At 37.5% G+C, this 288,358-nt stretch overlaps 1 protein-coding gene and 1 long non-coding RNA gene across 2 annotated transcripts; one reads left to right on the top strand and one right to left on the bottom strand.

The window, feature by feature from the left end:
- Positions 1-100,069: 100,069 nt before the first annotated feature.
- On the bottom strand, positions 100,070-124,552 carry LOC142362845 (uncharacterized). Its single transcript, XR_012765317.1, has 4 exons — positions 124,443-124,552; positions 124,166-124,272; positions 104,218-104,253; positions 100,070-101,266 (listed from the first exon to the last, which is right to left on the bottom strand). It is a non-coding gene; the product is annotated as an uncharacterized LOC142362845 (long non-coding RNA).
- A 229-nt stretch (positions 124,553-124,781) lies between these two features.
- CDH8 (cadherin 8) lies at positions 124,782-275,341 on the top strand. The gene is made up of 13 exons (XM_075433595.1): positions 124,782-125,224; positions 140,135-140,225; positions 140,319-140,581; positions 179,011-179,305; positions 195,413-195,532; positions 207,688-207,855; positions 211,758-211,945; positions 214,646-214,899; positions 223,207-223,343; positions 240,822-240,943; positions 246,290-246,407; positions 271,730-271,981; positions 273,110-275,341. Exons 2-13 carry the CDS (start codon positions 140,144-140,146, stop codon positions 273,601-273,603), a joined length of 2,493 nt encoding a protein of 830 aa, XP_075289710.1. The 5' UTR covers positions 124,782-125,224; positions 140,135-140,143; the 3' UTR covers positions 273,604-275,341.
- The last annotated feature ends 13,017 nt before the right edge of the window (positions 275,342-288,358 follow it).

Genomic DNA, 288,358 nt, shown 5'->3' with positions numbered 1-288,358 from the left:
TAATCTTTTAGTTCATTCTTTTCCATATAGCCTATCTCTCTTTCTGAATTTACTTCCAGACAGCATGAAGCCTCCAGATATCATTTTTTTTTTCCATTTCCTCTGTCCTTCTACTTTAAAGAAAGTATATCACTCAACTTTACTAGTGGTGGTTTTTTTTTAATGTAGCAGACTAAATCTGTGCTGCTTTGTACATGATTATTCATTGTTGATATATCTTCCAGGGAGTTGATTATGGAAGCTTGAAATTTCTCTTTGAGACAATGGTGACACTTGCAAAATAATTTTTATTTGAACGTTTTCAAAATTAATGTTTTCCAAATTTTATCAGTTGATTTTTAGAAAATTCGATTTAGGGGTTTTCCCTATCATCCTTTCAAAATTTAACATTGTTTCATCTCTCCTACTTCATATAGTCCACTTTTGACTGTAAGCAGGTAAAGACAGAGGATATTCTTGCAATTTCTTCACACTTTAACACATTGGGCCTGATGCTGAAACCTAAAAATAAGTTTGAACTTATGAAATATTATTTAGCCATTACTCCATTATTTTCTCAGAAAATAAGTTTTGAACTTGACCAAACATTAAAATGCCTTCAGAATAAGAAATTACTCTGCTTGAGTAGGCATGATCAAATAATCACAAAAAAATTAGTTACCTAATTGCTTTTTTTAATAAAACTGGTATTTCCACTTCAGCTTTTCGTGGATCCCTTTTAGCTTCTGCACGTATTTTGAAGTGTTTGTTACAATGTTTGATCTCAGATTTTCATTAATACCTATTAAAAGAGAAAGTAATTCTTTTTGCTGTTACTTATCATTTGATATTCACTGTAATAATGTACAGAAATTATTGATGTAATCAGAAGTTTTCAAAGTAGAGAGTTCACAGAAGAACATAGAGCTTGTGAAACTGTTTCTCTAGACTGGTTCAGAAATATGCCATTTTAGTGCTCTAAATATGTATGATTTTAGATCAGACTCCATGTTCTGGTATCTGAAGCAGAAAGCAGGAAAAGGTGGTATAAGAGCAACATTCAAAGTGAATGGTGGGATCTTATCAGTTGTTATGTATTAGAGATGTACCCCTGCTGGCTTTTATGATTCTTCTTAAGTTACAATATATACTTTTAAACAGATATTGCTTTCTCTGATTCTCAAAATCTTTGCTCATAACTCAAATCATTTCACAACGGGTATAAGAGCAACATTGTACCAACAATGCAAGATTGTGTATCCTTAATTCTGCAGAGAAATTTTTAGCGCTGTATTTGTAGACATTCCCTTTTCCCACTAAAATGATTGTGTTCAGTGCTTCCTATATCCTTTTTTACTGAAATTACTAGCTATTATTCTCAGCTAACTGAAAATGGTAGTTTAAAACATATACTTTTATGGGGAAGATCTGGGAAAAGCAAGTGAAGCAGATCAGCTTGACATGACAGTAGAAATAATATAGCAATCTAGACAGGCTGATTAACTCTTCCTTTAAGCAACAGCAAAAACACTGAGAAGAGTATGAGTGACCTCTAGAAGGTAGAAGTTTGGATTCAGAGAGGAGCAATGTATGATAAATCCCCCTTTCTCTTGCAGCTAGCCTTGGAGTTGCAGCGGTAGCGGTTGCATGATATTTCTTGTCCTGGTGAGCTGAAACTTCATTGCCAACTGGCTTCTGGATTCAGACCTGGCAGACAGCAGCAGCCTCCTTTAATCTACCGAAACACTGCTACTTTCTCATTTAACCCAGGCTCCAGAGGTGAGTGCAAAAAAGAAATTATATCCAACTTTGTAAGCAAAATTTTGAGCAACTGGAAACCACTGAATCACTAATAAGCAAGCAGTATGTCCGATGCCATAAACCTGAATTATTTTTGATTCAGTTGTTTTAAGATTTTGTCTAGTGTGTGTGTATAGATATATTGGTCATTCTCAGAAAAAAAGTTAAATTCCAGATTTGGGCAAAATCCTTGCTTTCTTCTCAGTGTTACCTTCAAAAACTCATGCAATATCACAGGAATTATGGGAAACAGTAGTCAGCATGGTGAAAGAGGTTGATTTTATTTTGGCAGGTGAAACTGAAAAAATGCAAAATAAACCTAGAACATGGAAACAGGAACCAAACTAATATAAGAATGAAAAGATAGGAGGAAAAAATTGGAAAACAATGGAAAAGGAAAGAATGGATAGGTGTTTTTTATCAGCTCTTTCTGGCTTCTTTCCATTATTTTCATACAATTATTTCTCTCATTTTAATGTATGTATATTTTTGTGGATTTAAAAGTCTAGGTCTGACTGGAGAAGTGTCTATAATTGTTAACGTGGATTTTAAGGCTTCACTAGGCTTGAGAAAGTGTTGTAAGGTTTTTCAAAACTTTTGCCTAGGATACAGTATTTCAATTCCTCTAGCAGCAGTTTCTGAATCTGGCATAATCCAGATTACACAGAAGTGCAGTTGAATGCAGTGGCAAAATAAAGAAACAATTTTTTGAGAAAATGACTCATAACTTCTGCTGCCCTTCAGGCATCCCACTTCCTTTTACCTCCACCTGCTTTTCTAGGCTTTGCTTTGGAGCAGGGTTAAAACATTGAAATTCTCGGCTCCAACCCTAGACACTACTAACACTTCGTATTCCTTTTATCATAAAAGGCTATGTGCCATCATGAGAAAAATTACCATCTTATAGACAATTGCACAGGTTAGATCAACTCTTGGCACCACAGACTTGGAACCGAGGATATAAAGAAACCCTGCGGAGCTGTGGTTACCGAAGGACAGTACGTTATACATACAACAGCACTGCATGGTTATATTGCTTCTTAAAGCAAAACTTGAGACATATGTTCCTTTTGGGTTTAGAATGACTTGCAGTGTCTTTAACGATGCACTGAATAAGCAGACTGCAAATGAAGAATGATTCACACAACAGACTAAGCTGAGTGCAAAGGACAAAGTAGAGGGAAAGAGTAGGATCAAAGCTTGACGAGTGAAGGACTTCTTAATATAAATAAATAAGTAAATAAATAAATCAATAAATCAATCAATCAGGCATCTCAACTGTTTGTAAGACTGCCAGGGAGAAAGTAGCTATTATTGCTACAAAATGGATTGTATTTAGTTGAACACTTCTATTTATCTTTGGAATATTTTACAGGTGTATTGTAGGTTATGGAAATGAAGATTTTTTAGAGCTGCTGACATTTGTTTGAAACCAACAATGAATCTTCTTGTGATAGAGATGAGTGAAAGAAATAGAGTGGGAATATGAGACAGACATAAGTGATCAGGATCAGATCACTTGTTGCATTAATTTTTACCTATATTTTACTTGTGCTAAGGAGAGAGATTGGGAAATTTGTTCAACATGAAGGATGATTTGATTCATATTAAAATTAGTAAAACATTCCATTGATTTCCATATGACAAAAATTAAAATAATCTCTACCAAAGTATTTGGCATGAACATATTCCAACCAGTATTGCCCAAAGTACTTTGATTTAGCAGGTACAAGACCTGCTTCCTAGAAGAAAAGATACTATGCTGATATTCCTCTTAGTTTTCATTATGATAATCTTTAACATTTTTAAAAAAAACTTATATTCAAGTAATAGCAGTGCTTAGTACTTACACAATGCTCTTGCTATCTTTTTTTACAGGCATTAACTAATGAATATTTTAAATCAGAAGCAAATGCTGTTAAGTTTCAGATATGGCTGCAGGGATTCCCGTAAATTAGAGATTCCAAAATACTAGCTGCAATGTGGCAATTTTATGTTCTTGGCTGATAATCGCTCAGACCGGAACCTCAGTGAGTTAATCAGATTTCTCCCTCACTTCTGCACATTTGCTTTAATTACATTGTCAGCTGAACCCTGTTCTAGATAATGTACAGATTATATAAAAGTATGCTAAACAATGAGGCATTACAAATCAGTCATATGGGGTAGGAAATTAAAGGAGAGTAAATCCTGCAGTTTGCAGGCATCAGTTTGTGAGGAAATGAATCTCTGATTTTATCCAGGCACTTTGAGGATTCCCCATTTTTCCAAGTTTCATGCTTGTAGCTTTCAAAATACACAGCAAAATGAAAAAAAGCCTCAACATGATGAACAGTGGTAAGATTTTTCAGACCAACAAAGTCTTCATAGCATTTTCCCTTTCCCTACTGACATCTTGCCTGGTCCTCATTGGAAGAGATTGCCTTCCCATACTGCATTGTGGCAGAATAGACTACATCAGCTCTAAGCCGGAGAGAAGAACGGCACATCTTGCCTTTGATAATGTTTCAAAAATTATACATACTGCTGTATATTTATTTCTGTAAGAAAATCCTCTGTCCCAGAGGTACTGTAACTACCATGGTTTGCAGAGATAGCCATGTTAAATACATCATTTTCATAGAACAAATGAATAAAGAGCTGCTTCTAGCAAGGGATTGCTGTATTTTTCTTGCCAGATGTCTGCCCTAGGACTTTTATTTACATATGTAGTCATATATATATTTATACTTTAATAAATACATCAAACATAAAATATGTATAAATACATACATACTTATATGTATGCATGTCTTTTTAGATGTATATTACCTACTGGTGTAAACTAGCTGTAGAAAACACAAAATAGCTACTATTTTTTTAACTGTGTTTGGAACTGCAGGTTCCATCTCTAAAAATCTGAGTTCCCTATTTATGAACATAAAGGAAACAGTGGATTCCATGAATCGCACGCAGTCATGTTTTAAGTTAGAAGTCTACCTTGTAGTGTCCCAGGGGTGGGTTTATTTGGAAATAATGGAAGAGTTATACGCAAATGTTTTATGAATTGCACTAAGTCCGGCACCTTAAATCCTTGCTTTGCATTTCTTGGCTGTCACGTTATAACAAGATAGAGAATGAAAAAACCTGAAAAGTATGTTTGGCTTGGGGAACAGCTTAAGTATTTATTCCCTTGCAACATAGCCTCTGGTTGGATTGACATGCTTAAGGAATTGTAAAAACACTTTTTTCTTTGCCTGCTCTCAACTCAAAAGATCCGAATAATTTCTGTTTATTTTAGAACTTCCCCCTCCAAAACTATTCTATTAAAACCATGCAAAATAACAGTTTCTTACAAATGTTTGTGTATATATGTTCCTGAAATTACAGTCAATAAAACTCAAGGTTTAATGTGGATTCAGAGTAAGTGTGGGTAGCAAATCACCTAGGTTGTTTTTTCACAAATTAGTTCAGCAGTGACAACGATAGGTAAGCAAAGAGGTCCATGTAATCACTTGGAAGGTCTGTTCCATGTTCCATTGTGAACTAAATCTTCTCTTGTTCATCTGGCATCTCTGAATTACTTACATTGCTGTTGCCCTTTCAAAAACTGTAAAGTGAGGAAATACTCTTATCAGTTCAGATATCCCCATGAATATGCGAGAATAGTTTGAAACACTTTAAAGTTCATTAGAATATTTCAGATACAGTCAGGTATCAATAAGAACCAGAACCACTTTTAGAAATTTCTTTGTTATTGCCTTATTTTTCATCATTAGACAAGCAAGGGGTGCAGGTATTGATGGCTCTTTCAAACTGAGGATTTCAGAAAAATTACAGAATTTTGCTGAATTTGGGAGAAGACTGTTTTTAGAATGTGATGGTAACATATTAACAGACATAGTAGTGTGTATAGACAATAACACACAGCTGAGGGTGGTAATTGTACGGCTAGATTGGATAGTTAAACTGGTATGTACTTAAGTGAGAGCTATTTACAGGGGGACACAGACTAAAAATTCTAAACTACTCATGGCATGTGCATGGTAGGTAGGTTACGAATATTCAGTCTCAGCATTCATACCCACAATAAAATTTAATAGAACAATAGTTACAGTAACAGTAATGGATTGTATCCAAATACCCTAAAAGATACTGCACTCTAAGCTCCAGCCTCTTAAGGGTATGTGAGCAAATGGATTGCAGCTAGCTTGCCTATGCCTTGGGTGTTTCTACCAGTCATAAACATACCCACTACAGTTATCCTACAAAAGTGCAGTGCTTTATTCTGCTGCTTCTGGCATTGAAGTAGCAATTGAATACGATTTTCAGTCATGATCACAGTGTTCAGCCAAGCTAGTGCTTGCAAAATGTCAGTACTTGCAATAACTCTTGTTTTGCTAATTAATCTTACCCTGGCGAGGAAATTAAGATAAAGATTAAAGTTAAAATTCTGTGATGCTTTCATTTGTGGTCTGGTTATCCCACTTTACTATTTTGCTAATAGTCTAATAGCATAAGTCTAATGCAATATCCAGACTATTTTTGTCCCAAAAGCTCAGATTCCAGTTTAACCAACATGATATGCAGAAGTCCTGTTCATGAAGAAGAAAGAAATACTCAGCAGCTAGATATATGCCTGTTCCTAAAAATTTCCCTATGCACAAGCACCAAATATTTTACAAACTGAATTCTGCTTACATACAAGATACTGTGTTGCGAAGTTGTTTATACTGTGTGATTGAACAGGTCACTGTATTTTTCCACCAAATCATATTAGTAAAGGGTTTTGGCTTTGATAAAACTGAAGAAGTATAGTTCTCTCACCCTGTTTAAAACTTGAATTTTGAGGGAAGGTGAAAACAAAAGCAAGTGTTACTTGAATTTTGTTTTGGCTCGTACCACATCTGCTCCTATCTGATCTTGATTTCAGGAAGGTTTCATGCAGAAAAAATTGACCTATTGGTATTTATACTGTTACTTCATACTGAAGGCTGCATAGTGATGAGTCTAACTGTGAACAGGTATGTTTGTCAACTTGTGATTATTCACATTCAAGTATAGCAGCTATCAGGAGATCTATTACACTGTTCAGTAGAATTCACAATACTTAAGAAAAGCCAGGAATTACTTTCTTTGTGAGAGCTACCATCATCATTTTTCATGTTACTGACTCAGAATTAGAACAAAAAGTTTTAAATTGCACTAGAAGCTCTTAAATACCTTTTAAATACAAGAATGTTTATCATACTTTCTCCTTAGGAGGGAATATTTAATAATAAGAAAAAGTAGAAATAATTTTAACTCATGTCATAATCTGTTCTAAATTTATTCAGCACTTTACACTGAAATAGCATGTTAATTGAAAAAGAAGTATGTACAAAGCAGAGATGGGAAAACAAAGAAAGAAGAATGGCGGTTGGAGCATACTATGCCACAGAAGATACAAAACAGCCGGAGATTTAGTCTCCAATAATGGTACTATACATTTGAGTAACAGTGTTTGGAATGTGTCCTGCATACTGTATGTTGAACAAATAATTATCTCCACTACTATCAGCCCTGCACTACACTTGGGTCTCAGAGCAACTCTTCTTTTGTTCAGAGAGGCAGGAAAAGTATCTGCTTCAAGAGTGGGTATTCTCCATTTCTTCTCTGGGGAATATCTCTGCTTTAGGACACTTTCTGAAGTAGTAAGACAAGGAGTATTTGAACATAAGAATTAAAAAGCTTGCTGGTTTCCTTTGTAATCAGGAGCTCCTGGCAGGTTGTTAAATACCTGGTATAAGCCAAGATGTTTATAACCAAGATGTTCATTGACAAGTTTATAAAAATTCTGTCAGCTGTATCGCAGCTACCCCGTCATTAATAGATTAGTCTGAGAAAGGTGATTTATCTGTTACATCTTTTTTAATGGAAAAACCAAACAGTTTTTTCACTTGCTAGTAAATCAATCGAAGGCTGGTGGGCAAACCGTTTAATCCCAAATAAACAGAATTTTAGGGCATCTGAGACTACTCAGATTTTTTGTAAAAGTAAGTGTCACACCAAGGGGCTTGATAGTTTTCTGTTTATCTGCCAACTTATGAATGGATGCATGAAATTCCACTTGTGTCTTTTGAACTTATCTTTTTTTCTGTGCAGTGTCCTCACTATCTGCTAATGATGCTGTTGCATACCTTTGGGTAGATTGTTCCTAATCTGTTCTGCTAATTTCCCTTGTCAGAGTGAGAGAATGGCTTCATCATCTGGTAGTTAGGACAACTTCCTTAGAACTGGGAACAAGGTGAAAGGTTTTTGCTTCCAATCTACTCTTACCCTGATTCAAAACATATGTTCTATACAGGTGATGAGGAAAGAAAAGTACTACAGCATCCTTTTTGTCTAAAATGTTCTTTCTTGTATGAAAGCAAACTTTTCTGAGTCCAATACCATGTTCATTATACCAGAAATAAATTTACTGATGGAAAAAGCAAGATCTATTTCAGCTTGGCCCAACTAATTTATTTTTTGTTCCTGTTGTTCAGCTATTAAGCTAAAGCATAGTGTTTGCTCAGCTCTGAAAATTATTGTATTTTGACAAGGTCCAAAAGTTTTCTTTAATTTTTTTCTTCAGATTGACTACAGTTTCCTGTTTTGCAACAGCTGGAAGTAATTATGTTTTATGATTTAACTGGCTAAATGGTTATTGTTCAAGAAGTCTCTAAGGAATTAAAATTTATATATAAATGTATATAGAATCATAGAATCATAGCATGTAACTTGTTCCCAATGTTTGCATAGTCACACAAGGAAGCAGGAAAAAATAAGCATATGTCATTTCCATGATACAATACAGTTTGATGCTCCCATTCTTCTGAGCTTCAAGAAGACTTTTCTACACTACTCCTCAAAATGCAAATGTTTGTTGTATATTAGCCTACCAGGGCAGCCTGTGTTCCAGGTCAGATGACTGTATGGTCCAAATACTTGATTTTGTGTTGGGAACATAGGCCTTCTGCAGGAAGACTGAAGTACCTGAGTTAGAACTACAGTATAGTTTTTGATAACTGTTCAACCAGGCCATTAGCCTATTGAAGCAGTGATCTTAATTGTTTACATGGTTAATTGTCCAAAGGTAAAGTGGAGTGGGCACTGTTATTATACAATGAATTTCTGTAGGGGAGTATTCTTTTCCACTAGGGAATTGCTTAAACATGTTGATCACTTAATTTCTGAGGAAATAATTTTGGTTCCGTTAAAGTCACTGTTGACGAATTTCACCAACCCCAGTAGATGGCCACTATATAAAGTAGCACATAAAAGTGAGTTGTATACCTTTTTTCCTAATGAGATGAATCATGGGGAAGAAGCCGGGTTAGTGTTCCAAGGAGCTTAATTAGAATCAGGTGAAAGCTTGAAAAGGCAGCTGAGGTGATTTCAGGCAGTGCTTATATGAGAAGCCTTAATTAGGAAGGCTGATGGCCTTTTACCTAAGTCTCTTCACAGGTATGCAGAGTCCTGTTTAACTCTTCCAGATCCAGTAGCAAGCCATATTTGAAATTACAACATGTTTCTTAGTAAATCAAACAAAAAAGCATCTTTGTGGCTACAGTGGACTGTACAGCAGCCTACTTTCTCCAGAATACTAACAGAAATGAAGTTTCACAGAGGGGCATAGAAGAAAATACAATTAAATAGGAATTCAATAAAAAGTTTACTGGTAATTGAAGAATTCATAAAATTACAAATATTTCAGTACAACTGCAGAGCAAACAGTTGAATGGTAGATTACAAAAGTACTTTATAGCAAGACTGCTGTGATTTTTTTTTAATTTGCTTGCAATACAGAATCTCACATGGAATTCATTTAGTCATCTTGAAAGTCCACATAAGCTTTAAATTTATCACTTTAGTCAAGGCTTTTCTTCCTCCCCGCCCCCCCCCCCCCCCCCCCCCCCCCCCCCCCCCCCGGTAAGAACAATAAGGTATATGAGCTATTTTAGCTGCAGGGTGCATATTTGGAGAAAGTGCTTCCTGCAGAGCTCTTCTGCCTTTCTTGTAAATTAACTGCAAAAAACCCGGTCATGTTACAGTATGACATTTAGTTTTCTAATCTGTTTAATGCCATGGTTTGCACATGATGTGTTCTGATGTTTTTGATACTAAAAAAACACATTAGAGCTGCAGTAGGGATTCTTTTCACAGACAATATAACTTGTAACAAATTGCATATTTCAGAAGAAATACAACAAAGGCCCTAACCTGGTATCATGTTCATTATTCGAAAAATACAGCGCACGCCCTATCTTTCTGTTTGTTGATATGATGTATGACCACCATTTTGGACGCTTCTACATGCTGCATCCCTTGCAATTGCATTTGTGCATATTTTAATGACTTAAGTCTAAAAAAACAAAGTTAGCATTTGGGTGGTCTCAAGTAGTTACTTGAGAATTTTTGTAATCCATAATTATATGTGTATGTGTGTACCTGTGAGTATATATACACTCACTCACACACTTCAACTCTCTGTTTTTCCAGGGTGAAGGTATTGTCTTGTATTTCAGCTGTATAGAAGTATAATTAAATCATCATATTTTTCAGTTTTACAGTCATTCATACAAAAGACTTCATAAGAGGAAGGTAAATAGCTTATTATGCTCCACCGTCTCCAACCCTTACTATTTCAGACTACTCTTACACCAGTTTTCTTGAAGCAGCACCAGCAGATTTCATCCAGCTTTTACGTAACTAGTATTGTAGAAAAATGCTAAAGATTTTTTTCTTAAAGGAAACAGGCACTTTTGCTGTAAAGATTTTTATCTTCTTTCCTCTTACTTAACAGAATTTCAGAATATGAATGTAAAGGGCAAGAGTCTGGGGTTAAGAGGGGAGAAAGATAGGAAGGAGAACTGAAAGACTTAAAAGTATTCAAAGCAAAAGCTGAAGACAATTTTTTTAGAAATATGTGACCTTCACCTTCCTCCCTCCCCCCACATTTGGTTTTGATCTATTTCTTTAATCACAGTCTTGGAAATTCTCATCTCTCCAACTGAAAAGCCTACTTTAGAGGGTCTTGCTATGAAAAGAAGGAAAAAAATAATCCAGAAGAACATGCGGAAGGATTCAATTGCAACAGCATGTACTGAAAATGAGTTACAACAGTACTGTCATCATTAAATAAATTATTCACTGAAGACTAATCAGCCTACTAGCTGGCAGTTCTGCTTTTGTATTCCTACCCAGAACAAAAGATTTCAGATTTTGATCCCTGTTACTTCAGGCACAAAATTTCCTTACACAACAAACCATCATCCTCTTCATACATTAATTAATCTGTGGAACAGTTGCACTTGATTGCATGTTCACCATTAGATGATGGAATGATGGAGAACTAGAACCTAAATTCCAAGGCTAGTTTGTCTACTTGAGGCTGTATAAATTAATGTGTTCTGCGTGAGGTGGATAGAATTTTTCAAAAAGTTGTATTAAGCTGCAGATGTGGACTCTTCACTTCGTATCATGTGTTGAGCAAAATAGTGGAAGGTGATTCTTCCAGATCAGTATTACTATTAGTAAAACTCTGTGTCTTTCTAAGGGAAGAATTCTAAGGTGAGACTTTTTTTTTCCTTAGCTTGCAAGAGTCTATCACTTTTAAAAGGTTTTGACATTTGGGGAAGGTGCCTAATGACTGGAAAATTGCAAACACTGTGAACAGGGAGGTGGGGAAATACAGGCTTGGCAGTCTCATAGAAGTCTCTGGGAAGATAACCTAGAGAGGAATGCAAAGCCTTGCTGCTGGGGCAGAGCAGGTCAGTGGAATTTTGCAGCTGGTGCCTGACGAGGTGGGTAGCCATCCACTGAGAAGGACGGGGCAGGGTGCAGATGGACAGCAAGGTGAACGGGAGTCAGCACTGTTTTGGTGTAGCAGGCAAGGCTACCCACTTACTGACAAGTTCATAGACAGGATTTCTAGGGAAAAGATTATTCCCCTGTTCTCAGCAGTTTTGGGGAATAATCTTGAATTCTGTATCTAGTTTTGGGCCTGTGTGAGTACAAGCAAGTCGAGTGGAAGGCCACGAAGATATTTAGGGGGCCGAAGCAGGTGATGTAGGAGGGGAGGAGAAGGGAGCTGTCGTTGTTTACCTTAGAGAAAAGAATGCTGAAAGGTGTCTTATTGCAGTATTTCAGGTAAGCAGAAACACAGACTACATGTTTCTTTGATGAGCATTTTTATTATTGTTATATGAAGTGGTTTGAGAGTTGTCTGTTGCATAAATACTGAGGTTTGCTGTTCTCTTTACAGAAAAAGCTTTGTATCAAAACCAAAGAAACCTTTAGGTTTTAAATATTTCCCTTTAGTTTTTTAAACATTTCATCTACTGATCATTCTTTCCATCCCTGTCAATTGCTTTTCATGCGCCTGGAGTATTTGTCAACATAAATTTTCTGTTGTTTTTGCAACCTACCGTCTCAAGATAAGAATAGTATTTCCCTAATATATAACTGCCACAATAGTAGTTTGAGTCAGCATGGGACAATTCCCACATACTGGTTTAAATTAGAACCAGTGAACTAAATTTAGTAGCGTTAAACTGCATAAATTCTAGTTTAAGAAAAAGTAAAGCTATGGGTATGTACCTGAGGTGCTGAGACATTTTAAGACACACACTCACACACTCAGGCATTACTGAGTTGCAGAGGTCTTTTCCATGGCTTCTGGCAGCCCAGCCAGTTATCAAGAGCACCTTCACAGTATTTCATCAAGAAGTCTTGCTACATTAATTTGTCCTCTGATATTTCAAAGAAATGCAAAAAGGTAGTAATGCAGAACATTGTTTTTGGAAAGAAGAGATTTTATTTTTTCATTCTGATGATTTTCCTCTGTCATGATAACAAATTGTGAAAGCAAAATAGACAATGTAATAGGTTAAAAAAAGTCTGAACTGTTAGGGTAAAGCAGTAGAAGTACAAGCTCTCATAAAACTCCTGAGAGGAAAACAATTTAAATGCGACAACTCCTAGTGGTAAGCACAGACCCCTTCTAATGAGGAAAACCGCAACATTAAGAGCCCTGACATTAAAAACAAAAAACATATTGAGGCAGGTGATGTTTAACTTAATTATTTTTTATTACGGTAATTAATTACAGGCTATGTGAGATACTGTGGATTAAAGCAAATAACATGTAAAATGGTCATCTTTTTGCTTATTATTTCTTTTTCTGTCATTAAAGAATTTGCCATAACTTTTCAGTTCCTGAACCACTACTCAGCAAAACTGTTGCTCCTACAGTCCGCCCAAATCAAAAGATACATATTAGTCAGCTCTCACCTAACTTAAAAAGCCCATCCTGTTTGTGGCTTCTTTCAAGTTTGTCATGGCTGTGTCTTACCTTGGCACTGACCTTTTTGAAGGGGTTAGCCAAAGTACTGTTTGTGCCAGATCCACAGCCTTGTCTAGACTAATTCTGGAAAACTGAAAGGTCATGGCCACAAAGAAACAGCAGGTACAATTACTGCCACAGTAGAAGGGTGCAACAAATACATATGAATCCCCAATAGAGTTCAGCATTCTCTCTTTAATTGGTGTACACAAAGTCCTGATCTTAGGAACAGAATGGAAAGCAATAATTAGAGCCTTTAATTTATCACTGAAATGTTAAAAGAAGTCTGACAGAGTAAACATTGGTTCTGACAAAAAGAGCAGGAGTCATGTGTTTATAGAACAGATGAAGCCTTACAGGGAGTTATTCTTCCACTGCTGGGCAAAAGTCCCATTGGCAACTCCAGGAGATATTATTATTTCCTCACTTTATTTCTCATACTTGTTGGAGAAATAAGCACACATAGTTTAGGTGAGTGATTCTGGTAATTAACAGAGGATCTGAGCCTGCGAATAAAGCATTAGCAGAATACTGTATTTTTTCTAGCAATTTCATTGTTTATACTCTAAGAACAGACATAATTGTCTGTGCTAATTGAATTCAGGTAGCTTTTCTTTTCCCTTCTTGACCTTCCATGTCACATAGAGTTGTAAAAAAGTGCCCAGAGAAAATGTAATGCCAGGATGCAGAACAAGGTTTTTCTTCAAACACAAAGCTTCAAAACCTCAGAAATGAACAAATTTATGTTAGTACTATTAATGTGTTTTCTCTTCGAAAATATCTCATAATGATCTTGTTTGAGTCAAAATAACCTCCTCTCCTTTACCAGCAGAGAAGTTCAGAGAACATTTCAATTCAACAGCAATTTTTGAAATTTTGCCGCTGTTTCTTTTTCTATGGAATACAAAGACTTTTGATTGGTTTTGCAAAAACAAAATTGCCAAAATGTCAATTTTCTAATTAAAGCCTGATTTTTTTATTTGAAAAGATTTTTCATGTTTGATATCAGTAACAGTGGGACACAGTATCTCCTTTCTAAAATTTGTGTTGGTTGTGAGTAATTGCCCAGCTGTGCAAAACTGAGGAATTGAATCCAGGTTTTTCCATGCCATTCCAGTGGGATGTTACTGCCTGTTGCATGGAACTTCCTCTGAGATGTTAATTCTGTATTGTGTTGACTTGATTGATCTTACTAAATGCTAAATCAGATTTCTTGGATTTCTTTACACATTAAGCACAACAACGTTGAGGTAGTCAATTACATCTGTTCAGTTTTTCCTTAGCAAGGATTTGCTCTTGTCTTCTTGATCAGGACAGGCTGCAGTTTTGTCCTGTGTTTGTGGGTTTTTAAAATTAATTGTGGTGAGCCATCATCACAGTTTGGCACAGGTCAGCACAATAGGCAGTAAATGCTCAGCAGAGGTCCAGGGCAGGGGTTAGGATATGACTTTGCTATATCAATACTGTTATGGTCAAAGCCTGAATCATAATATAGTCTTCCTTAAAAGACACAACATTCCTATGAGTGTTATAAGGAACTAAACCAAAACCAAGGAAAAATGACCTTCTAAAACAGTAGACTTACTGCTTTTACAAGTTGCTCTTTCCCAGTGTGCAAAGTTTTTTTAAATATATAAAAAGATGAGAAAAAGTAATTTAAAATTTTTAGGATTTTTTTTCCAGAAGTCTGACTGGAAAATTACAAGAACAATTTGTCATTTTCTCTTTTCCTTTTTTTTAGTCTAAAGGGGAAGAAGGAGCTGAAAGAAACTTTTGAAGCTTAAGATTTTGTTGAATTTAAAGAGCAAACAAAAAATGCTCAGAACTGCTCCTTGACAAATCCTTTTAAATAAAATAGTAGTATGGATTTTCTTAATGTTTTTTGTTTTAATTGGCTTACAAATAGAAAGCTTTTTCTATAATGAACTTCAGAAAAAGAAAATGTTTTGCCTCTGTTTTTTTATAGCACCTTAGATGAAATGACAGAATAGCTAGAATTAATTAGTTAAGATTGATGTATCAAAGAATATAGAATCAATAATTGTGAGAGAAAACTGGCTACTTATGACACTTAATGGGTCCCAGGCACCTAAACTAGAGCTACACCAGTTCTTTTTAAAGTCGTTGTGTATTCACTATGCTGGATATGTCAGCAAAACTGTGTAGCTTCATTGTAATATTTAGACAATAAAAAGTCCTTGTAGTTAATGTAGATAGAAGCACTTGCAGGCTAGTTAAGCTTGATATGCAGTTGTTGATCTTAGTGTGACCCAAGAGAAGACACCTATTGAGACCTGCCAAAACTGCAGTGTTGGACAAATGAAAATCTGGTGATTTACAGATTTTGCAGACCTACACTTTCCAAATGTGGTGCAGAGGCTTTCTTAGGTGAAAAAGAAAAACATAGTTACAAATCAAAGCATTTTTTAAAAATTAGGTCACTAAAAATGAAATGTAAAACAACTGGGAGATTGGTGCTTTTTCTGAACTCATGCCCTGTGGGATGAATATGACTGCCAACAGTATATTTGTTATTGGCTGCTGTTGTGATCCAAAGAGTTTCTCAGAGCTTGACACTTACATTGAATATCTAAATTAAATTGCCCTTTGGTGATGTATATGCAAACGTATCTCCAAACAGCTTTTTACATTACCTCATGAACATTTTCCATTCCAAAGGTCTGTAGCAAGTTTTCTCCTTCTCCTATTAGTCTTTCTGCAGAGAAATGTACTGTCTATAAAGCTAGTGATAACATTTTACTAACAAACTGTTTTCCATATTCACTTCTGTCATTACTGGAATGCAATGCGAGTTTAGAAATTTGTCTGTTACTGTAAAGATAAGTCAATTTTTATTTAATGAAAAATAGCAAGTCAAATGCTAAGGTGTATTTTGAATATTAGTAAGTTAACTTACATGAAGGTTTCTATTTCAGCTGAATGAGATAGTATTTTCCTTTAATATTTAACTGTGTTAGCTGTGTGAAAATTCACTAGATGTCTCTGGACATTGCTTAATAAATTACAGAAGTCCTAGAGTAATGAACTACAAACATGACCTAGCAGAGGTTGCTAGAGTCACAATGCCTGTTTCTTCCCCATTGTTTTAATGTGTGTTTATTACTGTGTTTAAGGCCATAAGATGGAGGTAAAAAACAGCTAGAGAAGCATCCAAATTTAATTTCTGCCAGATACATAAGCTTTACAACAGATAGAAATCTGCATTTTGTATTCCACATACTTCTGCATGGCATTTTAGCAGGGTCAGCTTCAGCTAACAGTAGTCTAGTTCTCTGTCACTCTGTGCCTGGATAGAAAATGCCTGGAGTTTGGAAGGACATCCTAACCAAGAGTTACAATGTTGTATGACCCAAGTACAAGGCGGGTATGTTGGTGGCCTTCATAAGAAATGTCTCTCAGACATTTTTCGGAATAGTCTGTTTCCAGATATCCAACATATGACTGGGGCAGATAGTAATGGCTTACATTCCCTCTGAGTACATATTTGGTCTCACACCAAAAGGTAGCACAAATCCAAGCATTCATGCTGGCAGTGCTGCATTTGCCTGAGACCACTCACCAGCGTAGTTTTTTTATCCAAAATTGATGAGTTAGAATTAAGGGATACACTGAGGTTTATACTTAAATGCAGTTCTTAAATCGATATAATAATTTGCATTTCTATTCTTATGTATTAAAATGTGTATTTTTCAAGAACAGAAAAATTTGTTAAGGTTGTCAATACGGTTTGCAGGAGCTATGACACATCCATTAAAAAGAGACGGGGACATATACAGTCTTTCTGTAAAAGTAACTCAGATATTACAAATGGTGAAAATATAAAGTAATAAAATGACCTTAACTTTTTTCCCTTTAGCAAGGTAGCCTCCTTTGTTCCTATTTTGTAAGAGACTATTTTCAATTTAAAGATTTTATTATTCTGCAGCATGTGGCTTACACACTGTATAACTACTAGGTGTTTAAAATACAAGAAGGCTATTGAAGAAGGGTGCCATTAGAGCTGATTAATTTGTGTTAGGAATCTGCAGATAAATTGCTGTATATATTGGGTAAGTAAGATCACTACTGGCATTCAAAGCGTAAGATTCTTATTTGGGGGAAGGGCTGTTTGGTTTCCCAAAGAAATATGGCAATTTCAGTACCATACAGCAGTCTATAGAAGGACATAAGGACTGTTCCAAACATAACAGAATCATTAACTGAAATGAGCTGTGGGAGGAAAGTCTGCAATTTCACCTCAACTTGATAATACCTTTATGCACAGCTAGTGGTTTTGTCTTCTGGTGAATTTTTTTTTTCCCCCTTATTTATCATTTCTCTTCTGAAATTCTGTAAGAAATGGCTCGTAATAGCGGCCTTACTGCTTGGACTCCAGATAGTGAAGTCCTCCTCATTCTCACCCTTCTTCCACACATGCCTTCTCAACGCAAACATGCACACACAAACACATACGTGTAGTGTCAGAGTTGAGGTACTGATTGGCTTTTTTGTTTCTTTGGTGCCCAAATGTTGTTCTTTAAGAACAAGGACATCTAAGAGCTCCCGTGCTCTCCAGAACAGGTGAGTATTTGCTGGCTGTGCTCAACAGTTTTAGTACTTATACAACATCCAGAGGTTTTGTCCAAGACAATTTTCCCCATAAGCAGCAATTAGGGTAGGAACTTGCTTTGCAGTTTCCTGCTACTCATTCCAAAACAAATTGACCTCCCAGCTGCAAGTGTAACACTTGCATGGCACCAAAGCCTTAAAAGACCCAGGAACAAGCACTCCTCTGCCCCCCAAACCAACAGTGAATAGAGACTAATTTTCTCCAGTTCTTACTGTTTTGGTAACTCCAAACCAGTCTAATGTGTAGTACTACTGTCTGTGAAATACTGACCTATTTTGGGCCGAATACAGGTCTACCAAAATAGCTTTCCACCGAGATACTACCTGGGTGTCAGGGAGGCAGCAAAGGAGTGGGCTGCTCTGCAAGGGAAGGTGAGCCGGGAGCTGAGGGTTACAGCAAAAGCAGGCAGGGCCAGTGATCACCCCAAAGTGGCTTAGTGCCCCAAAAAGATGAGCATGGCAAGGTCACCCAACAGTCCAGTGACTGCCAGATGTGTCTGTCATGATGAGGCAGGTTTGAAGTCAAATCAGCAGGTCAGTGTCAGGATCAGCAGTGTGCGTGGCCAAGCACAGATGTACTGACATTGTAGCTCAGACAAGGGACCATAGTAGAGGTGTGGGATTAATTGTGGGCCTACAGCAAGATTTCTTACAGTTTTTTCTCATATGGTTTTGCTTTTTCACAGAAGTCTGATCAAAGATTACACAGCAGCACTATATCAGAGCCGGCCTTGACAACAGGCAGCTGAAATCCTCTAGGGCGAGAAGGCATTGCAGAATCTTTACACCTCGTTCAGGGCCCTGGTAGCAATGACTGTGGACACTAATGAGGATTCAGTTGTACTTGATATAATCTGATCAGAACATTTATATGTAATTGGCCTGGCTTCAGGTTTAGTCATTTTCAAGCTTTCATAAAAAAAGGTTAGCACCTTGTATGGCAGAAGGCACTTTAGTTTATTATTCTTCAGAGATAAAAAATCCTTTATATCACAGAATCACAGAATAGTAGGGGTTGGAAGGGACCTCTGTGGGTCATCTAGTCCAACCCCCCTGCCGAATCACGGTCACCTACAGCAGGCTGCACAGGACCTTGTCCAGGCGGGTCTTGAATATCTCCAGAGAAGGAGACTCCACAACCTCCCTGGGCAGCCTGTTCCAGTGCTCCGTCACCCTCAGAGGGAAGAAGTTCTTCCTCATGTTCAGACGGAACTTCCTGTGCCTCAGTTTGTGCCCATTGCCCCTTGTCCTGTCACTGGGCACCACTGAAAAGAGCTTGGCCCCATCCTCCTGACACCCACCCTTCAGATATTTGTAGGCATTTATAAGGTCCCCTCGCAGCCTTCTCTTCTTCAGGCTGAACAAGCCCAGTTCCCTCAACCTCTCCTCGTAGGGGAGGTGCTCCAGTCCCCTCACCATCCTCGTAGCCCTCCGCTGGACTCTCTCCAGTAGCTCTTCATCTTTCTTGAACTGGGGAGCCCAGAACTGGACAGAGTACTCCAGATGAGGCCTCACCAGGGCAGTGTAGAGGGGAAGGAGAACCTCCCTCGACCTGCTGGCCACACTCTTCTTGATGCACCCCGGGATCCCATTGGCTTTCTTGGCAGCCAGGGCACACTGCTGGCTCATGGTTAACCTGTCATCCACCAGGACACCCAGGTCCCTCTCCGCAGAGCTGCTCTCCAGCAGGTCCACCCCAAGCCTGTACTGGTGCATGAGGTTGTTTCCTCCCCAGGTTCAGGACCCTGCATTTGCCTTTGTTGAACCTCATCAGGTTCCTCTCTGCCCAGCTTTCCAGCCTATCCAGGTCACGCTGAATGGCAGCACAGCCTTCTGGTGTATCACCTCCCAGTTTGGTGTCGTCAGCAAACTTGCTGAGGGTACATTCTAACTCTTCATCCAGGTCGTTGATGAAGAAGTTAAACAAGACTGGGCCCAGTACTGACCCCTGGGGGACACCACTTCAAAGGAGTTATTTTAATATCCAATTTCAAATTGCTCCTTTTTGAGTAATGATTGCTAGGAATCTTGTGAAGACTCAAAACTAGTGCTTATTGCTCAGTAATAAATGCAATTGATTTTCCTAAGACTTTTAGATTGCTATGGAAAATTTTACAATCCAGTTGTTATGGTAATGTGAATTCAGATTTTTCTGGAGAAATGGAATCTGCTAAAAATTTGCTTATACCAAAGTTTGTCACAAAAAAAATAATTTCTAGTGGACTGCTCTACCCATCAAACTGGGGGAGGTTCTCCAACAGGACTTTAGGTGGGGACAGTGTGTTCTGTATCCTGTTCACTCCTTACATACATGCCTTTTTTCTGCTTCTCTTTATAGCAAGCTTTGAATTCCACCCAGATCAGACTAACAGAAAAGTATTTAACCACATCTCACTAGTTATGTTACTCTTCTCTACTTTTACCATACAAAGTAAATTTATTTATCGTGTAAATGTATTTAAATTTGAAACCCGACTTTGTCATCATGAATCAGTTCTCTCATGTGAGAACTGAGGTTCTTTGCTTATTCTGATTTGAGTGTCATGATCTTTAAAATTTGCTTCCATCTCCGGTAGAGTTCCATTTCTGAACCTTTACGCATTTTAGCCATACTGTTCCCATTTTGTTCCTGCTGGAAACTGGTAGAGCCTGTCTGTGTGTCAGACTAGATATAGACTGTAATATTTCTTCCATCCTCACTGCACAACATCCATACTTCTTGTACTGTTTTAATTTTTTTTTCCTTGCTTAACTTTGAGTGATACTTAATCCTGTATCTCTTAGACCCTAAAACAACCTTGTCATGGAATAATTCTTCCTTTTCTGCCCTTTATATTCTACTAAATTCCCATCATCTAAAAAGTATAAGAGGAAATTGAGTTACTTCAGAGACTTTCAAGCTCACCCACAGATATTGCTAGGTACATAGGTTTCACAGAACTTGCACATTCAGCCAGAAAATTTCAAGAATTCTCTGTGTCCAAATCCTAGTGGTCTTTGAACAGAATTTGTTCTTTGTTTCTCAGTATTTTGCTTTTGTAATACACATCCTTACTCAGAAAGCTACTTCTGTCTATTCTTCTGCACAACTGATACTTTGTGTGATAGATTTGCCTGAGGTTTTCTTTGAACTGTACTGCATGACTCTTACCACTGACTAAACCCAAATATATATGTGTAATCTTCAAAGTTCTTTTGGTGAGTACTCATTGAAGAAATTTGATAGCTGTTGTGTGAAAAACACACAATAGTATAAATTGGAGCATTTGTTCTGAAGTTTATGTTGGGAAATAAAGACTCCTATATTAGCGTGAGGCAGATCCATATAAAAATTATCTTTGTCAGTAGCAGACTCCCAGCACTACCTTGGAGATTCACTTTTATCTTCCTTCCCCAAAGTGATGTTAATTCACAAAATATTTGCTTTTAACCATGTTATCTCTTTTTATTTTCTATTGTTCATCATGAACAGTACTAATATAAATCACCTTTGTAAGTCTCAAGCTGTTGATTGCACGGTGTAGCATTCTCGATCATGTTCCGTTTCTGTTGTAAGCTCAGATGTTACAAGCCTCAATCTTGAAAATGTTTTGTGCACTTCTTCTTTGTCTGGATTCTTCCTCCACTTTTAAACTTTTTGTTTTCCTTTCAATTAGTACATTTATAGCCTTAAGTCATCCTTGTGAAATACACTTTGGTTATTCTTAAAGAGAAGAATTTGGAAATTATGGCAAAGGATCAATAATAATAAATTAGAAAATCTGCTTTTATGCCTGTCCATGTAACTCTCAGATACAATGGTGATAATCGCCCAATACATTGGTAAGCCTGGAGATTACTTGGATAGGAATGCTAGTCCTCCGCTATTTGAAGAATCACTTAAGAGAACACTGAAACAATTCTTAGGAATGTCTTTAGATGAGTAAGAGTACTACAAGGCACAGTAATTATGTTATCCATCAAAAGTATCCTGGGAAAAGTTTTGTTGCTTTTCATTACTTTCACTGTCACTCCAAGTGCCAAATTTTCTGTGAAATTTGGAGTTTACATTCTTGAACAAACCACGGAGAAGTCTAAAGTCACAAATCAAATAAGTAAGAAAATCAATTCATTTAACTGAGGAAAAGTTTATGAACAAGTAATCCTAATAGCATTTTTTCTTGCAATCTACCATCAACATATTATATACTGACAGAAAAATAGATTACAGTATCTCTAAAATTAAAAATAGATCTATATATATATTTCACAAGACATTCTCATATTGTACAGCATTTGATCAATTCTCACCCTCTTTTATAACTATTGATGGAACAACAAATTCTTCAGAAATAACTGATCAATATTACAATCCATTTCTGGACTTCTTGTATTATCCTTCAGTATGTTATTACTTTCTAATTCGCGATTGTTCTTATTTATTGATTCAACACTTGGGCATCTTTATGTATCAAACCCACCAGGAAATTGTTTAAACACTATTCTCTAAAACTCTGCATAACCTTGCATAAATATATGCACTGTAGAAACACTGATACTGCATGCTCTCTGTTCTCATCCATTTATTCTAGAAAAATTGGGGCAATTTCTCACACATACTTTAAAAATTAAAGGAAATATTCCTAATCATCTACATTAGAAGATGTGTAATTAACAAGTAGTATGCCAGAAAATGTCTTTTCATGGCCTCAGTCAGTATGAAGATAACTAGTCAGGTGAAGTCCCTGGTGACTGGAAAAAGGGAAATGTTGTGCCCATTTGTAAAAAGGGTAGAAAGGAGGACTCTTGGAACTACCAACCTGTCAGCCTCACCTCTGTGCCTGGGAAGATCATGGAACAGGACCTCCAAGAAGCTATGCTAAGGCCCATGGAGGACAGGGAGGTGAGGCCTGTAACTAGTGGTGTCCCCCAGGGGTCAGTACTTGGCCCAGTCTTGTTTAACTTCTTCATCAACAACCTGGATGAAGAGTTAGAATGTACCCTCAGCAACTTTGCTGATGACACAAAACTAGGAGAAGTGGTGGATAAACCAGAAGGCTGTGCTGCCATTCACCGTGACCTGGACAGGCTGGAAAGTTGGGCAGAGAGGAACCTGATGAGGTTCAACAAGGGCAAGTGCAGGGTCCTGCACCTGGGGAGGAATAACCCCATGCATCAGTACAGGCTTGGGGCGGACCTGCTGGAGAGCAGCTCTGTGGAGAGGGACCTGGGTGTCCTGGTGGACAACAGGTTGACCATGAGCCAGCAGTGTGCCCTGGCTGCCAAGACGGCCAATGGGATCCTGGGATGCATTAGGAGGAGTGTGGCCAGCAGCTCGAGGGAGGTTCTCCTTCCCCTCTACACTGCCCTGGTGAGGCCCCATCTGGAGTACTGTGTCCAGTTCTGGGCTCCCCACTTCAAGAAAGATGAGGAGCTACTGGAGAGAGTCCAGCGGAGGGCTACAAGGATGATGAGGGGACTGGAACATCTGTCCTGTGAGGAAAGGCTGAGGGAGCTGGGCTTGTTCACCTGAAGAAGAGAAGGCTGCGAGGGGACCTAATAAATGCTTAGAAATATCTGAAGGGTGGGTGTCAGGAAGATGGGGCTAGACACTTTTCAGTGGTGTCCAGCGACAGGACAAGGGGCAATGGGCACAAACTGAGGCACAGGAAGTTCCGTCTGAACATGAGGAAGAACTTCTTCCCTCTGAGGGTGAAGGAGCACTGGAACAGGCTGTCCAGGGAGGTTGTGGAGTCTCCTTCTCTGGAGATATTCAAGACCCGCCTGGAGAAGGTCCTGTGCAGCCTGCTGTAGGTGACCGTGATTCGGCAGGGGGGTTGGACTAGATGACCCACAGAGATCCCTTCCAACCCCTACCATTCTGTGATTCTGTGGTTCTGTCATTTGAGACAGACAGCATTGCTTCACCAAGGGCAAGTCCTGCCTGACTACCCTAGTGACCTTCTATGATGGAGCGACTACATCAGTAGACAAGGGAAGAGCTATGGATGTGGTCTGTCTGGACTTTTGTAAGACCTTTGAAATGGTCCTCCACAACATCCTTCTGTCTAAATTGGAGAGATTTGGTTTTGATGGGTAGACTGTTCGGTGGATGAGGAACTGGTTGGATGGTCGCATCCTTCCTTTACTGTGAGTGCTGGGGCACTGGAACAGCTTGCCCAGAGAAGTTGTGGATACCCCCTCACTGGAAGTGTTCAAGGCCAGGTTGGATGGAGCTTTGAGGAACATGGTCTAGTAGAAAGAGTCCCTGCATGTGGCAAGGTGGTTGGAAAAAAGATGACCTTTAAGGTCCCTTCTAACTCTAACCATTCTACGATTCTGTGATCCGGAGCGTGATGGTCAACAGCTCAATGTCCAGATGGAGACTGGTGAACAAGTGATGTACCTTAAGAGTCCATACTGGGACCAGTACTGTTGAATATCTTCATCAATCACATAGTGAGTTCGAGTGCACCCTCAGCAAGTTTGCAGATGACACCAAGCTGAGTGGTGCAGTTGACATATCTGAGAGATGGGATGCAGAATTACAGAATCACAGACTGGTAGGGGTTGGAAGGGACCTCTGTGGGTCATCTAGTCCAACCCCCCTGCCGAAGCAGGGTCACCTACAGCAGGCTGCAGAGGACATTGTCCAGGCGGGTCTTGAATATCTCCAGAGAAGGACACTCCACAACTTCCCTGGGCAGCCTGTTCCAGTGCTCCTTCACCCTCAGAGGGAAGAAGTTCTTCCTCATGTTCAGACGGAACTTCTTGCGTTTCAGCTTATGCCACCCAGAGGGACCTGGACAAGCTGGAGAGGTGGGCCTGTGTGAACCTCATGAGGTTCAAGAAGGCCAAGTGCAACGTCCTGCATGTGGGTCGGGGTAACCCCTGGTATCAATACAGGCTGGGGGATGAGGAGATTGAGAGCAGCCCTGCCGAGAAGGACTTGGGGGTGCTGGTGGATGAAAAGCTCAACATGACCCAGCAACGTGCGCTCACAGCCCAGAAAGGCAACTGTATCCTGGGCTACCTCAAAAGACACATGGCCAGCAGGTCGAAGGAGGTGATTCTGCCCCTCTACTCTGCTCTGGTCAGACACTACCGGGAGTCCTGTGTTCAGCTCTGGATCCCTCAGCACTGGAAAGACATGGAGCTGTTGGAGTGCGTCCAGAGGAGGGTGACAAAAACAATCTGAGGGCTGGAGCATCTCTCCTGTGAGGAAAGGCTGAGAGGGTGGGGGCTGTTCAGTCTGGAGAGGAGAAGGCTATGGGGAGACCTTACAGTAGCCTCGCAGTACTTAAAGGAGGCCTATGGGAAAGATGAGGACAGACTTTTCAGCAGGTCTTGTTGTGATAGGACGAGGAGTAATGGTTTTAAACTACGGGAGGGTAGATTTGGATTGGCTATATGGCAGAAATTTTTTACAGTGAGGGTGGTGAGGCATTGGAACAGGTTGCCCAGAGAGGTGGTAGATGCCCCATCCATATATATCCATCCCCATAGAAACATTCAAGGTCAGGCTGGAAAAGGCTCTGAGCAACTTGGTCTACTTGAAGATGTCCCTGCCCATTGCAGGGGGGGTGGACCAGATGTCCTTTAAAGGCCCCTTCCAACCCAAACCATTCTGTGATTCTATGATCCTAAGTATTTACTTCTGTTCTATATAAGTTATCAGTATAAGGCTGCAGAGATAAATACAAGAGCTGCATTTGGGGACCTAATAAATGCCTATAAATATCTGAAGGGTGGGTGTCAGGAGGATGGGGCCAAACTATTTTCGGTGGTGCCCAGCAACAGGACAAGGGGCAATGGGCAAAAACTGAAGCAGAGGAAGTTCCATCTGAACATGAGGAAGAACTTCTTCCCTCTGAGGGTGACAGAGCACTGGAACAGGCTGTCCAGGGAGGTTGTGGAGTCTCCTTCTCTGGAGATATTCAAGAGCTGCCTGGACAAGGTCCTGTGCAGCCTGCTGCAGGTGACCCTGCTTCGGCAGGAGGGTTGTACTAGATGACCCACAGAGGTCCCTTCCAACCCCTACCATTCTGTAATTCTGTTATTCTATGATACCAGTGTTACCTTTCAGTGGAAAAGTATGCTACAGTATTTATTTACATAGTGTATATAGCAGTTCATCCATACACAATCTTTTAAAATAGGGCAAGTGTGTTTACGGGATATAAAATCACCAGCTGTGAAACCCTGCAACAAGTGCATTAAACATGTTTTTTTAAATGTACATCTGCAACCAAAGCTCTTTCATTATAACGTCTATTTTTAAGTAGACTGTGGCTTAGCATAGCACTTTACATATTGAAGTTTTTAGAACAGGAGCATGCCATTATACATATTAATCCACTTGTGCTCAAAGTAGGATTTTCATGGAACATAATTAATAGTTGGCACAAGAGATCTGGGAATTAATATTTTTGTAGTCCACTTCCAGTTTTAGACTTAATACTTTGTGATCTAAAAAATCGTATTTGGTGAAAAGAAGGTATAAAGGCTGGACCGTCTTATCTTTTTGCACCCTTACCTTCCAAAGGCTAGCTTCCCAGGTAAGGAATTTTTAATTCCTGTCCCATCCCTCCTGGCCCCAAGATAGATGATGTCGAAAGTTTGTACAGTTCACAGCTGTTCTGATCCTCCTAAATTAACAAATGATTCTTCCCTTTCTGTGTAACACTGTGCTACTCTAAAGTTTGGCCTGTGCAAGTTAGAAACAGTGGTCTGAGTTGCGCAGATGTCAATCCAGGAAGCAAGAAAGATGGGGTGTTTTTAGAAGTACTAGTTTTCATGTAGAAAACACAGCCCTGTCCACTGTGTTAGAAGAAAGTTAAGGTTAAGAAGACAATGAGAGGGTTCAGAAGCACAGGAATGAAACTTAGCTGAAAAGCTCTTTTAATGAAATTCCACTAATGAAAAGCTGAATGTCAGGGTTAAAGTTTTCCCTAATTTCAAAGCAGAAATTCTCTCACATGCAACCTTGCCAACCAGTATATGATTCAGCGCAGACATTTGCTTCTCAAGCAGTGGGAGTAACAATGAGGAGTCTGCAAACAGTGGGAGGTTGTAATCAAACGCAGGCCAGTCACTTGGCAATGCTGAAGTACTCTGCCTGGATGGGTTTTTCAGCTGCTTACTGACTGCAGAGGCGTATGGAGTCCTCAGTGGTATTTGATGTTATGAGGAGTCATTGGATGTACATGTTTAGTAGTTACAGAGCATATAAAATTCACTTGTAAATCCTAGTTTCTGAATATCTGCCTTTGGAGTCAAAAATCTGCTTACCCATATAGATCAGCGGTAGGACATAGACTTGAAGACTTAAGGAACAAATGAGTCTTTGCAGAAGTCAGGAAGTTACCAAAAATGTGTATTTACCATAATTCAGATAAGTAGACATTGGATCTAAGCTCCGTGGTTGGAAAATGTCACCTGTTCTATAGCTTATATGAAGTGTGAGGAATCTCTTAATGCTAAAATGTATCCTGTGCAACATGTTTAAATACTGACTTATAGCGAGACAAATGCCTGTTGAACTTCAGAGCGAAACTTGCTGTTTAAGGACAAGAAGCACTTGGAGAGAGGAGCATCACATATACGTATAATACGAAAATCTAACATGAGTTCCTCAGAGCTGGTGGCAGAATTTTGACCCAGGGTTGTGATACACTGTGTATATACGCTTATATGTATGTCTATATAAAATGCACAAATATAAATTTATAGTATAGCGAGTTTTCTTTGCAGTGGGCTGCACATTTCTGATACATTTTTCAGTCACCCTGCCCAGAATGTCCTGTTTAGCTTCTGTCTGCTGACAGTACATTAAGACACTGAATTAAAACCACCTTACCTGGTAAAACCTCAGCAGCAGTGCTAGTTCTTTTTCATTTCTGGCTCATTGGTTTTTGTGGATAAAACTGTAATAGTTATTTGTCTTCTGAATCCGGTTTCCCTAGAAAAAGGTTAAAACTGTCTGTTTAGCATAATCTTTATACTTTTAATTGAAAAAAGTAATTGTTCAGCTATAAAAGTTCCAGAATTACAACCTCTCAGTTCTGTCTCTCCCAGTAAAAGTAGACGTGACATCAGGTACCCAAACATGACATGCGTTTAGTCCATGCCTTAAAGCAAATTACTGACAGACCAAGCAGCTTAATACTAAGATTATGTTCCAGTTTAAATCAATGTTTACTGTATTACGTGGAGAACCAGCTGAAGAGTAAACAAATGTATTTAGGTTCATCTTGTCCAGGGAAGCAGATCAAGAGGTCTTGACCATGCTGAAGCAAGCAGTATGACAGATTAACTCAATGTTAACAAATGCATCATTAGAAACTTAGTGAAAGTTCCTTATCAACATGCAGCTATATATACTGGAGTATTTAACAGATGGAGAAGGTGGAAATGCCGAAGCTACTGATAGAACTCTGACACAAGAACTGCATCAGTACATTTCAGATTTGATGCCACAGTAGCAATAAATTCTAATTTTAGTATCTGCTTAAGGCTGAGAAGGATCTTTTCTTATTTGAGTCAAGTCAAATACCAGAAACAATTTTTTTTTTTTTTAAATAATCTTATATGCACTTGAGTTACTTTGAGAAAAAAACCTGTTTCATGTATGTTCTTACTAGGTCTGTTAAATGACAGCTGTTCTCACAACAGCCAAATAAAGTGCACAGTATGTTGTCATGTCATGTGTTTTTAAAGTCAATAGTAGCACTCATCTTCAAGGATGTGCCAGCATAATATATTTCTATTTTTAATCCATGATCCAATTTACATTTGTGTATAGATAAGCAAATTTACACTCTATACACAGATGTCGCTAGGGCTAACTATAGTTCTGTAGGAATTGTACTGTATAAAAGCTGAATGAATTACAACTCTGTGTAAGAACCTAAATGCTGTAGTTGATATATTCCTTATACAATATGGAATCCAAACAAAAGGAAGAAAACCTTCCTCTGTTTTCATGAGATATTTAAAAGCTAAGAGTTTCTGAAATTCTTATGTGGAGTTCTTACTGATCCTTTCTCTGCATGTGCTATGATAAGAACCCTCAGCAAAGTGCAAAGACATTTTTCCTTATATTCTGAAGAAGAGAGGTAGTGATACAGTCTACGTAGTTTCTGTGCAATTCTCAGACAAAACTGCAGTTTGAACATGAAAGCACTATTCCATATCAAAAACAGTTAATGAATAATAAAAAAGTGAATAAATTGAATAAATTGAACAAATGTTGGCAGAGAGTTGGAATCTCCAAATGATGCACACTTAGTTGTTTTTTCTTCAACTGTGGACCTATTGTAGATTATTAAATTAGATCATCGTTTTGAACAGGTCTGCTTTCTGCCACCTTTCAAATTGCTAATGTCTGATGTAAAAAGGTAACCTCAGATTTCTGACAGTTCTTTATGTCACCATTGATGATAACTATCTTTTTGCTAGTTTTACTATTTAGTAGGAAAGTAATGATGAAAGCTTCTTGTAGACATTCATAGTAACTTCAATATATTTGAAAAATAAATATAGTTTCCCTCATCTGTTTTCCCCCAGTTAACAAATTAGAGACGTTCTACTCTGAGGTACTGTAGAAGGTAAATTGTACCCAGATTTATTGGCATTATAAATATATATATGTGTGTGTGTGTGCGCGTTCCAAGGTACTTTACAGCTGCAATGAGGAATATCCTGGCATACAGAGCCTTCCGTCTTGCCCACCATAGATTCAGACCTTCATTAAGTAACTTACCCCATAATGAAGTCATATGTCGTCGGTGTTAACTGATCTAGGATTTTCTCACAAGGTGCCACTGGGAGAAACACAGTTTATTTCCCTCCTTAGTGCCTCTAGGAGCCATTTCAGCTTTGATTAACCTCAGGCTCAAGATTTTCAGAAACACCTAACAGCTCTCCCTGACAGACTTGTCAAGATAACATTACCATTCCACAGCCAAAGCCTTGGAGGATCAGGAGAAAGACATGCAAAGAATGTAATTTTCTGTGTGGGTCTAACTACTGTTGTCTTTCAGTGCAGTTACACTGTAGGGACCAGGGACAGAACATGGCTTAGGGTGTGCTTAATCAGAACAACGGTTTCAACAGGTTCAGGAATTATGAAGTCTGTTACTGAAATCTATTCAGAGCACTGACAGATGATTGTAATTTTTGTTTGTTGTTTTATAGGTCACTGTCTGGGTACTTCATATTCTGTGAAATAAGCAGTAGTCAGGTCGTGACGAAAGAAGCTTCATGGTTACCTTGTCCTTGCTGCTGTATCAGAAGTCATGTGGATTGCACTGGAGGTGGGGTAAGGTTGTTTCTTCCTGGTGAGAACAGCATGCTCAGTGGAAGAATCTTCTGGAGTGAAGGCAGATGAACTTGAGAAGGTGGACAGTGATGGTGGCTGAAAAGAGCACGAGTTTGATACAGAGCCCAGGCCTCAGACACAGTGGAATACTTCTCCTAACAGGTGGTAGGGAAATGTGTGGAGTCTGTTGCAACCTAGGAAGCCACTGACTTGCTTAACTGAGCAAAGGAAAAGGACCTGACTTTCAGAAACTTAGTAGACAGAAGAAGAATTGTAGAAGTCTGTTCTTTTGCTTTATTAGTCACTCAACTAAAGACAAAAGCTGAGTACTCAAGTACACTAAAACCATTTAATTATTCTGTTTCTAAACTTATAAATTCACAGAAGAGACAAAATTCAGGTGTTGCGTTCTTTTGGTATAGCTAATGCTCAAAAAAGCTGTGTGGTGGAAGGACAATGCTTATGATCGTTAATACTTGCATGCTGGCAGTGTAGCAAATGTGATTCTTTCAGAGAAAATGCATTTAGAAGTGAGAGAAGTGCTTTGAAAAGACCCATTTAGAACATCATTGAGTAAAGATTCAGCTCTAGTTTAAGGACTGTGGAAGAAGAAACTCCTTGTCTACCATTCAACCAAAGATGGAGTTGACTGGAAACAGACCTCCTTCTCCAAATTTTACTAAAGGTAACTTCATGGGTTATTTTGCTTAAATGTAAGTGAAGGTTTTGGGGTAGGTTTTGGAGAGTAAACCGCTGTTGGGAAAGATTCTGTGTCCTGTGTAAGAGTGTGCCCTGGTGGAGGCTTGTGCTTGTCAAAATGTTTTTTTTTTTTTTCTCTTTTGAAGTAATTAAAAATTCTGTTTCTCAGTAGACCAAAGATGTTTTTTGTACACTAAGTAAACTTTACCAGAAGATCTTGGTTAAACAGCAATGACTAGGTGAACCTAAAGCAGATAGATAGAACTTCTGTTAGCTGGTAGGGAGAGGAAAATAGACATGATCTTTGCCACGATTCTGTGCGCTGAAATGGATTCAGACTTTCAGAGGTTTTTTCTGACAAAGCTAATAGACTAACATGAGTTTCTGCAATATAGAAAATAATTTGCAACTTCGAGTTCTGCAGGCTATGCTATATCAATGCTTCCTCTAATTTCCTAGTAACTGTACCCAAACTGACATAGTTGCCAGACTGATGAATCAACATGTATTAATTAAAGCTTACTTAAACTTCTGGTTTGTTATTTGTCTTCATATAGATTCAGTTGTGTCATTTTTGACATAGTTCTGCAACAGTTTAAATCCAAAATATTTATGAAAGCAACATTGACCAACTGAACAAAAAAGGTATATCTATCTTAGGAAAAGTTAATCTTAGACTAAAATTTGCAATATGTACTGTCAGTTTATCAGGCTGGAACAGGTGGTAAGGCTGATTAGGAAATCAGTCAAAAAGAAGTAAAATAGAAGAATAAAAGGAATAGGTGATGAACAGAACTGCAAACCACAGTAGAGAAATAAACAAAAGCATGAAACAAAGTCTTCATGCTTCGTGATAAGATTTACTTAGATATTCAGGGCCTTCTGCTTTGAAAATGTGAGCCACAGTAACTATAAATCTGTGCTTTACAGTCAGTTTCATGAAGAGTTGACAAGAGGGTCTCTAAATAGTGCAACATAAAGAGATGGAGCAGATGAAAAAACATAATACAGATGACTTTTTAGAGAGAGCAGAAAAATCACTGTAATCCATATTAGAGAGCATAATATGGATGCTGCAGAGGATTGGAAAACACTGGGGAAATTTAATTCAAGTGATTTTTGCTTCAGTAGAGAAATAATAGTGATTCATTATATTAATTCCGTTGACATATTAGGATATTTAAGGTTTAGGAATTGAGATTCAACATCTCTAGATACTATCATGAGTACTGTTTGGTTAACCTATTCAGGTCTATCACCATGTTTAATGACTGGATCCCAGAGATCACTGAGATGGTGACAGGCATGGATCAGACCTCATATGCTCAAAGTACAGTATCCCTGGTATAAGAGCATTTCATCTTAGCTAGAGACTTTAGGGCCTTTTAGAATACAGATAACAAAAAATCTTTAACTACAGAAGCATGGTGAAATATAACTTTTGATTGGAATTGCAAGTGTTGTAGACAGACATACTAAAATCATTAGGTGATAAAGAAGCACAGTATGTTAAATTATGAAGGCTTATTAAAAAAATACTTAGATCCAAATACATTCATACATAGAGATTTTAAACTGGAAAAGATTGTCACACAGCTTTAAATTACACAACACTTGCAGAAATAGAATAGCGAGACGTTTACACAAACAATTTGGTAGACAACACTCAGCTCTCAATTACCTTCAGAGACATTTTCTATTATGATTATTAAAATTTTAATCTATACCTTTTCTAACTCAGCATATTGTTTTGATTAATTGATTTAATTAAAATTGCATGATATATATTTACAGTCTACAAACAGTGTTACAGTTATACCTATGATTACTCTTTCTCTATGTTCTTTTGAAAGAGGACATGAGATATGACTTATTTAAAACTTTGAGATGCTTCTACCGAACTCTCATTGCTCAGCCTCATCAAAATGTTTTCTAGCAAAAACATTCAAAAGCATCGTTGGTGATCTCTAGTTACCATTGTGATTCACATTTGAGTAACTGGCTTGTCTTGTGTAGAAACCATCTCTTTGTTCATTAAAATTAACGGTCAGCAGTGGTTTATGATCCTCTGGTTTTAGTTCTGTGCCAGATAGAAGAGTTTTCCTGTCATAGGGAGGAAAACTATATCTTTCCAAGATTTTTTGCTCTGATGTACATCAATAAAGAGATTGTATTATTTGAACTGTACCCTGATAGTTTTCCTAAATCATCAGTATAGCTCTGTCGAATTTTGCCCAACTTGTCTCAGGATTTTCTGAACTGTAGCATTGAAGGGAGCATTATAAATATGGAAAGATATTCTTTGTTAATATTTCTATTTGCAAATGGAGTGTCACTTCAAACCAGATCGTTAACTTGATTATTTACGTTTAATTTGGATTCATACTAAAAAAACTACGTTAATTTGAATGTTGACCAAAACAGGCGTTTACTGTAACTAAAACACAGTTAGTTATGGAAAAAAAAATTTGCTTTGGGCATCATAAAAATGAGTATGGGGTTAAATTTCGTAAATTATTAAAGTAATGTATTATTTTTAAATCCCAAGACAAAAGAATGCAATGTGACTCCAGTAACTACTCATGCAGCTCAATCTGAACTGTGAATTCTGATTATTCTCAGTGAAGAAATTTGAGTCAACTGGGTTAGAAGTTATGTCTCCAAAAGGTTCATCACACAATCAACAAAATACTTCAGTAAAGTATTGCATGCATAATACCAAAAGGCTACCCTTGCTGAATACATGGTTTCCATTAATATTTAGTCTAAATCTGCCTGTGAGCAGCTTGAGTGGAGATATTCCAAGGAAGTCATTAGGATATAGGGGCTAGAAGTGGTTATTTTTGACCAACCATATTTGGATATTCCGCATTGAAATCCATTTGACCAATACTTGTTGATACCTCATATTTTGCATTATTTTCTGTTGTCTTAGTTACATGCAGAGAGAGAAGAGCAAAAGGATAGATAAACATGCCAATAAAAGGAGGCACGCTAGCTATTATCCATCCCTTTCGCTGCTTACACTGCTTAAAATAGGAATTAGTATTCTAGGCCTGTGACTCTACCTCTTGGCTCTTAGACTTTTAAATGCAGTTGCTAATGATCTCCATGCATTCATGCATGCTGACAGATATGCCACAACACTTTAATCAGCATTGGCTACAAGGCTAATAAAGGTTAGTAATAAAATAAAATTCTGTAGGGGCTCCCTCTTTACAGGCAATATCAAGCCCTATGAACTTTTAATGCCTACTCTGTCTATTTAGATAGTCATGGCTCAAAGCCTGTATTAAAAAATAGCAAGGAAAGCTTATTCTGAAGTGTTTGAAAATATTGCAAATTACACTGTAGTATTGGCTTACTCCAAACTAATCTTATCCCTTACTGACCTTTGCAGAAACACTTCTCTTTCATTTGGCAGCTTCATTTCCCTTCTCTCCTTCTGTCTTATTCCCCTGTCCTTTTACCTGTACTTTATTTAGTCATCAGGAATTGGTGTGATGGGACTGCTGCTTTTTAACTATGTAGCTGATGGGTTTGTTGTGTTCACCCAGGAGCAAATACCTATTTTTCATTCACTTTCCATTGCAGCTTCATTTTCATCTCAATACTGTATTCCTCAGGAGCTGTACAATACATTTCTTTTGAGGAAAGCAATGAATGTATTTACTCTTTGCTTTACCCCTGTGCAGGGAACTGTGGGTTTTCCTGTACATTATTTTATAAAAAAGCTAAGTTCATCAGGAAGCTAAAAATAAATTCAACAATGATTCAAGAAGTAAAAGTGTACACATGGATTTGCAATAAAGGTCTTCCATTAGCATTATTTGTTAAAAATAGATAGAATACAGTAGAATAGGAGTACAAAAGTTAGTGAGCCCAGTGGAAGGCTTATATCTTCTTATAATGAAAGGTGGATGTATCTTGTATTCTTTAAGATCATCGAGCTTCTGTCGGATCTAATTCTCCCCTGGTAGTCAAATAAGCTTCCAGACTTCATAGTGGAAATTGGATCTTGTTACAGTCATGAAGAAAAAAGTGAACCTGAAGTAGTCTTCACATAATCAGTGCATTTAGCTATGGAACTGCTATTTCATTTCAACGCACATAAAATACCCAGACATTGATCTGTGCCATCCTGTTGTTTCACCTCGGAGTCTCCACTCACAAGACCAGGAGATACTGAATTCTTGTTTCCAGGCTGCCATCCTAATCCAGCAGTCAGTGGCCTTCCAGGCTCCCATAAATCTGTGGCAAAAGCAGTCTGACATTGACATGCCCGTTGCAGTTATTGTTATTTAGGTAGTTTGTGAGTTTATAGATCATCTGCTTCATTCGTTTGTAATGACATTATACTTGTATTTTGAATGTAATTCGTTCCAGTTGTGCCAGAGCCATTGACAGGACACAAAGTTTTACCCAGAATTTCTCTAAAGCAACCTTATAATCCTGTAGGATAGTGTTCTGTTGTGCTCTAGACATCTCCAGTTTCCACGGGTGAGCTACCCATATTGTCAGAGTACTGGCTATATAGACTACAAGCATGTTTTGGAAGGTCCTCCTTTGCCAGTAGCCTGAAATGTACTCAGTGGTGTGGTTGAAGGAGCAGAGGCTCACAGATGTTCTCCTATTAACATCCACAATTTGACTGGATCAACCTCCATCTTCAATGAAAACGTTTAGGATGCCTAGGAAACAGAGTGCTCCTGGTGGACAAATAGGTCTGTAGAACAGGTACCCTCACTTTCAAGTATCAAAATTTGGGTAATCTGCTAACAAATGAATTGATGTTCTGTTGCTGCTCATCATGTGATGATGAGGGGCCCAGAATTGTCCCAGAAGCAAAGAACTGAGGAAGGAAATTTCTGCTGTCCTTTCGAGACTTCTGTTTGATAGGTCTCAGGTACGGTTTTATAGCTTACTGCAAGATGCCTCTCAAACTCGGGTGTAGAGAGGACTCTATACCTACTTGAAAGGTCTGCCAAATCCTCTCCTGTCTTCTCTTTCTGAAGAGGTCTGTCTTCTCTTATGGTGACACAAAATATATTGCACTGGAGGGTTGCTTCACTTAAGTCTTCTTCAGACTTTTCTACCAAATCCTGAGTCTTCACTCATGACGTTTTATCTGAAGCGTTCTCAGGATATCCCAGAGATTCTATGGGTAGTCAGATAGTCAGAGAACCCCAGACCATCCTTGTACTGACCGTATGGCAGGGTTGCTTGCCTTGCCTTCATAGCCAGAGATACTTGTGTATCTGCCATGGTAATACCAAACAGTTCTAGGAAAGTCAACAGTATAAGCTGAAAGACTAGATATTACCAAAAAAAAAAATGAAAAACAAAAAAACCCACAAAAATGAACTGAACAAAACCAGCAATAAATAATACAAAACAAGAGAACATCTTCAATTTTTTTTTTTTCAATTTGGGATCTACTGCTTCATGTTACTGCATACAGCTTAATTTTCAGTCTCAGCCACTGTGCTCTTCTACAGGCCAGAGATAATGGATGATCGCATCTCAGCAATAAATCTCAAAATTCTAAAACTGAAACAAGACTAGCAAGCCACAAACCAAATGCTCATGTTGAAGTATGTCATGCTTTAAAGAGTAAATCTATGATCTCTTCAAGGACTTCTGAGAGAAGAACAAGACCAAATTTGTTGATTACAGTATTAGTTCAGACTTTAAGTACACATTCTCTTTCATTTAAGATATAGAAAAAAAATTGTATTAAACTAATTTCTGTGTGGAGGACCAGCAAAGTGACTGTTCTACTGATGTCCTGATGTCAGGGCTAAAGAAGGATTTAAATGATGCCTAAGTTTTTATGAAAGTCATTGGAAAAGGTATGAGTCTTTTCCAGCAGGATAACACAAGAAAAAAATAGGCTATTTCATATCTATGTATTATAAATGTTTAAAGATGTTTCTAGAAGGACTACTTGCAGACACAAGGTTATATACTTTTTTCCTTTCTAACTGTTTTCAAAATGCTTGGTCTTTTCTAATAGCTTTTACACTTTGTTCATAAAAGAAAATCACATACCGTCAGTTATCCTTACAGAGAAAGCCTTCTGTTTTGTAATAATATGCCCAATTTACTGTACTATTTTTGCAGTTCTGATAGTGTTTAAGACTTCACTATTCATCACAAAGTCAAATCCAGTTTTTTCACTGCTTGATTTCTTCACTACTACTACAATTAAGATGTCCTTAGTCCTGTTCTTACATGTCTTCCTTTTTATAAACATCTGGTAGGTCTGTGGCTTTTGTGGTACTATAGTTCTGCAGACCTTTACAGTGAAATATTTTAAGCATATCTAGGTGACAACTGTAGATATAGAAATAGAGTAATTCTTCTTTACTGCAGCACTTCCCTTTTGTTCTAATTTTACTTCAGCACAGTTCTTTCCACTGAGGAATCTGTACCACTTGTTTGGCATCAGCATCTCCAGTTGCAACTCCTGCTCTACCATCTGCTAGTGCAAAACTGATGTGCTGTTCAGGAGTTATACATGGTGCTCTTTTGAAGTGGTCTGTGAAGTTTACAGTGGAAATACAAAACTGGATTATATCAGTCCTGTAATGTAATATTTGCTGAATAACAAAGCTAGTATGTTTCCATGGTTGTCTTATAAAAAGTTAACATTTTCACCATCTGATTACCAATGATTTTGTGTTTGTGATCCAATGGCATAATTCCCAAGAAACTTTAAAATCTGGTCACAGTTAAACCACAAATGCATCTTATGTCTGAGAAGGATAATGCACTGGTTGAGATATGGACTGGCATGTATATTCTTTTTTCATATTTGGGACATGTATATGTCACATCAGTACCAGAGCCCTAGTGTGAATTCAGATTTGTGATACCAGTGAGTTGATCTGGAACTCTCTGCAGTTGTTTGCTATTTCCAACTGGCTGTGCATGCTCTGGCATGTCAAAAAATTTCTTTGTGCCTCAAGTACCCTGTGGAATGAGGATCATGTGGTGTTTCTTAAATAGTCTTGTCTCTTCTCTATTTACATTTCAAGGCCTACGTGTGTTTATGGTCTCCAGGTACTACCAAAATACAACTAAACAACAACAAAATAGTTACAGTGCTAAGTCTGCAATATAACTGCCAATTTGTTAGCTGCCAGGAAACTGATTTGTAGTGTATATATAGCAACTGCGTGGCTGCTCAGATACTTAACAATGAATGCTTTGCATATTTATAAAAGTTAATGTAATTTAAACGTCATAGATGATCCTACTCATGTAAGGTATTATCGATCAACATCAGAATCAGCAAAAGTGTTAAGGTCCTTGGCTGTTACATATAAAAATTTTTAATAATCTATTTCTTGTTTTGTTCCCTCAATGTTCCTTGTTTGAAAATTACTTTGATGTAACATAATCATACGTCTTTATTACAAACATTTTTACTTTTTCTATCCTTTTACTCCTGCTTTCAGTTTTTCTTCCCCTTTTTAATGCACAACAGTAGCCACATTAATAAGTAGTGTGATGCAACATGACCATGACTTTGAAGCCAAATAATTGCTACTAAGAGCTCTATCCACATTATGGGAACTTCAAGCAAGCTTATTTCAGACTAGTTTTCTTTGGTCCCATGGACTAATTATTCATTAGTGGTTGCATCCAGGAGTCCAGGAGTACAACTGAAAGGAATCATGTTTGTCCTCTCTTTGACTGACTGCTTCCATGGTCCATGGTAAATGAAGACTCCTGGGAGATGGGCTTCAAAAGTGCAGTTATGATTAAAACTAAATTACTAATGCAGTTGCACAAAGTAATGAATGTATGGGTTTATGCTTTCTGGTTACTAGGCAGATTTGTAATGCATTTAAGTTGAAGTTTTGTTAAGTTTTATGCGCTTCTACAAAGTTACTGCATAAACTTTGCATTCTGAACCACAAGGACCTAAAGCCAGTTCTCCAGCCAGGCTGAAGAGCCACTGGCTCTGAAGTAGTAAAAGACCACACGTGCACATTAGAAGAGAAGGAGCAGGTCCCTAGACTGTTTCTCTTTCCACTGTTACACTGGCTGCAGACACTGCCACGGAGATCTCTAAAGAACTGTCTGACAAGTCCATCTGTTCATTGATCATTTCAGCCTGGCAGGGAGGGTAATCATTCACTAACGGGATGGATTTTGTCAGGTTGATGTTAGCAGGGCAGGGTCTCTCAGAGCCAGTGTATCTTGCAGATAAGCTTAAAAAAGGCGGAAGAAAACACAACAGTAATCATGTCAGCCTGTCAGATACTCAGCTCTCACAAAAACCAACAAGATCCAAGATGGTCAAAGCCGAGTGACCCAAAAAACTCTACATGAAACTGTTGTACATAGCCTGACAGTTATGGACAAGCCCTGCTTTAATGGAATAAAGCCGCTGCAGAGGCGAGAGTAATGTGAAGAGAAAATTACCATGTGAAGAATTTATATTTTATTCTGACGCTTTCTTTTTCCATGTAATTGTTAACTTGTTTTTTAAAATGCATTAAAATTTCATTCAGATTAAGATGAAATATAAGAACAGGAATAGGGCTGATACATTGAAAGATCCTGTGTTGACAGCCAGTTTCAGGCAGTAACCTTTATCAAGGTTAATGTTATTTCAGTGCCTCATCTCAGATCCTCATTTTGTGTCTTACACAAGTCTGGCATTTTTGCTTGTTTTCCAGGTAATCTGTTTTATTCGTGATATGTGCTGCAGACTAATTATTCAGCCGTATCACATGTTTAAATAGCATCTGTGTTGGAACTTCATAAAATATTTAGTAATGAATGTAAAGTACTCAAGATCTAAAAATATTTTTGCATTATTTTATTTAAAAGCAACAATATTTTATGTGGGGCTTCATAACAAGTTTTCAGTAATTTAAATACCTGAATTTTTTACTCTTCCTATAGAAAAATCTATGGGAAGTAGTTCGATTGCTAGGTATCACAATAAATAGTTCAATTTTGTATAACTCTGCAAGATCCCCTTACATTGTGCAAGTGTACGTTACGTTGTATTAATTCTAGCTCATTAGATGTGTTTTATTACAGCATGGTTTCCAATATAAGCCTTCTGATCCTGCTTCGTAATACATCCTACTTAGATAATCTACTTGACTGCACCATTGGTGTGCACTGCTGACATTATGTAGTCTCGTATACTTTTAGCTGACCACTGATACTCCCCCGAATGTAGACGCTACCCAAATGTGCATGGTGTAATCCTTTGTGAGAGAAGATGGTGCATATGAAAGTTCTCAAGTATTTCAATCCTTGAAGATCAGGGTCTAAATCTACAGTCTCGTTTTCTGGTGGAAATTCAAATCCTCCTTTCAAAATGCTGATCTGCCAAACTTTGTTAGATGAGTCATCCTAGTTATGCAAGTGACCTTACTGACTGTGTCACATGGCGATTTAAGAAGAGATTAAAAGATTTGGTCATACATTGTGAGAGGGTAAAAGAATTGCCGCATTTAACTGAAAATGCAGGAAGCACTGGAATCACAGAATGTTGTAGCTTTTGTGTCTACAGCAGACTGTGAGAAGATTGGTTTGTTATTCACCATATTTTATAGGAATAAGATCACTTATAGATTTCATTTACTCGTTTTCTCTTTATAGAATCATAGAATCATAGAAAGTTTTGGGTCGGAAGGGACCCCTAGAGGTCATCTAGTCCAACCCCCCCGCAGCGAGCAGGGACACCACTAACTAGATCAGGTTGCTCAGAGCCCTGTCCAACCTGGTCTTGAATGTTTCCAGGGATGGGGCCTCCACTGCCTCTCTGGACAACCCGTTCCAGTGTTTCACAACCCTCATTGTAAAGAGTTTCTTCCTTATATCTAGCCTAAACCTACCCTGTTTTAGTTTAAAACCATTACCCCTCGTCCTGTCACTGTTGTCTCTACTAAACAGATTGTCCCCCTCTTTCCTATAGGCTCCCTTTAAGTACTGAAAGGCTGCAATCAGGTCTCCGCGCAGCCTTCTCTTCTCCAGGCTGAACAAGCCCGACTCTCTCAGCCTGTCCTCATAGGAGAGGTGCTCCAGACCTCGGATCATTTTTGTAGCCCTCCTTTGGACCTGCTGCAACAGTTCCATGTCCTTGTTGTGCTGAGGGCTCCAGAGCTGAACGCAGTACTCCAGGTGAGGTCTCACCAGAGCAGAGTAGAGGGGCAGAATCACCTCTCTCGACCTGCTGGCCACACATCTTCTGATGCAGCCCAGGAAACGGTTGGCCCTCTGGGCTGCCAGCGCACATTGCTGGCTCATGTCCAGCCTTTTGTCTATCAGTACCCCCAAATCCCTCTCAGCAGGGCTACTCTCGATCCTTTCATCCCCCAGCCTGTATTGATAGCGGGGATTACCCCGACCCAGGTGTAGGACCTTGCACTTGGCCTTGTTGAACCTCATGAGGTTCACACAGGCCCACCTCTCCAGCTTGTCCAGGTCCCTCTGGATGGCATCCCGTTCTTCTGGTGTATCAACCGTACCACTCAGCTTGGTGTCATCTGCAAACTTGCTGAGGGTACACTCGATGTCGCTGTCCATGTCATTGATAAATATATTGAACAGCACCGGTCCCAGTACGGACCCCTGAGGGACTCCACTCGTCACTGGTCTCCATCTGCACATTGAGCCATTGACCACTACCCTTTGCCTGTGACTATCCAACCAATTCCTTATCCACCGAACAGTCCACCCATCAAATCCATGGCTCTCCAATTCAGAGAGAAGGATGTTGTGGAGTACCGTGTCAAAGGCTTTACAAAAATCCAGATAGATGATGTCCATTGGTTTTCTCTTGTCCACTCTTGTTGTTACACCATCATAGAAAGCCACTAGGTTGGTGAGGCAGGACTTGCCCTTGGTGAAGCCATGCTGGCTGTCTCGAATTACCTCCCTGGCCTCCATGTGCCTTAGCATAGCTTCTAGCAGGACCTGTTCCATGATCTTCCCAGGCACAGAGGTGAGGCTGACAGGTCGGTAGTTCCCAGGGTCTTCCTTTCTACCCTTTTTGAAAAGGGGCACAATGTTTCCCTTTTTCCAGTCACTGGGGACTTCCCCTGACTGCCATGACTTTTCAAATATTATGGAGAGTGGCTTGGCAATGGCATCAGCCAATTCCCTCAGGACTCTGGGATGCATCTCATCAGGTCCCATGGACTTCTGTACATTTAGGTTCCTCAGGAGGTCCCAAACCTGGTCTTCACTTACAGCCGGAGGGATTTTACCCTTCTGGTCTCCTTCATGCCATCCATCGACTCGGGAAGGATGAGGAGAGAGGTTGCCAGTGAAGACTGAGGCAAAAAAGTTGTTGAGTACCTCAGCTTTCTCCTCATCTGCTGTTGCCAGTTTGCTGGTCTTGGTCATGAGCGGGGGTACGCTTTCTTTGACCATCTTTTTCCAGCTGACATACCTGTAAAAGCCCTTCTTATTTTCCGCATCCCTTGCCAAGTTCATCTCCAGCTGTGCCTTGGCCTTCCTGACCCCATCCCTACACAACCGGGCAGCTTCCCTATACTCTTCCCAGGAAGCCAGTCCCTGCTTCCACTGCCTGTGCAGTTCCCTCTTCTTCCTCATTGTGTAGAATGTGTTTTGGAAACAGCACCATCAAGTGGATGGAAAGACAGAGTTAGGTCAATTTTACCTCCTTTTTCAGAGCAAAACAAAATAAAATTTATAGCTATGTTTGCTTTCCTATGGGCAAAAATTTGATTCTCAGCTAGAATGGGTAACTACTGTATTTTGCATACAAATACAATAAATGTTATACTTACATCTCACTTTGTTTGAATTGTACAGGTAGTTACCATGTACTGTGTTAGATAAAAACGTCTGAGTATTGACCAAGTACTACCACATGCATTTGACCAGGCCAGACCAGTATGGTACAGGTACATTATCAGATAATTCACATTTAAGAAAGTTTCAACTTATACAAAAGGGGATTTTGCAAGGTGATGTACTGTAGAAAAAAGGCACCTGCCATCTCCTTCTAGTAATTCATCTTTTGACTAGCTATTAATATTGATTATTCCTTTTTTGAGCTGCATGTTTTGTTGAATGAAGTTACCCTACAAGGCTGAAATGGGATCTCTTCCTGGGCATATACTTTGAGCATGAGATTTTTGGGGGGCCTTAAGCAAGGGTATGAGTGATGTGTGAGGCAAAAATATACAGATGGTCATAATCTCCTATATCCATATGATTTGTTGTTTTTTAATCACAGTTCATTCTGATTATAGCTTTGACTTTGCTCTGTCTTTGTTACTGTTTTCTACTGCATGTCAAAAACTTTTGTCTGTTCTAAAAAATGTTAAGCAATGGTCTAAGCTGCTCATCTACTAAAAGCTACCCATATTTATCCACCTCTGTTGTTTACTGTCATTAATAGCAATTGCATTTCACAGTCTGACCTTGAAATGACAGTTTATATGCATAAATTCTCCCTCCCTCAAACACACATAGGAAAACATAGTATTTGTGAATAAAAACATTAAATCAAAAATCTCTAATTTAATACTGGAAAATACAAGTGTGAAGAAAGAGTAATTAAATGTATTGGAAACATTCATGTATAATTTTTTTATAATTTTAAATTTTGCAAGATAATATCTGCATGCTTTCACTGTTTTTTGCCCCCTGGTAGCACAAAACATAGCAAGTGCAACTGCACAGTCAGAATGGAGGTATTGTTTGATTGTAGTGCTGTTCCATAACAAGAATAATAGAATAAACACTAGGAATTCTGTTTTCTAATAAAAACAAATATGCAGTTCGCTCACTATAAAGAATTATTTGATGTACCTATAGGAAGTATCTGGAGACCATTTGATACAAAACTGTTGTGCCTCCCACTTGGTAGTTAATTTTGTGAATATATTCTACGTAAAGGTCTGTTCAGTTGAGAACCTGTTTTCCATTTCCCTCCTCCTCTGTGAGCATGAAGAGAGTTACAGTATTGAAGATGGAGAAAGAATGCTTTGTCCATCCTGCAGGTGGCTGTGTTTTTTGGGATGAGTGAATGTTTTCCAGTGACATTATTCATTAAAATACCTAGGAATCCTTCGAGATAAAAGTCGCTATAGATTAGCTTATGTTAAAATTCTGTACCATATCTAAGTCTGTATTTTCTGAGGAGTGTTGATAATGTTTCTCATTACAGTAAGCACATTTAGATCATCTAGCCTTATATTCAGGCAGTGATGTAAAAGAAACATAGCTTATAAGTACTTACATCCTCTTTTACCAGCTTTCTCTAGGGGGACATGCATTTTCCTTACCATAATGAGGCCCATAAAGAAGAAAAATGATGTGGCCTAGTATAGATAGGAAGTCACATTACAGTAACTTTTCATCAGAATTAGTTAGAGACTACTATATTATAGCAGTGGTGGGTAACTCTGCTACTGTTAAGAGCCAGCAGTCAACATTTCTGCTATAAACTCGGTTTTTCAGGGGTTTATAATTCTTCTGGAAATTCCTCTTGGGGTGAAGCTTAGTTTAAGAAGACTAAGTAAAGGAGTGATCTTTTGGAAATGAAATAGAGGTGCAAATAAAAGAAACTTGAAATCCATGCATTTGCTGGTGAACTGCTGTTTTCCCATTTGTTTCCTTTACCTTAGTATGGTTGTTTTAGTTTTAGTATAAAGGAGTTGCAAATAGAGTTTTCAGTGCTGATACCAACATGAATCCAGCCTGAGATCCAGTGAGCAGCATTACCAAACACTCTTTAGTGGTTACAGAAACATCTAACTCCCCTGGCACAGTTGGTTAATGAAAGAAAAAAAAAAAAAAAAAAGGAAAAAAAAGCCAAACCAAACCCAGTACAGAACTAAAATGAGATGAGAGATGATTCCTTTGGTCTTTCTGACCCAGTCAACTTCTCCTGGCCCATCTCAGCTCCAGCCTGTTTCTTCATGGAGAACTCCACTACACACTGATTTTCTGTGGGGTGCAGAATGCAGCACAGGATATTTCTGAGACACTTGATCCATCAATGGCAAACAGAAGTGAAGTCTGTGTAGGAAATAGTCATTAAATTGAATGTAGAAGATAGTAATGGTAATTCATTAAGTGCCATTTTTAACTCTTGTCTTACCCTGGCATTAGAGGGCAATGAAGGTGCTGCTTTCCCAACAGGAGATTAAACTAATAGCCACTTGCCCTAGTAGTTGCCTACTTATCCAGAATTTCTCTAGCATTTATTTCACATGATGTTTTCTGTCATGCAAAGAGTTGTTACGTTCCACTCTGGGGGAGGTGGCACAGTGGTGGTGAATGAAAGTCCTCAGCTGGTCAAGGGCATAGTAACCTAATTTTGCGTACTTAACTAATCACCAGTATGATTGTATGAGAATTCTAGTAATAATGCCTGCATATTTTATTCACATGCAAAATGAAAAGGATGGGAAACGTATCTGCAAGATGTTCAGCTTGCTTGTGCTGTTGAACATTCCTGATCCCTTGCCTTTGCGTTTTGGATTTCTTTCTTTCAAGTATTAGCACTTCTTTATTACCAGCAGTGCAGGTGAACACTAGGAATATGTGAGATTCACTGAAGCAAGCTGCTGGTGCCTTTTCAGAATGGGCTAAACTTCATACTTGAATTTTGTGTGTATACGTCTGACTACTGCAAATTAGATCTTCCAGTGAAGGTTGATACAGCTGCCTGAAAGGAGGTTGTAGCAAGGTGGGTGTTGGTCTCTTTTCTTAGGTAACAAGTGATAGGACAAGAAGAAATGGCCTCAGATTGTGCCAGGAGAGGTTTAGATTGGATATCAGGAAAAATTTCGTCACCAAAACGGTTGCCAAGCATTGGAACAGGCTACCCAGGGAAGCGGTTGAGTCACTATCCCTGGAGGGATTTAAAAGATCTGTAGATGTGGTGCTTAGGGACGTGGTTTAGCGGTGCACTTGACAGTGTTAGGCATTTGGACTCAATGATCTTAAAGGTCTCCTCCGAGCTAAATGATTCTGTGATGCAATGTGTGCTCCAAAGGATAATGAGGTGTCATAGAAGATTGCCACTTATTGTTTTCTTTGATGATCTCCCATCTTCTGGAAACATGATGATGTTTCTGTAGCCTGGTTTCCTGCCAATCTCTGCTGACAGCATCCTTCACCTGAGAGATTCGATTCTGGGTCCATCCATTTTGCTTAGTGTGCAAAAATCATACATATGACAGGTTCCTTTTGCAGACTGCAGCTCCTTTGCCATTTCTGCAACTGAACTTCTATCTTTCCATAGTATCAAGCAGGTATTTTTTCTGCATTTTATATTAATTTGAAAGTTAAAATTAATACAAGGTAAAAAACATGTAACAAGAAGACAAACAATAATTTTAGTCGTGTTGTTTTATGCATATTTTATATTGTACTTGTATATTTTATATTGTTGCTTGCCACTCATTGATTGTGCATTGAGTCAAGAAACAGATGAATCATCATCTCAAATTTTTCCTCTCCTTATTTTTTATGTTCCTCTGTTCTTTCCAGGACACTGTGTGGGAATACTTAATTGCTCAATTTCTTTGCTGGAGATTCAAATACTTACTCACAGTATACCTGGCAGAACAAGTATCTCGTAATTACTACATTTTTTTTTACCTTTTTTGTGCGTGTGCTCCTAGTAGGTATGTAGACATGAAAGGGGAGATATTTATTTTTCTTCTACTTTTTACACCTAAAGTAAGAATAACAAGAAGGGCTTCTACAGGTACGTCTACCAGAAAAGGAAGGTTAAAGCAAGCATATCCCCCCACTGAGCAAGAATGGCAATCTCGTATCAACAGACGAGGAGAATGCTGAGGTACTCAACAACTTTTTTTTGCCTCAGTCTTCACTGGCAAACTCTCTCCTCGGCCCTCCTGAGCCAATGGACTGCAAGATAGGGACCAGAAGAGCAAAGGCCTTGCCACTGAAAAGGAAGGCCAGGTTCGGGACCACCTGAGGAACCTGAACATACATAAGTCTATAGGACCTGATCAGATGTATCCCAGAGTCCTGAGGGAATTGGCTGATGCCATTGCCAAGCCACTCTGAAATATTTGAAAGGTCATGGCAGTCAGGCAAAGTCCCTGGTGACTGGAAAAAAGGAAACATTGCACCCATTTTAAAAAAGGGTGGAAAGGAGGACCCTGGGAACTACTGACTTGTCAGCCTCACTTCTGTGCCTGGGAAGATCATGGAACAGATCCTCCTAGAAGCTATGCTAAGGCCCATGGAGGACATGGAGGTGATTTGAGACAGCCAGCATGGCTTCACCAAGGGCAAGTCCTGCCTGACCAACCTAGTGGCTTTCTATGATGGCGTGACTAGATCAGTGGACAAGGGAAGAGCTATGGATGTGATCTGTCTGGACATTTGTAAGACCTTTGAGATGGTACTCCACAACATCCTTCTCTCTAAATTGGAGAGCCATGGATTTGATGGGTGGACTGTTCGGTGGCTAAGGAATTGGTTGAAAGGTCGCAGCCAGAGGGTAGTGGTCAATGGCTCGATGTCCAAATCGATGCTGGTGACAAGTGGTGCCCCTCAGGGGTCTGTACTGGGACCGGTGCTGTTTAACTTTTTCATCAATGTCTTAGCAAGATTGAGTACACCCTCAGCAAGTTTACAGACGACACCGACACCAAGCTGAGTGGTGCAGTTAGCACACCAGAAGGACGGGATGCCACCCAGAGGGACCTGGACAAGCTGGAGAGGTGGGCCTGTGTGAACCTCATGAGGTTCAAGAAGGCCAAGTGCAACGTCCTGCACCAGGGTCAGGGTATCCCCTGGTATCACTACAGGCTGGGGGATGAGGGGATTGAGAGCAGCCCTGCCGAGAAGGACTTGGGGGTGCTGGTGGATGAAAAGCTCAACATGACCCAGCAACTTCAAGGAGCTACTTGGAGGAATCCCGTGGGCCAGGGCTCTCGAAGGCAGGGGGGTCCAAGAGTGCTGGTCGCTCTTCAAACGTCACTTCCTCCAAGCTCAGGAGCAGTACATCCCCCTGAGAAAGAAATCGAGCAAAGGAGGCAGGAGACCTGCATGGGTAAACAAGGAGCTTCTAGCGGAGATCAGGTGGAAGAGAAAGGTCCATGCAATGTGGAAAGAGGGGCAGGCCACTTGGGAAGAGTACAGAAATATGGTCAGAGTGTGCAGGCATGCGATGAGGAAGGCTAAAGCCCACCTGGAACTGAAGCTGGCAAGGGATGTCAAAAACAACAAGAAGGGCTTCTTCAACTACATCAGCAGCAAAAGGAAGGCTAGGGACAATGTGGGGCCGCTGCTGAATGAGGTGGGTGTCCTGGTGACGGAGGATGCGGAGAAGGCAGAGCTACTGAATGCCTTCTTTGCTTCAGTCTTCAGTGCTAAGACTGGCCCTCAGGAATCCCAGGCCCCGGAGGTAAGAGAAGAAGCCTACAGAGAGGACGACTTTCCCTTGGTAGAGGATGCCTGTGTGAGGGATCGCTTAAGCGATCTGGACGTCCACAAATCCATGGGCCCCGATGGAATGCACCCACGAGTGCTGAGGGAGCTGGCGGATGTCATTTCTGAGCCACTCTCCATCATCTTTGAGAGGTCCTGGAGGACAGGAGAGGTGCCCGAGGACTGGAGAAAGGCCAGTGTCACTCCAGTCTTCAAAAAGACCATGAAGGAGGACCCAGGGAACTACAGGCCGGTCAGCCTCACCTCCATCCCAGGAAAGGTGATGGAGCAGCTTATCCTGGAGCTCATCAACAAGCAAGTGGAGGAAAAGAAGGTTATGAGGAGTAGTCAGCATGGATTCACCAAAGGGAAATCATGCCTGACAAATGTGATAGCTTTCTACAATGGCATGACTGGCTGGGTACATGAAGGGAGAGCTGTGGATGTTGTCTAACTCTATACTTCAACAAGGCTTTCGACACAGTCTCCCATGATATCCTCCTAGGGAAGCCCAGGAAGTATGGGCTGGATGAGTGGTCAGTGAGGTGGATAGAGAACTGGCTGAATGGCAGAACTCAGAGGGTTCTCATCAGCGGCGCTGAGTCTAGTTGGAGGCTGGTAACTAGTGGTGTCCCCCAGGGGTCAGTACTGGGCCCAGCCTTGTTCAACTTCTCCATCAGTGACCAGGATGAAGAGTTAGAGTGTACCCTCAGCAACTTTGCTGATGACACAAAACTGGGAGGTGTGGTGGATAAACCAGAAGGCTGTGCTGCCATTCAGTATGACCTGGACAGGCTGGAAAGTTGGGCAGAGAGGAACCTGATGAGGTTCAACAAAGGCAAATGCAGGGTCCTGCACCTGGGGAGGAACAACCCCATGCATCAGTACAGGCTTGGGGCGGACCTGCTGGAGAGCAGCTCTGTGGAGAGGGACCTGGGTGTCCTGGTGGACAACAGGTTAACCATGAGCCAGCAGTGTGCCCTGGCTGCCAAGAAGGCCAAAGGGATCCTGGGATACATCAAGAGGAGTGTGGCCAGCAGCTCGAGGGAGGTTCTCCTTCCCCTCTACACTGCCCTAGTGAGGCCTCATCTGGAGTACTCTGTCCAGTTCTGGGCTCCTCAGTTCAAGAAACATGAAGAGCTACTGGTGAGAGTCCAGCGGAGGGCTAAAAGGATGGCGAGGGGACTGGAACATCTCTCCTATGAGGAAAGGCTGAGGGAGCTGGGCTTGTTCAGCCTGAAGAAGAGAAGGCTGCGAGGGGACCTAATATATACTTACAAGTATCTGAAGGGTGGCTGTCAGGAGGATGGGGCCAAGCTCTTTTCAGTGGTGCCCAGCGACAGGACAAGGGGCAATGGGCACAAACTGAGGCACAGGAAGTTCCATCTGATCATGAGGAAGAACTTCTTCCCTCTGAGGGTGACGGAGCACTGGAACAGGCTGCCCAGGGAGGTTGTGGAGTCTCCTTCTCTGGAGATATTCAAGACCCTCCTGGACAAGGTCCTGTGCAGCCTGCTGTAGGTGACCCTGCTTTGGCAGGGGGGTTGGACTAGATGACCCACAGAGGTCCCTTCCAACCCCTACTATTCTGTGATTCTGTGATTCTGTGAATGTGCGCTCACAGCCCAGAAAGGCAACTGTGTCCTGGGCTACCTCAAAAGACACATGGCCAGCAGGTTGAAGGAGGTGTTTCTGCCCCTATTCTCTGCTCTGGTCAGACGCTACTGGGAGTCTTGCGTTCAGCTCTGGATCCCTCAGCACTGGAAAGACGTGGATCTGTTGGAGTGCGTCCAGAGGAGGGTGATAAAAACAATGTATTTAAAATCTCTTCCCTAGATTTCCTCCATAAACTAAAAATCTTCTTTTCTGACAGAGCCACTTAGGAATCTAGATTATTGCTGAGAGCTTGCCAATTGAACTAGAATAAAAATTTAAATTGCCATTAACATGGTAATTTCAGCCTCCATTTTGATAAGCATTTTGTATTGATGAAGTTCTGAGAAATAAAAACAGCACTGTACAGGTGGAAAAAAGCTTTTGATAAGACTCTTCTCACAAGGGGAGAAGTTTTTTAAAACACTTTTCATCAAACCAGAATCAACAATATTTTTTTTTATGAATTTTTGGTTTGAGTGATATATCAAACCATGTAAAGCAGTAGTAATCTCTGACATGAGTAATAACAATTGCTTCAGGGAGGAGAATTTGCGTTCTTCTGGGAAATGTGTGTAAACCCAAGTTGTAAAATCTACAGAAAAATTAACCAAACAGGTTGTTCTAGCATGTCAGATAATCTGTATGAATTAAATGCCCACTTTCAAAGATAATTGCCTCTGTAAACAAAAAAAAAAAATAACCTTTTCTTTGATTTATGATAGAAATACATTCGTGTTTGAATGTTATGAGCAGATTTATGTCTATGAGAATATGTTTAAATACTTACTCAGTCTTCAGTTCGAGGCTGAAATCTTACGTTTTTATGTTTGGAGACTGAGAAACTGCCAGAACAAAAGGACTGAAATAAGTTTTATTTTCCTATTTCTGCAACTCCTGAATGGGGTAATGTTATCAGCAGAGATAATAACACCTTTAAATGACTTGGAATTTATTTGGTTCGCATAATCATATGGGAGGATTGACAGCATCTTAAACAGCCGCAGTCAGTGAGGATGTGGCTTGAGTATTGACAGAAGTGATTTTTTAAGCAATGCAGAAGGTTACGTGATTAAGTTTCCTAAAGCATACATTGCCTGCCATGTGCACATACTGTGTATTGTCACCCTTCTGAGTCAGAGAAGAGCTTCACTTTTTTTCAGAAGCAGGATCAATAGGATTAGGGGATTTGCACTCAAAGCTTGCCTGTGGCTTCTTGTTAAGCATGTCGTGTGCTTTATAGCTGCCTTTTACTGGCTTTTTGCACCATTCCATGGTATTAATCACGTAAATAGTATTCCTACATTCTGTTATTTTGGCCAGTTTTTTCTGTTAGAACTCTAAAAAAATAAGGTATTTAAAAAGGAGTCAGAAGTCAGGCTCTGAAATTCATATTTTGAATTTTAAGTAATAGCCTGCCCCTCAGAAATTCTGAGTATTCTTCAACTTTCATAGCAACTGGTGATGCTCACAATTTTATTTATTCTTATTGGAAAATTTTGTTTGAGTGTAGCTGTTCTGCAGAAGACCTATTGCCTTTGTGTGTCAAAGTGTACAGAGAGAAGTCTGCACAGCCAGATGGATAATGCAGTTTGGCAGACACTTCGACTCAGATATGCACAGGACAGCTTAGCTGGCTCCTTGAGGGTCGGCCAACAGCCCATCAGAACTCATTGCGTAAGCAGATTATTGTGCAAGCCAGATGTATTTTGCAAGACATGATTTGCATGAAATGGTAAAGTCTAGTAGTGTGCTATAGTTTAATGGGCTTGCATTGAAGTGTGGAGTTTAGACATTTTATCTCAAGTCTTTATTGTCGCTGGTCTATAGAACTGGTATAAAGTCACAACAAAAAGAAGTGATTACTGAAGAAGCTGAGGAATCAAGTCTTTTGCAGAGCTATAAACAAAGCACATAAAATGCCAGCTTTGAATCATCACACATAACATTTCATTGCCCCACTTCAACAGCAAGCGAAAAATACTCATGTTTATCTTACCTACTTCAGTCCAATTTATAACTTCTATTCTATATTTGCCCCTTTTTGTAGACAAAGGCTGTTGAGACATAAAACTAGATACTTACTACACATACAGGGGCTTGTGTAAGAGGGGGAGAGGGTCAACTAAACCTGGAGCAATATACAGTGGTAGGCCCCCATCCGTATAGATGGTAAAAAAAAAATAAAGAGGAATTTTGTTACTTGTGTGGTACATTTTTAAAAGGTTTCCTATTGAGAAGTTTAGAACAAAGATGCAGCACATTTGTACTTTTTATAGAGGTCCCAGTCATTGTTACACAGGATTATCAATTTTACAATCCATTTTTCGATGGGCCACTGAGTCAAGATTGCTTTGACTCTTGGGTTGGCAGATTAATATGACTGCTGTGTTACCTGTCATAAATTGTTCATCATAAATGCAGGATTGTTATTTATGGTTGATGACATAAAGTCAGTAGTGCCCTGAGCAAAATCGCCTTTGGAATGCTACTCTATTCTTGTAGTTCAGTACATGTCAGGAGACCCTCCTGCATGAGGTCAGGCATTTTGGAAGAGAATGCTGAACAAGCAGCAAAGACCTAAAAATGCCAGCGTTTGAAAGATGCTTCACATTACTAGGCCACCCTCAAGGAGACTGGGGAAGGCTGACAGTAGCAAGGCTTCAAGCAACTAGGAACAACCATAACAAAAGGCCATGTTACTCTCGTGTTAGTGTGAACGGGAGTAGGTGTCATTTCTAATAGTAGTGTCTCAGAACAAGGTGCAGGCTTCTCATTACCTAAAGAAAACACATATCCTATTGTAAGAAAAAAAGTGTCAGAATTACCTTATCTTTTCAATCTAGATCTCCTAGCCCAATCACTTTGCCTTTTCAAGAGTCAATGGAAGTTTGCATTGCTCTAGAAATTCATGATGCAAAATTTGTTCCTAGGTCCAGATATGAGCAAGAGGAGCTATAAAACTTTAAAGTCATGAGGAAAAATAAGGAGAACGTTCCTTTTTTATGTGTAAAAGGACCAGCTTAGAAAGTTTGAGTTTGGATACAATAAAAAAGGTTTTGACTTTGGATACAATGAAGAGTAGAAAGATTTATGAGACATTACAGTAAGAAAATCTGTGGAGGATTATTATTTGAATATGGATTGTCTGGATACATTTATCAAAGAGAAATCATTGCAACATATTTTATAGATTCTTCTTCTGAAAAACATTGAGTGGGAAATCCCTAGCTGAAATTTACTATGGCATTTAAGAAATTATTTTTTATATATGGTGAAAATGTTCAAAAAACTAATCTATCTAAATCAATCTAAAAATACAAAAGACTAATCAGCAAGATCAGTAAGTTACAAATTATGAGCAGCTCAAATAGATGCAGAACTTGATTGGATCTCAGTGGCAGAGGACAAATATGAATGACAAGACTTTGAGAATTAGAGATATAAATGCAGGTGCACAAAAGATCAGGTTCCTAACCTGTTTTCAAATGTATCGGCTGATTTATGTTATAAATAATTTGGAAGAAGAAATGCGTAGTTAAGGCAAAGAAATATGCTGAGGAAACACATCCAAGGCAGGGCGGTCAATACAAAGGGCAGGACAGTAACAGCAACAATATTGGAAAGGAGGTTAAGTCAGAGACATGCTCGTTATTAATGAATTAATATTGAAAGATTTGATGTTTTTGTTGAGAGAAGCCTAGAAAAATTCAGGTGACAGTGCGAAAAGTAACGTAAATATGAAAGCCTGCAAAATTTCTCTGAAAATGTAAAAAGACAAACATTCTTGTGAATTTAATGGGCATTTTTTATTCTCTGCCATAAAGGCTAATTCAGCTCAGAATCAGAAAATAACTTTTAGTTTTGAACTATTATATCCATCTAAGATGGGGAAAGATTTGAAAGGTGTAATTCAAAACCAATGATCCTATATTCCTTACACTTGAAAAGCCGTTCTCTGAGGTATATTGGTTGCACCCCAGTATAGGTATTAAAACACATTTTCCGAAAAGAAAAATTGGTAATCTTTAATTAGTTTATTAACAAATTTTTTACAGAAATAAATATCTTTACACTTCCATGAGAAGTACTATTTATGTAATTGTGGAAAGGTAGCTAAAAGTAATAAATAGATAAAAAATAGAAGTAAGAAATGAAAAATTCTTCTCAAAATGAAGGCAAAATGTAGTAGCGCCAACCTTCTTTATTCATAAGTACTTTTTAGGATTTTGAATCATTAATCATTATACATACATAACAAAAGGTAGAAATATGGTTTAAGTTCCTATTTAAAGCCAATCATTTACAGATGTATTCGGTGCCATTTTCTTAGTAAATCCAAACATGAAGAGTACAGTGGAAGCTTACTATTGATTTGTCATTCATTGTTCTCAGATTAACTTTTTTTTGTCTTTACTTGTGTAGACCCCTTTCTGATGCAGTTTACTTTTCCTTTTGTATCTTATTGGAAGTTTTTATTCCCATAATGTACTGACAGACACAGAAGGGATCTAAAAAGAAACTTCATTTCTGGCAGTCCTGTCCCCTGTGTTGTGGAACAGCAAAACAGCACTAAGTAACAAGGTTTTTTTCCACCGTTGGACCACTTATTGGAAAACTTTCATAGATAGGCAGAGAAAACAAAAACACCTTATGGTTGATCTTCAGAGTTTCCAGACTTTTTCTGTTTAACATTTGGGCAGGAACAGCCCAAAATGCTTTTTGGGTACTTTCTCTAAAATATGTACATTGTGCTATTTATTTCATGTAGCTGTCACCTGTTTTCCCACTATTTCTACTACAGTCTGAAATTTTTTTGTGGTTATGTCCATGTAAACTACTGTGAAATGTTAGACAGAAGGTGCTTTTCTCCTAACAAAAGAAGATTATGCTTTTTCTTAAGAGAATATTGTCTCTCTATCCATTTCATCTGCTTATCCTAATGACTTCAGGTTGTTCTGAAGTCTAAGGCACCTTTATATATCACAAAAGGCAATTCATACTCCCGAGAGGCCATCCTGAAAGAACAGGAGGAATGGAAAACAACCTATTTAAACATTAATTCAGTTTCTCCAAAAGCCAGTCTTGAAATTCTACGTATTTTTCTTCATACCTTCATTAGCAAACAGACAGTTAACATATCGGTTGAGCAGGGAAATTTTGCCTGTAGCCATTTTAGTGCTTTAAATGTTTGTGTTACTAAAAGCTCCATGAATAAATAAATAACATGTTCAAGCCAGGTGTCCGTACACAAGTAAATTAAGAGCCATTTCATCCACTTCCATGTAACCTGTTTTAAAATTTAGGACTGGTCAGCTTTGTTGAATCTCTTTATCTAAATCTTATTACTAAATATTTCTACAGTGCTGTTTTCTGTCATCCTAGCTACATGTTCTCTCCATAGTCATCACTTTTTTCACCATTACTGAGACAGATCTTAAACACTGAGGATGTAGTACTCTGAAGGTTTTGTTCATGTTTTTAGTGGAAGTTGTGCTCAGCATCAAACAGGGAAAAAAAAAAATTACCAAGAAAGAGTTATAGGTACTTTTCTTACAAATTGTAATCCCGTACTTTTAAGCATTTACAGTTCTAGGTAAGGATGTGAGTCTTACAACTTTTAAAAACATAATTGTATTATCAGTCCTGAAAGTAACTTTTGCTTGATGCAACACTTTTGCATTGAATTTAAAGTGCATATTTTGAAGATGAGTACTACTTAACATATGCAAACAAACAAGCAATATCTCCTGATAACTGTAAATGTAACAAATGTAACATGTGGGGGATGTTATCACTTCAGGTGGTCGAAACAAGTCTTGGATCTTTGTGAATAATTCGGAGGTTTGCAAAACAAGGGACTCCTGAATAATCCCTTTAGGCGCCTGGGCCTTGGGAGAACAGGTATGCAAACTACAGAGATAAGGAGGCTGCAGGATAATCTGAAGACCCCTGCCGAGAGGCGCCAAACAAACATGTGCGATGGACATTACCATATATTAATGAATTCTCGGAAAAGCCATTACTATGATAAACATTTATTGGAAATGTAATTAATATGTATGTTAACATAGCATAAATACCTAGTAACTGTGTCTCTTCGGTGCACACGTTTGGAGGAGAGATCCCCCGTGTGCCCGGCGCCGCAATAAAGAATACCTGCTTAATAGTCTGCCGACTATTGAGTCTTCAATTCCGGCTTTTCACGACATCACTCCTACCCTTTCATTTTAGGTTGTAATTATTTTGGAATAACAACAAATAACAGGAATTTTTCCTCACACAAAAAATCATTACATTAATCACAATGTAGAAACTCCTAGAAGGCAGTGTGACATCTGCCAGTAAGGCAGTAGGTGCAGCATGCAGCTGTGCAGAAATCCATCAAGCCTTTAGAAATGAAGTCCTTTGTTACAATTCTGACAGTTGCTGAGTGTACATATATACAAGTACGCACACACAAATTTTCTTCAGAAAGAAGCATTTCTGTCATCAAATACTTGCAATACACCTGCATTTCAGAGTAGCAGTAAAAGAGCAGAAATAAATCACCATGCTAACCTTTTCCTGAGATGATTAGCAGGATTGGTGTGTGTCGCGTTAAAGGGGGGGTTAAGGGGAGTCTGATATTCAACTAGCCTGCCAGAGCCCTTTCAAGGACTTTCACTGAAACAGTTTCGCAAAGTTGAAACAACAGGTAATTTATTCAAGCGACAGTTATCACAGATTTGGAATTGCCGTTGATAAATTCACTGTCTACAAAAGTTGAGCTCAAAGTAATGGTTTAGCGCTTTAGTTAACAATGTGTTCCCGGGGATACGTCTGACAAAGTCAGAGGCGCGACTCTTACCAAAAAGGCGTCCCTTCTTGGGGGGGGAAGAGAGGTTCAGGCCCCTCGACCCGTCTCTCAGGTGAAGTTGTCGCTTGGCTCCTCCTCCCAAAGAGAGTTTTCAAGTGCCAATTTTTATATGTTTGGAAATCTTTTTGCGAGGTGGGACTAAGTCAATTATTGTGTATCGATTGGCTCGTGCCAAAGTCCACCCCGTGACTTTAGTCACATCTCGTCAAAAAGGAATATTAGATGAATTTAGGTTCAGACGGGTTGAGGGGCTCATCTTCCTCCCTAATAGGAGAAGGAATTAAAGGAACATAATCAGGGTTATGAACTTTAAGCATTCTAATATGCATACTGAAAGTTTTAGCTAATGAAGATTGTACACATGATAAACCCACACAAATAACAATAAGGAGTACAATAAACATCAGTACATATTGAATCAAACTTTGTATCCATCCACTAATGTTTAGTCCAAGTCTATTAAAAACTTTCGAGATCCACCCCGTCCATTGCCAGGGCTTCTGCTTCATATTTTCACGGAGTTCTCGAGACTGTTCCGCAATCTTACGCATTTCATCCAAGGCTTGATGTAAAGGGACGGATACATTTGGGATAGAAACACAACAGGTTTCATCAGGATAGGAGGCATTTAGCCATCCACAAACACCACTTTCTTTTAACAAAATCATATCTAAGGCTAACCTATTTTGTAGCGTCATTTTGGATGTAGCTTGCAGCTGCAAGTCAACTGCATTAATCGCTGTTTTTGTCCAGTTTGCTAGGGATTCTACTTGCCATGTCAAATTTTCTATATATACAGATCAAAGCTACAGATAGCATTCTTCTAAAGGGAATCAGTGCAGTTTTACTAACAGCATCAGACATTTATCTATACCATATGTTAGACAAATAGAAAAATACTGCTGTATTTTTAGTTCTTCCCCAAGGGTAGCCATTTTAAAGATTTATTCTCCACCATGCATTCATTTTCTTGTATATATACTGAAAAACACTGCGTACTTCTTCCTACTATGTTCATCCTAATCAGTATCAATACACTCATACCATAAGCTCTCAAAAAGCAGTACAAGATAGAATATCTGTTACATTTAAGAGAAGAGCAAACCTCAACTACCCAAGCATTAATATCAAGCCTTAATTCTTTAGAGAGAAAAGTTAGAAAAAGTGCCTTTTTACTTTCATCTAAATACTGTCCCTGGAAGAAAAAAAGGATTCTGAGAGCTTAATAAATAATAAGAAACAGATTTTCAAGGAAATGGAATACATAGTTTCTGTGCATAATTTCCACATAGTAGTTGCTACTGCAAATGCTAATTAGTCACATTATCAGAACCTGTTTTTTCTTACAGTTAGGGTGGGTGCATCCATTAGCTACATACATAAGCCACAATGTATTTGGCAAATCACATACAATTCAGGGAAGAATATTGCACTTGTGTCTTGCTATGTAATTCATTATACATTGTGGTGCATTGGACTTGGCAGGCTGCCGGATGCCCACCCAGCTGCTCTCAACTCCCCTGCCCCAACGAGACAGGAGGAGACGTAAGACAAAAAAGCTTGTGGGTCAAGCTAAAAACAGGGAGATGACTTACAATTACCTTCATACAGAAAATAGACTTAGGAATAATTCATTTAGTTTATTACTAATTAAACTAGATTTGGATGTTGAGAAACAGAGGCAAAACCAAAACCACCTCCCCCCCCCCCCCCCGCCTTCTTCCAGGCTCAGTTTCAGTCCTTCACCCTAGATCCTCAAGTCCCCACCGAGTGCCGCAGGGGGATGGCAGAGGGATCCCTGGCTTTGCTAGTTGGCTTAGCTGTGATGGGGCCTCTCCTCCCACCCTGCAGCTCCCCGCTGCCCACAGCTTGCATAGGACGCCGATGCACAGCTGTGTGGGCTGGCTCTGTGTCTCAGCTGAAGCCAGGCTCACAGCTGGAGGACATTAATGTCGCTGCTCTCACATCTACAAAGCTGTGCTGGGAGGGGTTTGCAGAGGCTTGGCTGTTGTGGTAGGTGAAAGCGGTAGCCAGTAGTGGTCTTCAATTCCAGGCAGGGCGTGGGAGCAGGTTGAGCGGCCTTGCCACTGCCTGCAAAACGCAGGTATGTTCAGAGTAATCTGTGCTTGCTTTTAAACCAATGATGTGTTCAAGGTGTTTCTTCTAGAGAGGTTATTATTTCTCCTGGAAACATCAGTTTTTTTGAAATATTTTTGAGAAGCTGGAAGTTCCTCTGGTATGTTAAATCCAACTGCCTGGAACTTAGAGGTTTTGGAGGCTATATCTTGGGGGTTAAAGAGAAAAAAAAAAAAAGTCATTTCAGCCATGTGTAATTGTAGTGATTTCAATCTGTGTTGATCCTTGTCTTTCCTGGTGTAGATTTGATTAATTGGGAGAAGCAGGTTTGTTTTATAAATAGTTTTTCATGATTTTATGAATTCACATATCTTTCAATTGGAAAGTGCTTGAAAGCAACATTAAATTGCGGTGTTCTAATAAATGATATTCCCTTAGTAATATTTGTACGTGAATACTGATTTCACTGTGGTATCCAAAGGCAAGACTAGTAACTAGGTTTCTGTAGTAAGGAGATTAAGGTGAGGGAAAACTGTTTATGCAAGTTCTCACCCAAGGAGTGGCATGGACCGCCGTGTAACACTGCAGGTGAAGTGTGTGCTTGTTTGCTTTCAGAAGAGAATATACTGTGTTGAGAACTTGGTGAGACTGAAATGATCTTTATTTGATTCTTTCAATTAGCTGTTTTTAATTTTGTGTCAAAATGCTTTTTTCCACAAAACATTTGGCCTGCTATTTCTACCCCCCCCCCCCCCCCTTACAGCATTTCTCATCAGTGTCCTTAATTGCCTCATGTCTTCATTGTGTTGCTATTGTGGACTTTCACACACTCCTACAGACAGCATGGTTCATAAAGCCTAATGAGAGTAAGTTCATTAAATTAATCCTGGTAATTAACAAACTTGCTGCTTACTCCTCAGTTGGCTAATTTGTGACAGTCTTGGCAATTGGCTTCCACTGGAAGCAAGACTTGCACCCAAAAAGCCCATAAAAGCCAGAAGTAAATTGATCCTCATTAGAATTACGTTATTGAATTTAAAATCTGTTGCTTATGCCTATTGACTTCACAATGTTTTTTCACTTAAAGTAACCAGTAAGAGGAGAGTTCACTAACGTAACTTTTCTTCCTGTACACCCATGTCTAAAAAATGTTTTGGATACAGTAAATTTCCTGAAGTTGAGTCCCGGTTCATCAGAATAGAGCTTCGGGCTCTACAGGAGGACTAAGCGGAGAAGGTGGCTAAATAGCTGTGCTCTAAAAATTCAAAATCAAGTGCTCAGTGCCTTCTGATAATGTCTTGATCTTAATTTAATATTTGTTTTCAGTGTAAAATAAGAAAGTCAGTAAGAATAAGATGAATATTTTTTAGGAAGTCACGTGAAGAAGAGATGATGGATCTGTTACACAGACATGCTAATCTTATTAATAGAGACTGATTGGGAAGACTTTAAATATGCTTCTATTTTCATTTTTGTCCGGGTAACTTCAGTGGAGCTACTTGATTTGTTTGTATTCCTCTATCTGAAACTAGAGTTGGGACTGCTGAGGTCTTATTGTTGTATTATCGTTATAGTTAAAAGATGTTATCCCAGAGATAAATTTTATTCTTTATTAGAATTATCTATGTGCTGACACAGGAAAATACTTGACAGTCCCTTTTCTTTCTCTTACTAAAATTAAAAAAATATTGTGCTATTTCAAATACTGCATTTAGATTTCTAAAGCAGGTGAGATTTTGCAATGAACAACTGTTCTATGTTTTCATAGTTTTTATTTGAAGCAGTAAATAAAAGGCAAATGCATGCTAAGGGGAAAGTGTGCTTTGTCTGCTCTGTGCATGTCAAGAGAACCAAAACCTTCACACAACTTTAAGCTGATTTTAGTACTTAACTATGGAGGCTGTAATTCAGAAAAGTGTTTGCCGTTAAGACACCAGTCCCACGTAGACAGCTGATTTCAGCTTGGGGGAAAGGGGAGTTCCAATAGTTTTATGACGGTTGCTGCCTGATGTGGAAGTAACCATGTCGAGTTAGGAGCCTCGCTTCCTTTACCATGTGATGGGGGAACTGGTTGCTTCTAGAGGGCAATCCATAAATTGCACTCTGTTAGCTGAAGATGATAGTAAATCTTGACTCTGTTGTTTCTGAAGCCTTGACTAGACATGTACCAGGTCTGCAGCTTTCTCCTAAAAGTAAATGCCTGAAAAACATCTGAAAGAACTGAGCATCACCATTTTCTTTCTTAAATTACAGTGATCTCATTTTTTATGTAATGCCATACTCTATGTAGTATTGTATTGGTTAGGCTGCTTGCTGCTAAATTTTAATTCCTTACACTGAAGATGTCCAAATGTATGTTTTTGTAAACTATGGATCCCATATGCAATCAGCTGGGCTACCCCGAACAGCTGTTTCTGAAAATGTGTGATTGTGTAGCAAATATAAGTCTATGGCAGAAGAAATCGATGGGGAGTATGAGTGTGTTAGATGTGGCTGCACTGCTGAAGGAGCTGATGATGCAGAGGGATAGGATGCCCTTTTCAGGGCATCAGGCAGGATGAGCTGTTGTGATGATTGCAGTTTGTATGGACACAAGGTACTTAAAAATTGTTTTGACTTTACATAGTTAAATGGAATTCAGCTTAAAATAATTTTTCCAAAGTTTAGTTTTCTAAATATAAGCTGTTTGACCAATAGTCTGGTTCCAAAATCATAAAATAATTCTAATTGCAGAATAAGAAAGGGCAAGAAGATTAGACTGTTTATAGAATGACAGAGAAATTATGATGATATCTACTATTCCATATGTAAAAATATTTTTAGTTTTGCTGATGGGTGACTGATTAACTGTTTTGAATGTCCTACAATTAGTTATTTTTAAATACATTTGTCCATGGAATAGATTGATGGTGCTTTTAGGCAGGTGATCTAGGCAAAAATCTTCAGAAGTGATTGTATCTGCCTGGATTTTCAACAGCTTTATAGGTGCACAAATCAGTGGTATACATGTGAAGGGAAATAGTGGTTTTCTTTTTTATCCTGATTAAATTCAGCTTTCCCAAAGTGATTCTGCTAATGATGATCTAGTTCAAACTGAGATGCTTGGTTCTAAGGCAGGCTGTTTCTCTGTTTAAAAGACAGCAGGAGGGAATACTTTAAGGCAGATAGACTGAAAACACCATGTATCAGGCTAAAAAAAAAAAGTTCTGGGAGGAAACACTGTCTCCTGAGATCACTGCAAATGTGTTTATAGTGCAACAAAAATATCTAAAACATTTAACCAAAGTGCCTTCTTTTTCTCAAACAAAAGTCTGTTGATAAAGAGGTTTCCGTTTGTAACGCCCCACAGCTTGACTTGCTCTTGCTGTCTGGAACTCTGAGTCAGTCAGTAAGAACTCAGAATATGGTGAAAACTGTTGTATTATGGGATCTTATGCTTCCATCTATTTTTTATGGGGTTTGATTTCACTAGTTGAGAAGCATCATACCTTTCCAATTTCCTTGATTAGATGCAGTTAGAAGGTTCTGAATGTGTGTCTATTTGTAATCTTACATAATTGACTTCAGGGAAAATGTTTATTTTTGGTGTTTGAGTAACTGAGATCAAAATTATTCTTCCATTGTTAGCACTCGTCCAGGTGCTTTCTTTCATTTAAAATAATGAAGTGTTCAAAAAATACCCCAAAACCTTTGCATATGAAAGTGTACTGCATTTCTGATTTTAAACAAATGGGAGCAACACTTAAATTTAGAGAATCTGAAATCTGTGTTCACATTTTCTAGTTAAGATTCACCTAGATTGTTTTGAGTCGGTTCCTAGGCATAAGCCAGAGATCAGAAAAAAGCTTTCAAATTTGCAATTTCTGACATTCACAAAATTGTTAATTATTTTTTCCAATTAAGAAGTGCTGATGAAAAACAGGGAATAGTAAACATAATGGTAAATGAGAAAGCAACAGTAGTTAAAGCATTTTAGACCCAACTTTAGTTATTTCAGTAGTAGAAATCTAATAAAAGGTTGTGTAAGATTTCCAGGCAAATTTTTGGAGTGAAAAGATGTAACTTACATGATCTGAATCTGCTTGGTATAAATTATGTCTATGTATCAAAGGCTAGCTCATTTAATTTTTTTTTAATGTGAAGTGAGGAAATTGCTGAAGGGACAATAGAAAGCATAGTACTTAATGTCACTTCATGAAATATATTTGTGTAGTATCGTATATGGGAAGCAAAGGAAAGGAATAAAAGAAGTTGCAGTATCCTTAGAAAAACTGTGAAGTACCTACTCTGAGTAGCTAAATTGCTTTTGAAAGGATGGCTGTGGATTAAGATGCCAAGTGTTGTAAGTGAAGTCTCTGTAAGCTTGTCCTTAGTGCTCTGCATGAACAACCTGAATTACAGTCAAGGGAATAAAGAAAAATTAGCTATGCACAATGGGAATACAAGTTGGTGCTGACAGCAGGACAGCCAGATAAAAGTATAAACTTGAGATATCTTTAATTAGAATGCAATAATTAGTTTGTCAATATAGGCGGCATATGGAGTTTTGTGATCGCTGTGCAGAAATAAAAGACCTACTATAAGAGGCTAGTGTTTAGGAAAGCGGAGCAATGTTGTATCTGCTCTAAAAAATGAACCCTCTGTGTTTCCCCTTATCTTATTTTGTTGTGAATATTACGTTTTTGTAGAGCTTATATATTGATAACTGATGAATAAACAACGATAATCTGTTAAATTGAAGAGTGAAATTAACATCAGCCTATTAATCTGGGTGATCGATTAAGACTAAGTAAATACAGTCATAGTTAGAATAAATTGTTTATTCTATATTGAATTCTGTAACCAATAACAATAAGGTTTCTTGTCAAGTTATTTTTTTTCTTGAGTGAAATTTGGGAGACTGTTTAAATACCCTTCTTACCCCTTACAATTCAGTTCATTGCTGTGCATGTTGTTTATCCTTGCACAAAGTTCATATTTGTTGTAAATTCACAAACAATATTCCAGCTCTCTGTTAAGTGGCAGATCTTGTAGTCTGGGGAATAAAAATTGGGGCTTCAGAATCACTTCTGCTGTAATCATTTAGTAGAAATTCTGAACAAGTTGTTAAAAAAAACCCAAAACACAACAAACAAATGAAAACCCACCACCTCTTCTAATGTAATTCTTTTGCCTGCTATGAAGGGAAAAAAATATGAATTGTGTTTTCAAGACAGAAGGATTATTTACTGAAATAACTGTTACTATATTACTTTTCGTCTAATATAACTATATGCCTAATAAGCCTGAAATGCAACAAATACTTACCATGTGTTAGAATATGGAACAGACAGGAGTTTTCTGAAGATTGTGCTGAGGTATGCATTGAGTGGTAATTATCAGTATTGATGTAAAACCCTAAAATATCTTTATATAAGTTTTTCCGTTACTTTAATTTTGATACTGAGGCAAAGAAAGAATGAAACTGTACCAGTGATAGTGTTTTCCCAGTAAACTGGCAGATAGTTTTTAATTTTGCATTAGCAGAGTTATATGTATCCTTGAAAGCTGCTTAAGATGTAAAGAAAAGTATTCAGGAAAGTCTATTTTCTTTTTTTCCAAAAGGCCTTTGGCTTGTAGATTCTGATGTCTTTCTGTGAAATGAGAGTGACAGCTAATACACACAGCTACTGCGTTGACCTAAGATAAATTGTCCCTGCCATGCTTGATACTTGCCTGCAAGTATCAAATGCAAGAAAACCTTGATATAGGTGGAGTCCTTCACTTCAGACTAAGCTGAGCTGACTTACTGTGTACTCAATACAGACTAAGAGCATATACACCAACAGCTGTGGTAGCTGAGGTGATGTGAAGTAGCTCATCCCCTGTTCCTGAAGCACTTTTCAGTGCAGTATGCTTTGGCACTACTTTAATTGTGTGATCCACTGATCTTTGTGTTTTTGAGTAATTTCTGTGATGGCCAAACAAAAAGAAATAGTGAAGGAGGAGTGTTGATGGGACTCTGTATTTCTTGAGATAAACTTCTGAGTAATAGTTTATATGCTGTAGTGGTCAAAAAGGTGATGAGAAAGAAACAGAACCAAGTAGAAAGCACTGCTGACCCTTTTATTTTCTGTAGAGTTGTATGTTTGGAGTGATGCGTGAAGCTCTCGTGCACTTTCTTAGGAAATAAATTCCTGTTTCTCAGCTGTTGTCTCTTAGGTGTTTAGCCACTTTCCAAAACATGCCTTTATACTGCATGTGTTTTTCACAGGGCCATGAATCCTAAATCCTCCCATTTTCTTGTCCAGTGACAAAGTCACAAATATCTACTGGGAGTTCTACTTGTCTTGGGTTAATACTACAAAACAAAGTCAGTCTTGTGCTTCTAAAAGTAATGGAAGCTGAAAATCTATTTTTTGGATTGTGTCAAATTATCCTTGCTCCTTTAAATAAAGGACGTTTCTAACAATGTTGGAATGTTTTTCTAGCCTTCATATGTTCTGTTGTCTCTTGAAACCTCACATCTCGCCTATTCCTAGAAAAATGTAATAATGTTGCAACATTTCCCAAATGATCTGTCAAAAAAAAAAAAATTATTCAGTCAGATTGTATGCATGTGTGGATATGAAACTACGATTTACCAATAAATACAATTTTGTTTACCTAGTCTTGTCTTGAAAAGTATGTTAACCCTGGGTGGTTTAATGTTGTGTTCAGCTGTTTCCCAACAGATTCAGATAAAATGTGAAAGGCAAAACGGTGATGAAGAGTGACAAAAAGCCTGAATTTCTGCTGATTTTTATATTTGTTTTTTTCTGTGCTGAATTTCAGATTAAGGCATGTTGTACTGGCCTTTCATCTCTTTTCAGTGTTAGAGTAAGATCACCATTTTGTGCTGTTATAAAGCCTTTTTTAAAGGCAAATCTTTCAACGTATTTGAGAAAGGGGACAAGAGCAAAACAGTACAAACTTGTCAAAGTTGTAAATGGATCTACGTGCCAAAACAAATCTGATGACAAAATTGAAGCAGTCAGAAGACAACAAGGAACACAAAAAACAGTGCAAAGCTGTTTCAGAAACAGGTAGAGTTATTTTTAGTTTGGGGTGATGGGGCAGAGAGTGCCTTTAGTTTCTGGTATGATTGTTCTGAGAAGTTGTTATTCAGTGGAAAACTTTCCACTAAGTTTCATGCATATTAATGAGATGCTTATAGGAAGTGTACAAAACGGGCATGGGCTTTTATCTTTTCTGTTTGTGAATATTTTAAAGCTTTAGGTTGGCATTTTTTTATTACTATCTACTTAGGAATGATTGAGTTCATAGGTTTGATTTCCACCCTCTTCCAGCAGACTAGTTTGTACAGTTTTTGAATCTTTAAACAACTTTTTGTAGATACTGTATGGGACTCAAGAGTAATTTACACTGTGACTCAGTCTTGACATAAGAATGCTCATGTGATTTACTGACCTTTATTTCACACCTCAATACCATAGCCTTTTTTTTCCCCTTATCTTGCTTCATGTCTCTATGGGGTGTATATTTTTTGGCAAGGTGAAAAAGGTTCTATAGTACTAAAATACACTTAGATTGCAGTGTGTTCTTTTTCCAGTAATGCTTTGTATATATTTGTATTTTCATATGAAAAAGGGCATATAGAGAAAGTATCATTTATTTTTTGCATTAAAGCATAGACAAAGTAAACAACTGGAAAAGAAACTGAGATATATCCAAGGATTATGTTACTTCTTTCTCTTGTTGACTGAATTGGTATTTGCTTTGGGAGAAGATGTTTCCCTGCAGAGTCCAATGCCTTTCTCCAAGTTTGAGTTGTTTGAGGAAAATGAGTGGATTTTTCACCTTTGCCTTGTTGTACGAACACACAGGTAATAACTAATTCAGTTAATCAATGTATGCTAACCTTTGTGAAGAGCTTTGGCATGGTATTTTTAGGTGCATTTGAGATGTTAAAACATGCACAATAACAAAGATAAATTTCTTTAAAAAAAGTAAAAAGTTACTGTAGTTGAGGTTAAGGAGACTTAATTAGTGCATGGCAACCTCTGGAAGCGTTTCATGTAGATCCTGGCTTTTGGAGACATTCTTATCAAAATCAGTGTTCACATACTTGAAAGCTTTGATTTTGAATATTTAGTAGTGATACCATTATTTCAGAATAAACTTCATAAGGTGCTTGTATACCAATTTAAATTAAAAAGATTAAATGGCAATGTGATATGTGCATAGACTATATCAATTCTGTGCTTTGAAACACAGAAGACTATGGTTACTTCAACTGATTATTAATTAATATTACAGGAACAATAACATTAGTCATCTGTGGAATTCAGTATAAATTCATGCATCATGTAATGCTGCGGTATGTACACGAAAAAGTTACTGCTTCTGTAGTTTTTAGACTGCTCATTTCTTTGAATGCTGTCTAGTTGGTATATAATCAATTATTGCTTTCTTACTGCATTAAGATGTGAAGAAACAGTAATGCTCATGTGATACGTGGGGATAAATCGAGAGTAGTGCCAGCAACAGCTGCTCTCTAATCTACGGGCACTGTTTCAGACTCTAAATATAAGCTTTGTTCTAGATTGCATTTCTAGCAGGAGAGAATACTCCAACTCTGCTACGCAGTCTCCATTCTCTGAAGAATGCATGTTCTAGCCTGTTAGTGTCTGAGAGTGGATGTGATTTGTGCAACCAGCAGTTCATTGCTGTTCTACAGAACAACTCTTTTGGAGTAAGTCAGGTTATTTACGTGTTGTTGAGGTAGCTTGGCTTATATCTCTGCCTGGTGACTTCAACTTCAATTTATGTCACTGCAGAAAGCATCTGGTTGTTCTTGCAGTTCCCTGACAGTTCAGGTTTTTGTTTCACACTCTACTCTCACTGTTTTCACGTTTCTGCCTTCTTTGGCTGACTGTTGTTCTAAATCAATATTTGGTCAATTTGTCTTCCATTCTATCTCAGGGCTTCCCTAGATACGTGTTGACAGTCTGAAATAGTTTCTTCACACTAACCAGAATGGTTACTACTTGCATGCAAGACGAATTAACTTCTTTCTCTCCGTTGTGAGAAAAGAATGAATGGAGAAATTAAGCCTAAACTGTATTCATCAGATTAGTACGGAAATTTCTTGCATTCTTTACAGTGCTTTAGTACCACCCTGCACTGCGTAAAAACTCAAAGTCCGTGGTAGTTCTCACAGTGGAAACTGTCACGACAGTGGTTCTGCCAAAAGAATGGTTGCTTTATATAGAAGTTTTGTATAGGGAAACTAAGTCAGCTCAGTGCAGAAGAATGAATACTGTGCTGTCCAGAATAACTGCTTCTTGGAGACTACCTAGGTGTACAACTCTACCATTACTAAATATCTGCATTACATCCAGGTCATCAACTTTACATGTAATATTAAAGTGATTTGTGAGTGATTTCCCCCCCCCCCCCCTTTTCCTTCTTCTTACTTCAAGGCATAAAGTTGCTGGAATATGAGTCCTACAACCTCTTGTGACTGGAACAAGTGAATGAAATTTGCAAAGAAGTGGATTTCCTGACTTGCCAAAGCAGGAGCTCTAAGCGAAGGATGCGTATTTACTGACAGGTAAAACAGATGCTTTCATTGGGAGTTTTGAGCCTCCTTTAGTCAGTACAGCTGCACAAATTCAGCAAGCTGTTTTTAATTCTGCATAGGAAAGAGGTAGGAAGAATTCACCACATTTTGATAGTCAAATTAAAAATTCATGGAAGTAAAACACTGTTCTGCCTGATCCAGTAGGAGACAAGTATGGGGAATCAAATAACACGCCAGAGGCTTCTGCACCTACTAATGTTTTTTTTTCATTTAAAATGTAACTTGTCATTTTGTGATTATTTTATTACTTGCGTCTTGAATACAGTAGTTCTCAGAGGAATAATCTTGCTGCCTGTGCTACTGATGTAGGAATGTGCTGTATTTGATGATCAACAACAGTATACTCCAGAAAGGGTTTTAAGCCAGTAGTGCTTGAGGAAACAGATCTTGTAACAGTAGCAAATCAATACTTTCTCTTTATATTTGAGGAACATACATATTTGTGCTAGGTAAATACAGCACTACCCAGCTTTTAGTTTGCTTACCTACACAACTTCCAGAGATCATGTCTGTATTTTTGTTCCACTCATTATGGTCTAAAAAGTCTATTCAGAACATATAACTATAGTATTAGGGTTTTTTCTTAATGTTCACTTTCGTATGTTGGAAGTAGGCATGGTCTGGAAAATAATTCGGAATTAATGCTAAACCTTTGTTAAATTAGCTAATGCAGTTGGAATTAGCAAGAAAAGCCAAATATCCCTTGCAGCAAGAATTCAGCTATTTCAGTGGGATACCTTATAAATGATTGCTTTAAGCAAGAACAATGAAGCAGGAATGCTGTGTAACTCTAATTTGCAGCATAGTAACTCAATTAAAATGAGGAAAAAAGTGCAAATTATGTCTCTAGTTTCATGTGTTTTGATAATTACAATTTCTTGACCAAGTCTGTATACTTACAGCAGTGTGTCAGGCAATTTACAGAAGGAGAGAGAAGGTCAAGTTCAGTAAAAGTCAAAGAGTGGTCTCACATCAGTCCAACAACAATAAATCAAGTTCTCTAAAAGTTTTGGGCCACTGAAACACATACTAAAGTCTGCAGGCAAGAACTGCTCATTAGATAAGCAGTATTTTGAGAACTAGGCACCTTAGTAAGAGATAGGCAACAAGTGGATAGCCTGAACGGGGCGCTGGAGGGGCAGGGAGGTAACAAGGAAGGAATGCTGAGCATGGAGGTGTGCAGACTACTTCTCAGGTTCATTTTTAGGGCACTATGGACTGCAGGGAGAAGAGGAGGCATTCTGGTCATACAACATAGTGGTTAAGGGTCTTTTCACAGAATCACAGGATGGTAGGGGTTGGAAGGGAGCTCTGCAGATCATCCAGTCTAACACACCCTGTCAAAGCAGGTTCACCTAGAGCAGGCTGCACAGGACCTCATCCAGGCAGGTTATGAATATCTCTACAGAAGGAGACTCCACAACCCTTCCAGGCAGCCTGTTCCACTGCTCCGTCACCCTCAGAGGGAAGAAGTTCTTCCTCATGTTCAGACAGAACTTCCTGTGCTTCAGTTTGTGCCCATTGCCCATTCTCCTGTCACTGGGCACCACTGAAAAGTCTGGCCCCATCCTCCTGACACCCACCCTTGAGATATTTGTAGGCATTTATTAGGTCACCTCGCAGCCTTCTCTTCTTCAGGCTAAACAAGCCCAGCTCCCTCAGCCTTTCCTCATAGGAGAGAGGCTCCAGCGCCTTCATCCTCATAGCCCTCCACTGGACTCTCACCAGTAGCTCTTCATCTTTATTGAAGTGGGGAGCCCAGAACTGGACACAGTACTCCAGATGGGGCCTTACTAGAACAGAGGCAGAGGAGAACCTCCCTCGACCTGCTGGCCACACTCTTCTTGATGCACCCCAGGATCCCATTGGCCTTCTTGACAGCAAGCACACACTGCTGGCTCATGGTTAACCTGTCGTCCACCAGGACACCCAGGTCCCTCTCCACAGCGCTGCTTTCTAGCAGGTCAGCCCTTAGCCTGTACTGGTGCATGAGGTTGTTCCTCCCCAGGTGCAGGACCCTGCACTTGACCTTGTTGAACTTCATCAGGTTCCTCTCTGCCCAACTCTCCAGCCTGTCCAGGTCTTTACTCTGTTGTGTTCCCTGTTGCCAACAGTGTCAATATTTTCACAAAGCTGTCCTAGGATCCAGGACTGTTATCTCCAGGTATTGGTTGTGCTGTGATGGAAACAGGAGACTTTCAAACTTAAAATAAAACCACTACCACCCACCCCCCCCAAAAAAAAAACCCAGCAGTGCCGAGAGGGGATGCATAGCTACTTCCACTGCAAAATGGCATATGAGAAGGGGGAGGGGGAAGGGGGAGGTTTGTTTTATGATTGCAGATTTTTCAGTTGCTTAAGCTCTAACTGTGTCCTACTTTAAATATTAATGATCTCCATGCAAATACCCGATATGGTGCTGTAATTCCTAGGATGTAAACAGTAGCCTAAAGGAATAGATTTCATAAAGTACTGGGAAATTGCTCTGCATTATGTTCAGAGGAGTACTATGTAATGGAAGCAGTACTCTAGAAATCATGTGCTTTCATCTCAAGATGAAGAAATGTTAGGAAACCTTCATTGTCTAAAACATTTAATCTTGACAATTCCGTATGTGCTGCTCTGGATCTTGTCATAAATATTGTCTCTAATCTGCCCTAGAAATGTTGCAACTTGAACTATAGTAAATTAATAGTATTGTCTGATTTCTGTAAGCGGATTGGATTAAAAATGGTTAGATTCTGGCGATGAAGTTGAGAAAAAGGAGGGCTTCTGCTTGAGATAGCTGTCAAACCGTATAGTTCTTTTGAGATAAGGCATCAGTAACTTTCTCCTAATCTTAGTTGAGCTTAATCAAACACCTCACTTATCAGACTTAGCTGCTCTCAGGTAAAAGCCTCCTTATCTTGCATTCACAAGATTATATAGGAAGTTCGTTAACATCAAAAAGTGCATATTTCGAGCATGACAAAGTCACCTCTACTTTGCGGAATATAAGCAATCTCACTGTTTGCATCCGTGAAAAGTAGTGAAATCTGGAATCTTGAGACATTCCAGTCACAACTGGTAAAATTTTCTTTATTAATAATGATAATGGCTGAGAGTTTTGTTCTTTGGAGCTTAACATAAATGTTTCTGAACAGAATAGGACCAGGTTACATGTGCATACTAGACCAAATTCTTGCTTAGAGAAAAAGCCACATCTAAAGGACAGTGAAAAATTTACATTGTTGAAGGATTATTTTCATAATAATTCAATACACCAGTAGATGATCTTAAAGTGCCTGCCTTGCCATGTCAAGCTAGATATCACAAGCCAACTGTTAATTTTGCTTGTCTTATGCATTCTATATCTAAATGTTTACTTACTGTACATGCCAGCCTATGAAGCAGAGGAGGGCTGCCTTTGTATATGATTCTACTAATTTAGTTTAGAACAGAGTTGGGGTTTTGTGAGTAAATACCCAGAGAAGTCCAGAGGAAGTATTTTGACTGCTAAATGTTAAAGAATATATGAGAGGACAGATGTAATCCAGAATGGGAATTGACTTAGCACTGATGTAAAGTAATGAGGATGATACAAAAGTCTATGGAAAATGCTTCATTTCAAAAGGTAAAAAGCATTATGAAGATTTCAAAAACCTAAGAATGCTACTGAACTTTATCTGGTGAGAGAGGAGTGTGAAATATTAAGAACTGGAAATGTTTTGTTCATGTGGGATTTCATTTGAAATTGTTGTTGATTTTATTATGCAGTTCATGTTAATGGATATTTGACGGTAAGGTTGATTATTAATGAAGGACAAATGAAATCTGTGCTTAATGTTATGCCGTCGCCTATCACCTTGAAATTTTAATTTTAAAAATTCAGTAGGGCCAGACTTGATCAGTATTTCAATTGAAAGCCATGAGAAGCGTGAAGTAGTGCTGGTGACAGGCACCAAGACAGCTTAATGACAATTCATACTGCCTTCAGAGAGGGGGACTGAACTGCTGCAGCCTTTCATGATTTTATATTATTTTAAGATGGAAAAAAAATAAAAAAAAACTTTAAAAGGTTTGGTTACCCACCAGTCAATAAAATGTGTGCAGCATTCTATAACTAAACAGTTTCTTGCAGTCTTACTGGCTGAAGTATTTTTTTTAAACTACTTTGAGTGTTAAGGGATTGTTTTGTTTTATCCCATGACCTTCAAGTACATATTTGCTTCAGAATTAATGGGTCCCTTGCAAAATGTTTTCCAATGGTACAGAAATATTCACTGGAGCAAGCCAGGATGTGTCACATGTGGATGTTGAGAGTGGAGCTCTTTGATATTTTACGTGTTTTTTCTGATAGAAAATGTTGGTTTGTCAAAAGTCTTTCCCTGAACAGAAAATGTTAGTGCTAGGATGGAGTTTTTCAGAACTAAAGAGAAGAAGCCTTCTTTATTCCTTTTCCACCCTTTCTTCAATCTGAAAACACAGACCTCAGTAGCTCTGGTCAGTAACCCAGCCCTCGGTATTGTACGCTTGCTTTCACAAGCAGCCACGCACAGTGGGACCCCGGGAGACTCCAGAATGGGAGCCTGGCCATGTCTATGATTGTGAGTGATGCAGACTGATGGAAGCAGAGCTGTAGAACAAAATAGTTGTTTTAGAGGACCTGTCATCTACCATGTGTGCTTTTCTGTTTTTTTTTTTTTCATTAGCTGTCTTCTGGCCCTAGGGAAATAAATACACGTTTGCAGTTAGAATGCCACACTGCCACACTGTGGTGACTTGGAAGATAGATCATAAGCAAGAAACTCATCTGTGAACCCCTAAAAGCATAGCACAGAGCTTTGGTCCTTGTTAATCTCTTACTCAGATGAGACAGGTTTGTGTAAGGCAGATACCTATGAAGAGTATCAGCATGACTGTTTTCTCTGTTTTTCTTTAACGTTTCATTGAATCCAGCACTGTTCTTTAGGAGATTCCTATATTCTTGTGAGTAATTTGCTCTGAAGTAATCAGAGGGGAATATCATGAGAATCAACATAATTTCAGTAGTCAGATTGTTCCTGTTTTCAATTTTTTCTGAATCGGAATAAATTTCAAAATCCAGTTGTTTTAGTCAGGCTTTAGATGTAACTTATATTTAATATAATCTAATACTCATTAAACAATTCTTAAGTTCATTGTTCAAAAACATGTCTGCCATTAGGCCTTCTGATGGATTCCCTTAGGGGATCCCTGTTGAACTGTTCCTCTTCAGAAGTCCCTTTCTGATCTCATCTGTCTCTCCACTCAGTGTGCTTGTGAAATTAAAAGCCTGCACATAGTCAAAGAAATAAACTGGAGGGGGGAAGACAATCCACTGTTTTAAAGCTGCTTCTGTAACCATCTGTGGCCCAAGCCTGAGAGCAAACAGCCTGTGCCTGTTAGTCTGTGAGCAGTGCCTGTGCTGTCTCAAGGCTGTGCTCCAGTAAGGGTATCGCCCCATCTGACACAGCTCCGTGCCCTGCTCAGCCCACTTCTGCCTTGACATGATGGCATCAGCCATGGGGACCAGGACCTGTGTCACTTGAGTGCAGATGTCATGTGGTCCAGGGCTGTGTCTTTGCCATACAAGGACATTTTTGGTACATGGCTAGTAGATGAGGAAGCCTGATCACATCTGATCCAAAATAAAACAGAAGGACCAAACTTTTGAAACATATCCTTTAGTGAAGGCACTGTAACTAGTTTTCTGCACTATTGAATCTGGAAGTGGTTCTTTTGCGTGTCCTAAGTGTTGAATTATCTCATCAGCCAGAAAAGCAATACTCAAGCAATTATCAATCTCTTTAAACTTCTGTATCTCAAACTTGATTTCTTCAGCTGTGACTAGGAAGCAGTGAAAAGCAAGTGCAGATCATCACATTGTTACATTATTTAGTTCTGTCTTACAGGGCCTAGGGATGCTAAGCACACAAATTTCAAATCTTCTGAATGCTGGCAACTTGCAGATGCCTAAAGGCATAGCAAATAAAAGAAACAGTCAGGGTTATACAGTGGCTATAACAGAGCTAGAAAGAGAATTAGGGGTTCTTATTCACTCCTCCACTTTTCAGCATTAGAAGAGATTCTTTAATAATGTCAGGTCTCAATATTTGTTATAGGAATTGAGAACATCAACTGAAATGTGAAAATTCATTGGAAATTTAAATAAGATTTTTAATGAACAAATGAATGTTCCTTTGTGACATGGGTACTACTGGAACCTTTAGAATTGAGACATATGGCCCTAACACAGGTTAAGCATCTGGAGTGTAATTATAGAAGATTATAGAATTCTTTTCAAGTTGTAGTTAGAGTTCAGTGTTTTAGACAGTGTTGTCTTTTTTCTGCTCCTTGCTACCAGCAGCACATATGTGATTTGGCACTTTAACTGTATGCATTGTTCATATTATATCACATCAATAAGGTCAGTGCACCAGAGGTAGAATGAGCTATTGCACAGCTTTCTCCCCTCTCTGCTCCAGCACGTGTCATAACAAAGGCTCCACAGGTCACTGTGTTGATATCTCTGGGCTTTCTTCTGCCAGGTGGTTGGGTTGCAAGTGTGAGGTCTTAGTCGCATTCCTTTTTTAATTTTTTTTTTCTTCCTTTGGTATAACTTTAATTCTGAAGAGTTTGTTAAATCTGAGTGCAGCATGTATAATTTTCTCATTAAATCAATGGACAAGGTCATTATATGTTAAAAGGAGGAAATAACTAGTTCACACATGTTATCTTCACAAAAATATGAGCTGAGCAATTCTGTACTGACCTTTCAATATCATTCAAAATTAAATTCCGTATGCACTCTGCTACTATATTCAGTTCTGATGCTGCCATGAGGCTAGAATGGCTTTTAGATACAAAGAAATAGTCACAGTTTATATTTAACTTCTGTTGCATTTGCTTATCACTGATTTTTTTGTTTGTTTGTCTATATTTCACTTAATGTGCATGTGGTTTCACTGTATTGATCATGGGAACATTGGGTAGTTTCTAATTGCAATAAAAACAGCTATGAACTTTTCATGTACTACTGTCTCAAAATACAGGCCTTGATATGCTTGAGTAACAAGGGGAAGCACTTCAATTGTTAAATACTATAGAAAAAACATTAATATAGATTTGCACTTAAGAAATTAATTGGTTTGTCTCAGCGGCAGGAAGCAATTTCTGCAGGGTGTAATTCAGAACACAAAAGAACATTGCCAGAAAGGTTCTTTAAAGGTAGAGAACAGTAGCAGATAAGCCCCTAGAGTATGCATATTTACTACAGGAATATTAGAGGGATTTGAGAACAAAGAAATGGACTAATAATACCTGTGAGTATATTTGTTTTATTGCAGTGCTTTAAATGTGGTGTATGACACATAGAAATCTAGAAGATGCTTCCTTATTAGGGTTTCACCTGAAGCCTTAAGGAGGAGGCATTTATCTTTAGTAATAATGTTCTGGATGATCTAATATTTTATGAAAATGTGTAGATACTATGCAAAGGAAGTCAGGTGCTTTTAGGAAAGTTTCGTCTTGCTCTGTTTTCAAAACCTAGCACAGCTGGCTTTTAATATTTACTGTGGACTTGAAAACAGCAGAGCATAGATAGATATTTAGGGGATGGGGGTGGAGATTACTGCTAAAAAGTTTCTGTGCTTAAAAATGAAGCACTGAGGGCAGAGACTGTGCTGAACAAGTGGGTATTATTTTATTGAAGTCTCAGTTTTATCTTGACAGAGACCTGATCTGGTGGTGATGAGATTAGAGCTGGATAAGAAGATGTTTCATCTTAATGCAGATTGTCTTTGAAAGTTTCAAACAAAAGATTTGCACAGGAGGAGAATAAAACTTTGCCAAGGCTGAGGACAGGATATTAAACAGCAATAGAAGGACACTCAGAAGCCAAGGGTGCCTCTGCTGAGATGGGGGAGTGCCATGTTCAGTCAGTTCTGCTCTGTACAAGATTGATGTCCTGACCTTCCTAGTTTATTAGTCTAGGATATCTCCATGTCTTTCTGGTTTTGACCAGAGACCTTTTCTAGTGTATTGCTGAAGTTGGTCTATTCTCTGCCTTTTGTCTATTGTGACTAAAAATAAGTTAGTTGAGCTAGTCAAGTGTTTAGCTGTTTCAAATATAGACAGATAGGGTGACTTGCCAAACTAGAAAGAGCACAATGGAATGGTTTCAGTTTGAAGTTGAGTTCATTCCCTTGCTTTTATGATAAGAAATTTCATGAACCGAGAAGGCAGATACAACCTCCACTTTAAGAAAGGACACTAGGAAAGGTCAAAACAATTTAGGAGAGATTTGTCTCTTCAAAGAAGGCAAGTAGTTATGTTGTTTTAAAAAAGGAAATGAAATTATCATTGTGGAAGACTTATTCATGTAAAACATATTAAAATATGCATTCATAATATGTAAATATAGAGTCAATTAACATGAAGCGCTTTTACAGTATAAGTGATTGTAACCTGCCAGTGTCCTCTGGGACGACTTTGAAACTGAGATGTTGCTTCTCTGTAGTCCCAGTTAACAAAAATCAATAAACAGTAAACATAGAGCAGTCTGTTGCCAAGTGAGCAATGTCTGAATAGGACAGTTTAATTTTCAACAGATGAGCAGAATTCACTAGGAACAGATAGGCTTGGGAGTCCATAAAGCTCTGCACGCATCCCAGGACCAACTCCAGCAGGCAATAAAAAGAGTAAAATTCAGAGAGGATTAAAATGTGTTTGGACTGGCTCCTGACTGTTTTGCCTCAGATTTAGTCTGCTACACTTGTATGAAATCAATATGAAGAGGATATAAAAACATGGAGGTGTTTATTTCCGTTTTTAGTTTGATCTTTTCTTTGATCCTTGCAAGGTTCCGTCAAAGCAGGACAGTTTGAATCTGTCAGGAGGCCTGCTGGTAAAGAAGGTCATGGTGTGTCGCTTTAGCAAAAGTGACATCTTCCCCCTGTAAGTGATCCTGCTAGGAGTCTGAGAAGGGGTAGGGAGGCAAGAGGCCAAATTCTTGCTTGCTCTGACCATTGCCGCAATTCTCTGTAAAACTGATGCCGTCAGGAATACTCAAGTCATAATAAAGATAACTTTATTTATACAGAAAATTATACAGGTGGATGTCTGACTCTTTTCCCTTTGAACAGTTGGAGTAATTACTCTATTTGATAACTAAATTATGCCATGTAACTTAGTCATTCAAGTGGCCATGCTTTGCTCCTATTTCTAGAATTTAACCTTTTTGATTTCTCCTAATATGAAAACATATAACAAGATTTTTGACCATTTTTACATGAGTTCTGCTTATATACAGTGTTCATAATTGCTAACTTTCATTTTGCATATGATCCATGAAGTATTACTGCATCTTTAATTGCATTAATCCAAGTTGCAGATAGCTTGCATGTTTCTGGCAGTGCAGAGGCTGGCTCAACTAAGTACAAAACTCTTAAATAGATTGCCGAGGGTTTTGCGCATTTACTATGTTCAGCATTTGAAGGCAGTTTCTACTAAAAGTCTGTCTACTTAAAATTCAAGCACTCTGCAACTAAGGAACTCCAAAAAGAGGTAATGAACCATAAATTATTGCCGTTAGATATTTAATACTCAATCAGTATGTGCTCTCTCATGCGTATCCCACTGGCATTGCATTTATTCTGACAGTGTGGTACTGGTTCAATTACTTTGCTCATTTACAATAAAAGATTAATGAAAAGAGGTATATTTTAGTTCACAGAGATTAATTGCATCCCTTACTTTCCCTACTCTAGAAATATTCAACCCATAATCCTGATAGCTTTTTCGTCAACAAGTACATGGAAAATTAATAGACTTTCTTCTGCTGGAATCCTCAGTAGGCTTGCAGATACAAACATCCAGGGAAAAGCTGACTGAAAGTTGGCTTTCTGGTGTGGAGGAATTAATTTACCTTCTCTCCCTTGCTCTTTTTCTTTCCTTCTCTTTAATCCACTCTGATGACACTTTGAATTAGCCAGAATAAAAACACTTGTGTAGTAAGAGTTTAAAACCAGCACACTCTTTATCTTATGTAGTCCAAATAATACGTGTTGTGTATTTCCCTACTAAGGTATGGCCAAAGGCAACTAGTCATTGTGAGGGTGGATAGACATTTCAAGCACTTTCTAGGGTGTTACTGCCTTATAAAATTTAACAGCCTTTATATTTGCAGAGTACTTTTAAGTTTACTAATAAAACTTATTTTTAATCTTGCTATGAATGTAGTTGATTCTTGTTTAAAATTGAGAATGTTCGCACATAGTTTAAGATTGAATAACCTCTCGGGTAGTTTAGTTTGGGGTCTTTACTTCAATGTGTAAAGATGATGGGCAAAAAAATCAAAGAAAAAGGCATTCATATATGTGCTATTGACAGCTAGGGAGAGAAAATGTTCTGCTTTACCTTATTGGAGTTCTGTCTAAGTTAATAAGAATGTTTTCAGCACTTCACATTTGTAGCTGGACTTTGCCTTAGTTTCCGAAGCAGTAGCCAGTCTGGGATGTTACTGAAACACAAGTATAGCAAGGTGGATTTCAAAAGGGGTTGCTTTGAGCTTAACTTAGATAAGCATCCAGAAGTTCAGAGCTTACCGCATATTTCTAGACCTGTTGAGCTTACAAAACCAGAAGGGAAATCTGATTAAAATAATCTTTCTTGCAATGTTATTGTAGTTCTGGTTCTGTTCACTACATAAAACTGTTAGTGGAAAAAAGATACAACAGTTCAGTATTTTGGACCTTAAACATTTGTTTTGAGCATAAAAATAGATGTATGCTTTAGATATGTCTACTACATGCTCTTATTTTTACTTAACTTGTTTACCTCCATGGGCACATAGAAAAGGCTCTTAGAACTAGTGTTGAAAATGCTTCCTGGATATCCTGCTCGATCTAATGTAAAATATGTAACAGCTAGCTTAAAGTCTATATCCAGCTCAATCTCAAAATGCAGTTTTATGTATTATGATCCTTTTTAATCTGTTCTATTTTCCATCTTATTAAGGCTCATCATTAATTCTGGGTGAGCCTTGCTGGCTTGCAGAGTAGAATGAAAGCTGAACTGGGTTATGATGGGATAGTACAATTTATGGGGCAGTTTAAAGTAAATGAAGAAGCATGACTTCAGGGAGCCGTAAGTCCTCTGTGCTCCTTACACAGGCAGTTTGTCTCCTGAGGGCTGAGCAAAGATGTGGATAAAATACTCAGACTTGGATTGTTTGTATCTTAATAATGAGGACTTTACAGGCCTGTTTAATCCACCTGGAGTAGGGCCTATGCCTTTTTCTTCAAGACTTTGCCTTGCTAGCCTTGGGTGGTATAAGGAGTTCCAAGTTCTCGGCTTGAAAAAGAGGACATAAATCAAATACATACGTACAAGTTCTTCAGAACTGAGGTTAGACAATATTGCTTAGTGCAGTATGCTCTGATTGTGAATGCTGCTGTTGATTTTCCTCATCTTACTAGGCATGGGGGATCTTTCTGGAAATGATTTTACTGGGGCGGGGTGGGGAGAATGTTCTTTGGCTGCTCTTCAGGATAAACTGGGTTTACTTCTTCCCTCACTTAAATGAGCTGAATAGTGTGCTGGTAGCTACATCTGATTTAGAAAACTGCAGAAAAACGCTGCTGCTGCATATGATTATTTTCTGTGTGAAAACTGTATTTTAAATCTGAATAATTCAGCTTATTTCGCTTCTGTCTATGCCTACTATTTCTTTGAATGTTGGATGATTCTATATTTAATTTCTGATCTTTCTACTAGTGGATTTTGTAATTTAATAATACAATAATATACTTTAGAGCTGCCTGTAATTACTTGGAAGATATGACTTCTTTTTGTGTAAGTTATATGCCTGTAATTAAAAGATGATCAGGAATATATATCTCCAGTTAATAACACTCATGATAATAGAAAACTTGTGTAGATTTTAATAGGAAACAACTTTTTTATTTTCCTTCACTGAATCTTGTGTAAATTGACAGAAAACTATTTCTCTTTCATTGCACAGTCTTAAGGAGATGATTTGATAAAAAGACAGTTTTAAATTCTGCACCTTTGCAGAGTGCCACGCAGAGCTGTGTCCTGCCATTAGATTTCTCTACAGAAACCTGAGGCATCATCCTAAACCAGAAGCGGTGTTTTCGCCCGAGTCAAAACTTGTAAGGCTGAAGAATCACTTGTTGCTTAACTCTTACAGGCACCAAAGCTGAACTGGTGCGTAGCTCAAATTCTGACCTTAAATCTTTTGCACAGAGGTGGGATTTTAGATGTTTGTTCTCAGTATTTCACTCTCTACAGCCTGAGAGATCAGCTGGTAGCCTGAAAGTAAGGCCAAAGCAGGTGGGCTTAAATCCCTGTGGCAGAGAACAGACCCAAGGTAAGGACCTAGCTACCGAGTCCAATGTGACAGCAGACCCTGCAAGAACAAAAGGAGATTATGATAGCTCCTGTTTTCTATGGCACCACTCATTTTCTTGATATGTGGTTTGGAATGTTTTTCTGCCTTTGAGCCTGTAGGACAGTCTGAGGTGAATATGCTGATGGAAGTCCTTCTTGTGGACTTCTACAGCATCAGCTGGTGAGATTACCTACACCAGCATTTTTCAGTGAAACTACAGTTCATTTGGCTGTCATTGCTCTTTCCGTACTTTTGGAAAGTGGTATGACTGCAGTGCTTACAGCACATGCTAATCTTGAAGATAACTGTAAAACTTGCACTTTTTGTTCTTCTGCTGGGTCTTCCTCAGTATGATTGTCCAGCTTTTTGTTAATATTCTACATGAATATTTGTAAGTCTATGCCTGTGTTTCGTACCATGGAAGGACCTGGTACCATGTGAAAATTCAATTATTCTTCAACCAATGCTCTTGCAGAAGCACCCCTTAAAATAAAGTACATCAATTCAGCAATGGTCTTGCATATTCGTACGAAGTTCTATCTTGCTGCACCCCAAATTCTGAACCAATTCATTCAGTGTGGAATTAAAAGATGAGGGCAAAGTAAACTTGAGGGGGAAGGGTGTATTTTTTTTTAACTGGATTTGGCAGTCTTGTTGTGCTTTCTCTGCACTCTGTCTTCTGCCTTCTATCACAGACCACATCTTAACTTCTAATACTTTAAATCTCTTTGAGATGATTCAAAAAAATCTGCTGTAAAACTATATTCTTTCTTACTCACTAGTCTTAACTAGCTCTTAATCTAAAATTTTGGACAGATCATTTTCCACAGCATTCATTGAATAAATCAGGGCACCTGTTTCTTCAGCATTTCATTTCCTTTCTCTTGCAGTCAGGGCAGGACCAACCAAGGGAGAAAAAAAGAACATTGATCTCTCTTCTTCCATGTGGCTGAATATGATCTCTGATGTTTGCTTCTAGGACCTAATTCAAAAGTTCAAGGAAATCAGAAGTCTTTGCATTTTTTTTTTGAAAGCTTTGAAAATGGCTTACAGTAGATAATTACACATTTATTATTTGTGCATATATAAAAATATTAAAAACAGGAAGATGTCTGTATAGGATGAGCTTGTTTAATTAAAAATTGGCTTATACAGATATTGATTCTTTAGCTCTGCAAAAGCACAAGCAAAAACAGGCAAAGAGCCAAATGATGACGAATCTTGGGGGGGGGGAGCGGGGAGAGTCAAGCAGAACATTTTACATCAAGCAAGTAAAAAGTAATATGGAATAAGAAACATGGCCTGATTTGTTGAGTTCTTTTAATGATTTAGAATGCTGACTCGGACTGTGCAGACTTCTTATTTTTTGGGGAAGGGAAATCACCCTACTACTGAAAAAAATAATCAAATATCCAACGCAATTCTACTCGTCCTTTAAGAAAGTGAGATGATTTTAGTCATTTTGCTTTATAACTAATCTTTACTGAAACTTAGTGTTTTAGATAACCTTATTTATTAATGCAATATTTTAAATCAGAGCAACTCTATGAATAATTTATTCTTAGGCATAAAAGGCAGAAAACCATCAGTGAATTATGTAGTTATGTATAAAGGTGTTTTTTAGCATATTCTCGAAACTCTTGTCCTTTTAAGAATGTCTTTTTTTTTTTTCCTGGACCCAAATGGGGGAGGTAAGGAAGGAGGAGTTCCTTGAAAGTATCTACATCAGCTATGCTTTGATATTGTCCCAAGTCAATCAGTTCCTCATTCTTCTTCCTCTTTACCCTGATACTGCTTAACTGTATTACAATAAGAGAACTATGTAAGTTTATGGAAGGGTTTATATGATGGACGGAATTGGATCTTCAGGAAATTCTGTCTCCCTCTACATACTACGGCTCAAGAGGGAAGAGCAGTCACAATTGGAGTTTTAAAGCTTAAGATTACTTATGCATTAAAATCATATAGGGGTGGGGAAAAGGTCTAGAAGCTTAAAAGATGATGTAGGTGAAGCTTAGATAGCTTGCTCCAAAATCATACTGCAGAGCTTCCATGATCAGCTTCTCCATAGTTGAGATCCTGGAGTTTGTCAAAATTGCTCTTAATTGGATTTTATCCAATTTTCAGTTTCTTTTCCTATTTGATTTTTCCTCCAAAAGTAATAGTTAACGATGGTAAAATTGATTAGTATTGGGAAAACTTATAAAGCTTCATTAAATCGATTGTTTTGCATATTTGCAAACAATACATCTGAATCTCCATATCTTCAGAGATTTTTTTGTGTTCAATTTAATCTTTCTGAAGAAAAGATGGAGTTTCTTTACCTAAATCTTCTGTATCAAAAGTGCTACTGGCAAAACAATATATTCTAGTACTGGGATATTCCACTGTATTTTGCACATTGTATTTTAATAGTAAAACTGGGGGGAAAAAATCGTTATACAAAGCTTACACAGGAAGAAAAGGAAAAAAAAAAAGCCCAAAACTTTCGTTAAACAATGTTTGTATTGGTTGAGAGAATAGGCTATATTACTAAAATAAACAAAATAAACATCACCAACAAGTTTTTATTGGTAACTATATTTAAAAGAAGGTAATTGGGTGAGTAAGATGATTGGAGATCAATCATTTTTGCCTTTTCTCACAAATGATTTTGTATTTAAATCTCTTTGATTACATGAACAGAGCTAAACACCTTTTATTAACTGAACTTTCTGGGGGGAAAAAATTCCCAACAGCTGAATTCATACTGTTGTGATAACTTGTTCTCTATAGCACCAATTCTTTGTGGCATATGTTTAATGTCATCTAAAGAGTTGTCAATAACTGGGGGGTGAAGTAGTTAACTAGGCCTACAAGTACAGAAATAGCATTCTTAAAGGACTTATTTAGAACTCATCTGATGCTGAAGGAGGGAGCAGGAGGTGATGTCTTCTTACTTTGTAATGAAGATAATGGGGCAGTATATTTTAGGGGATAACAATATTGATGGTGACATATGGCTCTCAAGCAAACAAAGGATCAGAAGCCTTCAGAGTACTATTGAGACTAGTGACACCAGTGATGAATTTTATAAATAACTGATGTATATTTGATAATTTTTTTAAACTTTTCTTCCTGCTTTTAGAAAAATAGGTGAGAAACAAGTTAAAAGAAAACACTGTACAAATGCTATGTGAACAGTATTTTAACTTTCCCACATAATGTGACTCATACTAGGCAAATACATATGTGTTGGAGTCTTGAGTTCCTCTCATACTGTCCAAGTAGTGCAATTATTTAGTCTGCCATGCATCAGCTTCAAAATCACAATAGTTTGGGTGAGGGATAAAAAGTAAAACACTACATCAGAAATGGAAAAGAAGGTGCATCTAAACCATCTGAGGTAAGAGTAGCAAGTCAGAAATAGTTGCAGTCAGCTAATGTAGATCATAATCACTTTCATGAGCCAGCTAGATTTGGAGCTTGAACCTTCTACATATTATTTGAATCAAACACCCTCAAAGACTGAAAGAGCCAAACTCTGTTATTAATGCAACTCTGTTGTTGACCTTTGAAATGTAATTTGTTAAAGTTGTGATGGACAATACATGGATCCTTTGGGTTCTAGAAACTAAAGATTAAATTTTAAAGTGAGAGGTAAGTGTGCGTGAATCTGTAGCTGGGAAGGAAAAGGAGATTGGTGATAGACTCCACTGATGAAGCATGGGATAGATTTGTCCCAAGTACAAAGGAGAATGTGAGGTGATTATTTCAAGGATAAGTAAGTAGGCATCCTCCCCCTGGGGGGGGGGGGGGGGGGAGCTATATCAATTTGTTTCTTGCAGCAGTAGGAAACACCGAAATACATCAAGACTTTAAAAGCACCTACTTGTAGCATGCTTTACCCTGCTGTTGCACTTAAGTTATGTCGTGTCTGAAGAGTCCAAACACTCAGGCTCAAATGCTCGTCCAGGAGCGTTTTTCTCATGAATGTATCTATCAATGTGATCAGTAGTTCAGCTGGAGTCAGTAGTTTATTCCAGCAACAAAGAAAAGGAAAAAGCCGTTGCGGGGAGCCCTTTTATAAAAGTGTCTTACATGTATCCTCTTGCAGTTAAGGCAAATGTTGCTGTTACAAAGCTGACTTGACTAGAACTTAGTTTGAAAGAAATAAGGACTAAATGAAACAGTTTATTGTAAATGCATAGGTCCTGTGGCACTTGCTAAAAAATTGTTGGAACTGGTTCTGGTGGGTGAATAGGACAAGAAAGCAAAATTTTTGTGGCTTCTTTTCCTGTTCAGCCTTTGTCAGAACATTATTTCATTTAATATCAGGCTTCTTAATAGACAGCAGGTCTTTGCACTTACTCAACTGCACAGGAGTTCCACCCAGTTAGCCTCTCTCCCCATTGACTATCTTGTTGATCTTGTCATCACCGAAGTGTGGAAGAGAAGGCTCTAGAAGGTTTCTAATTACTTCGTCTGAAGGAGTTCTGCACCATACCTTGTACTCCTTGAGATGACTCTTACAGGGCAAAACCCCCCATTTACTGAAGTAAAACCCACGTTCATTGGCTCTTTGACTTTGAGGAGGAGTTAACTGCCAAAGATTCAAGAAAATGGTCCTTCTTTGAAGTAAGAGAATATAAGCACCCAGGAGGTGTAGTGCTTTCCTCTTAAAAAAAAAAAAAAAGTGGGGGAAGTAAACAAGGCAGTCTTGACACAGGGGAGTTGGGTCATTGTTGTACAATGGGCGACCTGCTTCTGACAAAAGATACTAATAGCACACAGCTGTCAGATTCAGACCTGGAGAGAAGCAAAAACATTATATGAAAGCTAAAAACATTATTGATAAACTTATTAAATGTATTTCGGAATAAGACTTTGTGTGAATACAACCAAAATGACCGGTTGGGGTATTTGTAATCCCTGAACTTGTTTGGAAGAGGATAAAACCAACTCTTCAGTGATCTATGTTCTCTGAATTGTTTTTCTTTGCAATCTCTGTCTCACCATAGGGCGCTCTATTCAGAGCAGAAAATGGAGTGGAAAAAGGAAACTGAACCATTTCACAAGAAATTTATTGCAGATAGCAATTTAGGAGACTCATTATCCCAGCATGAGGAAAATGTAGTAGAATCCTAAGAAAGCCAGCACAATACAAATGCAATGAATATGCTCAGTGATTGAATAGACAATATGATAATTTTTCTGTTCAGGTTAATAAAGATCCTAATTCTTTTTGCTGTAGTAGATTGTATTAAGTAAATATTAAGTGCTAATTAGTATCCTGCTATTGAAAAAGAAGGAAATATAGCACACGAGGTTAGATCAAACTGATAGTAATTCTTAAGTTACTGGGTGATTGGGAATGACACAACTAAGATACGGGTAGAAGTCTCAGTAGCAAAAAGGTTAAAAATGCTTGTAAAATTTTCCAAGCAAGTCTAGTTACAAACAGAAAATATTTACAGTGCTGAGTTGGTGGAGAAGGGGCAGGTTTAAGTTTTCAAAGTACTTTTAAGACTGGAGCAAACAAACTAAAAAGACAGTTTCAGCATTGTCAGTGCTATTAACTTTTTTTCTTGATTACAGTGGTTTTAATGTATGCTGTTTCCTGATGGATTTCTCCTTGTATCCCTACTAAACACTTTTTTGAAATGCAAAGACACTTTTGTAAATGGAGTCAACAGAGCTGGTCAAGACCAGTAAAAATGGCAATTTTGCTGAAAGTTCTGGGTAGCTATGAAAATCAATAACACTTCAGGCACTGCATTTAGATATATGCTCATCTCTGTTGTATATCTAAGCTTTTGACTCAATAGGAGGTATTTGTGCTGTGGAGGTGCAAGTCATGCAGTAAACTCTGTCTTGAAATGAATTGTATTTGTCAGCCAGCTTTGTCAGTCTAACCTTTGCTCTGACCATCATTGCAGGAACAGTAATTTTAATTTAGAAAGGTAAAGTGGTAAGTAGTACATCAGTTTATTCTAAAAACACGTTTAAAGTTGCTATTCATGTTATAGCAATTATGAGTCGATATGGAAAATGCCATTTGCCTGACCAGTAGCACAAACACCAGAACGCTTTTCCTGCTGAGTTAACAGAATTAACTTTGTCTAAGTCATGGTGAATTAACATAGCAAGTAATAAAAGTACTCCTCGCTGTTACTGGAGTTCAAAAGAGGTCTGCCATACACGAACTGTGTAACAATTGTTCAAATGACTTCAGCCTCATGAGGGATACCTTCTTAGTGAAACTATACAGGGAAAACACCTCAGAGCTGTGCAGCACTCACATGGCATGAAAGGCATCATAGATGATCTTTCCAACAGACCGAGGATCTCTCTGGCTTGAGCTCTCTTGCGTAATTCAGTGCAGTATATCTAGTGCAAATGTAATGGTGACTGTGTTAGCAAAAGGGAAATACTGACAGCAGTAGTCTCCTGCTTGTCCAATTTGGGTAGAATCCAAGTGCTCCCAACAGATTCACTAGTACCAGACCCAACAGGATAAAGGTGGAGTATGTGGCACAGTGTGCTAAAAGTTACTACAGTAACAAAATATAAAATAGTTCCCACAAATAGCTTGTGCTGGCTTTGAAAATTACATACAAAGGATATTGTTTCTTATGTCAGTGTGGAATTACAGTAGTTACTTGCAACAGGCTGTATATCACTTGACACATTAATACTTGTCATACCAGGCCACCATTCCCTGGAGGGACTGGGGAAAACTGACATATGAGTGGGACATTTTGGTTGGAACTTAGAGTAGAGCTTATAAAATTCAGGGCTGGAGGAGAATGTTCTTGGGCTCTTGTTCTCAGCAGCAGCATTTGTTTGATGGGAAATAGTCAGCTGTTTGGCTATTTTCCCTCTCCACCCCAACTCAGCCTTGGCACCAGGTGTCTTCTGTGCAAGTTTGGTGTCTGCCTGCATTTAAACTGACCTTCTTACCTTGGGGGTCTCTAGTTAGCAAACAAAAATGTCTTCATCTCTAGGTTCTACAGCTCCTCTACCACAGCTGCGCACGCATGTAATTGCTGTTCTAGACCTTTGTCACTTATTCTGACTAATAGCACAAAAACATGGGCATTTACTGCTTCCTGAGGGGTACCACCTACAAATCTAATTTCAAGCTTCTGGTGAACAATGGGCATAAAAAAATGTTATTATTCATTCAGGGATTTCACTGTAGTGCTCCAAAGGCTATATCCATGTTACTGTTATCTTAAACTTTGGTTTTGACTGACATTTTTCAGTCTGTGAGTGGCCTGGAGAGTATAGGACAGATATCTTAGTGACACAGAAAGAAAACTGTAGAAATGCAGTCTGGTGTCACATAAAATGGACAAGGTAGAGAAAGCGTATGCTCTTATTCAGTTCAATGTGAAAAAAGAATAGAGGAGCTTAATCATTTCTGTTGTCTAGACAAAAAGTGTGTTCTTATAATTATTTATGTTAACTACTTGCCAAAGTCACTTTGTACCATCCAAAGACCTTGTAAACATTTACTAAATTGAGCTATAGAGGTACATTTTTAGATAGACTTCCTGTAATGGATTTCTATTTGTACCGCCAAGGCATTCAAGAAAAATTGAGGCATTCTGTGCCTCTTTACCCATTCATTAAAATGGTGTCCATAGAATGTGTTTTCCAGTGATAATACTGTATTTTATGTGAATATATATTTTATAAACTCATTAAAATTGCTTTTCATGTGAATGTTACTCTTTTTGGAGAAGATTTTGAAAACTCTTGTACTTGATAAGAGCAGGGAGGAAAAATAACGTCCATATTTCATTGGACCAGACTTGGTTCTTGTCCTTGCAGTACAGTATGTGTTAAGCAAATGAGGAAAACCTGTACCAAATCAGGTGTTTCAGCATGTGAGGTGGGGTTCTGTATGTGACACAAATATTGGAAAACTTACTGTTGTTACTGTACTGTTGCAAAATTAAGCATCTAATTTTCAGTAAGTTTTCATGTAATGATGACTTCAACAGTAATTTACTAACTTTAATTAAAATACTTTCCAGCTAATCTTTGGACATTATCCCTTGAATTATAAAAGGGGTCTGTTGTATTAATAGCCTTGGAGACTGCCTTATTTGCTTTAAAATGTTGGTGCACGTACAATTAAACTTTTGCCATGTTTCACTGTGTGCTGGGTAGGATCAGTGACCATTATGCATTACAAGGCTTACAGAGCTGTGGTAATGAAGCAAATTTGTGCTGAAAACCTGTACTTCAAGGGAATATTAAAGCTCATTAATTTCATTAGCTGAATGTATCTTTTTCAACATAATTTTAAAGAAGTCTTGCAACACTGTGTAAGAGTACTGTGGCACTGTGGAATGGACCAATTTGTTTAATAACTGTGACTTCATAGCAAATATTTATTTTCACATGGTTAGTCTAATAGTATGCTAAGACAGGATTTTCTTTCAAAGTTTAGCATTTTGTCTTTTGCATATTTCCTAACTGCATTCAGTGGTGACACATTCTATTCCACATCATTAGGAACCAGTAGAGTCTCAAGCAATGACATTGCTGGGTACAGAACAAGTGAAGCTAGGAGTTATGCAGAACAGGCTCAAAGCATAAGCAAAGTAAGTTGTAATCTAGGATGGGAGGACAAATCCATTTGAAGTCTGAGAAGGCTGGAGTTAACTGCTTCCAGCTCAGCGCTCTTCCTACTCTTGCGACTACTTCAAGCTTCAGCTGTTGCCTTTGCCACGGTTATGAGCTTGAAAAATCCAATCTTCTGGGACTGCTGCTCTGGTTGTACATCTTTCTTTTGAGCTCTCTTCTTTCCTGAAGTAAGAGAAGGCTTATAGCTCTTTACCCGTATTTTTTTTTTTTCTTCTAGTAGCTGGGAAGGATGCACAGTGTGGAGGAGAAAGGAAAGAAAACCTGTTACTTTTGCAGATAGAGCTGGGGGTCAGGAGAGGCTTGAACGTGCACAGTTGTAGCATAGAAGTCAGGTTGAAGGGGTCAGAGGGGTTTATGGTGGGAGAGGGGCTGTTGAAAGGGGAATTTCAGGAGTGAAGTAGACTGAGAAAGGATCATCTTGAGGTGTCTCTGTCTCAGGTGGTACGAAGAGAACCCAGAGTTCTTGGAGGCAGAAGGATCCTTCTACCTGTTTGGGTGGGCAGAGGACATGTCATTCACTCCTGTTTGGGTCAGCTTTTAAGTACCTTCCTGATCATTACTTTGGGAGACCTTCTACTAGGTGCCCGAACAGAAAACTTACCTTCTTTTAATGGACCCATTTCCATAATGATAGAGTAGAAATGTTTGTTTGCATTTGTAAGGCCCCTGTATTCTATTCTATATGGTTGGCTCTGTCCAACTACCTGATTGTAACATCAGACTTAAGGTAGTTGACACCTATTAAAAGCTGTCTCCATGTTTAGGTGGATGTCTGTTAGGCTTTAATTATCTTTTCAAGTGTTTCATGGCAACAATGAAAGACTCTGAAATATGAGGTTGTGGTATCTGCTCTGAAAGGAGTAGCCTGGGGTCCGGACCTGCATTCTTTATGCTCCAACACTTGCTTCAGCATCCCATTGAAATCAGCATTACTGCCAAGAAGCTAGTAAAGGATATCAGAACTTAACTTGAGTCAGTCTTCTGGAGATTATAGAGCCTCAGCCAGTTAAGCATTTCTCTTACTTTGTCATTTTTCCCAGAAATAATTGTTTTTCTAAAATGACATGCTCTAGGTAGTATGAAGTGTTGTTATTAAGGACTGAAAATGGTCAAATATCCCTTCTTTGACAATGCAGTATTATATAAATATTGTTCCCCAACTCTTTTTTCTTTAATGCAAGTGAGACTTGTGTTATGTACCTAAAATTTTTAGAACCTCCATAACCCAACTATGTAGCTGTAAGTACTTATTATTAGAAATTGCTGTCTTAATATCTTCCATATCTTAATTGCTTTTTATCTACATTGCGAGCTAAAACCAAAGAACCCCACCTGCTTAGTCACAGCAGATTAGTCTGAAAGCAATGCATCTTATGATGACAGCATAGTCCAAAGAATCAGTGCTTTGCTGTTAGTTGAAGAACTCTACTGTATCCACTCAATTGGTTACTAAAAATGTGTGCCCTACAAATAAACATAGCTCTTTACTTTTAAAGTAGTCCCATATTTGTTTCCCTATTTAAGGAGATAATTTAAATAAATTCATAATTCGTCATAAAATTGGTTTTGCTAATATTAATTCTAAGCTTCATTCTGTAGCTCTTGTTCATCTGGAGTGAGAACCTCCTTTACAGTCTGAATTCTGGGTTGGTTTCTAATTAATCATTCTCCCTGCTAGGTCTGCTGTTTGGTACTGTGTATTTTCAGAGGTGTCCCTTTCCTTTTTGCATAGTCATTATTCTTTTTTAATAGGCAGAAGATAGAATAAGGAATTCAGGGGAGCCTGGGTGTTGCAACTGTTTCTAAAGCAAGATAAAATTTTGGTGTGCAGTTAGGAAAAAAAGTTTAAAGCATGACTCCAAACTTAATCAAAAAGAACTTTCCTTTCAAATAATGGCAATACATTTTCTCATATAAAAATGTGAAACTTATTTCTTCTGTCCCAACAGAACTGAAAAATTTAAAATAGCATATTTTCCTTAGTGTTGATTGTTCCCAAGCTCTTTGCATTCATTCCACATGCAGTGCATCATCAGTTACAGAAAGGGCAGAGATCTTGACACAGATATAAGAAGCAGCCAAAATTGTGATCAGCGAGGAAAGACTTCATACAAAACTAGAATGATAACTGCTGGAGTTTACTCAGAAGACTATTCTGAAATTTTGTTTCCTTCCCTAATTTCTATCATGTGACGTGAAGTGTTTTCTCTAACTTGTGTCTCCTGGATGAGAAGGGTGTGCAATTCAAGACCTTTTCACTGAACTGAATTGTTTACCAGTTCTTATTGGAGTATGGTTTTTGTTTGGTTGGGTTTTTTCCCCTTTCCCCCCCAAAAGCCATAGCTGGCTCATTTGTCCACTGTAAGTCAAACCACAGCATCTTCCTTGATTTACACAACCAAAAGAAATCCTCAACCAGAAAGCAATTGTTGTTAATTAGTATCACAGTGCCTTAAAGAAGAGTTGTGGAGTCTTTTAATTTTGCAAAGTTGATTTTATTTTAACATCCCTGTAGACTGCTTTCACCATGAAATTTAGTAATGTTAATGATAGTGAACTCATTTTCGATTACTGTGATACAGCTTTCATTAAGACAGGCTAGAAGGAAAATTGAGCTGGAAACTAGAGATCCTCTCCTTATTTAGTAGTTGGGTTTTTTTTAATGTTGAAAGGTGTCTGTGAGATGCTTTGGGGTAGTAAGTTCAGATGTTTACCTAAAATTAAATCAACTGACTGAATTTTCTGACACAAACAATATGTATGGTGAAATTGTAGGCCAGGTTCTCTGCTTCAGTTAACATGATTTGACCTTGCTGGAGTTGGAACAATTATTAGTTGTGCTGCTTCCAAAATGACTTTCAGGTCCCGTTATTTTCCAAGGAAATACTCTGTCCTGATCTATTTTGAAGAGGAACCCACTTGATGGAAGAGAGATGGCGTACTGCCTACTCCCTCCTCGTTTTTCAACTTTGTTTTTGCAAGAGTGTAATATTGCTTCCATTACGATGTTTCCAGTTCTAGAGTTTTTGTTATTAATAGACTATGCTTTGAAGAAAAAGTTGAAAATACAAGGCAGCATATGTTATATTTGGATTTTTATAGTGTGTGAACCTTTTTCTAGCTGCAAAATGAAAAGACAGGTTTTCAGAACACTAGATATTTGTAAAACTAATGTTGCCTGTACTTATTGTGATAGGAGACAAAATACAAGCCACTGAAGAAACAAAATAGAGGCTTTGATAACCTTAATGCAAGGCGTTACTAACATCCCTACCCATGATTATACTGTTTCTCCTACAATGCTGATATTAAAATTGTCTTGCTAACTTGCTAATTGCTTTATCTCTAATGGACTGTTACTTATTAGATCCTGCTCTTGGTCTTTTCAGTATTACCTATTCAATCAATCTCAAATATAATTCTTTTCAAGACTGAAACAGAAGTGGACAGGTTTACTATATTAATGCTTAACTATTGCATGCTACTTCCAGTTTGTGACATGTATGTTTGTTAAAGAGCATGCATTATATACAGAGAATAACTTACCATTGATTTCTGAATGTCTGTCTCACTCTACTGCAAAGTCCAACTTGCTGATAGTCATCCTGGCATGGGGAGGCTACACTTTTTAAGGCATGGTCTAACCTGATATAACAGAATAAGCAGTGATTTTTGTGTAAAAACTGAAAGGGCTGGTAGCATTTTAAGCCATTTTGAAGTTTTTGGCTGTTTCTGATATATGACTGTGTTCTGTGGTAGTCATCTTGCTTTTCAGTATGAGGAAGAAAGATGGTCATTATTAGTATTTCCAGAGGTTTAGGTTTTACAAGTACATCATGTAGTAGCACATATTACATCAGACTTTCTTAGCTGGAGAGTTGTCAGTTGCTTCAAAAATGTAACGAGCAATTTTCCTTTTATAGGCCAAGTTAAGCCATGAACAAGTGCATCTGTGTGGTGTCAGCTTTGGCTCTGCTCTGCTCTTCCTATTGCTGATAGAACAGCCGACCCTCCCTGAGCTGGGCAGAAGGAGATGAAGTCTCCAAAGAAAGGCAGGAGTGTAGCAAAGCAAACATCAATGGCTTTTTATCATTCACTGAGCTCTAATCATAGAATCATAGAATGCTTTGGGTTGATAGGGACCTTTAGAGGTCATCTAGCCCAACCCCCCTGTAGTGAGCAGCGATATCTTTAACTAGACGAGGTTGCTCAGAGCCCCATTCAACCTGGCCTTGAATATTTCCAGGGATGGGGCCTCCTACCTCTCTGGGCAATGTCTTCCAGTGTTTCACTACCCTCATGGTAAAAAATTTCTTCCCTCTATCCAGTCTAAATCTACCCTCCCTTAGGTTTAAAGCCAATAAGTGCTTCAGCCCTCAGACCATCTTTGTGGCCTTCCTCTGGACGCACTCCAACATCTCCATGTCTGTCTTGTGCTGAGGGATCCAGAGCTGGACACAGGACTCCCCTGGGGGGGTCTCTCCAGAGCAGAGGAGCAAAATAACCTCCCTCGACCTGCTGGCCATGTGTCTTTTGAGGTAGCCCAGGATACAGTTGCCTTTCTGGGCTGTGAGCGCACGTTGCTGGGTCATGTTGAGCTTTTCATCCACCAGCACCCCCAAGTCCTTCTCGGCAGGGTTGCTCTCAATCCCCTCATCCCCCAGCCTGTATTGATACCAGGGGATACCCTGACCCTGGTGCAGGACGTTGCACTTGGCCTTCTTGAACCTCATGAGGTTCACACAGGCCCACCTCTCCAGCTTGTCCAGGTCCCTCTGGGTGGCATCCCGTCCTTCTGGTGTGCTAACTGCACCACTCAGCTTGGTGTTGGTGTCGTCTGTAAACTTGCTGAAGGGTGTACTCAATCTCTTTAAGACATTGATGAAAAATGTTAAACAGCACCGGTCCCAGTACAGACCCCTGAGGGGCACCACTTGTCACCAGCATCGATTTGGACATCGAGCCATTGACCACTACCCTCTGGCTGCGACCTTTCAACCAATTCCTTAGCCACCGAACAGTCCACCCATCAAATCCATATCTCTCCAATTTAGAGAGAAGGATGTTGTGGGGGACCATCTCAAAGGTCTTACAAATGTCCAGACAGATCACATCCATAGCTCTTCCCTTGTCCACTGATCTAGTCACGCCATCATAGAAAGCCACTAGGTTGGTCAGGCAGGACTTGCCCTTGGTGAAGCCATGCTGGCTGTCTCAAATCACCTCCATGTCCTCCATGGGCCTTAGCATAGCTTCTAGGAGGATCTGTTCCATGATCTTCCCAGGCACAGAGGTGAGGCTGACAAGTCAGTAGTTCCCAGGGTCCTCCTTTCCACCCTTTTTTAAAATGGGTGCCATGTTTCCCTTTTTCCAGTCACCAGGGACTTTGCCTGACTGCCATGACCTTTCAAATATTTCAGAGTGGCTTGGCAATGGCATCAGCCAATTCCCTCAGGACTCTGGGATACATCTGATCAGGTCCTATAGACTTATGTATGTTCAGGTTCCTCAGGTGGTCCCGAACCTGGCCTTCCTTTTCAGTGGGAGGGCCTTTGCTCTTCTGGTCCCTATCTTGCAGTCCATTGGCTCAGGAGGGGCGAGGAGAGAGTTTGCCAATGAAGGCTGAGGCAAAATAAAAAGTTGTTGAGTACCTCAGCATTCTCCTCGTCTGTTGATACGAGATTGCCGTTCTTGCTCAGTGGGGGGATATGCTTGCTTTAACCTTCCTTTTCTGGCTGTCATACCTGCAGAAGCCCTTCTTGTTATTCTTAGTGTTCCTTGCCAAGTTCAGCTCCAGCTGTGCCTGGGCCTTCCTGACCTCATCCCTACACAACTGGGCAGCATCCCTATACTCTTCCCAGGATACCTGTCCCTGCTTCCACTGCCTCTTCATTTCCTTCCTGCCCTTTAGTTTGACCAGCAGGTCTCAACTCAGCCATGCTGGTCTCTTGCCTTCCTTGCCTAACTTCTTACTCCTGGGGACTGAGAGGTCCTGTGCTCTATGGAAAGCGTCCTTAAAGATCTGCCAGCTCTGTTCTGACCCCTTGTCTTTGAGGACCATTTCCCAGGGGGTCCTACTGACCCCTTGAAGAGCTGGAAGTTAACTTTCCTAAAATTTAGGGTCCTGACTATACTCCTTGCCTTTCCCATATCCCTCAGAAGTGTGAACTCTATCAATGCATGATCACTGCAGCCTAGGCTGCCTCTAGTCTTGACATCATTGATGAGCGCATTTGCATTGGTGAGCATCAGGTCCAGTATTGCATCCCATCGGGTAGGGGTGTCAATTACCTGGCTTAAAAAGTTATCCTCAATGAATTCTAGGAAATCTCGTGGACTGCCTGCAGCTCACTCTGCTATTTTTCCAGCAGATGTTGGGGTGGTTGAAGTCCCCCAGCAGGACGAGACACTACAAGTACAAAGTCTCCTGGAGCTGGAGGACGAAAGCTTCGTCAGTAGGCTCCCCTGGATCATGGAGCCTGTAGTAGACACCTATGACCAGGTTCCCTTTGTTGTCTCTGTCTCTGATTCTTACCCATAGGGTTTTGACCTGCTCATGACTTTTCTTCAGGGACAGCTCTTCAAACTGTATTGATTTCTTGATGTAGAGGGCAATGCCTCCACCCCTCTTTCCCTGCCTGTCCTTTCTGAACAGCCTGTAGCCATCGGTAGCCATGCTCCAGTCATGGGATTCATCCCACCAAGTTTCAGTAAGGGCAATCGGATTGTAGCTTTCTAACAGCACGTTAGCTTCCACCTCTTCCTGTTTGTTTCCCATGCTGTCTGCTTTCATGTAGAGGCCATTCATCTGGGCTGTTGGCCATGTCATCTTCATAGAGGAACACCCCTTGTTTCCTTTGGGGTTGTTTCACAGAAGCTTCCTTATTGGCTTTTACTACTTCAGGGGCTCCCAGCTCATCTCTGCAAGACTTTGACTGTGCTGCAGTGTCCACAGCACACCTCTGGGCAACAGGCTGAGGGCCCATACTAGCACCTGGTCCCTCCAACCATTGTGTATCACCCCATAGTTTGTCACCGGCAAGGCTGATATATTCCCCCTCCCCCTTCACATCTAATTTAAAGCCCTGCCAATGACCCCTGCAAGCTCCTGAGCAAAAATCCTCTTTCCCCTTTGAGAAAGGTGAATCCCATCTGATGCCAGCAAGCCTGGTGCTGTGTAGGCCATCCCATTGACAAAAAAGCCAAAGCTGTGTTGGTGACACCAGCCATGGAGCCATATATTAATAGATTGGGTCTGCCTGTTCCTTGCAACATCACCACCTGCAGCTGGAAGGAGGGAAGAAAAAATGACCAGGATAGAACAGTTATACTTGCATATATAAGGACTTGGGAAGTGTTAAGTACTTTGTAGTTCAATAGTAATTCAATTTTCAGAAGTACGTAGCTAAAAAAATAGTAATACCAGCTACTCAGAGGTAACATTATAGTCATCCTTCTTTTCACTTGCAATCTGATAAGTCAAATAAAATAAAAAGACTTTTTTGAGAGTGTTATTAGATGAATACCATGTAATTTGGTGTTCTCTGTTAAATGTTGTTAGGTGTCAAGGCAGCTTATACTGATGATAATTTAGTTAATTAACCCAGACTTTCATGTTGTAGTAGTTTGACACCGGATAAGCAGTAATAAACATATTGTGACCTGAAACCTGATGCTTTCTGTTAGGGCTTTGTACAGTTGTTTCTTCAAAACTAAGTAACACATAGAAAAGCAACAAGGTGGATCAAGGCTAATCCTCAGAGTACAAAGTAGTATATATGAAATAGCTTGTATGACCCTTCCTTTGTGCATAATTTTATTCCTGAATTGGACATTGATCCTATTGCTAGAAAGCTGCACAGGGCCCAGATGCTGGATCCTGTGCTTCTGGTAGTACATTTGAGCACTTCGCATTGATTTTGTGCTATCTATACTGGAGCAAGGAGTTCATAGTAAGGCCTGTTCATTGAACAGCTGTCCTAATAAAGCATGTAACTGATACTTCTTATTTCTTTTACCTTGCGTACGTCTATCCTAAAATCTGTCTTGGTTTTGGAGCCTTGGCAAAGGTAAAGGCACTACCTCATGTCTCTTTAAAAAAAAAAAAAAAAAGGGATACATATGCCTTTGACTTCCAATTATATAGGATTTTGAATGAAGTGCATTGATATCCTCTTAATTCAGAAATATTTTACAGCGTATATTTTAGAATGAATTGGTTTTTTTTTCATAAGAAAACCTGCTGTTGCCATTAAAAAAAAAAAAAGCAAATCTGTAAGAGTGTCATTGAAAGCCACACAGTAGACAGTATCAGTTAGATAACTCTGCATTATGTGCTCTGTTCTGCAGCAGGTATGTGTGGAATGGAGGCCAAAAGCAGAAAAACCTAACACTGCATACTGGAAGGAAAGGTCACGTAAAATGACAATGGAACACTGAATGTATAAAATTAGGTAGATTCTTAGGAGGAGGAAAAAAACCCGAACCAGAAGCTGATGGCCCTTGATTAAGAAAAGTAGTTTGAAGAGATTTCAAGGTTATCCTGAAACCAAATATCTCTCAAGCACCCTGTGACAGTGCTGTATTATGCGCTTGCTTTGAATTAGCTACCCGATCTGATCACTTTTTTCTTCCAAAGATCCAGCAAGGCATCTAAAATAATTTGCACTCAACTATTCTGAGTTGTATAAATATTTGATGACATGAAGTCCGTGGGCACTGCAATAAATATACAAATTGTAATGCTAATCCTTGGTATCAATAATGCCTTTGGAGAAAATAGCATTATATTCTTCACTCCCAGAGAATAATAACAATATTAAAGCAGCACTGACACTTGGCAGAACTGCTTCATCAGCCTGTGTTCACTTGGCAATTGGAATTGCAAAGAAGCATAGAAAGCACACGTTTCTGGCTGCAGTTCTGCTTCCAGAGTGGCAGAAAGAATTTGGCATTTAATGATATGCGGAGTGTTGTTCCTGTTTGATTGTAGTATACTATACATGCCTTGGAGCATGACTTCAAGTAATTTAACAACTGGAATAACAGGCATTTGGGAAGAAACTAATTTCATATGAAGGCAGATCACAGACATCAGGTTTGTTTATAAAAATATTGCCTTGTCATGCGGTATGAAGTTGGATATCAAGCTGGCAAGATGATGAGGTTGAGGGGGCAACATTGCTTAGTTCGGAATGGATGAGATCCACTTAACAAAATAACCTAATTAGTGAAATGTAAACATCATAGCTAACCTGATTTACAGACCTGTATCAATGATGGATGAAATGGTTTTCCCTCTCCCCTTAACATTTCTCTGAGTATCAGATTGGACTCTTAAGTGCTGGTTCTGCGCTACTCCATGGCCACCCATCACTGCATGCTTCCTCCATTTTATTAACTTGGAGGAGGAAATACGTCAACTGAAGTGAAAAGTGATTTTGGTTTTGGAGTCCACTTGCTTCTCTGCTGTTTTGCTGATAGTATTGTCAAATTGAATAATCATCAGTAACTGTTGTCCATATGTAGTGGAAACATAGCTGAAGCTGCCAGTGTGTTCAGGTAGTTCACAGTGAACCTAGAAAGACAGGAGGGAAAAAGAGCAGCCTCTGTTACTATCTCTCAATTCATGTCATTCCCCATGTCAGAGCTGGGTCTGGAGAGTCAAAGGCTTACAATTCTGCTTCCACCTCTTCCTACCTGGATGGGGGGATAGGGGCTGTAGGAGAGCTCGGTTTTAGAACAGTCAGTTTCTTTCCTTTCCACTTTTCCTCAAACTAGTCTGACTTATTTTTATGCCAGTAAAAGAAAGAGGAGAAAATTGGAAGTGGTATGGTGTGTTGCAGGGGAGTTTTGGGTAGAGGTCACTGGGCTGAAGGTCTTAAAGTGCTGTCCTTCATGTTGTCATCAACGTGGCTGAGGATTCTGTATTTAGGCGATTACCTAACTGAATAAAATCTGGTTGATTTTGACACCCTTGGCACTAACTAGGGCAGACTCCCAAATTTCCCTTTAGACAGCATATTTAAATCTCAGTTCTTAATCTTTCATATTCCACAACATAGTTTTAAGAGCTTCGAGATTTTTGAAGTATAACTGAGGTTGACATTATTTTTAAAATAGAAATTATTTGCACTTCTTTAGCAGCTTTCATCCAAGAAATTGAAGTGCTTTACCAACCGTAATAAAGTAAACCACATAACATAGTTCTGAAGTAAGAAAGGGATATAACTAATTCCCTTCTTGATGTGAGAAAAATGATGTAACAAAAATTGCAAAGTTAAACCTTCTGAGGAAAGACAAAACAGGGTTTTTTCCACTATGTATATTTTCAATTCTTTCTCTGTGTTTGTTTCTTATAATGTAGCTCTAAATGATTATACAAAATACCTTTCTGTGAGATGCATATGTATCCTTATTGAATGTATAGGATAACCATATAAAATAAGATAGAAATAATTTGGAAAAATTTATATTACGCAGTCTTAAATCAGCGGACTTTACAGTTCCTCTATGTCATATGTTTAAACGTGCTATACAGTGTAAATGTTGTGTAATAACTGTTGCATATGATGGCACAGACTCAGCTCCTGGTGCAAGTGAGACAAAGTTTATTTTGCAGGCAGTGCTTGATACATCTTTACCCGGGCATTAGTTCCCTGGGAACTTTATACTCCACTAAGGCAGCTATTTGCATGAGGGTCTCTATTCTGCTGCTCTCCGATCCGTAGCCGTGTCACACATCAGGTCAGCCAATGAGGCTGCTGATTACATGCTGTCCATGCGCTGGCTGACAGTACACAACCGCTGTTTTTTAACTCCTTATAATGTACTCGGCTCCTTCAGCACATCCACAAGTCCTGTTTACTTCAGCGTTTTTCTCTTCTGTTTATTACAGCAATCCGCTTTTGTCCCCATCCTCTACAAATGACTTCTGTATATGGAGAGAATTCTACTTTTGCACAGGAAAAACACTTATCAACTCGGTTCAATATTCCCCTTAAACTGAGTCTTGGGAAGTTACATCCCATTTCTGTGTCCCATAATGGCTACCATTTATCTCTCACTATGGTGATTTTATGCTAGGATGTCTTGTTTAAAAAAAAGCTAAATACTTTTTAAATTAAGTAAGAAATGGAGAATCAAGACAGTTCTATGTTACTTTTCAGACTCCAGCGTGTCTCACAATGCAATCTGACAAATGCAGTAAGAGATGGGTGTTATATACTGTTCTGAATTGTGTTACAGTTGCCGTTTTTGGTGAATATTAATTAAGCTCTATGTGACACCTCTCCTGAAACATTAGAATTCAATGGTATAATGAAATTCATAGCAGAACATGCCAATGCTCATTTGAGACCTGTTTATCATATTCCCTTCCATTAAATAAAGAAGATAATTGAGGAAATATTTTAGGTGAAATGATAGATTAGCTTTCTACTTATTCATGCTTAAAATTGAGTTCTGTTTCAGCTGTGTGGTGGACAATGAATCTGAATATTTTAGGGGCTTTTTTTCCATGTTAGTTCTTAAAGTTCATTGTGTATCAGTAAGCGATTCTTCTTCTGCATTTTAGCAACTAATCTATGATCAAAGGAGTATAAAAACCTAAACATCAGAGGTGCTTCTTAAGGGTTTACAAATCTCTGCTTTCTTCTGTATCACAGAATATAGGTGCTAGTTTTGAGGATACTGCATTTTATCTGGGGGTGGGGTGAGGGAAGTCTTCAATCACTTAATATCAGATCTACTGGTAATTTTCATCTTTGTATATTGTATTAGCTTTGCCACTTCTTCAGCAGAGCCATCTAGATGATAGGCTGCAATAAAGAGTGCATTGAATTTAATTATAGTAATTCAGACAAAAAAGTGTTATTTCACCAAAAATTAACATTGTTAAAAATTCTAGTATGACTTTCAATTACTGAAAAAAAGCAGCAGAATTTGACTAGACTAAAAGCATATCAAAACAAGTATAGCAAAGATATGCATCTAAAGAAGGAAATGAACAAAGAAGTCATATAAACATCAGTGGGTGAATGCTGGTCATCTCCCCTGTTACTGGCAGTAACTGAACGTGTTAATGTCTATGGTCTTGTAGCAAAATTTTGCAGGATATTTCATTTTCTTAGCCTAGTGTGCAGGTCTTTTATATTCATTACTTTTCCTTTGTTCAGGAACTCTACCACTATGGGAAAATTTGAATGTACACAAATACTGGTATGTTTGTCAAAACCGTAGGCATGAAGGAACAACAGTGTGCGACTGTGTGTGCCGTTTGACATGTGGGAGGGGAAAAAAGCAGTGGGATCATCAAGACTGATGCTGTCCTATTAATGAGAGAGAAGTGTTTGTCAAGGAGAAAGCAGCCTGTCTAAATCTTAGGGTTGATTGTGTGGTATATGTGTGCTGTCTATATTATTGGAATCTCCAACGGATCTCATCACTTTTTTAGCAAGTTGTGCTTTTTGAAGATGTGCAGTGAAAATCCCCTAAAATCCAGTGCTTTCTGCTAAGCATATCGTGTTGTGATGTTTTTTAGTGTGCTTTGCCACGGCACTGCATCTCTGAAAGCATTTATGATCAAAAAATCTACCACCCATGTAACAAATACGTATAAAATCATTGAGGAAGAACACTTATTTCACACGTCAGGTGAGATCTCAAAGTCTGTAAGACTCTCTGATCTCATCTCTCTTTCTTTTTACAAAGCTCAGGTGTAGTCTCTGGACTTATTTCTTTGACTTTTTTGGTCGTCTTGAACTCTTTCCTTGCTCACTTTGCATTGGACACAATCCAGCATGTTCACTTCTCCTCCTGTTATTAACTATTGCTGGTCCTTTTTATGATTGTTCTTCCCCTCTCATCCAATCCATGGGATTTCCATTCCTACTTCTTTCTTTCCTGCAAGAGATACTTTCTAGTGTTGTGGTTATTGGGTTTTTAATTTAATCTGAATTTGACAATTTAATCTTTGAGGTTCAGTTTCCACCACCACCCTCCCCTGGCTCTCCTGCCCTAGTATGATGTGGCAGATCCCTTAATGTAGGTAAAGGAAAGAGTGACACTTAGTCCTGGTGGCTTGAAGTAGTTTAGTGTGTCTGCATTTCCTGCTTGTAGGTGATGGCACATTTGTATTGCCTCCATTCAGGAGAACACTAGCTTAAACCAAAATTGTGACAGGTCATCACTTCATACTCATGGAAAAATAAATAATAAAGGAGGTAGTAACAATCAATGGCTAGAAAGAGGATCTGCAGCCAAAACATACTGAGTAGGGACCTATGACAGACTGCAATCTGCTTGCATGAAGCATTGACAAAGAGATTACTTAGTGTGTTTCTGAATAAAATTGTAGATTGACACAGCTGTGCCAGGTACAGATTTTTTTGGAGGTCTGTGGAGTCCCCAGAGTTGTCTGATGTAATGGAACAGAATTCTGCATTGAAGCAGCTACATGGCTCTTTCCTTCTGATTGCTACTGTCCTGGGAAGTGGTGTTAAAACCCCCATTGATCTGTATGGGAACTCAGCTGGACTGGCTCCAAATGCTTTTGAAAGTCCTACTGGTTTTCCATGCACTGTGGTGATTTATCCAGTCTGTTCTAAAGGGCAATTTCAATCTCTAATGGATGCCATCAGTATTTTCAAATGAGGCACCTTTTAAAATGTGGAAATAGCTTTGAGAATAACTCCTGGTAAAGTAAACATTGAGTGTTAGCTTTTTGTTGTTGCTGTGTGGAAAAATACAGTTTTGCTTGGGTCGACAAGAGATTGAAAAGTGTGGTTAATAATAAAAGCTGAAGTGGGAGTTACTTTAATAATGGCATGTCATGTGTAAGCCTATAAAATAAATAGTAATTATCACATTTGAGAAACTACTCTGTTAGAATGGTATTGCTCTTGACAGTTTCATCTGTACATCAAGCCTTTCTGGATTACGCACTTTCTTGTTCTTAATGAGCAAACAAATGAAACAGAAATTCTTACCCTGATAGAAGGTGTTGATTTCAACAACACCTAAACAAAAATAGATAAGAGAGCCAGTATAGCAGACTGCAGGATTATTTCTTGGTAATGTATTTTGCTGTTACAAAACAAAATGAAAAGCAGAGCTATAGTTCTATTATTTGTTTTTCCTCCTCCTTCTATATGGTACATGTTGAAGGAGGTGGATTTTACATATTACGTAGCCCAAAATCAGAAGTTTTATGAGCAGTACTGAATTCAGAATAGAACTCCCTATTTTCTGTGCAAGGAATGGTGACCTCTCATGTTTGTGAAACCATACACTTTGGTATACCAAATTTGAAGGAGGTGGTCAGCATTTGTGGTGTTTTTATTCTTTTTCTCTATCAGCACACACCCACCATTTCAGGAAAATTCCAGCAATATTTGTCCTTTGAGGAAAGTGGGTTTTTCCATGTAATTTGGTATATTATTGAAACTATAGAATTTTTTAATACTAACAGCAAATATATCCAAGAAAATAATCTACAGCTGTTTGCTGTATCTTTTTTGTAAGTTTGATTTAAATATTTGTGGGGTTTTGTTCAACTTTTATAATGTAACTTACATGTTCTTTGCATTCTTTAGGAAGATTGAAAATGTAACACACTTTCCAACAACGTAAAATATTGTTTGTCAAAAAACTTCATCAGTACCTAACTCACAAGAACACACTCCAAAGTGTATTTACTTTGGTACTAAATAACATATTGGATATAAAGATAGAACTAACTTCAATAGCTGTTTAAAGATATGTGACTTACCTTCTACACATCAATTCTGACTCTGGTCTTCTGAGTCTGAGAGTCGAAGTCAGTGTGTGTAAAGAAATAGGAAAATACGTTAGATCAAGGGAAGCAGAAACAAGTTGCTAGAATCTCATTACACTGTCTCTTGAAAGAGTTTTCTCTTGTTTTTTCTTTTGTACTCATATATGGGGCAATAAGTTCCTGTAATCAGAGCTAGTCTGTGAAACTGAGGTGTTGTGTAAAGAGGATGTAGGGTATGTGCTGTATGCATGGATTAGCAAGTCTGAATCACTACATCAGGTGTGAATGAGGAAACATTTTCAGTAAAAGTTATTTTGGTGTGCTGACTTAGTTCACAGTGATGCTAGTGCAAAGCTATTGATTTGGACATTAGCAGCCTTACAGACTTCTTGACAGTTTTGCGTCAACTTAGCCTTGTGTTTGTAGGCAGGCTCTGATGCTGGGGAAAAAGGGAGGCACCCCTATCCAACACGTCAAATCAGGTGCACACTTTTTAAAAAAGCACAAAAGAGAGCAGCACCAAACAGCAGAAGCACTGCTGTTAGAGCTGTTCTAGCTTTGCACAGCGCTTCAGTCAGAGGGAAGCCCCTCTGCTCAGCAATGAAGCAGGGCCTCCCGGGTGGCAGCTGGGGGCTCGCCGGGCCTTGGGGGGCTCCCACCCGCAAAGAGGCAGGGCTGTCACCGCTTCTGGCATGGTCAGAGTAAGTGCTGATGTGGAAGCAGCGCAGTTTCACTCCAAAATCTGTTGGTCATTCTGCTGCATCACAAATTTAAGTTAAATTAATCACAGCGACGTCCTAGCAAGCATGAGGTTGGTACTGCCTGCAACAGTGGCTAAAATGCTGCGTGGCCCCTTCTAGTTGCAAGTGTGTTTATGAGCCTGTGAAGAGGCCTGGAGTCCCTTTGGCAGCGCCTGGGTAATAGCAGGATTGCAAAAGGCTGTTTGCAATTCCCTGGCAATCTCATTACAGCCCGAGGCTTTACTGCAGCAGAGATCGTTTTTGGATAAGGATAGTGTTTGAGCTAAACTTCTAATGCAAGCCTGGAAAGCAAGACGCGTTTTGTTTAAGCAACCAGGGCAGAAGTGCCAGTAGGCCGGGCTACAGCACCATTCAGCTGTGGCCCAAGTGCAGCACCCCAGCTATTCAGTTTTCACCCTGTACTGGCTGTGAGCCGCCAGTTTGAGTGAGTGAGCTATAGTCAGATGCTGGTACGCTCGGGAGTATGGCACTGCATGTTGATCATGCTGAGGAGGGAGGAGATCAGGGCCAAGCAGTGCAGATGGCATAAGGGTCTGTAAAACCTCTTACATATTGCTGATGCAGTATTTGAGCAGTAGGTCTCTATACAGAAAAGCCATATCTGAAATCTGCAATCCAGTGGATAGAAGCTAGGGAATTTATGTTCAGTTGTGCTTTGCTATTCAGAGAGCAATCAGGTAATCATCTGTCTTTGGTGCCTGAGCTCCAAGGCAGGTAACTGGTTTAGTTTTCCTGTTGGCTCTGCTACAGCTGTCCTGCACTGGAATGTGGTCTGCAACTTCCTAGGTGTGTTTCACACAGTGAAGAGTGTTAATGTATTTGATGGTGCTGTTATAAAGCCTTTTTTTTTTTTTTTTTCTTTCTTATGGAGGTAGTCTTTGTGATGATGATGCAAAACAGAAGTGCAGTAAAGCCAGTGCAGGTTACACACAAGGAAAAAATAGCTGTAGGAGACTGATGCACTGTGGAAGCCTGGAAGGAGCAATAATGCAGGACAAAAGGCTTCCTAAATGTACCCAGTTAATAGATTATTTTATGTCATCCCCTCTGCTCATATTCCAAGCTTTTTAATGATACAGAGAGCTAAATACAAAGGCAAAAATGGGAAGAAAGTAAAGGGGACAACTTGACTGCATCTTTGAAAGGATAAAATGAGACAACGGAATGTGTGCTAGGCTACTATTGCTAGTATGATATATGGTGTGCTGTCTTGTGTCCAGTTTCAACTGTATTAGCTTTAGAAAATCTTCGTAAATGCAAAATTCCGACCTAATCGTGGCATGGGAGAAGCGTAGAATTTGTGTTCTTTTTGTGCTGGTTCCTTGTTGCACACAAATCTTTGCAATTTAGCTATGGAGCAAAATCTCTGCAAAAAGTTCAACAAGAATAGTTATGATACATCAATGGTGGCAAAGACAGCATAGCACTAAACTCTAATAATCTGGAGTATCATGACTAATCTACACCATCATGTTATGCAGTCAAGTCTGGACTCTGATGATGCATTCTTTTTATAGCAGCTTCTGTTCTGGCTCCAGTCTAGAGCAAACTGCATCACAAAATGGGGAAGCTCTGTTATTTGCAATAACAAATATTGCACTAAAGGTTGGAATAGGCTTGCATTTGAGCTGTGCAACTACAGGTAGCATGGATGCATCTGGATCTGAATGTAAAAGATATATGCACTGTAAAAAGCACACACACCACCCTCCCTCTGCCTCAAAGGATGGATTTGTTCTAACAGAGATACTGTTGTCCTTAATGTACTGAATGCTCAATGGGTGATCTTCCTCCAAAACTCAATAAAAAAGAAGAATTTTCACTTCTCCCGTGTGTTGTGGTTCAACCCAACAGTTGGCAAGTAAGCCCTAGACAGCCGCTCGCTCACCCCTCCCCTTCCTCTGCAACAGGATGGGAAAGAGAAATGGACAAAAGGGTAAACTCACGGGCTGAGATAAAGACAGTCTAATAAAGGAGCAAAGGAAATAATAGTAATGAATATGGAAAACATACTATGAACAATAAAGTTTTCTTACCACCCGATGACTGATTCGCAGCAAGTCCCCAAGCAGCGACCATGGAACCCAGAACTTGCAGGTTTTGCAAATTTCGCAGAACTCCCAAAAAAGACCAAACTCCTGGAAAACTTTGAACTCCAGGCGGGGGGGAGGGAGATTCACAGAAAAACAGGGGATTCCTGACCCCTGGCCAACCCCAATTCATAAACTGAGCATGGCGTCTATGGTATGGAATATTTCCATGGTCCAGCTTGGCTAGCTGCCTGGCTGCGCTCCCTCCCAGCTCCTGCACAGCTGCTTGTCAGCTGAACATGGGACACTGGAAAAAGTCCTTGATTTCATAGCAACAACTGAAAACATCAGCGTTATCAACATTCTTCTGGTTCCAAATCAAAAACACAGCAGCTACTGAGAGAAAAATTAACTCTGTCCCAGCCATAACCAGGACACCACATTACAGTGCTGTTCAGTGTGTCAAACAGCTGCATTCTCTGCAGAGATCCCTATTCTGATAGAGACATGGCTATAGCCCTAATTAGTGAGACACTGCTGCATTCCAAATGTCTTTTGTTCAGCTGTTCCCAAATAATGAAAACAACTTTCCATAGTGTTTGCATTTATTTTCAGTTAATGTAGTGACTACTCTTTGCTTCAGTCTTTATAAAAGCAAGGATCATACCTTACGTGGTGGTGCTATAGTTCTGCAGTAAATTTTACCAGAACTTGGAAACACATAGGAGTTAGTTTTGCATTTAAAGTAAGGTGCTAGTTTTTGCTTTGAAAAATTAACATTCATAGATGTAAGTCTTATTTACCAATACCCTACTGTGATGAGAATAACACTAATATACTACATAGCTTCAACTAGGCTAGATTTCCATTTTGTAATTATATTTTTTCCACCTGAATTTTTCTCTCCCTCAATGAGAAAATGCTTTCTATTGTACAATGGAATTTAGAAAGACACAAACTGTTCTGGATTTGTGGTGTATAATTTCTAGTCATTTTTATGTATATTAATGTTAAATCATGTTCTTGATTTCCATAAATGACCCACACAACATGCCAAGCTTCATGCACATTTTAAAAAGCCCTAGGTTTTGATGAACAAAATTGATAGGTATGAGATGAACAAAAGAATAATGATGAACCATAATAGAAGCCTTGCTCAAAAGTTGTGAACTTGTCAGATGGTCTGCCAAAAGTTTGAAATATGGCTGAGATGCATGCTGACCATTATTCAAAACCTTTAATTTAGAACACTGATGCTCTTAAAACTTATCATTATCAGTTGCCTAATTTTGTACAGAATTGGGCAGAAGTGTAAAGAGCTTTATGTAATTTATTATGCAAAAACCCCTTCGGATCAGAGCATAGAATTTATATCCCTGTCAATATAGGTTGTCTGATCTGACATAGATTACATAAAACTGGAATTTTCCAAGACCTGTTGTGTATTGTTCAATCCTTGATGTTCACACTTTCAAAAATGTCTAGATGCAATTTTATGTCCATCTTTAGTAATATACAAACTGTACTATTTTGTTTAGTTAAACATTATCCTATAATTTTTTTCTGACTTCATAATACTCTTGCCTTTATTCACTCTGGATTGAGATCTCTTTGGTGGGTTGTGCATGAATCATAGACTTGTTGATTCCATTGTCTTTTTCTGCTAATTGTAGTAAAACATAGTACATGTTACAAATGGGACAGTCATCCAAGACAGATAATTGTTTATCTAAGCACGTTTTTGGTATAGCTTTTTAGCTTCTGTTTCTGTACTTCTGTTTCCTTTTGCAAGAGATAATAATAAAATGCAAGTTGGTAAAAACCCTCCTGCAAAAAATCTTTAGATGTCTTCCATCATTTTCTCATTCCAACAAAGCTGATTTCATCAGGAAAAAGGTTTCCAGCATCAAAACAATCTTGCAAAACCCTACACTGTTTGATGAGACTCCCTGAACTGCAGCAAGCACCCAATTCTGAGCTGTAGTAACCCCCCTTCGATCTGCTGGGTTATGCAGACAGGCAGCCATGAGGCAGCTTGGATCTGGGGTTGGGGAGTTTGCTCAGTGTTAGATTATTGTCGAGATGAAATCCTAATGAAATCATGAAGTCGCTGGCAGAGGACCAGTTAGACATCATAAAAAGCCAACTGCCAAAGCGTCCTTCCTGGCCAAAGGAAGACCCAAGGAGCCCACGGCACACTGACACAGGCCCTTAGTGCCTGAGCAGCTGGATAAAACTTACATTCTTTGGGACTCACCAATATGATAATTTTACTCAGCTACATATATGGTTCCAGAAACAATGAGTTTCTGAAGATTTTTTTTTTAGGTTTTTATGAAAAATATTTTGCAGACTATATTTTAAGCTTGATTCTGCCTTTCCTCAAAGCAGCAGCTTCTCTCTGCAGGTTTACAGAAAACTTTCCATTTCCTTTCTCAGTGCGTTGTAGGTTTTTTGGTTTTTTTTTTTTAATTAAACACTCTTAGCAACATGGAAAACATGCTAAGCATACTTAACAAAAAGTGTTAATTGTAATCCCAGAATCACAGAATGGTAAGGGTTGGAAGGGACCTCTGTGGGTCATCTAGTCCAACCCTCCTGCCGAAGCAGGGTCACCTACAGCAGGCTGCAGAGGACCTTGTCCAGGCGGGTCTTGAATATCTCCAGAGAGGGAGACTCCACAACCTCCCTGGGCAGCCTGTTCCAGTGCTCTGTCACCCTCAGAGGGAAGAAGTTCTTCCTCATGTTCAGATGGAACTTCCTATGCTTCAGTTTGTGTCCACTGCTGGGCACTGGGCACTGTCCTGTCGCTGGGCACTACTGAAAAGAGCTTGGCCCCATCTTCCTGACACCCACCCTTCAGATATTTCTAAGTATTTATTAGGTCCCCTCTCAGCCTTCTCTTCTTCAGGCTGAACAAGTCCAGCTCCCTCAGCGTCTGCTCGTAGGAGAGATGCTCCAGTCCCCTCACCATCCTCGTAGACCTCCACTGGACTGTCTCCAGCAGCTCCTCCTCTTTCTTGAATTGGGGAGCCCAGAACTGGACACAGTACTCCAGATGGGGCCTCGCCAGGGCAGTGTAGAGGGGAAGGAGAACCTCCCTCGACCTGCTGGCCACACTCTTCTTGATGCACCCCAGGATCCCTTTGGCCTTCTTGGCAGCCAGGGCACACTGCTGGCTCATGGTCAACCTGTTGTCCACCAGCACTCCCAGGTCCCTCCCCGCAGAGCTGCTCTCCAGCAGGTCCGCCCCAAGCCTGTACTGATGCATGGGGTTGTTCCTCCCCAGATGCAGGACCCTGCATTTGCCCTTGTTGAACCTCAACAGGTTCCTCTCTGCCCAACTTTCCAGCCTGTCCAGGTCTCGCTGAAGGGCAGCACAGCCTTCTGGTGTATCTACCGCTCCTCCCAGTTTTGTGTCATCAGCAAACTTGCTGAGGGTAATAGTTCCGTGGCCTTTAATTTATGTTGCTTGAGAATATGACCCAGTATTCTACCAAGTAGAACTTTTTTCTAATTTAATTTTTTTTTGGTTGGACTAACAGTGTAGAAGGATCTGACTAACTTCATGATGTAAAAAAGAAGAGGTTATGTCTATTTGTAACTAAAAGCTAATGTTTTGCATTTTAACAGGGAAGGAAATGAAGAGTGGCAGTAAAACCACATCTGCCAGAGCAGAGCCTAGTGGCAAAAGTTGCTTCTTGTTAGTGTGATGACAGTATCCAGATGTCACACAGTTAGGGGCATTTGCTAAACTCTTTTCGAAGTAGGAACACCTGTGACCGTCAAAAGTGATAAATATTAGATAATAAAATGCATTCGTGGTAGGTGTACTGCATAACCAACATAGTAACTGATAGAGCAATCAAATTCCTTGCACTTTCTTTCAAAACACTTGTTTCTTTTGGTTTATTCCTATTTATATAGTACTTCTCCCTTGGCTGAATGTCTGAGGGCCTCTCATTTTACTTTTTTTTTGTGGCTGTTATTATATATAATGTACACTGTTGCATGGTTTCCCATTTACTTTTACTGTTTTTCTTATTTTTGACTGATATTCTGCAGGTCTGGAGCTTAAATGTCTGGAATTTTAGATCTGGTTAACCACTGGGAATTGAGAGTGCATCCTTCTGTACAGTTGCACATTTGCTTGGTGTCTGCTGGGTGTTGCCCCATTATAAGCAAGGAGTTCATATGCAATGAACACGTTGCCATGAGCTATGTTTAAGCATCAGCATTTGAAATATCATTGTGTTTTTTGCTTTCCTCAGTTTCAGCAAACCTGAAGTAGAGTTTTAGGCTTTTGAGGAAAAAACCTACAGCATGCTTGAGTTCTTTCTTCATTTGAATTCAGAATATTGCCTCACCTAAAGCAGAAAAACACCCCAGAGTCCAAACAAATTTGTTTTGCAGTGGATCATAAAAGGTTGACTGCTTGTTATCCCTTCTCCTGGAGAGCTGACTGGTGCCATTCCTAGCTTGAATATGGCTTGCTTCCTCTGTACAGCTTTGAAGCTGCTGGCAATGCCTTCTGTTCCCAAAAGCAACAGAGAGGGTAGCAAAACGCTGTCCTAGTGCCACAGAGTAAGAATGTTGTCTTCTATAACTGCACAGCTTCCAAACGTGCCTTTGTGCACAGGGATACTAAGATACCCTCTGAGTATCTCTGTCTAAATGGAGATGGATGCAATTCTGCATTTCAGGGGGGAAAAATGTTATTACACTTTTTAGTTCTTGAATAAAAATTATTTAAGTCCTTGCTGTATCAAAATCTACTGTTTCTATGCGATGCATCAATAGTGACCTCTGGGGTTGCTGTTCTGCTTCTCAAGGGGATTCTGTCTCTGCTATTTTGGCTGGACTCCAGGTTTGGATGACAATTTCAAGGTTACAGTTTGTTTATTTTTTCATCCAGAGACAGGGGAGATCAATCGTAATCTATAGAGAGACTGAATCTGAAATGCTAGAGTGCCAAAGGCTTGACCCTCAGAAGTGCTGAGCACTCTCTGCTTGTAGGCTACCATGTGGTGCTCGGCACCTTACAGGGTCGGACTTACCATCACTATTCCTTGCTTTGCCCTGAGAACTAAATTAGTCTCTTTCTTTGTTTTCCTACCAGACGATTTTCTTCCAATTTATATTGATGTCATTGAACTCTCTTTCCAAGTAAAGTGGATAGTGGCATTCCCTAGTTTATCTTCATTCTCGAAGGTAATATTTGAGACTTAGGGGTTCTTTTTCTTTTTCCTTTAGATTGTTTTCCACTAGTCTTTTCTACATCTTGCAGTCTGTGACCCTTTGTTTTCCATGTTAGCTCAGAAAGATAAGAAACCAGGCTACCTGAATGACTGGTTCAGTCAGAAGCATCCTTTTTTAGGAACTAACCAGTGGCCTTTTATAAGCTTGAGACAATGCTGAATAATGGAATAGTTATTAGTTTTAGTGTTGTCAACAACAGCAGAGAGACATAAAAAGACTGTTTCAATTCTTTCTGTTTCACACTAATTCTGAAGACATTTTCTTATGGTCGTTTAAATGGAGGTATCCCCCCACCTCCCTGATGCTCTGACCTTTAGCAGTACCAAAAGCAAGCTCAGTACTGGTGGAGGTGTCAGCAGACTGCAGAACTTGAGTGAAAATACCCAAGCACAGCACTTCTCCAGGATGACTGAAATTCTATTTTTGGAAAAGATAACATCATAATCTTTCAATTTTCCTTTCTATTTTTTTTCTTGGTAACAGATTGACAAGCCTAGAGAATGAAGCTGTCTATTCATAGCACAGGTTTGGTGTGGGCAGCAGCACCGATTGGTTCTCGTGTTGCCTCGCTGGTGTTTCTCAAACGTGACCTCAAGAGGCTGTTCCCGAGGCCACGGAGTTCAGCCTGCAGTCCAGAGGCCTCTTCCTCTCTGAGGCTGCCAAGATGGCTGATGCTCAATGCTAGTGCAAAAGTGGTTCTGCAGAGTAAACAGCTCTCCACTAGAAATCACACTGATTATTAACCAGCTGAGGTGTTCATAGCCTTCAGTTCCTAACAACCATCGGATTCTCTACCCCAGCCGAATTTTTTCTTCTGTCTCCAAACTTTTGTGCTTTTAACCACTACTCACACTTCAGATGGCATAGTTAAAATCTTACAGCAGAACACGAGTCTTCTCTTACACAAAATTGTTTTAAGTATTACTAGTATGGTGAAAGCAATAGACAAGAAAATATGGAATCAGTTTGCAAGTTGTTGTTTATTTAATATATGCTTATTATAGACAGAGGTTATAATACAGGTTAAGAAAAAGACATGCCACAAATTAATCTTTTAGGATTATCTTTTTCCTTTTCATAAATAATTCCCCTTCCCTAAATCCTTTTTTCAGTATCATATCAATTTGTATGTGAAAGATACCGTGTTTTGATAATGAAGATATTAATCACACAATAAACAGAATTGCTGCTTCTGAGCATTTATAGAAGAATCTGGAGGCCCTTGCAGCAAGTATGCAAGAGAATGTGTACAGAGGATAATTTTGCTGTCGCTGCTCTTGATCATGTGGGTTCTCAACCACTGACTTCGAGGATGAATAGCAATAAAAAATATCCAGAATGAATGAATATCTAATAATTTCCTGCATGGACAAAGAAAGTTTAGGGTAACTTTAGAGGGTATTACTATCTCAACTTTAATGATGTGATACTTTATATTAATTTAAAATTCTCAACTTGAAAACATCCTTGTGGCCCCTGCTCTCAGCCCACACAAACCTGCTAAGACAAAGTACCTTTCTAGGCTAGAAAGAGCCATCAGTCAGCAGCGCACAATACATATCAAAGACATCGCTGTTCCAAAGGTATCATTAATACCAATACAGGAGAGACTGCACTGCAGCTTTTAATACCTTATCAGAAAGAAAACCACACAGTAAATTGCACTTTGCATCCCTTCCTCCTTCTCAACTAGGCATGCACTTTTAAGATTTCTCAAGGATGAGCACAATTTATATCTGTTCAGACAGCGTTACTTGAGTTTACATTTGCTTATAGATTACTCCAGTCATTCCTTTAGGAAATAAAGCATTATACTGTCAGTCTTCAAAAATATGTATTGTTAACATTAGCTTTGCTTTGCATTAAACATTTAAATTATGTATGAGATAACTCAGGGTAAGGGTGTGCAGTGAACTGTGGTGTGGAGACTATAAGTCTGTGTGAAGGCACTTTAACAGAGAGCTTTGTGTGAAAACCACACACCCGTCCAAACATGTCTGGGCTGAACTATGAGGCAAATGATACATCCTGCCTTGCTCTCAATCACAGCAGTCACTGGCTTTTCAGAAGAGATCTTACGATGTACTGAGCATTTGTAAACCTCTATGGTAGAAGCAGTTTATATAAGCACGTGTGCACATTTACCCCTATACATGCACACCTGTATATCAGTTATGAGGCTAGCACCTGGGGGGGGCAGAGAGAGTTTGGGGCATGCTGCTGAGAATTGTCCACTTGCACTGTAGTGAAAGGCAGAATTACCATGGGAAAGCATCTTTGGCTTGGTGGCTCCAGCATTCTTGTCTCTGTTGGCAGTATCTTTCTCATTTTCTTTGTGAACTTAACAAACATAGAAGGAAGATGTGGCAGTGGACCCTTTTACGCTATATGTGCTACTGTACATCACTGAAACATGCACCCGGGTGAGATTTTAGTGGTGACACAGCTGATAAGCAGCTGCCAGGGCATTTTCAGCAGTCCCTTAACTGTGCTGGTTTGTACATGTGCCTAGGAAGACCGCTTTACCTTGTGTTTCAGTGGTCATCAGTTTGACCCATAGTATAGATATTATTCCTTATTTTTTCTGCAGATTAAGCTTATTTGTAAGCATGGTGTCACTTTTTACTCTTCTGAACCTTTGTCAGTTAGAAACAGATGCTTTATGTGTGGAAACTTCAAGGCAAAGTAAAACATAACGCTAGTGGAAGCTCGCTTGTTATTTCTGCTGCTTCCCGACCTTGGTTAAATGAAGTGGTAGGATATGACACTGCTGGGAAACTTGCCTTTTTTTTTTTTTTTGGTAACTATTCCAAATAATGTCATACCTTATTTCCAGGAGATTGTTTATTAGGCAGGTACTGAAGTGAAAGCTCAGTGCTTGTTTGCTTTGTAGCATTGTTTTACTTGTGCACTAGGAAGAAAAGAATACTGTAACAATGTGACTGGCAGCTATACATAATGGAATATGTGTATATCCCTGTTTATGTTTGCAGCATCATGCATGTTAATTAGAAGACTGTATCTCCAGGGCACTCTTAGCTGCCAAAAGTAAATAAATGTTACCTAGTTTTAGATGAGTTGCCCAATGTGTAAACAAGCAAACCAGACTTAGTTCAATCTTTCTGATAACTCTCAAGAATACTCTTTCACTAAGATTTGATTCATATGATTCTTTAATATTCTGCACAGTATTTTCACTGCGTAATAGTAATACGCCTGCCAGCAACCCTATGCATCTGTCTACCAGCAAATAACATTTCTGTAATTACAGTACGGGTGATGATGGATAGATGAGTGGGAAATGGTGAGGAATAGTGGGAAGACAATCATAGTAACAAAACACACAATCTACAGAAGACAAGTCAAAAGAATATTACAAAAAATAAACAAGAATTTGTGAGGATTAAATCAGAAAAAGTATTACTGTGGTAAACAAAGAATGGCTTAACTGGAAAAAAAGCACAATAGCTAAACAAATAGGGCCTCATTTGTGTGCTTGTAAATGAAGAGAATTTGCACTAAAGCGTCATTAAATTGTAGTCTCTGATAAATCTGAAATGCTGATGAGTTAGATTTGATTTGTTAGTGTTTGCCATTTGATTTTAATCAGTGTTTCTGCAAGTGCATATAATGCAGTTTTTCAGTGGAAAGCTGAGACATGCAGACTGCCTGGGTGTATGGTTCATATGCACAGCCAAGGCAGAAAGCACAACTGGGGTATACTGAAGAGACATAAATGTTACTTTGAAGTGCCACCATTACAGGGAGACACTAAAACTTTTGGAGGTGTGCTGGAGAAAAATTTCTTTCTGGTAGGACTATAACCTTGTTGTTGCGGGTTGAACTGTTGGTTCATTTGGTTTGATTCAGAAGCTTTTTGCTGTAACTCTTCCTTGGATTTTTCTTTGTAGAATAATAGTAAAAGTCTGGAGAGAATAAGCTGAGATAAATTAATGTAAGGAAAAGAATTTGTGACATTCACTGGAATGATGGGGTGGGTCGTATTCCTTGCAAAGCTTGTACCCTCCAATCCTTTACAAGCAAAGTGACTCTTTTTCTTGCTTGTGAGGTGCTGACTTCCCTGAAGATTTCATGACAGTTTGCAACTCTTGCTTCTACACCTGTCTTCTGTCAGTGATAGCAAGGGAGGACTCATCAGTGCAGGGTAGAAGCTGATCTTTGAACACACTGTCCTCCATACCCTTTTAATAGGGTTAGATGTTAGATTAGATGTTAGACGGAATGCTAGAAACGTGGATGGTGATGAGCTTTATTTGTGCTAGCTTAACAAAGATGCAGCCCCTCACCAGCCCATCCAAGTAGGATGTTGAGGCTTGTGGAAGTACAGATCGTTCTGTCCTGAAAGTTGACCTTGAGCTGAAGAGGTAACATACGGCTCCCTTCTCGCTTCTTCTGTAATTGCATGGGTATCAAAAAAACAAAAGAGCTCTGTTGGGTTTTTGTTCATATCTTAAAGGCATTTTACTAAAGTAATAAGATAAAAAAGAAATATGTTAAATAAAAACATTTATTAGAGGACATAATTTTAAATATTTAATGATATAATTAAGTCTTATTAATGTAATGGTCTTTATTCTTCAGCTTAAAAATTCACAAGGTTAATTTCCCTTTTATCTTTATTATGCAATGTTTGCCACAACTATTTGTTATATATTCTCATAAATATATGATGAATATTAGAGATTTTAATTTAAATAAAAATATGGGTAGTCTTTTTTCCACACTGTTACTCTAGCGTTAAGCTGGAATCAGTGAAATTAGCACAGCAGTGAATCAGGCCCCACTATTCCTTCAGTTGTGCCACAGTTGGCTTACTTGACGCAAGTAATTCATGGAGAATACTGCCTTTCACTACTGTCTCTTTACTTCAAAGGCATTGCAAAGAAGCTGAGGATAACAGAAGTATTAGCCACATTGTTTTCATGTTGTTTCCTGTGGAGGACATTATTTCCAGCACCTCAGTCTCACATACTTATTCACTTTATTTGACTACTATTTAACAGTAAACACTGCCTATCAAAGTTCTTAAATGAATGTAGAATACATATTTCAGGAGGTATTTACTTGATTCACTAAATTACTAGCAGTAAAACTAGTTCTTTTCAGTAAAATGATTCTTCGTCTATTTACTCTGCTTTTTTAACTACTTACTGAAAAAGAAAAGTACTTCAGCATTAAGTCCTGGGGATTTAAATGATTTATATTCTCCTTCATTAGCGATATTTATTACATATGTACCAGAACTTTTTTTTTTATCAGTCTGCCAAACTACGATGTCAGCAGTTGACGAAAAAAAACACTTTATGGGCAATATGTTGACTTACCTTCTAAATTAAATAATGAAGCAAACCAGAAATCTATAGAGAAAAGGACTTTGAAATAAGCATATACTCCTAATCTGTCATTGTGTTCAGAATTGAAAAACAAATACGACTTGGACTAGCAGCCATATTTCATCTTCTGTCACTATTAGATTTGGGTTATGGGGTATGCAAAACTGCCTTTCTGGGAGTTTCTTCAGGTGGTATGTGCTGAAACCTGAGGCTTGTGCTACTTTTCCTTTTGCTTCTATTAGTAACTACAGCTACCTTAAGTTTGTTTACCTGCTGTCATTGTCACCTTCACATGGACCAAAGATACATTATTTCTACTGTAGTTAAGGAATTGGCTTCTTGAAGAGCTAGTCTAAACTTAGATTTCTTGTTCAGAACAGAGGTAACAGAATGCTGTCAATTTTTAAATTATCCGTTTTATGGCAAGGAGATATCCTTGTCACTGAGTGGCTTTTTCCTTTCATTATTTTACAGCAGCATCCATAGCAGGTGCATTTTGCTACTGCTGTAATAGCAGTTCACCCATACGCTGCACTGTAATGATGAGGGCTGAACACGGTCTGGATAATTTTACTCAAATCTGATGATAATGAATGCAGTCTATTTTCCCAAATCACCACCAAGACCTATCTAGCCCCTACTAACATGTACATGAGGTCTGTACTTGCTCTCAAGTATGAGAGTGTCTTTTTTGCTGCTGTTTCTGGAATAAATCTAGCTGTTGCATTACTGCCATTGCGTTGACTGGGTGCAGTGTGGCTATTAGGACACATTAAAATAAGCTGTTGTTAGAAAACTGTGTACTGGCATACTGTGACGTTTAGCTTACTCTTCTGTTAGCCTCATATATATGCCAACACCGTGTTAGAAAACTGTGTTCTCAATGGAATGCATGAGGAATAGTTAAGTTACAAAAAAAAAAACATTCAAAAGAGCCAACACGCGAAGCAGGGAAGAGTCTGAGCTAGCAAACGGGAAACAATCCTACTGGCTTCTCTCACCACCTTACTTGGAAACCGCAGCCCTACAACCACAGCCCTAACTCAGATACAGGGATGATTACTCTTTCCACTTATAGGAAGTCCTACTGATTTTACAACTTATAAAAGATTCAGTTCTCTCACTCTGTAGCATATCTCTAGTATATGCAACCATTTCATCTCTCCTGGGATCCACCCATCCCTATTACATCAGCTCTGAGAAGTACATTAAAAATCTGGTTTATTTAGAGTATGCTTAAGGTTGCTATTGTCGTGGGATTTTATGGTAAATCTTGCTAGAGAGTGAATACTTAGCTCTGAAGTCAGACCACAATGCAATGAGGAACAGGAAAAAATCTTCAATGGTTTCCCTGCCACATTAACTCTTTTGTGCAGTGGAGAAAGTCAGGTGGGTACCTCAAGTGTTAAATCTGCTTTTTAAATATAGGGGAGCCCCTTAGAAACATGATGAATTTAAACTACTACCTATTGCAAGTACGTTCACTGATACTTTTTTATTCGTTGTTCTCGGAGCCGCACCTTGTAATTTTACCTCTCCAGATTATTACCTCCCAACATCCTCGCTCTTCCCATCCTCCTCCTTTACCTACTGTCATGCAGCCACCTTCTGTCTTGCTGATGTGGCAGTTAAACAGCTGGAACTGCTTGGCTGCGCGCATGGCCTCCTGCAGCCAAAGAGCAGCACTGTGCACAACTGCCTGTCACTGACAGACATGACACTATTTGTCCAGCTACGTAATGTCAGAATTTTGACCAAGCATATCAACATAACAGAAGGACAGATTAATCCTGCTGTTAAGGACAGATGAGAACACACAGAACTTCTTACATGTGTGCCTCAGTATTTTTTTTATTCATATTCATGTAGAACTACTTATTTTCTAAACTGATGACAAAAAGTATTTGCATTATAGCCTTATTCAATCACTCGCTGACAAAGAATGTGTGTCTATATAAGAGTAGTTCCATTTTTTACAAACTAGAGAATATTTCTAGAGGGTATTTGTGTTTGCCTAGAATAGCTAAAAATAACTTTCAAAGCTAGAATTATCAGTGGTGTCCAGCACTTTAAAAAATATATTAAAAAAAAGAAAACACACACACAAAAAAAGTCCCAACCCACAACCAAACAACAAAACTCTAGAAGCATAATTAGGGATATTGTTGTTAAATCTTGTTCTAGGGTTATGTTTTGCCGATGAATATGTTAATTTCCTTTTGCAGATAGAGAAGACTGTTGTTTTGATTCTCATAATATTGAGAACTGTTTGTATCTCAACAACATTTGCACAATGTCCGGAAGAATTATTGGGCTTTATTTAACTAATACCACTGAGAATAAAAACTTGACAGCAAAGGGGTTGATGTGATTTTACACAGAAGAGACAATTCATTTGTATCCACACAATTAATGCAGTGAACACTGAATTTCTCTTTCATCTGAGAAGAAAAGCAGTGTTACACATTACTTTGGGATTTAGAACAGCGGCTGTTAGGAAAAAGAAAGAAAAAATACTTTAACCTGCTTAGTTACTGCACACTAGAGGGCACTTGAGGTAGAGCAAAAAATATTTGCACAGCTACTGAAACCGATCCAGTTACCTCTATTCACAAGGCATATTGAAAACTCAAAGCAAAAGATTAACTTTACAAGTTGTATCCAGATAATGTACAAAAAAGATGATTGCCTTGCTTGATGTAATTTTCTTTTGTCTTAGTGTTTGATGTACGAAACAAATATTTGCTTTTTCCAATAGCCAACCTGACAGCAACTAATCAAAATTGCAAACAATACCCAAGGAATAATAAAACTTGATAATGCATTGTTATTTTTATGCATTCTGTAATATCATTGGGACATATGGCACACAAATTAGTAGCTGGGTTTTTTATATTTTAAAATCTCTAGACAGAGAATGGGGCTCAGAACTAGTTATGTTTTATTTTAGTAAATGGAGTAATTTTGGCATAGGAAAAGGGTTTGCTAAGGGTCCAAAAGCCCTAGTGCTGCTGATGGGTTAACCCTTTCTGTTTGACAGTCTATGGGCTGGCAATGCAATTTATGTGATTGTAAGAATGTGTTTGTCCAATCAAGGCAAAAGTAACTTGGTGAAAACCAATTAATTTATTTCTTCCCATGTTATCAAGTAACAAGGGAATGGACTTTGATTAGATGCCTTTGACAGAAGGCCCGAGTGGAAAACAAGTGTTTTTAGGTGATTGAGAATCATTTTTGTCACTTAAGATGCTGCTGCTCTATGGTCTGTTCTTTCTTCAGTGGGGCTTTTCAAGCCTTCTGTTCCAGTGTTGGATATTGAATTTTAACCATTTTTGGTCTCTGTGAAGACCTTTGAAAATTCCTTACATAGTTTTTCATTGTTTCTAGCTTTTATGGTTAAAATGAAATAATGAATTCCTGTCAGTACAAAAAAAAAAAAAGAAACCTACTCCAAACTACATACCTTTATTTCACAGGCCATTAGGCCATTTGTATTATTTCATTTGTTTTAATGTATAGCATCTGTTGTACGCATTATATAATGGAACTTTTTCAAGTTACAGAAGTCTTCAGTGACTTCTCAAACATAGGGAATCATTATTTTTCATGATAACTAACTTGTAATAACTGTATACAAGCAGGTTTTAAAGGTTACAAGCAGGTGATAAGAACCTGTGTTCTAAAAATAATTATGTCTCTGTACTGGCATAGTGAACAGATAAAAGTGCATATTTTATTTAGAGATGTTCTGGACTTGTTTCTTCTTAGCTTATGAAATGTGAATTCTAGCCTTTTGAAGCAAATTAAATTTAGGAATAATCCCTCACATACCTTCAGCAAAAGGTACAAACTAAGTAATGTGTTTGGATATTGCCAGAGAAAACAGCATTAGATTTATTTAAAGCTTTAATAAAATAGAGGTAGGATACACCACTATTCTGTAAACCTGCTTTAGTAACTTTCAGATCAGTTATTAATTTTATATTATTAATAGTACTTTGAAGTGGCATGCTAGTGGTAATCCCTGTAAGTGAAAGCTCCTTGCAGTAAAGTCATGTATCTTAAGTAATTCACACTGAACTCATTAACCTCACATAATTTTGGATCAGGCCCTATATAGTGTATTAAAACCTGAAATGAGCTACTGGTACTTTGAGAGAAACATCTCGTTACTAAGTGATCTGATGGAATAAAATATGAATGTGAGGAATTAACACATCTTTTCCAGGCATGATTCCTTTCACTCTCCTCCCCATCCCTTTCAAGTTCCTGACTTTTGCATTGTTATTTAAATGAGATGACGCTGAACATTTACATCAGCAGCAGCCCTTGTAAGGCTGTAATTGAGTTGCCCCTTAAGAGCTCATTTCAAGTCACTTCCATTGAATATTTTCAAGCAGTAAGGTCTAAATTCTGTCTTCAGAAAACAGTTTATGGCACTGCTTTGCAATGCTGAGGAACAAAGAATTATATGATAATCAACAGCTGTTTTCACAAAAATATAAAAGGGTGAAAAGATGCTTGTATTCCATTATGCCACACAGTTCTAGATGATAGACAGATATTTCCTGTCTGTACATGAATGAGAAGTCACGTTGGGGTTTTAATCCTTCATACTCATCTGTGCTATGTGATATGGTGTGTGTATATCACTATGATAAATATCACTAAATCATTTAATTTGGATAGGATGCATGAAGTTGTAAATGTCCTGTTGCTATTCCAAGATTATTTTTAAATTAAATATGAATCCGTACATGTCCTCCTGTCAAGACTTACTCCATTATCTGAAAGGCCTTCCAGCAGGGGAATGCATGGATGACATAATCCATTTTAACAAGATACTTGCCACCCTCTCCAACAACTTGAGGATGAAAGAGCATAGCATTTGCCCCAGTAATTTCCAACTGCAAGAAAGGTCACATAGAACAGATAGCAAAAGTCAAAGGTTGAAATCAAAACAAAACCTAAACTTTTAAGCTGTACTTGGTGGTACAACCTCTACCATTAACTTTATTCTCACACGCAACTGTACTGCCCGTTTAAAGCACAAACACAAGGGATCTAACCCATTCTTATTCATGAGTCTTTATTCTTGGTTGCTTCCATTAGGTGGTATTAATAGAAGTAAAAACAAGGTGTTCAACTGCTCTTATTAAAACCTTAAAAAAAAAGTTTGAAAACTGTCACTAATTACCAGGAGCAAAGACAGGCTAAACGTTCCTCATGTTTCCTTGTGACAGCACCTAGATTCTCACTGTGTTCAGCTGGTGGAAGGATGGGTGAGAAAAGTACCCTTTGCCTCAGTGGAACCTCAGCTAAAGGGAAGCCATATTTCTGATGTTATCTATTGCACCGTGAAGTGTTTTGTATTTTCCTCAAGGCTCTCTGCCTGCTTCAAGTAAGTATTGTGTATTTTGTATCCATCCTCTCCAAGGAATTATCCCCAGGCTCACAGCTTGGAAAGTAAACGTTTGGGCTGAGAGAAGTGAATAGCTGGATGTTTCTCCTTTGCCCTTGAAAAATGTCAAATTCTGGGTACATTTTGCTACATTCTGATGAGTTTGAGACTTTTTCGGAATGAATATTTGTGCAAGAAAAAATGTACCTGTTATCTGCAATAACTTTCATTTAAAGTGAACCACATAAGAGCTCCAAATGCAGGTGTCTCCCTTTCTCTCATTCACTGTCTTGCATGCATGCGTGCACACATAGTATCAGCATGAAAAGTAAGACTAACAATCATGAAACTGAATTATATGGTAATCATACTATATAGATGAGCATTAGGGTCCACTTTCTGTAATCCCAGATTGATCTTCAACAAATATAGTCACCTTATTTTTTGCTTAAGGTTGAAAGGTTTTCAGAGTATATGAATGAGTTTATTTTTAAATGTCTGGTCATCTTAAAGTTGAGCAACAAACCAGCTTTACTAATACCGAAACATACTAAATGCTCCTCTTAAACACAACATAATAATAGTAAAGGAAATTTGGAGAAGGAGGGTGGAACTGAGGGCACTTAAGCTTCTGCAACAGTACTAGTTAAGTGTATTGAATCAGCCCTCCATTTTAAGAGTCATCGTCTGTATCTGACCATGTCTATACCTTGTGCTCCTAGCACACGACTGATTCCTCCTCTGTCGACAGACATGAAACTTGGGGGAAAAAATATGGGCAGTGGTAACAGTTAGAGCTATGATGTCTATAATTATTACATACAAGACATTTAATCTGCTAATATAATAGATGCAGCATAAAAAGGAAGAAAGTTCAATTGATAAGGGTGGTGGGCAAAGGGGTCGCTTTGACCTGTGCCATGGCACAGGTCATGGTGTTCCGCACGTTGGCCTCAGCCCTGCCTGGCCCCATGCTGAACCCTCGGAAGGGGCGAGCAACCTTCAGCTCGCTGAAGCTAAAGGCAGCTGAAGGTGCTGGACGCTTTTTCCAGCGCTTCACAGGCTGGGGCTGAGCAGGGTACTGGCACTGTCAGTCACAAAGAGGATTTGGAAACTGGGCCATGGTCAACAACTTACTGTACCGCGCTTGCCCTTCAGCCATCTCTTGCTGGGTGGAGGTCTTGGCTCCCTTCTGCGTTCAGGCTGGTTCAGGCTCCCGCTCACAATTTGATTGCCACCCTGGCCTTTAAAACAGTACAGGTGAAAATGTAAATGCCTGCAGCTCTTCGGGGCTCGTTTGGAAAAGGGTTGTTAAAGGATGCCCTCCCTCTCCCCGGAGCGGCCGCCTGGCTCCCCCGCAGCGGCTGTCGCGGAGACGGACCGCTGCCTCCCGCCCCTCCCGCCTGCGCCTTACCCCTCCGCAGCCTCTCCGGGCTCCCGGGCTCCCCGTCGCGGCGGGCATCGCCTCGGGGGACGGGGGGCTCCCCCTCGCCCTCTGCCCCCGCGGCGCTCCGCCGCCTCTCTCCCCCCTCCCGGCGCGTCCCGGCCGCGCCGCGCTGCTCCGCCGCCCCGGGCCCGCGCCTCCGGGCCGAGCCGCCCCCGCGCCCTGCCCGCCCGGCCCGGGGGAGATGCCCCGGCGCGGAGTTAGCGGGGCGGGCGGCTGCCGCAGCTCCGGGGAGCGAGCGGCTCCGGGGAGCGCGGAAAAGTTGTGTGCTTGCCGGGTTAAAGGCGGGGCGGGGGGGTGAGGGGGGGGGAAACCGCCCCCCGAAACTGCTTACATGAATTTCCAAGCGCTAGACCTGCCTCCGAGATCAGCCCAATAAGAGCTGTCAGGGGAGGCTCCCAGCTCACTTTTCCACATCACTTCACAGTTACATTTGGCAGGCAGGCACGTTGGAGCGCTCAGACCCAGAATTAGTGGATTTATTTGGAATATCCCTGCTTTCCTGGAGACGTGCTGCTGCCGCTGGCTTGTGCAGAGGGAGAAATTAATAACTGCACTTTAGCATGCAGGCACAGAAACCCGAGAAGCTAAGTAACCAGCATCTCCTCCAGCATCAGCAGCCTCAAAAAGCATGAAAAGAAAATCCGGAGAATCCTGCCAGTTCATAGGGACTGGTTAATGTTTTTTGCCTCAGCCTTTCAATCCGTGCGTGAAGTGGCTGTCAGCAAGCGGTTTCCTCAGTCCTTGAAAGAGTAAGTATTCATTTTGTTAATATTATTTATGTCTTGCTGGAAGAAGGCTTGTCTCTCTGTAGATTTCTTCTGACTTAGTGTCTGCGTTCTTGCAAGGTACACTGTGCGAGTGCCTTCCTCGTTAGTAGGTACTGTATTAGGCTGAACTGTAGTGGCTCATTAGGTCAGATGTTTTGAAATTTCTGATAATGAAAATGCCATGGGATGCTAGTTAGGATTTTTTTTTTTTGTTCTCTTGGGACAGGGATTGGTGGCAGTATGGCTATTTTTCCTCCTGGGTTGTTTTTTTTTTTGGGGGGGGGGGGGGGTTGTTTGGGTGTTTTTTTTCCTTCCCCTCTTTCTACACCTCTTTAAAGGATCGGGAGGACTTCGGATCGCAGAGGGTTGCTTCCAAGGCTGGAGAACCAGTTTCTTCTCCTTGTTTTCTTATTTAGTACAATAAATCTCTGGGCTATTTCACTGTGTTGAATAGATGCAGGGCTGCATTCATGCATTGAAATAGATCGCAGTTTTCGTGCTGAGAATGAAAATCACCCACCAGCCAAATATGTAAATGAGGGAGGAGGAGGCTGGAAGAACCATGAGGGGGGGAAAGCACCCTGATTTATCACCACCTTCCTTCTCTGCAAAGCTTTGCACCCCTTAGATAAATACAGAAATAAATAGGAATGGTATGATAGCTTCCTTTGCTACTTCTAAAGGAGAGCATCCCAGAAATACTGCTCTTCCTCTTAAAAGCTGGGATGGTAATGAATCTTTAGCCAAAACTAGCCAGGAGTCATCCCTGTCCCACAGGTTGTTTTCCTCCCCTTTCTTTGGTTGACTAAACAGATAATGCACCCAATTGGAACTTTGGAGAGGGAGAAAGCCCCTTAGCTCCGATCGCTAGCTAGTTGCATCACTGCCAAGGCGCCCAGAGAAGAAATGCAGGAGTCCGTCGACCCCTGAAGCTGGCTGTTCCACTAGACGCTTCATCTTTGCTTTGAGGAAGGCAGACGAGTAACATGTCCTTATATTCTGCCTGGCTACAATATCTGCTGGGTAGCAGCATCCCAATCGGGAGCCCCGAGCTGTCAGACAGCATCCCTGCTAGACAGTATCAGACCTGTACACAGTGCTTGGCTGGGGAGCCTGGGAGGCACTGCAAAGCCTCAGCACAGAAAGCCTATGGCAGTTTCTATGTGGATATTGTAGGAGAGATTAATTCAAATCCTTATTTAGACACTGCCTACCACCATGAAGGTGACACCACTTAACATAGGCAGGAATTCCTTTGTGGTTCGTTGCTGTTCAGTCATGTCTTGAATCTGTCTCACTTCAAACAGTTTGTGTTTAGTACCAGGCTAAATAGAGTGGAATCAATCCAACCTGGCACAAAACGGCGTTACACAAACCTGCTAGCATTGCCAACAGGTATCAAACTCTATACCCTCGCTTGTCCCTCCCTCCTCTTCCCTTTCGGGCAGGCACAAATACACATGCTGTCTTTGATGCAAACGATTCTGTCTGTTTTTTCTCTGAAAATAGGAATAAATACTCGTACAACTTTCATGAAGGCTGATACTTCTAAACAGCCAACTTGACCAAATAAACTGCTCGACATTTGTGTGTCTGGGCATCACAGCCAGATGTTTTTTGAAGGGTGCTGATTTTAAGATATAAAGTAGCATTAACTGTTTATTGTTTCAAATCTACCATGTTAGTGCTTGATAGGAGGGAAGCTAACAGCTGCTCGCTTCAGTTTCAGTTAAAGAATAGAGCTGATAACTACCGAAGATGTAGATAAAGAATCCTCTTAACTTCACTCATCCTTTTGGAAATTCTTCAAGAGTTTCTCTGCAGTCAGGATAAAGAGAAATATGCAGTACTTCTGCTTGAGTAATATTCCTCCTCTGTGTTCACATACCAGACTGTTATGAATAAGAAGAGACTTCACAACAGGCTTCTCAGTAAACATAAGTAAATAATACATACATACATTCAGAAGACTAAAAAATTACCCTTTTATACATTTTACTTGTCTTAAATAAAACGATAAAGCACCTAGAAGAAGTTAGTATTTTGCATACCTGTGAAATAATAAAATTTCACACCCATAAAATGTGATAATGTCAAAAGCCAAAAGCTCTCTGTAGTGTCAGCTCTCAGCCTAATCGTATGAATGTTTGCGACAGAAAAACCCTAGGAAGGGAAGCGGTTTTATGTGATATTCTAGTCTAAGGTTGTCATCTGTTCAGCCTTATTGTTCTACCTTACTGCATACAGAATGAGCACAGCTTTCTGCTAGCTTCTTCCTAGGCTTACTATTTACTAACTCTCTTTACTTCAAAACTTGCATCCTGGCTGTAAAGAACTTTAATTTCTGTGCTGAGGGCCTTCAGTGTCCTCTGAGGTTGAGTATTTCATGAAAGTTGGTTCTTAAGTTATGCAGGTGAGCAATTTGTTAGCTGAGCAGGCTGCTAGCCAAGAAACTAACTTTGGACGTTTTCTTCGATATTAGAAAATCAATAAGAAGTATGTGTGCCTGCTTAACAAATGCAGCTGGTTTTAGTAAGGACTATCCCTGTACAGGATACCTACTCCTTTTACATCTTTCATTAAAAAAAAAAAAAAAGAAAAAAGTTTTCATCTCTGTGAGATGAGGTAAAATCCTCCTTAGGCAAAGCTGCTCAATGCTTTTCAATATACATTAGTCATTCCTATCAGCTCCTGCTACTGAAGTCCAAAACAGAGTTTTAAAAGGGGAAGTAGTCCCACAATCAGATTTAAATTCACTGTATTGTCATTTGTAATTTTCAGAATTTTTCTGATAATATTGCACATTGACTAAATAAATTGATTCCTGGGCACTTTATTTGTATCCCTGTGAACATATGCTGCATCATCTTCTCTAGAAAAAAATGTACTTGTACTCCTTCAGAATATAGAACTGTTTCAAGTGAGAACACACAGTCAGCCAGTGATATAAATTTTCGTCTATTATTATTGAAGTTCCTCCTGAATTTGGTCTCTATTTCTAAGCACACAGTTGTAGATTTCATCTTATAAACTCTTCATTTCAGAAGACCTGAGTTCCCTACAGACTTTAGCGGGGACTTTTTCAGCCATTTATTGAAATTAAGGTACTGAAACCCACCCACTTGGCCCTTGATATGTATGGGTAATTTCATCTCCAAAGCTTTGAGAGACTTTCAAGGTGAAAAAATACTGACCTCTAAGTTTACAAACAAGAAGGAAATGTGAACGTGTACTTTAAGCTATTGGTGCTGCATATCTCTAAGTGAGGATTTTGCATACTCTGTAACAGAAGGCAATTGCTCATGCTGCATAGTACAAAAAAGTATTTTTATAGTATGTCCAATAACAATAAGATACCGTATGTCTTAGCAAGGTTCCTTTTCTATTCTGTTTTCCATTGTGGTATTATTAGAGCCTGAGTTTTTGGATATACTATTAATACCAGCAGCTGTATGCTTGCAGTATACACTATAGTTGTATCATAGGAGTCTTTCAACTATGATTTAAAAATAATACAAACTAAATTCTTTCAGTGGGAGGGAAATGCTAAGGTATTTTGAGCTTGGAACATTTTAAGCATCATTGCTATCATAAGATTGCATCAATAGAATTAAACTCAACATTTTTCTTAGTGTTGTTGCCATAGAAAAGGTGGCTCACTTCATAGCTTTCTGAACATAACTATCTGAGCAACAGATAGAAATAGAACAAAATAAAGTCCAATTTGAGATTTCAAATGTGTGTGTGTATATATACATATAAGGGGTGTTTTCCCCCCTCAGATAGATACCTTTATTCTGGAATATGTTCAGCACGTTTCTCATTTTGTCAACCAAGTAAATAACATCAACACAGTGACATTTCAACTCTATTAACAAAATTTTGTTTGCAAAAATCATCGGGTACTGATGCTATCTGAAATGATAAGTGCAAGCTGAAAAGGAAAGATGATTTCTGAACCAGTTCAGTTACCAACAGATAGAGTTTAAAGCATCTGACTCCAGGCATGAGACTGATTTCTACCTGCCTTAGTCATGAGAGTAGGCTTTATCCATGAGTTGTAAAGGTAATACTCATAGAATTGATTTTCCAAGGTGTTGGGTATGATGTGTCTTGTGAAAATCATTTGAATTGAGAATGATCAGCACCTTGGCTTGGATTTGCAATTAGTAATGTCAACTAATCCTAGATCTGAACAAGTGAAATCTTCCCGGAGAAGGTTCTGCTGTAGCCTGTTGTGCCCAAGTCCTAGACAAGCTCAGAAAGGTGTTTCTCAGTGTGTCTTGCTCAGGTCTTTGTAACTGAATGTGGGAGTTTAAAGCATTATGAAAGCAGTCAGTCTTGGCAGTCATTAGTTCCCAGTTTCAGCTTTCAAATCTGGTGTACGTTTGGCCGAAGTAGCTTGCTCCTGGGAAGCAACGCTCAGCCTAATCTGGCGAACTTGGATAACCGTTTAAATCCATTTCCTTTGCAGTCGCTGATTATCATAATCATTTACATGTGTATATTTTACATTTGTATGGGATTTAAATATATATATAAATCATTATATTGAAGCCCCTGAATGGAAATGGACTGTATGCATTCAGAGGTAGTGCAATTCATTAGTGGAGTTTTGCAACTGAGCAACACGTTAGATGTGAACCTCTCATATATTAAATGTCACAGCTATCATTGTCTTTTAAGTAACAGGTCATCAGAACTTACTGTCGCTGAAGTTTGGATTGAGTTCTGTATTTTAGTCTTTATTCTAGTGGGCTTTATTTTTTGTGCGTTTCCAAAAGTTCAATTAAAACAAACAAAGAAGGAAAAAGCCCATCAAAGCAAAAACCTCAACGTGCGTAAGAAATTAGATTCATTTTGGAGCACCCTAATTCTTTCCAGACAACTCATTTAAGTTGATGGTAAGACTGCCATCAGATTCAATGGTGCAAAATTAAAGACCTTTACTTCTGATTTCTTATGTTTCAGCAAAAAAGAAATGAGTAAGTTTACTGCAGCAGTACTGTATGTAATTGGAAAAGTCCAGTTATATTCACATTTTTCTTTTTTAAAGTGTTTTTTTTTTTTTATGCACACACACATTTATGCGTATGTCTGGAAAGTTTATATAGCTTTCCCTAAATCATGATGACTTGGCCATAATTTTGTATTAGTTTAATCAGAATACGTGTCAGGAAAACTTGTGATTCTTTTCCTTAATTATTATGTTTTGTTTGTTTATGTAAAGAATACCTAATATTCTTTAATGAAAACCAATGAAAAGGAAAGCTTTGTTATATATCAAAAAAAGACTGAGATAAGAAGCCCAGAAAGCAAGATATTTATGTCCTCTGTTAATATTTAAACATTTTTCAGCAACTACAGGATAAGCACATCCCAGCTGCTGAAACTCTCATGATAAACGATGCCCTAGGCAGAGCATGGTTAACACCTAATTCTCAGTCACAGGCCAATCTGTTTGCCTTTTTATGAGCTCTCCATGTTGTGCACAACTTGCCTTTTTTCCCCTCTCTCCTTTAAAAGTGGTATAGGTCTTCAAATTGTGTAATACACCCTTGTAAAAATCAACATCAGTTTGAGAGATGAGGTTGGCATGAGCTGAAGCTATTAAATCTATATGTAATGCAGTTCTATTTTAGTCAAAGGAAAATCACTTTAATCAGTGGACTGTAGAGAATAAAAATGACTTCAGTTCATTTCTTCCTCTTACTGTAGAATGAAAACAATGGTGATACAACTGTTTTTGTCATGTTTAAGTTTCTGGACCACCTTGGTTGTTCAACCAAATTTTGGCTTTCTTCTCTGTCCATTTGAGGCTGCATCATGACCTTCGTAGCACAATGATGTGAGGTGAACCGAGACATATCAGTGGAGTATCAGACTCCTGTAAACTTGAAATTTTTTTTTTTTTCTTTTCTAAGTAGAAGAGTTTGAAAGGGAAGCTTGCAAATACCCTTTGTTCTACTGTAGATCTAAAATAGTTATATTGTCATTTTAATGCCTATTGTTTTGGTATTAGCTGTCATGAAAAATTAAAAATAAGAAAAGACCCCAAAAAAACCCAAAAACAAACCCCAAAAATCCATGTTGCAGATACTGATTTCACTGGAGAGGAAATGCAATCAAACAAGTCGTATTACTTTAATTGCAGACTGTGGAGCACATACTGCCTCTTTGTCCTGTATCTGTACGATGTCTAGCACAGCTGGATTCATGACTGGAATTCCTGAGCACTACTCAATGCAAATAATAATAACAAAGTAGGAAACAATAGTTTGGAAGTGCCAAGAACGCTATGTTTTTTTTTTTAATTCAATCTGATTCTGTAAAGTAGTGAACACTTCTGGAAAGACTGACAACTTTACATACAAAGTATCAGAGCCTTGGCAGCTTTAAAGTTGATTTTACTCTTGAAGAGTAACAAAAGCACCCCCAATGAGAAATTCTATTGATTTCAGTAAAAGTTAAACACTAAGGATGGTATCACAGAGCCAGGATACTCTTTTTTTTTAAAAAAAAAAGGTAGGTTTTTCTGAAAGTACGTATTTGCCAAAAAGTATAAAAAAGATCTAGGTAGTCACTAACATAAAATAGACTTTGTAGGTATGATAAAGTATCATGTTAAGCAATCAAATAATAACGGACTATTTGTTCCAATATTTACTTTGATTAAAGAAGATGTATTTCAATGTGAGGTGTACATATCATTTTCTCTTTACCCCAGAGTATTAGTATTATTTGTATCCTGTAGCTGCCTCATTTCTACTTCAGAACACCAGTTGTGGCATTTCCTAACTAAAGCCAAGGCGTAAGGAAACTGAGGAAGGGGAATTTAGCTTAAAAAAACTTTTCTAACTCTTCCTTCTCTCTGCCTCTGAAACAGACCCCTTAAACAGAAGTAACCTGCTTTTGCTAATAATAATCTAGCAGATAGATGAATAAATCCCCCAATATTAAAGGTGTAAATACTGAAGAAACTGTTGCATTTCTGTACGAGCATGTATATTTCTACATGTCTGTATTGCCTCAGTGCGGTGTATGGATCCCATCAGCTGTATGCCCAGTGCATAGACTGACAAACACTGTGCTTAACAGTCCCTTAGCATTTGACACAAGCTTAATAACTTGCTTAATAACCGAAAGAACTTTAAAGTGCAGCAATGCATGGCTAAGTGTAAAAAATAAGGTGGCATATCTTTGCACGCTGAATTACCCGTGTGTGTGTGTAGGATGGAACATCTAAGACCAAAAAAAATGAGAGATAATGTCTCTTGCTGTTGTTGTTGAAAGAAGTAATTCTTTAGATAACTACCTTTGATTCTTCAAGCAGCCATAAGTAATTGCCACACGTAATATATCAAAATAAACTTGGACAATTGATTTGCACTGGTATTGGCAGGATCCACTCCTGCACGTTTCTGACAGCACAAAGTATACTTCAAGTGTATGTCACCCTGCTGCTATAGCAGAGTTAGCATAACATTTCCCATCTCATTTTCCTTCCTTCAAAATTTCAGGTGCTTGGCCGAAGTAAAGGCTGTGTGCATAATGCTTTTCCGTGTTACAGTTACCTCCAGGTGACATGACAGTCGCTTAAAATCACTGTTTGTCAGTGAAATTTAGAGCAGCTACGAAGTATACTTATGATTTGGGGCCATGCCTAGAACATGCAGGGCCCAGAATCTGGCTGCTGGCTCACTGCTGTTCCCAGACCCTCTCGGCTGTGTGGTGGTGTGCGCTGCTCGTGGTTGGGATCACTGGAGTTCACCTCCTGACGGAGACTCTTCTCAGAACAGCACATCTGGCTGCAGCCTGCCTGCAGCTGAGACGGTGGGAGAGGTTTCCACCCCCAAAATCTGCCAGCAGCAGTGAATGGAGCTGCATCGGGCTGCCGTGGTCATATACTAGGAGTCCATCAGGGTTTTAAGTAGTTTCAGCATCCTTAACTGCTTGTTCTCTTTACCAGAAGTTATCCTCCACTCAGTTTTGTTGCTTCAGCTGTTTGTCTGAATGCTGTCTGAAACATGTAGTCAAACTTCATATGCTCTTTGGCAGCACAGCCGTTTGCAAAACTTTCTGTTGTTGTCCAGTAGTTTATGGGCTCTTTAGTTGTGCTGATGCAACTGCTTGTGCAGCCATGCTGTAAACTAAATCGATGCAATGATCTGGGTTATAAACTTGAAGGAAAAGGCTTTTTGAAACAGGGGTTTGTTGCAATTTTTTAAAAACCCACATTTCACTGAGCTGTCTTACGGTGTTGCCTTGCAAACAGCACAACTGCAGGGACAGTAAACTGCAGTGAAGAAACAAATGGGAACGGAGAAGAATTATTGGAAACGTGCAACTGGCATATTGTGAGGGAGAGGGGAGAGAGCCTCTGAAATTAAGATTGCTCTTGGTGGAAGAATAGCATGAGCAGTGGCCTAACCCAGCTCTGTCAAAATGATTTGGTTTAAAAAACACCTTACTATTAAAAGCGTTTAAGTTAACAAGATTGTTTTGACAGAACTGGGTTAGGGAGTGACTACACATACAGTTCTGCTGGCAGATAGGAGAGGCAGTAAAGTCTAGCCAGGGCATGCGAGTGGCATGCTGGCAGCAGGCACTGTAAACAGGATCTTAGCTACTGCCATAGCAGCATGTCTGATTACAGCCTTGGTCCCGCTTCGTCTCGCAGTAAGGTGGAGAAATGCTTTTTAATTTTAATTTTGGGGGGTATGTAATTTACACAAATGGGTAATCCACCGAAGAATAATGGTTATTATTTATGGTAAGAAGTACTCGTTCTTTTGTAGCTGAAACACGAGAAAGCCTTATCCAAGGTAATTTAAAATCAAGTTCAGATACAACATAATGCATATGTGCTAGAAACAGGATGAGCATGTAGCAAAGTTATGCGGGCAAGGATGACATGATTATTTGTTGTTTATGGTGTCTTGATAGTTCTATTTTAATGGACTTTGGTTTTGTTCAGGTTTAATGGCAGATTAAAATTCCTACCACAGTTCTCTTTAAGAGTAAGAGTTATTCCTACAAGTGAGACTGGAGGTTAAGGAGTGCTAAGGACTTATATTTTTACTATTGAAAACTTAAGGCTCGATTGTGCTGCCAAAAGAGGATCAATGAAGGAAAAGATAATTGTGCTTCCCACGGTGGGAAGGCTTTGCATCATGTTGCTGTTATTGATGGAAAAGGACCCGGTCTGAATCCTTGAGAAATAGGACTAGGAAGCATAAGTGGTAGCTTAGCCAATACCTGCAGTAGTAAAAGTAAACCTAAAGGGCTCAAGGAACAGAAAGACCAGTGTGAAGCCAAAAAGCCCCCAAAAGATACTCTAGCTACTCTGGGGACAAATCATCAGGAAGCAGAGAAATGGCCCGAGATTAAAAAAAAAACCAAAAAAAACCCAAAAAAAGCCAAACACTTAGAAATTTGAACAACAAGGAATTTGCGTGGATGTTAACATAGCAAACACTAAAAAGGTACAAAATACCTGTAGCTGTGTACAGGATGTCAAAATGGATCCCAAGTTTGCAGGCCTATTGACAGGGGAAGTACAATACCTGATCATGAGCTGTAGGAAACCTGTGATAGTGTAAAGAGAAACTAATTGTTGCTTAATGAATTTCAGATAAAGAAAGTCACAAGATGCAAGTTTTTGTCAAGGATGCCTGATAACTTTACTATTTCATTCTCCCGATTTATATTAAAACTATTACCCACAGCTCTGTTTTGCAGGAATAAGGATCCTTATTTCTGGCAGAAATTAAATTCCTTCTTCTGGACACAAAACCCTAATGGGTCAAATGGACATCCAAGGCTCTGAAGGAAGCATGCAAAATGCATGGGCTATCTGCCTGCTGTCACACAGCGGCGCTGGCTGGAGCTCTCTAGGTGATCAGTAAACTAACACCTATCATCACTTATTTGAGGTGGATGTATTGTAATGCTGATTTGCTTATATTGAATTAGCATCAAAGGTAGAGATTACGCCGTATAAAGATACCTAAAACATTTTTAGTGGAACTGAAATGCATTTGTGTATCGTTTACCTTCTCATATTGTGGCAATTTGATATCAGTTGTCTGAATGCATGCTGAAGGGGTCATTTAATGTGCACAGTATAAAAAAGATCCTGAAAATTCTACCAAACCCCTCTGCTTTAACCAAAAATCACCAACTTTTGTCTGGCATCTCTAGTGTAGCTTATTTAAATAAACCTTTTCTTTTTTTTTTTTTACCGTAATAACAGTCATTTAGGAATTGATAAAATCCACCCTAATGAAATAGTGAGGTCAAAGGGCTTAGCTGTTGCATATCATCACTACAAATGATAAGGTAAATGCAGAATGGAATAAAGAAAAAGCTGCTGCAATTCTTAAGGTAACCCTCTGCGTCTCTTACGTGAAGAAACACTAGAGTGTCTCTAAAATCTTTTAAACTAAGATCGTGGTGTAAGTCAATGCACTAGCATTGTAATGAAGTGGTTTACTTGACCAGATAGATATTCTGTGGATTGAAACATAAAAATAAATCGATTTTTTTAAAGCTTTTTATCATCTTACTTTTGCTTCTTTTTCAGTAAAAACTTTATATTATTAATCTAGTTTTATTAACTTTATTAATCTTTTTAACAAATCTACTGCATTCCTGTGTTCACCTTTTTAAAGCTAGAGGGTGATTCTAAACAAATTGTAATGAAGGTAGTCACGTCAGATACGCTAGCCATCATAAAGCTTTCCACCACTCACAAAATGAGAGCTGTCAGCAGTTAGTGTATCTGCTGTTACTACTGTCATACCTGACCCTAACTTTATGCAGGCAGTTAACTCATACAAGTAACCTACATAGATTTTGAGCTCCAAAAGAGGTTGCAATGTATTTTACATTAATTTCTGAAGTCTGTATACTAGTTATGTTCTAGGGTTAGGTTATAAATTTCTACTTCATTGTAATCACTTTGGGTTGTACTTGAATAAAACTTGCACACTCTGTGGCTTAGAGTTGTTTCAGTAGTGCTCCAAGATGCATGTTCCTGTTAATAGGATAATATTTTTCTAAAAGTGCATCAACACAGACATAAGTGAAAAACAAACCACTCAGCTTTATTTCTGTTTCTCTATAGGTTGTGCATGGAGAACCAAATTTATGAATACACTCTTATGTTTCAAAAACATAAGACAGCTGTCTGAATCTCTGCTACCTGACAGCGTCACATTTTCTTTCATCTATTTGCGACATTAAAGAAATTCTTTATATTTTAAATATCACCTTCATCTCTCAGGGATGCATGAAGAGCTAAAGCTGTTTTTGAGTTGTATCTATCATTGTATATATCACACGCTATACAGGGAAACCACTTAGAAGAACAGTAAAGTTTTGTGAAAGAAAACAGCCCAGGGCTATTTGAATACCTGCAAATTCAAAGCAGAAATTAGGCTTTTATCAACACCAACAAGATCCTTGTGAGGGTGGAAATACTCTTTAAGGGCCGTGTGCTTGTCGTTTTTTGGTTGCTTAGCAAAAGGTAGTTCTGGCTTCACTGGAATAATTTTGCTGTCATTCCAAGCTCACCACTTCTTTAGACCCTGGCATAATATAAGAAGGGAAAATGTTAGTGTGCCTCACCTGCTAGTTTTCCCCACCTGCCAGATCTCCCTTTACATGTGGCTTTTTAATACCATTATAGTAGCCTGATTCAGTAGCCATATCAGTTCATTACCAAGTATTTCTTGATTTTCATATTAACCAACAGGAAGATTGCAGGGCCAAGTATTTAATAACGCCTTCCCTCAGCTCCCAACCACGTGGATAGTGTCCTGCTCCTAGGAACGGAGAAGAAAATTCATTTCCAAATTCAGCAAAGAAATTTGAGGACAGTGCAATCTCCGTGCATTTCACAAAGTAAATGCCACGATTCGCTGATAGAGCAGTGAATCCCAAATGAGAGTCTGTTTCTCAAATAAATCTCAAACGGCTTCAGCAGTCTAGATTGAACTGCAGAGAAATTTATCCAGCTCTGCTGTTACACACTGATCGTATTCCCGTGTAGTATGCAGATACATGCGAAAGCCCCACCAGACTTTTTCTTTACCCTACACTGCCTAACACTTGCTTGACTTTCCTGTCAGTACTGGAGAACCACACAGTTTTGTGTATATTGAGCTTGTTAACTGCACTTTTCACCAGATTATTTCATTGAGTTAGGTTTAATGACGTGTGATGTGTATCACTAATGTTTTTGGTCTGCTTTTGACTCTCATTTGCCTTAAGGTATTGTTGAATAGGGAGCTGCTGTGAGGATGGTCCAATCACAGTGAATCTTATGCATTAGTGCTAGTGGATAGGATCTAAATTTGACTGGAGTAATCAAGGAGTAACAGGCAGGAAATCTGGGGGAGGCACAGAGGAGGAGGGCTGCACTAAAATGAACTTAATTCTTGCCAAGGATTCAGAATGGCAGTCTGAAAAACAAATATCCTGTTCTTCACACAAAAATATTTCTGCAAGCATCACATTGTTTTATCTCATTTATTTAATCTATTTTAGAAGGCAGCCTGTGTAGATTAATTAGGAATTGTTTTCAAAAAGCTTTTTGAATATGAAAAGAAGCGCTTTATTATTGTTTGGTCCAATGAGTAGAAAGAACTATACTGATTTGTACTGGAAAATTGAGAAAGTCAGTCATGGCTCATTTGGGTTCTTTTTAAGGCTTTTATGGACAAAGGTGTAATGTACTGTTCTGTTTCTGGTGGGCCTCTATTTCTACGTCAGAAATCACTGTTTATGTAAGAACTGAAAATTCAGCTACAGAAAAGGACTCTCAAGTTGCGCTTTCAGTTTATGCCCACAGTTTTTAATTTAATCCTGGATATTGTTTGGAGATGGTGTCTATTACTCTGTTTTACAATGCTTCTATTTCTTCTATGTTTCCATTCTTGCTCTATTGAAGTAATTGGAAAAATCTGTCCCCTGGCAGACACAGGCACCCACAAGTCCACTCGCATATGCACGAGGATCCCATACAAACAAACTTAACCGCTTTCATTGAAAGTTTGGCTATTTCGCTCTTTCGATACTTTCTAGCACCAAACATGCCCCAGGAGATCTCTCTCTAACATGTGCCAGAAGGTACCAGCAGTAACCTCTGTTTGATTCCCTGGTCTGAAGAAGGTTTTCAGAAGGTGACTTGACAGAGCTTTCCCAACCAGCAATTAGACTGTTTTCTCCTCATCGTTTTCCTTCTTCTGGGATTGGGATTCTCTGCTTAGACATTGAAGGCCTCTCTTGCTTCCATCACATTTTTCCCCCAAATTTCATTGCAAGAGCATACTGTATTCTCTGATTGCTTTCTTTCCATCTCAGTCAGCAATGAGGCCTAAATGATGTTTCTAAGCTATGCAGTTACTTCTGTAATGGATGTTCTCCTCATTCTTGATGCACTGTTAAAGCACTGCACTATTAGCTTACCGTTCTTCCATGCTACTTGAGATATTGAGTTTTAGTTTGATAACAGCTTTTCTCCTCTTTTAACAAGACAAGTTTCTCACAGTTTCAGGTTTTCATGCAACAGATTTCACAGTTGCTTTGGCAATTACTGAAGTTCAAAAAAAATTACTTTTTACGTTGTTTGTTTTTAAAATAACACCTGACTTTTACTGGTGATGTTCATGTTTTCAGATATTTTTTTCCATGAGAGTGTGTGAACTTAAAAAAAACACAAAACAAACCACAACAACAAAGAAAATAAACCAAAAACCCCACAATAAATCCATCCACATCACCCCTCAAAAAACCCCAACCCCCAAACATCTTCATAGACATGCAACACTGGGAACTCATTTCAAAATGAGAAAAAAACCAGCCTAAGTCACAGTAAAAGCTTAAGACTAGACATTTCTACCCATCTCGTATATAGCGGTTTCTCATGAAATTATTGGATAGGAATCAATTGAAGAAAATGTATCAGGGACCTTTTTACATAACTCCAGCCTCATTAGAGCAGCTGTACTGCAGCCCTTCTCCCTGAGCCATGTCTCATTTATCTCTCAAAGTGATCTGTGGCTGCATTTCAGGCCTTGCTGATTGCTGTGGCATTAGCAGGCCCTGCTATGTTAACTTGCTTGTCCATTTCAAGGAATATTTACACTGAGGTGAAACCTGATGTGGCCTTCTAATACTTGAAAGGGTGGCTAGGGAAAGACAGACAAAATGCTCCCAAGCGTCAATCAAGGAAAATGTCTTTGAAATAAATTCTGACTGTGTGTGTTCTCTGAATGTGAGAGAGAGAGACGCTGGGAGTCCTGTAGTGCAGATGTGCATAGATGAGCTTAGTTAAGTCCTGGCAGTGGTCTGGCTTGGGGATCGTGGGTTTCACAGTGGCCTTAACAGTCCTATTCCTCTGCTGGGCTGTGTGCTGCTGCAGCTAGATGATTGCTAAAATGAGAATGTACTGCTGGAGCCTTGTGTGCTTATGAGAAGGGTTTTTGTTTTTCTGTGGTGGAGGAAAGGAGATTAGGTCTATGCAAGAACATTATTTTGTTTGACTTTTATTATTTGACGTGCTAAGTGTTTATAGTTGATTGCATAAAACGTACAGGCTAGTAAGAAGGCCAGGAGCTTCTTGAGACCCTAAGACAAACTACAGGTAAAATGTTTTCCTAAGTGGGTGTAATTATTTATCTGGGTCTTCTCTCAGTATTTCAGCCAATGAAGGAATTTGCAGAATCACTTAATATTTTTTTAAACCGTTTAGTATGCACTGATATTATGTTCTACAAATTTAAAACCTAATATGGTTTGTTTAGGACATAAAAATAAATAATATCTTTCAAAATGCTTTCCTAAGCTCTTTAGTCACTGATTTGACCTTTTTTCTTCCCCTTCCAGGAATCTTTAATGACTGGAAAACTCAGTGGATCATGTTTTTATAATCTAAGCTATTTTTACGTTGACTGTGCTGTAAACACATGGAGGAGCTGTAAGTAAATGTTCTGTACTGCATGATGAATTGGATTGCTACAGTCTGGAGGAAGGCAAAGTAATAATTTCATTTCTGTGGTGATTTGCGTAGCTTGTGGTACAATGCCGGAAAGACTAACGGAAATGCTTATGGATACATGGACTCCATTAATAATATTATGGATTGCTGTCCTTCCTTCCATTTATATGGCTCCAATGAATCAGTCTCAAGTACTACCAAGCGGATCTAGTACAGGACTAAAACGGCTAACTGAAGAACAAAGGGTTTTGAACCGTTCCAAGAGAGGCTGGGTTTGGAATCAAATGTTTGTTTTAGAAGAATTTTCTGGACCTGAACCAATACTAGTTGGCCGGGTAAGGCAAGATTCGTTTTTTGTTTTTTGTTTTTTTTTTTTTCTCTGAGTGTGTAACTATATAGCACGTGAAGGTCTTCAGTTATTTGGACTTCCTAAGAAATTAAAATTTGAGGTGCTGTGTTATTCTGAGATTCTTCTCTAATATCCATACATTTGTGCTTTAAATGTACCTCATTTCAAGAATATGGTTTCCTGGTTAGCTAACCTGCTATTTACAACAAAATTGTACGTGTTCCTTTTGCCAAAAATACACAAGCATGTATACATCCTTTCTTTAATGTCGTAGTTGCCACTCGTCACCTCTGCCAGCTGAAGATTTTCACCAAAGCAGTTTTCTGTAATGTGTTCCTATTCATTCAAAATATGTTCCTATTAATTCGTTCAAAAATGTTGTTACACCTATAGGTCATTTTCTACCTCCAGCCTGAATACACAGAAGTTATTTATGATCTGAGAATTTTTAAAAACAAAAAGGAAAATGTGGTATATAGACCAAATTACAAGATACTGGTTTATAGGGAGGTCCTGATATGCATGCATATGAAATAACATTGTTGCCACAGATTCTGTAATTTACTTTCAAAGTTAGGAACAGAACACAAGGAAAATTATCATGTTTTTCTGTGTCATAGCTTGCCTGTTGCCTTAAACCTTTGATTGTTGACATGCATTAGCTTATTTTGTAGCTCAGTGTATTACCCCCAGTCAGTGAATCAGCTTTGTGCTTTCTCTAAAAAGACATTATGGCCCATCTGCTTTCATCAGGAATGAATTAGCTTTAAAATTATTCTTAGAAAAGAATTATCGGTTCCTAAATGCGTGTGTGGCCTATAGTGAGCAGTTATAAATACCTTAATTGTTTATTACCAAAGTTCAGTTCCCTTTGAATAATGAGGTACGTTGTTGTCTTATTACCTGGCTACTGAAATTGACTAAAAAAATCTAGAGAACAGAAATTATGGATATCGGTTAATTTCATGATAACTTTGGAGATTTTCTGGGCAAGTGAATAGCAAATACTATAATACATCAATAGCTGTCTGTTATTGAAATAGCTATATCTATTATTGAAAAAAACACAAATCAAGTGCATTCCTAAATTTTCCCTAGTATAGCCACTTTCCAGTTGAAACTTAGGGTCAGAAGGTATAATGAGCTTTATATCCAGTGACTTTTGAGTGCTGTGTTATGTTCTCATTTATTTCTCTGTGGTTAGTAACATCTCAATTTCAGAGAAACAGTAATATGCTTATTTCAGGTCTTAAAATACTCTAACCCGTTCATTTTAGAATAATTTAATCAAACTTTTAAAATGCTCTGGAGTGGCTTTTGAGTAGCTGGGGAGAATCCCGAGTTTGTACTTTATAGTACTTTGATTTTTAGGGTGTAACCAAGTCTTAATATTTCCACGATGTTAGTTTTTTTTGGTGGATACAATATCCTGAACTGTTCAAGACATTAGTGGATAGAAGTGGGTAGGTTAAACTAAGCCAAACCAATAAAGACACTATCTCATTTTCTGCTGGTATTTTCAATAGGATTAGCTACTCTAAAATGTTGTGACAACTTATTTGTTGAGACTGCTGCATAATTAAGGCACTGCATGATATAGATGGAAACGAGCAAAAAGTAAAACTTGCTCCCCTAGGGAGAAACCTTTGGTTTATTCATGAAAATAGTTTAAAATATTGTTGTAGTTCTTGTCTGGGTTTTATTAACCTCTTCAGAAAAATTACGTGTATTTCCGACTCGTAAACCTTAGGAAAGAAAAATGAGTACAATGGGTGCTTTCAAACTCTGCTGTAGTCAGTGGGAGCAGAGGTACTCCACATCTTTCAGAGCTGCTCTTAATCCCTCCTGACTGAAGCAGCAACTTCCTCAGTTACAGTTCTTGGCAATCCTTCTTCCCAAAACTTAAAGGTGTACAGAATGTCACAAGCAAAATGCGCTCCTTCTCCATGAACCTGGGCTATGGTTTGTCCTCTGTCACTCCCATTGGTTTCTTATCCATTGCAATTCAATAATAACCTCCTTTTCAGAACTCACAGTAGATTTGCACTTACCTGGTTCCTCCTCATCTCTTTTGCACTTACACTCTTCCTCCAACCTTTCAGTTTTGCTCCCTGCCAAAGGATTTGCACACTTGGGGTATCTCCTTCATTCTGTGACCTTCTTTATCAGCTGTTTTTCTGTCCTATGACTTACCTTGTTTATGAAGGGTACTCTGTAAAATACGATACAGTGAATTAATGTAGAGAGGTTTAATATTGTGGAGGGAACGATACCAAATATGTATGCCACCTATTTGCTGTATTTTCTGGACATGGATGTGCTTTTGTGCCGTTATAGAGGCAGTGTTGTTTGTATGTGCTTTTTACGTGTTCAAAGTACTAGTATAACCTCCAAACAAATGTATTAGTCGACAGTTAATCGCTTCGAAGGGAACCTTCTTAAAGCAAATCTGATTATGCAGGGTTGGTTGCAGTTTTTGTCTCTTTCTACACTGTTGAAAAGTATGCATGGTGCTTTTCATAGTCGTATGTGATTTGTACAAACGTGATTAGGTGCTCTAGATAGTAAAGCAAAAAATAAGGTTTTACACAAACAGACGTAATATACACACAACCAGAATTTGATGTATGTTCTCAAATATACCTTTAAAACCCACTGAAAAATCAGCTCTTAAGAACTGCTCAGAATGATATTGATACTGAAACAATGTTATTCACATCAGTGGGTGGAAAGGCACTGGGTAGAAGCATTTGATTCTAATGGAATTGAAATGTGTATCAGCAAAATAAAACTGTAAATTGAGATTAATTATAATAAATATAAACAGAACACAAATCACTTTCTAAATGAAAGCCTGAATGTAGAGTCTATGGATTCATTCTGTTAATTCAAAAGAACTCATACCAAAGTTTCTGAAGTACAGAGAAAGTTTAGCAAGACAGGATTTAGAGAGACATAATCTTTTCTATTCAGCTTCTCAGTTTCTCCAGGAGAAACAGCTTCTAGGCATAAAGACCATTCTTCAGAATTTTGAATGTTGCAATACAACTGCACACTCTTCAAAGGTACTTATTCATTGCTGTTCTGCATGAATATATATTAATAAATGCATTCCCAACGTATTTGCTCTAATAAATGAAAGAATCTAGGGTGAGACTAATAGGAGGATTTAATGTGACTTCTTAAAGAGTGGTGGTTTTCTTCAGTGACTCGAGTAAAGACAGAAGAAAGTCTTTTGCTTTCGTTCTTGAACTTCTTACGAGTCTGAACAATATGCACTTTTAATGTCATTTTTAATCATTCTATTCAGTAGGATCAAGCTCATACTTAAAATAAGCAGCTCTACTTGAGTTCACTCATCTGTAAAAAATGTATAAATTCTTATCTCTTAGGGTGACTTCTTAATTTATGAGTTTTCTCTGTAAAATGCTAGAAACATTCTAGTTTATCTTTTTTTCTCTATATTAATATTGCATTTATTTTGGCACGTGGTATTGTAATAAATTGCATATTGTGTTGATCTGTAAATATAGAAATGTATATATGCATTTTTGAGAAACCTGCAAAGTAACATTTTTTGTGTTCATGTGACATACTTCAGATGAGTTTACTTTTGTTCACAGCAATGCAATACAGAAAGATAGATTTACAAATGCCCTTTCATATTTGGTATCTTTTTTTTTTGCTTCATCCACACAAACAGGTATGTACTTTACGAAGCTACCGCCGTCTGCTTTAGAAGACTCCATATAGTGCGTATTGCTGTCAGCAGTTTGCAAGCCTCTGAGTGGCTGACAACCTCATTCGAGTGTAGAGCGATATGTCTTGTGACACTGCATGCTGTCCCTGTGGACTTGATTAGTTAGAGAGAACTTTTACTTGATATACACTGCTGCATTTTCTCAGTCTCCTCTGCATGCGTTTACAGCACCATGGCAGATGTGCTGTGAAATCTGTGGTGTAGCCAGTGTTCTTTCACAGGAGACAGCCACCGAATTCACATAAAATAGATAAGAGAGTTAAAAAAGCATTAAGAAACTAGGGTTTGGGTATATAACTGTAGCTCCTGTTTTATGGAATGTGTTATTTGTTCTGTTTTAAATGGGATAGGACCTGGTTTAAGAGACCTTTTAAGCAAAAACCTGAGATAGTTAATGTGTTAACAGTTGTTGTTTGTAAGTACAATGCATGGAGAGAACAAAAAAGGGAATGAAGGTAACAAAAGTGGTTTGTTTGTTTGTTTTTAACATTCCCTGACTTACCACTAAATGAATTAGCAGTTAGGTCCAGACACACAAAAACGCTAACGGTCGGTCAGATCGGTGCTGTTTCTGTGATATCCCTCCTCTGGCAGTACTCCCCATTTTCCCCCAGAACCTTTCCCAGATTCTTTTGAATTTACCTATTTCCAATCCGAAAGTAAGCTATTGCATATTTTGCATGCAGTCTCTGTGAAGAGAGGTTTGTAAAATGAGGGGGCCGGGGAAGGCCAGCACCTGCATCACGTGCATGGCTGCCGTGCCACGGCTGTGGCACATGGCCAGTGGAAGAGCTGCGCTGGCTCTGGAGAGGTTGCTCAGAAAAGCCTGGGCAGGGGAGGACACAAACCAGACCGAGTTACTGAGACTCCAAAACAACGTGACCGGGTCAGCTCTTTCATGCAGTGGAGTCTCAGGTAGAAGTTTTTTATCTGTGAACTACGGAGTTTTTCTTCCTTGCTTCTGGCTTACATGGTGTGTGTCTTTTCACTCTGTTAAATGCAGATTTTTTTTTTTTTTTTTTTTTTTTTCTATGGCTTGTAGGATGAGGGAGCTAGGCAACTTTTGCTTTTTAGAGCAATGGAGATTTTTGCCTTGATGTATGGGGCTAAGATTCAGGCCTTCAGAGGAGAAGTAATTTTCCTCTAGGAGGAGCAGTAGAGAGGCATCATGTTTTCACAGTTAAGTGCTTCAGGCTCCGCTACCGTAAAAACCGAACCTGGAAATGGAGAGAGCACTTATAAATAGCTTCAAGCTGTATGTTCTACATTATACATGCTTTATGCAATCTTTGATTCCATTGCCAACATACATTTTATCTCTTAACAAGGAAATGGTAAAATCTTACTTGTTTAAAATTATAAATAGTTCTGTTGAAGTACAAGTGATACATATACGCAAAGTAAACAAGGTTTTAATCAAACAAGATCTTTCCATGTGTTTTCCTTTTTATTCCTGCATTGAGCTTGTGATTATAATGGCTGCCTGATAGTACTCTTGTACTCAAGTGATATAAATCAGAAATGTATATAACTAGGGTTCTCATTACTTTAAGGATGAATTACATGCTGCTTCCCTGAATGGAAGAAATCATTGTGAAATACAGGTGTAGTAGAGCCCTAGAATATTTTTCATAAGGTATAATGTGGTCCTACATTAATGCATTGTTAAAGTTTTCACAGAACAACAGAAATCAGAACAGCATATTATATAGATTCTCCTCTTTTACTTCTAATATGGACTTGTATGTTTAGCTATCTATGATTTAAATGCATGCCATAAAATATTCAATATCTGAAATGCTGCAAAGTCAACATTGCTTTCTGAGCCCTAGATTTTTGTTGTTGTTTTGCAACCGTAATTATACACTAATTTTCCTACTTATGTTTAATAAACTCCCTGAAGCTGAAATGTATCATTTATTTTGCTACTTTATGGAAAATACTAATTCCCCTTGCCTTTTGTGTGCTTCTGAAGGAGAAGAGATGACTGTATACTTCATAGAATGCTCCAGTTTACATGGTCTAAATCAGGTTGGTAAGCAAGAGTTATAAGTAGCTGAGAAAAACTCAATTAAAAGTTGGTGCAAAGACAATAAATGTATACAACATTTTATAGAAGTCTGATAGAAGCAGTGGTTTCTAAACAAATATTCCTGAGTCTGCAGGAATTTAATTTGTTTCTTTTTAACTAAGTACAAATTCCAAGAAATTTCTTCTTGGAACATATAAATTTAAAGGACAGTTTGACCAAAGTGAACCAAGAGTGTCTAAGTTTTCTAATACAATCTAATCACTTTACTGATTTCTCTTATAGTTAACAAACAAGACATATCTTCAGACTCTAAAATCTCATTTCTGTATATTTCTGGGAGCATCCCTAAGCAGGGTTGAACACTTTCATGCTCCCTCATCTCCAGTCTGGGGGCATCATATAAACACAATTTAAAGAGAGTCACAGCTTAAAATACTTGTATGTCAGCTACTACAACTGGACTGGTCATAACTTCAAAGAGGCATGTCATCAGATGGCTCCTCTATTGCTGCCTCACACCATTAAAGCAGTAGAGTAAAAAAGTGGCACATACCAGTATGGGCCACTAATGGGGAAGGTACTTAAAGGAATGCATTATAATGCCAAGTTACTTATGAATCCTGCTTAGTAAAGGGTCAGCCTGCGAAACACCAGGCACCCTCTGAGCTGTCTGTATTTTCTTTACTGAAGTGGGAACTTTGAAGAGTTGAGTTGAGTTTTTTGTGGTTGTTTTTTTGTTTGTTTGTTTGGAGTGTGTGTTTTTTTAGATGCTATATATGGTGGATATGATTATGCTATGTGTGCTTAGGCATTTGGATCCCCAATGTTACTTTAACATTATTCACTTAAATTTCCTTGTTGTATTTTTCTAAAGCCACAAAGATTTCTAATCTTCTGAAAAAAAAGTGCTAATTATGAGAAATTTTTTTTGTTTGTGTAGAATTAGAAACTTATGTACTTTTGTTCAATATATTGATCTAAACACTTTGTCTTTCTCACAACGAATTAAAATGTTTTCCAAGTATGCATGCAAAAAAAAAGTGACAGTATGAAAAATTAAGTAGAGCCTTCCACATGATATTCTGCAGATGCCCTATGATTGTTTAGTCTTTCCAACATTGTTTTAGTGAATGGTTTTTGATTTCTACCTGTAGGGCCCACCTCTGGTGCTGTCAGGATGCTTCCGTTCCAGTTGTCAATTTAACTACCAATTAGTGCCAGTTGTGATGGTGGTTTTTTGCTAAATGTTTGTCCTTTCTGAACTTGACAAATGTAGGTCCTGTAGGCAACTGAAAAGCTCTCAGATAGTAGTGACTTCCCAAAAGTGCGAGAACATGTTGCCTTTTGACCAGTGAAGTGAAAGTGCATATTTATTGGTTTTGGGTCCTGATAATCCTTTGCCAAGGATTCATGTAATGAAAACCTTAAAAATAATTTTGCTTTAAAATGAGAAATGCTTTGGGACTAGTTCCTTTAGTGTCCGCAGGCTTCCAGTAATTGCTCTGGAGCTGAAGTGGGTGATACCTTCTGAACTGCATTACATTTGAGAAAGGCTGGCTTTTTAGCTGGTGCACAGCTCTGTATTTTTAGGATGTAATAACTACACATTCACAGTAATCACAGGAAAAAGCAGTTTGCATGTGAAAATAATGGGAAAGAATATGCATAAATTTTGTTTCTTGAAAGTTCTGTTTTAAAAGTTGGGGGTTTTGCTAGTAAAGTGAAAGAAGAAAAAAGAAAGTCATAACATGTCATGCAACACACCAAAGACTTCACAGCTGAGGGTCTTTTGTTAAGTTTTTGGTTGGTTTTTTTTGGACAAAACCAGGGATGATGATGTTGTGCAGTTTAAACTGGATGTGAAGCAGTCAGCTTCATTACACAAATAATTTGCTTCAATGTCTTTTAGGCAATGTTTGAAGGTAACTGTTATTTGAGAGCAATGTGTGGGGTATATAGCATCGAAAATAAATGTAGATAATTTTCCTAAAGATATTTAAGCAAATATTTATGTATCTGAGTAGCCTCTTGGTGATCCCTGAGGAGCACCTGTAGTGATATAGAGTAGTATATAACTTTTCTTTTTCTGGAGTACTCTCTATAGTGTAAAGATTCCCCTTCCATAATTTTTTCAAAGCTTGTATTTTATAGCAGTCATGCCAGCAGCTAAGAAAAAGTGTAGGTTTCCCTGGAGACTATCAATGCCATTCCTGAATTAGCCGGAGGAATCGTTAGGAGCAACGTTAAGAAATCCCTTTTCTTGTTTCAGGATCGAGGGTCAATAACTGTTATGCACCCAGCCCCTGGTGAATAGAAGCAAAGCTGAGGGTTTGTGTTTCAACTTGATGTGCTGCGCGTTGCTGTTAGATCGCCTCGGTGAAAGGGAACGTAGCGAAATGAAAGACTGACCCAGAGAGGATCACTGGAGGCAAGGAGCCTGGTTTTAGGTAGAGCCAGCAAGAGATATTTATTTGGAGTTCAGAGTGCCCTAGTCATCTGCTGGTTTAAATCCAGAAACCATATTATCCAATTTTCTTTTCCCTTGCTGAGAGAAATGCTTACGTACAATAGGGATATTGTTACCAAGTGAGAAAAGGAGGGTATCAGTATATGCAGAACTGGTGGTGGGCATCCAGACGTGAAGTACAGGGAGGACAGAGGAATTGAACCAAACCATAGCTCTTCTATCACGTCATTTTCTAAGGTCATCAAGCTACAAGCATCATTAAGAGCTATGGCACGTTATACATCCAACCTAAGAAAACAGGATATTACAGTGGATGGAAAAAAACACCTTATTTTTAATTAGTTTGGGATAATCTGCAACACAATTGATGCAACATGATCCTGTATATTAAAGCATGATGCAAAGGACTGAGAATCTGGTATTATTCAACTCAAATATCTTAGTGAAAATCTGTCTTATTTTTACAGAAGAAGTTTTCTAAATACAATCCCTGAAGTAGTTGTTATTCGCTTTTCACTCCTCTTTTTTTTTTAAATTGTCTGTTTTGTAGGCAACCTGTTCTCTAATTATTATGCAGTCTAAAGCGTTTAATGTAGACCATTGACACACTTTGCAATTCCTATTGTTGTCTTGTCATACATACAAGAAAATACAATGTCCAGAGGCAAAACGTTTGTGTTTCTTCCTTCATGAAAAATCTCTGAAACAAGACTTAATGCCAACACAATATTTCAAATTTGTTAGTTTATTTGTGCTAATTAGTGGATCTTGATTATTTTGTTGGATATTCCACATACTTGTTAGAATATTTGATTAATTGAGAGCAGGTGCTAATGTAGATATGCAAGGACTTTCACTTTTTATTGAGTTTTTGTATGAATAAGCACAAGTTACTCAAATCATTTAAAGCATATACCAGGATTTTACTTGGCACGAGAAGATTTACAGACCACACTGAGATTTAAGCCATGGGGTTTTTTAAGGGAACCTCAGCGTGGACTTGTTTCTTGTGTGAAATTTTAAAACATTGTACATACCATCAAAACATACATGGAGGGCATTTTTATAAACTACAGCAGATGAGGAATGGTATACCAAGTAACAATAGATGTGAAAGCTGTCAATGCTGCCATTTGTATTAAGAAGTCTTAGCTAAAATTTTCATCTGTTTTGTTGAGTAGGAGACAATTCCTGCCTCAGAGCTGTTACTGTGTAAATAGGATATGCGGACTGTAACTGAGGAAGAAAATATAAACTCAGAAAGATGTTGTGGGCAGAGAGGTAATTTTCAATGTCTACAATTATGTCTCAAGCCCATGGCATTGCCAGGCAGCAAGCTTTCTGAGTCTCCGCTGATTTCTGTAGGCAGTGCTGTCTCCCACTAGCCAGTGATGGTGTCGCAAAGTGTGAAGACCGAATACTATCAGGAAGTCTAAGAAACCACGTGATTACTTTTCTAGTGCGTGGGACATTCTGCAAGAGATGTCCTATGCAATTTATTAATATCTTAAATGTGATATAATAACAAATATATCTACACTTAAATATGTTGAACATAAGGGTTACTGACAAGGTGGAGTTATTGTAGCTCAAAAATAAAGAAAATTACAAACACTCTAAATTGTTAGGCAGAATTGGGCTTCTTGTTCTATGTAGAAAGCAATTGCACTGATCATCGCATTAGGTAGTCATTTTGTAATTGATGTAAATTCTGTCACTCCAGAGGACCACCTGCTAGTTACAGCAAATTACCAATAAGCAAAGGAGTGCTAGGAATTGAGCAGTATATACACATACATAAATATTTAGATTTTTAAGGCAACTTTTTGTGAGTAATTTTTTTTTTGTCTAAATCAAATGCATTCTGCACAAATACTGTAGTAGAAAGTTGTCTATGGGACAAAGTCTGATGGATAGCAAAGCAAAATTTTGCTTTACTAGTCAGGCTGGATGCACGCTCTGAGAAGTTCACTGCAGTGCTTTGAATGTGTTATGAAACTTATGTGTTTCATTCTTGTAAAGTGGAAAGAAACATAGGATGACAGAGTCAGTATTTGTTCCAACTGGCAATTTATTCCAACTGGTATCTGCTATGCAGAATCAGGAATACAGTTGTAAATTCTTCAAATTGCAGAAAGACTGGAAAGCAAGAGATGTTTTCCCCACTCTAAAACAGGCAAATGTGGCTCCATTTTGCCATAAGGCTCCGTTTCCAAGGATAGTTTCCTTGGAGGAAAGCTCTGATGTCACTTGAGGAAGGCAGGTTGTCAGCATGGAAGGACGCAAATGCTGACTCATCTGATAGTTCACTTTGTATTTAGCTCTGAGAACCTTCGCAGCACGGGAGGATCTTGGCTGGTGTAGGGCAAAGTAACTGACCTCAGGAGTCTCTTCTCTTGGTGACCTTCCTGCTGTAATAGCCATGATACAGCCTTCAGGCACTCGTGTGTTTCATTGTCCCCACGAGACACTATCAAAAGAAATCTCTCACAATCATTTGTTTGAGTATTCTCAGGGAGACCAATAATCCAGTAATAGTTAATCCTTAATTTATTCTTTTCTTAGCCACTTAATTAATAAGTCTCTTGTCCTTATTATGCCCTGTGATATGTTCTGTTACAGAGCCTGATTTCTGCTTTGTGAAGCTTTATGCTTTGCAGTACTGCTTTTAGTTGATAAAAATAATTTTGAGAGGTCCAGCCTTCCAGATACTTTGAATTGCTTCAGATCCAATAAGTCAAATTCATTCCAAATTAGGTTAGTAAAGTCACTAGGCATGAAGTCTGTATTAATGTATTTAATGTAAAGCCTTATATACTGTTTATGCAGTGTCAGGTGGAGACAGAGAGATGAAAGAAAAAGCAGTGACTATACAGAGATGAAAGCTGGTGTGCGTGTGTCATGCATGTGTCATGCGTATGCACAGGTCTACATGTATCTAAGAGAATATTAAAAGGATTCCTGTTAAGAAGAGGATTGAGAAGTGGGATGTGAAAAAGGGGACAATAATAATAGGTAGGGCATACATTTCATTAGTGAAAACTGTTGCTCTTTCTGGAATTAAGGAGCATAGGAGCATAAGAAAGCCACAGCACTCGCACAGCTTCCTCTCCAAGTAGACTGACCCTTGTGATGTTCACGTCCTCTGTCATTCTTCTAGAAGTACTGTTAGCCTTTTCTGTAGTGACTGTGCATTCACACTTGATGCAGCAGTATTGTGATCCAAAACTGGAAAAAAAAAATGCACTGAAGGTAATTTTGCGTGGCATACCAAGTTCTGCTCTGCAGCAGGAAAAGAGCTGCAGCTACTTAAAATCCTTCTTTTATAATCTTCCCTATTGATCACACCTGTATTGAAGTACCATATGTGGAAGCTCAAATATTCTATGCTAGGGCTTCTCAGAAATAGTGGAGTTATCATTTATTTCACTGGAGACTCAAAAAGTGACAGTGAGACATACTTTAATTTCTAAAAGTCAGAGTCTTTTGTCATTCTTTACCTTACCAAACTAACATTAGCCTGGATTCTTTCTGAAGTGCAGCTTGCTTATTAGGAATGTGTGAAATAAAATAACTTAAAGAGGAAACATTTATCCTGTATATTTCTAAATCTCTATTATTTTCGATTGATTGTGAATATGAAAAATCTCTTATTAAGCTTGTTTTGAGAGGCACAATTGTTTTGGGTGTTAGGTAAAAGCTTGTATGGTTTCATTTACAGGAATTAATGATAGGCCATGTAAGTAGGAAACGTATTCTTGTATATAATGCATCACAGCAAAACTGTGGAAAGGTTTGTCCTTGGTACTGTTCTGGCCTTTCACTACAAAGAGCAGGAAGAACAGTCAATAACCACTTAATAATGTTTTTTTCTCTCCTTTATTGTAGCTTTAGGTACATTAGGCTTTCAGTAATTATGTCCGTCATAATCCTCTATCACAAGTAATATTTTCTGCATCTTGTGAAGCATAACTGGAAAATATTTTCTTTGGCTGTACACTATTTCTATTCCCTCTTTAATATAACTTTACCCAAGAGTGTCTTACCTAGGAAAAATGAGCAAGCATAATTTTGTACAGGTAATCAAATCTCTCAAATGTTGGCACTTTTTCTGTTATCTCCATGGGACCAAAAGCTAACCTTCAAATAGACCTAGGCATTAAAAGAGAGAATTTCAGCACAAAATTAGAACTCAAATAAGCTTATACAATGCAACTTGAACAGAAGTGCTATGTTGAGTTATTAGTACTGTATTTCTACTACAGGGTTTTCTGTTTTATTAATACAGAACTGCGAGGAATATATACGTTAGTCTAAGTGTATGCATAAGTGTCTTGGGAGGTGTGTGTGTATGGATACATCTAACATATTATTTAAACGCTGGCTTATAGCAGGAGTTTACTGCCTTTCTAAATAATTCTACTTTTTTCCCCATTTAGGACTCAAAACCACATCTTGATACAGTTTTATCTTATAGGTTGAGCAAAATAAATGTATGGGGGGGGGAAAGAGAAAGAAATCAGCATGTCATTAGAATAATCTTGGTTGCAATACACTGTAGAACAGTTAATTTATTCCAAACCTTCTGACATAGATCATGCTAAAGTGGGAAACAGTAAGAGCTATACAGTATCGCAGATACAAAGCTACGGACTCATTTCAGACAGAGCAGACACTTTCAAGGCTAGTATATGGTAGACCTACAATGAAACCTTTCAGTCTCTATTTTTGTTGTGGAATTGAACAGTCCCATTTCTTTTTTCACTCATTTCGACATCAAGGGCTCTTGTGAATACAGGACCCAGAGAAAGATGATATTGAAAGATGATATGACTCTACAGCTGTAAACAATTTACTGGGATTCTGGTAGGGTGCAACCCAGCAAGATAGCTCCAATTTTCACGATGCTTTTTTTAAAGGAAATAGTAGATCTGTCAGTGAAGATTTTTTTTTTTCCCTGTTCTAGTTTAAAAGTTTGGCTTGACATTTGTTGTATATTTAAATGCAACAGTAGGCTTATATTAGTAATTAAGAATTTTGTGGTGTGAATATGCTCATTCTTCAAGACGGTATTTTGGATTATTTTAAATTCCATTTTCAGTTGGCCAGATTATTCCATGGCTATCATATGTAAAGCCTTGTAATTGAGGTCTGAATTTGTTTCTTTATGTTCTTGGGCCAAGATTTTTCTATTATGCATCACCATGGAAATATCCACAGAGTTCCTCCAATTATAACACTTGAGTTCTAAGATAATTTGCTTAGTGAGTTGTTTGTTAATCATTGTCTTAATTTACTGTGAAAACATTATTAAAAATGGGATATTAAGTAATTGAATTTTAAAATCTGGTGCAAGTATGATAAAAAAAAAGAAAGAACAAAAGCCCCCAATACAGAAGTTACATTTTTTCAGCTGAATTAAAACAGCAGTGGAGGTGAGGTAACTTAGCTAATAGTTTTGATAATCTGTTGAGTTCATTAGCTGATAGAACGAACTCAGATCACCCATCTCTGCTTGGAATTTCAGCCCAGTATGGATTCGTAACTGTTGAATGATACATTTGTTTGGAGATTATGCTAGTACTTTGAACATGTCAAAAGCACGTACAAACAACACTGCCTCTATAATGGCACAGAAGCACATCCATGTCCAGAAAATGCAGGCAGAAAATACCTCTACCGCAGCATCAGTATGGATCCTTTCCTGTGTTAGGCTCATAGCTCAGGCCAGTATTCCTCCTCCAGAAGAGCGAGGGCCTTTGTTCAAGGGGTCCTGATAGTCTGAGGTGGGTCTGTTCTTAAAGTTCTTCACTTTGCACAAAAAATTAAACATCAATATACAAAGAAATGGATAAAGAGAAATGGTATAACCTAGAGGAAGGGAATTAAGATGGATGAAAGCTGCTGTTCAGCGTTCTGGTCTTGGGGGAGAGAAATTTCAAATACCTGCCTAATTAAATGAGTAAAATGTGGGATGAGGAAATTGTCAGCATGTTTCCATTGTTCTCTGAAAGTTAGATGCGTTATTCGATAAATCAGGCCCTCTGTGAGAGGGTGTGTCTATTTTTATATCCAAGTGACGTGGAAGGCTGAAATATATGCAGACTGACAGCTGTCAGCCTTCATGCAAACTGGTAAAAAGGTATTTCGTTGTTTGAAGGCTGGAGAGAGAGTTTAGATACAATTGCCTAGAACTTCTGGTATATTTCTAAGTCTCTTTATGAATCTAAAAAGCCATCTGCTAATGTCCCTATTAACATTAGAAAATTGACCTGAAATGGATCTGGTAGCTAATTGACCTGAGAGTTGCTTAGGAAATAAAATTTTGTAATCCTCTGATGACACTTCTTTGTAGGTGAGATGACCTCTAACATTCCTTACTTGCCTCTCAGTGTTCTTTGAACTATACTTCAGTCTATTTTGTATAGAGCTGCTTTTCGTATTATTCAGTGTTTCATTTGCTCTTGTGAAGCTTACGTGTTCTTTGAGCATGTAAGGGAATCCATACTTGTACATTTGGTCAAGTCTTAGGGCTGGATAATGTATTCAGTTTTAAAAATACAATTTAAAAATAATGAAAAATTAGCCTTAGAGCACAGGCACTCTAAAGGGCACAGCAGTAAAGTCAGCGGTGTGGCATGCTTGCTTACATGTGTCAGAACATATGCCATGCCACAATTCTAAAGAGCTTTGCCATGAACTTGTACAAGCATATTCTACTATTTGCTGATGTACAAATGGTACTCTACATCTTTTCTAGTTGTATTGTGCTTCGCTCCTTCTGAAATGAACTTCCACAAACTTGACTTCAATGTTTGATGTTTTTATTGTGTTTGGATCTTTTTGTTCTGTAAAAGAGTGTCCTTTGCGCCATTTATTCATTATTCATGGGGTCATCTTCAAAAGATTCAAGAACTTAGTGGTGGTACCTCTACCATGAGAAGATAACCTTTTTTTTCCTCATACTTATTTTTCACCCTCTCTGTATTCCTTTATCTTGATAAGGATGCTGAACTTTGAGAGATGTAAAAAAATAAAAGAAATCCTTTACTCTTTACTTTTAGGGTGCCCAAGTATAGCATATCTATGCTGGCCCCATGTTTAATATTATCATCATTAGGACCAATTAGGGAGTGGGAAGAAAGGATTCTGGGAATAGCAAAAAGGAAGATGTTAAAGGAATTAATTTTTACTGAAATATATTTTCACTAAATTGTCCAGCTGTTCATTGTTATTTGAGATATTAGTCAACCTTACAAATTTATGACACTTCTACTGTTGGAACTAGGAATTTCTGAAAATTAGTTTCTTTAGAAACTGAAGAGAATAATAGATGAGATGAATAAAGGCTATGTGCTGTTTTATTTATTTGGCTTAAAATGGTCCATTGATCTTGAAATGCTATTTGAGTTCAGTGAAGCATTTGCATTACAACACACATTTTATTACAAAGTACTTTTACACAGCCATGCAGGTCTGTAGCAGGGAACTTGCTGCTTCTCTGTTTCTCTTAGTATTCATCTTAGTTCATTACACTGAGCTTATGTGGCATTAAAATATAATGCACTTCACCGAAAAACTGGGAATATATACTCAGAAATACGCAGTTGTATGTACCCTGAGATGAGGGAGTCAGTCTTAGTATCTATATTGGCTTTTCAAGCAGCAATAAAGGAAATTCTGCGATAATAACTGAACGCTTGTGACTGGCAAACACCCTCCTGCAGTTCAGAACTAGAATATGAATGGACACCATGGGAGGCTGGCCCATTTCTAATGAAAACAGTTTTTAACAGCATGAATTTATGAATCTACTCAGTGCAAATGAGATTTTATTATGCTGAGAGTCTAAAAATGTTGCTTCATTTATTAAATTAATACAAAAATTGTATTCAGATACACTGGAGAGTTTTGTGAGATCTTCCTGACTGTCAGAGCTGAGGCTGAAACCATTGACCCTAGGTTATGGGGAAGTAATAGTGAAAACAGGACAAGCTGCCAAAACCTTCCCATTCTTTTCTTGATTGAAACGAATGTGTGTTTGGTACAGCACCTGTCACAGTTTCCCAGTCTGTGCTCTGGAGAAAATGATAGTTGCACATTTTGAAAATGCTGAGATTGTTTAATAAAAGCTTTTCATAATTATTTTGCCCTAGAAAAGAGCTTTTGCCCTTTTATCCTCCATAATATGGGTCAGCTACATGTAATTGCTGTAAGATTGGAAGCAATGACATATACTGTAGTAGAATCAGAAGTAACTTCACATTTACACAGATACAGTAGAAATCATAACATAAATTTCAGGCAAATTTGATACCTAGTCACACATAACTCTAAGGCTTATTGCCAGATTTTGATATCTAGTCTGCCAGCTGTACTCTGCACTGCCCAGCTCATTCAAACCATATGCCTTGAGCAAACAATCAGCAAAGTCTGTTAAAAGCTCTGAGAAGTACCACATTAGCTGTAAGTCAACCAGCTGCATGCACTGCCCTATTAATTTGAATAAAAGCTTACCCCTTCAAAACTGATTTTTTTACTTCTTTGTTCTCAGAATATGGCTTAAATATAATCTGTGTATCTCCAGTTAGGTTTATAGCAACAATTTCATACTCTGCAAAATATTATTGAAACTCTCTTTAGGCTTTAGAAGTTTCACTAGAGACAGAAGAGTCCATTACAAGCTGTTCTGTAGCTCAAAAGGAAGCAGTCATTTGTGGAGCACACTAAAACCTTTGTAGTACATGTAGCACACGTGTTCTTCATGCTCTTGAAAGAGTCTTGGTCAGAGAAGACTTTATTCTTGTGCCATAAATAAAATTAAAAATGTATGTATGCATTGTTTTTTCTCCCTTGGTTGGATTTGGCTGATGCTCACCCTGGCTGAGTCACTAGCCTATGGCTATTTACAAGAGCAAGTCAAGAATTTGCTGGCAATAATAAACATGTAGACTGTATATGTGTATGACTTCTTACTGCTGTGAAGTGCTGTTTTGTCTCTGCACTTCTATACGTTCTCTTTTTTTCATATGTCTGGACTGAAATGAATTCTCTGTTGTTTGCATTTATGTAGCAAATGATCATTATTATATGCATATTAAAATTAAGGGTGAATATAAAACTAAGGAGATTGCATTGCCATTGTGACTCGTAGAAAATCATACTTTCTCAGCTATAATCGTTTTTCAGAATCCAGCATAGTAGTATTTTAGATTCAGTTTTGTAAGGTTTAAAAAGAAAGTGGTGCATATTAATAAAACTTTTAGCAATATTTCTGAGCTAGAATGAAATATTTTGCTCCAAGCAGTCTTAGCTAAATAAAAAAAAGTAGCAAGAGTGTTATGAATGAAACATTTTTGTTGCTGCTTCTTAGCCACATAGTCTTTTGCTTTCATCCTCCGAAATACATTGTCAAGAGAAACCAGCATTGCAACTGATAACCCAGAACAGCAGAGCAGCCTGCTGGAGTTAGTGCCCTGTTCTTTGCAGTGCTTATGGTTAGGCCAAAGTGAGGCATAATTAAGTAAGTAAATTCAATCTACTTTCTATCAGTCAAACTAATATTGCACCATTTATCAATATCACTCTGCAATGTTAGAAAAAAATCTGTCAGTGTTAGGGAAGTAGAAAATCTGACAGACTTTTATTGTTTTATTTATTTGTAGACTCATGAAAGTTCTCACAGCAAATACAAACAAATTACAAGAACGGAGTTCCACTCAGCAGTGCTTAGAGGGGATGCAACAGATGTAACATACCATTCTTTATCCTTTGTTGCTGTTCACCTCATCATATCACCGACCTGTAATGACTTTATTATATAGTTTATTGACTCAGCTTCCAGTTTCCATTTACCTTCTATTCCAGATCATTGCAGAGGGAATATATCTTGAGTTAGTGTGAGATATCTCACTGGTGTACATAGCTAAAAAGTACTGAAGTTCCTTCCATTTGTGCAGCAGCTGTGGGTGGGTGCAGTCCTCCAGATTCTGGTCCCCAGTACCAAGGTCAAACGTGTAGTCTAAGGCAATGGCATAGTCTTAGAGCTTTATGCTTTCCACTAGTGGTAGAAGTGGCTGAAAGTCAAAAGGCATTTTGTCAGATCTTGACTGTGGCTATGAAGTCTTAGGACTTCAGGTCTGCAGAGACATAATAAGTGATATAAATATGTGTTTATAAAGTTCACTTCAAAGCTGGGGAGGTGGCTCCCTGCAGAAGTATTGCTCCAGTGTGAAACTGATACTGCACTGGGTGAGAGCCAACAGGCTCTTAACTTGCTTTTAAAAACTGAAGCTGGAAAGCTTTTCAGATAATACATCTGTATTTCTAATTTACACCTTGAAGGATGAAATTGACTGGAGAGTTGGTGAGAATGAATAAATTGATTCACAGTGGGTTGACAGCTCCCTGTGTCTCACTTTCTGTGAAACATCTGTGGGTGATCCCACCACAAAATTTGGCTGCTGGCTTGCAAGCTGGTCAACTACGAATACATGATTAAAAACCTGTTACTCGGGTATATGCAACTGAATTTGTGGCGCTGCTTTCCAGATTACTTTATGTAACTTTGACTGGGTGATAAGGGGACTGGGGCAGAGAAAGGAAAGACCTGTTTGTTCAACAAGTGATGTCTCTGCTCCGCTGACTCTCAGAGATGTGCAAGTGGAATAATGCATCAGAAAAATCAAGCCCAGAACTGAAAGTTATAATTTATTAAGAAAATATTTTTCTTTTTAAAAAGTAATTTCCTTGTGAATTTTTTTTACAACTTTAGACAGAAAAATAATGGAGATTACTAAGTTTTAGCAAATATTACAGGATGAAATTTCTAGCAGCCAAATCGTCAGATGTATTCATTTGTAAATATCAGTGATGGAGATGACAAGCCATATAGATCACATTTTTTCTCTTCTTGTCATGAGGAGTAGTAATTTATTTTTTGAGTAATCACGCAGCATAGCACAGAATTTAGATTCCCCAAGAAAAAGATTCACAATGCTTATCAATGTGCCAGCATTTTATCATTATAAAATTATAAACTCAGAGGAAATCATCTGTTTCTATCAGTGCATGTACACTGAATATAGCTGTTGTATAAAATAGACCTGTGAATCAAATGCCCTTGCACATCACATTAACTAAAGATTTTTTAAATTTGTTTCTATTATAGACAAAGTATACTTACCTTCATGACACTTTATGATGAAGGTGCAGAATGTACTCAAAAAGCATCTATAGGTTGAGCACACTTAATAAGTAGAACTGTACTATTTGGCTTGCTTTCATCCTAAGAATTGTCCGTTTTCATGCAAAGATGAAATGAGACAAGAGATTCAGATGCCCTGACAGGTCTACACTTGGTGCTGAGGAAGGAATTAAATATATGAAATTCTTAGCCACTATCTTTTTACAAAGCAAAACATAAAATTATGTAATTATACAATATTGGCATTTAAATTTATTCAGCCCTTGTAGAGTCTGCCTGTGGCTTTTTTTTCCCCCAAACAGACATTATTGTAGCTTTTGTTTTAAGGAACAATTTGCTGTATCACAGCTGGCCATCAGTGAGGCATTGTAGACTTAATTTCATAGATGGCCTTCAGTAAGGCATTGTCTGATTCATTTTTATCTGAATGGTGCCAGGACACATACTTGCTTACTAAAACAATGAGAAGCGTTTTATGTGTGTGTATTTGTGTGTGAGCGCATACTGTATATTTATTTTTTCAGGCTAAAGGAAAGGACTATTAACCACAAACTCTGATTTTATAATTAGAAATCAATTGGGCAAAGCTTAGTTTTGCATATGTGACCTCTTCCCATAACTGTATCCCAGAATGGTTTGCTCCTGAAATGATTTGCTTAAGAATTTTACATTAACAGCTAATCTATTTGCAAAATCAGTTTGATGTACTAAATTACCTGAATGTTTGTGGTGGTCACATGTAAAAAAAGTTTAACCAACATGGAATTACCTGAATGGGTTTTTTTTTTGTAATTTACATTTTAATCTTGTTGTTTATTTGTTTTAATTGAAAGCTGTCACAAAACTTGTTGGCACTGCGGATTTGCATTGACTTTGCTAAGGGCACAGCAGGGCCAATTGCATCAGGAGTTTATACTGTTCATTTGTGTCCACGAGAAGAGTGAAAAGCAGCTGGACTGAGTTATGCCAGACATTGCTAAAAGACATTTACTCAAGTGATTTGGCCACCATGAGACAGTATGGTGGTGTGGATTAATTTCTGTCCTGATTGCCTTGGTATTTGGGAATCCTCGGGTGACATAGATGTAGCATTTCCTATTCCACTTATTTTCTGGTATTGTGCACAGAGAGCTTTTTATCTCTCTAAAAAATAAGGTATCTGACCAGTGTATTTAATTCCAATTACCTTCAAACTCAGGGCTGGGGGAGCAGGACCCAACAATCTGTTTTTTTCCTGGAAAGTAAACTCTTAATTATTAGTAGCCCACATCCCATATTTCATCTGAGTTCCTACTGCAGGGAGACCTGAATGCAGGGTAATAACCCATTGCTCTTTTTCATGTGTGTACAGTGCAAGTCAGCCAAACATCTTGATCTTAGCCAAATGTAAATGTAACAACAAGGTAGTGTATAAAATATGCTTCTCTTCTGGTTAATTTGACGTTGGAAATGGAAAGTTCTTTCCATGTTAAATGAGAAATTTCTAATTAAGAACTCACTAAAATTGTTTGGGATTTTTAATTCACCATAATGAATTTATTGTGGTGGTAACAACTTATATTCTGGTGGAGCAGGAACCAAGAAATAATCTTTTGTGCTTTTTTTTTGGTCTGAGATCTCATTATCCATGCAAGCTTATTATTTACTACCCCACAGTAATACTGTTTTAAAATGTGTAAGAAAGTCTGAGATTTGTGGTATGATAGGGCTGAATTGAATTGGATGTACGTAACTGCAGATATGTGGCTGGTTTCATCTTTATCAGCTTATCTAAGCTTTTGCACTTAAAGGCTTCTGTCAGTTCAAAGCACAGACACTGCTTGGTTGAACAGAGCTAAGCTATGGTTGCGCTTCTTAGCCTTTCAAAAATAATGCTAACTTAATTCCAACTCAAGTACTGCAGGACTTGAAGGAGTTTAGATATGGATCAAGTAAAAATTCCTTTCCATTTTTATAATATAAGGAGGCACAAAAAAAAAAGAAACATCAAAGCTCTTAAAGTTTAATTTTAGTTTTCTCAAAAAAGTTTTTTCTTTCCATGTGGACAAATATAATTTGAGTTCTTCCCCCATTCCCTTGCTTAAAAAAAAGAAATAACTGAAATATAACTAAAAATTTAGCATCAAAGAACAAATTTGTCAATACAGGCATTTGGGGAGATTCTTAGAATGTTGGAATAATTATAACATTGGATTTGTTTGACATAGGGGTAGACAAAAATGTGCTGCTATATAGCATAATGAGATACCCGAATACATTTCTGCATTTTAATTGGTGAGAGAGTCTACTAGTGCAGCATAGATAAAGATGACTTTTTTCACCTTGGGTTTTGTTTTGTTTGTATCTCCATTTTTAATAATTTGTACTTTGGCTAGACATCATGGCACATTCAGAGAAGAGTTGATATCCTTCTTTTGACTGCACTTTTTGAAAGAGCAAAAATACAGACCACATCACAAATACATGATTTCAACAAAAGCCTCAAAAATTAGGACTAGAGATTTTGAAAAGCCAGGGCAAACTCAGCCTAATTCATTTGCTAGTAAAATATATTCAAAGCAATAACAGAAAGGGCTGTGCACAGGAATGACTGGGTCAAAACTTGTATTCCAAAATCCCTTGGCCAAGTTAGAATCTGTGAAAGATATGCAGGAAGAAATTATTAGGAAGAGACCATTGAAGAACTAAGAAGATATCAGGTCTAATCAAGTCTTTTTCTTTCCCAAAACTCAGTCCGTCAGATCTCAGGCATGCTTATGCATTGTCCTTTTGCCTTAGGTTAAATTTATCAGGCTCCTATATGATATTTGCGATTTATGTAAACTTGACTTTCCTTATAATAATATCCTGTATAAGATATAATATAATATCCTGTATAAAATGAGACTATGTTTTGAAAATATAATTTTCCCTGTACAAATAAGCAATTGGATCCCCTGTAGTATTTGTGGACTCAGCCTGGGCTGAGAAGAGCAGAGGAGAGAGACTAAGTCCAGGGGACTGCCTGCAGTGCCTTACAGATCAATCAGATGGCACCAGTGGTGACCCTGTCTAAGCGATCGTTCATCTAGAATGGCCCCTGTCATCTTTTCCTTTGGTGTAGATGGTTTGCACATGCTAGTCAGCAGAGTACTCGACAAAAATTTTAGATGGGTATCAGATAAAGAAGCAGGATATTCCTTTATGCACAGGACCCCAAATAACGTAAAGAAGAGGCACACTAGGAAAAAAAAAAAGGAGGAGAAAGCAAAAATTGAGAGATTGGCTTGACTGAACATCTGAGGCTTTGATGCTGTGGGATGACCCTGTCACTTCCCTGTCTCTGAATACTGTCCGTTGTGGCAGGAGTCGATTGTGCCCGGCCGTGTCAGAGGTAGACTCCTGTAGTGTCTGGTGCCTCCATGGTCTTTTGGACCATGACAACATGTGTATGTGATTAATAGAGATTGTTTACTGGGGGCAAAACAATTGTCTTCACAGGTGAGATTTCTCTGTGTTGATTGTGGATTTCTGAGTAACTGGAAGGGAATTCTGTCACTGGGAATGAGACGAAACTAATTTAGGAGAGCCTAGTATGTGGATGTTTATCATCCCGTGGTATGGGTCAATGGCTTTCATTTCAAACTACAAAAAAGTTGAAATAATTTAAAGGTCTTTCTAAATCCTACACAAGAAGTGCTCTCAGCAGGTAATATAAACGTGGATTTTACTCCAGCCTTCACTCATCCTGCTGTGATTACTTATTCAAATTGTGCAGGCAGCTGCCAAGTCATAGGTGTGATGTCCTTTATCACAGAAGCACAATACTTAATTTTGTTCAGTAAGATATACTAATCAGAGGTATCTTGATCTGTATAATTCTACATCACAGTCTAAGATCTTATTTTAGAGATATTAATATGTACTAGATGAATGATTACAATGGTCGCTTAGCTTGTGTTAATTTTAAGTATTTAAACTATTCAATAAAATGAGTGTTTGCTGTCCATCCGAGTGGAATGCCAATTCTTGTTTATAACATTAGAAAGCTAAAAAGAAAGTCCAATAATTGTCTCCAGAAGGCTCATTTGCATTATTTCTTTGTAGTAACTACATGAACAATAGGGATTCTATACCTAAGAGCAAAATATATGTTGATCTGTATATGCTGAAATATAATCACAGCCAATATGTTTTAATTATGTTTGTGATTCTGCGGAAGTAAAGGCATGGCAGAAAGCTGTTCTAATATCTACAGAATGAGTCATAGCATAAAACAGTGAAACATTAAAATAAAGCTGTTTCTAATAAGGAAAATAATTAAATTATGATAAACAAAGGGAATGAAATTGCTTTATTTTTGTTGGAAGTAAAGCTTTAATTGGAGGATTTGTGTAGGCAGCAGAATGGTTTTGCTTTTAAAGCAAAGAAGAATTTAATTCTCCTAGAACTTGAGTGCTGCTTCTGAGAGGAGTAACAGATTTTAATGTGCAGTTCTGAAAAGCTGGGGAGAAAATATATTTTTGTGTCGCTCCAAATACAAATTTTTGGAATGTCAAAAAATGTTTTGGGCTAGGCATAGTATTTTTATTATATGAAAGAGAAACTCCTAATACAATAACAAATTCAATGAATTTAAAAAGAAATATTTTGTTTACATTTTGAACATGTTATAAAGTTAAATACTTCGAGAGAATGAAATTAATGCATATACAGGCATAAAAATTTGTTGAATGTAAAATAACATTGAAGCATTCTGGTCAGGAAATATTCAGAAAAAATGCTGCATTGGTATTTTCCCGAACCTGTATTTGTTTCCTATATCAACTTCTCAGTAATATGCAGGTGAATGGTTGAGGCGAGTGTCACTGAATCATTATTCTTCCCCAAAAAAGTACAAGTGAAAAAATATATGCAGCTACAAGGGAAAGACTGGTATTTTGGGTCTGGCTGCTTAGTGGTCTGGAGCAGCTGTCCTCAGGACCCTCAGCTGCTCAGTTTGTTCTGAATATTGGGTCTCTATTTCTGTGACTCTGTTTCTTCATTAGCAGAATGGGAAAAATGGGAAGAAAAATTAATTTTGCTTTGCAATGGTGTGGTGATGCTTATTCAATTACTGTGGTGATAAATTTGGATTTATCATCTTTATCAGCTTATCATTTATATATGAATATATATTTATTTTTATATATATTTTATATATATTTTTCTTATCTTTATCAGCTATGAGAGTAATGTACGTGATCTCCAAGTAGTAATATTTAGATCAGAATAATATTACCTTGATTGCAGGAAGACAAATAAAAGGTTATCGCTGGTTTGTGCAAAGCTTGGAGTGAATTGCTGGTGTTCAGGATGTGTGATCACTCTCAGCATTGCACCCCAGGGCTGAATGACACGGCCGGTTCGATGATGACTCTTTTTGCTTGGGCTATCAATATAAAGTGTCACTTCTGGAAGAGAATCAAGCCAGAAGAGAGCTTTAGCCACAGGGAGTGAGAAGAAATGAGCTTGGCAGTAAGATTCCCGGCAGAATAAATAAGGTTTGGGAGTATTCTTAGCAACAAAATACACTCACTGTTGAAGACAGTGAAGTCCAAATCAGGTATTACTTCTGGGAAAAAAACACCCAAAAACTCAGAGGTTTTCTATTGAGCTCGTATTCTGTATCCATTCATTTAGCTATCATCTGCAGTCAAAGAAGCTATTGAAATCTATGTTATCTTTGCAAACAACCTGTGGCCCACCTCTGTCAGGAAAGTAATTAATTGTATTCTCCTTGATTTTAACTATCTGCTATTATAATTTTTCCTCATGCAGATTTCTTGGGAGAGCTTCTTCCCATCAAGCAACTCCCCCATCATTTTGATGGTGAGGGACTGCTTCTCAAGTGTTTCTCCAAACAAGTTTAAAATTTCAGTTATAGTCAAATCTCTTGTAGACAGTAGCTGGAAAAGGAAAGAAAAAGTATTTATGGAATGTAAAACTCTCCGAGTAACCCTTAAAATGAATATTGTCGCCAGCATACATAGATTGTTGGGGGATTTTTCTTCTTTGGTTTAGGTATTTGTAAGGCTGTGGTTTGTTTGTCTTTTATAGAAAGAAAAACCCCAAACCAAAAACAACCCAACCATCTTGTAGTCAATAAACTGGCATCTGGAAGTTAAATATTCTCAGCTTCATTTTCTGTGGCAAGATTTAAATTGCCTAACATTCAGGTAACTTTTTTCTATGTGTTTTTTAGGAGCCATATGCTTGGTATTTACTTCCTTTTGTTTCTTCCTGCTTCCCTGTTTGTTTACTCTAGATATTTCTATTTCTTGGTTGTTTTCATCCTCCAGATTGGATGATGTTTAGTTTTTGACTTTCACTACCACCATCCCTTTGGAACTATATCTCAGCAGGTAGAAGAAAGCTGAAATGTGAGGATATTTTTTTTTTGTCTTGTGACAATATAGCGTACTTTAGATAGAAGCTTTTTACAGTCTTTTAACATTTTCTCTGTTATCCATCACCTAATCTGCATAACCTGATTCCTTTTTATTGGTAAAGGCAGATGCCAAACTTTTAACTATTTAACTCTTATATTGAAGTTCTTTTTTAAGGTAGAAAGAGTAAGTACACTGTATATAATATAACTTCACTACTATCTTCCACTCTGTCATACAAATATACATTCTGTTCAGGTCTAGAGAATGGTTGGAATTAATGTGTATCCATCTAAACTGGTAGAAATGGACTATGTAGAGACTGACCATGCTGGCAAACAGCATAGAAAGGTTTGCAGTTACAGGCCAGCTGTAAGAAATACGTGGTATTTGCAGGTCAAGAAGTGGAAGTGCATCTTTAAACAGTGATTTCTAGCAATGCTTATGTATACTACAATTTCCATGAATGTCACTCATCTGTAAGGTACTGTTCGTGACCTATTAATGATAATTGACAAATGTAAGAATTTTTCAGACTTTCTGGATTCTTCCACAAACTTGTTTGTTTCATATATTACTGATATGCAGGTATAACAAAAGCAGAATATATAGCTCGCTCAGGGCCTCTGCTTTTTTTATGAATTTCTGTCCTATTATAGGAAATGTAATTGTTGCAGTCCCCCAGAGTTGCTATGTTTTCTCTTTGTCAGGTTGAGATTGCTCGGGTTTTGTGCTGGTTAGAAGGGCAGGGTTATATTCAGGCTACTTATTTTTTCTTAAAAATATTGTTTAAGCCTGTTTTACCACTGTGTCATAGTTTCTCATAGCACATACGGAAAAAGAAAAGGAGGCAGGAGAGCCCGTGAGGTCTCCCTGTTTAGCCACCTTGCTAACATCAGTGCTGTACAATCGGAAGCAGTTATGCACCAGACTGGAGAAAATTATGTCTCCAAGCGTTCTTGTCCTGTGGGCTTCTGTCTTTTTCTGAGAAAAGCTACGTATTAGTGGAGTGGGCATAGCTGAGACAGGGAACTATGGTCCAGCTCATAAACATATACAAACTCAGAAACCGATTGTCGTCAGTATTGAGATATTTAATATGACTTTGAGTTTTCACTGTGGGGGGAAAAAAAAAGATTGGTTTAATTATGCTGTGTTTGTGATTTTTGACTGGCCATGATCCCAATTTGTGTCAAAAAAGAGTTGTCTGATAAGCCAAGATATGTTTGTTCACTGTATCAGTTTTTGTGTCAGAATATCCCTAGCAGAACTGAACAACAGTGCATTTATACTGCTAATATTTTGTTGAAGAACATCGTACAGCAGATTATCTTTTCAGTTACCTTTGCCATCAGTGTCCATTTACCTACCCAATGATCCCATCTCCATAGGCAAACAAAATATTCCATCTCCTGTATCCTGAGTAAATGTGAAAAGGCAGCTTTACTGACCTGATAAATGATCTCAAATATTTTACTTCAGGGTCTTGCTATTTTCAGCACTTTATTATCTCACAGTCAGATAATTGTTACTCTCATTATTTATCTAGTTTGTATGAAAGTCAGTTACACCTGATCTATTAGTTATCAGAAAAGTATAAAAAATAAACTTGTAGGCTAGTGGTAAATTTGGAATTTAATTAGACTATAAATAAGGGACTCATAACATGAATTAATAACTAGATGTCAGTTGTGATTTTTTTTTGGGGGGTGTGTGTCTTTAGTTCTGTGTCTTTCTTTATAACTCTAGGTATGTTTCAAATAAAGAATTTTTTTCTGGCATCCCTTGAAATTTGAGACACAGACTCCTACCAAGTTCTCGGGTCTTATATCAGATCCTGAAACTATTCACAAAAAAAAAAAAGAAATCATCTTGGGACTAGAAATTTATGCAAGAATTCAGCCCCATTTTTTCCATGAGTTTGAGTCATATTGAATCCATAGGTGATAATTGTAGAAATTAGCCAATGTCTTAGAAACTTGTTTCTAAAATTTATGTATTCTGGGTTCATTCTTCCTTGTCTTTTTTTGAGAAAAAGAAAAGGGATAAAAAAGCCATTTGATATTTCACCATAAGCAGAGGACAGTGAAGTAAGCTCAGTGAAGTTTACAGCACACAGTATAACAGAGTCCTTGTGTCAACAAGGACCTCTATGTGTTACAAGTAATTGTAAGTTACTGTAATACAAGTAATTAATAAACATCATTTATAGATGAGTATTGACTCTGCACTTGTCAGCTGCCCAGCTAACCAGCTGTCATTTGGCTCTCTCAGTAGAGTTCTTTCAGATAAATATCAGGAATGTACATAAGATATTTGGATTTTGTGTCATTCTTGTATCTAGGGTATCATTTGGATAATTTAAAAACTGCAGTTGTCAATATTGTGCCTCTTTCTCATCTTTTTAAAAGTTGTGGTTTTTTCTTCTTTTTTTTTTTTCTGAGCCCTTCCAATAGGTACCTGAACTCATTTTATTAGAGAAACCTCATCAGAATCCTCCGAGGTCTTCAAGGATCTCCCTTATGCAGCTGTTCCCCTCCTTTGCTGTTCCCTTTATGGGCATTATGTTCTCTAGTGGGCAACCTAATAATCATTTCTTTGGTGGAGGGGGAATATGCGTATCTTTTGAAAAGAGGTCCTGAGAGATCATAGTGTGTTTCTTTGCCTCTTTAGTCTAGTGTGCATTGTGCATCTTCTCTGCTACTCACTACCCCAAAAGATGTTAGTTCAGGATAGCTGGTCACCTGTCCTTTCTAAGAAGAATGTCCTGGTAGAGCAATGCAAAGAACAGCTGAATGGGGAGAAGACCAGATGGGGTTTTCGCTGTTCTGTGCTCACAGAGCTATATGAGCGCTACCAAGCTTGTGTGGGTAGAGAAAACCAACAGTGTTTCAACCATCATTAAATTAGTACAGATGTCTCCCACAGTAGTCTTCACCAGGAGCTCAGACGATTTGGGTAAAGGTCTAGGCTAAATCATTGCGAAGTCTGTATGGATTCTGACTGTTTTGAGATTGACGTATGTTACGCACTTACAGTTTTTGTGATGCTGATTTGTATACAATTTGTCAGTATTCATGCTAAGCCAGAGATTCTTTTTTTGATGGGACATTGACCCCAAATTTTTGATGTTTTGAATCACAGGTAGGTTAGGTGTTTACAGCAAATGACATAAATACTCCAAACAGTGCATGCACGTACCATCATAGCACTGCTATTTTTTCCTCCTTGGAAACAGGTCAGGTTATCTGACGTGCCAAAAAAAGTGAGAATTGTTACTGAGACTTTCGTCTCCATATGTGCTTAGAAGGGGACTGCAGGACTCAGTACAAGTTGCTAGAGAATCAGAGGCAATGTATTACTAAATATCAAATGCTGCTGGAGTGGACACAGTTGTGTCTTTCTGCATATTTAATATTGTCTATGTGTAATGGTTTGTGTTCTCTCCTCTGCCAATTCTTCCAGAAAAGCATTAACAAAGGCAGAAGCTATGATCTATCTCTAGTGCTTTAAAAAAATATTTCAAATTTAATGCTATTGCAAATTGATGGCATTATGAGTCATAACCTTTGCAAGTCAGTTTGTAAGAAATTCACAGGAACGCATGATTTAGAGGAAATGCACGGGAAATTACATTAGGAAGCTTTGAAAACCACACAAGTGATGTGGCAAATAATTTCTTGTGAAACTCCATGAAATCATAATAACTAGTTTCAACCAGGTTCTTCTGAATAACTTACAATTCTGCATGAGTTATCCCTAATGTACATTTAACTGCAAGAAAACAGGGAAAAATAATCAAATTATCCTCATGTTATATCTGTTTATTCTGATGTGTGACACTGATGTTACTATGTAACTGCAAACATAGTAACTCGGAAGAACGAATGTTTTATTAGCCATCTCATAAGGAACTTGCTTTGTAGCATTTCCTATCTGTGTTTGTTTTCATATTCCAAGTAACCTGAAAAATATTTTTAGTAAGAAGAAATTTATACTGTACCCATGTGCACAGTTCACAGGTTAGTGCAAGTACACTGAAAATAAGTTATATTATCACATGTAAGCAGATAGTGTAAAAGATAATCAATATGTAAGTACTCACGATTCAATTTTTCGTTTCTCTTTATTTCACTCAGTTACCTTCTCAACAGTTTTCAATTCTAGCTCAAAGCTGGCTGCATAGCTGATGTTTATATTTCTGCACTGTAGATATGTTTGACAGCCAATTGCTAGAAAAGAGATTTCTATTTGCACTGCCAGCTTTACACGTTATGTGGTTTTAGACAGCACTTCCTTATCTTCAGACACTGAAGTAGGCTAAGCAGTCATCTTAAGTTTGAAAAATTGCCTTCAAAAAAAAGTATTTTAATGCTTTCAGATTTGTTTCATTAAATATTATTAAATAACAGAATGCATTAAATTAAAAAGTGCATTCTGCATGGATTTGAAGGTCTTTTATTAAGAAGGAGGATAGCTTAAATATGTTATCACTGGGATCCTCTTAGTTGTTGTGAGCAAAGCATGATCAGAAGCCAGGGTGCTGAAAGTAGAGCCTTGAAGGATTGTAAAATCATGACAACTTAAATATGCTTAAATAAATAGAAATATCCTGTCACCTTTGACCACAGTAGCCTATTGTACTTTTTTCTGCCATCGCTGATCAAGGATATAGCTTGTCTAGTTTGACAGATTTTGTAAGCAGCCTTCAAATTACCGCTGTGGGTATGTAGTGATTAACTTTTTTATTCCTCTTATGGAATCCTAAGAGTGTGTATTATAAGATAGTGGTCTGACATTCACTTGAGAAAATCATTTGAAAAATACAAAGAGGTCTCAGCGCTCAAGTGCAATGTACTGTGTGCCTGAGAATGAAGCCTAACATGTTATAATAAGCTTTTAAAGAGGAAAGAAAAAATACAGCTCAAACAACATGGAAGAATAGCTTGGAACAGTGTGAATAAAATGATGATGATGATGATTAAAGGAACAAAAGAGAAGGGTTTGGTATATACAGGAACTGCCGAACTTCTGGCTAGCACATTGAATTGGAAATTCCCATGGCTTATGTTTTTTTACAGCCTTCACTGTCTTTAGTCTCTATAGAGGAAGGAGTGTCAAGATGGACTCTGCTGGCAGTAGAAATTGGCAGCCAAAAGGGAACAGTCGTGGTTGGAGACTTTACACAATCTTACAGGTAGTAGAAACCACAGCATAGTTTGTGTCTGATGCTGACAAGATGGAGGAGGGAGTAAATGGATTTACTGCTATTTCACTGAGTTGGAAAAAGAATGACAATTTCAGGAGGCACTGTTAATTATAATGCCTGAAGCACTGGAATTGTTAATGTAAGTGCTTGACCCCAAACAGTAGGAGATGACAGACAGATACTTTTTTCCCCCATAAAGACACAAAAGAGGGAGTATGTTTTACAAGACTAAAACTGCATGCAATTTTTGAGGCTCACTAAGTCCAGCTTTCCGATCTCCTGTGGTGAACCACAGTACACTATAGATGAAATAACAGAGAAGTAAATGAGATGGGAAAGGATTCCTCTTTGACAGTATGACACAATTTCATTGTATGTTTCCAAGTATCAGAAACAGTTGGGTTAAAAAAAATCAAGACCTTTTTACAGGAGCAGTGTCTGTCGGAACATGAGAAAGGAACAGCAGTCTGGGTTCAGAAATAGTTTCGTGAACTCTAAGCTAGGCAGAAAGCCAACTACAAAAAGGTGCCAGCCATCTGAGGCCACTTGACACGGGACACTTGAGCGTTAAATAGCTGCAGAAAGCAATGACTAAAGGCAGCAGTCCAAGCTGCGGTGGGACACAGGTCATATGTGGTGACTGTGTTCTCAGGACAGAAGGGAAGACAGATGGTATTCCCAAATGGAAAGGGCCAAGGCCAGAACTAGGAAAACAGAAAGCTTTAGCCATCATCTGGCTTAACATATGGATTCAGAAGAAGCAAGGTATATAAGAAATATATATATAAAAATCAACCTGAGACCATGCTTTGGAATGAAGATAGCAAAGAGTAGAAACAAATTACCTTGTCTTTGTTGCCATCAGAACCACTGAAGATGAATATGTGATTGTGGATTTGGGGAAGCCGCTGCATCTGGGTGCATGGTTTCCTCCTTCTCAGGGAGTTCCCCTGGCAGGGGGGACAACTTCTGTGAAACAACACTGGCAATACCTAACAATTCTAATTAAAAATTAATACTGTGATTAACTGGAGATAAACATGTAGAGCTGTTTAGGAATGCCTTGGGTGGTCCTACGGGCTGGATGTTTTTTCCTAATATAGATCTTTGTGAGACCGAATGTGGGTTTATCTGTTCCTCCCCATCTGTAAAAACAAGTATAGCTACCTTTTTTCTCCCAAGACGTCAAGCAAAAATAGATGTTGAAAATTATTAATTCAGCCTGGTGAGGAAGGCGATGCATGACACCCACAGAAAGGGCCAATAGTGTTCTGACGAGGAAGGACTTAGCTCAAGATTCAGGTCACATTCCTGAGCTCTTTTCTTGCATCAGTTGGTCATAATCAGTGAATTAGAACAAACAGATTGTTAGATCCCAATCTTGTCTCCAGCTTTTAAACAACAGTTCACTCTAGTGTATTATAAAATGATACCAAAAGGTAAGCAACGAAAAGCAGTTTGTGCACAGTTGCAGTGTGAATATAAACAGAGACAAAATTAGCAAATCAAATAGAATAAAAAAGCAGTAGCAAAGAATAAACAGAAACATAAAAGAAACCATCTGCAATCAAAGATACTCAATGACATGGTAGGAAACTGAGGCAGACAAAAGCAGAGATTATACTCTTAAATGAAAGTGTTAGGGATATTATTGCTTTAATTCTCTTTGAATATGGTTATGAAGCTGCAGCTGAGAAGTGTGAGCAGTAATGGCTTTTGACAGTTACTCCAGAGGCTTCAAGTTATATGATTCTCATATCTTAAATGAAACCTTTGTCATCCACGGACATGTCTATTTCCTTGCTGAAAGTATTCCAAGTACTGACATCATGTCAGGTATATCAAGTCTGTGCCCCAATTTGTCATTACCCTGAATAATAATGCAGAATATTTGGTTCCCCATTGTGCAGCTATAATTCCTGTGACTAAAGATGGGATCTGCCTATCCATGGAGAGAATAAAAGATTCTATTAAATTGAAATTACATTCACTTTATTAATTTGGCATTGTGTGCAAATGAATTAAATCTATATATAATAGTTTAATTATGAATTATTTTTTTAACCTCTAGGTCATCAGTAAATGTGCTCGTTGTCCATTATGTCTCAGAGCACGTCAACAATACACAGAAAAACCTTCTGTAACACCTAATGATGTTTATATTTTTAGGAAAAAAAAAAACAACCTGCAAAGTCACATACAGAAAAAACACGATGAAAGTGCATTACATTTTTGAAAGCATTGATGTCTATAAATGATTTTGAAAATCACTAAAATCCTTCTATACTTTCACAGAAAGAGCTACAGCTTCTTAGAACCCATCAGTTTTGGAAAAGAGTCATAAAAGCTGAGAGTCCTGTCCCTAAATTCATTAAATAGAGTCTGCCTCCTAAGTTGGGAATTTTATTGCAAGGCATACGTAAAAAATAGAAGAACCTGAAGGAGCATTTTAGGATAGTGTTGAGGTGTTGTGTGTGTATCTGTGTGACATCAGGTGAAAATCAGTGATGCACTAGTTAATCCCTTAAAAAAGATTCCAGAGTTAGGAAGGAGAATAATGATGCAAATTTAAAAATGAAGTTTTAAGGCCAGATTATGCCTTTTCCCTTGAAACAAGTAAGGGGTAATTCCCTTGTAATTACATGAGGATGAATTAATTACTTTAGAACGATCTCAAATAAGAACGTGACTACATAATGCCTACTTTTCTTTTCTTAATTAAAAATGTCCAGGAGCATTTTCATAATATGTAGATTTCCCCCCTCTCCTGAATTATCGATCTATTCATGCTTTTTTACTAATGAGCAAATTGGGGTTACAAATCCTCCCTTTGATAATGCATGTGCTTGCAGGCGACTCTGTATCAAGTCGTGCATCAACACCACCCCGGGAGAGGACTCCAAGTGCCCAATCCTACTCCAAAGGGCAGTCAGCAGCTTTCTGCTAATTCTGGGTATGGGCCAGACCCAAGTGCATTATGTACTTTCCTGATGGTGAACCCATGGCTCGAACATGAAATTCATTGTGCTGAGCAAGCTGTTGTTTTGACTGCTATTGATTTGCCAGGTAGCTGGCTGAGAGCAGGTGAGACAGTTTCCATCTGCAGAAGAGACTCTGAAATCTCTCTGTGGACTCAGAATTGCAACAGAGCTTCACAAACCTAGCTTGGAGCTTCTGCAGCCTTCGTCCATACATTAAGTCTTTGGCTGCATACATACTTTTGAACCTAGTATTTGTTAAGAAAATATGAGTAAAAGTACGATGAACAAATATCTATGGAATAAGAGAATTTAATGTCAGTAACATGCTCATGTATTTGGTTTTTACTACAGAGTGGTACTTCTACATCTACAGGATATAGAGGCTCTGTGAATGAGTTTGATCTCTGCAATTTCTCTTGCATTGATTGTAATTATGCATGTTTGTGATATATGTACGTGGGAGACTATAAATATATGTTATGTATTTGAATAGTGTGTTGGCAATACTTTTAGATATGCATTCATTATTAGTGAAAATAATGTTAGTTTTGTGGAAGTACACTGTGTGTGCAGTTACCATTAATACTGGCTTCATTGATTATAATCTGTGTTATAACACAGAAGAGAGAAAGAATTAATAATGATTAGAAACGGTGGTGTTCAGAGGGTTCATTCTGAAATAAATTCATTTTTTAGGCTATGTGGGAGCCATTAGCAGGGTATTAACAAGGGGTATTTGCATCACCATTAATCCAGGCACAGATTTGGTGATGGGGTTGCATCTGCTACTTTAAGGGAGAGACAGGTTTGAATATATAGTCCCACAGGCAGGGCAGTGATGGAACAAGATGATTTCACTTCCTTTGAAGTCTAATTAACTGAGTCTTGCTGAAGGAAGTGAGTTTCGCTCACTCTGAACAAGATTAAGTTTCCAGTAAAGATGCTTTTCTGTTGGTTTTGGGATGCTGTGTAATAGTGGGACATAAGGGCTAGCTGTAGATGTCTGCTTTTTTAAATAGACGTTCCTGTGACCTTTCTCACTATTGCTCTGAAAAATAAGAGGTCAGCTTTCAAGCAAGGGTGCAACAAACAAAGCTACAAGTGTGGAAAACAGTTTCACATTTGCAGCGTTTGTGAGGCTTTTTCAGCAGAAACCGATATTATTTTATCATATTCATTATGCCTCTCTATCATTCACCTAGACCCTATATAATTATGTGTTTAATGATCTTTAACCTTCATATGAACACAGCTTGCTGAAGCTTGACAATTGCTGTAAGTTATTATTCACATCTGGTATAAGAGAGGAAATATTACTTGGAAAAAAAATACTACACTTTCTGGTTTAGAACTTCAGTTCTGTGATTTAACTTTGTGAGTAGATGATGATGATTTAATCCTAAATCCAAACACTGAAATTATTTTGGAAAAATGGCTCTTCTATAGGTCGTTTATTATAATATTTTTATATTAGAGTGTAGGTACTTCAAAACCTGAAAAAGATATTTTAATCTGCTAGTCTGGATGCTTACCGTAAAAACTACATGTGATTTCATTAAATGTCGTATTTATGGCTCATTTTTTATTACAGAACTAAAAAAAAAAATTACTATCATTTTTACCACTATTAATCTTTGGGTAAAAAAAAAATGATCTTCCACTAATTTGACCCAGTTTCAACTTTAAGATTATTAAATGTTTCTAGCTCTTCCACTTTTTGTTTAATGTTTAGCTCTTCATTTTATAGTGTTTCAAATAGCAATATCTATTTCTTTCTTTTGATACAAAGGACCTTAACTTACTAGAAGAAGCAATTCATAGTAATCATAGACTTTTTTTTTTTTCATTTTAACTGTTGGTATCTTACTAGCACTGCAAGGGTTTTATAGTGCTACATTAATTTTTACCAGAAATGATTTATGAACTATAACTGCTGTTGGATAATACAGGTAAGACTTACACCGGAGATTACACTAGCAGCCTCTCCTACTTATTAGCAAATAGGGAGTTGGAGAATCTTTTAGCGTTCTCAGGTATCTTTGTGGAAAATCTAGTTTATCCAGCCAGTGCCTTTTTAGAAATTCGAGTTATAGGTTTTCACTGTAAAACTCTGCGTAGTTGTGTGAACTGAGATGTTCCCAACTGCTTTGCTGAGTTGTGTGTCCAGACAATGTTGTGATATGACATCACTGTGATTCAACTATGAATATTCTGTGAAAACGTTCACATGCAATGTTAATAACATTCAGATTTTATTCAGGGATCAAACAAATGCTTAAATTATAAAAAATCTGTTTAAAACACAAACAGATTCTGGATTGATCTTGACAGGCTCTGGGACCCTGAAAATAATCTTTTTTTTATGTTGCTGGCACCTAGATTGAATATAATCCCGCTCATAAGGACAATAATCTGTAAGACAAAAAATAGTTGTATTAACATGTCTTACTGCTCAGACAAAACTGCAATACCAACCAAGAGGAGAGTGCCGTTAACATTATGTAAATTATGCTGATTGTTCTTAAGTCAAAGCTGATGACAACTACAAAAAGAACAACAGACAGAGTTTTTGGAAGAAGAATTTATCTGTCACTTGATGTTTCTGCATATGTTCATGAGGGCTGGGTAGGAAGAGTGAACTGGATTGAGTCATTCATATTCACAGACAAAGTGCTTTTAAAAAGTTGTTAAAACAATGGTGTGGTAATAGCTGGTGTGGTAATAACGTGTGCCGAGCAAACGCCTCTTGTAGTCAGTGGGAGCTCTGCTATTATTGCAGAGCAGAGAATACACTGGTGGCCCAGGATTTTGTATGTATAATAAACCAGATCAACTGGAAAATCAGACCTGACTGCCGTTGTGCTCATTGCAACAATGAGATTCCTTTTTGTAAGATGCTGTTAACGAGTTTTCTAAGCTCTTATTCCTGAACAGCTAATTTGCAGATACAACTATATATGACCAATTATCTGCTGAAGAACCTGCAGAGCCTACTTGTGGCATGACATAAAAATCTACTTGTGGCTTGGATGTAGCCACAGTTACAAGGGCTTTTTTCCACACTTATTAAAATATCCTAATACAGGCTCTTATATCAAATGACAATCCTGCCGGCCCTACCAACAACTGCTGTCAATTGAAGAGTAAAATGCATAACCAGCAACAATTTCTGTTGAGCTGTCTGCACAAAAATGAGCAAACAGGAACAAGTCCAGTAGTAGTTCTTGTAAGTCATGTTGCAGCTGTCCTAGACAGGTTGTACATATTTCCTTCAGACCATCTTTTGTGAGGTAGAGATAAATAGTAATAAATGCAAGTTACATTTTTATTTACATGTTATTCACTTCCTATTGTTCATATTGAATGTGTTAGATTTAATAGTAATTCGAATTTAAAGCTCTATTACTGTATATTTAAGCTATTCTGTATTTTTTAATGTATTGACACTAATACATACGGTCCACCAATTGGTGTGTTCACCCTCGCAAATTAAAAATTGTTGGAGATAATCTGATATGTAGTACTTGGCTCTGAGTCTTCAGAAAAAAAATCAATGGAAGTCCTTTGTTTGTCTCCAGTGTTCTTCAGTTCAGGCTTTTAATTAACAACAAAAAAAATCAAAGTAAAGAAGAAAACCTATTTTCTCATACTTCTTCAGATTATTATAATCCTATCTTGTTTTTTGAAAAACCAAGTACAATCTAAATATCATTTTTTTTCTAATGGGACTTTGAGGAGAATGGGAAGATGCATTTAAGGGGGTTTCTTATATTTCTGGAAACCTGCTTTGACAAAGCTTTCTTTCAAGGGAAATACTTTAGAATAAAGATCTTAGAGCCTTTCAAGTTCTGCTAACAACTGAGTTATGATACAGTTCTAAATTTCTGTGAATGCTGTCCATTACGTTTACATAGATGCTAGTGTTCAGCCATTTTCAGTCACCTGAAAATAAGCTGAAAGTAGTAACTAAAAATAAGAAACTAGATTAAAATATATATTATTGTTAATCCTTCATTCATCTTTTGATCTACCAGGTTAAGGACATTTTGTGGTGGTTCGTTTTGGCTGAGAATAGTTCTGAAGACATTTACATTTTAGAACAGGGATTTAAAATATATATAACTGCTTTTTAAATAGGAAGTCTAATTATGCCTGTGATTATATTCACTTTTGATTAGTATGCATACAAATCCCTACTCTCCTTGTGTATTCAAGCTGAGATATGGATCACTGGAGCTAAGATTAAAGTACAAAAGAATAGCTTGACAAAATGTATGGTTATGCCAATGCAAAAAGAATTCTGGGTGCAATTTTTGTCTCTAAAATGCTTTTTTTTTTATTTCTCCCCTTAAGTTACACACAGACCTGGATCCTGGCAGCAGCAAAATCAAGTATATTCTGTCAGGAGATGGAGCGGGAACAATCTTTGTGATCAATGACAAGACTGGAGACATTCATGCAATGAAAAGGCTTGACCGTGAGGAAAAGGCTGAATACACTCTAACAGCTCAAGCAGTCGACAGGGACACAAACAAACCTCTAGAACCTCCTTCAGAATTCATTATTAAGGTTCAAGACATCAATGACAACGCCCCAGAGTTTGTTGATGGTCCATATCATGCCACGGTTCCAGAAATGTCTCTTGTAGGTATGTATGTCTAAACATCGATGAACTTTGATTACTCACAGTTTAAACTATGCCAGTATGCCATTGAGTTGTTGACGAATAGTAAGATATTTTTTATGTTGTTAGCATTAATTTGCATATTTTTAAATCTCTTCTTGGCCAAACCTTTCATCTGCAGCACAATAGTAGAGTCCCTTAGTAGTAAGAAAATGACTAACAGATGTATTAATGTGTCTTTCTCTGTCCAACAGCACTTTAATGGGCTAAATTTATATTCCCCCTCTGATGCTGTCGTTAGAGTATTGTTGCTGAGAAGGATTTATCAAGATTTGTTCCAACTTGACACTCTAATCCTATTGATATTTTGTTGATGTTTAATTATCTGTTTGTGTATTTTCATACACAGATGTAGCACTTGCAGTATGTTGATACATACTTATTTGTTTTTGTCAAAGTGCAACTGTAATCAGCCAAAACCATTGAAATGAAAGATGCTGCGTCTGGGAATTGATGGTTAGACTCTAGAGTGGGCTTAACCAATTAGCCATAGGATTTGTGCGGAAGATGGAAGCGGAAAACAGAGAAAGCTGTGGAAAAAGAGGGTGAAAAGGGAAATTAACTGTGTGAAAGGGGAGAAAAAGAAAGGAGTAGGAAATAATCTTCTTAATACGTTATATTTATTCATTTTGTCGGATTAGTGTGAATCTGTTGCCTCATGGATTAATATGTTAGATTTATTTTTTTTTGCATAGTTTGTCACTTGTTCTGTATTTGCAAGTGTGTAAGTATGTACTTACAGAGGGACAGATTTACGTGCTCAGATCCTCAATCCCTACTGATACATGCATAACAAGCACAGGTGATCCTTAGCTGTCACTACAGCAGAAGGGAAGTAAACCCATCACACCAAGAGTCAATTTCAGGGTAATGTAAGAATTCAGTACAAGCAATGACGTTAAATCTGGTGATGAAATGCTTAGTAAATTCTAATGTTTCCTAGTATTAGGTTGAGGATGATGTGCTTTTCAGCCATTTGTCTACATCTGTCAAAGCAAGATAATTGAAGGAGTGCCAAGGCACTTTGTAAAATAAAGCAACACCCTATCAAAAAGTTTCTAAAACACCATTCTGTCTCATTTTCTTAAAAAGACAAGGAATGTGAGGACCCCGATCCTCACACATTCAGTACAATGAGTTGTACCAGGTCATTTTCAAATGTAAGCATGGTGTGGTGGCTAGATGGTGATACCTGAGGCTTCATTTTTTTAATCAAAACTTCTCCAACAGATTTTCATATCTTGGTTGCACTGAATTGCTTGTGCTGAAACAGATATGTGAATTTTCAAGCCTGCGTGCCAGTTCTTTACCCAAAACATAGGTTTAATTTGTTAAGTTACTTTTAATTATACAGCAGCACAAACATGACATGGACCTGCTTTCAGAAGATATTTTTGCCAAGCTCTAGGCAAGAAAACGGCTTAATTAAATTTAAATTAAAAAAAAAGAAAAAAAGGAGCGAGGTGGAGGATGGGAAATTGAAGGCAGTTAATACTTCTATGAATGGGACTTGTTTGGTATTCTACGGAAAAAGAAAATGAAGACAAATACAGACAAGAAAATATGGTTTCTGCTGACAAAGGCTGCTATAAAAATAATTTATATCTGTGATGCATATGAGCAATATTTCTAATCCTTAGTAAAGACATGGCCCCTATCCAAGGAGAATTCACTGTAAAGAAGAAGAGGGGAAAGAAAACAGAACAACTTTGACAGGAAACTAGTCAGAAGATCACATGAATAAAAATCCAATGAATTGGTTAACATGAGGTGTGAAAGACGGTAGAAGTGCAATGAAAGCAAGAGAGTAAAAGGTAAAACATTAATGAGAGAGGGAAAGTGAAACAATTGAGAAAAGTGTTAGGGTGAAAGAGGAGGGAAAAATGTAAAGGAGGTCAAGAGAGGTGAACTAAAAGATAAAACTTTATCTTTGAAAACTTTGTAGTAGAAGATTGTAGAAGAAATGCCTCGACATAGATGCCAGTTTAGGGAATAGTGAAAGGGCCTGACTTTTGGAGGATGTAATTTCACCTGTTTCATTAGCGCAGTGGGGGAAAGAGGAACAGTTCTTCACTGAAGTGTCTCTGAAATCATATAGTTCTGTATTTTTACGTATTCTTGGGATGCATGGAAAAGTTTGGTCCAAAATGAGTTTATTCTAACACCACGAGTATAGGTAGAAATTTGTTACAGATTATTGTTACAGATTATCTCAAAAGTGTAGTTTTTATTACCTTTATTACTGAAACTATGTGAGTTTTGCACGTTTATCCCTTATGATCCCCGATCGTTTCATGTCTTTTATGTGACATTCCTAGGAGTGCATGTTTACCAGCTATTTCTTTAAAGAAGTACAAACATACACTCCTGCTCTTCTGTTGAAAAAAAAACCCTAATTCTCAACTGCTGCTTCAAAACTCTGCAAAATCTGTGCAGCATACACAGTCAAGTCTGCATCTGAATCTCTGGTGGAAGCAAATTTCTGGGCTGGAGAGTTGAAGAAGAGAATGTTACCCCTTCACCACTGTAGCTGTTGCTATTTCCTTCTGCCTTCCTCTTTTAACCCGCAGGTAGCAACATCAAGAGCTGTACCAAGTGATGCTCCACAAATTATTTTAACTTTAATTGTTGTTAGTCCTCTTAAAATTGCTTTAACTCCTCTATAAGAAAACTCTTTCTCCTTTCAGAGTTCATTTGGTTTTTTGTTTTTTGTGTTTGGTTTTTTTTTCCCCACACTAAGAGTATTTCACTTCCATTATCCACTTAGTTAATTCCTCTTAAAGAGTTCTCCACCCACTGCTAATTTCAGCCTTGACATTTCTACAACAGTTATTACTAGGCAGTGTTCTTATTCAGGATAAAACGAAGTTGTGCTAAACCTCCTGAAAATGCTTACAGCCATTCTGGCTGCTCTGAAACAGAAGAGGAATGCACAAGCTAAATATATAGTACTTATGTAAGGAGGATGCAGTACAAGGCATTTTATTTTTGGACCTATGTGGAAAGCAGTGCATAAAATACAGATGAACACATTAACCTTTCATTATTCTGTAATGTAATGTTGAGGTTCTAACACAATGCAATTTTTAATAAGCACATTAATTATTAAGTAATTATAATTAATTTAATTAATGTATTAGTATACACTAAATATATATTTATATTTATATTTATAATATAAATATAAGATAATTAATTAATTAGATACAGCTGGTCTGATGTTCCTTACTGGAACAGTTGTATTACATGAACATCAGTAGTAATTTTGCATGACTATCTAGAACATGGATGATACACGATGGGGATATGAAGACTGCAATGTACGTGCAAACTTTCTGTATGGGATATGGATGAATGTGTGTGTATGCCAGTATATGAGATAATCATACATATATGGCCACAAATCCAGCCTGTTTGATCTTTGTGTTATGTATCTGTGATAGCTTCCCTACTAAAACAAAGGAAAAGGATTTGCATGGCTTTCCTCCCACTACTTGGTGCAAAGAGGATTCGTATTACACTCTCTTATCTCTGGCAGGAATGATGCTCACTTTTCAGCTGTCTTCACAGAACGCACACCCACACACGTACTGAGTGGTGTGTATCGTCACTGTGTTCGGAGTTATTTTGAAATAATTTATTTCTCTCTTCAAGGAAAGAGCGGAGCACATTCCAGAAAAAGTTTTGACAACTTAATTGATTTTTCCCTTCTTTCATCCTTATGTTTCTTTTTTTTTTTTAAGTAATTCCTATATAATTGACCATAGTAAGCCCTGTACCCCAACTCCAAAATTATGAGTTTGCTTGTGAAAGCTAGTAGTGTATAAGGATAATACGTTCTTTGCTGAAATTGAGGACTTTAATTGGGCACAAACATGATCGAAGGGCTGGAACCCCTCTCCTATGAGGAAAGGCTAAGAGAGTTGGAGCTGTTCAGCCTGGAGAAGAGAAGGCCACAGGGAGACCTTGTAGCAGCCGTCCAATGCCTGAAAGGGCATGTAAGAGAGCTGGAGAGGGACTTTTGACAAGGGCCTGTAGTGATGGGACAAGGGCTAATGTCTTCAAGCTGAAAGAGGGTAGACGTAGATTAGACATAAGGAAGAAATTCTTTACTCTGAGGGTTGTGAGGCCCTGGCACGTGTTGCCCAGAGAAGCTGTGGCTGCCCTCTCCTTGGCAGTGTTCATGGCCAGGTTGGACGGGGCTCTGAGCAATCTTGTCTCATGGAAGGTGTCCCTGCCCATGGCAGAGGGGTTGGAAATGGATTGTCTATAAGCTCCGTTCCCACCCAAACCATTCTATGATTATATGATATTAATTTTCTTAAGGAATTAAAGATCAAAAAGTGAAATCTGTGGAATCTTTTCATTGTAACAGTATTGAATGTCACAAATCAGAAATAATTTGCCTGTAAATCTTGTTTAATCACTTTTAGATGTAAAGGGTCACACTGGGAATGAAACTCAGTTAAAACCTTTTAAAAAGAGATTCAGCTAAGCTTCTGGAAGAAAGAACACCATGACTCTTTTTTTTTTTTTCCCCATTTTTCTGTGAGGTCTATATATGTGCCTGCAGGGAAGATAGCACATTATGTAAACGAATGAGCAATCGTAGAAGATCCACAAGGGTAATTGGAACTGCTCCTGTAGCTTATTTAAAGAAAAGAAAACAAAGAAAACAAAACCCACCCCCACTTCCCTGAATAAGTTCTGTTTCTGTGTTGCCTTCTCAGCTACGCTCAGGTTCGTGAATTCTCTGAAAGCATGCTGCAGAGGTGATAATGTGAGCAAACGTGGATATTGCCTCTCAACAGTATAGTTTCAGGATCTGTTTTTTAGGAGAGGAATGAGGAGTGAGATTTCTTGATTTTGTTCTTAGTGAAGCCAAGAGTGTTTAGACAGCTAGTGTCATGTTGAAAGACAGAAGACGACAGAAGTAGAGTGATAAACGTGTTGGTGAAATGAAAAAGGACACAGATGGAAAAAGAACAAAAGCCATAAGGGAAGAGAATTCTCTGATAGTTTGCCTGAATTAAGGTAAACAGTCAAACTTTAATAATCTCCAAATACTAAGAATTTCCTGACAGTCATAAAACACTCGATTGTAAAATACACTCAGTGAGATTCAGTCTGCCATTGCTCTAGAAATGCTTTTGCCTTTAACACATAAAGATATTAACAATGTGAAAAAGCTTAGAATGATATTTTTGTTCTTAAATGCTTCCATGAAAACTATTTACTAGGGGAAAAAAGGACTTTATTGGAAAGGGTTTAGGCTTTCAGTTGAGTCAGAATATCAATTTCCAATTTTGGCACAAGCACATCTACTTAGCAATGCTTTTCTTTGGATCAAAATTTGCCCTTGATTACACCACTGTAAATAAGAAATCATTCAATAATTTTTTTCCACTTTTTCAAAACTAGAACAGTTATTTAGTATAGCCATGTATAGTTAAAGCACACTGTACACAGTGTAGCTTCTCTTTCCAGTTCTCCCAAAGATATTGGTTCTCTTCCAGTTCCAAAGTGTTTGCAAAAGGACAAAATCTGCTGAATAGGAAATCAACATGCAATGTCTCATATAAATAGTGATAAAATAACTTGATAAATTAGAAAGTTGCGATAAAAACCTGACCTGAAAAGTTAACAAGATCAACCACACTGTCTTACTGCCTTTTTTCCCTATGTATGCATTGATTTTCAAGGCACTGAGCATGACTGTTAAATCAATGATACTTTGTCACAAAATTGTAGAGTAAAAGGACTATATTACTCGGGTCAACTACAAATTAGCCCAAAGGGTAAATGCAAAGGGAGCGCAAAAGCTAAGGACAAAAGCAGCAGATGTTGTAAAATATGGCAACAATGTAACAGCTGTTAGAAAATGTATATCTTCGTGTAGTCTTGTTCCTCTACTACTTCGTCTTGTGCATAATCAAATTCACTAGCTGTGATACTGAAGAGCATTTTACGTGAGAGATTTATTTAGTGAGCGTGCATGTGTTTAAAATCTTCTGTACATTCTGTGTGACTGAGACATAGTTCCAAAAGCAAAGTCATAAGTAACCATAAGTAGTTGGTTAGGATATATTCAAAACCAAGGCAGTCTTCTCCCTAATTTGACTTGTTGCTGAGCCTTGAAAAAGCATATTTCTGAGTATGTGCTGTTATTTTTGTACTTTTAATTTCTCATGAGGTCTGATTTGAAACTATTATCTTTTTATAATGTTCTTAAATGACCATTATGAGCTCGAGGACAAAGGATGAAGTTATGATATTGCTCTTTAGAGGTTTATTATCTGACCCTTTCGTTGCACTGACCTGTATTGTCCTGAGTGTACTAAGCTAGTTCATTGACTTTACACAAAATTGCTAAAATCAGTGTGATTGCTCAAAATACTTCGTAGCAATGGCAGCAAGTACTTGAATGTTCAGGTTCTGAAGACACTGTCTGGGTCTTAGAAATAAGCCCTAAATTAGCTGTGCAAAGTATGGAGCTGTTAAAATGTAGTGGCTTTAGACAAAAGCTGTCTCTTTTTTTCCTCTCCATTAACTGGTAGCAATCTGTGACAAATTTTCGATTTTTTGCACACATGCATTCCCTTTGCACGAACGAACATTGTGCAAATGACACATAGTGAAGGTAAACTCCTCAGGGAGAAAAACCATTTAGATCAGAATTGAAGTCATAGTTCCTTATGGAATCCAATATGGAGGAATATGTCTTCCTGTGATGTTGCTGTTCTGCAGGGTGAGGACAGACAGACAGGCATAGCTGTATGTTGATCATATGAGGGCAGAGCAGAAAATTCTGGCAGTCTTAGGTGCATGCTTCTCTAGTCCTATGTAATCTACAAGAATCTGTCCTACTGTCATTTTTCCAGATGATTCTTGTCTCATAGTCACAAACATCTTGTTCTTATTGCAGACATTCTGCTTCTGAAATTCGGTGTGATTGCTTTCGTGGTACATATCAAACACATCATTGTGTTTCTATTTTGTGACTATATGAAAATAAGTCTTTGACTCCGGTTTCTGGTACATTCTCTTTTGTTACAAGTTTAAATCTAGTCTTAGCAAGGATTTTTCACAATTTTCCCAAATTTCAAATTTTGGAGAAAAACTGTTTAAAACGATGATAGGGTTTTTGGTTTGTTGGCTTTGAAAGCATGCCATTTCATTTCTCCATACAGTTGTGTTTGTGACATGAGCCCATTTGCAGGCCAGCAGATAATGCCTAACTGGAAAACAGACAGATGAGAGGAAGCAGACCACTCCAGATTTCTGCCAGACTGCAGCTCTAGGAGAGGCCACAGAACTGGACTGGAACGTATTCTCTCTTTTTCAATTATGGGAAATGTAGACAGGTTCTAACCATGAGGTAGAAAGTCCTAGGTCAGAAAATTAAATTCAGTGTGGTAATATTTTCACAGAAACTTTTATTAGTATAACTTGTATCACTCTGCTAACACAAAAGATTTAGCTTGAGATCACCGGGGACCAATACTCCTCAAACTCTGTTAATTCAGATGGCCTGTGTTAGACGTCTCCTTGACGGACATACTTGGCATTTGGAAAAATGAGCTCAGATCCAATTCAGAATCCATTTTTTTTTCCGGCACTGGTCATTCCCCACCCTGCCCCGAATTGGTACCTCTGTCTTTGTTTAGTTGCTGAATCTGCAGCACTTAGTGTTTCTTCATGAATACAAAAAAGCAATTGCCTGTGGAGCTGCTCTCAATATGGCTTTCTCATGAATCAGCCGGTGGAGTACTGCTGGGTAGCTGATTCAACTCTACCCTTTCCCTGGGGCCCAAATGGTCTCTGCTGCCATATGCTTGCTCCGCAGAGGCCTGAGGGGATGATATTTCAGAGTCTGCTTTTGCAACCTGGTTTACAGTTGCTGGCATTACAGGCTTCACTCTACCAAACAAAGCAAGTAGAGCATCAAAGCTGCAAGATTATACCAGCCCTTTTCTGTTTTCACAACAGAAAGTTATAAATGAAAGAATTTCTGCAGTAAACAGCCAGGGCTATTTTATTTATATTTTTATACAATACACGTGAGCATAACCTGAAACTTCCATTGAAATCAACAAGCCTTACAGTACTTTTTTTCCTGCTTGGAAATACAGCGTACAGTGATCATCCAATTTTACTGTCTGTGCCTGGGGACCTCGCAGAACGAATGCTGATGAAATAGTCAATTGATTAGAGACAAGCAGTCTTTCAAAAAGTCCTGAGCAAAAGAAAAGCTATTTCCCACATCTCTCACAAATATCAATTAATATTCCATAGTGAGGATGATATCTAAGGGGAGAATAAAAAATAACATGAAAAGAAAACATAATTCTTTAAGCCAAATATAAAATGTATTTTAGCCTTCTACTGCTGCCTGTGATGTTACAGACTGTATTCTAATCCTAACAAACAGCCACCCCGGGGAATTTATAAAGGAATACCTGCAGGCTCTCTAATGCCACCATCTTACAAGTTGTAGCAAGAAAGAACTGCCAACCTTAAAACTGAAAGGCAGTGTCCTTTCTTATTAGATTCACACAAGCTAAATCCAAGCAGTAGACAACATCATCAAGGATTAACTGCCAAAGAGTTATCTATATCATTAGATCTGAATATGTATTTCTGATGTAAAACATGTTTGTTTCCAAAAAATTATGTTAAAAAGGCAGCATCAGAGTTCTCAAACAATTAGTTTATGCACAAAAAAATGTAAAATATGCAGCTTATTAGATTTCACAGCCATGCTTCCTACAGTCCTCATTATACAGCTGTGAAATGCTGAAGGCTGCCAGCTTGCTCCATTGTCTGTGTGCTGTACAGAAGGCATTTTTCTCCTATGCATAGCAAGCACCTTTCATACTTCTGCAGTTACACATTTGCATACAATATATTTTTCCCATTTCCCTCACATGATAAAAAGTCCTTAAAATTACACATGAGCAATCTGAAAACATTGGTGTGTTACATGTGGCAGGATATTCATTTGTTCAGATTTGACTCATACGCATGTTGCATGGTACTATCATTTTTTAAAGATTTCATTAACTTTCTAAGCTATCTACTCCAAAAATTGCATTAAGAAATAGGGAACATTTGGAAGAAACAACTCAGATTCGTCTTCTGCTTATGGAGCTAAACCTGACTTAGTATATCAGAGGTATATGAAAAGACTATTTTCCTGGTGGAAACAGGAAACCCTTTCTTGCATTTTCCTTCATGGTACTTCAAAAGTTGTTGCAGTGGTTATCTCCTACTGTTGACCAAGCTGCTCCTTTTTGATTCTTTCAGATCCCTTCATTAGGCCAGATTTTTCAGGCATTAAAACTTTTGGTTTAGATTATCAGTTCTTTGGGGCAGCATCTGCCATTTCCTGTAGGTCTGTAGAGTACTGGTTTGTTAAATCTCTTTTTCTCTGCATTTCAGTGACATTACATACGAGTACTTATATAAAGCAAACTAGCAAAATGATCAAGTAATGCTTTGTTACTCTAATATTTTAGATTAGTTTTAAAAAATTGAATATGAAATATATGAGTTGCAGTTTATTTCAGGAAGTGTATACAATTGTCCATATGAGTATGTAAGTGCACATAGGTGTTTATGTCTATATGGAAAATAATGTAAATGGAAACAAAAGTATTGCAAGATGTCTACTTGTCCTATGTGTTGGGGTGCCACCTTACATGCTTGAAGTTCCTGAAGGGTTAGACGCATAAGAGAGTGGTCATATGAGTGAAATTTAGGCATTCACATTAGCTGGCTAATTTAATTTGCATTCCTCTGTGGTCAACCAAGAAAGAAGGATCCCATGAGATGACAATTCTGTCTTCCTGCCTTGGATAGAGCAGAAAGCTAGTGCAATTAGGTATCGGATTTAGCCAGTTGAGCCTGAAACTGAGTTGTACCAATAACACTCTTTTCCTTCTTCCTTACCTTAATCGTCATAAACAAGATCATGACAGCATCACAGTATTTTACTACTTAGAGTCAAATAAATTACAACTGGGAAAGACAAATTACCCTATTAGTTAATCTTCCTGTCTTTCTAGGGTTTTCCCTTAAAATACATTATCTAGTAACCTGTGCAATAGAGTCAACTCTTCAGCGAGGAGGATTCTGTTATTTCCCTTGGGGAGCTATTCCTCCTTGTACAATTTCTCATTGTAAGGAAGCTTTTGTTGTTGTTTTTCTCTTTGCAGAAGATTAAGTGAAGTCTTGTATCTATGTATTTATATGGTTCTCATCACCCACATAGCAGTATTACATCTGTAAAGTACACAAATTTTCTTTCTCATTTCTCCCTCTAGGAGTGGCTGTATACAGTATTCTGCTATAGATATAGTAGAATACATTCTGGCCTTCCTGTATTTCTAGCACGTCAAGCCCAAGTTGCCCATTTTTCCTTTAGTGGACCATTCTGGACCATATCTCTACCCCTTACTATGGCTTTGGATGTCATCTTCCACTCCTATTGATTTTTTGTCACTGAAAGGGGTCCGCTGGACGCTTAAAGAGCAAATACTCTTCTGTTTTTCACATGCTTCCCTTTAGGTGTGGGAAGATCTTCTGAATGACCCACACAGGACCTCTGTCACCTGTTCTCAGAGCAGTCCATAAAACTCTTCCATGATGCCTAGGTGCTGCAGGCACTGCGGGGTAGTTGTGCTACCCTGACAGCAGGTAGGTCGGGCAGCAGCACCTCTGTGTGCTGGCAGCATTGCTTCCCGAGATGATTTACAGCCTCTTGTCATGTCCTAGTCTCTCTTCATGTGTCTGTCTGCATTTGTCTTTCCTGGTACTCCGCTCTTGGAGTCTCTGGGGAGAGGACTTTCTTGCATTGTGAGGCCTGAGCCACATATTGGGCTTTTAGCGCTTTGGCAATAAAGTAACTCTAAATAATAATAAAAATACATTCAAGTACTGATGTAGAAGGTAGGGGTGAAATAACGTATGATCTGCGAAAGAACCCTAAAACACTCATACAACATACACACATGTGTGTATATCTGCATAGATGCCAAGCTTTGCAATTTAAAATACCAGTTATAATATTTTATGTGTGTACTTTGCATATGTTAACAAGCTCTGAAGTGCATTACAGAGATTTCTATTCCATATGCATTTTCTTTATTTGGTTAGTGAAATCTCTAATTCATAGATTGAGTGTTTAGAAATGGTCTTATGTAGAATAATACAGGATGATAGGCTTAAAACTATGTTTTAGTATTTTAAAAAATCAGCAATAATGAAAAACAAATAAGTTTCTTCAGCTTTGAGGCAGTAATAATTTACATGTCAAGAAGTTATACAGGTTTTATTAACTAAAAAATAGTTACCATGACAACAACTGTCATGCTACCTGTGAGATTATAGCAAAGAAGGACAGTGAAGAAAAGACTTCATTTTGGAAAGAATGCTTATCTGACCTGCTGAATACAAACAATGCTTTGCTTTGACCACTGCTGACTGCACGGCTGCTATCAGCCAAACTCAAAATCTAGCTAGAGATTTTGAAGCACAGTGATCCTCTTAGAAAAACAAAACAGTTGGTAAATAATGATAGGTCTTTTTCATGCAAATATTCTCTTAATGTCCTGTCAGATTGGTAAGCAAATCTTCTGAATGAAATGGAGGTTTCAGCCTGTCATGATTTGGGAGAAAAGTAGCAGAGAAAGAGTGAGGGAGACCAAAAAGGGCATCAGAAAAGCAAAAAAAAACCCAGAAGTTCCTGGGCAAATGAGAAAACATGGTCCCACTAGGTTGCATTACGGTCACGTTTTTTATTTTTACCAACCATTACAATCTTTCAACAAAATGGTTGCTTCATTGAATATGGATTCATGTAAATTTCTGGCACTGACTATGCATTACCTCCTCTAGAACATACAAGTTTGATTTTTTTTTTTTTCAGTACACACATTTCACTTCCACACCGAAAAAAATTTGCTTTACCACTCCCTGTGGCAGTATATGCATTTTTCTTTCTGACTAATGTGCAGAATTGGTACTCTAACTTGCACATAAAAACAGAACCAAAACAACAGAAGAGCAGTAGCTGAGCACACATGTCTTATTTTTATGATGGCTTTTAATCTTAGTTTGCCAGCAAACACAGGCTTTCTTACCTAGCCTTGTAAAAATACTTTTATTGTTAATTGCATCTCTGATTGCTAGCCTGTTGCACAGAGAAACTATGAAACCTGACGCTAACAGAATAAAACAATCAGCAATGGTTAATGGCTAAATCACATTAGAAGTGTTCATTAATTAAAATCTGTTGAATCTCTTTGCAGTCCATATTTAACCATAGGGTCATTAGCATTGCAAAAGTGTACTTCAGAAAAAAATGCAGAAAGTTTTTCAACTGAACATCTTAAAATTTGCCCCATCAATCGAAAAAATGGTTTTGTTTTACATAAGGCAATATTAGGTACATAAAGAAAAAAGAAACAATGATTATGTTGTTGGGCCAGATTATATAAAACTGCTATATTATTGTAATTAGGACAACAATGACTTGAACTATAATAGTAGCTTTCTTGCGAAAATGGCACCATTTCAAATTTACGGTCTCCAGCTAAATGAGTTTGTTGTAGCATTGACAAAGAAACAAACACAAGCCAAATACAGTCAAAATTAAACACAAACAGAAACTATAGCTGTTTATTTGCTGGGTAGAACCCAGAATGTTGTTTTTCAAGGAGCATTTACTTAATAAATGCCCTTCCCTGTGTTCTTACTGCTTTTTCAATGCATAATTCTGGGATACATCAAGAGGAGTGTGGCCAGCAGGTCGAGGGAGGTTCTCCTTCCCCTCTGCACTGCCCTAGTGAGGCCCCATCTGCAGTACTGTGTCCAGTTCTGGGCTCCCCACTTCAAGAAAACTTTAAAACTTTAAACACATTATGCATGTAAAAAATATTTACGTACATGTAGTTTATAATTGAGGTGTCTGTAGTGGAGTAAAATCCTACATAAATATTGATAATCCAAACGTCTAGACCAAAGCGTAGAGAGTTCTGCTGTGTTCAGGAAATTGCCCAAATAGCAGCCATATTGGCTGTGAATTCCTTTTTTCTGTATTACTCTTCACCATCGGAAATCTCTCGGTTCTCCAGATTTTTTGTGCATGCTTAGTTGAAAAGCGTTCTGTCACTTGTGGGAGCGGGATAGGTTGCTGCTTGTTCTGAACCCTTAGCATCTTGCAGTGGAACCGGAGCAGCAGTGATGGAGCAACATGCTCTGCAGCTGCAGAGGGGACAGAGTTTGCTCCTTTATATACTTATTGCCAGTCTGAACATACTGATGTGGCATGTTTCACACTTGCCGAAGGTTTGATTCAAGGCATAAAACAAAAAAATTTGAATTAAAGATGATCAAATTTAAACTATGTAAAAGCTTAGCTAATTTCAAGAGTGGAAGTAATTAATTTCTGTTTCATGATTGCTTACATCTCTCATAAACATTTTTCATCAATAAGATTGTTGGGAGCAAGTTCTGAATTTGACAAACCTTCTTCAAACTGTGCATGATGGTTGGAAATGAAGTGCTGAGGGGCAGGGACTGGCAGTGTAAGAAACTGATTTCCAGGAGCTAGGAGAGTATTTTATTTTTCTGTTCCCTTCATTAATTTTACTAGGTGAGATTGTAGCCACACTTCAAGTGACCTGTAAGGGAAGGAAAAAGAAAGGTATGCCATTTCCCCCTGCTTTCTCTGTGTATAAACAGTGAATGGACATACTGACTATTAAGTATTTATTTTTAATGTATGTATAAAATTCAGATAAACTTGTGGCCTCAATAAGTGACTAAATTATTTTGTACCACAAGAAAAAAATCTTAGGCTGAGCATCAGGCTTGGAAGCCATGTTAGACACCGATTCCCTCTTTTTATTAAGGCATATTCAACTTTAATGTCTAAGGAATACTAGGGATAAAGGACACGTTTATCAAAGAATCAGCATGCCCATTTAAGTTTTGAAATCTTGAAATAAATATCTACAGAAATCTTCCAGAATTCTCAAGTGAAATAAGAAAATAGACATTATATATCAAATCTTTCTAAACAATCAATGTAATTATTTCTGAAGTCCTTTGAAATGAGAGCCAGCTAGGCAAATCAAACACAATCTCTAAGAAGTCAACAGCTTCACTTCTTTATTTTCCTTTGTGCATAAAGTATATCATGAAAACAAAATGGAACAGCCTAGATAAAATACTTGTACAAAACTTTTTACTGTTCTGTGATGAGTCTTATCTTATTACTGCCCTGTTCCATTGTATGATGTTATGCACAAACCTCTTCTGTCCTAGAAGGTTACAAAGCGAAAGTTTTATGATAGCAGCCACTCCTGCAGAAACCTAGTACATCACCTGCTATTCCAGTTTGAATCCAGTTGAAGAAAGCACTGACCTCTACATTCATATTTGGTATCACACGTGAGACAGCAGTTTGAACTGCAGGGCATGTCCTGCTGGGACGGTGGGGCTATGGCCTAAATTCTGCGAGATGGGAGGTACAGCTTGGCTAAAAGATCGTTTTCTGTAGCAACAGCAAAATAGAGAACTTGTAACTGGTGTATGAGTTACAGAAGGCGAGCCAACAAAAAAATACGTGAAATAATTCTAATAGCTGCATCTTTTCATGCTTTTTTTAACTACTGTGGGCAAGCTGCAAAGGGTCCTTTAGTTCCTCTGTTCCTGCAGCGTCCCAGCTCAAGCTTCCTGTATACTCCCTTGTCAGTGTTCCCTATTTCATTATGTTCTGTAGCCTGTGCCATGGCCTCCACAAGTATGCCCTGTGGTTGCTTGCCTGTTACTGTTTTTGTTCTCCTGTATGCGAAGAAGGTCATTCAAGATACCACCTATAGGCTGAGGCTGCTGTACTTGCTACAAGGCTGGGGACCACATTAGTGTTATTTATCACCTTTACCATTTTCACTCAAAGCTACGAGGCATTGTGTGTTAGCATTTGGGTATACAGCAAAATTTGTAGTTGGTCAGAAAACAAATTTCCAATGTTTAAGCCTTACAAATCAAACATCAAGGTGAGGATAAAGTCCATTTCTCATGCCCAGTGGCAAGTTAAAGATTATTATATGAAAGGTTAGGCAAGATCACCTTTCAACATCAAAACCAGTTAAGCTTCAAAACATGAACAGTTTACAGGTTTATAAGAACAGGTTCAGCAATCGTCTGTCAAAGATAGATGCAACCCAATATTCATCAGCATTGCGTTCCTCTTCCACGTGGTACGCATCAGCTGCAGGCCACAGGGATTCTTCTAGACCCTGCTGAGCAACAGGAGAGATGCTGGTGGGGCCCCTCCCTGAAAGATGGGGCCATGATAGAATTTCATTCGATTTTGCTTCTTACAGAAATCCAAAGTGCTGTGTTGCCTAAGAAATAAAAAGGGAAATTTCCTTAATTTTTTCTTCTATTTTTTTGGGCAGAGTATGGAATGTATAACTCTGGCTAGACAATGGCCCCCTCAGTGGCAGAGACTCATTTCAGAGACAGTAGGTGTTGTCCTGACTCTGTCACTGTGGCCACATCAAACCATTATTATGGCTGCAAGCCAAGAGAAGAAAAAAGAACCCTTTTTATTATTGCTTTTCTGTGCAGTCTCTGTAACTTGGCAAGGTACTTTCAAATGTGATTTTGCAAAACTTAAATGCAACATATTATATTGTATTATTAACCTTGTATTTCGTATCCCTTTGATATGATTCCTTTGCAAATGCTTGAAGTCTACACAGATCTATCAGGTAGCTTTAAATGCATTCTACAAAGAAACCTTAAATAATACAGCTACTAAAAACGTTTTGCTTTTACCCAGAAATTCAGTCTGCTGACATGTATCACCTTGAAGGAAAATGTTTTGTTTGTGTTCCACAAGTAATGATTTAAGTTATTACTGACATTCTTTCTTCTTTTATTATTGTCATACAACTCTCAAGGAAATTAATTTTTGTTTCAAATTATTTTTTGAATCAGTTATGCAAATTTCTAGTAAGAATGTAAACATTAATTGTGTATATTCTTTTTATTTAGGCACCTTTGTTACTAAAGTAACAGCTACAGATGCAGATGATCCAGTTTATGGAAACAGTGCCAAGCTGGTTTATAGCATTCTGGAAGGACAGCCTTACTTTTCTATTGAGCCACATACAGGTAGGCGACTGAATACGAATATGTAAGTTATATTTACAGAAGTGACTGTGCCTCTTACTTATTTCACATAATATACTTAAACAGGAAGTGTAAGTAACTGTCTGGCAGTATTACAGAGTTGTAACACGTGTCTCACTTGTATTCCATCAGAGTCTGATCATGTGAAAAGACAAAGAAAAATCTGTATGAATGATAATGTAAGTAATGGTGATGCTGATATTACAGAATTTACTGAAGCAAAACTGAAGGCAGTGGAAGTGCCACGTGACTTATAACTGATTAGAGGTTGAAAGTCTTGGCCTGAGGAATTTAATGAGCATAATGTAATTTGCAATAGGAGACTATAGTATTTCCAGTTAAAGAAAACACATCTTAGGTTGAGAATTTTAGTGAATATATTTTGTGTTTTCATTAACAGTTATTTTTCTTTCTTGATTGGATGGATCCGGGGAAAGAAGGAACATGATACTGAGTGTTGGTATGAAGTTTTATTAGCATGCTTTCAGGATTATTTTATTTCTCTGTGGTTTTCAATCTTGAAATTCATATGAAAGAAGTACCAATAAATCTGTTCCCTCTTGTTTCCTGCATATGTCGTACTTAAGAAAATACATTTAGTTACGTCTGAGAAGTGTTTTTTCAAAGTGATATGATATTATTTCATATATTCTTTCACCCATTACTAAAAGCTATTTTTAATCACTGTGAGTCAAGCAGCTGTGATCTCCTAAGAAGAAGAAAACTATAACTCATTTTAAAACATACAAAAAAACACTTGAATTTATATGACCATGAAGGAGTAAAGCAGGAGTAAAAATTCTGTTCTCATGCAGACTAACAAAACTATGAAGGAAATTCTAGGAGAAATTATTAAAGGATGCTTTTGATAGATCAATTGTGCTGAGTTTTCTTACCAACATTAAACAGAATGCTTTTAGATTCTTTAAAGTCTGGCAGTTCTTTAACTCTTTCTAGTGAGAATGCATTCAAAAAAAGATCTCCCTTTCCTAGAAATGCCCTAACTTGCAGGGGCTTTAAGTAAATAGTGTAGGTCAATAAATATTAATAGATTAATTAATTAATCCATCAAAGTATTTTCTTCTGGTTGAAGGACAGCTATCCTAAGTGTGAAAACAATCTCTGGAATGTGGTTCAGTATTTTGTTTTATGCCGCATGTAAAATAGACTTTTACAAAGATTAACTCTAGCCACAGTATAATAGAAAAACAATAGCTTGTTTCAAAAATAAGTATGTCAACTGTTATCAGTGGAACCACTTAGTTCATGCTGGCTGATTTGTCACAAGTCATGTGGAAATGCACCTCCAAACAGACCCTTGGACCATGAAGTATCAAAATATATGATTTGTTTTTCTTTAATATTACAAATTATTGCACGCAGTAATGACTTGAGTTGGCTGTCTTAATTAGAGGGGGATGAGCTGTAGGCTCTTGCTCAGTTTCTACTAGGGAAAGTTAGTGCTTTAGCATGGGAACACATCAGCTTTCACAGAGGAGCTGAGAAGTGTATTCTCCACCTACACAGAAGATTTTTCACTTCTTTCAAGCAAAATAGTCTGAAAGAAAGTATTCTAAATGTAAAAAATGGTTTATTTTTACTCAAGTTTGTTTTTTGTGTTGCATTAAAATCTTATACTTCATCCAAGGAAGTAACTATTCATGACCTAGAAAAGTGATTTCCATTATCATGAAAGCCAGAGAAAACTCCAAGGCTTCTTGGTGAATCTGGAAATCATGATTTTTCTCCTGTTTCACTAGCATTAAATTCCCCCTTCAACCTTCATTTCCAGTTATAAATATTCCTTTGAGGAGCAGTTCAGTTACCATGAAAATGACATGTTCATTTCTAAAGGGAATTTAATCATAAAGAATTCAGCTGTGGCTTTGCCACAGTCCCTGAGTAGTAAGTGGCTTCCTATTATGGAGCTGCTTCTGAATAAACAAGTGGTTTCAGATTCCCATTTTTCTAGAGCTATGGAGGACATCAATTAAGTTCTTCTCTAAACCATTACAACTGGAGGTATCTGGATGTGTGTATAACTGCATTTTCTGTCTGGTTACGTTTCATTAGTTGAAAATCTTTCCAATTCATTTGAAACAGAATTGTTTCTGAACGCAGATATTGTGTCTAGAATTTTGTCTTTCCCAAAATGGAATTGCTGTTGTAAGAAATGGACTATGTTAAAGTGATCCGTTTCAGAATGTAAATATTTTGTGTGATTCATGGGAGTATATCAAATGTTATCAAAAGTATCGCTACTTAGAGCTAATCTACTTACTGTTTTTCTAGATGACTGGCCTTTTGTCAGCTTTGTTTATTAGAAATCAAGACTAGATTTAGATCTGTGCAGCTGTCAGCACCAGGGCAGCTGTAGATAGGATGTACAGCCTACATTTTTTTTCTTTTCGTGGCTCAGACTAAAGATTATCAGACCTTGATGCTTTGTTTTAATGCTACGCTGAGAGCTGACCATCAGGAATAATCTCAGTCATGCCTTCAGATTCCTCTCCTTTCTGTAGTACTCTGGACAAAAGGAGGGATCCAAGGTGTAGGATATGGCTTCATGCCTACGGTAGAAAGGGTTGCTGCACCTCAGGCTAAACCTGAGGAAAGCAGTTGCTTACTCTTCCGCCTTTCTGTTCCTACTAACTTGACGTTAACTAGGTGTAGTCCTTATCTGAATAACACTCTTGTTTGACATTGCTCTCAACCTACTTGCTGAAACAGGAATAAGTACTGGTAAATTAAAACAATAATTTTCCATGAACTCAGATGAAAAATGCATATACTTTGCAGTTCTAGTTTGTAAGTTCTTCTGCATGAGTTATACATACATGAAAGAAGGTAATTCAGAAGTTATTTTTCATTCAGCGCTCTGAATGCAGCTTAGGGTAAATGCCTTTTTGATGGCTGCTTCTGAATTTTTTTTGCTTTTCATAGGTGAATTTTAATATGACTGCTGATTTGTTGGATCGAGAGTAAACATCAATAATACATTACAAAGATACAGATTTAGATTTTCTACAAGAGGCTAAACTTAAAGTGTGATGACATCAGTTTAGTAATGAAACTCACAGTGGACTAAAATATATTCCGTAAATCATTATCGTTACATCTGACTAACTGATGTCAGGTTTCCTGACTAGTGTGTATTATTTATAAAGGTATACAAGTTGTACGTATTCTCTCATTATCCAAATAATGACAATCAAAATGCTGGGGAAAGGGGTTTCTTAAGACTGCTAAAAGTAGCTAAAGTACACTTCTTACTTTTAAACTTCTTCATGGATATTAAATCATGACTGTCAGCTTTAAAATAAGATTATCATAATGGAATGTAATATGAAGTGACACTGTTCTACAACATAGGAATTGCAGAGAAAATACATTTTCAGCAGTGTCTGACTTATTTACCTTTCACATGAACTTAAATAATGTCACTTCTATGCACAGCTGAAGTATAGTAACATGAACAAGGCAAATTGCGCCAAATGCCCTACTGCACTGGAAAGCACATTGTGTTATTCAAGCATAAACCCTAACTATATTTGAAAAAGAACAGATTTTTAAATACTGCCGTCTTGGATATGCTTGTTTGGTACAAAACCAAAGTTCAAGTTAGTAAAGCTGAGATGAACAGAAGAGTCAGGAGACCTAGAAAACTAAATTAGACTCTTCTAATAGAATGTGGACATTTCTTTGGAGAGTGAATAATTGATTATTTTTCTACACCTGGCTTTAACTTGCAGGTGAAAGTGCACATGCTTTACTCAACAGAGCTTTTGATGATTTAGGATGTGGCCCTCTCTGGACCACAGTGTTGAACCCTGTGCTTCTGAAATCAGAACATGAATGAGTAGGCCAAGGAGGAATGCAAATGGCATTCAGCAGAAGTCAGGTTTGAATCTTTTGTTTTAATTTGCAGTCTTTATTATCTTCCTCAGTCTAGACCTTGAAATACAGTCCAGTAGAATAAAAAGAAGTAAGGTAGTGAGAGAATAAGTGACAGCAACTTCTAAGATACAGACATTTTTGTGATGTTACAGATTATTTCTTCTATCTGGTTGTTAATGTCCAGTTGATTAGTAACGGTGCATACCAGTGACAGCACAAGCTGCCCTCAGAATATCACATGTAGTACTGATGAGACCCATCATCATAAAAAAGACTACTGAAATACTGAAGAAAGTGCAAAGCAGGGTGGCTAAGGTGAGAAGAATATTATTTATAATGAAAGATTGATTGAACTTAATTTGTATAACTGCAGAAGAGGTGATTAAAAAAGGATACAAAATCACTGCAAAATATTTGAGAGGTGTTAATAAAAGAGAGGCAGGAGGACTGTTTCTGTAATTACTCATGATAAAATTACAAGGTGGCATTTTCAAACTAGAGAGAGATGGGAAAACAGTTTTGATACAGGAAGTAGTCTGCAACTGTAAGGGTAAAGTAATGATCTTCTAGGAACAGAACTAACCCATGTTCAACAGAGTCTTTCTAAATAGTTCCACTTCTTAATAGTTTAGATTTAAACCCTCATGGGATTAGTGTAGAGAAAGAACTTGTTCAGCATAGAGCCTGGATTGAACTGCTGCTTTCTAGCTCATCTTACTAAGCAGTGCTGCTGTGATATCCTTGCCAATTACTTCAGATTTAGTTAAAGTTAACTGATCTTTTAACTGAAATAATTTTAAGAGGCATGAACTGGGATGGCTAGATGTTGTTCTGCCTGAGCAAGTGAGGTGTAGGAACTCCATTCCTAGAGGAGAAGGCAGGTGTGTGCAGCAGCGTACAGAAGGTAGGTCCATGCAGCATGCATAGCAACACTGCCAAGGTAGCAGAAGCTGCTCCAGCAGATGTAAGGTCTTGTGGAGTTTATACTTGATCGCTTCCCTTACAGTGTCTTCAGCTCTGTCTTGACAGCATTCAATGCACTTAGATGCGATGCTGAAAATAGAGTATATTTTCAAACTAGTATAAGCCTTTTCTTCTCATTGTGTACTAAGTATACTGTGCAGCCTTAGGAGTTGCGTTAAGGTGTTTGTACAGAGATTCTTTGGTGATTCTGAGTTGTCTTGGTGACAGCCCATTAGGGGAGAGAGTTGTACTGACAAACCGCTAGTGCAGCAGACCCGAGGGTCAGTCCTACAGTTCTTGCTTTTTACTTAGAAGTACAAAGTGCAACTATTATAGATAAGGTATGTAGGATTGGGTCCTCAGTAGCAGCAAAAGCTGTCTTTTTGGATTAATAAAGGAAGTATAAAATCACTGCAGAGACATTTGAAAACAGTTATGATGGTCAGTAGTTGGTAAAAATGAGTGGTTTAAGATCAAGACAGACTGGCATTTTGAAAAAAGTGATTTTGCTTCTAGAGTTTAGCTAATAATAGTAGTAACAAAAAAGCTGATACCACACATTTCTTGCATTTCAGAGCAATACCTCTATCATTTTAGAAAGCTAGTGAGGTAGTCCGGACTTAAGTATTTTTTCTCATGCAGAGTAGGAGTACAATGGCAAACTTGCAAGGTGTACTTCAGGATGAAAGCAAGATCAGAAAACACAAAAATAGACATAATATGGGCTGAAAAAGAAAATGCAGTTGATTGTAGGTTACACAAGAAACAAGAGAATTAATAAAACAATATTCAACCTTCATCTCACTGTTTAACAGAAGGGCAGGCAGTGCCATCTTCCCTGTACAACTGTAAAAAAATAACCATGGTGATAAGATACGTACACTATTAGCTTCTTTCTTAAAAATCCAACAATGACACAGAATCACTCCACATTAAAGGGTATAACATAGTATTCAGTTCCTCACCTAGTGATGATTTTTACTGTGGCTAATGTCTTTGATTCGAAATATATCTGCGTCTGAATGTAATTCACACAACTCCTGTAATTGATAATTTTTCTAGAAAGTTAGGCAACTTTGCTAGATACTACAGATATTTTTCTTGTCTTGCTAAAATGAAAATCTTAAGGCACCAGAACTAAGTAAGAAATGAGAATATTTTATGATATTTTTAATTAAAAATATTATGATTTTTATGCAGGGTAAATTGAACTAAAAATAGTGGATAGCCATGCCTGTATCATGTCATCAAAGTACTAGATTTTCTTTCAAGTTAGTTGTGATCTATTCATTTTATAGGACTCATGGTACAGGTTTTCCACAGATCTCCAAGTAAGCCTTTTTTATGGACTGCTAAAACATCACTGAAGTCACCGTGCTTCATGGGAGTACAAAGAATACATCTCACAGCTCTCTGTGGAAGTTACAAGATCGATTTTTCAGAAGTTTGGGTCCCAGATGACTTATATTTAATAAGAATCTCCACCAAGATTTTAGCACGGAAGGAAGATCAAAGCAACTACTTAGCTCTTCCGAAATGAAGAAGGGAAAGTTTGGAAGTATGCAAGTTGAAGTAGCAGGAAGACTTCATCAAAATGTGTGAGATGCTTAAGAATGACTTTTCAGGGCCAGATTTCAATTTTGCATAGTGCTTGCTTGATTTTCTTCCATGTTCCCTATTATGTGTAGTTTTATAGTGTTACCATAAAGAGATCTTTAAAAAAATGGAGAGGAAAGTGAAAAGTGAAAACTAGATCCTTATTTCTGTTGTTCCTTTTGCTTCTCTTCTTTCTCTTCATCAGCTATAGGCTCTGACACATTGCTTCTTTTCCCCTGATCTTTTTCAGTGTGAGATGGTGTATATTCTTCCAAATAGGTTTTTGAAAGTAGTCCACAGGGGTGCATTTTAACTGATTCAAGTTGCGAGGCAGATTGTGCAAATTGCTCAGTGTGTGCGTTTAGGACCACTGTAAAAGTAAATCCCATTCTGCAGCTGTTTTATTTGCTATTGAGCAGTGTGACACCGATAGCTGTTTAGGAAAAGCCACTCAGCCAAAAAAAAAAAAAAAGGGGTACTTCCGATATTGGGGATGTTTTCATTCTTTGAAGAAATAGATTACTTCTTGATTTCTTTACCTTCCAACCCGCTTCCTGATGTTTCCAGCTTTGGTCAGAGGATCCATAGCCAGACTATGAAGCAGGTGTCTGTTCAGCACTTGTACTACATGTCCATTGAATGTTTCCACAGGACTAAGGTTTGTGAAATATTTTAGAGCACCTGGAGATAAAGCCGTATCTTACACAAGATGGAGGGAAGGGACCTCGAGTGAGACTGCAGTGAGCACCATTGCCCCAGAAAAGGATCAGGTTTATCCCTTTTCATTCTTGACAGACGTTTGTCTGATAGGTTCTTAAAAACTTTCAGTAACAGAAATACTATAAATCCTGCAGGCAGCCTTCTCTGTCTGTACTTATGTTCTCTGCTAGAAAGTGTTCCCCTAATGTTTAACTGAAATCTCTCTTGTTGCAATTTAAACCCATTTTGTGGTTTACATTTTAGGCCTATCATTTCTTCTCTTATCCCCAGTGGAAAAGGAGTAGCTCCCAGTAATTTTTACATATTTGGCTGTAATCTTTCCTCATACTTCCCTAAACTATATAAACCAATTTTTTTCTCATAGACTTTCTGCTGTCATACTTGCTGCTTTGGACACTCCCTATGGGTTGCTATACAGAAGAGGAGTACTCAGAACTGGACACATTGTTCCAGCTGCAGCCTTACCACTATGAGTCAACGGGAAAGATTATTCCACAGTTCTTCCATATAACATGCTAGCTAATATATCACCAGGAAATGTTTGAACATATTTGTCAGCAAAATGCTGTTGACTCATATTCAGTTCATTTTGACTCTGCTTTCTTTTCTGTCTTATGAGTCATCTGCTCTATTGTAATTGTGAAGTTAATTGTTTCACCCACAGAAAATACTTTTTACTTGCCAAATTGAGTTGCATCCTGCTTTTTTAGACTATCCAATTTGCCAAAATTGTTTTGAACTCTAATCCTGTTCTTCCAGTACTGGCAATTCCTCCCAACTTTATGTCATCTGAAAGGCTTGATAAGTTCTTCCTGTGTTCCATCATTCAGAAAATATTGAATGATGCTAGAAGCAGAACAAACCCCATGAACCACTTCATCCATCCATCCATCCATCCACTCTGACAGGAAGCCATTGATAACACTTCTGAATACAATCTTCCAACAAGCATCTACCTGCTTTATATTAGTTTACGGTAATTCTCATCCCTTGCTTTTAAACTGCTCTCCTGTTTGGCACATATCATTTTCATCCATCATAGCATGCTGAAAGTGATTGTGTTTTTATTCTTGATTTGTTCCTGGGTTGAAGTAGAACAGGTTGAATGCTCAATGAGTTCATGTTCTGTGTGCTGTATGCGTATTAGTATTTGGTGAGCCTGAACTCTTTTCTAGGAATAGATTGAAAGTTTCAGTACTTCCTGTGAGCCCAGCCTGAGAACTGGTGAATAAAGCAAAAGAACAAATAAATATCCTTGAAATCCTCTATGCATAACTCTCTTAGTCTGTCTCCATCAGATTATTTGGGTGAGGATGGAGACTTTTCGGGTTTATTTATCTGCCTCATGAGAGATACTAACACAATTCTCCTTTGCTGACCTCCATGTTTTAGATTCTTAATATAGAAATACTGGTGGTAACAATGAGTCTGTGTAATATGGATGTATCTGATGTTTAAAAACCTTCAGCTCCTCATAGTAATTAGAATAGTAAACTTCTTTTTAGCTTTTGACTGTGTCTGAGATTAAAACTTTACTTTGACTCTTAGCTTCTGGAAAATGGTTTATGGGCTAAGACAGCAGATAGAAATACGGATAAATCTATTGAAATAACAGGTTGTGTTAGTGTCTTTAAACATTAAAAAACCCCCAATTTTTGTGTCTTAAAAGTAAGAAACTGTAATTCTGGTTTAGGCGCTTCTTAAGGTATTTAGTCTTCCTGGTATCTTTCAAACCATAGACAAGGGCTAGACTGTTCCATACAGTAAGAGACAGAGTAAAATACATGTCTAGGAAAAATCATCACTTTATTGAAATAACTAACTTGTCTCAGAGAAAACTGCAGAATACAAAGTGCGACATCTTATGCAAGTCATCTGTAGGCTAGACTTAACTATGTAAATTAGATTTTAAAAAAACCAAACAAGGGCATCTCTGCCTAAAAAAAAATAATGGAGAAGTTGTTATAGTAGACTTAATACAAAACCCATTGAAATAAGGGTTCACTGATCTGTGGATCAGCTCTATTAGTGAAAAAAACTAATGTGGACAGAATTCTGATACCCTAAGTTTGCATTAGCATCCTTTTTATGAGTTATCTCATTTATAACAATAGAATTATTTCCAGAATGCATCATTATTGTTCCTAAATAGTAAACCAATCAGTACGAACCAGTCACAACTGTCAAATGCTTTTAGAAATAAATATCATTTACTCTCCTTACCCAGGCTGCTGTGGAGGAAATGGCCCTACTCTTTTACTGAATGTATTCGGTACCTATTACATCTGATAAATGTTTACTATTTTCTTGTGCATTTTATTGTTCCCCTCTTCTCATTCAAAAAATTTAACAGAAGCATATTCTTCAATGTTGTGCAGAATAACTTAGGTCCCCTCCTATAGATGGTATGGAATAGTTAAATTACACGAATGTTGTACAAGGCTGCTTCATTGGTTTTGCAAGCGCTGGAGTACCTTGTATTTGTCAGGGTCCTGAGCACAACCTCCTTCAAGGAGTTTAGCTGGTTAGGTTTAGAAGCATTGCTGGCTGCATCCAAGGTCAGCCCCTTTGCTGATACCAGTTGTTGTGAAGAAACTTCATGCAGAGGCTGCCCCTCCTTTTTTTGGGAGCTGCCTTTAGGCTGGGGCTCTCTCTGCTGCTGGCCTCTGGCTGTGCCACATCTACGCTCGGTCATATATTTTCCTGATTCTGATCCAGATGCGGACCCTCCAGCTGGGTTTCCTGGCCTGGCCACAGACCTGCCTTGTTGCTGTGAGCTTGCTGGGTGACCATCAGGCTGTGGCTCAGCCTGACCGCTGTCCCTGGCTCTGAGTGGGACCCTGAGTTGCCACTCTGCAGTCTGGCTCCTTGCTGGTGAGGTCCCTGCTCCTGCCTGCCTTGCTTCCACACTCTGCTCCTGACTCCCCTTCAACCACAGCACTGTTGGTCTTGCTGCTCCTAACCCCACTTATCTATGTTGGAATGAAAAATCGCTGATTACATATTGAGTTCCTTGGGAACAAGAGATTACTCTGGCTTGGCAACTGCAGACATTAGATAGAGGTTTCGTTTTCATCCAGAATTATATTTGTAAAATATCTAAGATAACAACCCAACATATTTTATTGAAATCATTTACAAAAGTGTAGGTTACAAGACTCTGTTACGTTATGTTTGGTGGTTTATGTAGCAAGCATATTGCTTTATTCTAAATGTCTGGCACCCGCTTGCTCTTCCTTGGACCTGTGCTCAGCCAAGAAGAGAAGGTCTGATCAGATTCTTAGTATTACAATATTAAAGATAAATGGATTCTGAAATTACTAAAATGCATCTCTATTAATGATAAAGAGCAGGAACATTTCTTTATTGACCAAAAATACATGAACAGATAATCTCAGCATTACAGCTGCAGTGTCATTTCCAAGAAGCTTACTTAATAGAAGCTATCCCATGTGAAAAAGAGCTATCTGAAGTCTCCACAGCTATGCTAGTCCCAATAGAGATATCAACACTAACAGACTCGCAATGAATATTGACTGACATCTAAAAACTCCTGATAATACTTAACAAAAAACAGATAAAAAGAAAAATACAGTGTGAGAGCTACTGAAATGTACGATCAGGCTCAGCAACAGGTATATATGATCCAGGGTGGCCACTCTGTTCAACATGCAAATCTTAACAAATATACAGTACAATATAGAATTCTTGCCAGCTTTTTTTAATGGATTCCAAAGACTTGGTGAGCTATTGTCAATGTCTACCAATAAGACATGTCCTTCAGCTCTGTAAATACATGTCCATGAAAAGAGACACTCTTCTTTATGCATCATAAGAACCCTCAAGCACCATGGTTTAAAGGAACCACTGTGATGGTGGATTCAATTCCCCTTGGCATTCTTACACTTCACTTAACCACTAAGATAGTTCAGTAACTTGAACTATGTACTCTCTATTAACAGACAAATGATTTTTAAAAAAATAGAAATCAAAAAGAGGATTAAAACAAAAGAAGACATATTTCAATTTAACATTTAGAGTTGTTTTCCCTCGGTTTAGTGGGTCTTCTTTAGTTGATTCCTGTCTTTTTATTATGGTGGACATTACCACACTATGATGACCACCATTTAAATTTACTGTTAAACATTTAGTATTGCACTTTCCATACTGAATGTTGTGAATATAATAGCATATTCCAGGTGAAGAAGTTTTTGAAAAAAAAAGATTTTATTATTTCTCCTGTTAGAGGTCCATGAAATCTATAGGAGTTTGCAGTGGATCGGGACTCGTATTTAGCTGGACTGTCCCTTGCAGATATCTTCCTGCTAGCCCACTGATATTTTATATTTTGATATACTACAGATCGTTTTAATTCTCTATCTTTAAAAACTACTAAGCTAATAAAGTAGGTGATAGCAGCTTACTGAGATCATTGTCCAACAAGTCTCCAGCAGAAGTTTAGGCACTCAGTCTAGGACTTAAGTGAACAGCTGTAGCCTGCATTATATACAAGAGCAGATTAAATAATGGTTTTGGTTTTAAAGTATCTGAAGCAATTAATCTGATCAATACTGTTAATAGTATTTACAAATTAAGTTTACTACGTGGTTGTCCTCTGTTCATGAATTCTGTGAGGAAACAACACATTTCTGTGGGAGGTAGGACAGAAATCAAAGGATTTATGAGGAAAGAAATGTAAAAATTAATATGTATCACAGGTATGATTAATTCTGTGGTTTTGGACTACAATTTCATTGTATTTTTAATTAAATCAAGGTAGGTGACCTCTAATATACTTTTTTGAAAATCTCAAATTCTTCTTTATGCTTGGTACTAAGAGACAACTTAACTGTACCTTTAGCTGTTCAATTCTTATACTGATATTTATATATATCCATAAAAATAGCTGCAAAACTGCATTTGGGTCTGTACCTGACTTTCCCCCCCCCCCGTTATTATAGCTATAATTAAAACAGCTCTTCCCAACATGGACAGAGAAGCCAAAGAAGAATACTTTGTGGTCATCCAAGCAAAGGACATGGGAGGACATATGGGTGGACTCTCTGGAACTACAACAGTGACAATTACACTCACTGATGTTAATGACAATCCTCCAAAGTTTGCACAGAGTAAGTACCATTATATGTGTGTGTGTTCTCCTATACAAGAAAGTAACACAGAGTTTTGGGGGTTTTTTTATCAAGCTCTTTTTTTCATCCTCAAATTGTCTAGGTTTGTAATGTAATTTAAAAATATGTAGCTGCTACTAGAGAAAGATTAATAGTCCTTTGCCTGATTAAAGGCTTAGGAAAGAGGGAATTATGTCCCCAACAGTGTACACAGTGCTCTGTCTTCCTTGTTACCCCTCTTACATCCACACAAAAGGGCTTGAGGACTTTTTTCATATGTTTATTTGCTTTCAGTGCAGTTGTTTCTAAGTGCTAGTTAAAGTTGCTGTTACATGTCTCACACTGACAAGTGACACCACCAGTAAAAGACATATATAACTGATAAAAGAAATAAAGCATTGACTAATTAGGTAATAGCAAGGAAAACAAAGAAAATAAGTCTGAGTCTAGATAATTGTTGATCTTTAATTCAAAATCCGTATTTACTACTGTGGTTCCAATGGATATCTTGCTGGGCTAGGTTAAAATGATTTGGCATCCTGCTGAGATTCTCTACAAGCTTTGTAGTCTATTTCAAAGATGATGACAAAAAGAAAAAAAGAAGAGGGAAGAGCATAATGACTGGATCAATTTTATTTGGAACAGGTGCAATCTAATGCACTATTAAGAACTTATCTTTTTATCCAGCTTGTTCTGAAAAACTAGTTATAAGCTGTTAAGAGACTGTTTTGGGGTCGGAGAATGTTCACATCTAGACTTTGTATCATTTTTACTTTATCAGAAACATGTCTTTCTGAGAAGATATTGATGCACCCAATGTAAAATTAATTCTTTTCCACATATGTATGACTTGAATTCCACTTTTGCCCTGTTCTGAAGACATAAAGAGTGAAATAGGTTTGTCCTAGTACTCAACATGTGATAAATACTCTCCTATAGTCTAGAAAATGCACATATGGATAGGGAGAGAGAAAAAAATATAAAATAAATAAGCAGAGGTAAAAACTTATTTGCAAAATATATATTTTATTACCTCATCGTAGTGGTTTTTAACAGATAAGCACTCTGTGCAAAATAAAAGGTCTTCTCATTATAAAATAAGAAATGCATACATTTTTTACTTCATATGACATTGTATTGCTTGCATTTGTGTAGTAGTGTTTTCCAACTTATGAGGACAATTTGTCTAATAATGTAAACATCTATAGATGCAATTCCTGTCTGAACCGTATCACCAGAATGCAGGGGGAAATTTCTTTTATACCTACAATGTACTGTAACTCTAACTCTCTGACTACAGATCTATTTTTGCCGGCTTACCTGGCTTTTATGTTTGGTTCAGCACTTTCTGCCTCAAAAAGCCTTTGTCTGCCGGTATGAAAAAAGCTGATCAGAAGCTCGGCACCACTACTGGTGCTAATTGGTACGTTTGCTGGAGGTCGCAGCGGGAAGCGCAGGAGTGAATGCCTACGGAGAAGAAACTGTATTTTCCTTATGCAGTTTACTGCTGTCTGTTTTCCTGTAGTTTGGACACAGTGACACATTGACTGGGTAGCATGAGGAGTCACGAGCATCACAGATCCCTGAAATGTATTCTCTATATGGAAAATGTAAATTACTTTTCCTTCAACAAAGAGTGAGTTGCTGTCTTTGAAGCTATTACAGCTAGTGCATTCCAGTGCAGAATTCAAGTTACCACGTAGGAATAACCATTCTGCTATAACACTGATGGTTATGCAACTTCATTAGAAAAAAATGCACATACTATAACTATGTGTTATGTATGTATTGTATTTAATGAGGATGAACCATAGTAAATATTGTAACTGGATGTTATTACAAATTCTGCCTGTTAAAACTAAATATTCATAGCATGCTGCCTAGCATTACAGATTAGTCATGACTCTGGCCTTATACAAGAGCTGATAACATGTTTTTACACTGTTGAAGCACAGTTTGTGTTTGCCTGGGAAGGAAAATAAGAAAGGATCAGACTTACAATAAACCCTAACCAGAATGAAATAGAAATTCATAAGATGTAATACATGCTGTTTTCACAATAAATTGTAATGAACTCAGAAAGCAGTGTGTTTTATTGGTTTATTGTTTCCAGGCAGGACAGAAGTGTATATTTATGGTCTGATTTCAAAGAGAGTTAGCCTCCTGGGTTTTAGAAATGAAAAAGATGAACTTTCACTACGTCTGTGATCTCTTTGAAATAATTTTAGAGGCATTTTAGCAGTCACAGAAGCTTTTAACCTGGCAGTTTAACATAGGATTGTACTGAAAAGAACTGTGCACTGCTGTGAAAACCAAGGGTTTTCAAAGATGTGTAATGTGGATTTTTGGTCAGTTTTGTACTGTGACATCTTGACAGGACAATTCGTAATTCCTGAGCGCAATTTGTGTCGAAAAGTCAGTTGCATCATAATGATTTTTTTTACAATATTTTGTAAACTATCAATAAAGCTGAGAGAAAAATACCAACTTAAAAATGCAATCAGCTGTATCTGGAGATTTAAACCACAAAGTGTGGACAGCAGTATAAATTGTGAACACATAATTTGGTCTCCTGAGGCACTTGATTGCTTTGGCTGCACATTGTTTGTGAGCCATTATGAATATTCTTGAGGAATCTTGATGATCTCCAAATTATCTCAAATAATTTAGCCTAGAAACATTAAAGAAAAACAATACTTCACTTTGGGACAGACTATATGTATAGCTAATATATATATTTGTGAATTCCTCGCAGTTTCTTTCCTGCTTTCAGCTGTTGATACTGCAATCAGCCTACAAACAGTTAAAGCAACAACCCCAGAACATTTTGTTTTTAGGAAACCGCTAGCTGCACAGAACATTAAAAAAAGCACATTGTCTTAGAACAGCTGTGAGGACAGAAAAGAACAAGTCCAGAACCCTTTGTCAAAAACTGTTTTAGTGGTCTCATCTGATAACCTTGAATTCCTTTTGACTATTTTAATTACTGAGTAGCACTGCAGTTGATTATATCACGTATTAACTGTACCTTCAATAAGTGTAAATTACCAAGAGGTAAAAAAAAATAGGTACTTCATAAAGAATTTGTGAAGTAAAGCATGCATGTGTCTTCTGTTTGTCAGAGTACTGTTAAGAACTGGGATATATAATAGTAAAATAGGTATTTTGATTTTTCTCTTAATAAAAAGCTTGCAAGTTCTAAATGTTTTTTTGACACTTCTTAGGTCAGAAGGTTTGAAGCAAGTATTACAAAAAATAAAAATGCTGATAATTTAAACAGCACTTTTTAGTGGATTTTAGTCTAACTCTGCAACTAAATAGTAAATACACTACTGATTGCTAAGAAAATTTATTGTTTCCTTTAAAATGTGCATTTTAGGAGTTTCCTTTAATGTTTCTTAACTGGTTTCTTACCACAAAAGGAAGCTGGAAGGGGATAAAAAAAAATCTAATTGAAAGGGTAAAAACAGTAGTAAAGATCTGAAATTGTAAAAGTATTAGACTAGTTTTCTACAGAGTAAAAGCCAAAGTTTCATAGTTGAATTTTTAAAAAAATATAACTACCTGTCTGTAAATAAAATGGTAAGTTCAACAGTGTCTGCAGTAGAGAATGTTGCATACTTTCAGTGTTAAAAGTAGCTTAAAATTTAGGTTTGCCAACACTAAGCATCCCTGCAAGGAAGAAGCAGGATACTACTGTAATGGAAAGAACATTCACATACAGTAAACTGAATATTCCTATATAAGAAACACGTTTTGCTGCTTTCAGTAAATAACTTGTGTAAATGTAGTTTGTATCAGTTGCGCATCTCAAGAGTTTGCATTGGGGACGTATAAATGAAGAGCATGCAAGAGGTATTGGAATCAGGTGTAATGTTTAGTCTTTTCCTCTTATTTGTAAGGTCTATATCACTTCTCAGTAGTGGAAGATGTTGCTCTTGGTGAACCAATAGGAAGGGTGAAAGCAAATGACCTGGATATTGGAGAAAATGCTAAATCATCCTACGATATTATTGAAGGAGATGGAATGGATATATTTGAAATTACCACAGATGACCAAACTCGGGACGGCATTATTAGAGTGAGAAAGGTAAATGATATCTCTGTTAATAAAACTGTTTATTTCACGTACAACTACCCAGTCAGACTGTACTCTGTGAGAAGAAGCTGAATTTCCAAGGATTCTTTTAGCTATGGATGAGTTGTCAAGCCAGCGAAGTGATAAATAACCAATGTATTAGCCATGTCCCACAAAACTGACATTTAGGTGACAACTGGGGAGACATCCGTGGAAGTATTTTCTGTGCAGGGTATGTGTTAATCTTATCTGGCCTTCCACGTGGTCAAATCATACAGATTTTGCTTCCTTAGTTCCAGAGGAGAAGAGTAGATTAGAATTTACTTTCTTGGTGGTGTAAACTTCCAGAAAATCTTGGCTGTAGTTGCTATATAGCTGGTCAAATACTGTTCAGAGAAAAAAAAAATCATAGCATATTATTTAAATTACCTGATGTGTGAGAGGCTTAATCTTCAACCTTTTCTCATGTTGAACTCTCTTTGCTCAATTAATCATGATTTCAGTGAACCTTATCAAGGACATCAGTACTGATTCACACGACAAGTGCCAAATTCAAGCCCTAAAGAAGGCTACAACTCTGTTACCTTTTCTGTGCTTGTAGTCTTGGTGTATGCAAGATGAGGTATTTGTGTGTACACAACAGAAGGACCACCCAATTGCATTCAGAAATATGAGGAGAGACAGAACCTCTAGAACAAAGCTTGGCTAGTAATATCAATGAAACATCAATTGCAGACTTAAAATTCATTAGTTTCTGGGGAATGAGAAGAGAGACGATTCTCATGCTGTGTTCCGAGAAAGGATATGAATGTAACTTATAACACTAGCATAGAGGGCTTTAAATATGTAACACAGAGCACTCTAAATGAATCTTTGTTTGTTTGATTTTTTTAAAAAACAAAAACCCAAACCATGCCATTCCAGTGAAAAAAGAAGAATCCAATGAGTACAGGTAATTAATATTCAACTTGTACCTGTAATTAAAGACGTCAGGGAGAGTACCTGTCAAAAGTTTGTATTTTCTGTTTCTCAGTGAGTAGATCAGCACTGTAGATGCATAGTAAAATGATGTATATTTATCTAAATTTAGATCTGTTTTCCTAAAGAGAAAATTATGATATACATCCCTGATCTTCCTTACTGTTATTTATTCAATGCTGTGGCCTCTTTTGTAAACTAAGGCAAGTAGCCTTTTGCCCCAGTTCCCTTCGCTTTGTTTCGTAACTGAGTCTCTAACACGATGTTGTTTCATATACTCATTTTGACAGCAACAATAATTTTGGTTCTACTACAGTAGATGATGTATGGAGGATACCGCTCACCAACAGATTTTCTCCAGCCTAAATTCATGGGCTTTAGACAGTGTGGAGTAAATTTTCAAGATGATATTCTGATTAAGCATGACTAAATGTATTGGGGTGCTGTCATTTCTGTAAAGCATATGAAAAGCAATTGAAAAAATTATATAGGAGCTATGATTGGCAAATTGTGAATATGTTGGTTTATAAATCACCATTTATAATTACAAAGGCTAACTAATTTAAGAGCTGCTAAATAAGCAAGGTTTTCTCAGGTTTACTAGAATTTGTGAGAAAGAGCAAATCCCATTGGAGCTTGATTCATACCTGAAAAAAAATCAACAAAATTTGAAAGTATACATATTGAGGGCTTTGACAGACTTCCTGAAAGTCCCTATTTGTGCTCCTGCTGATATTTGCATTGCAGATTCAGAGTTTCTGTGTCCCTTTCTTTTTATCCCTGGGACATTGTAATGCAAATCTTAATATCCTTCCAATGCTTGGCAATTTGCATGTTTGAAATTTGAATCATTGTGAGACACAAGAGAATTATATAGTAAATATACCAATGTGCTTCAAGACACAAACTTGATTTGTCCTATAATGAAAAATTCTAATATTCAGAAGTGTCACAGATTTGGTCTTTATTTGGTATTTCATTCCTTTAAATCCACTATGTTTTCATCTTTTATGTTTTAGTATGAAACTGTAAAATAGTAAAAACAATGGTGACATGGCAGGTATATTGATAGAATAAAGTAATCGGCTTCGTGTTTCTCTCTCTAAAAAAAAAATAAGATACAGAAATAGAAATTGCTACAGTTTTAAGAAATTCCTGAGAGATGTCTACCTCATTTACCCCTATATACAGAAATGCCGAGTTACCTGAAGTACAATAATATTGAAGTGCTTTCTTACATGATTAAGTCTACATTTTTCCACATAATGACTCTCATGTCCAACAAATAATAATTGCTAGTTCTTTGCATTTCTCACATGGTTCTGGAAGTAATAAAATATTTATTCTTTGTGGAGCTAGTATAATATTTTTTGTTATCTCCAACTAACAAAGCACTGATTAAGTGCATTATTAGTATGCAAGTCATATCACCAACAAATTCATAGTATTTGTCTGATGTGTAATTGTAATGGTATCATTCATGAGAAAATATTTTGGTAAATTTCTTGTGAAAAGCACAAAAACAGAGTCTTGTTTTCTCTGAGGCTGGTTAATAAACAGATATCAATATACACCTAGAAAATTTGCAGTTTGGATTTCTGGGAGTGGGAAGTGATTGCATTAAAACTCACTGAATGTGCTTAAATGCACATAACTTTCATCCGCCAGCATTATATTAATTTGTTCTCTCTCTGTGGCCATTAGTAAAAGACTAATCTTTGTCATTCTTCACAGCCACTGGACTTTGAGACCAAAAAATCCTATACTCTGAAGGTAGAAGCAGCCAACGTTCATATCGATCCTCGCTTCATCAGTGGAGGACCATTCAAGGATACTGCAACCGTGAAAATTGTAGTAGAGGATGCTGATGAGCCACCAGTCTTTTCATCACCTACTTACCTCCTGGAAGTGCATGAAAATGCTGCTATTAACTCGGTGATTGGTCAGGTGACTGCTCATGACCCTGATGTGTCTTCCAGTCCTATAAGGTAGTGCTGCTTTCCAGTTCTCCTTGAAAAAAATGCTGCCAAAATGCTAAGTATATTTTTCCATACTTTGTATGATACTGTTCTCATGCTGTTTTATTTCCGTGAAAATACTGGTATAGGATTTGTTTTATGATGTTAGATTTATCAGTTCAGGTCATTTTCAGAATGATAAAAATACTCCATGCCCCATGAGTAGTCTTATGAAACAGTAGGAATGCAATGAAAATAGGAAACAGGGTGTATGAGGTCTCAAGGAGATGAATCGTCAGTGTGTATCTGTGCAGTTATTTTAAATAATCTGCTAGTTGCTGCGCTAACAATACTGAGTTTATTCCATGTAGTTGTAGGCTTCTCAAAACATATTTTGTATTCCTTTGGCTAAACCAATTCCTGGTTTAAAGATAGAAAATCAGAGATGCTTATGCCCATATGACTTTTGCATCTTTGATTTACAATATTTTCCCTTTTTGATCTAATTTGAACAAAATCTGTTGTTCCAGTTTCATCAAATCAGTGTTTTCTATCTCATTTTGATGAGCACGTGTCTTCCTCTCCCCTTTTGTTAATGGTTAGTATGGTCTGATGCCAGTGTTCCCAAAACACATTTTGCTATGTATAGTACGGCCTGCGAACAGCATGATGAAAACAAACACAAAAATGTCAAATTCATAGTGAAGGTATATTTGGAGAGAGTCTATTTATAATCATCATCACTGTGCATTACTGCCTTAGGGAATTGAAGCTACACAAGCATTCTTCAGCATTGTGAGGATGATGCTAATTGTTACAGTCTATCACTTAAGACCATTTTCTAATCATCAAGTTTGTCATAGAGCCAAACTTTACACCTTTATTTATGGGGCCTACATGTTGCATATAATATTTTAGTATTTCAAAATTAGAAATTCAGAATTTCCAACATGTTTGGATCTGTTAGAATGTGTGTATGAAGAGGATGGAGAGCACATTGGAGTCTCTCATTTCTAGTTCATCCTTTCAAAACTAGTGAAGTGTAGTGTTAACTATCATAGATTTCTATACAAATTGATTAGTCCATTTTCTACTGCAGCACACAACGCAGACAGTGTTAATAGACACAGAATTTATTTTCTGACCAGAGAAGCTCTCAGTATGATCAGAGATGGTAGCCTGATCCTAGAAATGGGAAATAAATGAGGGTAGTTACCCAGGTTAGAAAAATGTTACATAAACAGAAAAAGCTATAATAACATAGAATTCACGGAGTTTGATCAATCACAACTTAAGCAGTGGCTCCACCCCTGATTTTATTACTGCTGTCCACTGGCTTCTGTGAAAAGGGCTTGAACTGCTGCTACAAAGGGTCCTCCAAAAGGTGTGTGAAGCCAGCTATGGTGGCAGCAAGTTGGCTTTCTTCCCTTCATTCCAGCTCGATAGTAATTTCTCTTTCAGTTTAACCTTAGTTCCCTCCCTCTACACCGTTCTCCTTTGCTCTTGGCTTGGTCCTGTGCTCCTCTACCTCTTGATTGTGTCCCTTTTGTTCCTCATCTCAGCCTGACTTCAATTCTGTTTCAGTTTTACCTTAGCTATTTTTCCAGTCTTGTTCTGTTTCCCTGGAATTCTTTTCTAGTCATGCCTCAAACTCCTGATAATTTAGACCAGCTACAAGCCTACCTACATCCTAAAATTGAGCCTCTTTATTCTGTCCAAGCCTGAAAAAATGAGGTGAGTAAATATTTCTCATAGAATGATAGAAAAGGTGGGTTGGAAAGTTACCTTATAGACCATCTAGTTCCAAGACCCCTGCCATGGGCAGGGACACCTTCCATTAGACCAGGTTGCTCAGAGCCCTGTCCAACCTGGCCTTGAACCCTGCCAGGGAGGGGGCAGCCACAGTTTCTCTGGGCACCCTGTGCCTGGGCCTCGCCACCCTCAGAATAAAGAATTTCTTCCTTATATCTAATCTCGGTTTACCCTCTTTCAGTTTAAAGCCATTACCCCCTGTCCTGTCACTCCATGCCCTTGTAAAAGGTCCCTGCATTTCCATTTTTTTATCATTTTATAGATCAAGATATTTTCAAAGTTTCAAAAGCAAAAATATTTTGTAAGTGAAAATTGAATTAGAATTTTATTACTTTATCATGTCATAAAGAAGCAGTTGACATACATGAAACAGAATTGGGCAAAATTCACTATGTTTAAGCAAAAAGCTAATTAATTATTGTAATTTATATCTTCTTTAGAAATACTGTATGCAGTACTTTACAAGATTTAATTTTTCTGCAGTATTGGCTTGATAACTTCTTAGGGAATATACAGAGCTCAATTTTCTGTACAACTTTTTTTTTTTCTTGTTTGCTTACCTGATTAATTTGTCTGGGCTGGTTTTGTCTGGGATAGCTTTGGAAAGTCCAAATTCCTTTTTTTGCATTTTTTGCATGAAAAGTATTTTGATTAAAAAAAAAGATATTTCAGGTTAGAAATTCTACCATTATGGGAACAAAAATATTCATCAGAGACAAATAGGGAGCAGAAATGCGGTTAATTTCTTACCAATTCGGAAGAAATTTGGAGCATGGGAGGTTCTAACAAAAATATGTGGAAGCAAACCCCAGTGACAGGCACTGCAGCTACTCCAACCCCCTCGACAAGTGCTGTGGCTACTCCAGTCTTCAAGCAGGGCCCTGTGGCTATTTGAACTCCCACAAGAGTCAAAAAAGGACTGTCGTAGTTTAGCCCAGCAGCCGGCAACTGAGCACTGGACAGCCGCTCGTTCACCCCTCTCCTTCCGCCCCAGTGGGATGGAGAGGAGAAATGGACAAAAGGGGAAACTTGTGGGTTGAGATAAAGACAGTTTAATAAAACAACAAAGGAAATATTACTACTAATAACACTACTAATAATAATGATGATAATAATAATCATGAATATGTAAACCAAACTTTATACAATACAGTTTTTCTCACCACCCGACAACTGATTCGCCGCCAGTCCACAAACAGCGATTGGGGAACCCTGAAATCACAAATTTAATGAAATTCCTGTAAAAGTTCAAGCTCCCAGACAAGAGAGGAGTTAAACTCACAGACGTGAGTAAGAGAGCTTCCTGCTCCCTGGCCAACCCCCATTCATAAACTGAATGTGGCGCCTACGGTATGGAATATCTCCATGGCCCAGGTTGGCTGGCTGCCTGGCTGTGCTCCCCCCAGCTCCTGCACAGCTGCTCATCCTAGACTGGAAGAAGTCCCTGATTTCATAGTGACAACCGAAAACATCAGTGTTATCAACATTCTTCTTGTACTAAATCCAAAACACAGCAGCTATTTGGAGGAAAATTAACTCTATCCCAGCTGAAACCAGGACAGTTGGATTAGAATGTTTCATTTTGATTGTGCATTTGAAGTGTTTATTCTGTTATTATATCGCATATATGATGTAAATTTTATGTATGTTCTGTGATACACTTTCAAAAATTTTAAACATGAGTTAAAAAATTGAAAATCAGAATCAAAACATTCTATTCTAAAAATAATGGACTGTATTAATACTGCCTGGCCATTTTTTAATGTTTTTTTTTCTTTGAAACAGATTTTTAGGAGACAACAACTAATTGCATTTCAAGGAAATTGTATTTTTCAATAGATATCTGTTCTATCAATATTTTAGTTAGAGCTTTTGTATACGTTTTTCTTAAAACTCCTAGCAACACAAGCAAAAACATGAATCTCCTTATGTGTTACCAATACCACATCTGCTGCACATTAGTCTTATACACAAGGACTCAGTAAACTCAGAGTATTGCAGTATCATAAATTAAATAAAACTTGGATATCTCTGAGCATGGAAATACTCCCATGATTGGGTTGTGAGTCAAAACCTTGAAGAACTTATGAAAATTATTATAGAAAACAGCCATGAAAGAAACTTCTATGTTTTCGTTTTTTTAAAAAAAAAAAAAAGGTTAACCTTATTTCTATCCAACCCAGCAGTAATTTGTTTTTTATGCTTGCTTAGAAGAGGTGAAATGTCTTCTCTGATCTTTCCATCACTTGATCTCAAAGTCATGAAGGCTATCGTAAATTTACAAGCAGGTATATGAATGTGTTACCAGTCCGGTTCTGAATGTGCCCACCTCATGGAAACACTTGAAGGGGGTTATTTAGCAATGTCTTGTGTGAAATCCAGAGTTTTGGCACTGGTTATTAGTCTGACATCTCCGCATCAGCCAAAGAGATTTAGACACTTTTAGATGGATGGGACTAACAGAGGCTTATATTTTGTGGGACTTTTCGCATGGTGGGTATTGAGCCCTTGTTGTGGGTAAGCAAAGGCATCTGAATGGCTAAGTGATAATGTGCTATGCAGCTGAATTATGCTTTCATTATCTGTTTCTCCAATGAACATGAACTATCTCTTCATATCAGTGGTTAGGTCAGTCTAACGATATCATGTCTTTCATAAGCCGGTATTTTTAAAATAAGCAGCAAAATTTCTTTTATTTTTATTTGCTATTCTGCTGTGCATGTTGCTTTGGTGGCAAAAAGGATTTACAAATTTGGCTAATAATTGTAGACATGATCAGTAGTTTGTCTTATTCTAGCCTAGTCATTTCAGAAGCATGCGTCAGTGGCTCACATCTTACCACATCTAGGCTGTGTGCGTCTTTCTTGGGAAAGGGACCCAGTGAATTCAGCTAAGCTAGTTGTAAAGCTTTACTGTAGTTTATTTAGTAAGGGTGGTACATTCTAGATTCTAGTATAGTTAGGCTTGAAAGATCATTATCTATTAGCATACAAATCTATTGATGCCAGTAGTACTTATTTCATGTTTTTGTTGGTTTTTTTATAACCAAGGTCTATTTGTCTGCAGTAAATTATCTTGAATAAAGCATGATCCAAGTGCATAGGAAAAAAGCATGAGTAATAATCTTTCTTCCTATACTGTCTCTGCCCTCCTATAAATCACTGCCCTTCAGTCTTTTTCTCTGTGGAGAGATAAGCTTCGCTGTGGCAGGTTTTCCCCATTTGTATCGACAGAGATTTCATCTTTGGCAGCAGTTGATCAGTTTTTTAATTCACAGCAGGCCTTAAAAACCTGGATACGATATTTTCTGCCTCCCTAAGGGTACAGCTGTTTATCTGTCAGTAAGTAGCAAGTCCGATCTGCCTGGCATTCATAAACAATGGTGATTTACTACTGATGAGGTACCAGTACTGTGATTCAAATCTCAGCAGGTGCAGCAAAAAGGGATTTCTGCTCTTTACATTGGTGCAAATAAAGAATATATCGAATTAAGTCACAACAGCGATAGCAGTAGTGCAGGAGTACAACTGAGAATCACTTTAAGTCTTCTGTTAAACCACTATGGAGTTGTTCCTATAATTGCTATAGCAGACCCATAAACTAACCAAAACTTCCCAATAATCTGTGCTGGGTTTATGGCGATTTCAAAAGATATTATTTCCCAAGATATTATTTTCTCATTTTTAGAGAAATGTATGTTTTAAGTATAGCTTACGTATCTGACAATGCATTCCCATTAAAAAGAGTTACAATACCATTATCATGAAAAGGAAACTGCAAATATACTATTAGTTTTTCTGGGTTTATGACACTATTTTTGTACGAGATATTTATCAAATTAAAATCAGGAGAGGTTTTTACCTCTTTGTAGTCTTGTAAAACTATGTAACTTTTGTTAAAAATGTTTCATTTTGAATGTTGGTTTTGCATTGTGAATAAATGCTGTTGGGATGAGATGAAATGCAATGTAATAGACTCACAGATGTTACACTCCCAGTTTTATAACTTAAAAATATGTACTGCAGGAAGACTGTCAATGGAAGTTTAAAGAAGGAGGTGTTCAAAAAATGTGTAGGTGTGGCACTTCACAATAGTGTTTAGTAGGCATGGTGGTGTTGGGTTGACAGTTGGACTTGATGATCTCATAGGTCTTTTCTAACCTGTGATTCTATGATTCTCAGAGAAAAAAATGTGTCTTATCTCAATAGAATTTATGTCATGCCGGGGTCAACTAAACATTAAATAGGATATAAACATTTCATATTTTATTTTGTCTGTGGTCTGTAAAAATTTCATAAATGTTTGATATCAGAAGAGTTCTTTCTGCATGATTACATAAACATCAAGAATTAAAAGAGAATTTTAAGTGATGTCTTAAAAAAAAGTGATGTTCATGGCTGTCTGTATTGTATTTTCTTCAGCGACATCTTAAACCTGTGAAAGTCTGTAAGATATTTTTTACTAACTTCACTAGTACCAGAATTTTACTTCTAATACTTTAATTGGCATGAGGGAGACATCAAAATAAGGTTAAGATACATTTTCAAAAACGATTGTCTGAAGTTAGGCACCTACAGCTTCATTCTTCCACACAAGTGACCTGATTTTCAGAAATGCTGAGAATAATACATTTCCCATTAAACCACTGAGAACTGAGTATGTGGAGCTCATTTGAAAATAAATTTACTTAAATGTCCAAATATAGACGCATGTGCCTAGCTTTAGGCACATATCCTTGGAACTTTACATTATATTTTTTCTGGTACTTTTCTTAACACAACTACTTGTTTTTAAGTGAGTAAAACTAGTTCTTCTCAGAGTTTAAAACCAGAAAACTTAAATGTCTCACATATCCCATTTCCTAGTTAAACAGGGGAGTTCACTTTTGAGTCCATCAGACGTTAAGTACTTTACCAGTGTGATCATGCTAGCCTTGATCTTTAGTAATAAAGTCATTAAACATTGGAACTTTAAGATTTTGATAAATTTTCATAGCTTAGAAATAATTGTTTGGAAGTGAACTGTATTTTACTGAATGTATTGCACAAGCAATCTAATTGCAATGTATCTTTCATTCTAAATATGAAAAAATCTGACATTGAAATAAAAAAAGATGAAGACCATAATCTTTAGCTTTGAAATCAGATCCTAATGCTATGTCTGTCAAAATCAATTGTGTTACAGTGGAATGAGTTTGAGTTCATCAGAATATATTTATTGTAGCATATAAAGGAACTTCCGAATCAGAACTTTTTTTGGAAATTGCTGATGATAAAGCATAAACCAGAAGGGAATAACTGATGTTTGGATAACTGCGTCATTGTCACTGTAGCAAAATATGCTCTTGTTTTATTGGTGAATTTAACAGTGCATTTGCAAAAAGTAGAAACATAATGAGAACCTGACACTCTGAGCCACTTTTCTGACCACTATATAATGTAATCCAGTCTGATACTATATCCTAACTCACCCCATTATGCCTAGATACAATGCAGAACAGGTGTAAAAATTGTCAGTGCATGCTGTTAGGTTCTGTAATACACAGACACAAAGGCTGAAAAGGGTTTTCTATAAATCCACAATTCGGATTCAGTAAAACCCCTTGAAGTCAATTTTTGTTGAACCATATCAATAGTTTATCACTAAACTCTGTCATTTCATACCTTTCCTGTCAAAAAATTGGAATGCTTGATTTTGTGATTTAATTTCGTTTTGTGAATAATAAGTTAATAAAATAACTGTGAAAATGGACAAACATAAAAGCTTTCCTGGAGATCCTGTTCTGAGCTTTAAATCATCATCCTGCTTAATGCACCATTGGAGCAATCTGCTGCAGCTCTTTCTTGTTGACAAGCTGGCTCTGTTTAGGCTGCGCAATTTACCTGGATGTTCACATTTGCAAACTCTGACTACCTGTCAGCTGAAACTGTTTTGTTAAAAATCAGTGATGTCAATCCATAAAACGAACAGCCCTTCAGTGTTTGAAGTGTTTTATAGGAAAATGGTGATTCGCTAACAGAGGACTGCCCATGGAGCTGCTTGAACCATAACCAAAGAATATGCTTGGTGAATAGTTCATGCTTCATTAATCTGAAATTTATTGGTAAAATAACATTATTCAGCCCTTTTTAAAATAATCATGAAGCCCACCACTTTGGTGTGATTTATACATTACTGTTGAAATTATCAGCAGTTACTGTGAAATACCATAGAAACTGTCTAGTAAATGTGATGGATTGTGTAATTAGCTCTTGATCAGCACCGTTTTTCAAAGATGTTACTCAGTGAACCTGGGGGCATTTTATGACCTTCACACTGGGTATACAGCTAATTACTCCTTGGGCAATAATTATTAAGTTTTTTTAGTCTCAGTTTGTCATTTTGTCTCATAAATTATTATGCTATTGAGCTTCTCAATCCATTTGGCTATAAACTTCAGCTCTCCGAGGGCTCCCTAAATTGTCTTGTGATTGTATGGATTACACCAACTTCATTAAGTAGATTACAGGGATGTCTGTTTTGTAGGTTTTCCATTGATCGGCATACTGACCTTGAGAGGCAGTTCAACATTAATGCAGAAGATGGGAAAATAACTTTGGCAACACCACTGGACAGAGAAACAAATATGTGGCACAACATAACTATAGTAGCTACAGAAACTAGTAAGTATTTGTGTATATGGATGTCTAGTTCTGTTGGTTTTATAATTAATTGTAACAGCGTGTGCAGTGGAAACTTTACGTAATTCAGTAAAAAGTTAAACGCATTGGATTTTTAAATTTGAGAATTTTTGAAAGAAAACAATTTCTGCAGACGTTCCATTTCTTTTACTTTCCAGAACTGCATTTTTTTTCAGTGACTACAGTAGTATAGATTCTGAAGAGATGCAGGAGTAAATTTCTGTAGGGTATATAGGCTAAATGTTAAAAAATGTTTAGAAGACCGAAAACCAAAGCCTTATATTTAGTTAGTTAAATTAAGACAGAGAAAAAAAAAAAGCTTTGCTATTGTAGAAGTAAATTGTAGACTCAACCCAGACTCTCTTAACCCTGAGTGATATTGTGTTTCAGTACCATAAATGATTAAGCACATGGGTAATGTTGCATGAAAGTAGTCCTGTTTGATACATATGAATAAATTTACTCATATGTAGCTCTAGACAAGAACGTGGATTGTTCAGATCCACAGAACTGTTGTGACTGATCTGCACACCTAAGTCACTGGGAGCGAGGAGTGTCACACTGCCTAGGAATATGGGTCCTAGATTTTAATCAAGAAGAATTCTTGATTAATTTGGAATTGTAAGCGCTGCTGACAGGTCACTTATGACAACATATTATTAATATTAGCATTGTGTTTTTGACATTTGATGTAAACATATCGCAGCAAAAGAACAGATTCAGAATGCAGGTCTGTCATTCCATGTCATTGCCTTAACCGAAACACAAACTATGAAAATGTTTCTGCTGATGTATCTATTCTGTAATCAATCTATATGCATAATTCCCATACATTCATACACACTTGACATATTGTTGTAACAATACTTCTCTTCAGAGCCTGATAATCAGTGCTGCTAATTCTTGGATGTAGAAAATAGCGTGATGTTGATGCTTGCTTCCCCCCCCCCCCCCCCTTTTTTAAATGGTATAGTACTATGATACAGAACTTTTAATGCTCAGTTTCATAATGCTGTAGCTATGGACATAATGAATGAGATGATAAAAAGTGCTTATTTGGCCCATTTTTATCGTCCAGACTTTTTCTGTGGTACTTGTTTTTGAAAACAAACAGGTTAGGAATCTGTGACAGGTAACTGAAATGGCATACGTATGAGAAAGATAGCTCTGAGTATAAAATATGCTCTCAACTTACGCCCCCTGTAAACTGTATTCCGAAGACCTGCCTGAATACTTTGTGTATTTCATTGCCAGTAGTGCGGTAGTGCCAACAGTGCCCTGTTAATTACTATTAAATCTTTCAGGCAAACGCTGTTTTGATAAATAAGCAAGAATATTTTCTGCTTACAGGAAAGCCGAGCTGACCCAGCGAATCAAACTACATAAAGAAAGAAAGTAAGCTCTGGTTTCACAGGGCATATTTTTCCCAGGTTAATATCAAACTAGTTAATAATTTTGGTGTTTTTAAAGGAGAAAGATATAAAATTTCCATACCAATTTTCTCAAGACACGAGGAATGTCAGATTATGATTTACCAATGACGTGGAAAGCAGAATTATTAGTTTGTGAGCCAAAGTTTTTAGATACTGGAATAGTAAGATGTAAAGTGAAGCAATTTTGCATTTTGTTTCCTCTAAAAATTAAAAACATAATAATTTTTCAAGAAACTCTCCCAGTTCATTTTTTGATCTCCCTTACTTGTATGTATGTGTCAAAGCAAAGTTAACGGAAGTGCACTTTACTAAGATACAGCAGAATGAAATCTGCCTGTTACGTCTTCAGATTTTTAAAACATAGTTATATTCAAGAATTTGGTAAGAAATCAGCCTCATCATTAAACTTCATGGAAGCCTCAGCATCTGTCACTATTGTGAAATTGCCTCTTACCAGACTGGCTATGAAAATAACAATGCCAATCTTGTTCTAAGCATTTGCATTCCTCCTGATGGCTTATTTTCACATTCCTAATATAATTATTTGACAGTTACATAAAACAAGAGCTTAATTTCATAGACTACAATCTTTGCTTATTTACAAGAAATTATTTTTAAACTCCTTATGCAGAAACTAAATTTGTTCATAGAACTGTCAAGCAGGGTGAAATGGGCATTTTTAGATTTTTTCCCAATGCAGTAATAAGCAAAATCTTTGTTATAAAATAACAGAAATCTTTGGAGGCAGACACAAGCAGCAAATGAAAATACAAAGTGTGTCATTGCGATGCTTTTACTGACAGTAATATTAATGGACTGCTGATCTCTCCCATGAAAATAAATACACCAACGTCACTTGTACAGGAGCATCTTCTCTTCCTAGGCTAGCTTCTTTCCAGGTTCAGTTCAGGGCTCACCTGTATTCATGTGGGGCAATGATAGCACCATTTCATTGCCATTACACTTGCTTACTAATCATAAGCCATCATACTGGTTTTTTCTTGATTCCCAGCATGGTAGAACGTAAATATACCCTGATTTATAAACACTTTTATAGATAAACACCAAGTTTTGCCAAAACATAAATCACTATTTCAGAACTTTGTGCTCATAAGTTACCTGCAGCTAAATTTGTGCTTTAAGCACAGGTAATTTGGGGCAGTTTTCTCCTGTCACTGTGATGAAGTTACTCTTTTGTATTATCCCTCAACCACTGGGAATCTTCCGAGACAGGATTGGTCTGGCTGACTTGAACATAACTACTGCATTTTCACCTGGCTTGAGGATGAAGACTTTTAGATTCAGACTGGCTGATCTCTTTGAAAGTGATCAGATTCAGAATGTGTGTGGATTATTTTAAACATGCTACTTCTTTTTAACCTGAATGCCCTAAAATGTGAACTTCAGCCTTTCATGTCTAGCAAAAAGCTGGGGGTAGAAACACAAATGCACAAGCCAGTGGGGACTGTGACTTTTTTGTGTAAGTACTGCGCAGGCAAAAGACCAGTTTGGAGTTGGGTTTGGGTTTTTTTTCAGGAGGAGGACATTTTTTTTCCTATTCGTAGGCGAGTGTCTGGCTATTTCTAATTCAGAACAAATTCATGCTGTTGGTGACAAATAGCACTGCCATCATATTCTGAGACCTGTGCACAGTCAGAGGGTTGTGTTTCCCTCCTTTCACTCTCCCATCACTAGCAGACTCCTTCCAGCCTCTGCGAAGGAGGAGTTTCTGATTGTCTGCTGCCATTCCTCTTGGGAGGTGAAACCAGCCAGAGAAAGGAAAAGGTGCCTTGAGTGACTTTGCCACAGACAATTGCCCAAACTTTTGTATTGCCTTTATGTTCTGATTCTCAAAATATGTAGACAAGTTGCACATAGCTTATGCCTCCTGTTTAAATCACAGTAACTGTGTTGCATGCCCCCTAGAGATATTTCTTCAAATATCTCATACCTCTGAATCTTTTTTTTGTTACTAAAGATGAAAAAATGCAAAGAGCAACCAATGAAAAAGACTGGACTGAAAGTGATTAACATGGTACAAGTGACATTTAGGTGTCAGTTTCAGTATTTCAGATTTAGTTATACATTTTTCATGAATTTAGAAAAAAAATAGTAGATAAATTCCTTCTGCAGCTTTGATCCTCTCAACTACTACCCTCAAATCTGTCTACGCTTAAAAATTTCATTCCTTTTGCACATTTTTTCTACTGTATGGTTTCTTATACTTCTTTCTTATATTGTCAAATTAATTTTTGCCTCTTTGTTGTTTAATTTTTTTCCTCTCTGGTCATGAAGTGACTCCTCTGTGTGAATTGTGTCATATGGATTTTTAAGAGAAGAGAATATTGCAAAGAACTCTGACCTCTTTGAAAGATCACTCTGAAATACAGGCTTAGGATTCACAGAAGAAATATATGTCATAACACTCATGGCAAGAGGCGTACTGAAGGTTATTGCACCTATGAATTTGTTCTTAAATTTTCTTTCTACATTGCCATACATCCAAGTTTACCCTCCTGAATGAGTCAGGAGCGAGGACATCTAGATGATTGCGGGCTAGAGGAAGCAGGCTCCCTGGCAAATTGACCTTTCCATGAGAACGTACCTTTTGGTCTGTGGATGCAAAAGGTGAACGTTGTTTTCTGCCACTGACTCTGGACTTCAAATACTGGACTAATGAGTTTTCTCATTGTTTTGTTGTTTAGTTGAGACTTATGTGAGCTTAAAATTGTATGCTAAGGTTGGGAGGTTTATTTTAGCTACATACTTGAGAGAACAGGGATGGATATAGCCTTGCTTTGTAAGTCAGGGCTGATTATGCTGCTCGTATGTTTGGGCTCTCTGGAGCTATGCCCTGAACAGGAAAGGAATCTAGGGGCATGTGCAAGTATTCTCTGAGAGCCTGAATTGCAGTGCAGTAAGAATGAATGATTAACTTACAGAAGTTTCTTTTGGTACATCTTTTTTGTATGTACAAACGCTCATCACATCTTTGGTTCCTTGGTACTTTTTTGAAATAGATTTATCTGCCATTCAGTAAAACCTAGAAAAGTCAGGATCCTAATAGTCATATGTGATCCCTTTCATCTGAACACACAAATACATTTTTTAGTTTGTATAAGTTACATTTATAGATATGACTGTTGTTCACATTGACATACTTGTGTTGCTTGTATTAACTGGTCAGCAATTTTGCTGGGCAGTGAAGCAGAGCAGAGTTCAGGCTGCACTAACCTCCTCAGATTTCTCTTGGTTTCTGTACAGGTTTTGCAGTACTTACTGAGTTATGTGTTGTCAATGCTACTCAGCTACTAAAAGAAAATCAAATAGCCATGATTTATTTATTAGAACATTTTTGCTACACTTTGCACAGGTTCTGAATGGAGTTCAGAATCACTGATCATTCAAGCTATCAGATTTTCATACGTGTATAAGGCATATAAGAATTAAACTCTGTCTTCTTTCTGCCTCCAGCTGCATGGATTTCCATCTTCTAATGGCTGTAACAGCCACACTTCAGATATTTCCCTAGCATCCTTGTCTCATTAAGACTAAGGAAATGCCCTGTACTTCAGTCATTGCTGGTTAATTGATACAACAAAAGCAGTAATACGCGGAGAGCTTATGTAGTCTGAAACCAAAGCAGACTAATCTCAGAGAAGCTGTTTTAACTTAGGCCAGAAAGAACTGTATTAGCAACATAATTTCACTGCACAACATTCCTCCAATTTAAATATGAATATCCTGCTATTTGCATGCTCATTCCTCCTAAACTGTAGCTGAGATTGAGATACAGGATTCTAGTGAATTCTTTGAAAACAGAAGGTATACTACAGTGCATTAACTATTAGCAGTGTTTATCTGGAATTCTGTTTTAAAAAAGTCCGGTAATCTTTTTCTCAAGAATATGTATATTACATAGTAGAAAATCTTTGAATGACCATAGATTTCAACATGAAAAAACTTCTAAACATATTGCAGTTGGCAGCCTCTGAGATTTGTGGAAAACACACCGACAAATAACAGAAACCATGGCTCATAAACTTTAAAGACAACTAAATGATGATCCCTCTGAAGTCCCTGAGCCTTCTTTCACCTGACCTCACACTGAGTGGGCTACTCAAGATCTGTATTTTCTTCCTGGCCTTCTTATGACCATGTGCAGCACTGGATTGCTCAGCCTGTGTTCAGGTCAAATCTCAGGTTCCGTTTGTGAGGTACTACCCTGAACATATGCAAGCATAGACAGGTTCTTTTATAATTAGTACAGACTCAAGCCTTTTCAGGTGTACTGGGAAGTACAGGGATGAAATGTACATCCATTTGCTTTTCTGCAGCAGGTTACAAGAAGGGTCTTCGAAAGCTTCTCCCTCTTCTCACGCTCTGTGCATCACATGCACAGATATGCAACAAATCGGTCCGCTGGGGAATTCCAAAGCCAGTGCCATGCTGCCTGGGACAGGACATTTCTCTTAGCTTGAAGAAATGCGTTTAGCCAAGTTTTAAATCTCTGAATGAAGGGTTTTAATGGAATTTTTGTTTTCCTTATTCTTAAGGCACTGCAGTCATGGAGCTATTATTTTCATTTTGATTGACTACTTTATGAAATGATTTTTGGAATTCAGCTTCGCTTGCCAAACAAAAAGCATACTAGTGGCCCAAGTACTTGGCAAAGTACCAGAGTTGCCGCAACGAGTAGAAATTCTTGTGAATTATTAGTCAAAGCAATAGATGAAAATATACACAAGATCTTGAAATGTAAATGGTGATTTGACCACAATAAATATTTTCCAGGCATAGAGCAGAGGAATCTCAAGGACAAAGCTGTGGGCTCTATCTGACAAAGGTAATTACCCATACCAACTGCATTCTTTAGAAATGAAGAAGTATGAGGCAATTTTATCACCTAATGGGAAAGGGCATAAAGCCAGAAAGACTCTTTATGATTTACCCAGAATATAAATACAGTAATTGAATCATCACGCAGCACATGCCCTACTAAAGTTATCTATATTGTATATTCCTTTAAAAAATACAAGGACACTGATTAAAAAGGAAGAGAGACATAATTACTCTTCAGAATAAGCCTTCAGCTACAATGTGCTTTTTAATGCCATGAATACCTTTGTTCATGCTTTCATTTATTTAATTTTATTTAGCCTTTTGTTGTAAAAATTACTATAGGCATTACTAGCAATAATTCTAACATTTTAGGGAGTTACTTTGGTGCATCACATAATTACCTCTAATTTAGGGCTGAGTAAATTTCCGTAAGTTTTAGAAAGAGAAGGAAATAAGACTTTATGGAGGTTTAAACAGGAGAAGCTCAGAAATATTAACCTATTTCGCTTGACCCTTTTTTCTCTGGCTTAGTGGAACTCAAACTAGATAATCCATCATTTTTGCACAGAAACATAGGATTTAATAAGGTAGTTTTTATTCATTTGCACATAAATACAGAGTTACACAGAACTCCATAGATTCTAATGGGTTGCGGAGCATTTGCCATTGGTCAGTGGAGGGCTGGTATATCACGTAAAGCTGGTTTGCAGTTCTCAGCTATGAAAGTGCATTCAGACATATCACAAACTTCACCATTAGTGTTTTTCATAGCTCAAGAATAGCAGGAGAGGTGATCCACATGGATAATATCATGGGAGGTGCTTTTTTATGAGGAAATAAGAATGGTAATTGAGTCTACTTACAAAACAATCTCTATATAAAATGGTCTCAGTAGTTCAGGAGCAAACATGAAAATTCAGGTATGGGATGCTGAATAGAAGTTAGCAACCTCTGATTTCAGAGGAAAGCACATAAGGCAGCTTTGAATAAAGCATCTGAGTAATTCAGTGCAAAGTCAGAGGAGGTAATAAGCATCATTAGGGCAAGGAAAATGAGAGAGATCTGCATGAACAGTCTGACTTCTTTTATTTGTGGTTTTAGGGCATTATAAAGCCAGGCTAGGCATCTCAGTTCTAGACTTGTGAATGTTGATTTCACAGAAACACACTGGAATTGAAAAAAACTGCTCAAGGCTTAAAACACAAAAGGTTAGAATACTAGGTGGTGTTTTAGAAGGGAATAAGGCTTTCTGGGGCATAAAACAGATAAGGATTCAAGTAAGGAATACAAGAGTCATTAATGAAAACATACTTTACTAATTCACGTGAAGTACATTTGTTAATTACTTTGAAAAAACTGGAGGCATGGTTAAACTGACATTATACATATTATATTAGCAAAATGAGTGCATTGTTAAACTGAACAACTAACAACTGGCCATCTGCTCTTTGAACAATTGAAGTAGAATTTCTGAAGAAAATATGATTAATCTTAATATTGTGTAGTATTCGTCTAGTTTGATAAGCGGAATTAATCTACTTCGAAGTGGAATGTGACTCTCTAAAATCTCCACAGTTTTTTCTGTAAGGCTGAAGCATGAGAGTAGGTCAGGGTAGAAGTTTGTAACTGAATATCATTTTGGTCAATCTTCTGTAAGCACATTTCTTTCAAGGATGAAGACTCTACTTAGAATAGCATGCTTTGAGCTTCTAGCAAAGTTGCTGGATAGCAAAGAATGACAGTGTTTTCTGGCTGAAAAATGGAGAGGATTTTGTAAAGGTACATACTGATATGCTAGGGAGTTCTTTTTGCTTATTACTGAAGGTTTGCAAGTAAGAATGTTTTGATGCTAAAATCCTAGAACCTGTTTCAAATCCAGCAGTATTTCACCTGTGAAGGAAACTAAGTGTAATCAAATTGCACTGGTAAACAAATCAGTCCCAGAAAGGAGTACGAGCTTTAAAAATAATGACATTTAAATACTTCTATAATAAATTCTTGTTTAATAAAAATTATTAAAGCATTTTGATGTTTTGTCTATCGATAAGAAAGAGAAGGATTTCATCTGAGCCATTAATTATTCTATGTCAATCACGAAATCATTTAAAACAAAAAAATCAAAATATTCCAGACATCTTGTCCTCAATCAATATGCTTATTGCTATTATTGCTGCTAGTCATTATAAAATTTGATAGCTAATTATAATTGACAATAGGACCTCGCATATCTAAGTCAATATTTTATAACATTTTAATATGCACGCTGCATTAGCATATTAACAATATAATTGCTCTAAAGTGTGGGCCAGATTCCTGACTCTTTTATGCTAGTGCAACTCCCTTGATTAAGCCGGAATTGAGTGACACAGCAGCAAATCATGCCCTGGTACATTAGTTGTGTTTTAAAACTTTTCTTCAGTCAGTTTTCTCCCTGCCTTTTCACTGGTTTATTTTTTAAGGCAGGTTATTTTCTGTCCCTTAATGGCACCATATTATTTTCTGGAAATCTTTTCTCCTTGTTATATTTAGAAATTAAAACCTGTTACTTCCTCACAATGATTAAGGCATAACACTACCTCAGAAAATCTGGAATCCTAATTAAGTCTGTGGTGCTGTGATCCACAAGAAGTAAAGATCTTGTAGTATTTCATCACACTGTTATTACTGCTAGTGTGTGTAATAAAGGTAACAGAAAGATGTGGTTCCCTATGGTTTTCTGTGGTTCCTTGTTTTCCTAACTCTTTTTTCCCTCTTACTGGTAGCTGCCACAAGGAAGTGCGAAAAACTTTTCTCAAAAAGTATGAGTCTGTAGAATAGTGCTTCCTAGCTGCAGATTCTCCCAGAGAGCACAAATGCTGTTTTGCTATTGCTTATTCTTGACGTTAGGTGTCATTAATTTTTTTTCTTTAATTTGCATTGATTTTCCCAAAAAAAGTAACTGTATAACTTCAAACATTTCTAGCTTGCCTTTCTTTATAGTTTACAAGTCCACTGCTAATAGTTGTTGAAACTTAAACCATATTTTTAATTTTTGCACGCATGACAATTTACCCCGAAATATGTAACACAGTTCATTTACTGAATGTGACGTAACTGCAGACTACATCCTGACTCGCATCCTCGTTAGAGAATAAGGCTCAATAACACAGCACTGTATCAGAAATACAGATGGTTTTCTGCCACCGTTTGTTGAAGTTTGGTCTCTGGATAGATGTGTGGGTGGAAAGATGTTGGCAGTGTACTGTTTTCTTTTTTTCTTTTTTCCCTTAAGGATTTACTTAGGATCTGTGAATAAAACAGAATTGTTTTCATTGTCATAAACCTGACGTGACTATAGCAGCTTCTAATACAATCCGCTCAAGCAGCTATACTAATAATTTATTTTGAATTATATATTTGTTTACTGATATTGATGTGTCACATATATCTTGATTATGTGTCACTATGAATATAAAGCTCACTGTGGTCAAAATTAGATATGCAGAAGAACAGTCTCTAAGGACATGCTGTTTGCATCAGGAGCTTCTGACAAGAGACAAGTACCCATAATTGCTACTCAAATATTTAAAAGGTGCTACAGTTTCTGATTAGGATGCCCCTTCTAACTCTTTTCAAGCCTTATCCCATCCCTGTGTTCCCCCTACTTTAATATCCTCCCTTCTCTCTCCTAGTGCGTACCCCATGCAGTCCAGTCACTCTTTTATGCAATATGTAGGTTACATGTAGTGAGCACTCATGTATTACAGAGTACATATAGTATCTACTATATTTTCTAGCATTTTTTTTTATGGAGTCCATGAAAATGAATAGGAAGCGGTGAAACTCCAGTAGATTTTTCAAAACACAAACATCATGATTAAAGGGAGACTGTCATTCAAAGTGATTTATAACAATGAGAAACCCTTGAGTTTCTGGGTTGTTGTGTTTTCTGGGGGGTTCTGGGATGGGACGAGAGGTGGGGGCTGCCTGCAGTTCCTGTTCCCCTCCAGTTCTAAGGTGGATATGAATTAGTTTCAGCATCTCTGCTCCCTCAAAGACAAAATTGCAGCTTGCTTACCATGGCCCCTGGTTCTCAATCACACGGCAGCAGCGGATAACTTTTCCTCTCTTATCGTGCATGGCTAAATTTAAACAGAGCAGTGTCTTTTGATTTTCCCTTATAACTAGGATTATAGAAGAAGAGAACCTTTTCACAGCTGTAAACTACATGTGAGGGGATGTTTTGCTTTTCCAGTGTAGTTTTGCCTTTCCAAGCCCTTTTGATCTATCTGTGCATTCAGACAAGACCATATCATGCATATACACCAAAAAAAATGTGATACTTCTGCAAAAAATTAGAAACATTTTCCTGTTTTGCAAATGGATCTTTCAGTTCACAGAGGATCAGAGGTAATTACAGACTAACTATTAATTAGGCTGCTGAATAGCTGTATGGTTTAATGGTATGAAAAATAACAAAGAGGTTGCATTTAAATGTCAAATTATAGCCTGCCCTCAGAGAAGCAGAACGGGGGCTAACTGATTCCATCGATATATATTGTATTGCATCTATACGAAAGGAATATAGTAACTTTTTTAAAATAGAGTTTGATTGTCAGGTTGTATAAATCAGTGTTGATACTTTGAAGTTAGCAAAGTACCCAGTTTAAGTCCCTGTTTTACTGTAAAATATATTTACATTTTAAATCTTATATTATTTTAAATGTAGGAAATAGATAATGTAATATTAAGGACAAGGACAAGATTTAACTTCCAGAATAGAAGACTAACTTCAGTAGGAGGTGAATCCAGCCTTGAAGTGAAGGGGAAAAGTACACACCACAATAGTCTGTTTATGTTACTCTGCGACTACAGTGGCAAGCAAAGAACTCAGGGCAGGGTTAGGTGGAACATCGCTGATTCTCACTGGTTCGGTTGAAGTCAGTGATCTTAAGGGTCTTTTCCAACCTAAATGATTCTGTGATTTAAGACAATGATCCATTCGGTCTTTTTGCAGGCATGTTTCATTTTTCTGCATGTTGTAGGTAATTGATTCAAAATTCATATCGGTTTTGGGCTATATTAAATAATTTTTATATCTTGCATGCACTAATGCAAAAAAAAAAAGAAAACCCCACAGAAAATGGGAGTGAAAACTTTCTCTGAACAAGGCCTGAAGAATATGGCTTTATTTAATGTTTTCTGGCATGGCTTCTGCATCCATCACAGAAATTTTACCCTTTTTCTTTTGATACTATCAGCAACGTGAAAGTATAATCAATCCTTTAGTCCCAAGCTATACATCTTATATATGATTGAAGGTAGGTACATGGCCTATCTTAGTCACCTCTTTACAGGTGGAGATGCTGAACTTTTGAAACCTCTTAACTTCAAATTCAGCTTTGAAGTCAAGGACTTGAAAATGTATTCTGTCCTCAGTTTCCGCTCCTCCCTGTCCTCTCTTCCAGGATACACAGTCCAAATACACTCCTCACATTCCCCCTGGTTAGCAGGTATGTATAGTTCTTCTGAATCTGTCCATGCCTGTGGAAGCATGCATTTTCCAAGAGTCTGACATCTTTTTCATGGCAATGAAAAGTGGACAAAAATGAAGGAGGTGGAAGATGTTGAGCAAGTCCTTGGTTAAACATGAGACAGTCTATCAGTGAGGAAATAAAATGAATAAAAGAAAATAGAATGTCACATTCTTTTTCTCTTGACTTGTTCGTCTTTCTTCTGGAGACCATAACAAAATAAACCAAGTGATCTACTGAAAGGAGACAAAACTTTTCAACTTTATTATTATTTTTCTCCCGAAGAATGACTTAAGGAACAATCACAAGAAATATGTTCCACATCTTTTTCTTTCTGCCACCCTCCGACACACATGTACACGCAGAGACTCGCCACAATCTGTATTCCTCTAATATGTTCCAATGTGCTGAAATAAATATAAATGGAACATTAATTTTGAAGCAGTGTTTGTTTCTTGTCTTAGCAACCTGTATAGAAGCCTTTCTGCTATGCACTGATATGTTTATATTATTTTAGAGATATTCCACAGCTCTGAGTATTTTCTTATCCTTTACAAATACAAGAATTTCCGGGGAGATGTAAATCTTCATAGTGGCAAATCCTGTTTGGTTTTTTTGTTTGATTGCTTGAATTTTATCCTTATTAAGAAACAGCTTATGTTCTGTTATTTTTAACAGAAATACTGCCAATTACTGATGTCTTTTCCTGAAAATTTCAGAGTCGCTTTCAGGCACTCAGTCTCTCGAATCAGATCATTACATCATGCTTCAGACAAATGAACACAGTATTTGCTGCAGTATGTGATTTCTGTAGTTAAAGTTCAACATAAATAAAATTTCAGTTTCACAATAGCATCTCTGTTTCTTAGGATTCTTGAAGTTAGATTTGTCAGTTTTATATGGCAAAAAAATTGTTATAAGCTGTGGTGTTATCTAAGTAGAGGATTGCACAAAGAAAACAACAACATAAACCCTAACAGGAGAAATAAACTTGTCCTGCATGTAGATTACCTTAGTAAAGTCAGAAGACAAAACCTTGATAAAGTTGTGGGGAATGGGTCTGTTAAAATACAACTTAATAAGTTTGAAATATAAGGGGTGTAAAACAAGTGCTGTTGTTTTTATTAAGTCAGTGATTCAGATTTTATTTTTATTTCTTTGCTGGAACTAATACTTCATCTATTTCTAATTTAAAATATTATTATAGTAGAAGTTTCACTGAATCAGAGAAGCATGAAATAGCCATTTCCAAGCCATGTGGTGATGACAATAATAAAAGATTTGTTATTTTCTAGGAGTATACTTTCTATTCAGGTATTTAATTTTAGTTAAAATGCAAGACAGCTTATGACTTTTTAAAGAGAACCTTGAAGTAATTTTGGATTATTTAATTTAAATAAAGTAACACTGGATTAAACTGGGTTTCTTTGGGTTAAACAAATTATGAACTAATTTTGTAATCCAGTAATTCTCTTTCTTAAAGACCACTGCTCTTTAAGACCATTTGTATGGGTATCTGTGAAGGGAAGACAGTGGAGCAGTGTTTTAAGCATGCTTATGAAGTGTTTAAGTGTTTACAGGACTTGAATAGCTGCATTCTGTTAGTTATGGCACAAGACCAAAAATTTCATTTGTAAGCTCTAGTTACTCGTAGTATTACTTGCTGCGTGCAGTAACAATGTTAACAATGCTTAGTGCTTTGCATTACAAATTTTTAATGTTACATGCACATCGTAGGTTTTTTCCAGAAAGAAAGAAATGTGTTGATCACAATAAGAACTAGCATGGGTCTGTAGCCTCCAAAATCTCCGACTGGGAGACACTAAATGGCTTGACAAGGGGATTTTTAAAAATTTGTCTTTATCTCATCTGCCTCTTCCTTTTTGTATCAAACTCTGCAGCCATTTTTTTAATCCTAAGTAAGTTTCAATGGGTATGTTACCCAAAGATGAGTACCAGCAAAGTGCCTATTTCAAGCATTTAATGTTCCAATAGAATCTTGAAAACTGAGGAGAAAAGCAGAAGAGCTTTTTAGGTGCTTATAATTCTTGTAAATCTTTCAATATGCATTTCTAAACTCAACTGGACTTTCCATTATTTTTGGAAATGTATTTATTATCACTAGTAAGTTCCGCTAGTTATTTTTACATTGACTCATCCTTTCCTTAGGTCTGTCTAGATGTTCCTTTATTTGTGTGTGTGCTGTGCTCATCTACAGCAGACCACTGGATCTCAGAACTGTGGGCAGTAATTGAGACTTCAGCAGAGACATAAAAGAGCTGTGTTTCTAGGAAATTATATACACAATTTGCATATGTGTTTCTTACAGCTACACGCTGCGCTGTGGCAGTGGTGTCCACAGATGACCAGTTGAGTGTATTTGAAATTAAGAACTAAGTCCTTCTGAGCAGCCTTACTCTGAAAAGAATTTTGGTATACTAGACTAATGGAAATTTCCTCAATGTTTTTTAATTCTGCACCTCAGTGTGCTCATTTCTCAAACCAAGCTGTTGTTTCTCAAGTAACAGTCCTAATGATATACTTGCATTGCAAGATTCAAGGTAAGGCTTTTTAAACTATGCATCACAATAAATACATGTGATGAAGCTTTTACAAATTCTGTCAGTGCCTTAGAGAGAGAGTCTCTAACTTTCAATTCTTTTGTGATTTTGCATAAAATAATGGATTGGAACTTAAGCAATCAGTCTTGCTATCTACTTGGTAGGTGAAAGAAGACTCTGTCTCCCTTAATTCTATTGACTGGGTGGTTCATGGGAAAAGAAAACAAACCAAACAGAAAAAAACACAGTAATTAAAACTCAGTTTTGTCACTAGTTTAGAAAGAAATGACTCTCCGCTCATATAAATGAGGAAAAGTTCTGAGCAATGAATACTGATCAGAACAAAGGCCAACTGTATGAAGGACAGTTGCCCATGCAAACGTAACAGTTTGTGCACTCTGTGTATCAGAGTGGATCCACTTCAATCACTTTCTACTTTTTGTTCAAGGATATTGGGTATTGCTAACAGCAGCAGATTTAAACTTGAGAGGGACATCCTGTGCATACATGTTTTACCACTGAGAAGTTTGCAGAAGTTAAAAGTATGAAAACGGACAGATGAAGCTATTTTATCTTCAAAGTGTTTTCATCCACAAGTGAAATCTGGATTTGCTTAGAGAGAATTCATTAGTCTGTTTGAATAGGTATGCTTAGGGTGATTTTTATTTACAGGGAAAACACTTAGCATAAAATGAAATTTCATTGAAAAGTTTGCAATGACAAACCAATGCAATATATTCAGTGTGGTGGGCAGTACAAGCAGTAGATAAAATTCCCTCTCCATCTCTCTCTCTTTCTCTACAATAAATTTCATCATAGTCACAAGAAACCTTATAGGCAGTGGATATCCCCTTGTTTGGAGATTTCCAAACCAGTTGGGTCTCTCTTGTGTTTAGTAAATTAATTTTTTCAATGAATTCTCATCAAGTTTCTAATTATAATATCTTTAAATTTAATGTTTGTCTTTCTGATGAAAGACAAACATTTTGGGGGCAGTCACAAGGGACATGAATAATTTCTTTAGAAGCTTATCTAATTAATTACATTTCTCTGTAATGTCTTTAAAATTTGAACTGCCATCATTTCATTAATTTAGATAAAAGTAAATCTTTAGCGTTTAAGTATGACACTAGTGCTGAGAATTCTGATAAGCTCAAGGTTCATTGTATTTTTATCGTTAAGATAAAAAATGTGTTTAAAATCTTTCAGATTAATGATTCACATATTAACTTTTATTTGATTTCAAATACATTTGAAATATATTTGGTTTCAAATACATTATTATTTCATGGCATAAATGTTTACCTCACCTGTTAATAAGTGAAATTATATGATGCAAAATGGACATAAATATTACTCTTGCAATATTTTGGTGGGGATTTCTTTTTCTTCTGTAACATGTTTCTTTCAGAACTAAAACTTTTGACTCCTTCAAATGGGAAGTCTGATGTCTTGTAATCTTTCATATCCTATACAGATGGAATCATAATATTTCAGGCTATTCAGAAAACATGAAGCCTTTGTGTAGAGCACTAGTACATTTGATGATAGCCTAGTTTTGTCTTTTGAGATTGTTATCCTTATGCTATTTCAAAGTAATGTTAGCAGAGCAATTGAGATTGACACATTTAGATTTATAGGTGGAGCCTCAAAAATTATGTCTGTCTTCAGCATACAAGGAGAAAAAAGGATGCAAGAGTTAGGGTTTGATCAGGTCACAACACAAGTAACTTTGATTGAAACCACAAAAAATACAGTGTATATAGCAATTCCTTCTTTAATCATCTCTGCCACTTGTAGGGCTGCCACCAGTTGCTACCTGCCCACTGGTGGAGCCTGATGTACTTCTGCTTTGTAGACATTTGTTATGAGAGGTACAGTGACTACCAGGCAGTAGGAACTTCTGGCCTGCCTTTCCCTAAGCCAGTGCTGTACTGCCAGAGAACAGAACCCACATGGACTGATGAAAGCTTTGGGCAGGTACTAAACTATCACAACAACTGTGAGTAAGTTGGTACCCTGACTTACAGAAGCAGCTTTCTTGCCTGCAGTAATAATTTAGGCAAAAGTACGTAGTTCAATTTCAAGTCAGACCTAGAGTTTAATTCACACAGTGTGCAGTTCTTCAAATTGTTGATGATATAAACAAGATAAAATATTATGATTGTGAAATAATACTAAGAGATGGATTTTGAAACCGGTGTTGAGTTAATTGTAGAGGTATGAATGTGCTGTAGAATAGTGTTTTAAACTCTTTGAATCAGCTGGTCACCTCAGTTTAAATTGAATTCTTGTTTTCGGTCTTTGGGAAAAATAGTCTAAAATATTTATAAATGGTTTCTTAAAATAAATTAGCTATACTGAATTGAAGGAAAGGCACTAGAAACTGCCTGTGAAATCTGTTCAGGGTAGAATGTGAACTGTTGGTTTAGCTTTTCTTTCCTTACAGTTTGATAAGATTATTCTACTTTTTATGATGATAAACACTTTTGTGCAAAATAGCTTTATATTGTAAATAATGAGGCTTTATTTCGGTGAAGAAAGAAGTTCATGGGTCATATTTTTGGTCAGTGGCAGATGAATCAAAGTGCTTTAATAGTCCAAAGTACTACCTAGTTTTGCCTATGTCAATCTACCATCTGTCTTTCTCACAATGTGGGTCTCCACATTAATCGTATTTGTAATGAAGAAATAATAGATGTGCAGTCAGAACAACTAATAGAGTAAAATGCTCTGTGTTCTGCCAAAGATAAACAAAGAAATAAATCTATGTTGTTTACAGCCTTTCCTGTTCCACGTCTAATGGACTTTATCAATAAAACAATACAAACTTCATCAAAGAAAAATCTTAACAATTTAGTCCAAGAAAGGTCTTCATCGAGCTAATCTCCAACAAATACTGTTTGCAATAGGGATCTATTTATTCTTTTCAACTAGAAAATACTGGCCATCCTTCTTTATCTCATGCTCCAACTCTACGATCCATTACAGATAAGACAACCCAATTAAGCAAGGACAGAAGACAGGAAGAGTATCGTTACTATGTAAGCATGTATGTATCAGTCCCAAATTAAATATGCTTACCTTTTATGCTTTGATTTATTTTCTTAGGGAACCACAGTCAAGTGTCCCGGGTGCCCATTGCTATCAAAGTTCTTGATGTAAATGACAACGCTCCTGAGTTTGCATCAGAGCATGAAGCCTTTTTATGTGAGAATGGGAAGCCTGGACAAGTAAGTTTCTCCATATTTTTAATGTTTTGTACTTTGGTGTGTGAGAATGCGGTGCAGTTTCTCCCTGTCATCTTTATTCCCAAAGTGTGTGTCTTTGTGTTCATGCTAACAAGTCTTAACATTCGCTTAAGATAAACCCATGATTGTATTCTGTGGCACATCTCTCCATATATGGACACACCTATTTTTTTAAATGTAGGTTTTATGTTAAAGGTAGGTAGCTTGGGACAATATCCAGACAAAATTCTGAGTCTCTTTAAGCTCCCACTGTTTCCACTGTTTGATGGAGCTCATCAGTTCATAGGTTCATGTGTGTTAATAGGTAAAAGTATAATCCAACCTGAATTCCAGTTCGGTTGTTGAACTATATTGCAGCTGGTCCCAGGTATAATTTAGAAGAAACACTTAATAAAACTATTTCCCCTTATCCATATCTGAGTTAGAATCTCTATCTGTTTATTTCTTACTTATCTATTTCAATTAGGGAAAAAAAGCAAGAAAGCAAACGAGAACTTGATGGAAAGTCAAGTAATCTGTAGCTCCATATGAAATATCTAAAGAGGGATAGGATGTTGGAGAAGTGGAGCTCAAATTTTTATGGTACTTCACAAAAAAAAAAAAAGACTTAACAGGTTGTTTGCTTCTTGATTTAATGAAGTTAAAGGATTGGGAAAGGAATTTACATAACACTCTGCAAGGTGAAATAAACATGGCAAGATCTCAGAAGCAAGATTTAACCTGTATAGCCTTTTTCAAGGAAAATGAAACACGGTTCTTAAAAGGCATCCATTTTGAATGACAAATGTACAGAAATAGAGAAGAATATCTCATACGCCACACAAATGACAAGATAAACATTCAAGAAAATGTACGGACTTTTAAAATGTAATACAGTGTAAATGAGATTTAACTTTTGTCCAGCTTGTTGTAACATGCAGTGTTTCTCAATTCACTGTTTTTAAACTTTCTCATTTATTTCTAGATTGTGACATTTTATTTAAACAAACAGCAGCTGACAGCATGACACTAGTCTTGTTAATCTAACTATTTCTGTGTCTCATGTGGGTGTTAGGCATTAAATTCACTATTCTCTGAAGAAAGTTACCTGACAATAGAGTTAGAAATTATTTTCTTTTAGTAGTATTAAGAGACAACCTATATAGTAGTAAATGACAACCTATCCCTGCCAAGACTGGATTGTTACACAAGATGATTTGACTTCTAATGCCCCTTTATGTTTATTAAAAAGGTGTCAAAAATGTGTCATTTAAGAAATGAGAATTTTCTCTAACCACTGAAAAGCAGATTATTGAAATGTGCCCTTATGGGCAGACAGTTATGTTACTATTGGTATTGAAGTTCTTCTAGCTCAGAGTGGATTTCTGTTTAGCTCAGGGTGGATTTCAGATGCCAAGTAGTTACGTTTTCTAGGCTATATTAAATTCTAATGAATATACTTTTATCCAGGGCTCATAAGCTTCTGTGAAACCAGAAAAACTGTGTTTCACAGTGTTTTCTGAATGTATATATCTAGGTATTCCTATCAAATTTCAGGTAGTTTAAGAGATGGTGAAAAATGTTCGCTTTTCATTTTGGAATAAAACACTAAATGAGACGATTAAGAGTCAGCTAGTAAAAGAGGTTTTGTTTAAGTGCTTATGGAAAATTTTCATTAAACCATGACGTTCTTCATCTTACCATCACCTTTTACACTCTTGATCTGATGGCAGATGTCACTCTTGAGCATGAATCCTTGTGTGAACTGTACAGATGGTTATTAAATATTTGGCTGCTAGCATGGATGAGGTGGCACTGATCCTGCAATTTATTCTGTTTTAAACAAATAACGTTATTGGAACAGTAACCAATCCAGAATAATGACCAAGGTTAGGTTCTAAATTTAAGTTGTCATTCAAAAATTATCTGCTCCTGTAAAGATTATAGTATCTACACTCCCTGACTGTTTTTTTCTTATTCTTGTTGTTATATATTCACATTTAGCAAGAAATCATATTAATCAGGCCAGAAGTAGAATTAAAAGAATTAGATATCTCAGCTATGAAATAGCTAATATGAGAAAGACACTGCTCTTTTACATAGTAGCAAAAGCCTAATTTGGATATTTCTCCAAAGTTTAAACTTGCCTGTTACATGTGAGGGAAAGGTGCAGTTGTGTTATGGTATTCCAGTCTATTTAATTTTGCAGTTCAACTTAAACCTAAGTTCAAATCAAATTTGAATTACCATCAGGGAGATTACATTTGAACCTTTTATGAAACCTTATTTGCAGCCCATAAATATATTGAATCATCAGTTCAGTTCAGTTTGTAAGTGTTCTATTTTGGGTTCTGATATAATTGCAAGTGGCAAGTGCAGCTGCTGGTGAAGTGACAGAATGTATTAAAAAGTGTTGATGTATAACATTGCCAGATGCATTTCCTTTCCTTTAACCTACCTCTAACAGTAGAGGTACTACATCTAGCAGGGGAGGAAAGAGAGAGGTGGAGGAAATGTATGTGTCCATGCACATATTTATGTGCTCCTTGCACATTTTTACACACAACAAAAAGTTGCCAGAAATATTTTTTGTCAGTTTCAGGAAAAAAAAAATAAAAGTGAATGTACTGTTACAGTACCTCTAAGCTAACCATAAACCAGCTCATGCCTTTACCTGTTATTTCTTTGTTTTGGATAATTCCACTTACTAAAGCCAGAACATTCATGGTTTTGCTGGCTATAGCCATACAGTTGATTGTTCTCCAGCCCAGCCAAACTCTTTTCCTATACTCCTAGAACAGAGCATCTGTATGTAGAGTAAAAAATGTGCCTCATTTGCTATTCCTCAGTCCATACCCAGGCTTTTCCAGTGAAGTGCTGTTTGCTCAAAACAAAGCCACAAAATTTTCAAACACTTAAGTAGTGCAATGATGTATCAGTGCACAAGCCAGTGTTCAAACTACAGCAATATAAAACCAAGTAAAATGTTCCTCTAGTCTCTTGCAATTTGTCTCTGTTTTATTCAGTTCTCCTAATAGAATTGGCTTTTTCTAATGGAAGAAATCTTCAGACAGATCTTTGTCTCTCTGAAGAGTCAAAGCTCATTCAAATTGCAAAAATGGAGGTTCTAGCAGTAAAGGGCTGGCTATAGCTGAAAAGACAAAGTTAAAATTGTACTGATGAGTCTACTGCTTATAGTGTTTTTACAGGTTGCCAAGTAGTTCAGAAATAACCATGAACACCAACGTAACTGCAGAAGTTTTTTCACAGTTGGAAGAACACTTTTAATAAAAGTAGGGAACAGTTTACTAATGATAAGGAACCATTCTAAATTAGATTAACAAGTTGCATGGCAGGGAAAGACTTTTAAACAGTATCATATATTAAAATCGCACATAGATGGTTACAATACATTTATAAGAACTTTGTTTTGCTGTTTATCCTTCTACACCATTCATTATGATTATACTGGTAATCTTTAATGAATATTATTTCAGGCATATATGGCTTTGTAGAAATGCAATTCAAACCTGCAGACTACAATGCCAAGTCAGCCTAGATGATCATTTAACTATTAATTTCAATCCAGAGCTGCCTGTTAAGCAAAAAATGCTGATTTACTATGTTTCTACTCAATGTGTGTAGAGTCAAATATATGCATGAATTTTTAATACAACATCAAAGTTGAAATTTTACATGGAAGAATTTCAGAAATTTCGAGACTGATCAGCCAAAGGGTTATTATCTTTCACTGTAGTGCTTGTGGATACGTAGTGAAAAAATCAGTTCTTGTTTTCTTTATTGTTAGTATTGACCAATTTTATTATAGGGAACACCTTTGTTATGCTTGTTATTACTAGGAAAGAAAAAACATCCGTAGTGATAGGTAAGGCAGGTCAGTGCTGGAAGATTCCCTACCATGTTATGAACCACAAACTAAGAGTTGGAGAAGTACTTCAATAGCGTTCCATTACATGCTCACACAACACTAAGCAATAAAGTATGCACATCAGCATATTAATAAAAATGTGGTAATGAGAATTACCGGACTTTTCTCACCCCTATGGAGTAAAAGATACAGCAGCTTTGTATCACTATATATATGTTATGCTGGTTTTTTTTAAGAGCTTATTGTAATGTAAATGCACAAAGAAATAAGGTTGCTATGGGAACACTAACTCCTAATTCCTTGAAGTGTGCAAGTAACATACCAACTGTAGTATTGCACTAAGTCTGTCTTTTGCACGTAATTTTTGGTGCATTTTCAGAGGAAGAATGATTTGGTAAACAATAAAGGAAATGGATGAAAATAACTGAAATATAAGAAAGAATTCTATAGGGCATTAAGAGGTATCTATAGTTCCTGGGGAAAAAAAAAAGGGGGGACAAAGAATATGCCCAGTTTCTATTTCTTGAAAAATTCCAATCTAGATGATATTCTAAGCTTATTTCGTAAAATATCTGTGAGCTAAAAACCCATATTACTAATGCTCTGGGCTACTGGTTTTCAGGTATATTAATTGAAAACCTGGAGACAGTGAAGTGATTTTTTACAGTCAACTCTTTTACATAGTAAATGCTGGAAAGAATTAACAGTTATGTAGCCAGTAGAGACAAAAATTGCATAACTGCCTGATAAACTGCACCTATTATGTGCAGTTGACCTTCCAGACTTCACTATGCCATTATCCTTTTTCCCTATTGCTTTCCCATTCTAGCAGTGTTTGAAAAATGGAACAGTCATAAAATATATCTGTCTAAAGATACTTATTCAGGATTCCATTCTAAACCGCACTTAGCTGTGATGCAGAATTACTAGTACCTACACCAGCCCTGGGCCTGATGCATATGGATAGTTTAGTACCCTATACCTCTGCAAAGAGAAAGCTGAAAATGTTCCACCTCTGCAAAAGGGTCACCTCTGCAGTGAGACAGACAACATCTGCTTATATATTTTTCAGCTATTTATATTTTTTTCACACTGCGTAGCTCTCTTGGATCTATTATGCAGCTATTAGATTGGAGACCAACTTCTTTAAGCAAAAGCTATTCTAGGTCTCTCAGATGCAGTTATTAAAAAAAAAAGTCTATTTATGTGGTATTTAAACAATCTAAAACTTATTCCTGTAGATTTTTGTTAATAAATCTGACCTATCCAGGATATGATAGGCAAGGAATTAATTGTCTCAAATTCGTTCCTAGGTTGTCTTACAAATTATGTATGCCTATGTCATTTTTAATCTGGCATGTTGACAAATGAGAAAGTGTCCAATAGAATGAAATAGTGTTTTTCAGTACAGTATGTTTATCAGGAGTGTGAATACTTAATGAGAGCATTTTCTGTTGTAGGTAATTCAGATTGTCAGTGCCATTGACAAAGATGATCCTAAAAATGGACATTATTTCCTGTACAGTCTTCTTCCTGAAATGGTCAACAATCCAAATTTCACCATCAAGAAAAATGAAGGTAAATATGAAGCATATCTAATGTGTATCTGAACAACTTAGTTTTGAATTGCTGTGTTGACTTCCAATTACTTCACCAGTTTGTCCCTTGGGCAATTACAACGTATATAATCTGTTTAACGGTACCTTCATTATATCTCTTAAGCTATTTCCAATATCTTTACAGTAGATAAGAAGAAAGTAAAACGAATACTGATTTTAGATCCAGAAGACACCTGACTGGCTTAAATAAAATGAAAGGATAGATTTACTGCCTGTTTTATTTGTATTAATTTTAAATTCTAGACGTATGCTGTAAGGTGAAAATCTGAAATGATGTTGGTAAATAAATGTTGATCCTACGTTGACTGGATATAGGTGGGAGCATAAAATTAGGTAGCTACTAAATCACCCAAAGGAAACAGCTTTTAAGCCTGTTTGTTGTGTGTATAAAGTTTCCAAAGTGTTTCAGTTAGGCGCTTTTACTAGAAAGAGAAATCTGCTAGGTCAGCAAAGTCCAGAAGGGCACTTAGTATCACTAAGCTTTAGAGCACTGGAAGGGCATGTCATTTTGTAGTACTCTAGAAGTGGAATTTCATGCATGCTGGAAAAAGAGACCCATTTAATATTGTTGAGCAATAAATTCACACTGATCTTTTGGCACACAGATGTATTTGAAAGTCATGTGACAAAGAGCTAGCAATGAGCACAAGGATGCTATGAATAGTGTTTTATGTATTCATACTTACTTGAATATTCAGCAAAGTTTTTCCATCTTGCCTTTTTTTTTTAATTTTTTTTTTTTAATAAAACACTACCCAGTCAGGAATTTTAGTCAATTTCCATCTCTCATTGCCCTTATTTGAAATTATAATGAAGGAAATCCGTATTTACTCCATTACTAATAGGAAGTTGTATGTGTGAGGTGTATGTGCATGAGTGTAAAAGTAGTACATGAAATGTCAAATAAAGAGAAAATGTTGTTTTCATTTTTTTATTCTAGCTGTTCCAACCAAGAAGAATGATGGCACCATTTTGTTAAATGATACTATAAAAACCTAAATTCTTAAATCTGTTTAAATATAACCTGAATTTTTCTTTTCATTAGACATATTTTTCTCTTATAGCATTCACAAAGTGTATCTCTAGTTATATTTGTACTTTCATGTAGGAAATAAGTTTCTGTGTGTTTTCTGCACTTACAGGAGTAGATAAACCAAAACTCTTCAAAAAGCATTTCATAATCATCAGTAGTGTAACACAAACTGAATTAAGCATCCAAAATGTGAGGTGGTTTTCTTTGCACAGCATGACAGAGAAAAGGTCTTAGCATTGTCCTTCCAATCTGTTACCCATTTAAGACCCACTCTTACTCTTAGTCACAGCCAATGGCAAAGTGACTCCTGATCTGAGAGGAAGTGAGAAACCTTTCTATATAACGTGGTTTAGAAAAATAACTCCAATTTTGTTACAATGTTGCCACGGAGTTTTACACAGTTTTTAATCCGTTTTAATCAGTTAAATGTGTAAATCCTCTAAAACAACCAACTGAAATCTCTTGAAATTAAAAATCCATTTGAAGACACTTTTCTGATTTAATCTTTCAGTATCCAGGAATAAAATTCCAACTATGCATACCATCCTTTTCCATCAAGATTGCTCAGCCAGTTCTGGTTGATGCTAGAATATGATGTCCCACAGGAAGTAAATATTCCTGTCAAAGCCAAAATCAGGGTATAATTTGGTTGCGGTGAGGTTTCATGTCACTTAAACATCATAAATCTTTAGTAAGGCTTTATTTAGTTATGCCACTTAAACAATGAACTTGATCATGACTTTGTCTTGTGTATATCTGCTAAATAAGCATGAGCGATTATTCTTGTTGAAAAAACTCCAGTATTCCTAAAAAAACTGAACTCACAAGTCAAATTTCTCCTTAGTTTTAGTGAAGAGTGTCTAGGCTGTCTAAAAGCCAGTTTGGTGTGGTTTATTAGAAGCAATGTAAGAAAATGCCTATAAAAAACTCTACTCTCATTTCTGAAGAACTGTGTTTCTGAGGATCAGATCAGTGCATAACCCACTTAGGCTTGGAACAGAAAAACGTTTCCTTATACTGGTGGACAAAATCCTTGACATCTTGCTGACCGTGACCTCAGCCTCAACTTCCTCCCATATTCTTGGCCTTGCCAAATTCTTCAAGGTGGCAGAGACTGCTTTGATGGCTGCTGAAGAAATGCTGTCCTCTTATGGATATTATAAATGGATTGCATTTTCTCAGGAAACCTAATATGGAAACCCAATCTTTTATTTGCTAGAATTAGTAAATTTTTTCTTTATTTAAATAGATTTTTCATATTTTGCCTTTCTCCAAAATTCTCTCAAGTGCAGACAAGAAACAAAAGTACGTCTCCTCAAGAGAATTTGTGAAATGATATTACCCTTTTGGATTCTTTTGCGCTATAGATAACATTGTGGTATTTGGCAATTACTTCTCCATGAAGTAATAATGTTATCTGATCTGGTGGCACTAATATGCAAATGACATGGTTTGGCATCTGCCATCGGAAGAAAGCTGTGATGTTTTTTCTGTCCCTCATTCTAAAGAATATCTAAGATGCATGTATTTTGGAATTTTCTCTTGCTATATGGAACATAAGCATCCACATAAGCATAACCATTAATTAATTTAGTTTGTTGCCTGCAGGCTAATTCTATTGTTTAAACTGGTCAGATTGTCCTAAGGCAAGTTCACATGATGCTTCAGTAATTAACTGTGGCGCCCAAATATACTGCAAATACTGTGATCAGATACGTTGTTATCACCAAATACGTTAAACTGAGTAACACAATTGTGTATCTTCATGGGAAACCACAAAAAAACTACTTCTCCTAAGATTATATAATGTATTATAGAAATTATCCTGTGATCATATCAGAATCTGTTCCTTGAAATGGTATACCAGTATCCTTTATTTCTTTGGTCTATTAAATTTGCATATTTACCATCCCTTCTGTAGACAGGATACCGAAAACAGTAAAGGCTGTAGTGCTTTTTTGATGTAATGTAAAAATGTAAATTTAAATGTCATCATGCATCTCACTGAATGTCTCTAGATCATGTCTTAGAAATCTTTACTTTTTATGTCTCCTGGTCTGTTCTTTCTGTTCTTTTCTGAACTCAAATGTCTGTTACTGAGTAGTATTTCTTAGGCTTTGTGCCTTGGCTAAATGGGCAGCTACTGATAACCTGAAGTAAAGCAATCCTACTCTCTCAAACTGTAATACAAGGAACACCAATCATTTAGATTGCCAGATACATAAACCTTTTTCCCTTCACAAGAGAAATAATAAACTTATGTAATAAAAATATAGGAAGTTAATGCAACATGGAAATCATGTAATGTTTTTCGTGTTAGTCCTGATGACCCAACCTGTGACTCCATGATATAACAAATCCTTAACTGCATAAACTCATATAGACTGAGTACTCACTTATTTTTCACATGTCTTTGTGCTGGGTTTCTGTGTAGGAACAGAAATGGGAAAAATTAAAATAAATGTTTTGTATAGTGTGTCTGACAAACTTCAAACCAGAAAAAACTTAAAACTTCAGATGAAAACATATGACGTTTAGGCAGATGTTGATGCACTCTAGTAATGTGTTGTAGATTCCTTAGCTGAATGAAATTAACCCTTCCAAAATGCTGCAGGATCACAATAAATGACAAAAAACTGACAGGAATTTAGACAACTCATAAGGATTTTGTACTGTCATGGCATCAGTAAATTGAAATGAGACCTCTGGGAATTAGCATTTGTTGATAATCTTTTTTCAGGTGAGCCGTCTTCATGAAGCGTTACCTAAAATCTAATGCCAGTATGTGGATCATCTCCTGCATCGCAAACAATAGGCTCACAGCAATACCTGTTTTCAGCATTGATTTCCTAATGTTCTTATGGTTTCCTTAGGTGGTAGAAGTGAGAACAGAATTTCATGATAAAAGCATTTTTGCAGATGTGAACATTTTGGTATGCTACCAATGTAATTTTTACTTTCAAAATATAGCAAATACATCTTTGCCATAAAGTAAAAGAGACTTAAAGTTTTTCCCAAAAGATGTTTCCATTGCTATTCCATTTTTCTTATGCCAAATTCTGTTTCCTAATGGAATAAACCCCAAATCATATGTTCTACAGTGCCTTTGGATGCAGTGACTTTGGATTTCTTCTGACAGAAGAAATGGTGCATGTCTGCAGTATAAATGTAATATTACATATCTCTTACTAGGGCTCATGTAGTAGAAGTCACAGGGTTTCTTGGAACATGGACAGGCCTTATCTTTGGGTTAAGAGAACCATCTTATTGGCTTTCATTCTTATTCCTGCAGAAGTCCAATAGCCTTACAAGTAACCAATCTCTCCGCTCCCCAAAATATTCAGTGTCCATCCAGTGATTTGAGCTCTGAATTTGGGCCAACCTGATTTTAGTGAATGCATAGTAAAGAGGGTTTTTTTCTTTTTAAATTGTAGCATTCTATATACTTCAGTGACAAACTGTTCTGTTGGTTCTCTATAACAAACAATATTTATTCTCAGCCATGCTTAGTCTATTACACCTATGATACCTATAATATCTCCAAGAATGTTCATGTTTAAATGTCCATTTCTTTTGTTCTTTCCATCTAGCAAGTTTAATCTGTCACTTATGTCCTCATTGTGCCACCCAGAAAATATAGGCAATGTGTCATGTATTTAAAAGGAAATAGCCTCGTATAATTGCTTCAATCACTAAATGGTTTGCATGGCTTTATATACTGTTACACATCTTAATTTAAAATATTTGCTATTTCACATCACTTCTTTACCATTAATAAACAAATATTTCTAAGCTATTTAGAAATGGCCAGAGAAGACAATTACATGCAACCTCTTTTAGATGTCCTAACAATGAAAACAAATTATCAGCACTGCTTCATTTTTGAAAGTACTTCTGTGTCACTATGTTTTTAATGTGATAAAACCTAGATTTTTTCCACATCTTTTTCCTGAAAATATTTTTAGCAGCATCTGTCAAATGCATACCTGGAGGGTGAGTCTTTTGTTCCCACAAGAGTAGCTCTCATGTTAAAATGAGTTTCTTTCCCTGAATCAGTTTCTTTTGGCATTTCTCGATAAGTCTCTCTGCCATTGTCTCAGCTGCCAGCTAAAGCTCCTTCTGTGATTTTGATTGACTTTTCTTTCCAAATATATACCTCAGAGAGCTAAGAGTTGGCACTGCTATTTCATTGCCCTCCTTCCACTTTGCCCAATTTCAAAGTTAACCCACTGACCTCAGGTACAAATTGCCTTAGCAAGGACATCATTAAACTCATCATTTCTTGATGGATGTACAATGAACATCTAGAATAACAGCACCCATATGGTCCCTTGGATATAAGCAGTAAATCCTCATACATTTTTGCAGTTTCACACAATTTTTCAAGAGCCTTGGGAAACTCTGGCCCAGCTGCCATCTGCACTAGAGGGTGTTTCACAATGGCAATTTTTGAGCGAAAGCACATGCTTATATATTTCTAATGTGTTTAAATATCATCCTCATTTCTTTTAGATATCAATAATTCGACTTTCATGGTACAGCTCTAAAATGTACCAAGTCACATCCTTGTTAGTGGTTTTCTTGAAAACCAAAATTAAGTGATGTAATCAGGGATGTGTCTTGCATCCTATAAGTAAATATTTTACTACGATGTCTGTCAGTATTAGTGGTATGAAGTAACATCTAGAAGACTGCACGTAAAAGTGCGGAAGAATATGCTGCATAATCTAGGAAACAGCACTGATCAGCATCTCTCTTAATAGGCATAGTTTTGTCACCAGAAGTCATAAGGAATACTTGCATAGCAAGGTGCATTCAGTGTGAAAGCAGTAGAGTTAAAAATAAATTATTCCAATATATTAAGAAACAACAAACACAAATTAACCTATAACCTGGCACTTCTGTGCCAGAATCTGCCATCCACAGGCACACATCATGTTTCTCCAAGAGTGTTCATAGTGTGAAAAAATGTATTATAAATTTCATATTATCAATACTTTTCTCAGCATGACATTAAAACTGGAGCTGTTTAAATAGCAAAGCTCAACATTTTTATAAACTGAGGATACCAGAACAATCAAAGATTATTGACTTTTTGTATGAATGACATAGTTATTGATGAAATTGTTAATATAAAATTATTGAAAGATTTCCTTTTTAGTGTGGGTGATTTTGTTCAATAAGTTCTTTTTTGCTTATGTTATAAATTGTGACATAGATTTTATAAGAAGAAATGCAAGAAAGCATAAAGATGATGTTGATGTTTTGCTGAGTAGAAAGGTCTAAGTTTTATCAGAACAAATCATGTGATAGTTAAGGTAGCTAAGCTCCATGAAAAATTTTAGTTCTGTAGATTTAGACTCTTCTGACATTAAATTGTATTTCTGAAAACTCTTAATTATTCTTTCAGATGCATGCTTACCTTTTTCAGTTAAAAACAAAATGTGATTTACAGGCCTGAACTACTATATTCTACTTACGATCTACAAGTTATAGTACAGTGCTGGGTCTGAGTCCCTTTCTAGGAGTAATGTCTCAAGCATGTCTTGGTCTGTGTGCTGGGAAGCATGTAAGAATTATGTTCTGGCTGTGTGGTGATAAGAGAACACCATGCTACCTTACTGCTGCCAGATTAAACTACAACGCTCCCTCACTATTGGAGCAGACAGGCAGGAATATCATGGCCTGAAAAAGGAAAGGACAGATTTAAGCTTCTACTTCATTAATATGCAAAAAAGTGGTACTCAGCCAGTGCAAATACTTTTCCTGGAGTGAGTGGATGTGCATTAGGTGGTAAGTGACAAGTCCCTGAAATAATTTGTTTTTATAACATGGGAATGCAGAGGAAAAGCATTTCCTTATTTATTATACTTAGGTTTCTTCATCTTTAGTCCTTAGACAATTGACCTGATTGAACCTGCTTTGGATCAGAAAATATGTTAGATTATTCTTTGTAGGAAAAGGAATCAATTTTCTTATTTACGTATCTGACAATTCTAAGATGTAATATCCTATGAAGTAACAGACTGTGTCTAAAGACTCAAAAAGATGAGCCCTTTCTGCTAGTGATTATGTGATAACCAACTTGAGGCAGAAATTGGTACTATAGATCTTTAGACTATTCTCAAATTCTAGAAGACTGGTAGAATTTCCAGTTAATGATAATATTACCAAGGGACCCCAATACATTCCAGTAATGCTCAGAAGTCTTGCCAGGCACTGAGTGCATATCCATTTCCACTATATAATTTCACATTGCAGTTGAAGTAACATATTCAACTACTTTCTACTATAGCATTTTGCAGTCCTAGCAGGGTTACACTTTTCTATGGCACAGTAGTGTTAGTCCCATCAAGTCTGAGAATGTCAGTGAAAATATTCTCAGTATATATCTTTCATACTCAGTTGCTTTCTGCTTCCTTTCCCCTTTCTTTCTTTACTATCATCACTATTGACTATGTTCTGTTATTCCCTGATGTTCTGTTTTCCCTTGATGTTGAATATCAGTTAAGTGCGATTTGAAACAACTTCCCTGGCATACGAGGATGTGATGTTATTTTCTGAAGTGAAGATTAGGTTAACGTAGATGGGAAACCAGCATTTTTCCACTCCAGTCCTTTGTGTGCCACTTCCTTCACTGACACCTGCTTCTGCTGTCTTTCCCGTCTTTCTTCTTGCATGCAGATCACTGCTCTTTCCGGACTCCCTTCTAATTAGAACCACAGAACAGGTGAAGACTAAGTGCAGTTCCTCTGCAAACATACTTTTTAACCTGATCTGGATTATTTACACCTTCTTAGACTGGTTATGTGCTTTTCACCACTTTGATAAGCTAAAGAGATGAATCCTTCTTGGTGCACAGAGCTGCTCTAGCTGAAACTGAGTGTCAGAAAAATAGAATCAACTCTTCAAAGACTCCACTACCAAGCCTCTCCACACTTTGACCATTCTGTCTCTCTTGTCCATCTGAAACCTTATTCACTCCTCTCCTGTATTCAGGATACAGGGCTCCAGACAGATTCCCTCTCTCCTCCGCCCTAAGCCAGATGTGATCCATCAAGTCTTCCTTCGACTGGACAGGCGAACCCGATGAATGAACCAGCAAGGAAGGGGCCATCTGGTAAGCCGATTGTCCTGTTTTAGGCATCTTTAGGCTCTTCTTCAGCTCTGCTGTGTTCCCCGGCACATCTGTACTTTTTACAGTTTTGTAGCTAGCAAAGTGTTTCTCTGGAAGTACTTATGTTCCAAATGCTGTTTAAACTTTCAGTCCTGTTTTAGTTTAGCTTTGTGACAACAACTTCTTCCCAAGCCTTGCAAATACAAACTTTCAGACAATTACAGAACAGTTGGATATGCACATTGGAAAATGAGACTAATGTCCACAGCATCACATCATTGCAGATAGCGCGTCTTTTTTCCATCATATGAATCAATCACAATTACATAGCTGTTTCAGGACATTTACGTAAACATGACCCAGCCCAAAACAACATAAAATGTGAGTGGTGAAATACAGGATAATACTGTATATATGCAGCATGCCAGTATGCATACATGACCAAAGAGACTTTTACTTCGCTCATTCTTAATTTATTGTTTGTGCTGCTAGCAACATGATGTTGCCAAGGTGTCAATTATGTTTCATTTTATAAATCAAACTAATTAAGAACCAGATGCAATCTGAGTGAAAAAGATCTGAGGTCAGTGTTGTGCACCATATGTACAACTGTAGTTACTCATGATGAGGAGATAGATTGTACAGCTGTGAATTTTCCTGCTGTAGGAGTTTCATTGTGCTCGGATGGTGTAACATAGTTATGTTTCTTTTTCCAGTTTATTTCTTTAATTTCATAATAAAACTGAAGTGAGCCATACTGCCATGACATTAAAAGACTAAGTAAGGGATAAAAGGCATGAAAACAAGACAGAAAAGGAAAAGAATTTGGTCAGCAAATTAACATGAAAGTAAATGTATTTTAGTAATTATATGGAACATGAAAGAAAGAAATAACAGAGATAAGAACAAATTGAATCTTCAGCGTGACTTCATTTCAGACACATAATGGGGAAAATAAACATTAAATCAGGGTCTCAAAAATGAACTGCTTAGCAGACAGAAAGGTGTTTTTAATGATTACAAAACTTCTCAACTAAGTGCTGTCAGGACAACAATAAGATCTGCAGTACTATCTCTTTGGAATTTGTCTTCCAATGAAACATTGCTCCAATAGCCTTTTCATTTTCAGAGGTTCCCTAAGTGCTTTAAAAACATAACTCCTTGAAAGCTAACAACACCCATGATTTATATTCTAGAACTTTAAACATATTTCTACGTTAATACGTTATTAAATGGGTTTAATTCACTGAGTAGGAGGAATGATGTCCTAGAGCTGAAGGTTCTGGTAGGGCCTCTACCCCTTCACTGCTTCAATATATTACCTGACAGAGACATATTGCATCTTGAGAAGTCCACCCCTGTTTTCACCTTATTGTTAGGCTTTGGGTTGTTTTGAATATTTGGATTTTCTCTCTAAGTAACTAATCAGTAATTATGTCATTAGTCTGTTTTTATTCCTTTTTTTGCACCTTGCAAATTTATTGGTTGCTCTCATTATGGAATATTTCTTTGTTTTATCATGTTCTAAATACAGGCTGTTGAGGGTGAATAAAAATTATTAGTTGCTCTAATTATACTTTTCTTTTGTCAGTTAATGAGGAACTAAAGAGTCCCATTTTAAAGTTTCAGTTGTAGTAAAGATTAAAAGAACCCCAACACTCTTGTCCTAGAGGAAGAATCTAAACAGACTAAAAATAAAAACAGTGTAAGCAGGAGTCATCACATATTAGCTGTTAAATTTTCCTTTGATTAGTAAAAACCTCCTTTTAGCATTATAACAGATACAAAGCATACAGACTGTTTTGCACATAGTTTCTCTGTTAAAATAGAAGGTATTAATTTTTCACACTTAGCCTCAAGGCTTGTCTGATAAACCATCGCACAGCTAACATTATAATGTGAATTAAAAAGACAAAGACCATGTTCCAATTTGCATTTTGTTTTGAAGCAATTACACAAGTGGTGTACAGGAAGTAAGTAATTACTATTGGAATTACACTCCTCCTTCCTAAGAAGTGACCGTTACATTGATTATTATGTGAACTCTGCGTCTATACATTCTCCTAAACTTGACTGGTGTGGCCATATTTATTCCATACCCTTTCACTTCCTCCTTTTAAGGAGGTGACTGTTCAAAAATAGGCTGTATTTCTCTGGCAAGAACAAATATAGCAGTGACATTAAAGGAAATATGAATTTTGTAATCATTTTGACCAGAGCTTCTCACGTCAAGCTTTAAAGAATAAGGGTGACAAAGCTTTTATTCAGTTGGTTGGGGGTTTTTTATATAGTTTACAACATTTTTCCATCAAGTTCTGATTTTGTAATTTGTATGGGTGGCCTTGTTGTAAAATGGGTCACTTTCTTGATCTTCATTTAATTCTATGTAATTAGGATGTATTCTATTTGGCAAGCATCCAGTAATTAGTGATATATTTATGTAATTATTAGTATTTATTATTTATATTATAAACATGCCTAGAAGGCAATCCATTCAGAGGCCAGAAAAGAGGTAGAGTACATGATTTTACTGAGTGTAAACATCTTACACACTGAGCCAAATGCAGAAAATAAATGAAATGCGTAAGTTGACCTGTCTAGTCTGGGGAGAGAGTTTGCATATCCTAAAATGATACAACGTGCATACTTGGGAATCAACGCTGATTACAGAGGGAGTGGAGATGGCCCCCTGTTTGAAGTGAGATAACAAGCCAGCTTGTTAAGGAGAGATAAATAGAAGAACCTCAAGAAAAGGACCAGATGTCTGCTTGATGGTGTTGAAGAGGGAGAGCTAGTGGGGTCCATCAAAGGTAACATGGATGGATGCATAGTCAGATTACAGTGAATCAGCAAAGCAGTGGTAGCTGTCTGCCCATATTGAGATAGGAAAGTCAGATCACCCCAGCTTGCCCTAAACTAATGTGGGCTCAAGTAAGTGAACTTCACTTTTGCTACAGAGTAAGGGCTATGTATATTCTTGAGCAGTAACTGTAACACTATAGTAATTTTTTTTCATGCATCTGATTCTATAGTAAAAGATAAGTCAGGAATAAAGTCTTCTCTGTGGAGTTTTGAATGGAGGTAGGTATTGCAGTCATAAACCTTAAAAGGAGCATCAATAATAATCACTGAATGTTGATGAAAGTACTCTGCTGTATTCTATAGAACGTTGGACTGTCTTGAACATGAACACTGACTTTTTTCTTCTCTTTCACTTTTAGAATGTAATAAATGACATAACAGTTTCACATTGCTTTCCTAAAAAGACATAGAACTTCTTGGTTTTGTTTGTGTTTTGTTAGAAAACTCATTCAGTCTAACCTAAAATTAAAGCTAAAGTCTAGGTTATAGGAAATAATAAGAAATAAAATATAAATGTTTCCTGTAACCTTTTTGAACTTGTCACTCCCTAACTTTGCTTAACTCTGTCATGTCCCTTCCTGTAATGTTTTCATCCATTATATATGACCCTTCTGTAAATTATACAGTGTTCACCCCAATAAAGATTAAGACCTTGTGATCTAAGAGCACTCTACAGGAGCGATGGCTTTTTGGCTAAGGAATTGTTCTGGAGCTCGGCATAGTTTTCTATAGCTTGGTTACCTGTATGATTTTGGACAAGTCATTTAATCACTGTGCCTGTCACTGTGCCATGCGTACACTGCAGACGTTCTTTTAAAACATTCATCTGATATGGACATATGACATTAATGGCACCTTTAGCAGCTCCCTATGGATTGGTAAAGACTGGGGTTTTCAAGAGTGCGTTACAGTGTCTCTTTGGATTCTTCTGAAACTCCCAGTTAGAAAACATGTAGAAGCTCTTCTGTAGCTCAGGGGAGGAAATGGTGGAGCCCAGTCTAATGACAGCTGTAGCTAAAGCATTGTTGTATCTTTGATGCAAGCTGGAATACTAAATATAGAGGAAGGTTTTTTAGACTTGGTTCTACACTTTATGTCTCCTTCTACAACATCTTTACCCCACAACATTACTATTTCTGTCTTTGTACTACTATTTTCTATTTTTAAATGAGAAAAATATTTTTTATAACAAATCAACTTTCTCATATTTTGTGCTTGTCTTCTGCTAATATGCAAGACCAAAAGATGTATTTGCCAAAAACTTTATAGAGTTCTAATGCAGTCTGTCTAGCAGAACAACCTGCTTCAAAACTTTGTGTAAAGAACTTTATCTTTTTGTAGACTAAAATTGTTTTTCTTAATCTTTTTTCTTCTCTTTTTCCCACTGAGGAAACATGTATCTTTCTCAAAGTATCTGTTGTTTTTTTCTACTCTCCTTTTTGACCATTTAAGTTTTCTTTCATAATCATGGTGGGGATTTGGGCATATTAAGATGTATTCTCCTTTCCCAGTAGAATTGCCTAGTGTCTTGTAATACTTTTCAGAGAATCACAGAATGGTAGGGGTTGGAAGGGACCTCTGCAGATCGCCTAGTCCAACCCCACTGCCAAAGCAGATTCACCTAGACCAGGTTGCACAGGACCACGTCCAGGCGGGTTTTGAATATCTCCAGAGAAGGAGACTCCACAACCCCTCTGGGCAGCCTGTTCCAGTGCTCTGTCACACTCAAAGAAGTTCTACCTCATGTTCAGATGGAACTTCCTGTGCTTCAATCTGTGCCCATTGCCTATTGTCCTGTCGCTGGGCATCACTGAAAAGAGTCTGGCCCCATCCTCTTGACACCCACCCTTAAGATATTTATAGGCATTTATAAGGTCCCCTCTCAGTCTTCTTTTCTTCAGGCTAAACAAGCCCAGCTCTCTCAGCCTTTCCTCATAGGAGAGATGCTCCAGTCTCCTAATCGTCTTCATAGCCCTCCACTGGACTCTCTCCAGTAGATCCAGTAGTAGATCTTTTACTTGATCCTCTTTCATATTTTTATTGCAGCTTCTGCCTATGGACTTCATTTGTACTTTGCCAGACTCTTCATCATGAATTAGGAGACAACAGGGAACAGCTTCACAGTGATATGCAAGTTGTTCTCTTAGCATAGAGATGCATTATGTATTTTTGCTTTATAACTTCTCTGCTTGATACAAAGAGAATGAATGAATAAGATGTCGCACATATATTTCAGTTGTGACTTACAAATGTTTTACTGTTTGCAGAATCTCCATCCTTGGAGATATTCAAAAGCTGCCTGGATATGGTCCTGGGCTCTAGATAGCTGTGCTTGAATAGAGGGGTAGACCAGATGACCTCCAGAGGTCCCTTCCAACCTGAACCATTATGATTCTATGAAAACTCTAGAACATCTTATGAACAGATGCTATAGTTTGCAGATATTTACCAATAGAAGCATTGACTTTGTAATATCTCTACAGCAATGAGGCAGAATTCAAATGCTGACATCTTTCCCTAGCTCCTTTTTCTTTCCAAGTTATGTGTTGTGTCATGCAACGTATATAGCAAAGTTAGGGTCTTGCAGTATGTCTCAGTCTTGAAATTTAAGTGCATATGCACGTGTGTTCCTGTAGACCTGCTTTGATTCTCTGTAAGCTGTCTGTGTATGCTAGTTTGGAACTTCCGGCTATGCCAAGTTTTCTCTATGTAATGTTTCCATGGTGTGCAGAAAGGTTCCCAAGAGTATCTGGAACGTTTCATTTGAAAACTTTATAGAATCTGTTCTACTCTATAGATGTGCAGTTGTTTTTTTCACTTACTGAAATTCCTGCTCTGGATGCATTTCGCTGTTCCCTGCATTTCAAATGACCACTAGTTCTCACCATAGGAAACATGTCCTCATTGAGAGGTGTGCATATAAGAAGACATTATGTATATACTTTGGGTGTAAGACAGAGGTATAAATTACTGCCATTATTGGCCTGATGGTAACAAATCGTTATTGTTATATGTAATCTGCATATGAGAATGTCTTCAGATAGTCATAATCATGCTGCCTGTGTGCCTGGGGCAATCTTTACCATAGCATTTCAGTCTTTCAGATTACAAAAATCTAATATAACTCCTGATGACATTTACAAAATATTTAATGGCAGTCCTTTCAGTTCTCTCACAGAAATTATTCTCAGTGAAGTTAAAGGGAGTTCTGCATACATAAGAACTGCAGGATCTTGTGCTTTTTAAAATCAAAGCCACATTTTTTTCTTAAGTGACACCAGCTCAAGAAAATGTTAAGTCAAAAATATTTCAATTTATTTTCAGACTTAAAATACCTCAGCCAATATAAGTCATATTTAACTTTCAGTGCTCTTTGGCAGAGAGTACACCTTCTAAATTTCTTCTCATAGTAAGTTGTTATGTCAGAGTTATAAACCCCTGAAAATTGGGATTTTGTAATGGAAGTGCTGACAAGACCTTTATTACAGCAGTACAAATGGGTGGCATTCCAATAAATGCTGGGGGTTTTTTTATAGTCTGATTTTTTCTTTCTGCCAGTGTATTTCAAAGTGAACATTATTTAAAAAGTAATAGCATAATAGAAATACACTGGTATGGCTTGAATTTGGCTCTCTAACTGTTATAACAAAACTTCAATATGGTAGATATATCTGATTCCCGATTCAGTTTTAAAGGACTGTTATATGATCTACTGGTAAATTGTTTTACATTCTTACCATGTGCATGTATATATTCCATACAGTATTGGAAGAGAAAAGACAACTAACATGTCATGGAGGAGTGGATGTTAAGTTGCTTAGTGTGAAATTCACTTCAATGCCCAGAACAGATCACATTTAGAAACCAAAATGTTCCTGCTTAAGTTTTATTTTTCTTACTATGGTATTCATAGTTTACATTCTAGAAAGAAAAATGCACTTCAAACATCTGTGATTGTCTTCATAGTCATGAAGACTCTGAACTTTTCCAGACCCTAGAAGTAAGACACTGAAGTCAAAATTGAAGGATGTGTGTGAAATGAGGAAGATGAAGAACATAGGATGGAATTCTTGGAACCCTTCCATCACCTAATAAAAATACTGTGACCTAATAAAAGTACTATAAATTTAATTGAATCTGCTTGAGATTTAGCTTTACACATAAGAGAACCCCAAATCAATGTAATATGTAAAACTGTAAATCTCACAGTGACCCAAGGGGCTTAGATACCTATCTTTCGTTAGTTTCACCTCCTAGACTACACTTGTAAGTACACATTCATAGAAAGAATAAGAATCCATTATCCCTAAAGAGAAATACAGATGGCAAAGCCTTGGGATATTTTGGCTGTTTTATTTATCTTTGCAGCATTGTGTTGGAATCTGACAACACAGTAATGGAAAGCTCTTGGTTCAAATGCAAAATGTAGCCATTATTTGATCAAAGCATTATAAACCACAGTATTACTTTCTGAAACTTTTTGGTTAAAATAGCAAGATAATAGAGTTAACTAGAATATGTACATTTCAAAAATGATCCATCAGTCTATGCAAATTGCTGTGTTAATATTGTATTTTTAATGCTAAGCACATTTGACAGCCATTTCATTTCTCTTTCTAAACTGGAGCTTGGAAACCTGCATTAATTCTTACATTTTACAGATGTAACATTCAATGCAAATGCCATGTAGTGATGTGATCCGAATAAAGTAAAGCATGTCAAAGCAATGTGACTATTCATAAACAAGTTTGTGGCTGGTTTGTTGAACACAGAAGAGAAAAAAGCGAGGCAAAAGCCAGTGCTGTTTTAGCATATTTTACATCTTCACTGGCCTGAATTTGCTTCAGATTATGGGAATGTCAACCATAACTGGCACCAGGAGTTTCAGAAGAGATAAATGGGCATAACATCAGAATGGGTGAGATTAAAATCAGGTATGTTGGGTGCAGTTCAGACAACTGTGGTAACTATGTAACTTAAACACACCCAGAGCCCAAAGTTTCCTAGTTTGACTTGCCATAAGTATCTGTAAATTAAAAAGAGAGAGAGGTGCTATGTCCTAATTATTTCTCTACCCCGTTAACAATAAAGCTAGTACTGTTTCAGACTCAATGCGTGCTTCTACATCATTGTTTTTTCAGCAGGGATTTTCTGTCCTTTCTTCAATGAGTTAAAAAACCAAGGTACAAAATAGAAGAGTTGTGGCTAGACTGCAAGTGACCATATAGATATGTTTGATTATAGTTCTGCTGGACTAAAGGTCAAAGAAAAGTTTTAGAATACTTAAGAGACAATTATCTAAAGTTCAGACTTTTCCAAAGGAGTAGAACTAGAAATTATACACACTTATTATCTAAAGTTCACATTTTTCAAAGGAAAAATGTAGGAGGAAATGCTTATTCCATCACTTTGCTGTTAATCTGTCTGGGTTTTTTTCTATTCTGTCAAGAATTTATTTACTACCAATTCTGCATCACAATGGTACTAACATGGTTATTCCTCTTTCCAAGAAATTTTAACATATGACAATGGTGTATTCTTATACATGATTAATTATTACTTTGCTCGTGATTCAGAAGTTCCAGCAGCACTTTTTACTTCTGCAAAGGAATACATGACCTGGAAATGTGTTTAGGTTTTTTATTCATTAGCTGATTCAGCAGTTCAATTCTGGCATAAGCTATTATTACTTAGGCCAATTGGTAAAGAAAAAAAAAAAGATACAAAATACGTGACATTTTCCAATTCTTCTCCTTATCAGTACATTTTTCCCCCATGAAATACTTTTTTTCCTGTGTTCTTCCTGGTATTTTAAGGGATTCCAGAAAGTCCAGATCTCTAGAAAAATAAAAATCCATTCAAGTGTTTGCTAATGTGTCATAGAAATGTTTTGTGAATTGCTATTATGTATGTTAGTATGGCAAGTGACTTACTATGGTGCAGGAGAGATAGTTTGATCAGTCAGCTGAATTTTTATAGCACAAAAACTTTTTTATTTTGAATCTGATGCCTGCTATCAAATTTGATAGCAGTCATCAATCTGGTTTTTTTAAGACATCACAAACTTTTGACATTCATGAAAAGCAGGTCAGTTTGAAATACCTGTGAATGCTTCAGTGCCCATATGGTTTGGCTACAATAAATCAGAATAAATATGCTATAAAAATGGCTTTTTTTTTATTTTCAGATTATTTTATAAGCCTTCTACTTGAATAGAATATTTATGCATTTACCATACAGATTAGGCAAAGGGTCATCTTTCTTGCAAACTGCTGCTCAACAGGATTCGTATGAGGGTCATCAAGAAAGATCTAGTACACATGTAAAATATTACACATAACAGTTGCGTATATATATTAACATATATACATATATGAGTTCTCATAAAAATGTTGATCCCTGTTGAAAATACTATGTTTAATCATGAAACGAAATTATTATACTAAATGAACAAATAGATTGTTTTTTTGATCTACTAACAATTGGCAAATTTATAACATGAAAACTCAAAATAGTTTCCTTTTAATCAGATGTTCCTTTAAAAAGTGTTACAGCCTAAGGCAGAAACAAAAAGACCTGTCTTACATAAACACGGGTGTATCTCAAAGTGTTGTAATGGTATTCTTTTGGAAACAAGAAACTGATGCTTGTACTTAGGCACAGGCTGAAACATACAAATCAGGTTTTCAGCTCAGAGCCTGTCTATGAATACTGTTCTTTTACAAGGTGAACATTGATAAGCGTATGCTTTGAGTTGCCGCTTGTGGTTTTTGTGCTAGGTCAGAAAGCAGATCAGGAATATTCTTTCCCACTGCTTTTGTAATTACAAGAATAAAAAAAGACTTCAAAACAGTTGAGTTGACAGAGAGATATCACATGTGGTATTATGAGTAGTGAATTGTTGGGGCTGCATTCATTGGTCTTGTTTTTGCAGTGTGAAACTACCAATCTAAATATGTGTTATTTGTAAATCCTTTCATAGAAAGGTATGTGCTATTGAGAAAATATGCAAAAGAATAATGTTTAAGGTAAGGCTTATAGCTAATGGAATGTACATAGAGACTTTTTGAGAGACCTCCATCTCTTTCGACAACTTTATTAGTTCCCAGTCTCTAAAATGGGGATTAGAATCTTCCCTGTATTCTGCTATTTCTCTGTCATTAGGTTTGAATTTTGAAGAAAAACAAAACTACCAGTATTACTACAGATCTTCTGAAAATCTCTGTTTAATGTTGTAAGGTATCCAGTACTGAATAGCAAGTATTACAGGAGGCGCATACAGGAATTAATAGTATTCTCTTGAATGTTCTCTTCTAGTGTATTTGCAGAAGACTGCTAAATTTTTTATAGCTAACATTTCTTAGAATGTTGTACCTTCCTTTTTTTTTTTCTGACTGTGTTTTGGTAGCTTCCCTTGAAATCTTGATGATAATAATTATTAAGTTATTTCAAGTTTTTATCTGAGAATAGATACCATTTATGAACTGAGAAAGGAAGTGAATTACTTGTCCTTGTCTTTTCATTATCAGAAAAAAGCAGAGAGTATCACAGTAAGGATATTCTCTCTGCTTTTCTAATTGTGCAAAAGGATTCCGTATTATAGAGAATCTGTTTTAGACTAAAAAATGTACACAAAAAGATAGCTGGAATAAACATGAAGAAACATATATTTCTGTCCTTCTAGTGTATCCAGATGTAGTTTCCAATTAAAATTGTTACTTCACATAAGTAACATATCCAGCATAGATAACAATTTCTATCTCAAAGTCCTTAATACCATTAATGATTTGATCTTTCCGAGCACATTATAAAAGCAATAGAAAAAGAAAGAGAAAAGCGATATGTAGGTTTAAGGTTACACAGCAGGGAAGTCCACTGATCTCAAAATATTAGAGACCATGAGGGAATTGCAATAATGTGTGGACTGAAAACGACACTTGGAAGTAAACTGACTGCTTCTGGTTTTTGCTTTTGTTCTGTCATTGTATTGTGTGGCTTAAAATTGCAACATGCATTTTTGTACAAAGTGGAAGACGAAGTTGGCTCCTGCCTGCTAATTTCAAATTCAGATTGATGTTGATGCCATTAAAGTGACTCATGTCCAGCAAATCCAAAAGTAGCTTTGTATTAAAATTATTACTTTTTCTCAAAATCTTTCACCCAAGAACCTCAAAAAGGATCAAGGGGTCTTGAGAACAGTTGGGAATCTGCAGGAAGTTCTTGGCCCTGTGGTAAGCATGTCCTCGGTTGTGGTTACTCAAACTACTTTTACCTAGAAGTCACACTGGACACCTTGTAAAGACCTTCTGCATTGTCATTCTTTGTTCCAGCTGTGAGGGAGATATTCCCGTAACAGTCTCTTTCACGGCTGTTCCGCAAATCTGCATGTAAACTTCAGAAACTGAGAGTCATCTGGTGATCTAAACGACTGCTTCGGTTTTATGTTTAAAAAAGTGTAAAAATGAACTCCAGATCTAAATTGTAATTATGTATTCCTGGAGATCTGTTACTCTGAGTTTACACTGGTGCGAAAATTTGTGATGAGTTAAGACAATTATTAAGATCAATTATCGTACACTATTCCTTAAGCCTGCAGGACAGAATATAGCTCCTAGTCCATCCCGTGTAGTTGGTACATCATCAGTGAAATGGCATTTATTGTCATTTCAATGAACTTCTTCAATCCCTACCCCACACAGAAGGGTGCAGAACTCAGGGAGGCTCATTTTGATTGCGAATTTTAAAGGACCTCCTGAATATTCCTCTCTGACTGGAGGTAAAGACTTAGTGTCTCTCTTTGCCTGTGGCAGGTTACCTCAGATCTTTATTAACAGAGAGGGGTTTTTTTCTTTCTGTATGTAATTTTCCGTGTTTTGCTAAAAGTAACATGAATAAATAAATAACCTGAACAGCGCTGTAATGAAGGATCAATGGGTTAATTGGAAAGATGAGTGGAAAGTGATTGTCCCCTCTCCTGCTGAGCACCTGCTGCCAAGTTAATTCATGCAGCAGGGCTGGAGGTTGTTCCTGGAGAAGATTCCTGCTGTTTTGTCAGCTACGGGTAAGGGGAATGTCCACTGAGAGGAGAAACCAAATCAGATAAATTGAGTTTATTGTTAATCAGCTGCTAGGATTTATTTTCAAGTTCTAGGAACCTACTAAAACATCAGAGAGTTACTGTTCTTCACTGAAGAGTCACATCTCTAGCAACACCAATCTATATTTATTTTAGGACTTAGCAAAGAAGGGAAAGAAATTTGTTGCTAAACAAAATTCCCAAGGCAAAATTGAGTACTTGCCATCCATTGGCAAAACAATTTGGTCATTCCATTTTGCTTTTCCTATTGACTACTTCTGATTGCCAGTTTCTTTCCGGGCACAAGAAGATCAACTGTACTCTAACACAGTGGTTTTTAACAACAACAGCAAACCTCTCCAAAAAAAGAAAGGTTATTCTCTTCTCTCCTTGTCTTGCATCTCTTCTTATGTAATACTAACTATTCAATCGTTGCAGCTTCTTTTAAACAGGCTAGATATCCCAAATATCTTGCGTATCTTTTACTTTATCTCATTTCTTTTGAACTTTGATCGATAATCTGTACTGGTACCAGATAGTCTCTTATACTCTTGGCATAGTTTCACTGATTGGCAGAAATGAGCACTTTGTTTTCTCCATCTCCCACTCCTTCCTCTCATTTTTTCTGCCCTATTCTATTTGTCTCATTCTAGTACTCTTTCTTTTTTACTTTGTTTTACTCTCTGTTTCTGGCTTATTAGAATTTTCTGAACCAGACAGAGTAGCAGTGAGTGCGTCAGAAAGAGGGAAGGTAACTCAAGCTGTCACCAACAAGAGCAGCTTCTTTTTTTCATTTCTGCCCGAAGCAGGTGCCTTACCTCTTTTGCATATATGTCATGGGCAGGGATGCTAGGACTCAGCATATCAATCCTTTCCTCCAGCTTGGACAGAGAGGGATTGTACCAGGCTTATAGGAAGGAACAGGCTGTATCAGTACAGATTTCTAGAGCACAAGAAGGTACTCTGTAATATAACTGTAAAAGTCTGTGGAGTTCTGAATAAATGACTACAGATGTGACACTTCTGAGTGGGATTTGTCTCAAAGACAGAAAGAGCTGGAAATTGAGCCCCACATACTTTTTTCTCCTTTGAAAGGTTAAAGCAAAACAATTAAGGATGCAACTGATGCAGAGATATTTTTAGTTTCGCAGGAGAAAGTCAAGTGGACAGATATTTATTTTTCAGTATTTGAAAATGAGGAGGGTGGAGGAGGAAAAGAATGCTATCAGAAAAAAAATGCACCTTTTACACATTACAGTAGGTGTGGTAGTCACTCTTACTTGGATAAAACAATAAGCACCGATATTCAGGAAAACTTAGCTACAATATTATTTTACTAACATAATATTTCCCTTTGTTCCTTGCAGTTCAGGTAGAGAGCAAGTATGACACTGGAAGTCGTTTAACTTGCACAACGTGTGTTTAAATCTTTGGTACATTCAGCCAAGGAGGAGTGCAGTTTTTGCTTAATTCTGAATGTGTGCTAATTGTTGACTTAAAACATACTTGACTTTTCCACTGCATCATAGTGGCACATATAACACTGGCTATCATCAAGGAGTTTGGTCCTATTTGAGTTGTCAGAATTCTTAAGAGCTTATACCTGGAATTTATCTTCAGTAAACACATATGCTTCCTTTAATTTTATAAAGGGCACAAGGAATGACTAGACTATTTATTTAGCTCCAGGGTGCCATCAGTTTTGATGTGACTGTTTCCAACTTGAATAGATAAAAACAGGATTCCTGGAAAGAAAAATCATTAGGAATCCTTTTTGTTCTGCAAAGGTATTATGAAGAGAATATATTTATGCTACTTTATAAAGGAGTTAATTTTTATGTTGATCTTCATGTGTTACATACTCTAAACACTAGGAAAAATGCTGAAATTATTACATGACCTGCAATACAAATTATAGTAAGAACCTCTCTAGGGTGCAAAAGTGTGATAGTAGGTGATTCCACCATGGAAGCGATACAGTAAGACTTCAAAATCAAAGACACTGAACTTCAGAAGGAGCCTACTTGAAGTTCAGTTTCTTAGTCACTGAATGTGAAAACAAGCATTCTTTGTTCTCTTGTATGAGACAATTACTCCATGTACTTAAATATCACATAATCTTTCTTCTTTTGTTTTATGGCAGTGATGAATTAACTATAGGAATTATCTACTGATGTATGTCTTGATATAGGTTCAGGACATGATAAAGTGTAGTAATGCTTCATTCTGTTATCAGTATATCCTGTAAGTACCTGTATTCCTTATTGTCGTGAATGAGTGGTTAGGTTGCTTAAACGATCACTCAGAGGTTTTGCAAGAAAAGATTTTACTGAAAATTTAGAAAATGTGATCTTACAAAGTTCATTGGCAAGGTTCACTCTAATACTTACTGAACAGAATACAAAATTGAAGGAGGTTTTGAGTGGAAAATTATTTACACAGAGTAAAAGAAATGTGTAAGGGGTAAGGGAGACCCTCCCATTGAGCCACCAGATTTGGACTGGACCCCCTTGCTCTCTAAACTCTCTCAGAGAGGAGCCTAGGTGCGGCTGGATGCAGAACTGGCCTTAGACCACAACGGTTTATGTCTAGGAAATACATTTGTGTGTTCACAGTTTAAAAGAGACAGAGAGTCAGGAAGTTAACAGTTACTAATCACTAGTTAACATTTACTAAGTGATTAAGGAGAATTTGCTATTACAATCAGAGTAATAGAATATCATGTTGAATCGATTCACACACACGCTCGCACAAAAATTCCCCTTGAGTTCAGTGAAATACTTCAAATTGAATGATTTCTCAACAGGCAAAGGTGGAGTCTCAAGGAGATCAGCCGAGGTAGTTCATGAGTTACTCTGAGAGGCATCCCACTGAGAGGGAGTTACTGGGCGCAGCCCACTGCAGACCAGAAGAGTTCAAAGGGCCTTCGTTAGTACTGCTCTTTGTAGGGTCTCAAGATGATTGACTTTAGGCACCAGTAATTTTCCATGCTGGTCACAATCCACTTGATGCAGACAGCAACTGTACAATTCCAGTACTACCCAGAATGTACAGTTCTGCAGGCAGGTGTGACTCCAGGCAGCAGGATTTGCAGGTGCAGTCAGGGAGCGCCTGATCAGCCCAACTCACTGCTCTTGTACAAAGACAAGGGAAGTGCCAAGTCGTTCCGATTCAATTCACACCAGCTAACTATTCCTGCAGTGCAAGCAAGGATACAATGTTGGCTGGTTCTGGGATTGCCAGGTGTGAGGGGGGGCTGCACCACCACACTTATTAATATGCCTCCTTACTAAGAAACATTTCAAGAATAAAATACTGCATTTTAAATTTCTGTTTTGGATGTGAAAAATGTCTTTACAGTATCTGCTTCATGAATGTTTTCTGCTTCTTCCTTCTCTGCATCTTTCTCTGGCGTTTGTATTTCATAGACTGCCAGCTATTTCGAGCATACATACGTAGGGGCAGTGGTGCATGGTGCAGAAATACTATGGGCTGTCAGAAATGTTCCTGATGATCACAGTTAGTACAAATTAAACATTAGTAAACGATTTCATATTTTCAAGCGAGTACCTGACCAGTACCAAGATCAAAGGAGATATAAAGCTCTCTTACAGTCACTATATGTATTGATGGTTGGACTTGATGATCTTAGAAGCATTTTCCAACCTTAATGATTCTATGTGCATACACATGTTGTCAGGTACGTTTTTTTGGTTTAGACTTGAGAATTAGGTCTTTGTTGTATCTGTCATATAAACACTGCCTGTCTTCCAAGTCTTCTCTTGCGTGTGCCTGCCACATAACTCTCAGTAATGTCTTTCCTTTCATGGAATGACTTTTAGTTGATTGCATGTGCCCATTTTATAGCATAAAATATCAGGAGGCTTCCTTTTGTTTGTGATACTTCAGGAAAATTAACTTCGGTAGCACAGGGGAAGAGAGTTCAGTGAAAGGAGCTACAATCTCCTTCTCCCAAATATGATGTGCAGCTTTATTTTTAAATTGTCTTGTCGTTGGATCCCTTAGTAACACACACACACACTCCTATTCAGTGTGCATCGAATACTTTTTATTAATTTGTGGTGTTATTTTTGATGAAAGAACACAAAACCCAAACTCGTACAAGTCAACATTCACACTGTTAGTATATAGCTCTTAATACTGAATTATTTTTTTTATTCTACAGAATAAACCAGTTAAAACCTAAACTGAATATTTAAGTGTGTAAATAAAGTGTTTTGCATATTTGACATGCTCACTAATCATGGTGTATACTTGAGCATTCTGGCACATACGAGATCATTGATATTTCATAGCAGTATGTCATTAAATGGCTAGAATCTATAATTCTTACAACTATACACAATAGAATCTATATGATTACTGTAAGTAAAATCAGCTTGTAATCATTTTGATGGTAAACTGAGAACTGAGTGACTATGAGACGTCTAACTGTGTAACTTTATGTGTGGGTAGGATGTCATGTAGTCAGATGCCTCTATATGTTTCTAAAATTAAGTATCTGCATAAGTGTGCAGAGGTAAGAATGTTCTAGACTCATTTCCTCTGGCTGCCTTCGTAGGAGACACGTTCTGGTTTGGTTTGTTCTGTTTTCATCATTTAGGCCCAATAAATCTTTGGATCACTGAGAATCAGGCCTACAACTTTTAATATATTCAGCTTTTCCTTCATTTGTCTTTGTATTGCTCATTAATCTCATTAATAAAAAAGCAGAATCTTTTCTAGCAGGGAAAAATAATGTGCAATTTGTCCTTATAAACCGTGGAACAGTTGTTTTAATTGATGAGTGTGCTTTATTAAGTTTGGGTTACTTTAACATTTAATTTCTCTCTTTGTTGTATGGGTTGAATTTTTATGACTGTGTGACTTGAAAAACAGTGATGAAACATGATGGGAAGACATCTATAGGGATGTACACAGAGAAGAAAGTGAGGGGTTGCCATTATGATCATACCACATGACACAAGAAAATGTGTATGTTGCACTCGTTCTTTTGGGGCATGGGCAGACAGACAGAAAGGGGAAGGATTTCTGTGTCACATGCTGCTGGTATAATGAATATAACAAAGTGCATAGGTGTTTGTATAGAGGTTTTATGAACGCATAAAGAAGCAGCTGTGGTTTTAGCTGGTGTTCTATGTGGTGAAACAATGAAAATTTTCCCTTTTCCAGATAATACTCTCAGCATATTGGCAAAGCATAGTGGATTCAGCCGGCAGAAGCAAGAAGTATATCTACTGCCAATCATAATAAGCGATAGTGGGAATCCTCCCATGAGCAGCACTAGCACTCTCACTATTCGAGTCTGTGGTTGCAGCAGTGATGGTATTGTCCAGTCCTGTAACGTTGAAGCATACGTACTTCCCATTGGCCTCAGTATGGGAGCCCTAATTGCAATATTAGCATGCATCATTTTGCTGCTAGGTATGTATTCATTTCACAGCCTGGTGTTCAAAATTTTTCTGATTCCTGGGTAGCTGTAGTAAGCAAAGAAGTCACATAGGAGGACAGAAAATCTAACACAGTGCAATGTGCAGCAGTACTGAAAGACCTGTCAGGACTGCATCCTTGCTGTGCTGGGATGAACAGAAGCATGTGAAGGAGAGTCCCAATCTGAAGCAGACTTACAGACAAAACAGGTATGGAATATGAAACCAAAAATCAAATCAGGTATGTTAAGTAGCAAGGGGAACACACTGTATACTGCACAAGATGGAAAATGCATTTGTTGTATCTTTTAAGACTTGTATGAGTTTACTTTGTATTGTAATGGCATAAGAAACATTAAGGTTTTACAAGATAAGAAGCACTGTATATTTTAATAAAACATATAAAATTTGTATACAATATCAAGCGAAGGAGAGAACAGTGAAGGAAGAAGTCTGTTTCTGGTCTTTGCAGCTTCATTTTGTAACTGAGATTTACATCAGTTACTGAGATTTCAGCATTAAGCTGCAAAAACAACAGTGTAACCAATTTAGAGCTTTTTATGCACCTGTCCATGATTCTGAAACTGATGTATCTAAGCTCTTTCTTTCTCCCTTACTGTCTCATTCTCTTGTTAGTTATATAATATGAGTCTGTTGCAACACGTGAAAAAAAAGACACAAATTTCCTTCTGTCATCAGGACTATGTTTTCAGAAAAACACCCTCAGATTTTGAAAAACTCCATGCATGATGTAAATCATTACAGATTATGTTTGGTGAATGATGATAGCTGGACTTCACCTAGGTTTGCAATTTTTCCAAAGGGAAAAGTTGTCTAAATTTGAGGCTCAAAAATGGAAGTTTGCAATATCTTACTGTTTATATAAAATTGAGCTTCAGATATAAATATAAGTAGATAATAGAAAACTAGAGGGCTAACCAGAGCTTCTGATCAAATTTTCATCACCTGAATGGGGTTTAAATTATAGGTCTTTCAGCTTTTCACACCCCCATTGCTCTTATTTCCACAAAAAACAACCTAGCATCTTCCACAACTCTGCTTACCATGTAATGCTTTGATTGGAAATTTTTTACCTAATCAACCTGTAATGCTTTCTTTGCAGTCATTGTGGTGCTGTTTGTAACATTAAGAAGACATAAGAATGAACCTCTAATCATCAAAGATGATGAAGATGTGAGGGAAAATATTATTCGCTATGATGATGAAGGAGGTGGAGAAGAAGATACAGAAGCTTTTGACATTGCAACTTTGCAAAATCCGGATGGGATTAATGGATTTTTGCCTCGTAAGGATATTAAGCCCGATCTTCAATTTATGCCCAGGCAGGGTCTTGCACCTGTTCCTAATGGTGTTGATGTTGATGAATTTATTAATGTAAGGCTTCACGAAGCCGATAATGATCCCACGGCTCCACCATATGACTCTATCCAGATTTATGGCTATGAAGGAAGAGGGTCAGCGGCTGGTTCCCTTAGCTCATTGGAGTCTTCTACATCAGACTCAGATCAGAATTTTGACTACCTCAGTGAATGGGGTCCTCGCTTTAAAAGACTTGGAGAACTTTACTCAGTCGGAGAAAGTGACAAAGAAACTTGACAGTGGATTACAAACTTTTTCACTGTTGACTTAATGATCATGTAATATTCTAGGGCCACTGCTGTTAGTTAAAACTAATGTGGCTTTTTGTTTTAGAGGCAAGTTTAGCGCCAGTCATCTATAAAATCAATTACATTGTAATGTTGAACCAAAAACAAAGTATATGTTAGGAGGTTAAGTCTTGTGGAGTGTGAAGTAAAGTATGTGGAGTGTCTAGAAGTCTTTGGATATTTGATATTCACTTGACCACTCTGAAGATGGAGATTTGGATCTTTGATTATCTTCAGTGAATTGAAAAGAACAAAAAGAAATTGGTGCTTTCTTAGAGAATGGACTTGCAGGGATTTTGCTGCTGAACAGTAGCTCCCACCAGTATGTGTAAAGCTAATGGTTTGTTTCTGCATTGCCAACAAAGATCCCGCCACAGAAAAGTTAAAAGCAATATCTTGGTCTTCTTAGCAATGCTGAATAGAAATAGCATTGTAAATTCCTACTGGCTTCTACTGTGCAGTGACCATACATTGTACATAAGGTAATTGTTGGCCACATAACCACAGACTGAATATCATCTTTAAATATTGTGTCAAGCCTTAAAATATTCACATGTTCTTAATCCATTCCAGTGATGAGTAATAAATCCTACTAATGTGCAAAGATTCAGAGGCAGGGCTACAAAACCTCGCTTTACAAAAGAGTCTTTTTCTAGAAGAAGGATCAGTCCTGTGCTTCGTCTTCTGAAAGGAAAGAAAAACCTGTGAAAGGGGATGGACTTACATATATGAAAGAATGGCTGATTTTATTGCTAAAGATCAAGTTTATTTGTTTAATCTTTGAAATAAATATTTTATTGATCTCCATTACTGCTTTTATTTATTAAGACTGATAATCTATCGAGTAAGATTATGAAGAAAACTAAATTATGTCCGTTAGATTTTTTCTATATATAATGAATGTTTAATACATGTACATTTTGAAAAGAAAAATGACAAATTATTTCAGGTTAAAGCAGTAACCTATCCATTTGCAGTAGCTGAATTTTAAGAGAATGCTAGCAGGACTAAAACTTTCCCAGAGAAAACTTTTGACAGTTTTATATCTTCTTCTTAAATCTAGTACCTGGTGTTTTTAATACAAGCACAAATAGCTGGAAGTAAACTGGTTCATGTGAATATTTAAACTATAGACTTTTAGAAATCCACACATAACACAGTACAGTAAAAAACATGCTTATAGTTCTCCACTGTATTAGAGCAGGAACCAGTGTGTACATAATTTTACTGCTTATGTTATTAGCATTTCTTTTCTATAATATTCATAGTGATGCACCAGGGCTCTTGCACACAGAGAAAGAACAACACTAGAAGCTGCAAGCATACTCAATTTGTAATGCAAACTTGCCATTTAGAAGTAGCAATTGTATAATAAAACTACGTATTACATGCAAATCATTTTAATTTTCTACTTTGTTTTGAAGCTATATCATTGTTTGTTTATTTACTTCCATGTATTGTATTCAGAGAAACTCCTGTATTGTTTCCTACTTTGTGAAATATATTTTTATAAATACTTTTCTTGTTATTGCTTTTCTTTCAGCTTTACCTGTACACGGCAGAAAGGAATCTGCCTGAATAACTTTTTAGCTTTTTGAGGAATGTAGTTCCTTCAAAATAATTTATTTATTAGTTGAATACAGTCAAAATAAAAAAGGATAATATTTGAAGCAATTTTTGACAGTGTTTGCACAATTAGATATGCAGCAGTCTGTGACCACAGGAGTTACGTGTGTCTAATTCACTGCGCCATGCTGAAAAATAACCTCACACTTTTTTTGTTAAAGTATTGCTAGTAAAAACAATTTCCTCTCTTTAAGCTCCTTAGTAATGTTTGTTCTGCTAACAAAAATGTCTTCATGCATCACCCCCAATTTTGTCTGTATTTCAAAAAGGAAACACTTACTTTGCTTTAGCTGTGGCATGGATGGTTTTAATGATTGTAGTCTGTGGACAACTAATACGCTAGCACCACTTCTATATGTATTATAAAGATTTTATTGAAATTAATGAAGTATCCAATTCATCTAAGTTACACTGCATTAAAAAAAATTGCCTCTGAATAACTTCAGTGATTTTGGTAATACTATAATTGAAACAGCGAGGTCATCTAAGGATAGAAAAGCAGCAGTCATCAAGATTTCAATGAAATCAAACATATTTATGTAACAGACGGTAATAACTGCCAAATACATTTTTACTGATCATTTGCACCAAGTGCCGGGATGTTCTGAATTGCCATGTCAAATCTAATAGTAGTGTAAATGGAAAAGTCTGATTCGAAACTTAGACTGAGCCAATTTCTAGTCTACATCCCAGTCCTGGGAGCAAAGGAAGGTGCTGGGAGACATGGATCACATTATTGTCTATACTCATATAAGCGTTTAGGGCAAGTAGCTGTGACTATGAGGTATAGTATATCCTGTAGAGTTTTGCAAAGCTCTTTTGTAAGAAAACTCACAAATGGATAACCTTCTGATTGTCTTTTTGATTGAAAGTTCCATCTGAGACCACGACAGTGCATTCAGTAATAAGATTTCCAGGAAAAAAAATCCCATCACTGGCACTGTAGGAGAGGCAAAGTATGACAGAAATCTCATCATTGTCAGTCAAAACGACATGGTAGCTACTGCTGCTGGGCATAGCTGTAAATTGTGCATTTATACAGGTTTTAAACATGAATATCTACAATGCAAAGGAGAGAAAAAAAATGAATTTGTGATCTGTCAATAGCGACGTGCTATTTCTTGAAGTCATTGCTACCCTGCCAAAGGGAAATAATTCATTTCGCAAACTAGTTCTGTGTAATTTGAACACAAAATTTATACCAATACATGTTAGAGGGTTAAATGTTGATCATTAAGTTTTCCAGTACTACTACTTTTATGACAACAAAATTAATTCAGTACAAAATTGTTTTCGATAACAATGGTATTTACGGGGATTAGGATCATATCATTCTGCATTTCACATCTATATTTAGACGTATTAGTGACATTCTTTTTAAGCATGTAAAATGGTAATTCATCTTTTTTGACAATGTGTAATTAGCATTTGACTCATTGTAAGTGACAAGGAAAATGCATTAAATTAGAATTATTAATACTGATAAATTTGAGAATTAAATTCTCAAAATCTTTTACAAGTGCTAAGCGCCATGGAGTCCCATTGATTCTGGCTTGCCTTCACCTAGCTATGGCTCATACTCATTTGTCAGAACTGCTAACGTAAATCATCCCACACATAAAAACTGAAATTCTAAGTTTTTGGCCTGGACATTGTCCAGACACAAAATTCAGCTCAGTCATTTAAATATGCAAGTACTGTGAAGTGAACGTGTGTACATTTTTACTGATTATAACTCAGATGACTAAAGGTCTTCAACATGTTGTGTCCTTTACAGTAACTGAAAGCATATGCTATTTGTGTGCTATGACCTTGAAATCAAATCATGGAAAACTCATTTAGACACAATACATTTTTTACCCGGTATCATTTATACCTTTTTGTCTATGATGAATTTGAAATGACTGTGCAATATACAGGAGAGAAAAATGGCTGAAGATTTTCATTTAAATCACCAGTTGCTGATCGCAGGAGAAACATTTAACACTATGGCAACTCCAAATACCATCAACTATGTTGCAGCGCAGCAGTAACGATTCTCAATCCGGAGAAAAGAAAAAATGTCTGCAAAATTGTATGTTTGAAATAACTTTATTTATACAGCTCTGCCAGAGACGGATCTGCCGATTTTAATATACAGAGAAAAATAAATCAACTGTATTATATCCATGCAGTTGCATGCACCTACATATATGTATGGCAAACTTTTTTTAACAGCCTGCACTGTCGTTGAATGGATGAACAGGCTTAGAGAGCTTCTCCAAGGTCTGTCCAGCTGGAGTAAACCTTGGCCGGTAGTCTATTTCTGTATCTGATGTTCTTGGGATATAATTTCAGTCTTACTTGAGCTATTTGACTGTTTCTTTTCTTTTCCCTGCCCCTCTTTCCAGCAGTTCACCTATCCTGAGCTATAATACTGCGAACATAATGTTAGGAAGTAAGTTCATTAAGACCAGATAGCTCTTTTTCAGCTGGTGTGTTCAGTGACTGGAAACAAGCAGGTAGGCCAGGATAGTTAAGTTCACCAAGATCTCTGTCTACTCTCTTATTATCCTATTTGTGTTTAAAACAAAATAAAACAAAAACTCAATGTATGCAAGTGGCTTACCTTTCAGATGTAGTAAGAGGACTGTATTGTTTCTTGAACAAGTTCAAGTGCTTCTTAGAAAATATAAAAAGCGTGACTAAAAGCAATACAAAAACCTATCTTAGGAAGACTATCTGAAGAGCTGAAGACTTATAGTAAACAGTCTAGGTTACTTATACCAAAGGACTGTTTCTGTATTTTAAATTATGCCGAAAAATCTAAAGCTAATGATAGTACTTTTTACCGAATAGAAACAATATTCAGTAGCAACACACATTCACAAGTATTTCTGATCAAGAGAAGTGAAAAGACGTTACCCAAAAAAATTATTTTTCATATTTGGAAAGTTTTTAGCAGTGGCAGGATGTCCTAGTAAATTAAAGCTTAGTAAAATTAAAAAAAAAAAAAAGTGGGAGTATTCACCATTATTAGAGTTTGCCTTCATAATGTAGCAGGTGTCATTAGCAGCAGATAGAGAGTATTGATGGACTGAGCAGTGGAAGCTTTCTGTAGGCTATCGTTCAGATAAGTTGGGCTTGTATTATTTCTACATTTGTACACTATTGGTGCAAGACAATATTCTGGCTTTGCGGATGGTGGAAACCAATTTAGCTTGCTGTATAATTCACTGTGATGGGTTTTGTAATCACACTGCAAAATGAGTCTATCTGGTGTATTATACAATACTGATACCGGCTTATGTGCTGCAGAACTAGTCCCTTTCCAAATAATGTCATGGTATTCTAAATGAGAAAATATAAAAGCCTTGACAATGCTTTTTGTGCAACTGCAACTAAGACATCTTCCAAAAAGGCTAATAGAAGCAAGCTGAAGCACAGAGTTTCTGGCAGAGCCTTGTGAATGTGCTCATTAGCATTGCAACAGAACTATTCCTTCTTTTTGCTCCTCTTACTCCACCCCCACTGCAAAAGTTTAACCAGTGAAATTAACAAAATTTAAATTTCAACCTTCTCTTCAGAGGGGATACGCAATAATTTACAAAATTCTCTTCCTTCTCCTTCCACTATTTCAGATGCTTGCTTGAAAGAAGTCTGTGTGATCATGAGAGGCAGATAGAAGGGATGAGTAGAGGTGACCTGTTTTATTACATGAATGGAAAAAGCATTTATGGTTAGAAGGCAGTAGTACCCTCTCCTCAAAGTCTTGTCAAAATAAAAATCTTGCAGATGTTCCTCTAGAAAGTTTTAATCGTGCCACATTTATCCAGGGAAAGATCCTCCTCAATTTATACAGCATAGAACTGTTCTTCTTCTGTGCCCTCTCAATGAACTACTAAAAGTCTCAAATTGGCGTCTCAAATTCCTACTCATCAAATGACACAGGCCAGCTATTCTGTGGTAGATACCTATATGCAGACTCACTCCATGGCGCTTATCAACACATAGATCTGCTTCTTTACTGATGTGGAAAGGTTCTGGTTTGTGAAGTTTGGAATGAACAGCCGGTAAGTCAAAAGGCAGGTAGCATAGATAACCGAGTGTAAAAGGATGGATGATTCTGGCATGGGTCCTCATTTTGTGTCTTACTTGGGTCTTTGTGTTGTCTTCTAGCCTTGATTTTTTTGCCTTCAAAATGTTTTTTTTAACAGCAAAAACGTCAATTGCCTGCTCTTCATAACAGCTTGGTTTTTGAACTATAAAACAGGTCTTATGTTTGGGGTGGGAGGTCTTTTTGTGATGTCTGTCTTTGTTAATGGAACTTTCACTGACTGCAACATTGGCACCGTTCATTCTGCCAAATTTCACAAGCTGGCAGTTTTTTACAATTAATATGAAAATATGAAAAAATATATGAAAAGACATGCATTTTTTTTAACTGAAAAATTATTTATATAATTGGAAGCAATGCAAAACCAGCTGAATCACCTTTAAAATGAACTCTAACAGTCCTACGTTTCCAGCCACAGATGTGATCACATTTGGACTAATTTTCAAATACAGCGGTGTACCTGTATTCAAATACAGTTGGTATGAATTTTAGATGCAAGGAAATGCCTCAGTCTCTTTAGACATCGTTGAGGAGTAAGTTTCCTACATTTTATCCAAACAGTATGTCATGCCTTAAACCTATGGACAAGGAAAGGATAGTTTTTTATACTCAAAACCACATGCACAAGTAGAATCCAGAGCTGAATTCAAAGTCCTGGCTCAGTGTCTCAGCTGTGAGATACAGACAAGTGGACAGCTGATTAGAGGTAAGTAACAGATTATTTTGGCAATACGTATGACCTCCCTCCCTCACACAACCAAGGGGTCTTGTTGCAACTATCAAGCACATGGTTATTTTGTAGGTTACCCGGGGTAGGGGATTATCCTAGCCTCCTGCCATGGCGAAGTGGTGAAGGTGGCCAAGAGCCTGTCATCTACAGAGGGGTAGATGTAGCTTTGTAGTCTTTGTATTAAGACAGCTTTTGCAGTCTTCCAGTCAGCAGTGGCTTCCTTTCAATTTCTGCAGTTTCAGGTCTTAACTGTTTCAAGCTGTAGAAACCAAGTATAACCTGTTCTACCAAATAAAGGCAGAGTATTGTTAGGTAAAATGTCATTGCAACACAGAGCAGGAGATACAATTAATCCTTACAGAAAAAGGTCAAGTATGAATCATCAATTGCTGTAGATTTTTAATGGATATTTTCCAACCCTCTTATTTCACATGAAACAGCAGCCATTTATTTTATTGTATATAATATTTCTTCCTTAAATAAAAGCAACAGTTCATGATAAAGGGGCTTTACTTGGACTGTCATAATGTCTGCTGGTTCTTTTTTATAATTTACGGAACAAATGGGAAATTTTCAGCCCATGATTGTATAGACCCAGCCTAATACTTGATCAGAGAGGAAAACTACATTATTCTCTTCTTTCTGTCCCATTCTCATGAATGCTTTTGGCTTGTTTAATTAATTAATTAATTAAATTTAGCACCGTGTCTGGTCTTGTCCATGTGGCAGCTTGTTTGAGAGCTTTTTGACTCAGACTCTAGCCAGAACCCTTTCCTTTCAGGCAGTATGCTAATATCAGATAGGGGAAAAAAAGTATTACTGTAAAAAAAATATGATTGCCTTAATAACTGCTTCTCAAGTTTTTCCACAGTTTCTGTTTCTGAATATATTTTATCACTTAAAGATGCACGAAAGAATTAGGCGAGTGAGGTTTTTTGCAACCCTAATGTGACAGAATCTATTAATTTAGAGAATTTACTTCCCCTTATGTTATCATGATGGTCAAATGAACACATAATGATGTGAAGAGTTTTGTTATCACAAACCAACTTCTAGTTGAGAATAGAAAGAAAGACATTTAAAATAAAAACAAAAAACCCCCAGGTATGTTCTCCTAAATTTCAGAATGATTCAGTCTGGTTTTAATTTTAATTTTCATCTCCCGCATATGGATTCCCGAAAGGTACATGCACTGAAATCAACATCTGCTAGCTAGCTTTGCATGACAAAAGGGACTGGATTCAGCCCCAAGAAATGCTACAGCAAATGTTTATATTGTGGAAGAGGGTAATGGATAAAATCTTTATTCACTACTCAGGGGATAATATAATGAGAGTTCAGGTAAGTTTCTTTGATAGAAAGTTACATTTTACATTGGAAACTGTGTCTCCACTGCTGAACATTCTTGGGTTCCTTCTACATCATTCAAGCTTGCTTATAAGCACCAATATACATACAACTCTTTTGCAAACTGAAATCTATTTTTTTTCTTTACGAAAAATTGAACAGTGGCTACAACATTTTATTTCAGTAATATTTTCAGTGCACTTTGTGGAATGTTCTGTGGAAACAGATACATATGCGGACAGTCATAGGAAAATTATTTCTATTAAGAGAACACACATTATTGCTGCAAGTGGTCCTTTCACATCGCCCATGAAGCTTGATGGCCTGATACCAATTTAGTTTTCAACAAGGAACTATGGGAGCTGTAGTCCTCATGAAGATCTTGGATACATTCAATTGTTGGAAGTCATTAAAGGCAGAAAATGTGAGAACTTCGGGGTGAACAGGAGATTTACACAGTGTAAGAAAAGTTGTTGGGAAGACACATTGTGCTCCAGCTTTTAGTGTTGTGCTGTTAAATGCTTTCTCATCCTAATTTTCTGTTTTCATAGGAGACTAGAACACATGAGGCTGAATAAGTATTTCAAAGAGTGGACCTAGCCATACAGACTCTGGGTAGGAAGTAAGTAACCCTTTCGTTATATAGTAGCCTGAGATAGAGGAAGTGTGTAGGGCTCCCTGCTGTATGGTATGTTATTGCAGAGATTTTGATGAGTAAGGAATGCAATCCTGAGTAAAGGGGTAATGAACTGTTTAGTCCTAGCAAGTGCCCACTGCACCAGAAGTGAATGCTGTAGACTGAGAAGGGCTAATTGCCTATTTCTGTTCTGGCATTTGGTTCTGATTGCTTTTAGGTGAAAGGTGAAGCACAAAAAATCATCAAGAAACAAACTGAGGCACAAAGTCAGATGTAACCCAACATGTCCTGATCTAACCTAACACCTGATCAGGTAAGTGTGTAGCAATCATTTTTATACTTGTCCTAGGAACGTAAACGTTTTTCTTTGAAAGCTGAAATTCAAATTATGAATACTTTGAAGTGATTATAGAATGTTGTTTGTATTCGTAGCACTTGATACTTTACATAAAACATTCAAACAAGTTTCTAGAAGTTCTGAGGGGCTCATGATGAAAAAGGGGTGTGGCTGAAAACAGAAGAAAAAAATTACTGCTGTGAATAGTTCACCTAGCTTAAAGGGTAAAAGCTTCCCCTGTGCAGGGAACCAGAGTGAGACCTATACGCCACTTAATTAACACTTAAACCCACAAAATATGGCCCTCGGCACTGCAGTGATTGTCTCTGAGGACACAAATGTAGAGAATAAGCTTCAAACTTGCAGGCTATTGCCATTATGTTGGCAGTCTCATACATCATTGTAACTTTCATGCCTGTACCCAATGGCTTTACAATTCTGTAGTGCAGTGTAAGCTGAAAATGTTCAAAATTGTACCAGTCAGCTGGTGAGAATTCATATAATGTACAAGAGTTGAAAGTGAATGAGCAGCTAAAACATAAGGTGTCACTTATAATCAAATTGTTGTGTTGCAATCTGAGTCTGAGTGTAATTGTTTTTATAGTGTATGCAGTAAACCCCAAATCAGATTGGGAATGTAGTGATTTCTGAGATGAGTAGCAGAGCAGAAAGCAGTATAAAAGAGAACAAAAAACTAGAATTTCTTTCTCCCAAATACATTATGAATATGACACAGAGTATGTGTGTGGAGTATGGGAGAGAATGACAAAGAAATTATCAAAATTTTGAAAAAGATTCTGCAAACATGGACATTTAACACCCTGACATTCAGTCTTTATAAACAGGATTAATGGTCCAGTTTATACAATTCTCAAGCATTTCTACTCTAATGAGGTAACTATTAGAAAACTTATATATCTACTCCAGTTTTCTTCACTGCTTTTATCTGCAACACAAGCAACTTTATTTTTCCTTGTTACAAAAGGATTTATCAGCAGAGTCAGATGATCTAAGCAATAATATATGTCTGATAACCTCTCTATGCCTTAAATGGAATTTCATATTTCAGATTGCCTTTCACCCGCAGGTGAAAGGCAATCAAACATCTTACAGTATTTCTTTCTGATGTTGCAGTATTTCATTTCTTTGATTTGGTAATATTTATGTGAGGTCGTCAACTTTTTAAAAAAAGGAACCATCCTTACTGGTCAGTTTCAGAGAAACAGCATTGGGTAAAGAGATTATTTTCTTCTGATTCAGTAGAATTTCACGGCAACAAATATTACAGTAATATTTTTTTTTCTTTAGAGTGCATTTTCCAGAGCAGATGGATTTCCCTATCAACACTAATTGTCCCATATATTAGGGAGAGAACTACAAGTATCCTGATGTTAGTATTGATGCTAAAAGGAGCTAGATAACTCAAAGTTTTTCTTGAAGTCACAGGTTTAAGCCTGAATTTGATTGCCAGTGAATCCTTCGGTGTGATACACTGTGGACAGTATTGACTAATGAAAATTCCATAACCTCTGCGCATCTAACCATCTACACATCGCTTTTAGTTGCATATATCTGAAAAATTATTATGTTTGTGAAAAGTAACAAGCCTAAACCATTCCAGAGAATGAAAAGGATGATTTATTTAGCCTGGAAAAGAGAAGGGTAGTGGGGAACCTAGTGGCAGTCTTCAAATACCTGAATGGGGTTAATAAAAAAGGCAGAGTCAGACTCTTCCTAAAAGCACCCAGGGAAAGGGCAAGAGTCAATGACCACAACTTGCAACAAAGGCAGTTCTGAGGGGACAGATGGAAAGAATCTTCACAACAGCACTGGTGAAGACCCTGGGGGGGCGGGGGGGATGAAGGCAGAAACCAATATGCTAAGATGAAGTCCATGAGAGCTTCAGTGATTTAAGCCCAGGATGACTTTAGCATACTTAGCATTTTTTATTTCTTTAAACTGGATGTACAAAAATAAATCCTCTCAAAACCACGAACACAATAAACCACCAAAAAACCCCCAAAACTTCTGGATCAGCTGGCTATATCTGACTGTTATTATCCAGGTATTTAAAAAACAAAGTAAGAATCAATTCACTAAGAAATCTAAGACTATGTCTCAACTAAATGTGAGGAGAGATACTGAAAGATTCTGAGAAATATCTGGAGATCTGCTCCCCTGCTGGTACAAGCTCTAAATAAAGTCCAAAATTTGTAGTGGCTTCCTTCCCCTTGTGAGTCTGGAATGTCTTTCCGTGAAAACCAGTGCACGAGGAAGGACTGTGTATGGAAGAAGGATACTGAGCTTTAGACGCATTTCTGGGACTATCTATTTAGAAGCAGCCTAAATGAGTTCAGGTTTGTCAGAAGGTGTTATTCTGTCTCATCAGGGTACCAGAGTATGACCTTTTGCTCTCTTAGGGTAATACTGAACATATTACTAAGTGTGATTAAAGAAAGGCATTATAATCAAAACCACAAAAGGCAAAGACTACAAATAAAATACCTAGTCCCCTGCAAGATTAATTCCTCTTCAGAGTTAAAAAAAAAGGACTTTCTGATTTTGTTTTGTAAAAACATGCAATGCACTTAAAGAAGTTATATGATACTATAAATAACTTGAATTTTTGAGTAGGAATTGTCATTGTAATACATGGATCAATAAAGAGGATTTATATAGTTCCTAAGCAGATACTTCAGAACAATGGTCAATTTCTCATTACCCTTTACTCTACGCCTGCCTTATTTTATGTGCTATTCTCTCAAAAATATATTCCTGACTTGCATCTGTGTGCTTTGCTGATGATATTCCTGTGGAATGTGTTGCATGCCAAAGTTTTTATTTAATATGGAGTGGCCAGATGTGAAAAATTAACCCTCCTGCTAATTCTCCTCTCCCACCTCTGTGCTGTTTTCTGACAAGAAAGGAGATGCATTTTACTAAGATAAATAACATTTAGTGATGCATTATTTTAATTACAACCCCTTTTGGTATGGTATATATGAATTGTGTGTTCATCACATGTTTTAAGCTATGGGTGATAAGTGATTTTTAGTCATAACTTCATTCATTTAAAAGAGCATGTTATATGCCAAAATAGTTTGCTTTTCAGGAATTGGTACTATGTTCATGGATATCTGTTTGAAAAGAACAGAGGATTAACTTGTTTTAAATGATAGAGCCTTTGAATAAAAATTAAAATGTGACATTCAAGCTAGATAATTTCTGAAGTCTACCTCACCTATAAAGAAAGAATATGAACACTTTGCCCTTATATTGCCTGAGGTTAGTGAAAAGGTAGAAATGAGGGAAAAAAGGAGCGAATGATCCTGATTGGTGAGACAAAATTATAATGAAGATTATAAAAAATTGCTGTTATTCACAGGAGGTTCCTAAAGCATTAGCCTGGTTATTTGCCTCCATAGTGGAGCAGAGAAAGAACAGAATAATAGTTTAATTAATAGCCAGACTTTAGAGACTCTAGGATTTCAAGACACTGTAAGAATTTTTTCTTGAGAGACTGATTCCATCAAGAGCCTAAAAGAATTGAAGGGGAGGTATACACTTCTGTCTCTTTAATGTACATTATTAGTTTCCATTACTGTAGTAGCTGAATGCCTCGCTTTCTTTTAACTGTTAACCACACAACACTTCTATGTTGTAAAAATGTCCTATTAACCACCTTGCACAAATTAAGGACCCGAAATTGAGATGCTAAAGGACTTGTGTAGGGCCACACAGAAAATGTAATAAAACAGGAACCTTAACCTGAAACCTATGCATGTCTTGTAAGACTAGGGTACCCTTCTTTCATATTTGTATTAAATCAGACTACACAGTTACTTGAAAAAGTTAACAGGATACACTACAACTGAAGAAACTGTAATAGAAAATACCAGATTTCACATTTCTGTCATTTGATTACAATCTTGTCTTTTAACACAGTTGTGATGTTGTTCAGCTTCTACTGAACAAGAACCTTCCATTGAGACTAATGTCAGTGTGATCAACTGATTAATTAATGATTACTCAACATTCAGATGATTGAGCTGTATCATTCCTTAGTAATATTTTTAAAGGAACCTATCTAGAATTCCTTAGTTCAAAATCCTGATCTTTTTTGATCTGTAAATTAATAATTTGCATATGTCTGCACTCCTGTGAGGTACCTATGAGTGGAATGGAAGCACTATGTGGGAAAGGCGCATGTGAGTAGTCCATATGAGGATGGTAGTCTCGAGAGATGAAAAAATTACTCTATCCTGTTTTTTATACCAAAGGGATGCTTTGGATAATCATTCAAAAAGCTTTTCAAATGAATCTTCAAAAATTTTAGAGTCATCCCTTCCTCATAAAAGGCCTTTTCTACACCACATCAGTGAGGCGAAATGAAGATGAAAGTTACTCTGTTTAAAATTACTTCTTTCTGACGTTAGTTTGAATTTGGCTTATATTCACTCTACAGCAATCTCAGTGGAGATCATGTGGCACAGGCTGCTGTTCCCATTCTCAGAAATTTAACATTTCAATGATATGTTTGTATTTCTAGATCTAAGCAGATAGAGATAAGTAGTGATTTGAGCATGTCCTGAATCCGGAATGTTCTGTCTGCAAGCTAGGGAATAAATGTACTTATTATGGGTTAGTTGTTCGTGTTCCTGAGGGAGCTGGGACTACAGGAGCGGATTCTAAACATCAGTGATGTTTAGCTTAGCCCTGCACTGCATACACTGTGAATATGGTGTATCCTTGGGTAGTTTGGCCCTGCTGAGCCCGTGCTCTGAAGTTGATTGGCGTATGTCACGTCCCACCTTGGTCCCACCAGGTTCTATTAATCCTCTCAGGCTAAATTAAGGTGAAACTACCCCAAACGATCAATTTAAGCATTTTATTTATAACAGAGGTAACTGGCAAAACATGGGAAGCATTGTCAACATGGGTTCTTATCAAAAATGTCTATAAGAGGGAGAATAAAGAAAAGAGAAGAAAAGAAAGAGAGACAACAAAAAAGGTATCACCACCCTAGGATCCAGTGATGATGACGACGGGCATGGCATCCTCTGGTGGTGGGCATGGACCAGGCTTTTTGCACGCGTGTCTTTTATCGCTCAGTCTCTGCCCTTAGTCATACCTCTTGGCGACTTATATGGCAATTCTTCTAGAAATTTTGTGATCTTCTGCACAGGTGCCAGTGGGGGGAAGACATCGCAATGGGTCTCTTAGGGGGTCTCAAGCCTCTTCCTCAAATGAATTTAATATGACCTCTGGCCATATTTAGGTAAGGCACATCAGAAACATGGAACTGCGCATCCTCTGATCCGCCCTCCCCATCTTGGCTCCTTGTCTGCAGTCTGCTGTTGCTGGGCAGACCCCCACTGCAGGTGGGCACCATCCTGCCTGCTCAGGACAGCCATTTGAAGGACTGCTCCAGAGCGGACACAGCTATTTTAGCACAATGTTTGAGGCATTAACACATATTAACCCTTTTAGTCTCTGACAGCATACACAGCAAGGTGCTACTCTTCTGAATAAGTGGCTTTGTCATGTGGAGATCTTGGACAATGGCCTTTATCATTTGTTCTCAGGTGGGTTGCAAGGAGGAAATACAGGGGGACTTATCTTGGGAAAAAATGGAAGGCTGTGCCTTGTGAAAGGAAATACATTCTCTGTAAAACTGGAAGAAAGTTTGCAGATTTCTCATTAAAATTTTTGAAATGCAATATGCTTGACAACCCTATTACTCTTCCTTTTTATTACAACATAATGTATCATGCTGTCAGCTAAATAAACAGGGTGGTTCTCTAGACAGATGAGCTTTTTCTGTAACAGTTATGATCCAGAAGACTTTAGGTAACGACACTCCATAAACTAACCATCCAGATTCCTAACCATTTCTTACATCAATGTGAATCTGCAGTAATTTCGGTGAAGT

The sequence above is a fragment of the Opisthocomus hoazin genome, chromosome 12 (assembly GCF_030867145.1).
Source record: "Opisthocomus hoazin isolate bOpiHoa1 chromosome 12, bOpiHoa1.hap1, whole genome shotgun sequence".
Classification (NCBI taxonomy): Eukaryota; Metazoa; Chordata; class Aves; order Opisthocomiformes; family Opisthocomidae; genus Opisthocomus; species Opisthocomus hoazin.
This window is presented reverse-complemented; position numbering and strand designations above follow the sequence as displayed.

Bases quoted from the DNA above. Each gene is read 5' to 3' on its own strand.
- CDH8 (XM_075433595.1), top strand. From the start codon at position 140,144: ATGACTGGAAAACTCAGTGGATCATGTTTTTATAATCTAAGCTATTTT. The intron at 211,946-214,645 runs GTAAATGATATC...CATTCTTCACAG, and splicing joins GCATTATTAGAGTGAGAAAG to CCACTGGACTTTGAGACCAA. The intron at 223,344-240,821 runs GTAAGTATTTGT...TTATTTTCTTAG, and splicing joins TATAGTAGCTACAGAAACTA to GGAACCACAGTCAAGTGTCC.